Source organism: Oncorhynchus keta, chromosome 36, assembly GCF_023373465.1.
Source record: "Oncorhynchus keta strain PuntledgeMale-10-30-2019 chromosome 36, Oket_V2, whole genome shotgun sequence".
In the NCBI taxonomy this organism is placed as follows: domain Eukaryota; kingdom Metazoa; phylum Chordata; class Actinopteri; order Salmoniformes; family Salmonidae; genus Oncorhynchus; species Oncorhynchus keta.
In genome coordinates, this window is record NC_068456.1 from 301,625 (window position 1) to 572,529 (window position 270,905).

A 270,905-nucleotide genomic window follows, 5' to 3' on the forward strand; every position below is an offset into this window, starting at 1 on the left:
CAAGTTTCTTCGACCTGTAATATAACTTTTTGAACTTTTCGTCCGACTGGACCAGAACGCGCTTTTGGATTTGTTTACCAAACACCCTAACAAAAGAAGCTATTTGGACATAAATGGACATAAATGATGGACATTATCGAACAAAACAAGCATTTATTGTGGAACTGCTATTCCTGGGAGAGCATTCGGATGAAGATCATCAAAGGTAAGTGAATATTTATAATGCTATTTATGACTAATGTTGACTACCTAACATGGCGGATATTTCTCTGGCTGGTTTGTGCTCTGAGCACCGTTCTCAGATTAAGTTTTTTTGAATTCTGACACAGCAGTTGCATTAATAAGGAGAAGTGTATCTAAAGTTCCATGCATAACACTTGAATTTTCATCAACATTTATAATGAGTATTTCTGTGAATTCCTGTGGCTCTCTGCAATATCACTCACTGCATGTTTTGGAAGTACTGAACATAACACGGCAATGTAAAATAAGATTTTTGGATATAAATATGAACTTTACCGTACAAAACATACATGTATTGTGTAATATGAATTCCTATGAGTGTCATCTGATGAAGATCATCAAAGGTTAGTGATTAATTTTATCTCTATTTGTGCTTTTTGTGACTCCTCCCTTTGGCTGGAAAAATGGTTGGGTTTTTCTGTGACTTGGTGGTGACCTAACATAATCGTTTGTGGAGCTTTCACTGTAAAGCATTTTTGAAATCAAACACTGTGGCTGGATTAACGAGAATTTGATCTTTAAAATGGTGCCTAATACTTGTATGTTTGAGAAATTTGATTTATGAGATTTCTGTTGATTAGTATTTCGCGCCCTGCAATTTCATTAGCTGTTGGCGAGGGGTTTCGCTAGCGGAACGGGGTTCTAGTCCTAGACAGCTTAAATATTCATGAACATACAAGTGGGTTACATCATTTAAAAGCTAAACTTCTTGTTTATCCAACAGCATTGTCAGATTTCAAAAAAGCTTTACGGCGAAAGCATAACATCTGAGGACAGCGCCCCACATCAAAATACTTTTTCAACCAGCTCCGGCTTCACAAAAATCACAAATAGCGATAAAATAAATCACTTAAATCACTTCCTCTCTTTACAATCCCAAGGACCCCAGCTACACAATGAATGTTTGTTTTGTTCGATAAATTCCTTCTTTATATCCAAAAAGTCTGTTTAGTTGGTGCCATTGATTTCAATAATCCACTCCTTCAATGCATACAAAGAAATAAAAAAAACTACCGGTAAACTTCGTCCAAACAAGTCAAACAATGTTTGTCAGCAATCCTCAGGTACTCTAATATGTAAATAAATGATCGTATTTCAGACGGAGAGAACGGTGTTCAATAGAAAAGGAAAATAATGAAGAGTGCACCCTCGTTCACGCGCACCAAAAGACTTGTTGGGAAAGTGATCAAAGTAGCTGATTTGTGTCAAAAGTTACATAGTTTACAGTGAATAGGATGTTGGAAGTCATGATGTCACAACGGTGCATTTAGAATGTTGAGGAAATCCAATGAAAGTTGATGGAGGACAAAAAGCTTAATAGTTTAAAAAGTCTAAAATATATACAAAAGTTGTATACTAGCAATGATATGCATATCCTAGCTTCTGGGCCTGAGTAGCAGGCAGTTTACTTTGGGCATGCTTTTCATCCAGACGTGAAAATAGTTCCCCCTATCCATAAGAAGTTTTAAATGTCTTCTTCTCCAGAACTGATTGGCACCAAATGTGGTATATACTGTAGCATCTATGGAGGCACTTCTTCAAAAGCTATATTTTCCAAACAATATGGCCACTATGAGCCAATGAGCTTGTATGAATGGTTTTTCCTGTCCAACAGCGCCCCCATGCCGCCAAAATGAACAATATAGGGTTGCCAGGTGTGGTACAACGCATTCTGGGGGCCCTGTTGGAAGACCGCATAAATTCTTCTGACAACAGCTGAGTGGGTACCCCAAGTTAAATGATAACAGTGCCTAAAACTAGTCAAATTCTTTGCAGTAAAAAAAAAAACGTTTTGCCCATCAAGACCTGAGCACAGACAGCTATCAGAACAGGGTTTGGGTTCATTTCCAGTCTCCGATCATTTCATCACTGGTAAATCTGATCGTATTCGAGGTTAGTTTAGCTGTTAGCTATTATGCTAACCAGGTGTTGACGACAAGAGTATATTAGGAAACATTAGCTAGCTAAATAGCTTGTTGTCTAACTATTAGCATGGGTCTCTGTCATAGGCTGCGCATGACTTTGGAGTTTTGGGGAAACCATTTTTTCACCCATAAAAATGCACTTGTAATAAAGCATTGCACCCATCTATCATCACATTTACAGATTAATGTAAGCCTACTATTCCTAATGTGATGAATAGATAAGATAGTCATAATTTCTTAGGCTACTAATATAATTCAATCTAATCATTGTGCATGGCTGAGTGAGTAGTGGCATAGGCCTATAGTCTATAGAGACATTTATTTTATTTCCTTTGCACAGGAAAAATGTGGCCTTTGCACAAGGAGTGTACAAAATATAGTATAATGATTAAGGCGTCTGCATGCTTCCCATCTGAAACAGTTCGGAACAATTTGTGCATTCAGTGGCTTGCAAAAGTATTCAACCCTTTGGCATTTTCACTCAATCATCCTTTCACTCCCTCCTCTCTACCTTCTCTTCCTCTGTATGAGCTTCTAAAGCCATTTTATATCACTCTGCATTTCCAGCTTCTGCTTCTAAACCTAGAAAACTATTTTCCCCCTCCCCACTTTAAAAAAAGGCACTACTCATTCTCTATGCCTATGGAGTCCACTGGTCCCACTCACGCAGAACTACCCTACTCCTTGGCCTCTTTCTCCCCTCTCTCTCCAGATAACATCCTATGACTAGTGAGTTCTGACCATCCTACACACTGCCCGCTCGACCCCATCCCCTCCTCCCTTCTCCAGACCATCTCTGGAGACCTTCTCCCATTCCTCAGTTCCCTCATCAAGTCATCCCTGACCACTGGCTACTTCCTCTCTGACTTCAAAATGGCTGGAGTTGCTCCCCTCCTCGAGAAACCAACACTCGATTCATCTGACATAAAACTATAGACCTGTGTACCTTATTTATTTTATTTCTAAAACCCTTGAGCGTGCGGTCTCAGATCAACACTCTCGTTATCTCTCACAGAACAATCTGGTTGATCCTAACCAGTTAGGCTTCAAGACTGGTTACTCAACCGAGACTTCTCCTCTCTGTGCCATGGAGGCTCTCCACATTGCCAAAGCTGACTCTCTTTCCTCTGTTCTCATCCTGCGAGATCTATCCGCTGCTTTTGACACCGTGAACCCTCAGATTCTCCTCTCCACCCTCTCAGAGCTGGGCATATCAGGATCTGCACACTCTTGGATTGCATCCTACCTGGCAGGCCGCCTCTACCAGGTGACGTGGAGAGGATCTATGCCTGCACCACATACTCTCCCTAATAGTGTCAGCCAGGGCTCAGTTCTTGGCCCTCTCCTCTTCTCTATATACACCAAGTCACTTGTCTCCATATCCTCAGATGGTCTCTCCTTTCATTGCTATGCAGATTACACTTTTCTCCTTCCCCCCCTTCTGACACCCAGGTGGCGACAAGCATCTCTGCTTGCCTGACAGATATCTCAGGTTGGATGTCAGCCTACCACCTCAAGCTCAACCTTGACAAGACGGTGCTGCTCTTTCTCCCGGGGAAGGCCCGACTCCTCAAAGACCACTCCATCAAGGTTGACAACTCCACAGTTACCACCCTCCTGGAGTACAAATAACCTTGGCGTGACCCTGGACAACACCATGTCATTCTCTGCAAACATCAAAGCAGTGACTCGCTCCTGCAGGTTCATGCTCTACACCATCTGCAGAGTGCGACCCTACCTCACACAGGAAGCGATGCAGTGCCTAATCTAGGCACTTGTCATCTCCCATCTGGACTACTGCAACTCGCTGTTGGCTAGGCTCCCCGCTTGTGCCATCAAACCCCTGCAACTTATCCAGAATGCTGCAGACTGCCTGGTTTTCAACCTTCTCAAGTTCTCCCATCTCACCCCACTCCACTGGCTTCCAGTCAAAGTTCTCATCCACTACAAGACATTGGTGCTTGCCTACAGAGCAGTAAGAGGAACTGTCACTCCCTACCTTTTAGGCTATGCTCAAACCCTACATCCCAACTCGAGCACTCCATTCTGCCACCTCTGGTCTCTTGGCCCTCCCACCCGTACGGGAGGGCAGCTCCCACTCAGGCCAGTCCAAGCTCTTTTCTGTCCTGCTTCCCCTGAAGCTAGGACAACAGATTCCCTGCCCATCTTCCAAAAGCACCTGAAATCCAACCTCTTCAAAGAATATCTTAAATAATCCCCTTCCTCACCACTTCAGACAATGAGATGCACTGTCTGTTGCTGATCATCATTCTCCCAAATCCTCCTTTAATAATGTGACCACATATGCTCCAGGCCCAGTTATTCAGGCATGCTTATCCTGCGCTCTGCTGTCTCCTCTCCAGTATAGCCTAAATATGTTTCAATTAACTTTTAAAAATGTATTACCTTTAATGTGTGGCATAACAAAAACACTGTCACATCTACCCCCACTCCACCTGCCCCTGGTTTGTGGGGCCATTCAAAGTCCTCCAGAGGGTCAATGAGGTAACATACCATTTACGGCTCCCCACTGACTACCGGATCTCACCCTCTTTTCATGTTTCCCTCCTCAGGCTGGTCGTTCCTGGTCCCCTGGCTGATGCCGTCCCCCACAACACCCCTCTGCCACCCCTGGACAACGAGGAAGGCCCCGCTTAAGCCGTCAGATCCCTCCTGGACTCCCGACGTTGTGGGGGTACAGTACCAACGTCATGGACTGGGAGAACTGGGAGATGGACTGGGAGTAGTATGGTCCAGAGAAGCGATGTTGAGTTCCAGTGGATGACATTCTAGATCCCAACATCATCCGAGATTTCCACTTTCGCCGTCCGGACGGGCCCGCTCCTCACCCTCGGGGCCGTCCCCCTGGCTGGTGTTGTCCTGGAGATGCACGCCGACGTACAACTGCACTTCATCATTAGGCACACCTGGAAATCACTTCCCCGATTACTTCCCCTTTCTTTAGAAATATGTGGTCATCATTCCTTAGGTGTTATTGATTGCCTATCACGTTCAGTACGCTTCCCATGTTTATTCTTTTGTATCTGTTCCGTATTAAACTCACCTTCTGCACCTGCTTTCTGACACCCGATGAATACGTAACACACTTACAATGTTTGAAATGGATTAGGCTACTTAAAAGTCCTGTAGACATGGGCACATTCGTCCAAAATATAATTCCAGCATCCTCAAAATGGCTTGACATTAACACCCTAAAGACTCTGGAAAGTGTGCTCCTCCAGTGTCACTTAGATTTTTACTGCACATCATCGTTCACCAGCAGCCTCAAACATCTAAAGACCAGCCAAAACAAGCTTGTTAGAAATGTACTTGAATTTTCCCCATGTAATAATCTGGAGGTCGAGCATTTTAGACAGCAAGGCTTGCTATCTGTGGAATATCTTAGTCTTGTTCACATAATTATTACGGACTCTGCCCCCAGGCACCTATCCAACTACTATAATATTTAATGTATTAGATATGTCCACCAGCAGAGCCAGACTCTAATATTGACTGTTTTAAATAAGAGTATATCTGGTAAGAACACATTTTTCTTTAACGGCGCTGTGTAGTGGACCACACTACCACAGCAATTCAAAGCAATACCAACCATAATCACTTTTAAAAAGAATGTAAAAAAAAGGGCTAATGTGTGAATAGTATAACCATTTTTTGGTCTGTATCTCTGTAATATGTCTATCTATGTAATTGTATATGTATTTACAGTGCCTTCCGAAAGTAGTCATATCCCTTGACTTATTCAACATTTTGTTGTATTACAGCCTGAATTCAAAATAGAATACGGAGATTCTTTTCTCACCCCATCGACACACAATAACCCATATTGACAGAATGAAAACATTCAAATTCATTGAAAATGAAATACAGAAATATCTCATTTACATAAGTATTCACTCCCCTTTACTATGACACTCCAAATTGAACTCAGGTGTATCCAATTTCCTTTGATCCTCCATGAGATGTCATTACACCTTGACTGGAGTACCCCTGTGGCCAATTCAATTGTTGGGAAAGTAACACACCTGTCTATATAAGGTCTTGTCGACAGTGCATTCAGACAGTATTCAGACCCCTTGACTTTTTCCACATTTTATTACGTTACAGCCTTATTCTAAAATAGATTTTTTTTAAAAAGGTTTTCCTTCATCAATCTAAACACAATACCCCATAATGACAAAGTGAAAACAGGTTTTTAGAAATGTTTGCAAATTTATAAATATCTAAAAACAGAAATATCATATTTACATATTTACATATTTTCAAACTATGCGACACGAAATTGAGCTCAGGTGCATCCGGTTTCCATGTATAATCATTAAAATGTTTCTACAACTTAATTGGCTCCACATGTAGTAAATTCAATTGATTGGACATTATTTGGAATGGCCTAACCTGTGTATATACGATCCCACAATTGACAACCACATGTCAGAGCAAAACCAGAGCCATGAGGTCGAAGGAATTGTCCGTAGAGCTCCAAGACTCTAGAGAAGGCTACCAAAAAATATCTGCAGCATTGCAGGTCCCCAAGAACACAGTGGCCTCTATCATTCTTAAATGGGAGAAGTTTCAAACCTCCAAGACTTCCTAGAGCTGTCCGCCCGGCCAAACTGTGCAATCGTGAGGAAAGACCTTGGTTCGGGAGGTGACCAAGAACCTGATGGTAACTCTGAAATAGCTCCAGAGTTGCTCAACGGAGATTGGAAAACCTTCCAGGAGGACAACCATCTCTGTAGCACTCCACCAATTAGGCTTTTATGATACAGTGGCCAGACGGAAGCCACTCCTCAGTAAAAGGAAGCAGCTTGGAGTGTGACAAAAGGCACCTAAAGGACTGTCAGACAATGAGAAACAAGATTCTCTGGTCTGGTGAAACCAAGATTCAACTATTTGGCCTGAATTCCAAGTGTCACGTCTGGAGGAAATCTGGTACCATCCCTACAGTAAAGTGTGGTGGTGGCAGCATCATGCTGTGGAGATGTTTTTCAGGGACTGGGAGACTAGTCAGGATCGAGGGAAAGATGAACGGAGCAAAGTACAGAGAGATCCTTGACGAAAATCTGCTCTAGAGTGCTCAGGACCCCAGACTGGGACAACAACCCTAAGCACACAGCCAAGACAATGAAGAAGTGGCTTCGGGACAAGTCTCGGAATGTCCTTGAGTGGCCCAGCCAGAGCCCATACTTTAATCCAATCGAATTTCTATGGGGAGACCTGAAAATAACTGCGCAGCGATGCTCCTCATCCAATCTGACAAAGCTTTAGAGGATCTGCAGAACAAAATGGGAGAAACTCCACAAATACAGGTGTGCGAAGCTTGCAACGTCATACCCAAGAAGACTCGAGGCTGTAATCGCTGCCAAAGGTGCTTCAACAAAATACTGAGTAACGGGGTCTGAATACTTGGACACACACACCTAGTCATTCAAGGTTTTTGTTTATTTTGACTATTTATTTTTTTGTAGAATAATAGTGAAGACATCAAAACTAGAACATTACACCTATGTAATCATGTAGTAACTAAAAACATGTTAAACAAATCAAAATATATTTTATATTTGAGATTAGTCAAATAGCCACACTTTGCTGATTTCAGCTTTGCACACGCTTGGCTTTCTCTCAACCAGTGTCATGGGTTAGTCACCTGGAATGCATTTCATTTAACAGGTGTGCCTTGTTAAAAGTACATTTGTGGAATTTCTTTCCTTCTTAATGTGTGTGAGCCAATCAGTTGTGTTGTGACAAGGTAGGGTGGTATACAGAAGATAGCCCTATTTGGTAAAATACCAAGTCCATATTAAGCACAGCTCAAATAAGCAAAGAGAAACGACAGTCCATCATTACTTTAAGGCATGGTCAGTGAATACTGAACATTTCAAGAACTTTGAAAGTCGCAAAAACCATTAAGTGCTTTGATGAAACTGGCTCTCATGAGGACCACCACAGGAAAGGAAGATTCAGAGTTACCTCTGCTGCAGAGTATAAGTTCATTAGAGTTACCATTCTCAGAAATTGCGCCCCAAATAAATGCTTCACAAAGTTCAAGTAACAGACACATCTCAACATCAATTCTTCAGAGGAGACTGAGTGAATCAGGCCTTCATGGTCGAATTTCTGCAAAGATACCACTACTGAAGGACACCAATAATAAGAAAAGACTTACTTGGGCCAAGAAACACAAGCAATGGACATTAGACCGGTGGAAATCTGTCCTTTGGTCTGATGAGTCCAAATTTGAGATGTTTGGTTCCAACCGCTGTATCTTTATGAGACGCAGAGTAGGTGAACGGATGGTTTCTGCATGTGTTGTTTACACTGTGAAGCATGAAGTTACACTGACAGTGATTCATTTAGAATTTAAGGCACATTTAACCAGCATGGCTACCACAACATTCTGCAGTGATACGCCATCCACAAGCATTTGGCTACACTTGCATTAACATCTGCTAACCATGTGTATGTGACCAATACATTTGATTTGATTTGATCCCATCTGGTTTGTGCTTAGTGTGACTGTCATTTGTTTTTCAACAGGACAATGACCCAACACACCTCCAGGCTGTGTAAGGACTATTTGACCAAGAAGGAGAGTGATGGAGTGCTGCATCAGATGACCTGGGCTCCACAACCACCCGACCTCAACCCAATTGAGATGGTTTGAGATGAGTTGGACCACAGAGTGAAGGAAAAGCAGCCAACAAGTGCTCAGCATATGTGGGAACTCCTTGAAGATTGTTGGAAAAGTATTCCTGGTGAAGCTGGTTGAGAGAATGCCAAGAGTGTGCAAAGCTCTCATCAAGGCAAAGGGTGGCTACTTTTATTTATTATTTATATGTTTAGATGTAATATTTTTTTGTTACTATATGTGTTACGACATTTATTGGATATTTGAAACTTTTTTAACAAATCAAAAACTGAAAAATTGGGCGTGCAAAATTATTCAGCCCCTTTACTTTCAGTGCAGCAAACTCTCTCCAGAAGTTCAGTGAGGATCTCTGAATGATCCAATGTTGACCTAAATGACTAATGATGATAAATACAATACAAAGTTTGAAATATCCAATAAATGTCGTTCCACTTCATGATTGTGTCCCACTTGTTGTTGATTCTTCACAAAAAAATACAGTTTTATATCTTTATGTTTGAAGCCTGAAATGTGGCAAAAGGTCGCAAAGTTCAAGGGGGCCGAATACTTTCGCAAGGCACTGTATCTGCTGATGCTCAAGGTTAGTCGTCCTTACTGTGCCTTTCATATGGGCTCTTCCAAAATAATTGAGTTTGATTTACGGAAGGCTACTAAGATGCTTTTTTATATTCAGTACCACAACATATAGAGCGATAACTTTTAAGTAAAATGTATAACTTTTAAGTAAAATGCTTCTCATACATTTTAATGACCATCTGTCTGTGTGTATCCTCACCAAGAAGAACTGTGATGGTAACATGTCTTTGAACATGGTGAAGGAGAGAGACATGTACATCCAGGACCACGGGGCTGACGACAACGCTCAGGTCAAAGGAGCCTCATATGGGATGAAGATGAAAAAAGATTACATTAGGTCTTTGAATACGTTTCGCATGCTGTATGGATTGACATAATATTTTTTACATAGACATAGACAATGCTTACAAAACACATTGTGTGGCCTATGTAATAGCTTGAATGTCATTAGGCTTTTAGAAGGCATTGTATACATTGTTTAATTTACAAAGACTTACAGAAAACCTTACATCACATAAAATAACATCACCCACAGTGTGATGAAAGAGGCCTGGTGGAAGTCTACATATGTATTAGCGTGGATGTCATCAGTCTTCTCATTCGGATTTCAAATAATGTTCTCTGTCTGTCTCTCTCTCTCGCTCCTCTCCTCTCTGTCACTCCTCTCCTATCTCTTTTGTCCTCTGTCACTTCTCTCTGTCTCTCCTCTCCAGCTCTCCTGATAAAGTGCAATGCCATGTGAACGCCACAGACAAGTGAGCCTTCCACCATCTCCACAAGGCAGCTCAGAAGAAAAACACAGTGAATGTATGCATGTGTTATGTTGTATCTCTCTGATTGCACAAGTGTTTGACTTACAATGACGTAGTCTGGTGACAATAATTTCCATACAATATATTTTGACAAACATGGCTAGGGAAACCCCTTATCACCTAGTAACTCTCCCTCAATATTCTCCTCCTTCCTCAGGCTGATGATATCTGTGCCCCCGTTGATGGACACTATGCCCCCAGGCACAGAGAAGAAGGATCACCAGCTCAGTTGATCAAACTGTCTAATCTCTGGAGGGGACAACAGACATTGCTCAATCTGCCCTTCATTAGGCCCATGCCCCAGCCAGCCGAACGGACGTTTTAATGCATAAATCCTTTAGCTATTGCATTTTAACATTTTGTGTGTATTTCATACAAACTTGCAGGTTGTTATGATATTATTGCTTTGTAATTCTCAGCAACCTCAGTACCTTGTGGTTGAAGCTTGGGCTGTAGGGGGTTGAGCTTGACCAGGTGAGGCTGGGGCTTGACGAGACACTCATAAAGGGCCTGGAGACTCCTGATGGTTAATAGAGCTCCGATGTATGGTGCCCTCATCTGGCTGGAGGTGAGTGGTGTACCGCCATTCTCTCTCAGGAAAGATACATAGCCATACGCTTCGGACAGGGAGCCCATCATGGAGCGCTCCTTGGCGGGCGTCAACAACGATTTGTTGCTCGACATGTGCTAATTTTGGAGACATAGCAGTGTAGCATAATCTATTGTGTGGTGAGAGGTCTTCCTGTAATGCAATGCACACCAAAAATACCATAAAATGAATATAAAGTGGGCCAAAAAGTATTTAGTCAGCCACCAATTGTGCAAGTTCTCCCACTTAAAAATATGAGAGAGGCCTGTAATTTTCATCATAGGTACACTTCAACTATGACAGACAAAATGAGAAAAAAAATCTAGAAAATCACATTGTAGGATTTTTCTGAATTTATTTGCAAATTATGGTGGAAAATAAGTATTTGGTCACCTACAAACAAGCAAGATTTCTGGCTCTCACAGACCTGTAACTTCTTCTTTAAGAGGCTCCCCTGTCCTCCACTCGTTACTGTCACACCCTGGCCTTAGTACTCTGTGTTTTCGGTATTATTTTGGTTAGGCCAGGGTGTGACATGGGGATTTATGTGGTTTGTTTTGTCTGGGGATGTTTGTAGTAATGGGATTGTGGTTAGAGTAGTACTCTAGGTAAGTCTATGGTTGCCTAGAGTGGTTCTCAATCAGAGGCAGGTGTTTATCGTTGTCTCTGATTGGGAACCATATTTAGGCAGCCATATTCTTTAGGTCTTTTGTGGGTGATTGTTCCTGTCTTTGTGTTTGTTGCACCAGAGAGGACTGTTTCGGTTTCTCACGTTTATTGTTTTGTATTATGTTCATGTTTGAGTTTTTTCTTTATTAAAGAACATGAACACCAACTACGCTACATTTTGGTCCGATCCTTGCTACACCTCCTCTTCAGAGGAGGAGGAGGAAGAAGGGAACCGTTACAGTTACCTGTATTAATGGCACCTGTTTGAACTTGAAGTGTACCTATGATGAAAATTACAGGCCTCTCTCATCTAAAAAGATGAGTGGAAGAACTTGCACAATTGGTGGCTGACTAAATACTTTTTTGCCCCATTGTATATGAGTGGAATGTTTTGTGTATGGATCTTCAAAGCAGAGCACCTATCAAGGGGGTTTTCTCTGGGGTGGCGCATAAAGGAAGTAGGTGAAGTGGTTGGTGCACGTCTGCTGACCCTTATTGTAGATGGAGTGAAAAAATTCACTTCATTTGTACTTTTGTTCTTTGATGAAGTCTCTCCCTTCTCATGTAAAGTTGGGCTAAATGAAATACCCTGTAAGAGCCTTCTTGCACAAACCCTTTCAAACCCCATAAATGCTGAAGATTTGAACATGTCAAGTGTATGCAGATGGAAGAGTATCAAATGCCAGTGGAGGTTAGAAGTTGCAATTGTGATGGCGAACATGTGCCCTAATTCCTGGATTGCCCTGTTAGGGTGAAGGAGACAGAGATGGCAAGTTTCCTACCTGGAGGCAGTGCGCGAGTAGAGATTAAGAAGCAAAGGTACACCAGTGTATGATAAAGTATATTGCATGATTAAAAAGGTGGCTTTCTAGCATGTGGTCATAAACTGCACAATGGTCATAAACTGCACAGCACAGAGTATAAATCAGAGATAATTGGAATCATTGGAAATGCAGCAAAACGCTTTCTGTGACTCAGTGAGTTGACAGCTGAGGCACTGCAAGAATTTCTGTCAAATTATATTTAGCCCTCACAGGCGCCTGAACCTGTGTCGGGATGTGACTTAAATTGGAATGCGACTGAAGTAGTGGGATGTGTTTTTTAAGTACATTTGAATTTAACTTTCCTATAATGGATTTAAAAAAATATATATAGCACAATAGGTGGTGAAAAAGATCCACTTTATGTCCTGTTGAGTTTGATGCAGAGACTTTACTCGACAAATTAAATTTAGTATGTGTCAGTTATGCCTTGAGAGCTTCTGTCACGAACCCATTACGGTGTTTTAAGTGCCAAGCTTATGCAGCAGTGTGTAGCTGGGAGATTCCTAGATGTGAGGAGGGCATAAGACAAAGGAATGTGTAGTATCGGTGGAAAAAGTTGTGCGTTATCTGTAGGGGTACCCATGCTGCTGTAGATCAGAACTGTCCGGTGAAAGAAATTGCAGGTTGATGTTGCCAGGATCAAAATAGTACAAAAGGTGACGTTTGCGGAGGTAGTGAAGAGAGTATTTCGCTACACCCGCAGTAACATCTGCTAAATACGCGTATGCGACCGATATAATTTGATTTGATTTTCTGATTTGATTTGAGTAATAGAGGAAGATGGGTCCAGGGCGAGAGATCCTAAGAGGCTCCCTGTGTGCAGGCCGAGGCCAATAGAGAGTGATAGGAATAACGTGCTCCAGTAAGGTTGGCTTCATAGTGTTCATAGTCATTCTTATCAACTGTACAGCAAAAATGTAACGTAACTCACAGAAAATATAAACTACCGGTCAAAAGTTTTAGAACACCTATTCACTTTTTTTTTTTTTTTTACCTTTATTTAACCAGGCAAGTCAGTTAAGAACATATTCTTATTTTCAATGACGGCCTGGGAACAGTGGGTTAACTGCCTGTTCAGGGGCAGAATGACAGATTTGTACCTTGTCAGCTCGGGGGTTTGAACTCGCAACCTCCCGGTTACTAGTCCAACGCTCTAACCACTAGGCTACGCTGCCGCCCCCATTCATTCAAGGTTGTTCTTTATTTTTTACTATTTTCTACATTGTAGAATAATAGTGAAGACATCAAAACTATGAAATAACACATATGGAATCATTTAGTAACCAAAAAGGTTTTAAACTAATTAAAATATATTTTATATTTGAGATAATTCAAATAGCCGCACTTCGCCTTGATGACATCTTTGCTTATTTGAGCTGTTCTTGCCATAATATGGACTTGGTCTTTTACCAAATAGGGCTATCTTCTGTATCCCCCCTACCGATGGGCTCAAACGCATTAAGAAGGAAAGAAATTCCACAAATGTACTTTTAACAAGGCACACCTTTTAATTTAAATGCATTCCAGGTGACTATCCCATGAAGCTGGTTGAGAGAATGCCAAGCGTGTGCAAATCTGTCATCAAGGCAAAGTGTGGCTATTTGAAGAATCTCCAATATAAAATACTTTTTGATTTGTTCAACATTTTTTTGGTTACTACATGATTCCATTTGTGTTATTTCATAGTTTTGATGTCTTTAACTATTATTCTACAATGTAGAAAATAGTACAAATAAATGAATCTGTGTTCAATTTTTTTTGACTGGTAGTGTATGATGTGGTGGCAGCTACAGAAATGCACTTTGGTGTACTAGATTTTACTGCAGAAGTGTTACAAGGTGTGTTGAACGATAGTGTCCCGTCTTTCCAGGCTGCAGGTCTGGTGTAGGAGCAGATAGGGACAGGTGGAATAGTGGTGAGGTTTTAACAGGTGTAGGGTCAGTTGAAAGGGCATTTTTTCTTCCCTTTTTGTCTCTTTATCTCTTCCCTTTTGGTGTCACAAAGTGTAATGAATTTACACTCCAGAACAGTAGGCTTAAACAAAGGGCTAGATGAGAGAAATATATGTATAATGACAAATGTGGGGGTGTATGCACCTTTCAGTTGGTTGAGATCCGCCAATACAAATTTATAGAGGAAATAGTAGTGATGGCCTTATATAGTATTTTTTTGAATCCGGCAACTTTCGCTCTGTTTACGTAAAAGAGCCGGCCCATTTGGCTCCCAAACGGCTCTTTGTTGAAAATACTCAAAGATCGACCAATAACCACCATAAACAATTATGATCTTCAATGTAAAGCCCAAAATTAATGTAAACGTGAAATCGACATTAAAATAAATTTGTACTTAGCCAAATTATTAGATGGCCTGCAAATTGTGTTTTTTTTTAAACAAAAAAAAGTGGACCCGATTGACGCGCTCTTCCCACTATGGATTGTTCACCCTCTTTATATACTTATTTAGCAATTAATCTGCAGAAAAACAGTTTTGAGCTCAAAAAGCCGCAGTATGCAAATCAGGGAGCCTGCTCTTTCACGATTCGGTTCCCAACGCCAAAAAGATCAACTCTTAAAGAGCCGTTCGTTCGCGAATAATCCATCACCAGGAAGAAGACAATTAATATGGCAGCAGGTAGCTCCTGCACGATAGTGGAATATTTTGGGGGCGATGACGGCTACCGGTGTGGTTATTGTAAAAATGAGAAGGGTAACTTCTCTCATGGTAAGATTTTATTTGTAAATTCGCTGGGTGAACTTTATTGTGCTGTCCTTCGCTTCGTAAAGGCCTCGTCGTTGACGCTGGCTAACGTTAGCCAACCATTTTCCAACATCGGTCAGTTTGCTCGTTAGCAAGCCGTCAAATAATTGTTGCTAGCCATACATAGCTAACGTTTCCGAGTTTAAATATTTTTGCATGTTATTTGACATATTTAGTAAACACGTTGGTAACGTTAGTTAGGTAGTCAAGCACACCAAGCTAACCTTGCTAGCTAACCTTGCTAGCTAGCATTGGGTTGCTAGCTAACGGTAGCACTGTAATGACTTGGCTGCTTTGACAGCTGACCACACTTCAACATTATAGCCTATTCGTTAGTTAGCCATAACTGACGATGTGAAGTCAATGTCTGTATCCAAAAATGAGAAACAATTACAAGAGTGGGACTACCCCAGTTATAAACGTTATAAAAATTATCACTGCAGCTAACTAGGTAGCTTGAACAATTTTTCATACAGGTTGCTAACTTGTTATGCCTAGATTAGGGAGCATGTGTTTTTAGTTCATTCTCTATAATCTGAATTTGCCGAACAAGATTGAGGATTTGCTGCTCCTCCCCTTCATGTTCATGTGTACCGTATAGCATGCAGTTGCCCCATCACATGGTCTGTCCACGCTGTCAGGAAGGAGAGGCTTAGCTAGGTGCCAAATCAGTGGGTGAGCTCTGAGCTGGAAGTGGTTTTAGATCAGGGAGGGTTCAACGAAGGTTTTTTTCCCCCCCACAGACAGGAATGTTGTGTTGACACCATAAGGGGGGTCTAAAGGAAATGTGTATCTGTTTGTGTCATTAAATCAGCCGTTTTGCACTTGAGCAAGGCAGTTAACACCCAACAATAACGGCCCCTGTACGCAGATGAGTTCGATGTCAAATAAGGCAGCCCCCCCCAACACCACAAGCACACATATTTCAGTTAAGTGCATTCAGTTGTGCAATTTACTATTTATCCCCTTTCCCATTAGTGCCGTGTTTGCACACAACACCTTGGGTTACACAAAGGATTCTGAATTAGAGATTTTAGAGGTTTCTCTAAGCATAGCAGGCCAGATCACTAAACGGGGAGCACAAGGTGAGATTGTAATACCAAATGATGTGATTCAACCCCCAAAATGTGGTATCTGTTATACTGGGACGAACAGGTTAGGTACTGTTTGGTGTAGCACAGAATATTTTTGACCAACCGTGTCCAGTTGGAGGGGGTCTGTTGAATTTAGAAAATGCTCCATTTTAAGTTTGCTTCATGATATAATCCAACAATGTGTATGCTGCCATGTGCTTAAAGCTGCATAAGTAACTGTTTGGACGCCCCAACCAAATTCGCATAGAAATGTGAAGCAAGTCTAAGAAGTGGTAGATTAGTTCCATGTGTGATATTTCGATGCTTCCTGTTCTAAAGTTTTGTTTTTGCGTTTTGATTTTGTACACCAGTGGAAAATACATTTTCCATAACCAAAACTATTGTATTTCAAAGCGGTTAAATGGTGCAGTGATTCTCTACACCAGTGGTTGCCAAAACATTTTTATAGTCCCAGACTCCTTCAAACATTCAACCTCCAGCTGCGTACCCCCTCTAGCACCAGGGTCAGTGCACTCTCAAATGTTGTTTTTTGTAAGCCTGCTACACACCCACTATACGATACATTTATTAAACATAAGAATGAGTGAGTTTGTCACAACTGTGGGAAGTCAAAAAGGGCTCTTATAGGACCAGGGCATAATAATACATACTTTTGCTCTTTATTTAAACATCTTACATATACAACCTTATTTGTTCATAACTGACCACCAGGTTTAATGAGAAGGGTGTGCTTGAAAGGATGCACTTAACTCTGCAATGTTGTATTGGTGAGAGTCTGTCTTAAGTCATTTTACACACAGTCTATGCCTGTATTTAGTTTATGCTAGTGAGGGCCGAGATTCCACTCTCACATAGGCACGTGGTTGCAAAGGGCAAGGGCATCAGTGTCATAACAGCTCGATTTGCCAAGACAGGATACTCTGAACACAGCCCAATCCAGAAATCTGGCAGTAGCTTCTGATTAAATTAAATTTTCACAGAACTGCTTGTTGCAATTTCGACATGGCTCTCTTGTTCAGATATCGGTAAGTGGACTGGAGGCAGGACATGAATCCCCCCAGCAATCCCCCCAGCATTGTCCCAGCCATAGCCGTGGCAGCAGGAATAATTATGTCTGCCAAAATAGTATGGGGCTGGCCTGTCCTAGCCACTCTGTAGCTCACCATATAAGACGCTCCTAGCCCCTTCTTATTAATGGTATCTTACCACTCGAAAGTTGTCTTTATTCTCGCTCAAAAAACGTCTGGCTTATTTTTCAAATTGTCATGTTTCGATTTCTAAATGGCTGCTCAAGAATTAATGTTTCTTGTGAGAGTCACGGTTGTGATTGGATGTTAATTATTTGACTAGGCTACCTGTGTTTGATATTGTTTATTTGTGACTCACCACCTGGATTCGGTCTTATGTAGCAACACTGTAATTTATTTTTCTTTTTTTTACATTGGATGAAACTAGCGACTGCATTTGAGGAAACAATGGGAAAGTAATTCTGCTTTGAAAGTTGATCAACTTGTAAACTGACTTTTGAGAGAAATGTCTTTCAATGTTTTGCTACTACTATTGGAGAGCCCTTTGTCTATACCCATTCAGCATTGTTCACACACTCTTAACCCTTAGCCCCCACCCAACTTTTTAAGGGTTGATCGCTTTGGCCAATAAGTAGGGTTGTTCCGAAAGCTCTGACCTCATGACAGTCAAGCACCCAAGCTAACTGGCTAACATTGGCTAGCTACTCATTATGTGTCTGGAAGAACACCCTGCTCTGACCATTTTACTCACCCTTGCAGAGTTGATTAGGCAGTTTTCATGTTATCCAGAATGTTGGTGACTGTAACTGTGCTGCTGGCAACAATTGAATTGCATGTTTACTGACACTAGACACATTCAACGGGGGTGGGGCATTCAAAAATTGTTATTCTGCGATCTGGCACACGAAGATGAGAATCTTTTGTTAAGAAATGTTGCTAGATATCTAGCTAGGTAAATGATGAATCCCAACATATAAAGTTACACTAACTTGAAATAAAAATAATTTGTCAAATTTAGGAGTCTTTTGTTGAGACATCTAGCTAGCTAAACAATGGACCATAATCACAACTCTTGACAACACTACCCTGCATGAATCTGCAGGTAGCTAACCAACCAGGTTCTATGGCTATAACTAGTCAAGCAAATGTGTCTTAGATATGAAGAATAAGATCATACACATAACTTTAGCTAGGGACCCAGCCTGCTAACGTTAGCTAGCTAACAGTACACTTTAAATGAAACCACTTTGTCAAATTTAAAAACGTGTAATATCTGAATCTTTCCAGTACACATCATGGTCGGACACGTCTCCTGTCTGATGCCATGCATGGTTGCCTTAGTTTGACTATGTATTCCAGACTGGTGTTTTCTCCATCTCCTTAGGTATTATACTCAAATTCCACTGAATTCAAAACTCGGTTGAGAGCATACACATAATGTTAGCCAGCGAGCCAGCCAGCTAGCTAACAATACACTTGACATTAGGTTTATGCAGTTTTACTACGCGATACATAAAAAAGGCGAATTCAACACTTACCTAGACATACTGACCAGCTCCAATAGACAGATGAGTGCTATATGGTAGACCAATCCAAACTCCTCTCGGCATGTCCAGCCCACTCATTATCTCAGCCAATCATGGCTAGTGGGACGGTTGCTCCCTTTCCTGTGGCTAAACCAACTAGGCTCGTAATTTAACCATTTTATTCATATTTACAGCTGACATACAAGTTTGATATTAAGGCACATGTTAAGTTCACATGTTCTAAAAGCCATTTCTGCCAAAAATCGCATTTTGATAAATATATTTTTTACGTTCAAACGGCTCTCCTGTGAAGTTGTGACTTGCGACATGCACCAAGTTTGATTTTGTGTTACATCTGATTTTGTGTTACATTCCTCTGAACACTAGATGGTTTCATTTGGTTTTTGGGAGTGAAACGAGGCTATTCAGGCAAGAAAAAAAAAGTCAATTATTAGTCGTCACCTTATTCAGTCTCATCTGAACATCGTAAAATTCTTGGTTATCTTCACGAACCCTTGCTAACAAGTTGAATCAACAATACAAAATTTGGTTTAATTATTTATTTACTAAATACCTAAATAATTACATATACACAGGATGGCTCATACATTGATTACTAAGAATACGTCCCTAGCAGACGGAACCGATATGACTGCTGGTTACACAAAGAAAGGGGGTTGGGTTTGAATGAAAGTGCGGGAAGACTGAGGAACAAAAGGATTGGGTCTCTATCGGACCTTATGAAGCTATGCCATCGTAAATAAAGAATCGTATGCATTCTAAATAACCGCCCATTTGGAAAAGGAAAATGCAAGAAATATTTACGAGCTGTGCTTTGATAGATTTGCCATAGATGGAAGTCTGGGTTGCCCAGCAGAGATCTCTCTTGTCCTTTGAAGAATATATCTTGTTGTAGAACAGATACGTTGTCGTACCCTGTCTTTCTGAAGAGATTGTCCGTTCTTTCCTACCCCACGTTTACAGCTGCTACTAACTCGACGTCTAGGATTATTATTCTTCTTCTTTAGTGAATAACAGTTCAAAGTTCATACCAAGTTGCCATACTATAAGCTCATGCTATATTCTGGCTGGTATAGTCAAAATTCATCCTTCTAGCGTGTCGATCTTCACCTCCACTTTGAAATGTGCCCTTTTAAACGTATGGATAGCAGTCCTCACGTCATCGGGAAGACAAGGTTGACTTTTCGTCAACAGGCTTTTGTAGTGGTGGAGAGAAGGGCGTGTTTCATAGTTAATCTTGGAACTCCCTCTCCCGGATTTGGGAGAATTGTCATCAGCTGACACTAATTAGCATAACGCAACGGACCAAAAATATTACTAGAAAATATTCATATTCATGAAATCACAAGTGAAATATATTGAAACACAGCTTAGCCTTTTGTTAATCACCCTGTTATCTCAGCATTTGAAATTATGCTTTACAGCCAAAGCAAGACAAGCATTTGTGTATGTTTATCGATAGCCTAGCATAGCATTATGCCAAGCTAGCATCAGGCAGCTTGGTCACAAATCAGAAAAGCAATCAAATTAACAACCAAACAAGTACAAAAAATGGAATAAGGTTAGGGCAAAACATTATACAAAAATCACAATTATAACATGCAGCATTTTATGGGAGGTTTTCTACATGGGACCACAATGGAGACCAGATTTTCCAAAATGTGTCAGACTTCTGGTATAAATCAAAGGTAAGTTTCTCTAGGGGTAGAATGGCTTGAGAGCCACATTCTCTCAGAAGGTACTTCAAGTGTGTACCATAATAACAATATACATTTTTTGGCTAAGTAAACAAGGGTATTGAACAGACAGGATCAAACACAACGTTACAAACACAAATTCTGAGGATTGAAAAACCCCGCATTGAAACTTCCAATAAGACTGGATTCTGCTACAGTACCAAATAACGTTAAATGAAGGTGCCAGTATCCTGTTTACATTTAAAACCTAAATGTGATACATTATAAAACATTCTGTGATGATAGAAAATTGCTATTATTGGAAGTAAATTTAGCCCACTTTTGCTAAAATAGAAAATAAGGCTACAGTTGTAAAGTAGGTTTTATTTAGTTGTATGGTTATGGAGGTGCATTTGGGGAAGACCCTTTCGCAGATAGAAGCCCACTCTTCCTCATCTAATGCATGTCCAATGTCTCAACGCATAATAGGATATGCAGTTGAAGTCGGAAGTTTACATACACCTTAGCCAAATACATTTAAACTACATTTTTTTCACAATTCCTGACATTTTAATCCTAGAAAAAATTCCCTGTCTTAGGTCAGTTAGGATCACCAGTTCAATTTAAGAATGTGAAATGTCAGTTCAATTTAAGAATGTGAAATGTCAGAATAATAGTAGAGAATTTATTTTAGCTTCTATTTATTTAATCACATTCCCAGTAGGTCAGAAGTTTACATACACTCAATTAGTATTTGGTAGTGTTGCCTTTTAAATTGTTTAACTTGGGTCAAATGTTTTGGGTAGCCTTCCGCAAGCTTCCCACAATAAGTTGGGTGAATTTTGGCCCATTCCTGCTGACAGAGCTGGTGTAACTGAGTCAGGTTTGTAGGCCTCCTTGCTCGCACATGCCTTTTCAGTTCTGGCCACACATTTTCTATAGGATTGCGGTCAGGGCTTTGTGATGGCCAATCTAATACCTTGACTTTGTTGTCCTTAAGCCATTTTGCCACCACGTTGGAAGTATGCTTGGGGTCATTGTTCATTTGGAAGACCCATTTGTGACAATCTTTAACTTAGCTGATGTCTTGAGATGTTGCTTCAATATATCCACATACTTTTCATTCCAACCATGATGCCATCTATTTTGTGAAGTGTACCAGTCCCTCCTGCAGCAAAGCACCCCCACAACATGATGCTGCCACCCCTGTGCTTCACGGTTGGGATGGTGTTCTTCAGTTTGCAAGCCTCCCCCTTTTCCCTCCAAACATAATGATGGTCATTATTGCCAAACAGTTCTATTTTTGTTTCATCAGACCGGAGTACATTTCTCCAAAAAGTACGATCTTTGTCCCCATGTGCAGTTGCAAACTGTAGTCTGGCTTTTTTTATGGTGGTTTTTGAGCAGTGTCTTCTTCTTTGCTGAGTGGCCTTTCAGGTTATGTTGCTATAGGACTTGTTTTTACCATGGCTATAGATATTTTTGTACCCGTTTCCTCCAGCATCTTCACAAGTTCCTTTGCTTTTGTTGTGGGATTGATTTGCTCTTTCCACACCAATGTACGTTCATCTCTAGGAGAAGAATGCATCTCCTTCCTGAGTGGTATGACAGCTGCGTGGTCCCATGGTGTTTATAGTTGCGTACTATTGTTTGTACAGATTAACGTGGTAAAGGCATTTTGAAATTGCTCCCAAGGATGAACCGGATTTGTGGAGGTCTGCCATTTTTTTCCTACTGAGGTCTTTGCTGATTTCTTTTGATTTTCCCATGATGTCAAGCAAAGAGGCACTGAGTTTGAACGTTCGCCTTGAAATACATCCACAGGTACACCTCCAACTGACTCAAATGTCAATTAGCCTCAGAAGCTTCTAAAGCCATGACACATTTTTCTGGAATTTTCCAAGCTGTTTAACTTCTTGCGACGAGCAATCCCATATCCGGGATCCTATTTATAGCCTCAAGCTCATTACCATAACGCAACGTTAACTATTCATGAAAATCGCAAATGAAATGAAATAAATATATTGGCTCACAAGCTTAGCCTTTTGTTAACAACACTGTCATCTCAGATTTTCAAAATATGCTTTTCAACCATAGCTACACAAGCATTTGTGTAAGAGTATTGATAGCTAGCATAGCATTAAGCCTAGCATTCAGCAGGCAACATTTTCACAAAAACAAAAGCATTCAAATAAAATAATTTACCTTTGAAGAACTTCGGATGTTTTCAATGAGACTCTCAGTTAGATAGCAAATGTTCAGTTTTTCCAAAAAGATAATTTGTGTAGGAGAAATCCCTCCGTTTTGTTCATCACGTTTGGCTAAGAAAACCCCCCGAAAATTCAGTCATTACAACGCCAAACTTTTTTCCAAATTAACTAATTAATATCGACAGAAACATGGCAAACGTTGTTTAGAATCAATCCTCAAGTTGTTTTTCACATATCTATTCGATGATAAATCATTGGTGGCAGTTTGGTTTCTCCTCTGAACCAAATGGAAAAATGCACGCAGCTGGAGATTACGCAATAATTTCGACGGAGGACACCGAGCGGACACCTGGTAAATGTAGTCTCTTATGGTCCATCTTCCAATGATATGCCTACAAATATGTCATAATGCTGCAGACACCTTGGGGAAACGACAGAAAGTGTAGGCTCATTCCTGGCGCATTCACAGCCATATAAGGAGACATTGGAACACAGCGCATTTAAAATCTGGGGCACTTCCTGTATGAAATTTCATCTTGGTTTCGCCTGTAGCATTAGTTCTGTGGCACTCACAGACAATATCTTTGCAGTTTTGGAAACGTCAGTGTTTTCTTTCCAAAACTGTCAATTATATGCATAGTCGAGCATCTTTTTGTGACAAAATATCTTGTTTAAAACGGGAACGTTTTTTTAATCCAAAAATTAAAAGAGCGCCCCCTATTTCGAAGAAGTTAAAGGCACAGTCAACTTAGTGTATGTAAACTTCTGACCCTACAGTGAAATAATCCGTCTGTAAACAATTGTTGGAAAAATGACTTGTGTTATGCTCAAAGTATATGTTCTTACCGACTTGCTAAAACTATAGTTTAACAAGAAATTTGTGGAATGATTTTAAAAACAAGTTTTAATGACTCCAACCTAAGTGTATGTAAACTTCCGACTTCAACTGTAAGTTGGAGATTTAACCTCTCCAAACAGTACCATTCGTAAATATATATATTTACTTCAGTAATTTGAAATCTTTATCGACCCTCCATGAAGTGTCTAAATTGTAGGTACTCTGTTTTTATGTTGGAATGATTTAAGTGACTTGAGTAAATGAAGGCTTAAGGTCAGCAATTCCTGAGTGGCGCAGAGGTCTAAGGCACTGCATCTCTGTGTAAGAGGCGTCACTAAAGTCCCTGGTCCGTATCCAGGCTGTATCACATCCGGCTCTGATTGGGAGTCCCATAGTGCGGCACACAATTGGCCTGGTGTCGTCTGGGTTTGGGCATCATTGTAAATATCTGACTTGTCTAGTTACATAAACATTTTTTAAATACCCAGTCCTGAAGTCCAGTTCTGGATGAAGTGCAATCGGTGATCAGAGTGATATGCTCTGGAATCTGCAAGTACCTTCTTCATCTTTCCAAACTAAGAGTGTTTTATGTACTGTAAAATAGATGAGGCCTGGATCTTTTCAAAGCTATTCTTAAATGCTTAGGAAGCTATTGCTCTTGGATGACATGCTATTGATTTCATCCCATCCCAAGCCAAATTGAGTGATGTCTTTTAGGCACCAACTAATCATATCCTTGATCTGAGAAGACCATTAATATAGTTGCAGATTTGGCAAAGAGCCCTCCTAAACCCTTAGGTTTAATTAATTTGTAGATTTGGTTTTCTTTTTGCTCCATATATATTTAGAGATTGGCATTAATTTTCTAAAAAAGAACTGAGATGGCAGAGGATCTTTTGGAATAGCTCATTTAGCAGAGGAAGGATATTCATCCTGATGACATTAATTCTGCCAAAAAGAGTTTGTAGGGTAGACCAGTTAACCAGTCTTGTTTAATCTTTGTGAGCATATAATTTGCAGTGAGCATGTCTTTATGATTTGGCGTAACATACAGTGCATTCGGTAAAGCATTCAGACCCCTTGACTTTTTTCACCTTTTGTTATGTTACAGCCTTATTCTAAAATGGATTTCATTTTTTTCCGCCAATCTAATGACTACAATCCATAATGACAAAGCGAAAAAAAAAAAACTATTTGTCTAATTGTTTGAAATGTATTAAAAGTAAGAAACAGATCTCTGGAGAGACCTGAAAGTAGCTTTGCAGCAACGCTTCAAACCTGATAGAGCTTGAGAGGATCTGCAGAGAAGAATGGGAGAAATTCCCCAAATACAGGTGTGCTAAGCTTGTAGCATCATAACCAAGAAGACTCGAGGCTGTAATCAAGGCCAAAGATGCTTCAACAAAGTACTGCGTAAAGGGTCTGAATACTTATGTCAATGTGATATTACATTTTTATTTTATTAATTTGGAAAAACATCTAAACTGTTTTTTGCTTTGTCATTATGGAGTATGGTGTATAGATTGAGTGGGCGTGGGGAAGCAACATTTTAATTGAAGTCTGTCACTTAATAACATTAAAGTCAAGGGGTTTGAATACTTTTTTGCGCTGTGTGTGTGTTTACAGTACCAGTCAAAGGTTTGGATACCTATACCTTTTCCAGGGTTTTTCTTTATTTTTTACATCGTAGTATAGTACACTGCTCCAAAAAAATAGAGGGAACACTTAAATAACACATCCTAGATCTGAATGAATTCAATATTTTTATTAAATACTTAAATACTTGTTGAATGTGCTGACAAAATCACACACATTATCAATGGAAATCAAATTTATCAACTCATGGAGGTCTGGATTTGGAGTCACACTCAAAATTTAAAGTGGAAAACCACACTACAGGCTGATCCAACTTTGATATAATGTCCTTAAAACAAGTCAAAATGAGGCTCAGTAGTGTGTGGCCTCCATGTGCCTGTATGACCTCCCTACAACGCCTGGGCATGCTCCTGATGAGGTGGCGGATGGTCTCCTGAGGCATCTCCTCCCAGACCTGGACTAAAGCATCCGCCAACTCCTGGACAGTCTGTGGTGCAACGTGGCGTTGGTGGATGGAGCGAGACATGATGTCCCAGATGTGCTCAATTGGATTCAGGTCTGGGGAACGGGCAGGCCAGTCCATATCATCAATGTCTTCCTCTTGCAGGAACTGTTTACACACTCCAGCCACATGAGGTCTAGCATTGTCTTGCATTAGGAGGAACCCAGCACCAGCATGTGGTCTCACAAGGGGTCTGAGGATCTCATCTCGGTACCTAATGGCAGTCAGGCTACCTTTTGGCGAGCACATGGAGGCCTGTGCGGCCCCCCAAATAAATGCCACCCCACACCATGACTGACCCACTGCCAAACCGGTCATGCTGGAGGATGTTTCAGGCAGCAGAACTTTCTCCACGGCATCTCCAGACTCTGTCACGTGCTCAGTGTGAACCTGCTTTCATCTGTGGCGAATTTGCCGATCTTGGTGTTCTCTGGCAAATGCCAAACGTCCTGCACGGTGTTTGTGCTTACAGCCCAATACCGTGCAGGACGTTTTGCAGTAAGCACAAACCCCACCTGTGGACATCAGGCCCTCATTACCACCCTCATGGAGTCATTTTCTGACCGTTTGAGCAGACGCATGCACATTTGTGGCCTGCTGGAGGTAATTTTGCAGGGCTCTGGCAGTGCTACTCCTGCTCCTCCTTGCACAAAGGCGGAGGTAGCGGTCCTGCTGCTGGGTTGTTGCCCTCCTACGGCCTCCTCCACGTCTCCTGATGTACTGGCCTGTCTCCTGGTAGCGCCTCCATGCTCTGGACACTACGCTGACAGACACAGCAAACCTTCTTGCCACAGCTCACATTGATGTGCCATCCTGGATGAGCTGCACTACCTGAGCCACTTGTGTGGGTTGTAGACTCCGTCTCATGCTACCACTAGAGTGAAAGGACCGCCAGCATTCAAAAGTGACTAAAACATCAGCCAGGAAGCATAGGAACTGAGAAGTGGTCTGTGGTCACCACCTGCAGAACCACTCTTTTATTGGGGGTGTCTTGCTAATTGCCTATAATTTCCACCTGTTGTCTATCCCATTTGCACAACAGCATGTGAAATTTATTGTCAGTCAGTGTTGCTTCCTAAGTGGACAGTTTGATTTCACAGAAGTGTGATTGACTTGGAGTTACATTGTGTTCCCTTTATTTTTTTGAGCAGTGTATAATAAAGAAATAACACACGGAATCCTTTGTAGTAACCCAAAAACTGTTAAACAAATGTTTTATTTATATATATATTTTAGATTCTTCAAAGTATCCACCCATTGCCTTGATGAAAACTTTATACACTCTTGGCATTCTCTCAACACAGCATTTCTCATGAAGCTGGGTAATCTGTAGGCCAGTTATGTAATCTCAGCCTGGGCTGGGCCAGGTTGTGGGGAGGAAAGAAATCTGCGGCCCGGGGTAATTCCACAGGGAGGTCAGTGTGGAGGAGATGGGACATGCCTCAGGAACTGGGGTTACATGCCAGGCGCTAAGGCCACCATAACACTCGTTGCTTCACTCACTGAAAGGACATAACTACAGTAGTAGCCTACCTGTTCCAAATGGTAGCTGGTCCTAGACTACTATATCGTTGCTTTCTGATACAATCCTCTAACTCCAATTTTGCCAATTTTCATTTGAAAGCAGTAACTCTCATCAATATACTCTGAACATTTCAAGACTAGGCCTAAGGTATTCAAAAGCTTCTGAAGTTTCATAATTGTATATTCATTAATGTGGAAAATATTATGTTTTGCGACGGTATTCACCATTGGTCTCAAACTGTTGCTGCACCTAGAATGGTTTTAATCAGCCTTGTTCTTCTTGAATAGGCCTAATCAGCCGTGCTTGATATCTGACTGCGACACAATACACAGCCTATGTGCAAAACACTCAAGTCCTCCGCCTCTCCACATCTCTTTCATAGAAAGCCTTTTCTTACTGTCACACCTGAATAGTGTTGGTGATCGTGTGCCTGTTGTGTAGGTGATGCTTTCCATGACGACAGTAGCGCTATGACTACCCAGGATAATCTAGCCTTGTCCTTCCAGCTCTCAGTTGCAGTGCTTCCCTTACGATTTTTTTTCAGCAGCGTTTTAATAAATTATGAAAACGAATATGATGAGGTCACTTCTGGTGCCTTTTATTTATTTTTTGACACCATATAAAATATAATTTCCCCTTTAACTACAAGCATTAGGCCATAACCTGTAACCCAAATCAAATGTTAATTGTGACGTGCCGAATACAACAGGTGTAGACTTTATCATGAAATACTTATTTACAAAGCAGTTAAAATATTTACTAAATGAAGTAAAAATAATTAAAAAAATAAAAATAAAAAAAAAACATGTACTGAGTCAATGTGCAGGGGTTCAGGTTAGTCAAGGTAATTTACACATGTTGGTAGGGTTAAAGTGACTGCGTAGAGGCAGTGTAAAAACGAATGGAGGGGTGGGTCCGGGTGGTCATTTTGATTACCTGTTTAGCAGTCTTATGGCTTGGGGGTAGAAGCTGTTAAGGAGCCTTTTGGACCTAGACTTAGCTCTCTGGTACAGCTACAACCACTAGGGTGGCTGGAGTTGGACAATTTTTAGTGCCTTCGACTGACACCGCCTAGTGTATAGGTCCTGGATGGCAGGAAGCTTGGCCCCAGTGATGTACTGGGCCGTACGTACTACCTTCTATAGCGCCTTACCGTCGGATGCTGAACAGTTGGCATACCGGGCGGTGATGCAACCAATTAGGATGCTCTCGACGGTGCAACTGTAGTACTTTTTGAGGATCTGCGGACCCATGCCAAGTCTTTACAGTCTTAGGGGGAAAGGGTGGTGTTGTGCCGTCTTCACGACTGTCTTGGTGTGTTTCGACCAAGACCCTTCTCCCCAGATTTTCTCAGGTGGCCAGCTCTAGGAAGAGCCTGGGTGATTTCTAACTTCTTCCATTTAAGAATCATGGAGGCCACTGTGTTCTGGTACCCTTCCCCAGATCTGAGCTCTACGGGCAAGTCCTTTGACCTCATGGCTTGGTTTTTGCTCTGACATGCACTGTCAACTGTGGGACCTTTTATATGACTGGAGGTAGACTGATTTTAAATAATGCAGAAACCGTGTCGGAGGAGAAATTAAAAGTGCAATATGTGCCATGTAAAAAAAGATTTACGTTTTAGTTCCTTGCTCAGAAACTGGTTGTTCAATATTCCCAGTTAAGAAGTTTTTGGTTGTAGTTTATAATAGGAATTATGAAACGTTGTCTTTCTCTCCACCATTTGTATTTCATACACCTATTGGATGTTCTAATAGGCATTTTAGGCTTTCAATACTAATCTCAGGAGTTGATAGGCTTGAAGTCATAAACAGTGTGAATCAAGCATTGCTAAAAGCTGCTGGCAAACGCAGTAAAGTTTGAATGAATGCTTACGAGCCTGCTGCTGCCTACCACTGTTCAGTCAGACTGCTCTATCAAATATAAAATCATAGACTTAATTATAATATAATAAACACAAATGCAAGCCTTTGGTCATTAATATGGTCAAATCCGGAAACTATAATTGAAATACGGAACCGTTCTGTTTTTTTTATCGAACGGGTGGCAACCCTAAGTCTAAATATTGCTGTTCCATTGCACATCCTTCAATGTTATGTCATAATTATGTAAAATTCTGACAAATTAGTTTGCAACGAGCCAGGCGGCCCAAACTGTTGCATATACTCTGCTTAACAGAAGTGACACAATTTCCCTAGTTAATATTGCCCCCTATCATGAATTTCTTTTAACTAAATATATGCAGATTACAAAAAAATATATACCTGTGTATTGATTTTAAGAAAGGCATTGATGTTCATGGTTAGGTACATTTGTGCAACGATATTGCTTTTGTTAAATCATCCCCCGTTTGGCGAATTAGGCTGTGATTCAATGATTGATTAATTAACAGGCACCACATTGATTATATGCAACGCAGGACAAGCTCGATAACTACACATGGTTGATATTACTAGGTTGGCCAGTATTTATGTGAAGATTGATTGTTTTTTTACAAGATAAGTTTAATGCTAGCTAGCAATTTATCTTGGCTCCTTGCTGCGCTCGTATAACAAGTGATCAGCCTGCCACTCAATTTCCTCGTGGAATGCAATGTAATGTAATACTCACAAGACATGTCACCCATTGAGTGCGTTTGGGATGCTCTGGATCGAGGTGTACGACTGCGTGTTCGGGTTCCCGCTAATATCCAGCAACTAAGCACAGCTATTGAAGACTGGGACAACATTCCACAGGCCACAATGAACAGCCTGATCAACTCTATGTGAACGAGATGTCATGCTGCATGAGGCAAATGGCAAAAATATCTGTATTCCCAGTCATGTGAAACCCATAGATTTAGGGTGTAATGAATTTATTTCAATTGACTGATTTTCTTTATGAACTGTATGTCTGTAAAGGATTTGAAATTTCATGTTGTTTTTATTTTTGTTCAGTAGACGTAGGAAAAGAATGATTGATAAATTAATTAATTGAACTGTACCACTAATGTATAAGTGTGTGTAGTTTAATATCAATGGTTGAATAATTGTACTTATTTTCTTCATTGGTGTCTATTACAATTATTTTGTTTTTCCTACGTTTCTTGTGTTTGACTTGCTTTGGATTTGTCTGCTCTTTCCCTGTCCATATGGGAGGGTGGGGTTTTGGGTGAGAGGGTAGTTGGGAAATTGGTTGAGCGGTGACATTAAGTGGGTGGGTGGGTGGGCAAGAAATAACAATTCCTTTAGGATGAATTACTGTTCAATTGTGCAGGATTATTTGAAAGTGTAATAAACATTATTCCAAGTGATTCCGTGACCGAAAATCCACTTCACCAACTGTAGTTCAATAACTGTAGGTGAAAAAAAAAAAATGTTTTTTCAAACTCAAGGTGTCATGTCATAGCTCAGACCACATTCTTTCTGCAGAGATTTATGAATCTTAATTCGGAGCAGATCTGTTTGGAATATTTTTTTTGTATTACCCTAATTCTGTTACCAAACTTTGCATCTGCACAGTTCTTCCAGTAAATGTGTTTTTATGACATTTGTGTGACTTGTTCAAAGTGGTTAAACTTTTGAAATCAATCTTTTTTGTTTGGAATACTTTTTATCAAGTCAAAGCGTAAATCTGTTATTGTGGATTTACCCCATTTCATGTCCACTCTTCCTGCCTGTGTTTTATGCAGGGATGTGGTCCCATGCCATGACAGTACAAGACTACCAGGATCTCATAGACAGAGGATGGAGACGGTAAGTCAGACTCTGAGCTTTATAATCTCAGACACTGTTTTCCTCCAGGCCAGTAGTCTCTCTACACGTTGTGACACAGCAGCATAGCCCTCCATGTTTAACATATTTTTGGGTGTACAACATTGCCACATTGCTTATCTGTAGTTGTGTGTGTGTGTGTGTGTGTATGTACATTCCTTATCTGTAGTAGTCTAAATGCCCACTGCATATGTTCATTTGTTATTCTTCCTTGTCTGTTACTTCTACAGAAGTGGGAAGTATGTTTACAAGCCCATCATGAACAAGACCTGCTGTCCACAGTACACCATCAGGTAAAGAGAGCCTATTATCAAAAAGACTCACATCAACCTAGCTAAAACTGGGGTCGTATTCATTAGTGCTGATGGGTTCTGACGTGTAAACTTGAAATATTCATGTTACCTAGGGAGAGGGGGAAATGCAAAACATCCAGTGTCCTATCCAGGTATCCTATGGAAAGAAGTGCCACAGTCAGGTTTCAGTTGTGATTTGAAATACTTGCTACACGAGAAGTGAATGGTTATCTGTAGGAGGAATGTATTTGGTGAGCCAGGGACTTGAAATGTTACTAAGTAAGGGAAAGGCAGTCACATGGTTGCGGTTACTGATAAGGGTAGATGGCTGTGGATTAGTGAAGAATAGGTGCCGAGGTTTAAGGGAGAAGGAACAGTTTACTCGCATCACTTAACTTTCTTCCCTAGCAATAAAGATGTAATGTTTTAGAGAAAAGGAGGAGATTCCGCCTATAAAGTCTGGTGTAAATGCTTGTGCTGGGGGGAACATGTCTTTGTCTGTTCAGCTGTCTGGCCCATTGGGTGAATAAACTTAGAACCTTTCCTCGTTATCCATTTTTAGTTCACTCTATTACAGTGCTGCACACCTTAGCAAAATGCACAAATGTTTTCCAATAAAAAAACAGAAGCAAGAGTTCCTTATTTGACACGTTTGGGTAGTCTCACCCTATTTCAATCTGTTTTGTTTGATGCCTAATGAACATGACCCAGATGACCCTTTACTCAGTTATAAGCTATATACTAATGGTTCACTAACACACTAATACATGGTTTGTAGGTGTCATGCCTTGAACTTTCAGCCATCTAAAACCCACAAGAAGATCCTGAAGAAGATGAGCAAGTTTCTGTCTAAAGGGGAGATGCCAACGGAACAAGGCGATGGTGAGAGGAAATTTGCTTTCGTAAAATACTAATGCAAAGCTGTCTTTAGTAAACGACACATCGATTACATGTGGTAGGCTGCTCTGTTCTAGGGATGGGCATGAGTACTCAAACCAAGTACTCCTCAGTGCAGATCGTGGGCAGGGGCCAATGTGTGCAAAGTTAAACGTTTAGATCCTCCCATTGACGTCAGTATTCTTTCACTTGCGAGTAATACTTTTTTCCCCCAAGGTTAATTTATGCATTTTGTCCACATTTTTGTAAGAAAAGTGGAGATAATGACTTTAGAAGATATGAAAATATTTGATAAAATATGTGAAAAGTTGACTGGTCTTAATGGGTACCGAATGTACCCTTTTAAGCCCGTGAGTCCTCCAAATAAGCCCACCTCTTAAATAATACATTTTATTTAATTTCCAAATGTTCAAAACTGACATTGAACTTTATATAAAATCTCCCTTAAAGTTAAAATAAGCTGATCATTACTATTCATCATGAAAGTAGCGCTCATAATCGGGGGGTCCAACCGTATCCACAGAGATCAATGTGGACATAGGCTTTTGTTCTTGCCAACCAGTACACACCTGATTCAATTAACAAACTTATCATAGACTTCATTCAAGACCTGATTAGTTGAATCAGGTGTGCTATTGCTTGGTTAGAACGAAAACCTCGACCCACATCGGCCCTCTGTGTATAAGATGCCATGCACAAAGACCATAACACACAACTTTCAATGAAAAGCTGAATCACATTTGCCATACTGCTATTCTTGTTAATTAGTTTTAACTTGTCTTCCTAAAGCTTTTATGAAGACTGTTTCAAATCTCCCCCTCTACTGTTGTATTAAAAAAGTACAGGTGGTGGACAAAAAACGGAATCGCCTGGATTAAAGAAGGGCAAGAGGGGTTGGGTGATATATCGAATTAATTCAAATGTATGTTTTTACGCAATATTCCCAAATGTCTTTATTGCAAGAATTGCAGTTTTGTCTGTTTTATTCTCGTATTTCTGGTCTCGTCTCTTTCTCTCCTGTGCACCTCCCCACTTACACAAGAGATCTGTATATAATGAAAAGATGCATGTCTTTGCCCTAACGGTGGGAGTCGTTGTCCCAAAGGCAGGCGACAAGCTTAGGTCCAAAATAAGCCTGTATAAACGTATTGACCTTATTTTGGAAATGTTTGCTTTCGCCTCTTCCTCTATTGTTTACGCACACCAAGTCCCTCCCCCTGCCTCATCACATCTTCCTCTGTGATTTCAACTCGCTATTTGAGGTTTGGTCCAACTGATTCGGTCATATGGACACAAACACATTGAGACATTATTTTACTGTAATAGAGGAGAAGTAAACTTTTCTAAAGAGACCCTTTTTATTTCTCACCTACTCAAACTGCACTCAGAGCAGACACTACTCAAACGAGACTATCAATGAACATTGATTTTGGAAAATGAATTTTGTCTCATGCTGCATTAGGGTACCATGTACCACTAGCAGCATTTTGGCTAAAGATTGTTATGCTAGCTGTCTAATCTGTGTTTTATAAATGTGCAATAAGCATAAAACACAATTAGTTCTAATTATGAGAAATAAAGTAGGCCACTTGTTGGCTAAACTTGAAATATAGAGATTAGCTGGCCAATCACGAGCATGTGGGCTTTTTATTAATTCCCCAATTTCGTCATATCCAATTGGTAGTTAGTCTTGTCCCATCGAACTACCCCGCCAAGCCACACTGCTTCTTGACACAATGCACACTTAACCTGGATGCCAGCCGCACCAATGTCGGAGGAAACACTGTACACCTGGTGACTGTGTCAGTGTGCATTCGCCCGGCCCGCCACAGGAGTCGGTAGAGCGCGATGGGACAAGGACATCCCGGCTGGCCAAACCCTCCCCTAACCCGGACGACGTTGGGCCAATTATGCATCACCTCATGGTTCTCCCGGTCGTGGCTGGCTGTGACACAGCCCGGTATCAAACCAGGATCTATAGTAGTAACGCAGCTAGCACTACGATGCAGTGACTTAGACCGCTGCGCCACTCGAGAGACCACTAGCACTAGCAATTATTTGTGAATGTGCATGGTTCTAGTTACATAAAAAAAGGGGCATTTTCATAGACCTTGAAAGCCAGGTCAGTGGCTATTGCAAAGATAATACAATTATTAGTGGGTCTTGTGGTTGTGGAAGGCATATATTTAGCCTAGGTATAACATCAAACTCAATATTTTTTGGTCACATACACTTTTGGCAGATGTTATTGCGGGTGTAGTGAAACTCTTGTGTTTCTAGCTCCTACAGTGCAGTAATGCCTAACAAGTGGTTGTTGTCCTTGATGATATTTTTGGCCTTCCTGTGACATTGGGTGCTGTAGGTGTCCTGGAGGGCAGGTAGTTTGTCCCCGGTGATGCATTGAGCAGACCGCAGAACGCACCCACCGAGAATGAGAGCCCACCTTCCTTGTTAGCTGGTAGGTGGCACTGTGTTGTCCTCAAAGCAGGCGAAAAAGGTGTTGAGCTTATCCGGAAGCAAGACATCGGTGGCTGGTTTTCCCTTTGTAGTCCTTGATTGTCTGTAGACCCTGCCACAAGTCTTGTCTGAGCCGTAGAATTGCCACTCCACAGTGTATGTACTGACATTTTGCCTATTTGATTGCCTTGCGGAGGGAATAACTACGCTGTTTGTATTTGGCAATATATCCCATTCACCTTGTAAAATGCAGTGGTTCACGCTTTCAGTTTTGAGCAAATGCTGCCATCTATCCACGGTTTCTGCTTTTGGTAGGTTTTAACCTCTTGAACCTCTGGGGGCAGTATTTCATTTTTGGATGAAAACGTTCCCGTTTTAAACAAGATATTTTGTCACGAAAAGATGCTCGACAATGACAAAGTGCATAAGTGGTCACTCGATAGTAATTTTCTTGTCCCTCATTTGTTTGCATTTCTGTCCACCACTTGGTCTTCTATCCCTCAACCCTGATCCATTATTCTCTCTGCAGCGATGCCTACCTGTCCACTCAAAACATCTTGGAGAGAGTTCAGAGATTTCTAATCTTGGTAAAGACACCATGGCTAGATGCATAACTCTAATTAAAATAAATTAAACTTAAATCTGAACCAAAAGAAGTATGTTAATTGAATATCAGGGATATCAACACTATCCACATGTTTCAATGCAAACCACGCTTAATAGGAGCGTACTGGGAACGAGTGATTTATGAGGAAAAATACAAAATATTTTGTGTATAATATACGCAATAGACTACAATATTATGCAAAGTTAGTATTGAACAATATTTATTTATTCCAATTCTGTGTAGTTAGTGATATTTGTGCTGTTGTACCCTTTCACCTGTCTAGGACACAGGTTCCACTAACGGACCCCCCCCCCTCCAAAATATTTATTTTTCACACATTAACAAGTCCAATACAGCAAATGAAAGATAAACATCTTGTTAATCTACCCATCGTGTTCGATTTTTGAAATGTTTTACAGCGAAACACAACATATTTGTTTCGATCACCACCAAATCCCAAAAAAAAAAACCACACCCATTTTTCCCAGCCAAAGATAGAGTAACAAAAGCAGAATTAGAGATAAAATTAACCACTAACCTTTGATAATCTTCATCAGATGACACTCATATGACATGTTACACAATACATTTATGTTTTGTTCAATAATATGCATAGTTATATCCACAAATCTCGGTTTACATTGGCGCCATGTTCAGAAATGCCTCCAAAATATCTGGAGTAATTACAGAGAGCCACGTCATATAACAGAAATACTCATCATAAACTTTGATGAAAGATGCACGTTTTACATATAATTAAAGATACACTGGTTGTTAATGCAATCGCTGTGTCAGAAAAAAAAACGTTACGAAAAAAGCATACCATGCAATAATCTGAGACGGCTCTCAGAAGAAAATATATTTTTCCGCCATGTTTGAGTCAACAGAAATACGAAATTACATCATAAATATTCCTTTACCTTTGGGTCCTTCTGTAGCTCAGTTGGTAGAGCATGGCGCTTGTAACGCCAGGGTAGTGGGTTCGATTCCCGGGACCACCCATACGTAGAATGTATGCACACATGACTGTAAGTCGCTTTGGATAAAAGCGTCTGCTAAATGGCATATATTATTATATTATTATATTATCTTTCATCAGAATGCAGTGCAAGGAATCCTAGTTCCGCAATAAATTGTTTTGTTCCATAATGTCCATTACTAGTGTCCAATTAGTTTATTTTGCTAGCACGTTTCATTCCACGTTCTACTGACTGTTGACATCTAGTGGAAGGCGTAGGCAGTGCGAACAGATCCAGATCTTATTTTGATGTGAATAGGCGATGAGTTGAAAATCAACCAGCCCCAGAATTTCCACTTCCTGTTTGGAAGTTTGCCTACTTCTGTTATACTCACAGACATAATTCAAACAGTTTTAAAAACTTCAGTGTTTTCTATCCAATAATAATATGCATATATTAGCATCTGGGACAGAGTAGGAGGCAGTTCACTATGGGCACGCAATTCATCCAGAGTGAAAATTCTGCCCCCTATCCCTAAAAGGTTACGCTTACGAGATGCTATTTTTTTGTTGTAAATTTGACTTTTAAGAAAATGCATTTACAAATGTTCCACAGCTGTCTAAATTTAATAATTAAACGTCTGATGGGCTTAGAGTAACTACTTGTCTACATAACCAGATTAATTGTTTGAAACATTTAACCAAAGAAAAGGTTTATTTGTTTTATTTGAATCTAAAGATGGAAGTGGGCTTAATGGGTATGTGGGCTTAAAAGGTATGCTTATCCTATTTAATCAAGATATGGCATTTTCATTTTTTCCCCCTTCAAATGTTACATTCTTTACTTTGACATTAGAATATTTTTGTGTAGATAATTGTCAAAAAAAGATAATCCATTTTAGTCCCACTTTGGAACACAACAAAATGTGGAAAAAGTCAAGGGATGTCAAGGTTGTCTGAAGGCACTGTATTTAAAATTGCACTTGTTTTCATAATTGAAATCATAAAGAAAGGTAATGACAGCAATGGTTTAGGAATGACAGATTCTCGCATTATTCTTTACTCTTAACATTATTTAACTGGACTAGTTGAATGGTGAAATTATTTCAAATGCCCATTCATACTCTGTATTAGCCTGGTTAAACCAGACTGAACACTCAGAACAAGTGAAAATGGTGAGTGTTCTGTCTGGTTCAACCAGGCTAACTTTTTACATTCAGACTTCATTGTAGTACATTATTAATACCTACTGATTGTGTATCAGTACTAACTGACTGGCTTTGTGTTGTTCAGGGGAGCCCATGGACTCGCTGTGTGAGGAGGGAGGACTGCACGGCCCTGTTAAAGTCTGTCACTCTGAGGTGGCGAGTCCTGTGGTCACAGCCATTCTGACTGAGGAGGGCGACACCACACCAGCCGAGTTTGAAACCGCTAGAAAAGACCCAGTGTCTGTTCCAGACGGGAGAGGACCAGAAACAACCCCCAAACCGGGTAAGTCTAAAGGCAGGAAATCAAGAGGGCTAGACAGAAGCGAGTTAATTGTGTGACCCTTCAGTGGAGAATGATCTTCTTTGATTGGTTAAATAAGCTGGAATCTCATGTCAGCTGGATCATTTGCTTGCTTACAATATGCAAGAATATTGTGTATGTTAGGCTACATCTTCACCCCTCCAGGATCTAGCTCTCATCTAGGTCTAAGGATGCACAACCTCTGCTCCCTGTCCTTTTCATGAAAGATGATTCATCTAGAATAAATGAAGTTCACCATATGGGCAGCAGGTGGGAGCAGTCACCTATGAATATAGTCGTTCTCTGTCCTGATTCTTATGAATGGAAGCGACGATTCTGCTGTAAGCCAATATATCTCAAGCTCTCCCTTCAGTTCAATTGCAGGATATCCTGAGACACACCACAGTGATAAATGGTAATGAATGAACAACATTGAGTGAATTAATACATATAAATACTGATCAGGTGAGGGAAGCGCTACGTATAACTGCTCATAATTCAGCTTCTGATGGTCCTTTTTCTCTGGGTATGTCCAAAATGTCTACCCCCTACATATCAAAATATATTTCTCACCCATCTATACACAATACCCCATAATGACAGTGAAAACATGTTTTTAGACATTTGGGCTAATTTGATTTTCTAGGTAAGCCTCAAGAGCTTTCCACACCTGGATGTTGCTACATTTGCCCTATTTATTATTATTATTTTTTTCTTCCCCCAAAGTTCTTCAACCTCAAATTGGTTGTTGATCATTGCTAGACTTCCATTTTCAGGTCTATACAACTCGTGTAGATTTGGGTTTTATGTTATTGCCCCGCTGAAAGGTGACTGAATCTCCCAGTGTCTGGTGAAATGCAGACTGAACTAGGATTTTGCTTGTGCTAAGCTCGATTTGATATATATTTTTTGTCCTGAAAAACTCCTCAGTCCTTAACGATTACAAGCATACATACCTCAAACATGATGAAGCCACTACTATGCTTGAAAATATGGAGAGTGGTACTTAGTAATGTGGTGGTTTGCTTTTGCCCCGAACATAACTTTTTGTCTTGAATACAAAGTGTTAATTGCTTTGCCACATTTTTTACAGTATTACTTTACTACCTTGTTGCAAACAGGATGCATGTTTTAGAATATTTGTATTCTGTACAGGCTTTCATCCTTTTCCTCTTGTCAATTCTGTAACTATTGTGGAGTAACTACAATGTTGTTGTTCCATCCTAAGTTTTATCCTATCACAGCCATTAACCTGTTAGTCCACTAGGGGCATTATTTCATTTTTGGATAAAAAGACGTGCCCGTTTTAAGCGCAATATTTTGTCACGAAAAGATGCTCGACTATGTTTGGAATTGATAGTTTTGGAAAGAAGACACTCTGACGTTTCCAGAACTGCAAAGATTTTCACTGTGAGTGCCGTTGAACAAAAGCTTCAGGCAAAACCAAGATGTTTGAGCGCCCAGGAAATGAACAGAATTTCTGAAGCTACGTTTTCCATGATCGCCTTATATGGCTGTGAATGCGACAGGAATGAACGGACACTTTCTATCGTTTCCCCAAGGTGTCTGCAGCATTGTGACATATTTGTAGGCATATCATTGGAAGATTGACCATAAGAGACTACAATTGCCAAGTGTCCCGCACGGTGTCTGCGTGGAAATTGGTGCGCAAAAGTCAGCTACCAGTATTTGACGCCATGTTCAGAAAATGCAAAAAAATGTCCGGAGAAATTATAGATAACAGAAATACACATCATAAACTTTGACTAAATATACATGTTCTGCATATAGTTAGAAAGATACACTGCTTCTTAATGCAACCGCTGTGTTACATTTATTTTTAACATTACAGAAATCGCTCACTAGGCAATAATCTGAGGCGGCGCTCAGACGTAAGCAATATTTCTCCGCTATGTTGGAGTCAACAGAAATACAAAATTACAACATAAATATTCCCTTACCTTTGATGGTCTTCGATCAGAATGTAGTGGAAGGAGTCATACTTACCTAATATATAGTTTGGTTTCAGTTGGTGTGTCCTTACAGTAGCATATGCTACGAGTTCCAGCTGAAATGCATCCAAAATGACTTCTGGTCCCGAACAGTTGCGCATCAAAACTTAAAAATTACATATTATACGTCGACTAAACTGGTGCAGAATCAAGCTTTAGGATGTTATAAACGTACAAAACAATTCTCAATTCTACCGGACAATCATGCTTCTTCTCAGGCATTCTGGAACCAAGGAAGGTCTGTTCCAAAAGCGCGGTCTAGCCCTCGCGGGATTTGCACAATTAAACACTCTACTGAATGAGGACATCTAGTGGAAGACATAGAAAGTGTCTCCAGATTCATAGCTGGTTGGGAAGGGTGGGAGCGAGGACGTCAAAGTTGCCCCAAGTTTCAGGCTCCCAAAAATAGTTTGGGAGATTGCCTGCCCTGTGAGTTCTGCTATACTTACAGACATAATTCAAACGGTTTCAGAAGCTTTAGGGTGTTTTCTATCCAATAATTATTATTATATGCATATATTAGCACTTTTGTACAGATTTTTTTCCAATTTACTATGGGCACGCAGTTCATCCAAAGGGGGCAGTATTCTGCCTAGCTCTAATTAAGCATTACTTCTGAAGCTTATTTAAGCTTGCCATAAAGGGTTTGAATGCTTTAATTTGTAAAATGTTCTAAAAGCATAAATCCCCTTTCACATTATGGGGTATTGTGTGTGTGTGTGTGTGTGTGTAGGCCAGTGACAAAACATACATTATTTTTTAAAAATTCAATACTGTACACATACCTTTTAATGGTACTCTATTTTCTTCCACTCTGCATTGTTGGGAAGGGCCCATTAAGTAAATATGGCGTTGTTAGTTTACACCTGTTGTTTATGAAGCATGTGACAAATAACATTTGATTTGAAATGGCATCCTATTCCCTATGTAGTACACTAATTCTGACCAGGGGCCATAGCTCTGGTCAAAAGAAGTGCACTTTATAGGGAATAGGGTGCCATTTGGGACAAATTGTTCATATAAGCCCTTGGCTACACCGTGAACCAGGAAAGCCTGGTAGGGTACTATAAACCTAAACACAGATATACGCACAGACAGGGCAGATCTGCTTACCACACCTCTATGTAACAGATACAGTAGAGATGAAGACTTATGTCATGTTCCCCTCCACCTCTCAGAAAAAGCCCCACTGAAAGTCATGTTGGGGCTGCTTGTGAAATGGCTCCCTTAGTGCACTACTTTTGACCAAGGCCCATAGAGCACTACTTTCGACTTTCCCTATTGTCATGACGTTGGCCTGGAGGTAGGTTTATGACAGTCATAAATACCTCTTTCCCCCTCCCCCCTTTTTTCCCCCTCTCTCTACCCTACTGATGTTACAATGTTGCAAAAACCTTGGTTAACATAGAGATTCTGGGAACATCAGAAGGTGGGGGGGGGGGGGTGAACTATATTCTGGTAATCCGACCAATTGAACATATGCGGTGGTACTTAATGAATATGATGTCAGTTCGGTTATCTGAGACATTCTCATCAATGATAAGAATGACATAAACTCTACAGTGGAAAGTCTACACATCAGAGTTATCGGATTCACATGGAATTGTTGTTCAATTTAAATGTTTGAATATGAAAATATTTGTGATGGGATGAAATGTGATTTTAGCTTCTAAAATGTGAGATTTGGGTTTTCATAAGGTTAGGGCCCTGCTCAATCAGTGGCCCGCCCCTGTGAAGGAACATGGGCTATAAAACATTTCAAGCACGCCCTCCTCTCCCTTCCTATATAAAGCCTTGACGACAATATAACTTCCTGTTCCGAGGATGTGAGGATGACGGTCCGATGTCAGAATGGTTCAGATAATAACTACAGAACGAAGCCAACATCAGCATGAGCTTGGGTTGCGAATGGTATGAACTTTGAACTCTTATTCACTGCAGAAGTGATACCCCCTAGTGGTTGAGTTAGCAACAGCCGCTGCAAACGCAGGTTAGGAAGGAACAGACAGAGTATCCCATCTACCACACAACTAAGTTACTACAACGTATCCAATTGACCACCAGAGACATTCTTCAAAGGACTCGGTTGGGCAACACGGCCTTCCATCTACCACCAACCTTCCGAAGCGCAGCTCAAGAGTAAATATTTATTGCATTTTCCTTTTCCAAATGGGCGGTAATTTAGAATACGTAAGATACTGTACTTAAGATAGCACAGCTTCGCCCTTTGTTCCTCAGTCTTCCCGCTCTTTCACTCAAACCCAGCCCCTTTTCTTTTGTGTAACAAGCTGTCATATCTGTTCCGCCCGCTAGGGACGTTTTCCTTTATGACGTAATTTGTAATCAAGTTATGATTTAATTATGTGTAATTCTGTGTGATTTAGTTAGGTATTTAATAAATAAATAATTAAACCGTATTGCTGATTCAACTTGTTAGCCAGGGTTCGTGAAGATAACCAATAATTTACAACTTTCAGATGAGACTGAAATAAGGTGACAATTAATATTGACTGCTATTGATGTAAAATATTACTAGGTCTTTAAGAGTTTATTCGGAAGATAACAGCTCCATAAATATTATTTTGTGGTGCCCCGACTCTCTAGTTAATTACATTTACACGATTAGCTCAATCAGGTGATATTAATTACGGCGAAATGATTTTATAGAATAGCATGTCATATCACTTAATCCAGCATAGCCAAAGACACGACACTAGAAAGGGAATAGGGTGCAATTTGGGGTGCACCCCCATGTCTTCTCCACCTCGTCCCTCTGGCCCACCTCTCTGAAATGTTTCGAGTTAGGCTAGATGGGGAGAGGTGCAGAAGTGTGTGGGAGGGAAGCTGTAATTATTTCTAACATGGCTCCCTAAAGTTAGGGGTTGCCACTGTAGGCCTACCTAACGTTTTGTGTGTTAGTGAGTCAGTTCATTCCTGTCTTTATAAAATGTGAAATGGTTAAATGCTACATTTAGTTTATATATACAGTGCATTCAGAAAGTATTAAGACCCCTTGACCTTTTCCACATTTTGTTATGATACATTATTCTAAAATTGATTTTGTTCCCCTCAATCTACACACAATACCCCATAATGACAAAAAACAGTTTTTTAGAAATGTTTGCAAATTTATTTAAAGAATAGACTGAAATATTACATTTACATAAGTATTCAGTGCCTTTACTGAGTACTTTATTGAAGCACCTTTGGCAGTGATTAGTCTTCTTGGGTATGACACTACAAACTTGGTACACCTGTATTTGGGGAGTTTCTCCCATTCTAATCTGCAGATCCTCTCAAGCTCTGTCCGGTTGGATGAGGAGCGTTGCTGCACACCTATTTTCAAGTCTCTAGATATGTTCGATTGGGTTCAAGTCTGGGCACTGGCTGGGCCACTCAAGGACATTCGGAGACTTGTCCTGAATGCACTGGAGCAGGTTTTCATCAAGGTCCTCAGTACTTTGCCCTGTTCATTTCCCCCTTGATCCTAACTTGTCTCCCTGTTGCTGAAAAACATCATCCCCACAGCACGATGCTGCCACCACCATGCTTCACTGTAGGGATGGTGCCAGTTTCCTCCAGATGTGATGCTTGAAAATCAGGCCAAAGAGTTCAATCTTGGCTTCATCAGACAAGAGAATCTTGTTTCTCATATGGTCAGAGTCTTAAGGTGCCTTTTGACAAACTCCAAGTGGGCTGTCATGTGCCTTTGGCCAGACGGAACCCACTCCTCAGTAAATCTACCATAAAGGCCTGATTGGTGGAGTGCTGCAGAGATGGTTGTCCTTCTGGAAGGTTCTCCCATCTCCACAGAGGAACTCTGGAGCTCTGTCAGATTGACCACCCTTCTCCCCCGATTTGTTCAGTTTGGCCAGGCGGCCAGCTCTTGGAAGAGTCTTGGTGGTTACAAACTTCCATTTAAGAATGATGGGGGCCACTGTGTTCTTGGGGACCTTCAAGGCTGCAGAAATGTGTTTGTACCCTTCCCCAGATTTGTGCCTCGACACAATCCTGTCTGAGCTCTGCAGACAATGGCTTTGTTTTTGCTTCGGCATGCACTGTCAACTGTGGGACCTTATATGGACAGGTGTGTGCCTTTCCAAATCATGTCCAATCAATACATTTTACCACAGGTGGACTCCAACCAATCAAGTTGTTGAAACATCTCAAGCATGATCCATGGTAACAGGATGCACCTGAGCTCAATTTTGAGTCTCATAGCAAAGGGCCTGAATACTTATGTAAATGTTAATATATATATATATATGCCAACATTTCTATACCTGTTTTTGCTTTGTCGTTATGGGGTATTATGTGCAGATTGAGATTTGTATCTATTTAACCCATTTTAGAGTAAGGCTGTAACGTAACACAACGTTTAAAAAGTCAAGGCGTCTGAATGCACTGTGTGTGTGCGGGAGGTGGAGGTGACTTCAAACATTTAATTTTTTATATATATATATTTGTTTAAAATTCTGATTCCCATTTAGCTTTTGCGGAAGCAGCATCTACTCTTTCTGGGGTCCACAAAAAGGTAACAACATGCCGATAGACATGGAGAGTCACACATTTAAAAAATGCAATAATACAAGTGTTTAATTTTTTAATTAAAAAAAAAAAAATTTGTAGTGCGTTTGTGTCCCCTTACAGTCCCTGCCGGTCCATTAGTTGTTAAATCCGTTTTGTAGGTCATTTTGCTGATTGCTTGAGTAATTGGAGATGGGAGTAACATGCAATCATGACTCTGTATAGAACTGTGCGTTGCCATTAATTTGTTTTGGATTTGCAAGATGGTGCAAATCTGCAAACAGAGGGTCGCCTCACTTCTAGTCCTTGAGAAACTATGCAGTATTTTGTAATTTTATGTATTTATTTAATTGTTAGCTCAGAGATCCTTTAAGTGTTATCACATACAGCCGGGAAGAACTCTTGGATATCAGAGCGACGTCAACTTACCCACATTATGGCCAGGAATACGACATTCCTGAAGCGGATCCTTTGTTTGCACCACCACCCAGGGCATTTGATCTAATTCCAGAGGCCGACCCAAAACAATGTTGCCGCAGAAGAGGTAGATGGGGCGGCCTAATGGTCAGGCTTCGAAGGCATGCCCACTGCTTCCGAGTATATTACTTGCCAATGTCCAGTCTCTAGACAACAAGGTAGAGGAAATTGGGGCAAGGGTTTCTTTCCAGAGCGCAATCAGAGATTGTAACACAGTCTGTTTCACGGAAACATGGTTCTCTTGCGATATGTGGTCGATACAGCCACCTGGATTCTTTAAGCGTTGCGCCGACAGAAATAAACATATCTCTGGGAAGGAGGAGGGCGGGGGTGTATGCTTCATGATTAATGACTCATGGTGTAAACTTAACAACATACAGGAACTCAACTCCTTTTGTTCACCTGACCTAGAATTCCTCGATAAAATGCAGACTATTATCTCCCAAGACTATTCTTGTCGGTTATTGTCACCGCTGTGTATATCCCCCCTCCCTCTCAAGCCTGATACCACATTGTCCCTCAACGAACTACACTGGACTTTATGCAAACTGGAAACCCATATCATGAGGCTGCATTTATTGTAGTTGGGGATTTTAACATAGGAAATTTGTTAGCATATTTTACCATTTTTATTTCACTTTTATTTAACCACGCAATAGCGCCTCTTCAACCTCAGGAGGCTGAAGAAATTTGGCTTGTCCTCTTAAGGACTTTACAGGTGCAAAATTGAGTGCATTGTGTCAGGCTGTATCACTGCCTGGTAAGGCAACTGTTCTACCCACAACCGCAGGGCTCTCCAGAGAGTGGTGTGGTCTGTACAACACATCACGGGGGCAAACTACCTGCCCTCCAGGACACCTACAACACCCGATGTCACAGGAAGGCCTAAAAGATTATCAAGGACAAGAACCACCCGAGCCACTGCCTGTTCACCTCGCTACCATCCAGAAGGCGAGGTCAGTACAGGTGCATCGAAGCTGGGACCGAGAGACTGAAAAACAGCTATCAACCCCATCACACTGTTCAAAAGCCATCACTAGCCGGCTTCCACCTGGTTACGCAACCCTGCACCTTAGAGGATTCTGCCCTGTATACATCGACATGGAATCACTGGCCACTTTTAAATAATGGAACGCTAGTCACTTTAATAATGTTTACGTACTGCTTTACTCATCTCATGTGTATATACTGTATTCTAATTTACTGTGTTTTTTAGTCAATGCCACTCCGACATTGCTCGATCAAATATTTCTTAATTGCTTTCTTTTACTTTTAGATTTGTGTGTACTGTTGTGAATTGTTTTTAGATACTACTGCACTGTTGGAGCTAGGATAACAAGCATTTCGTTACACTTGCAATAACATCTGCTAAATATGTGTATATGACCAATACAATTATATTTGAGACTAACTATCTCCTTATTCAGTGAGCTCACTGGCTTTGGGTGCTGACATGGAGAGTGTACCATGCCCTGAGGGACACCGCACTGTACATATCTGATGTTATAGAAGCTTCCATTGAAGAACACTGGGTTGTATTGGATAAATAACTCCAACCATGGGATGGCAGGTGACGTAAAGACATAGCAAGTAATTTTTTTTCAATAGAAATTTATGATCAGGTTGTGACGGTAAGGACAGGTTGTTAAACCCCCAGTGCTCTCTCTGCTGCCTACGCCCCTGCCATAAATATACATGCCAACACCGCTGCAAGGCTAGAGGCTAGCACAGAGGGATGACGCAGCAACAAAACGACCTCTTCTACTGGGAAACATTAAATCGTGTGTGGGTGGTACGAGAGCAAATCGGTCTCCGTTTTCCTGTGCTTGTATTACTAGGCTACTTAATGAAAAGTGTTTGTGTGGTTGAGGGGGCAGGGAGAGTGCTATAGATTTGATGAAGTGTTAACTGCTGGAGTGGGAGACTCGGTCTTCCACATCTGTCATTTTCTTTACCAAGGCTGCATGCTCTGTCCTCGAGTACCTCTTTGTGTGTGTGACTGAGAAATGCCTATCTGTGTGTGTGTGTGTGTCTGCTAAAGAGAAGGGGTAAATTGTCTAGCGACATGTGTCATGTGACAGAGGGTTGAAGTCAGACGTTTACATACACCTTAGCCAACTACATTTAAACTCAGTTTTTCACAATTCCTGACATTAAATCCTAGTAAAAATTCCCTGTCAGTCAGGATCACCATTTTATTTTAAGACTGTAAATTGTCAGAATAATAGAGAATTATTTATTTAAGCTTTTATTTCTTTCATCACATTCCCAGTGAGTAGGATGTTTACATACTAATTAAATGTATTGGGCAGCATTGCCTTAAACAATTTAAACTTAGGTCAAGCATTTTGGGGAACCTTCCACAAGCTTCCCACAATAAGTTGGGTGAATTTTGACCCATTCCTCCTGACAGAGCTGGTGTAACTGAGTCACGTTTGTTGGCCTCCTTGCTCGCACACACCTTTTCAGTTCTGCCACAAATTTTCTACGGGAGTGAGGTCGGGGCTTTGTGGTTGCCACTCCAATACCATGACTTTGTTGTCCTTAAGCCATTTTGCCACAACTTTGGAAGTATGCTTGGGATCATTGTCCATTTGGAAGAGCCATTTGCGACCCAACTTTAACTTCTTTGGGGTAGGGGGCAGTATTGGCAATTTTGGATGAAAAGTGTGCCCAAACTAAGCTGCCTGCTACTCAGCCATAAAAGCTAGAATATGCATATAATTAATAGAAAACACTCTGAAGTCTCTAAAACGGTTTGAATGATGTCTGTGAGTATAACAGAACTCATGTGGAAGGCAAAAACCTGAAAAAATCCAACCAGGAAGTGGGAAATCTGAGGTTTGTAGTTTCTCAACTCGGCCTCAAACCAATATCCCACTGTGTATTTGATATGTTGCACTTCCCAAGGCTTCCACTAGATGTCAACAGTGTTTCGAAACTGGTTTGAGGGTTCTACTATAAAGGAGGGGTGGCAGGGTAGCCTAGTGGTCAGAACATTGGACTAGTAACCGAAAGGTTGCAAGTTCGAATCCCCGAGCTGACAAGGTACAAATCTGCCCCTGAATAGGCAGTTAACCCACTGTTCCTAGGCCGTCATTGAAAAGAAGAATCAAGTTGTTAACTGACTTGCCTAGTTAAATAAAGATAAAATAAAATAAGAGCTCTGAGTGAGTGGTCTGGCAGAGTGCCACAGCCTCAGTCGCACGCTCACGTGAAAGGTAGCTACGTTCCACTTCATTTCTGAAAAAAAAGGAATTGTCCGGTTGGAGTATTATTGAAGATTTATGTTAGGATGGTTTTTAAAGATTGATTCTAAACATCGTTTGACATGTTGCTACGAACTGTAACAAACTTTTAAAAACTTTTCCTCTGCTCCTAGTGAAAGCTTGTCATGAATGTGGATTACTGGACTGAACGCGCAAACAAAATGAGCTATTTTGACATTAATTATGGACATTATCAAACAAACATTTATTGTGGAACTGGGATTACTCGGAGTGCATTCTGATGAAGATCATCTAAGGTAAGTGAGTATTTATAATGCTATTCTGACATCTGACTCCAACATGGCGGATATCTGTTTGGCTTGATTTGGGCTCTGAGCGCTGTACTTTATTTTTGCTTGATTATTGCTTTTTCGGTAAAGTTCTTTTGAAGTCTGACACAGCGGTTGCATCTATAATTCCGTGCATATTACTTGTATTTTCATCAACATTTTATGAGCATGTCTGTAAATTGATGTGGCTCTCTGCAAAATCACTGGATGTTTTGGAACTACTGAACGTAACGCGCCAATGTAAACTCAGATTTTTGGATATAGGTGTACTTTTACCGAACAAAACATGTATTATGTAACATGAAGTCCTATGAGTGTCATCTGATGAAGATCATCAAAGGTTAGTGATTTAATTTGATCTATATTTCTGCTTTTTGTGACTCCTTTCTTTTGGTTGGAAGATGGCTGAATGCTTTCTGTGACTAGTTGCTGACCGAACATAATGATATGTTTTGCTTTTGCCGAAAAGCGTTTTTGAAATCGGACACTATGGTTGGATTAACTTCTTGACGCTTACCCATCCCTTAAGCGGGATAATTGGCATCAGCAACCGCTGAATAGCATAGCGCCACAGTCAAATAATATTACTAAAAATATTTCTATTCATGATATCACAAGTGCAATATTGTAAAACACAGTTTAGCCTTTTGTTTATCCACCTGTCTCAGATTTTGAAATTATGCTTTACAGCGAAAGCAATCCAAGCGGTTTTAAGTTTATCGATCGCATGACAAAACATTAAGTACACTTAGCATCAGGTAGCTTGGTCACAAATCAGAAAAGCAATCAAAAAAAATAATTTACCTTTTGTAAATGTTTTCGGATGTTTTCACTCACGAGACTTCCAGTTACACAACAAATGTTCCTTTTGTTCCATAAAGATTATTTTTATATCCAAAATACCTCAGTTTGTTTGGCGCGTTATGTTCAGAAATCCACAGGAAAGAGCGGTCACGACAGCGCAGACAATTCCAAATAGTTTCCATTATGTCCACAGAAACATGTCAAACGTTTTTTATAATATTATATAATCGATAATATGTCAACCACAAATGTCTTTCACAGTAGGAGAGGGAAAAGCAATACCTATCCAAACTCTGTTGTGCGAGCAAAACTCATGTGACCACTTGACGCGATGTTATCGTTCTGGCTCATTTTTCAAAATAAAAGCCTGAAAATGTCTGAAGACTGACACCTTGAGGAAGCGATAGGAAAAGGAATTTGGTTGATATCCCTTTAAATGGAGCAATGGGAGGCTATGGAACATGGAGTTTTCAAAATAGAAGCCACTTCCTGGTTTGATTTTTCTCAGGGTTTCGCCTGCAATATCAGTTCTGTTATACTCCCAGACAATATTTTGACAGTTTTTGGAAACTTTTTAGAGTTTTCTATCCTAATCTGTCGATTTTATATGCATATTCTAGCATCTGGTCCTGAGAAATAGGCCGTTTACTTTGAACGTTATTTTTCCAAACATAAAAATAGTGCCCCCAGCTTCAAGAGGTTAAAAAGAATTTGATCTTTAAAATGGTGTAAAATACCTCTGAGGAATTTTAATTATTGTATTTCTGTTTTGAATTTGGCGCCCTGCATTTTCACTGGCTGTTGAGGTGGGACGCTAGCCTACCTAGAGGTTAACTTCCTGACTAAAGTCTTGATGTTGCTTCAGTATATGGACATCATTTTCCCGCCTCATGATGCCATCTATTTTGTGAAGTGCACCAGTCCCTCCTGCAGCAAAGCACCCCCACAATATGATTCTGCCACTCCCGTGCTTCACGGTTAGGATGGTGTTCTTCGGCTTGCAAGCCTCCCCCTTTATCCTCCAAACATAACGATGGTCATTATGGCCTAACAGTTCCATTTTTGTTTCATCAGACCAGAGTACATTTCTCTAAAAACTACGATCTTTGTCCCCATGTGCAGTTGCAAACCGTAGTCTGGCTTTTTATGGCGGTTTTGGAGCAGTGGCTTCTTCCTTGCTGAGCGGCCTTTCAGGTTATGTCGAAATAGGACTCATTTTTACTGTTGATATAGCTACTTTGATACCCGTTTCCTCCAGCATCTTCACAAGGTCCTTTGCTGTTGTTCTGTGATTGATTTGCACTTTTCCCACCAAAGTAAGTTCATCTCTAGGAGAGACCTTCCTAAGCGGTATAATGGCTGCGTGGTCCCATGGTGTTTACTTGCTTACTCTTGTTTGTACAGATGAACATGGTACCTTCAGGCGTTTGGAAATTGCTCCCAAGGATAAACCAGACTTGTGGTTTACAATTTTTAATTTTTGGGGGGGTTTTGCCATGATGTCAAGCAAAGAGGCTCTGAGTTTTTGAAGGTAGGCCTTGAAATACATCCACGGGTACACCTCCAATTGACTCAAATGATGTCAATTAGCCTATCAGAAGCTTCTAAAGCCATTACATAATTTTCCAATCTGTTTAAAGGCACAGTCAACTTAGTGTTTGTACATTTCTGACCCACTGGAATTGTGATACAGTGAATTATAAGTGACATAATCTGTAAACAATTGTTGGAAAAATGACTTGTCAAATCAAATCAAATTTTATTTGTCACATGCAGATGTTAATGCGAGTGTAGCGAAATGCTTGTGCTTCTAGTTCCGACAATGCAGTGATAACCAACAAGTAATCTAACTAACAATTCCAAAACTACTGTCTTATACACAGTGTAAGGGGATAAGGAATATGTACATAAGGATATATGAATGAGTGATGGTACAGAGCAGCGTACAGTAGATGGTATCGAGTACAGTATATACATATGAGATGAGTATGTAGACAAAGTAAACAAAGTGGCATAGTTAAAGTGGCTAGTGATACATGTATTACATAAGGATGCAGTCTGATGTAGAGTACAGTATATACGTATTCATATGAGATGAATAATGTAGGGTAAGTAACATTATATAAGGTAGCATTGTTTAAAGTGGCTAGTGATATATTTACATTTCCCATCAATTCCCATTATTAAAGTGGCTGGAGTTGGGTCAGTGTCAATGACAGTGTGTTGGCAGCAGCCACTCAATGTTAGTGGTGGCTGTTTAACAGTCTGATGGCCTTGAGATAGAAGCTGTTTTTCAGTCTCTCGGTCCCAGCTTTTATGCACCTGTACTGACCTCGCCTTCTGGATGATAGCGGGGTGAACAGGCAGTGGTTCGGGTGGTTGATGTCCTTGATGATCTTTATGGCCTCCCTGTAACATCGGGTGGTGTAGGTGTCCTGGAGGGCAAGTAGTTTGCCCCCGGTGATGCGTTGTGCAGACCTCACTACCCTCTCGAGAGCCTTACGGTTGAGGGCGGAGCGGTTGCCGTACCAGGCGGTGATACAGCCCGCCAGGATGCTCTCGATTGTGCATCTGTAGAAGTTTGTGAGTGCTTTTGGTGACAAGCCGAATTTCTTCAGCCTCCTGAGGTTGAAGAGGCGCTGCTGCGCCTTCTTCACGTAGCTGTCAGTGTGAGTGGACCAATTCAGTTTGTCTGTGATGTGTATGCCGAGGAACTTAAAACTTGCTACCCTCTCCACTACTGTTCCATCGATGTGGAAAGAGGGGTGTTCCCTCTGCTGTTTCCTGAAGTCCACAATCATCTCCTTAGTTTTGTTGACGTTGAGTGTGAGGTTATTTTCCTGACACCACACTCCGAGGGCCCTCACCTCCTCCCTGTAGGCCGTCTCGTCGTTGTTGGTAATCAAGCCTACCACTGTTGTGTCGTCCGCAAACTTGATGATTGAGTTGGAGGCGTGCGTGGCCACGCAGTCGTGGGTGAACAGGGAGTACAGGAGAGGGCTCAGAACGCACCCTTGTGGGGCCCCCGTGTTGAGGATCAGCGGGGAGGAGATGTTGTTGCCTACCCTCACCACCTGGGGGCGGCCCGTCAGGAAGTCCAGTACCCAGTTGCACAGGGCGGGGTCGAGACCCAAGGTCTCGAGCTTGATGACGAGTTTGGAGGGTACTATGGTGTTGAATGACGAGCTGTAGTCGATGAACAGCATTCTCACATAGGTATTCCTCTTGTCCAGGTGGGTTAGGGCAGTGTGCAGTGTGGTTGAGATTGCATCGTCTGTGGACCTATTTGGGCGGTAAGCAAATTGGAGTGGGTCTAGGGTGTCAGGTAGGGTGGAGGTGATATGGTCCTTGACTAGTCTCTCAAAGCACTTCATGATGACGGAAGTGAGTGCTACGGGCGGTAGTCGTTTAGCTCAGTTACCTTAGCTTTCTTGGGAACAGGAACAATGGTGGCCCTCTTGAAGCATGTGGGAACAGCAGACTGGTATAGGGATTGATTGAATATGTCCGTAAACACACCGGCCAGCTGGTCTGCGCATGCTCTGAGGGCGCGGCTGGGGATGCCGTCTGGGCCTGCAGCCTTGCGAGGGTTAACACGTTTAAATGTCTTACTCACCTCGGCTGCAGTGAAGGAGAGACCGCATGTTTTCGTTGCAGGCCGTGTCAGTGGCACTGTATTGTCCTCAAAGCGGGCAAAAAAGTTATTTAGTCTGCCTGGGAGCAAGACATCCTGGTCCGTGACTGGGCGAGGTTTCTTCTTGTAGTCCGTGATTGACTGTAGACCCTGCCACATGCCTCTTGTGTCTGAGCCATTGAATTGAGATTATACTTTGTCTCTGTACTGACGCTTAGCTTGTTTAATAGCCTTGCGGAGGGAATAGCTGCATTGTTTATATTCGGACATGTTACCAGACACCTTGCCCTGATTAAAAGCAGTGGTTCGCGCTTTCAGTTTCACGCGAATGCTGCCATCAATCCACGGTTTCTGGTTCGGGAATGTTTTTATCGTTGCTATGGGAACGACATCTTCGACACACGTTCTAATGAACTCGCACACCGAATCAGCGTATTCGTCAATATTTCCATCTGACGCAATACGAAACATGTCCCAGTCCACGTGATGGAAGCAGTCTTGGAGTGTGGAGTCAGCTTGGTCTGACCAGCGTTGGACAGACCTCAGCGTGGGAGCCTTTTGTTTTAGCTTCTGCCTGTAGGCAGGGATCAGCAAAATGGAGTCGTGGTCAGCTTTTCCGAAAGGGGGGCGGGGCAGGGCCTTATATGCGTCGCGGAAGTTAGAATAACAACGATCCAAGGTTTTACCACCCCTGGTTGCGCAATCGATATGCTGATAAAATTTAGGGAGTCTTGTTTTCAGATTAGCTTTGTTAAAATCCCCAGCTATAATGAATGCAGCCTCCGGATAAATGGTTTCCAGTTTGCAAAGAGTTAAATAAAGTTCGTTCAGAGCCATCGATGTGTCTGCTTGGGTAAGGGATATATACGGCTGTGATTATAATGAAGAGAATTCTCTTGGAAGATAATGCGGTCTACATTTGATTGTGAGGAATTCTAAATCAGGTGAACAGAAGGATTTGAGTTCCTGTATGTTTCCTTCATCACACCATGTCTCGTTAGTCATGAGGCATACGCCCCCGCCACTCTTCTTACCAGAAAGATGTTTGTTCCTGTCGGCGCGATGCGTGGAGAAACCCGTTGGCTGCACCGCATCGGATAGCGTCTTCCCAGTAAGCCATGTTTCCGTGAAGCAGAGAACGTTGCAGTCTCTGATGTCCCTCTGGAATGCCACCCTTGCTCGGATTTCGTCAACCTTGTTGTCAAGAGACTGGACATTGGCAAGAAGAATGCTGGGGAGTGGTGCGCGATGTGCCCTTTTTCGGAGTCTGACCAGAACACCGCCTCGTTTCCCTCTTTTTCGGAGTCGTTTCCTTGGGTCGCTGCATGCGATCCATTCCGTTGTCCTGTTTGTAAGGCAGAACACAGGATCCGCGTCGCGGAAAACATATTCTTGGTCGTACTGATGGTGAGTTGACGCTGATCTTATATTCAGTAGCTCTTCTCGACTGTATGTAATGAAACCTAAGATGACCTGGGGTACTAATGTAAGAAATAACACGTAAAAAAAACAAAAAACTGCATAGTTTCCTAGGAACGCGAAGCGAGGCGGCCATCTCAGTCGGCGCCGGAAGTGCACAAAGTTGATGTCCTAACCGACTTGCCAAAACTATAGTTTAACAAGAAATTTGTTGAGTGGTTGAAAAACGAGTTTTAATGACGCCAACCTCAGTGCATGTAAACTTCTGACTTCAACAATAGGTCCTTGAAATGTAAGTGCTTAAGTCTTTGCGTTTAACTTGCCAATGTCTGTATGAACCCTGTATTGGCTTCTTGTTCGGCTCGCAAATGAAAGATAAAATCACTAGATATTGAAATTATGCACGCGTAATTTTCTTTCCTGTCCGATCTTGTCCCGGGCTGGTATTTTTTTTCATTTGGACCAGTACCTTTCAGTTGGCTCTGGCCTGGTGTGCCACTGGCAAATTTACCTGCATGTCATGCCCTGAGGTGCACTTAGGTCCTATATGTCTACCTCGTTTTAGTTTTCGGGTAGATAAAGGCAATTGAAAAGTAGCTTCAAAGTTGCCTTTGCCTACCTGGTAGAATCATGCGTATTTGCAGCAATCCAGTGGCCATTCGTTTTCAAAACAATCACAAGTTCGGGACAGATACACCGCTAGCCAAACACACCTGTTTGGCTGGTGAGCACCTGAATAAAGGGTAACCTGAAGGGGGCGGGGAAAAAAATGTTTTAAAAAATTGGGGGAAATCAGTCCTCCAAGTAGTTTTTTTCAGATTCTCCCCTCTTGAGGATTTTGCCGAAAAGAAAACCATGGTAATTTGAAATCTGTAACAAATAGATTTTGTACTTTTTGAATTCTCTTTTCTTTGCTGTTACAGTAAATCTATCAAAATGAATGTAAGAACACAAGGGCTTGCACATTTTAAAAGATGCCTAGTCATTATTAGCCTGACTCTGTAGGGAATGCAAGCACATTATGGGACACAGGCCAAGGCCTGGATTCACAAAACCCTTGTTAACACTAGAACTGCTGGGCCTCAATGGACTATCTAAAAAATAATAATTTAGCTGGTTTTATGAAGGCATTGGTAAACATTTAGAATATGATTTGTATTTTATTTCAAATAACACAATAGCATTTTCATTAGTTTCTTTTGGTTAACAAAATCAATGCAATAACACAATGCCAAAATTCAGGTGTTCGATTAAAAAAAATGTTATGGAGTGCCTTTATTACAACTATGAAACAAAGCATATGTGTTGAAACATGGTAACAGCTTATTTTTATAACCCTAATATTTAAAACAATACGCCAACCACTATGACACATCGTCAAAAGACGAGCGGTCAAATTATAAAAAGAAAAGTATCATAAACATAAGCACCAAGTGGCCTTGATAAATAGTGAAACTGTACAAAAGCAATAAGGGTATTATAATGAATATAAGTGTTGATATGACAGCAGTCAGTCAATTATTGTCAGCTCGTGCTTGTGTTCATCGTCATGCAATGGTATCAGTTGGATTTCCTTCAGCTGTTATCCCTTGTCCTAACAGTTGACAAAACGTTCAGAACTTTCACTTGCTTTACGCACTACATACCTTTTTGTTTGTTGTGCTTAATAGTATCAGGTTTTCTTTGTCCCTGTGTCTTGTCATTCTTCAACACCGTTGCTGTGCAGGTGCCTTACTTTGGACAGAGGGAGGGAGCTCCCGTCTCACTTTGTTCATGATGCCGGTCAGACTTGTTTTCTTTGCAAGCAACTTGTTCGACAGTGACGTGAAGAAATTGTCCATGGTGACATTGCTCCCCTTGCCAACATAAGGTTCCACAAGCCTCATCACGTAAATCTCAGACACTCGCACCTGCTGCCTGATGTGGATATTGAGAGCCTTTCAACATGTAAAAATATGCACGCTCTCGCTGTGAAGCCTACTCCAAGTAGGATGGAGTACTCCAAGTAGAACAGAGTAGACTGATAAGACTGCTTTGATTCGGGGAACTCTTATAGGGTATTAACCATTTTAAGATTAGGCCTATAATTTAGATGGATAAATACAATGGAATGTTATTTATTTTTAAATGTACCTTTTTTATTTAACTAGGCAAGTCAGTAAAGAACAAATTAGGAACAGTGGGTTAACAGTGGGGTCATGCCCTGACGTGCACTTAGGGCCTATATGTCTACCTCGTTTTAGTTTTCGGGTAGATAAAGGCAATTGAAAAGTAGCTTCAAAGTTGCCTTTGCCTACCTGGTAGAATCATGCGTATTTGCAGCGATCCAGTGGCCATTCGTTTTCAAAACAATCACAAGTTCGGGACAGATACACCGCCAGTGGGTTAACAGCCTGTTCAGAGGCAGAACGACTGATTTGTACCTTGTCAGCTCGGGGATTTGAACTTGCAACCTTCCGGTTACTAGTCCAACGCTCTAACCACTAGGCTACCCTGACTCGCCCTGTTCTTCATTCACATAATTATGCATTTTTCGCTCCCCTGCGTTCAACTCTCCCATTCTCCCATCATACTTTACTTATTTATTTAATCTGTAACGTGTGAAATTAGTTCGCTACGGTTTATGTTCAGTTTCGAGGGCAATTGTTGGAGTGATTATCAACTGGGCACTGCACTCTCAGCTGTAGGAAGAGGGAGCAGTGTAGGCCTTACTGTTGGGATGAGAGGCAAAGATGACGACATGCCCTCTTAAAACTGGTTATTTACTTCAGTTCTGTGTGTGATATTAAGATTCTAACGGCAGTTTGTTACATAGACGGCAGTGTGTTACAAAGCTTTACTGGTTCTCGTTTAAAAAAATCTATATATTTGTACCTTTTATTTAATACTAGAACCATCATAGGCCAACGGCCACTGATGCTTCATTTTTGTAATTATAATTTTTGAAATAAGCCAAAAGAAAAAAACAATGTCCTACTCCTTCCTTGACTTTTCCTAAATGGTTGTATTTTATATCAGAATTTTGGAATCACAAACAGGAATAGGTGATCAAAATACTTTTCTAACTTAACCCACCAAGACAATATGCTGTAGGACGTTGGTACCTATTGCTAACTTAACCCACCAAGACTATATACGGTAGGACGTTGGTACCCAGCCGGGCGCTAATGCCTCAGTCTCTCTCCTCACTGAATGAATGACAAATAGATGAATGGGCAATAATCATTCACCTTCACAATTTCAATTAAAGATGGGCTTTTATGGGACTTTTATTTACTCTAATTCTATTACTAATCAAATGTATTTTAAGGGAAATGAAAACATGCTAAATGTTGCAGTAGGCCTTGAATGCAAACCATATCCTTGACTCTATCCAACTTGATGAGCAGGGAGAAAAAAATGATGCCTGCACAGCCTGCCCATCGAAACTATATCTCAACTAATTTCATACATAATAAGAGTTAGCCTATAGACGAGATTTAAATTGAAAATCATCCGACGGAAAATATTGTCAGTTGTAAAATTGTATATGGACTCATCTTGTAATTTATAGATGCAGCGAAAGGATAATCACTTTATCAAACCCTCCTTCAGTCACATGCAGGTAAACATTTTGAATTTGATATACAATGCATTCGGAAAGTATTCAGACCCCGTGATTTCATTTTTTTTTTTTTTTACGCTACAGGCTTTTTCTAAAATTTGCACACAATACCCTATAATGACGAAGCAAAAAACGATTTATTTTTAATGTTAGCAAATGTATTAATAAAATATACCTTTACCTAAATATTCAGACCCTTTGCTATGAGACTTGAAATTGAGCACACAAAACACATCTGTCTATATTAGGTCCCACAGTTGACAGTGCGTGTCAGAGCATAACCCAAGCCATGAAGTCTAAGGAATTGCTGCAGCATTGAAGTGGCCTCCATCCTTCTTTAATGGAAGACACTTCCTAGAGCTGTCTGCCCAGCTAAACTGAGCAATAGGGGGAGAAGGTCCTTGGTCAGGGAGGTGACCAAGAACCCAGAGTTCCTTTGTGGAGATGTGAAAGTTGTCCTTCTGGAAGGTTAACTATCTCTTCAACACTCCACCCATCGGGCCTTTATGGTAGAGTGGCCTTACGGAAGCCACTCCTCAGACAGCCCGCTTGGAGTTTGCCAAAGGCACCTAAAGGATTCTAACCATGAACAACAAGATTCTCTGGTCTGACGAAACTAAGATTGAACTCTTTGGCCTGAATACCAATCGTCACGTCTGGAGGAAACCAGGCACCATCCCTTCCAACAGGGCAACGACCCTAAGCACACAGCCAAGACAACTCAACATTTGCTTTGGGACTAGTCTCTAAATGTCCTTGAGTGGCCCAGCTAGAGCCCGGACTTGAACCCGATCGAACATCTCTAGAGAGACCTGAACATAGCTGTGCAGCTACCCATCCAACCTGACAGTTCTTGAGAGGATCTACAGAGAAGAATGGGAGAAACTCCAAATACAGGTGTGTCAAGCTTGTGGCGTCATACCCAAGAAGACTGTAAATCACTGCCAAAGGTGCTTCAACAAAGTTGAGTAAAGGGTCTGAATACTTATGTAAATGTGTTTCATTTGAATAAAAATGTGTAGATTGAGATTTTATTTAACCCATTTTAGAATAAGGTTGTGCTGTAACAAAATGTGGAAAAAGTCAAGGGGCCTGAATACTTTCCAAATGCATTGTAGTATCAGAATGCACATATTTTGCCCCTTCTATTACCCTTGTCAAATAACACTCATAATTCAAGAGGTGCAGCTCTATTTGAACTTTTTCCAAGAATATCTGTGCTGTCCATGCATTCGGCACATGACACCTCCCGCGGCAGCATTCATCTGGCTACTAAGCAAAAACGAACATATTACAATATGCTATTTCTTTATGTAATTCATGAGCTGGTCCTTTTGTTGAAGAATGCAGCAAAATAATTTCACCTGTGCACCTGGCTGATTTCATTATTATCTTTTTCATTTCTACTTTGTCAAAAGCTGTAACTGGACTTTATTCATTACTATAACTCTATTACTAATCGATTCTACAAATAAATGTGATCAAATGAATTACAGTTTTATTGTAAGGGAAACAAAAATAGGTTATCGGCCTACGTTTTTTTCCCCCCCTAGGAATTTGTAGGATGATACAGAACATATCCTTTTACTCTATCTAAACAAATAACTCATTTAAAATATATATATAATTCCACAGTTATTCATGCAATCCTTTTAAAATTGTTTATACACTATCAAGCGATGGTGCTTATGTTTGCTGCACCTTGCTTGTTGATATGCAAATGCTTAAGACGATTCTTCAAGAAAATAGTTATTGGATGTTCTTAATTCCAACATGGCTCAACCCTTGTCTTAAACTCATGGGAGTGAGGAAAATAAGCTAATGAAAGCAATTGAACATGTTTAGTTGACTCACAAACTTTGTCTAAAAGTTTCAGTATTGATTGTTTTAAATCCAAGTATATTTGTTTTGTCAGTAAGAAATGTGCTAACCTGATTGCCCTTACTAGCTTCGCAACAATCATGATCTTAAAAATATAGTTAAGTTCATAAAATCCTACATTAAGAAGAAATGTTTTAGGAATTGCACTTACAAATTATCTTAAACTTATTTAAAAATATATATATTTTAAGCTTTTTTTGTGAATCTGGGTCCAGGTCATGATCAATTATATATTTATTTTTAATTAAATATTGCTGTGACAAATCATGTGAAAAAATTGGTAGCAGTAAAAAAAGAAAAATGTAGAACCCTGCTATGTGTTTGGATCAGTCAGTCTTCAGTCTGAACAGAGGCCAGAACCCGATATGTGACCGCTCAATCTGACTGTGTTTAGTTTATACTTATTTGGAGGGAAACCATTTGACCGCGCTGTCACTCCTGCTCTCTGTTTATCTCCTGCTCGGAAACGTTCTCTCTTTAGTCACAGGATACGGAGAGAATTTGAGGATATACAAGGGAAGGAGGTAATGCTCTCTCTCCTCACTCATCTGACTGAGACACATCATTTTCTGTTTGTCTCTGGGAGAATGTGAATTGGATCGGCTTCACAAATGGTGCTGCCTTACAGAGTTCTGTTGAAGCTACTGTAGACTTTCATTGCAAAAGTGTTTAAATCAATTATTCGGTGACGTGAATATACTTAGTGTAGTTTTATCTAAAAAGTACAACTTTAAATGTTTTACCATTATGAAATTCACAGTGGATGGTCCTTTTGTGCCTCCTCTGAGGAGCCTCCACTGCCTCGCATCCTCTCGCCACTATCCCCGCCTCCTTCTCAAAACCCATTAGAAGAGGTCAGAGGGTACGGACCTCTAGCTTTCTCATCCAATGGGATTTGAGGAGAGGCTATGATGAGTATGCTATTCAGATCTTCCCTCCCTCTTTTTCTTGCTTTCTCACGCTCTCTCCTTCATTTCACTTTGTCTCATAACTTGGTGTCTATTGTCTAGAGTCTAGACACAGACTCACTCAACCTGCCCCATAGCATTAGCACCCAGACAACTGCAAAGTTAACCGTGACTGAGGGATTTATCTATGGTCTCTCGGGGTCCTGATTGAGTTCAGATAAGCTCACAACTCTTACCTCAATGAATGATTTACTGAAAAGTGTGTAGCCCTCAAGTCAAAGTACCGCCCATATAGATACTGAAGGGAGTGTACAGTTCATAGTATGTAGAGACATTAGTTAGTATGTGTAGGTCTATGCTGAAGGCTGAGGATCGTTCCACCCAGTTTTGACACACGGTCATATTAGTTAGTAGTTAGTTAGTAGAGTGCTTTTGGTGGCGGCTTGCAGAAGGCCAGGTGGGGAGGGATGGAGCTGCATTGCGCATTATATGCGTGCGTCAAGTTGACAGAGTAGTCCGTCTGTCTCGGTCCTCTGTCATGTAGATGCAACCGACTCCTCTGTAAAGAATGGGGTTTGTGTGTGTCACTTTTCATAGTAGGTGTGGAAGAAGATCCAGTTTCCTTACAGTACTCTTCTCCTATCCTGTTTGAACTGTATCAGCCTGGTTTGTATGTTTGTCTCTAAGACACTGCTCTTGTGATTGTAGTGTGCTCCCTCTGATGTCAGCAACAGACACACACCTCTGCCTAAGGTCCAGTACTCTGTGGTGCAGCTACGGAAATGCTGGAAAGCTGAACGCTGTTTCCCATCAGAACCTGCAACCCTGTCCAAACCATCCAGCACAACACCATTGCGTATACTTCTGGCCCCTCTTTGGACACTGTATTAACTAACCTCCAGACGCGCTTCAATGCCATTACAACTCTCCTTCCGTTGCCTCCAACTGCTCTTAAACGCAGGGAAAACTAAATGCATGCTACTCAACCGATCCCTGCCCGCACCTGCTCGCCCGTCCAGCATCACTACTCTGGACGGCTCTGACTTAGAATACGTGGACAACTACAAATACCTGGGTGTCTGGTTAGACTAAACTCTGCCAATGACTGGAACGAACTGTACAAAAATCACTGAAGCTTGAGACTCATATCTCCCTCACTAGCTTTAAGCACCAGCTGTCAGAGCAAATCACTGCACCTGTACATAGCCCACCTGTAAACAGCCCATCGACCTACCCCATCCCCATACAGTATTTATTTATTTGTCTTGCCCCTTTGCACCCCAGTATCTCTACTTGCACATTCATCTTCTGCACATCTACCATTCCAGTGTTTAAATTGCTATATTGTAATTTCTTCGCCACCATGGCCTATTTATTGCCTTAACTCCCTTATCTTACCTCATTTGCGCTCACTGTACATATACTTTTTTTGTTTTCTTTTGTTGTGCTGTATTATTCACTGTTTTGTTTTTTCCATGTGTAACTCTGTTGTTTGTGTCGAATTGCTGTGCTTTATCTTGGCCAGGTCGTAATTGCAAATGAGAACTTGTTCTCAACTAGCCTACCCGGTTAAATAAAGGTGAAATAAAAATAAATAAATAAATACACACACTGTCCTGTATGGTCATGATCTTCGTCATTCGATTGGAAACTCCCCAGAGGCAGAGGACCTTCTATCTCCTAAGTTGATGCCCCTTCATTTGAAACCAAAGGTGTCCACAAAAAGCCAAGAAATCACTTGCAGTCAACAAACACAACCCATGCTGTTTTATAGGTTCTCGTGCGGTGATGTCATGTATTGAGGAAGGGGGGAAAAAATAGAAAACGACATCCATGTAGAGCTGTTTTTTTTTTTTTGTGTGTGTATTGGCGCATGCGTGTGGAGGCTACGCTAAAGCAAACAAGGCAATCAGACTTCGCCTGAGGGGAGCAAAGCCATTGGAAACATGGCCTCACACCCACAAAACATCCCCAAATGTGGGACTCATCATCAATGGCAACATCGTTTAAAAGTAACCACCTCTTTCTCACTCCCACACTACCGTGTTAATAAACCTCATGCAGAAGTCTTGCATGAAGGGGAAACTTGTTTGCCTGTTCCATAAGGCTGTAGTTTAGTTCTTCTTTTACACAATTATTTTATATTGAACAGTTTTGGAAATGCCATACCCAAGCTTGTTTTTGGAGCGAAAAAGGATTACGATGTGGTGTTAACATCCTGAAGTTCTCGCACCCTTGGAAAGGAAACTTGTGCTCCCATCTACACCATTCTAGTTTCTAACAATAGTATTTATTCTGTCCTTCCCACCCTCTCTTTCTCTTCCTATTTTTCTCCCGCTCTCCATCCCACTCTTCAGGGGTAGGAGCGGACCCCGGCAGGCCGTTGTGTAGGAAAGCCAAAGAACTGAGGAAGGCTCGCCGGCTGCAGAAGGAGCAGAAGAGACAGGTGGGGGGTGGAGTCCTGGCCTCTGCGACCTCTAACCCCGCCACGCCAGTCCAGCTCAACCAACCCAAAGCCCTGGAGGAGTTCATCAACGAATCTCTGCCCGATAGTCCTCTGCACCGTCTCGAGGTAAGCGAGAGAGGGGTTCAGGTCTACAGTTACTTCCTAGCCCCTACTCATTCAATGTCTACAGAGCTGAAGGAACCGGATGGGTGTAAGTAATACAGTGATGGTGCCACCTAGCCTTCCAGTGGCTTTAGGTGAGTTTCCTCTATATTGCTTTAAGTCTATCCACTTCCAATGGATCTACCGTCAGACCCGGCCAGAGAGAGGCCTCTATCGGCTTCCCTAACCCAGTGACTTCACCATGCGTGCCTGTGGGGAGAATGGTACGGCCAGAGCCCAAGTGGAAAATCCAGCACTTCACGACACAAACTCAACCAAATGGTAGCCTGACCACACACTCGGGGTCAGGCTACCCCAAGTAATCACATTCAAACGACTGCAGAGCTCTGCATTGTTTATAAGAGATGTAAATGTACTTTTGGCTCTGGGATGTACTGCAGGCAGGGCTACATCCCAAATGGCACCCTATTCCCCATAACCTATAGTGTATTACTTTTGACCAAAGCTCTAATGGGCCCTGGTCAAAAGTAGTGCACTATGAAGGGAATATAGTTCCATTTGGAACACAAGCCCAGATAAAAAAAAAAAAAATCCCTTTCCAGTATAAGGTGAAGTTTTGGTCCATCCTCTTGACTTTCGCTGAGGTTGGTAGTCTAGAGTGATGTCAGCTTTTGATTAAGCCAGACCTTGAGACGAGCTATTCATTCACTGACTGGCACTGAGCTCCCATCAGACTCCTCTCCCAATCAGCTCATCTTAGCTGATTTGATTACTTCTATTGGCTGTGATGTTTACTCATTCAATTTCCTTAAGTGGATGAACGTACACACAAAGTCGAGCCACCCAATTGAAGGTTAATTTGTTGTTTGGCAATTTAAGATGATTGAAAGGCTCATGTGTTTTGAAACACGAGTTTGTAGGCCTAAAGCATGCCGATGGGCTGCAATCTATGCTAGGAATTGGGATGTTTAGGATTCTGATGATTATGGAGATAATTGAATCTGGGTTTTGCCATTTACACCACTCTTTATGACTTTAAGAGTCTTAGACTTCAGCAGGAGCCAGTTCAGGATGATCTAACATACCAGAAAGTTCAGAATTAGATAGAAGTGAATTGAGTCGAGCACATCTGACTGCCTGTCATGTAGAATAGGGATCGTGCAAGTCTGCTCTATTTATTCTATTTCTATCGACAACTTTCTATCAGAGTGTTTCATATCACCAAATACACCCCAGTTCAGATTTGTTGAGTAAGCTGTGGAGCTACAGGGGGAAACTGAAGGTCTTGGACCGCAAGGATATTTTGGGTGTTTACACAAATGCAATTAACAACATTCCAGCTCCACTTCATCACCAGCACAACCGTTAAACATGTCAGACCGCCTGAGTGATGGAGTCAGACAATCATTAGGAAAGTACTGGGAGGAGGAGAGAAGCATGTACATATGGCCCCAATGAGAGACGTTAAAGAGAGAGAGGAGATGTGATCGAGGGTAAGGGGCCCCTGACTATAGGTAAGGCCCCTTCCCTTGTATTGATAGACACATTGAGACTGTGGGAATTGTAATAAAGCCTTTTCCTGTAACCACAACCCTGTTCTCATCCACAACCCTTAGTGTTTTACAGTAAAACTAGTGGCTTTTAGTGAATGACATAGATGAGATGTCTGGAGGGTCAGGTTGGGACACATACTTGTGCCCTTGCCACCACCAGGGGTCAGTGTGGACACACGATTGACAGGCCCCCCCCTTTCCCCAAAGAGAAGCGTATAACACCAACCTGTCTTTCTCGCTCAATATGCCTTCCTATTATTTATGATCTTTTAGTTACAAACCCACTCTCCTCTCACACGTTCACTTGCTCTTGTTTGGCCATTAGCCTTCTCTGTTTATCAGACACATTCTATAGTCAGCGAGTCTCTTCTGCGTGTTTTTATCAAAGAGAACAGGATATGGGCTCACACAGAGTTCCACATGTGGAACAACATATCGGCTTACAGGGGCTTTTGAAGGCCAATATCTCTCCCATTTTAATTACGTGGCATTACAGAAACATTATTGGAATGGTTTGGTGTTAGTCTGTCGGTGCCATCTCATTCGATTTGTTATGAGAGCGTTGCGTTTTCACCAAACTATCCAGTGTGGTGTTGGCTCAATAAAACTATTTTGGCGTATCAAAGGATATCTGGAGTTTTAAAAGTACATTTAAAGAGGCCTTACTTACTATTATCTTTTACGTAAAAGGCCCAACATCTTTGTTTGAATATACAGTGCGTGTACCAAGCAGTCATATGAGAGCCCTGTGCATGTCCAACTCAAACAAACCTTGGGTTAAATTCCCTCGCAGGCTACTATTCAAATGGCAGGGGCATTTTGGCCAACAAAAGCTTAAAAACAAACATGTTTAATTAAAATGAAGCTGGGGGGATTATGAAGGTTGAATTCTCACATTCTCAACACTAGTGGTTATGCTTTATCCTAAGCTCAAAGGCCTGGCTTCCTGACTTTTGGGCCTGTTTTAAAACTGGTTCTAATCCTCCCCTACTGTAGCTTGACATGACATGGTGAAGCACTGGAAATAGGGTTTATAAGAGGTGTGTGTGTGTGTGTGTGTGTGTGTGCGCACACACACACACACAGGTCATGTTTGAATGATCTCTTTGGTTTTTCAGGAGATCAACCCAAGTAAGGTCTTTAAATGATGTTTCTTTTAAACATGATGACAAACACTTGTGGTGTTTACCCTATTTGTTCTCTTTTGTCATGCTCTCACCTGTCACTCTGCTTGTCTCCATGGAGATGGACACAAACACGCCCTCCTCCTTTATCAACCTCACTGCTTTGGTGTAGCACCTGTGGTTGCGGTAATAGAAAAACTGCATTGTAAATAACTCCCACCCAATATAACTTCTGAATGCTGTTTACGGTGTTAATCATTCAGTCAAATACCTTTTTCAAGATGTATAATAAAGGCTCACCTTGGTGTATCCTGTCCCCACACACGTGAAATATAGAATGCTTACTTAATACAAAACATCTTCTTAAAAATGTTCACAAGGGCCTACCTTAAAGGAGGAAAACGGCTTAGGTGGTTTAAAGCCTGATGTGGCATGCTTGAAATTGAGAAATGTAACACTCAAACATTTGCCTTAGTGACGGACAGAGTTAATGGAGGACGAGACGTTCAGTTTACCCTCCATTCTGTTTCTTTCATACTTTTTAAATACATTTTTCCTCCCTCTGCTTTAATATGTGAATGTGGTGTACCCTCTGTGTGGATTTGTCTCCACTTATCGTTCTGTGTCCTATTTAAATGCCTGTCTTTTTATATTTGTGTTAACCCTTCTCTGCCCATCCCTCTTTTGAAGGTGAGGCTAGTGCGCTCCAACCCCCCCAGTTCACAGTTCAAAGCCTCTTTCGACGCCTCCTACCAGGTGTACAAACTCTACCAGATGGCCATTCACCACGACCCTCCAGACAAGCCCACCGAGAGCCAGGTCAGGGGTCAGCAGGTCAACCTGCTCAAGGGGCACAGGGGGAAGGGAGGGTGAGGGTTAAGTGGTGCTTTTGATATCAAAACACAGTGAACAGTGTTGAGAGTAAATTCAGTTGTCTTTATTATAAAACACAATGAGGGAAATTTGTCTTTTGGATTCATAACATGATTTATATAAAAACAAACAACATTAAAACATCATCAGGAGCATCTCGTCAACATTGGGTGAACATCTTGAACCGACAGATGTAATTGTTATCTGGAGTTTTACAAATAGTATAATCAGTCTCTCTCCAATGTGAGCGAAGTATCTCTGACCATTGTTTGTGTGCAATCTGTCAGCAGGCAACTAAGATGATACAGATGCAAGTGAATGGGGTGCTAAGTGAAAGGGAATGGAGACATTTGATAGAGTAGTGGAGGGGAAATGGCGAGAACGTGGGGTTGGGTGACATGAAAGAGCAAGTTACCATAATCACTCTCTGGCTATGGAAGTGGTTAGGATGGAGAGAAGAAGACATTGAAAGTGTGATTGTGGAGGCTGCGGAGGGGAGGATGGCTCATAATAATGGCTGGAAAGGAGCTAGTGGAATGGCATCAAACACAAGGAACCCATTTATTTGGTATCATTCCACTAATAATGCTCCAGCCATTACCACGAGTCTATCCTCTCCAATTAAGGCTTCACCAACCTCCTGTGGTATGGGTATGAATGAAACGGAGAAAGTGAATGAAGGACTCAGGATTAGGGGAGTGTGTCTGTGTGCGCGCTCTGTTACACGTTTGTGGATGTCTGAATGTGTGTGCATGTGATCTCTTGTTCGCTCGCAGGGGGAAATTTCCCATACACGGAGGAGGGTGAAGGCAGTGTTTCTACAGGTGCCTCAGTCTAATGGGGTCTTTTAGTTTCTGGTTGTGTCCTAAGTAGTACCCTATTCTGTACCTAGTGCACTACTTTTGACCAGAACCAAGTAGTGCACTATGTAGGGAATAGGGTGCCATTTGGGATGCTACGTCTAGCTATTTGAATATGGTGACAGTCAGGTATTCATTCCCACCCTCTTCCTCTTTTCTTCATCAGTCTTCCACTCCCTCTGTGCCCATCACTCCTGCTAGTTTGGGAATGGAATAAAAACAACCAGTCACAGTTGTTGAACTGAAGCATCCACTTAAAATTCAGTGTTAGCATTAGTTTGTCGTTTTTGCCCATGCTGGCACTTGACACAGTCGGAGGATTGTCTCCGCCCTGCGGTTCTCACCAGACAGTCTGCCTCGAAGGCTGGAGCTCAGCCTGATTTTTATCTGTGTAAATCTCACACCACTTGGGACATTGCTATTGTCTCATATCTGGATATATACAAGAGTAAAAGCGAGTGTGTAGATCCCTATCTGAATGCGAGTGTGTGTGTGTGCGTGTGTGGAATGTGGATGCCTGTTGTTCCTTGAATCTCATATCTTAGAACTCCATTCAACCTCTAGTCCCCTGTCTTTCTCTGAGGGTTTGTCGTCAACCGTGGCGTGGGGGTGGTACACTAGCCTCATCTTCAGGGTCCTTGGATCCCTTATCTCCAGGCAGTAACCACCATTGGACTCACTCTCCCAGAATTCTTAGTTTTGGTTTGTTGTTAATTCTATGGTTGGAATCTTGATTGGCCTGACTCGTCTCAATTCAGAATCGAGCAGCGAAAAAAATAAAATAAAGAATCAACAGAACTTTGAACTGGGAGTCTGAATTGCTTCAGTAGAACGTTTTTATAGTGCTAAACTGCTTATGCGGCATTGTGTAAAACCTCTCCACTTATTGTTTGGTTCTCCTATTGTCTGTCCATCCCCCCCTGCAAACCAATACCACACCTTCCTCCTCTTCATTTTCCCTCCAACACCCCAACTCCATACTGTATGTCCTCATTCTTCTTCGCCGTTTGTTTTTCCTCCTTCGCTGTCCCCACTCTCGACAACCAATGTTGATTTTATCCATCCCTCCACTTCTTCTTTCACCATCCTCTCCGAAGGTGAGGCTAGTGCCCGTCAATGATGATGATCCTCAGTTCATGGCGACCTATGAGCAGTCGGCAGCGCTGTACGCACGCTACCAGATGGCCGTTCACGGCGACACCCCTTCCGAGTGTAACGAGAGTGAGGTACGGTAACGTTTCTGACATCGCACCTACTGTAATGCACAGGGCACAGTGACTGCCACAATGCTACCATGCGCTGTGCTGTACACGCCACCCTGCCACATTTTGCTCCTCCATCACAAACACAGTACCATCCATAGAAGGGTTGAAGTTATTTTTTGTTGCCAATTAACTTGAAATAAATATCTGTTCATTTGTCTGCAGATAAAATATGTCTAGATATGAAGATTCATTTATTTAAATTCTGTCAGCAATCTGTCCTGTTGAGAATTTTCTGCCGGTTTACTTTTCCATTTTTGAGTACAATGTCCTTAACATCACATGATTGCGCTGACCGCGTAGCATGTTGACACAGCAAATCTCCTGCATGCTTGTTTGCAGATAACCCCATACACATACCCATTGTTGTGTGTTTAACGGTTAGATTACCCTGCATGCCATTATGTAAGTTGATTCCGTTGTGTTTGATGGTGATTTATGATGAGGTGAACTCGATGCATGTCATTGCCTGTGTGTTTCATGGGCTGTGTCTCAAGGCATCCTATTCCCTATATAGTGCACTACTTTTGAGCAGAGCCCAGAGCGATTACAGGGAATAGGGTGCCGTGTGTATTAACCAGGGTTAGCTAAGACACACACATGGAACCTAGACATTATTAATTATTCTTATTTTTTTCCCTCCACCTTTTATTTAACCAGGTAGGCCAGTTGAGAACAAGTTGTCATTTACAACTGCGACCTGGCCAAGATAAAGCAAAGCAGTGCGACCAAATCAACCGCACAGTTACACATGGATGAACAAAAGTACAGTCAATAATGCAATAGAAAAATCTTTGTACACTGTGTGCAAATGGAGTAAGGAGTTAAGGGAATAAATAGGCCATAGTAGCGAAGTAATTACAGTTTAGCTAATTAACACTGGAGTGATAATGTGAAGATGATGTGCAAGAAAAAATGGTGTGCACTGGTGTGCAAAAAAGTAAATAAAAACAATATGGGAATGAGGTATGTAGTTGGGTGGGCTATTTACAGGTGGGCTATGTACAGCTGCAGCGATCGGTAAGCTGCTCAGATAGCCGATGATTAAATTTAGAGGGTATATAGGTCTCCAACTTCAGCGATTTTTGCAATTTGTTCCAGTCATTGGCAGCAGAAAACTGGAAGGAAAGGCGGCCAAAGGAGGTGTTGGCTTTGGGGATGACCAGTGAGATATACCTGCTGGAGCACGTGCTACGGTTGGGTGCTGCTATGGTGACTAGTGAGCTGAGATAAGGCGGAGCTTTACTTAGAGCAGACTTGGTTGGTCCACACTGAGGTGATCAGGCGATCAGGGAGTTAGTTTCACTCTAATGAACAGGATGAGGCTGGCCTGAATCCTGGATACTCCTCTCAATCAACAACTATTAATCACAACACTAAACTCTAATGAGCCACTAGCCATTTTGGCTAGTGTAACTTGGTAAAATAATTTTTTTATTTGAACATTCTGTCATAGAGAGCACATGTTTGACTTCATAAAAAACATGTTTTCTCATCTTAAGGGGAAAAACAAGACCTATAGTAAGTGCCAATAAAGTAACAGCGTTTGACTGTAACAGGGTTGAGGTTTTATCTTAAATGAAACATAAATCCCCTTGTGACGGGGAATGGAAACGGAAACTTGTTTTGTGCAACAGCAAGCTGCAATTGAGTGCAACCTCACACTTTTTTATTTTTTTATTTTTTATTCATAAAAAAAAAAAACATTTTTCAAACATTTCTAGCCCATCTTCATTATGGGTAACAGGGTGTTATGCTTGACTCACTCAGTTTTCCACCACTAAACACCAGAAAATGGCCAGAGAGTAGAACCAGCTCACCTGCTTTTACATTATGATTTGACTATTATACTGTATATTCAATGTTTCTATTGAAAAAAATATTTTAAAAGGAATAGTTTTACCATATCAGTTCACATTAAGGACAGACTTAAATTAATCATTTATCACATATCAAATAATCTTCAGAAATGACTTTGTCAAAGCAAGGACATAACCAGGGCTTTAAAATTATGGTACAAACTTGAAGAAATGGCTGGGTTAAAGTGGGTTAAAACCTTCCAAACTGATTTTTGGCACTTTAGCAAGTCTATATTCATCTTAAATCTGATTTATTTAATTTTCAGTGAAGTCTCTATTAAAAAGCATTCATATCCCTGGACTTTTTCCACATTTTGTTGTTATAGCCTGGATTTAAAATGGATTAAATTGAGAAACATGTTTGTCACTAACCTACCCAATAATGTCAAAATGTAAAAGCTGAAATGTCTTCAGTCAATACGTGTCAAGCCCTTTTATTATGGCAAGCCTAAATAAGTTCCGGAATAAAAATGTGCTTATTAACAAGTTGCATGGACTCACTCTGCAATAATAGTGTTTAACATAGATTTTTGAATGACTACTTCATCTCTGTACCCCACCCCTCGGTCAAGCAGTACATTTCAAACACAGATTCAACATAAAAAAATCAGGGAGGTTTTCCAATGCCTCACAAAGAAAGGCACCTATAGGTAGATTGGTAAAATAAAATAAGCTCACATTTGAATATTTCTTTGAGCATGGTTTAGTTATTAATTACACTTTGGATGGTGTATCAATACACCCTGTAACTACAAAGATACAGGCTTCCTTCCTAACTCTGTTGCCGGAGAGGGAGGAAACCACTCAGGGATTTCACCATGAGGCCAATGATGACATGAAAGCAGTTACAGGGTTTAATGTCTGTGATGGGAGGAAAGTGAGGATGCATCAACATTGTTGTGCATAATACTAACCTAATGGACAGAGTGAAAAGGCTGTACAGAATAAAACCTATCAAGGCCCTAAAGTAAGTTGCAAAGCAGAAATAGATTTTTAGAAATGTTTGCACATTTATAATAATAAAAACCCCTCTTATTTACGTAAGTATTCAGTCCCTTTGCTATTAGACTGGAAATTGAGTTCAGGTGCATCCAGTTTCCATTGATCATCCTTGAGATGTTTCTACAACTTGATTGGAATCAACATGTGGGAAATTCAATTGATTGGACATGATTTGGAAAGGCACACACCTGTCGATATAATGTCCCACAGTTGACAGTGCATGTCAGATCAAAAACCAAGCCATGAGGTTGATGGAATTGTCTGTAGAGCAATCGGTGGAGAAAGGGCCTTGGTCGGGGAGGTGAACCAGAAACCGATGGAGCTCCATAGTTCCTCTGTGGAGATGGGAGAACCTTCCAGAAGAACAACAATCTTTGCAGCACTGCACCAATCAGGCCTTTATGGTAGAGTGGCCAGACGGAAGCCTTTCCTCAGTAAAAGGCACATGACACCCCGTTTGGAGTTTGCCAATAGGCACCTAAAGAACTCTGACCATGAGAAACAAGATTCTCTGGTCTGATTAAGTTAAGATTGAACTCTTTGGTCTGAATGCCAAACGTCACGTCTGGGGGAAACCTTGCACCATCCCTACGTTGAAGCATGGTGGTAGCCGCAAAATGCTGTGGGGGTGTTTTTCCAGTGGCAGGGACTAATAGTCAGGATTGAGGGAAAGATGAACGGAGCGAAGTACAGAGATCCTTGATGAAAACCTGTTCCAGAGCACTCAGGACCTCAGACTTGGGCAATGATTCACCTTCCAACAGGACAACAACCCAAAGCATGCCGCCAAGACAACGCAGGAGTAGCTTCAGGACAAGTCTCTGAATGTCCTTGAGTGGCCCAGGCAGAGCCCGGACTTGAACCCGATCGAACATCCTTGGAGATACCTGAAAGTAGCTGTGCATTGATGCTCCCCATCCAACCTGAAGAGCTTGAGAGGATCTGCAGAGAAGAATGGGGAAAAACTCCACAATTACAGGTTTGCCAAGCTTGTAGCGTCATACCTAAGACTCAAGGCTGGAATTCGCTGGCAAAGGTGCTTCAACAAAGTACTGAGTAAAGGGTCTAAATACTTGCAGTACTAGTTAACTTGGAACACACCTACTCATTCAAGGGTTTTTCTTTTATTTTTGTTATTTTCTACATTGTGGAATAATAGTGAACACATCAAACTTTAAAATAAGACATATGGAATCAAGTAGTAAACAAAAGGGTTAAACAAATCTAAATATATTTTAGACTCTTCAATGTAGCCACCCTCTGCCTTGATGACAGCTTTGCACACACTTGGCATTCTCTTACCCAGCTTCAGGAGGAATGCTTTTCCAACAGTCTTGAAAGAGTTCCCACATGCTGAGCACTTCTTGGCTGTTTTTCCTTCACTGTACACTGCGGTTCAACTCATCCCAAACCATGTCAATTGCGTTGAGGGCGGGTGATTGTGGAGGCCAGGTCATCTGATGCAGCACTCCATCACTCTCCTTCTTGGTCAAATAGTCCTTACACAGCCTAGAGGTGTGTTGGGTTATTGTCCTGTTGAAAAACTGATAATAGTCCCACTAAGCGCAAACCAGATGGGATGGCACATTGTTGCAGAATGCTGTGGTAGCCATGCTGGTTAAGTGTGCCTTATTCTCAATATATCACTGACAGTGTCACCAGCAAAGCACCATCACACCACCTTCTCCATGCTTCATGGCGGGAACCACAAATGTGGAGAAAATCCGTTCACCTACTTTGCGTCTCACAAGGAGACTGCGGCTGGATCCAAAAATCTCAAATTTGGACTCATCAGACGAAATGACGGATTTCCACCGGTCTAATGTCCATTGCTAATGTTTCTTGGCCCAAGCAAGTCTCTTCTTCTTGTTTGTGTCCTTAGGAGTGGTTTCTTTCAACAATTCGACCCTTATAGCCTGATTCACACAGTCTCCTCTGAACAGTTGACGTTGTCTGTTATTTGAACTCTGAAGCATTTATTTGGCCTGCAATTTCCGAGGTGCAGCAGAGGTAACTGTCTTCCTTTCCTGTGGCGGTCCTCATGAGTGCCAATTTCATCTTAACGCTTGATGGTTTTTGCAGCTGCACTTGAAGAAACTTTCAAAGTGCTTGACTGACCTTCCTGTCTTAAAGTAATGATGGTCTGTCATTTCTCTTGGCTTATTTGAGCAGTTCTTGCCGTATGGACTTGGTCTTTTACCAATATCTTCTGTATACCCCCCCTACCTTGTCACAACACAACTGATTGTCTCAATTGCATTAGATGGAAATAAATTCCACAAATTAACTTTTAACAAGGCACACCTGTTAATTGAAATGCATTCCAGGTGACTACCTCATGAAGCTGGTTGAGAGAATGCCTAGAGTGTGCAAAGCTGTCAAGGCAAAGGGTGGCTACTTTGAATAATTTTCACACTTTTTTGTTTGTTTACTACATGATTCCATATGTTATTTCTTATCTTTTATGTCTTCACTATTATTCCACAATGTAGAAAATAGTACAAATAACCTTTTGAATGAGTAGGTGTCAACTTTTGACTGGTACTGTATGTAAATTAGATTTCTGTATTTCATTTTGAATTATTTTGCCAACATTTTTAGAAACACTTTCACTTTGTCATTATGGGTTATTTTGTGGAGATGGCCCAGCGCCATCCGGGTTAAGGGAGGGTTTGGCCGGCCGGTATTTCCTTGTCCCATCATGCTCTAGCGGCTCCTTGTGACTGGCTGCGCGCCTTTTAAGCTGACTTCGATCGCCAGTTGTAGTGTTTCCTCTGACACATTGGTGTGCGGCTGGCTTCCGGGTTAATTGAGCAGTGTGGCTCTCGATCTTTGCCTCTCCCTAGTCCGTACAGGAGTAGCAGCGATGGGACAAGACTAACAATTGGATGTCACGAAATTGGGGATATAAAGGGTAAAAAGTAAAAAACTATGTACTCGATTCTTGGAACGACCCATATACAGTTGAAGTCGGAAGTTTACATACAGTTAGGTTGGAGTCATTAAAATGAGTTTTTCAACCACTCCACACATTTCTTGTTAACAAACTATAGTTTTGGCAAGTCGGTTAGGACATATACTTTGTGCATGACAAGTACTTTTTCCAACAATTGTTTACAGACATATTATTTCACTTATAATTCACTGTATCAAAATTCCAGTGGATCAGAAGTTTTCATACACTAAGTTGACTGTGCCTTTAAACAGCTTGGAAAATTCCAGAAAATGATGTCATGGCTTTAGAAGCTTCTGATAGGGTAATGACATAATTTGAGTCAATTGGAGGTGTATCTGTGGATATATTTCAAGGCCTACCTTAACTCAGTGCCTCTTTGCTTGATATCATTGGAAAATTAAAAGAAATCAGCCAAGACCTCAGAAAAAAAGTTGTCGACCTCCACAAGTCTGGTTCATCGTTGGGAGCAATTTCCAAACGCCTGATGGTACCACGTTCATGCGAAAAGTGCAAATCAATCCCAGAACAGCAGCAAAGGACCGTGTGAAGATGCTGGAGGAATTGGGTACAAAAGTATGTATATCCACAGTAAAACAAGTCTTATATCGCCATAACCTGAAAGGCCGCTCAGCAAGGAAGAAGCCACAGCTCCAAAACCTCCATTAAAAAAGCCAGACTACGGTATGCAACTGCACAAGGGGACAAAGATCGTACTTTTTGGAGAAATGTCCTCTGGTCTGATGAAATAAAAATAGAACTGTTTCTCCATAATGACCATCATTATGTTTGGAGGAGAAGGTGGTGGCTTGCAAGCTGAAGAACACCATCCCAACCGTGAAGGCCGAAGGTGGCAGCATCATGTTGTGGAAGTGGTTTGCTGCAGGAGGGACTGGTGCACTTAACAAAATTGATTGACAACCATCTATGTAGCACTCCACCAATCAGACCTTTACAGTAGAGTGGCCAGATGGAAGCGGATGGGAATGAGGATGGAAAATTGTGACTATATATTGAAGTGACATCTCAAGACATCAGTGAGGAAGTTAACGCATGGTTGCAAATGGGTCTTCCAAATGGACAATGACCCCAAGCATACTTCCAAAGATGTGGCAAAATAGCTTAAGGACAACAAAGTCAAGGTATTGGAGTGGCCATCACAAAGCCCTGACCTTAATCCTATAGAACATGTGTGGGCAGAACTGAAAAAGCGTGTGTGAGCAAGGAGACCCAAGTTAAACAATTTATAGGCAATGCTACCAAATACTAATTGAGTGTATGTAAACTTCTGACCCAATGGGAATGTGATGAAAGAAAAGCTGTACAAACATCCTCTACTATTATTCTGACATTTCACATTCTTAAAATAAAGTGGTGATACTAACTGACCTAAGACTGGGAATTGTTACTAGGATAAAATGTCAAATTGTGAAAAACTGAGTTTAAATGTATTTGCCTGTATGTGTAAACTTCCGACTTCAACTGTATATGAAAGTATGTGGGCACACTTTCAAATTAGTTGTTTCGGCAATTTCTTCCACACCCGTTGCTGACAGGTTTATAACATCAAGCACACAGCCATGCAATCTCCATTAACAAACATTGGCAGTAGAAAGGCCTTGCTGAAGAAATCTCATTGACATTCATCGTGGCACCGTCATAGGATGCCACCTTTCCAACAAGTCAGTTCTTAAAATTTGTCCTGCTAGAGCTGTCCTGGTCAACTGTAAGTGCTGTTATTGTGAGGTGGGAAAGGCTAGGAGTAGCAACGGGTCAGCTGCTAACTGGTAGGCCACACTGAGTGCTGAAGGTCTTAGAGGACAGAGACTTTTTATGTGCTAACACTCACTACCGAGTTCCAAACTGCCTCTGGACGCAATGTCAGCACAAGAACTGTGTTGTCGGGAGCTTCTTGAAATGGGTTTCTATAGCTGAGCAGCCGCACATAAGCCTAAGATCACCATGCGCAGTGCCAAGTGTCGGCTGGAGTGTTGTAAAGCTTGCCGCAATTCTCTGGAGCAGTGGAAACGTATTCTCTGGAGTGATAAATCACGCTTCACTGTCTGGCAGTCTGACTGGTGAATCTGGGTTTGGCGGATGCCAGGAGAACGCCATCTACCTCTGCATAGTGGCAACTGTGAAGATTGGTGGATGAGTAATGGGGATGTTTTTCATGGTTCCAGTGAAGGGAGATCTTAATGTTACTGCATACAATGACATTCTAGGCGCTTCTGTGTTTCCAACTTTACTGGTAACAGTTCAGTGAAGGTCTTTTCCTGTTTCAGCATGACCATGCCCCATGCACAAAGCGTGGTCCTTACAGAAATGGTCTGTCAAGATCGGTGTGGATGAACTTGACTGTCCTGCACAGAGCCCTGACTTCAACCCCATCGTACACTTTTGGGATGAATTGGAACTCCTACAGAGATGGGCCTTATCGCCCAACATCAGGGCCCTAACCTCACTAATGCTCGTGGCTGAATTGAAGCAAGTCCCTGCAGCAATGTTCCAACATCTAGTGGAAAGCCTTGAAGTTGAAGGCCGTTATCGCAGCAAAGGGGGGACCAACCCCATATTAATGTCCATTATTTTTGGAATAAGTTGTTCGTGCAGGTGTCCACATACTACATTACCAAAAGTGTCTTTCCTTCAAAACTAATAAAGCAACCACTATCTATTTTATGAGCATGTTCCATTGTGTGTGTGTGTTTGCATGTGATAATGTGGTTGTGGCTAATGTGTACAAACCTTGAGGGTTCAAGTGATTTAGGGATGTTACTTATTTACTTGTTGAATGTTTTTGAAACTCTATTCTGTGGCAACTATGGCAAATCCTACTAGATGAGGTCAATTCACACCTGAAATTGAGACGTGGCTCATGATTGAATACTGCTACACAGAAAATGAAGACGTGTGCTCTTGGAGTCTCGCGCAAGGTTCAGGGTGTGTTTTTACTATCTCGCCAAATCTTCACCCACAGTTGAAATATTTTTCTGTGAAACAGGGATGTTTTCAGTGTCTGGGAGCACATATAAATTCACAATTGACTTTTTCAGGTGATTGGGGTGGAGGAGGAGAAGAGGTTGTCTAGTTAGAATGTGGTTCCTGGACATTCTCTCTGAAGTGCACTATCTAGGGAATTGGGTGTCGTTTGGGATGCAGCGTCTCAAATCAAATTGTATTTGTCACAAGCTTCATAAACACCAGGCAGTGTTAAGTGAAATGCTTACTTACGTGCCCTTCCCAACAATGCAGAGAAATATAGAAGAATAATATAAGAAACAAATAACACAAGGAATAGTCTCACTCATACACACACCTGTGAGGACCCTTTGTCCCAGAGTGCTGGAAAAATCTCCACCTGCCTAGCTATCTGCCAATGGCGCACAGCAAATTACCTAATTCTCCAGCTTGTAAAAATGAGTGAAGTCAGTCAGTCCGTCTGTGGTGACGGATTATTTCTTGGTGCCATAACAACACTAGGACTGTTAATTGTGAAGGTGTCTGCTTGTGTGAGTGCAAGTATATTTGTGTTCTGCCCAGTTTCACTGCTGTGTTGTGAGCCTGGGACAGAAAGGAGGACCAGAGAGGTGTGGACCACAACACTGACATCTGTCTGTTTCGTGCCACATTTTAGTATACATTTTTTTGTGGAAGGGGTTGACGGTTTGGGCTATTGATGGTGGTATGCATGAGGCTACGGGTGAATGTAAGGCTGGTTAGTTATTGTACCATCAGGGTTTTGCCAGTTACCCTGTTTCACCTTCATACCAATGGGATTCGGAAAGAAAGAGGTTTGTAGGACTATGAACCCTTCATTCATGTAGACTGTGTGCTAACAGTAGTGTTTTTGAGACACAGAAATTGGACATGAGTTTTATGTTTATTTTAGGGCTTTTTATGCGTTTCATGACACGGAAAGTATCTGTTTTTACTTTGTGCTTTATAGATCCGTTGTTGGCATAGTGCCTTCGGAAAGTATTCAGTCCCCTAGACTTTTTCCACATTTTGTTATATTACAGCAATTTTTCCAAAATGGATATGTTTATATTTTTTCCTCGCTATACACACACTACCCCATAATGACAAAGCAAAAGCAGGTTTTTAGAAATCTTTGCTAACTTATGTGAACCTGAGTATTTTGTTTTATTACAAGTACGGTATTCAGACCCTTTACTCAGTACTTTGTTGAAGCACCTTAGCAACGCCTGTATTTGTGGAGTTTTTCCCCATTTCTTCTCTGCAGATCCTCTCAAGCTCTTGTCAGGTTGGATGGGGAGCGTCGCAGCACAGCTATTTTCAGGTCTCTCCAGAGATGTTCAAGTTCGTGCTCTGGCTGGGCCACTCAAGGACATTCAGAGACTTGTCCCGAAGCGTTGTCTTGGCTGTGTGCTTAGGGTCGTTGTCCTGTTGGAAGGTGAACCTTTGCCCCAGTCTGAGGTCTTGAGTGCTCTGGAGCAGGTTATCATAAAGGGTCTCTGTACTTCGCTCTGTTCATCTTTGCCTCTATCCTGATTAGTCTCCCAGTCCCAGCTGTTGAAAAACATCCCCACAGCACGATGCTGCCACCCATGCTTCACCGTAGGGATGGTGCCAGGTTTCTTCCAGATGTGATGCTTGGCATTCAGGTCAAAGAGTTCAATATTGGTTACATCAGACCAGAGAATGTTATTTATCATGGTCTGAGTTTTTAGGTGCCTTTTGACAAACTGGAAGTGGGCTGCCATGTGCCTTTTTTACTGAGGAGTGGTTTCCATCTGGCCACTCTACCGTAAAGGCCTGATTGGTGGAGTGCTACATAGATGGTTGTCCTTCTTGAAGGTTCTCCCATCTCCACAGAGGACCATCGGTTAGAGTGACCATCGGTTTCTTTGTCACCTCCCTGACCAAGGCCCTTCTCCCTCGAATGCTCAGTTTGGCCGGTCAGCCAGCTCTTGGAAGAGTCTTGGTGTTTCCAAACTTCATTTAAGAATGATGGCGGTCCCTGTGTTGTTGGGGACCTTCAATGCTGCAGAAATTGTTTGGTACCCTTTCACAGATCTGTGCCTTGACACAATCCTGTCTCGGAGCTCTACGGATAATTCCTTCAACCTCGTGGCTTTGGTTTTTGCTCTGACACATGACCTGTCAACTGTGGGACTTTTTTTTTACATAGACAGGTGTGTGCCTTTTATAAATCATGTTCAAACAATTGAATTTAACGCAGGTGGACTTTAATCAAGTTGTAGAAACATCTCAAGGATGATCAATGGAAACAGGATGCACCTCAGCTCCATTTCGAGTCTCATATAACAAAAGCGCTGAAATACTTATGTAAATGTATTTGTTGTATTTTCAATACATAATGTTTTCATTTCGTCATTACAAGGTATTGTGTGTAGATTGCCTAAAAAAAATACATATTTAATCAATTTTGGAATAAGGCTGTAATGTAACAAAATGTGGATAAAGTCAAGGGGTCTGAGTACTTTCCAAAGGCATTGTAGTTGTCCAGGGGGAAGGGCCTTGGCTATTTGGGGGAACTCCAGCCTGCTTGGGGGCATGGTCTTAAAGCCTGCTTTGACAGACACACACAAGCACCACACCTGCCCCTATGACACTGCTAATTACAACTACCCCTATTCTGCTGGACCTAACCCACCTACCTCGGATTGATAAATTCTTTCCACCCTTCATGTTTGACCTTCTGTTCACATTAGACATGCCCCCCTCTCACTCCTGCTATTCTGTGGCCCCAGTTTCCTTGCTGCTACTGGGTTACTGTCCTTTACTCTTAGTCAGTCCAAATTCGCTCCGTACAATATGGTGGACCGTGCAAGTTCCTTCACTACTTATAGGTCCTTCAGATCAGCAAACATGGAAGGTTTAGTAATAACGGAAACGGGAAGGAGCACATTGGGACCCTCTCAACCAATTTGACCCTTCTCTCTACAGCTAACTCTATCTAGCGCTATATCCTCTCCATTCTCCATCCATTCCCTATTCATTTACGGTTGAAGTCGGATGTTTGCATACACCTTAGCCAAATACATTTAAACTCAGTTTTCCACAATTCCTGACATTTAATCCTAGTACAAATGCTCTGTCTTAGGTGAGTTAGGATCACCACTTTATAAAAAAAAAGTGAAATGTCAGAATAATAGTAGAAAGAACGATTTATTTCAGTTTTTATTTCTTTCATCACATTCCCATTGAGTCAGAAGTTTACATACACTCAATTAGTATTTGGTACTTGGGTCAAACCTTTCAGGTAGCCTTCCACAAGCTTCTAAAACTTAGTGTTTTGTATTGTTATTTTGGCCCATTCCTCCTGACAGAGCTGGTGTAACTAAGCCAGGTTTGTAGGCCTCCTTGCTCGCACACGCTCTTTCAGTTCTGCCCCCAAATTCTCTATAGGATTGAGGTCAGGGCTTTGTGATGACCCCTCCAATACCTTGACTTTGTTGTCCTTAAGCCATTTTGCCACAACTTTGGAAGTCTGTTTTGGGTCATTGGCCATTTGCGACCAAGCTTTAACTTCCTGACTGATGTCTTGAGATGTTGCTTCAATATATCCACATAATTTTCCTGCCTCGTGATGCCATCTATTTTGTTGGCACCCTCCTGCAGCAAAGCACCCCCACAACATGATGCTGCCACCCCATGCTTCACGGTTGGGATGGTGTTCTTCGGCTTGCAAGCATCTCCCTTTTTCCTACAAACATATAACGATGGTCATTATAGCCAAACAGTTCTATTTTTGTTTCATCAGACCAGAGGATATTTCTCAAATGTACGATCTTTGTCCCCATGTACAGTTGCAAACCGAAGTCTGGGTTTTTTATGGCGGTTTTGGAGCAGTGGCTTCTTTCTTGCTGAGTGACCTTTCAGGTTATGTCGATATAGGACTCGTTTTAATGTGGATATAGATACGTTTGTACCTGTTTCCTCCAGCATCTTCACAAGGTCCTTTACTGTTTTTCTGGGATTGATTTGCACTTTTCTCACAAGTTCGTTCATCTCTAGGAGACAGAACACGTCTCCTTCCTGAGCGGTATGACGGCTGCGTGGTCCCATGGTGTTGCGTACTATTGTTTGTACAGATGATCGCGGTACCTTCAGGCATTTGGAAATTGCTCCAATGGATGAACCAGACTTGTGGAGGTCTACAATTTTTCTTCTGAGGTTGATTTCTTTTGATTTTCCAAATGAGCAAAGAGGCACTGACTTTGAAGGGAGGTTTTGAAATACATCCACAGGTAGAGAATTCACTCAAATGATGTCAGTTAGAAGCTTCTGATAGGCTAACGCCACAACATAATTTTCTTGAATTTTCCAAGCTGTTTAAAGGCACAGTCAACTTAGTGTATATAAACTTCTGACACACTGGAATTGTGATACAGTGAAATAATCTGTCTGTAAATAATTGTTGGACAAAATTACTTATGCACAAATTCGATGTCCTAACCGACTTGCCAAAACTATAGTTTGTTAACAAGAAATGTGTGGAGTGGTTGAAATACGAGTTTTAATGACTCCAACATAAGTGAATGTGAATTTCTGACTTCAACTGTACCTGCCCCCCTCTCTTCCAGAAGCTGTCCTCCCCCATTCCTCCTTTCCCCTCCAGGTGTATTTATTGAGCAATGGAAAGTGTTGTGCATCATTAAAGTGGTGATGGCTCGTTAGGGTTGTTGGTGACCTGCCATGCCCGGTGCTGCGTAGGGGGAAGTTGGGTCATGATGTTTTGTAAGTATTTATTAATCCATTAAGGTATTACCTAGGGACATACTCTGGTAGGCTATAAACCAGCGCTGCTTTCTGAGAGTGTGTGTGTGTGTGTGTTTGGGCAATGCGTGTTCCCGGGTGTGGATTTGTTATCCATGGGGGGCCCTTTTCCTCAGGAATGGAGTCTACACCACTGGGTGGTTTCCCAGATATGGGAGATCTTTACTAGGGCTGTCCCCGACCCCCAAAAATATCTCTTAATTTGACAAATTGATTGGTCAATATTTAGGTGTCTTTTTCCATATTTAGACACATCCTATGTGTTTTTAACCAGACCAGCTATTTGCACTGAGCTTGTCCTATGCTTTAAGCGCACTGTTTGATTAAATAATTAAGACACACTAGAGGGAGTCCAACCGCAATGGATTTGATTGTGCTGGACCGGGCTCATACTTGATCGGCTGTGTAGAAAAATGACAGCGTGTGACTAGTACCCGTTGTGTCTCTCCTCCCTGCCATAATTACAACCATTTCTGACTGAAAAGTTACATTACCGAAGTCCCTCATTTGTTTAGGAAAAACATTCCCTATTCCCTCAACCCTTCCTCTCGTTCGTGACACATTAATGCATCACATGCACATGACCAATAGGGCCTGACCTATAGCATATCATAATCGTATCAATAAATTGGTTATAACACCGTAACACGTGACAGCAAAATGGATGCAAATGTGACCAACTTGAAACAAGGTCATGTTTACTGGTTGGTCTGGAGGTAAAGGGGAAGTCAATAAATTTGATAAAGAAAAATATGGATAAGGTGCTATTATGTGAGTCGATCGTTTTTTTGAAGCCAAAGGCTAACAGTGGCATGCATTCGTGAATAAAATTGCTGAAATGGAATGGTGGATTTGTTTACGCTAATTATTCTAGGATCGCTTTATTTATATTTTAAAGCTAAAATGTTTGATTTGCATTTCAAATCATGAATGACCTGTATGCTCTGTGATGACATGAACAAATTAATGATTGATTCAGTAGCATGTAGTATAAGTATTGAAATATAGTCCTAACTAAGTTATAGTATTAAGACTGAACAGGATGAGCTCATACAATGCGGACAGCAACCGCTATCAAACTCGGGAGAAAGCGCATTATAAAATGTTATTTTTATTGTTGCACCATTTGTCTTTAACCATGTACAATTTTGTATCACTTTCTTTGAGTGGAATGGAATGTGCCATCCTCACGGCCTCAACAATGGATTAGTCCACTCGGACCCGTGTGGGCATTTAGAATTCAGGCTGTTACATACACATTGTGGAATAAATCAAGGGGTATGAATGCTTTCTGAAGGCACTGTATGTCTCGGCTCGGTACATGCACAGACTGCCCTTGCTCGAATCAGTTGGTTTGCGAGACTAGGGAATGGCAGGCACTGTTCCCCCAATAGCCTGCGGTGCAGGTTCACTTGACAATTGTTTAGCGTTCTTTAGGAGGCTTGGTATTTCTGATAGTCACTTCATCTCCCGGGTTTCTGTACCTCGGCTGGATCTGAATTGCAGGACGCGGAAATGGATTGGGTTGCTGGTCGAGTTGAATGTCTTCCGGCTCCTGTGCACTCTGCCGGTTACGGGAGGCTATTCGAAAAGATAGGGTGACAAGGTTCTGTAGGTATCCCCCTGCCGCCTGTTTCTAAACACTGATTTCCTCTCTTCCCAGAGGGGTCCTGGTCCCACCTCTGTGATCCGGTCCTACGTGAACTTTCGAGACCAGGCTAGCTAAAAAAGTTCTGCATAGCGTGCTTGCCATGTTAGCTAACTTGCAGAGGCAAGCTAGCTACTGGTAGTTATTCCAGCCAATAAATTCCACCATTATGAAGCTAACTCTCTTGTTTAGTATTACGTAGCTAGCATAAAGTTGCTTGGTTATTCTAAATGGACGTGCTGCAGACAGAGGCTAGCTAGCTTAGACTAGAAGCCTCATGGCTAAAGTCATGCATTGCTTCCGTCAAATTAAGCTTACTAGCTTTCCCCCCGCGTTATGGCAATCACATTCCCATTTCCAGTTCTTGGAGCTTGAGGGCACTTCTGAGGATGCAGCCATCGGGCACTTGGCTCAGGAGCGAAGGGCCTTAGCAGGGGCCTGAGCAACCTGAGCCCCTCCCAAAAAACATTACTGTGACTTCAGTACTCCTGCGTTTGGTTACGTCCAGCCATTGCCGGAGCCCCCTGTGTCCATGATGGGCCTTGCTTCATCCAGTCTCACAGAAGCACAACTTAATTTGGAAGCTTGTCCATGTTTAAAGGCCTCTCTGTTACCCTGTGTTCCATAGTGTTCACAGGGTTAAAGGGGTATACACAGTACTACACCGGCTTCGACTCTCGTCGGATGTGGCAGGACTTGCAACTCGACTAGCACAGCCGCGAGCTTCCCTGTGACACGAGCCTACCAGACAAGCTAAAATACTTCTATGCTCGCTTCGAGGCAAGCAACACTGAAGCATGCATGAGAGCATCAGCTGTTACGGACGACTGTAATCACGCTCTCTGTAGCCAATGTAAGACCTTTAAACAGGTCAACATTCACAAGGCCACGGGGCCAGATGGATTATCAGGATGTGTACTGTGTGCATACACTGACCAACTGGCAAGTGTCTTCACTGACATTTTCAACCTCTCCCTGTCGCAGTCTGTAATACCAACATCTTTCTAGCAGACCACCAATAGTCCCTAAAGGTAACCTGCCTAAATGACTACCGACCCGTAGCACTCACATCTGTAGCCATGTACTGCTTTGCAATGTTGGTCATGGCTCACATCAACGCCATCATCCCAGGAACCCTAGACCCACTCCAATTTGCATACCGCCCCAGCATATCCACAGATGATGCATCTTTATAGCATTCCACACGGCCCTTTCCCACCTGGACAAAAGGAACACCTATGTGAGAATGCTATTCATTGACTACAGCTCAGTGTTCAACACCATAATATAATAATAATAATATAATATATGCCATTTAGCAGACGCTTTTATCCAAAGCGACTTACAGTCATGTGTGCATACATTCTACGTATGGGTGGTCCCGGGGATCGAACCCACTACCCTGGCGTTACAAGCGCCATGCTCTACCAACTGAGCTACAGAAGGACCAAGGGCCACCATAGTGCCTTCAAAGCTCAACACTAAGCTAAGGACCTTGGGACTAAACAACTCCCTCTGCAACTTGATCCTGGACTTCCTGATGGGCCACCCCCAGGTGGTAAGGGTAGGTAACACATCTGCCACGCTGATCCTCAACACGGGGGCCCCTCAGGGGTGCATGCTCTGTCCCCTCCTGTGCTCCCTGTTCACCATCCATTAAGTTTGCAGACGACACAACAGTGGTAGGCCTGATCACTGACAACGATGAGATAGCCTATAGGGAGAAGGTCAGAGACCTGGCCGTGTGGTACCAGGATAACAACCTCTTCCTCAACACGATCATCACAAAGGAGATGATTGGGCACTACAGGAAAAGGAGGACTGAGCACGCCACCTTTCTCATTGACGGGGCTGTAGGGAAGCAGGTTGAGAGCCTCAAGTTTCTTGGTGTCCACATCACCAACAAACGATTGTGGTCCAAACACCAAGAGAATCATGAATAGGGCATGAAAAAGCATATTCCCCCTCAGGAGACTGAAACAATTTGGCATGGGTCCTCAGTTCTACAGCTGCGCCATCGACAGCATGTTGACTAGTTGCATCACTGCCTGGTATGGCAACTGCTTGGCCTCCGACTGCAAGACACTACAGAGGGTTCCTACCATCCAGGACCTCTATACCAGGCGGTGTCAGAGGAAGGCCCCAAAAAAATGTCAGACTCCAGCCACCCTAGTCATAGACTGTTCTCTCTGCTACCGCATGGTAAGCGGTTCCAGAGTGCCAAGTCTAGTTCCAAAAGGCATCTTAACAGCTTCTACTCGCAAGATGGATATAAGACTCCTGAACTGCTAATCAAGTTGCTTCCCAGACTATTTGCACCCCCTCTTTTACACTGCTGGTATCTATGACTGATTGGTATGAGGGTGTTTTTCGCATGGGTTTATTTTTAATCTGGGGGGTCCAGCGCTGAGTACCAGCATAAACCGAGTGAGGCTCATTGTGACAGAAGAACCTTCAAGGGGCACTGCCAATTGGGGTGGGTTACTGATTGCCGGAACCACCGATCCCAGAGTGAACCGGGCTTCAGGCAAACCTTGCCGAATAAACAGTTGTGTCAACCCAAAGTTCCACAGGGTTCAGTTTTGATCCTGCAACGCGGTTGGCATCAGTTGCTAGGACCGATACTATCTTTCCAGTGATCCTGCTGGTCTGTGGAGGGGTTTGTCGTTACAGCTAGCCAACTATCAAGCTAGTTGGGTTTTCTTGAGTGCTTGAACGCTGTTAGTCATTGTGACTGGGAACGTGCATTGTCCCGAGCCTGTGGCTGTCTGGATCCCTGCTGTTTGTTTTCAATCTTCCCTGTCACCTACCCTGTCTGGAACGGCGAGGAGTAACAGCGTAACCTGCGTTTCTACGATTTACAAAGACCAAAGCCAGGGGGAGTACCATTGAGGACAGTAGTTTCTCTATCACAGGTGAAAGATCTTTTAAAGACACAAAAATAGTTCCACAAGCAGTTGTTACAACAACAATAAAATAGTTAAGTGTTTTGTCCAAATACTGGAATCAACTAATAAAATAATGGACAACCTGACCAGAGAGGTCCAGGACCTGAAGAACAGTGCAGTTCTCCCAGGGTCAGCTCAATGACTTTAAACAGGATAATGGGAAGATAACAGTAATCTGTAAGTCATTGAGAGAGGACACCAGTTCTGTATGTGAATCCATGATAACAATGATGGAGAAATCAGATTTTCTCAAGGGACTATCAATGTGGAACAACATGGTTGTGGACTGAATTGCGGAATCGTCACATGAGACCTGGACGGAGTCTGAGGACAAAGTGGGAGAAATGATTGTGGCGGATCACACCCACAGGGCTGGAAAGAAAAACCACCGACCCAGGTGACCGGCCCAGGCCGATAGTGGTCAAGTTCCTGAGGTTCATAGACAAGGTAGAAGTTCTAGAAAGAGCCAAAAAATATTTTTTTTAGTTTAACCTTTATTTAATTAGGCAAGGCAGTTAAGAACAAATTCTTAATTACAATGACGGCCTACACCGGCCACACCCAGACGACGCTGGGCCAACTCCCTATGGGACTCCCAATCACGGCCGGTTGTGATACAGCCTGGATTCAAATACAGCCTGGATTCAAACCAGGGTGTCTGTAGTGACGCCTCCAGCCCTGAGATGCAGTGCCTTGGACTGTTACGCCGTTCGGGAGCTTTAATGAGGACTATCCTGAAGCTGTGTGCCAGAAGAGGAATGAACTTATCCCAGCCATTAAAGCGGCCAGAGCGCGTGGAGACATTTCTTACATTCACTATGACGGAGCCTACATTCACTATGATTGTCCACCCTCCCTGCCAAAAGCCTGGAAGGGAAGAGTGACTGAAGCCTATGCTTCAACCACGCAGCACACACACACACTTGCGCACACACACACACCAACTGATTTAATGGACTGCTGTTGGTATATAGATTTTCTCTTGCATTGTTTGCTTTTGGCAGAGGTGTTGCTGTATATATTCAGAGCCATATCCCTGTAATGCTTAGAGAATATCTAAGCATTACAGGGATATGAGCATTGGACTAGTTAACCGTAAGGTTGCAAGCTTGAATCCCTGAGCTGACAAGGTAAAAATCTGTCGTTCTGCCCCTGAACAAGGCAATTAACCCACCGTTCCTAGGCGATCATTGAAAATAAGAATGTGTTCTGTGTTCTTAACTGACTTGCCTAGTTAAAATAAAGATACAAAAATAATAAATTGGCATCCAAAATGACCGATTTCCAATTGTTATGAAAACTTGAAATCGGCCCTAATTTTATTGGCCATTCCGATTAATCGGTCGACCTCTATATGAGATCATACACTTTTTTTTGCTGTGGATGTAAAAAATATTTGTTTGACTGATGTGATTAAGGAGCATCCGATGCTGCACTTGTTGCAATTATTGATAACCATGCACCTGCTAAGAAGCTGACTGTTAGAATTGTTACGGCTCCATTGATTGATGAGGAATTGAAAAACTGTATGGTTGAAACAAATGGTCATAACATTTTGTCAGCTGTTTGCATGATGCGACTCTGATGATTTTGAAAATAGTTGCATGAAAGGCATGAGCTCTGCTTTATTTTGCGCAGGCTGTACACCCTTCATCAGTCTCTCATTCACAATTTGACAAGTACTTTATACTGCCTTGAATTTCCCAGTGGCATCCCCTTTGTTTGGCCGTAATGCCCCCTAAAAAATCCCTGCCTTTTGCGGCCAGTGGCTGCTGTGCCCTTCTATCGGCTGTGTGCTCAAAAGTGCCTCTCACTCAAATGGCTCTGTCACATGATCGTGTCTTTCTCACAGACTACAAGTAAAGACCAACACGTCGGGGACACAACTGCACATCCTTATCCAATTCCAAGGCGCATATTGAAGATAATGAAAAAATGGTCCATTTACTTTTCGTCAGCCAACAAGATTTTTTTTTTTTATTTGACCTGTTAGGCTAGTTGAGAAAAAGTTATAATTTACAACTGCGACCTGGCCAAGATAAAGCAATGCAACACAATCAACAACAGAGTTACACATGGAATAAACAAACAAACAGTCAATAATACAATAGAACATGTCTGTGTGCAAATGAGGTAGGATAAGGGAGGTAAGGCAATAAATTGGCCATAGTGGTGAAATGATTACAATATAGCAATTAAACACTGGAGTGATAATGTGCAGAAGATGAGTGTGCAAGTAGAGATACTGGGGTGCAAAGGAGCAAAATAAATAACAGTATGGGGATAAGGTAGTTGGGTGGGCTATTTACAGATGGACTATGTACAGGTGGAGTGATCTGTGAGCTGCTCTGTCAGCTGGTGCTTAAAGTTAGTGAGGGAGATATGAGTCTCCAGCTTCAGTGATTTTTGTAGTTCGTTCCAGTCATTGGCAGCAGAGAACTGGAAGGAAAGGTGGCCAAATGAGGTATTGGCTTTGGGGATGACCAGTGAAATATACCTGCTGGAAGCGAGTGCTACAGGTGGGTGCTGCTATGGTGACCAGTCAGCGGAGATAAGGCGGGGCTTTACCTAGCAAAGTCTTATAGATGACCTGGAGCCAGTGGGTTTGGCGATGAATATGAAGCATGGGCCAGCCAACGAGAGCATACAGGTTGCAGTGGTGGGTAGTATATGGGGCTTTGGTGACAAAATGGATGGCACTGTGATATACTGCATCCAATTTGTTGAGTAGAGTGCTGGAGGGTATTTTGTAAATGACATCGCTGAAGTCGAGGATCGGTAGGATGGTCAGTTTTATGAGGGTATGTTAGGCAGCATGAGTGAAGGATGCTTTGTTGCAAAATAGGAAGCCGATTCTAGATTACATTTTGGATTGGAGATGCTTAATGTGAGTCTGGAAGGAGAGTTAAGTCTAACCAGACACCTCGGTATTTGTAGTTGTCCACATATAAGTCAGAACTGTCCAGAGTAGTGATGCTGGATGGGTGGGCAGGTGTGGTCAGCGATCGGTTGAAGAGCATGCGTTTTGTTTTACTTGCATTTTAAGAGCAGTTGGAGGCCACGGAAGGAGGCAGTGAAGCTCGTCTGGAGGTTAGTTAAGTGTCCAAGAGGGTACAGAAGTATACAGAATTGTGTCGATGAGTATGCTTAACGAACAGCAAAAGCACTAGCCTATGTCAATCTACTATCCCCCTTTGTACAAAAAGTTGGCCTATTCTGTGCGAGAAAGAAGTAATCCAAACATGTCTGGGACAGTTGTGGGATGGGATAGATCCCAAATTAATACAACCACTACCATCAACTTGTTTAAGCAATGACGCTGACACAACAGATCAGAACTTTTAACTTGAATGTTTTACTATTAGGCTATTTCGTTACATTATAAGCGCATAGATGTGCACATAAATGTGCACATGGCAGTAGGCTTTAAGAGTGGGAAAACGCCATTCTCACATGTGACCGCAAATGCGATTATGCATGTAATGCTTTTATTATAATATCAAGGTGTATTTTAATTTTAACTTTAGTTGTGATATAAACCTTATAAAAAATATACAGGCCTATGGGCTCGGTATGCAACCTATGATTTGATAAAGTTCCAAAAAAAGGGTTAGGGTTAGGCAAATGTGTTTATTTCAATTCACACAGTTCATAGAAGGAAATCAAACTCAGTAAAATCTTTACAATTGTTGCATGTTGCGTTTAGAAATGTGTTTAGTGTTAAAAAGCCATGGACTTTTAAGTTGGAAAACCCTACATGGGAGATGCTAGATAAATGTACGAAGGCACATTTTTATTGAACCTTTATTTAACGAGGCAAGTCAGTTAAGAACAAATTCTTATTTACAATGACTGCCTACCAAAAGGAAAATGGCTTCCTACGGGGGCCTGGGATTAAAAAATAATAATAAATACAGTATAAATATAGGACAACACACATCACAACAAGAGAGACATTACATGGAGACCTAAGACAACACAGCAAGGCAGCAACACATGGTAGCAGCACAAAACATGGTACAAACATTATTGGGCATCGACAACAGCACAAAGGGCAAGAAGGTAGACAACAATACATCACACAAAGCAGCCACAGCTCTCAGTAAGAGCGTTCATGATTGAGTCTTTGAATGAAAAGATGTCCGAGTCAAATAGAAATCCTGACTTAATGAAGTGGTGATTAAAGAGCTCAACCATGTGCTTCTTGTCAGTAACAACCACATCAACATTAAGGAACATGAGGAAAGTTTATTCTCCAGGTCTTTAACCGTTAGACCCACAGAAAGAGAACTGCTCCTTAAAGTAACTTACTTTGGCCTTCCGGATAGCCTGAGTGCACTTATTTCTCATTTGCCTGAATGATAGTCAGTCAGCTGAGCCTTTCTACCAAATGCAATTCCTGAGGTGGAATATCTCTGCATGGTCATGGTCAAACCAGGGGCTGAACCTGTTTTTTAATTCTCATTTTCTTTATGGGGACATGTTTGTTAACAATACCAGTGAAAGTTTAAAAATCACGACGGTCCAAGCGTCTTCGACAGAGGGGATCAAGCTGATTCTATACCATTTTACAGAGGCCAGTTCATGAAGGAAGGCTTGCTCATTGAAAGTTTTTTTTTTAGCAAGTGTCCAAATCAGGACAGGTTGTTTCCCTGAGCAGCCATTACGAACACAGGCTGTAAAACAGTGATCACTAAGGTCATTACAGAAAACACCAGACTGATACCTGTCAGGATTATTTGTGAGGATAACATCGAGGAGAGTAGCCTTTTCTGGGTGTTTGTAGTCATACCTTGTGGGATTGGTAATAACCTGAGAAAGATTTAGGGAGTCTTATTGCTATTGTCAGGTGGTTTAAGCATGTCCCAGTTTGTCACCGAGCAGGACAAATTCAGACTTATTTAACCAGGTAGGCTAGTTGAGAACAAGTTCTCATTTACAACTGCGACCTGGCCAAGATAAAGCATAGCAGTGTGAACAGACAGCACAGAGTTACACATGGAGTAAACAATTAGCAAGTCAATAACACGGTAGAAAAAAAGAAAAAAATAGTCTATATACATTGTGTGCAAAAGGCATGAGGAGGTAGGCGAATAATTACAATTTTGCAGATTAACACTGGAGTGATAAATGATCAGATGGTCATGTACAGGTAGAGATACTGGTGTGCAAAAGAGCAGAAAAGTAAATAAATATAAACAGTATGGGGATGAGGTAGGTAAATTGGGTGGGCTATTTACCGATAGACTATATACAGCTGCAGCGATCGGTTAGCTGCTCAGATAGCAGATGTTTGAAGTTGGTGAGGGAGATAAGTCTCCAACTTCAGCGATTTTTGCAATTTGTTCCAGTCACAGGCAGCAGAGAACTGGAACGAAAGGCACCCAAATGAGGTGTTTGCTTTAGGGATGATCAGTGAGATACACCTGCTGGAGCGCGTGCTACGGGTGGGTGTTGCCATCGTGACCAGTAAACTGAGATAAGGCGGAGCTTTATCTAGCATGGACTTGACCTGGAGCCAGTGGGTCTGGCGACGAATATGTAGCGAGGGCCAGCCAACTAGAGCGTACAGGTCGCAGTGGTGGGTGGTATAAGGTGCTTTAGTAACAAAACAGATGGCACTGTGATAAACTGCATCCAGTTTGCTGAGTGGAGTATTGGAAGCTATTTTGTAGATGACATCGCCGAAGTCGAGGATCGGTAGGATAGTCAGTTTTACTAGGGTAAGTTTGGCAGCGTGAGTGAAGGAGGCTTTGTTGCGGAATAGAAAGCCGACTCTTGATTAGATTGGAGATGTTTGATTTGAGTCTGGAAGAGTTTACAGTCTAGCCAGACACCTAGGTACTTATAGATGTCCACATATTCTAGGTCGGAACCATCCAGGGTGGTGATGCTAGTGGGGCGTGCGGGTGCAGGCAGCAAATGGTTGAAACGCATGCATTTGGTTTTACTAGCGTTTAAGAGCAGTTGGAGGCCACGGAATGAGTGTTGTATGGCGTTGAAGCTCGTTTGGAGGTTAGATAGCACAGTGTCCAAGGAAGGGCCGGAAGTATACAGAATGGGGTCGTCTGCGTAGAGGTGGATCAGGGAATCGCCCGCAGCAAGAGCAACATCATTGATACATACAGAGAAAAGAGTCGGCCCGAGGATTGAACCCTGTGGCACCCCCAAAGAGACTTCCAGAGGAGCGGACAGCATGCCCTCCGATTTGACACACTGAACTCTGCGGAGCTGTTGGCCAAGGTTGGAGTAGCCAGGAGGAAGGTATGGCCAGCCGTTGAGAAATGCTTGTTGAAGATTGATAATCATGGATTTATCGGTGGTGACCGTGTTACCAAGCCTCAGTGCAGTGGGCAGCTGGGAGGAGGTGCTCTTGTTCTCCATGGACTTTACAGTGTCCCAGAACTTTTTGGAGTTAGAGCTACAGGATGCACATTTCTGCCTGAAGAAGCTGGCCTTTGCTTTCCTGACTGACTGCGTGTATTGGTTCCTGACTTCCCTGAACAGTTGCATATCGCGGGAACTATTCAATGCTATTGCAGTCCGCCACAGGATGTTTTTGTGCTGGTCGAGGGCAGTCAGGTCTGGAATGAACCAAGGGCTATATCTGTTCTTAGTTCTGCATTTTTTGAACGGAGCATGCTTATCTAAAATGGTGAGGAAGTTACTTTTAAAGAATGACCAGGCATCCTCAACTGACGGGATGAGGTCAATATCCTTCCATGATACCCGGGCCAGGTCGATTAGAATTGGCCTGCTCGCAGAAGTGTTTTAGGGAGCGTTTGACAATGATGAGGGGTGGTCGTTTGACTGCGGATCCGTAGTGGATACAGGCAATGAGGCAGTGATCACTGAGATCCTGGTGGAAGACAGCGGAGTTGTATTTGGAAGGCCAGTTGGTCAGGATGACGTCTATGAGGGTGCCCTTGTTTACAGATTTAGGGTTGTACCCGGTGGGTTCCTTGACGATTTGTTTGAGATTGAGGGCATCTAGCTTAGATTGTAGGACTGCCGGGGTGTTAAGCATATCCCAGTTTAGGTCACCTAACAGCACAAACTCTGAAGCTAGATGGGGTGCGGTCAATTCACAAATGGTGTCCAGGGCACAGCTGGGAGCTGAGGGGGGTCGGTAGCAGGCGGCAACAGTGAGACTTATTTCTGGAGAGAGTAATTTTAAAATTAGTAGTTCGAACTGTTTGGGTATGGACCTGGAAAGTATGACATTACTTTGCAGGCTATCTCTGCAGTAGACTGCAACTCTTCCTTTGGCAGTTCTATCTTGACGGAAAGTGTTATAGTTTGGTATGGAAATCTCAGAATTTTTGGTGGCCTTCCTAAGCCAGGATTCAGACACGGCAAGGACATCAGGGTTAGCAGAGTGTGCGCTAAAGCAGTGAGTAAAACAAACTTAGGGAGGAGGCTTCTGATGTTGACATGCATGAAACCAAGGCTTTTCGATCACAGAAGTCAACGAATGAGGGTGCCTGGGGACATGCAGGGCCTTGGTTCATGCAGGGCCTGGGTTTACCTCCACATCACCCGCGGAACAGAGGATGAGTAGTATGAGGGTGAGGCTAAAGGCTATCAGAACTGGTCGCCTAGAGCGTTGGGGACAAAGAATAAAAGGAGCAGATTTCTGGGCATGGTAGAATATATTCAGGGCATAATGCGCAGACGGGTATGGTGAGGTACGGGTACAGCGGAGGTAAGCCCAGGCACTGGGTGATGATGAGAGAGGTTGTATCTCTGGACATGCTGGTTGTAATGGGTGAGGTCACTGCATGTGTGGGAGGTGGGACAAAGGAGGTATGAGAGGTATGAAGAGTGGAACTAGGGGCTCCATTGTAAACTAAAACCATGATAACTAACCTGAACAACAGTATACAAGGCATATTGACATTTGAGAGAGACATACAGCGAGGCATACAGTAATCGCAGGTGTTGATTGGGAGAGCTAGCTAAAACAGCAGGTGAGACCACAACAGCTAATCAGCTAACACAACAACAGCAGATAAAATGGCGTTGACTAGGCAGAGCGGGTCGGATTAACTACACACAGAGCCTGAGTGCGGCTGGGGCCGACAGATAAAAACATAAACAGAATGGAGTACCGTGATTAATGGACAGTCCAGCAGGCATCAGCTATGTAGCCAAGTTTACAGCAAGGATCCGGTGGAGTATTGGGCTCTAGCCATGTATGAGTGTGGTTCGGGTGAACAGCTGAGCAGGCCGGCACGTGGGCCTCAGGGATAGCTTCGGTACTGCGTGCAAGCTAGCTGTGAAGATCAGAAGGTACAGGCCGGTGCCAGGTCGATTAGAAAGGCCTGCTCGCTGAAGTGTTTTAGGGAGCGTCTGACAGTGATGAGGGGTGGTCGTTTGACTGCGGACCCATTACGGACGCAGGCAATGAGGCAGTGATCACTGAGATCCTGGTTTAAGACGGCAGAGGTGTATTTAGAGAGCAAGTTGGTGCCCGTGTTAATGGATTTAGGGTTGTACTTGGTAGGTTCCTTGGTAGTTTGTGTGAGATTGAGGGCATCAAGCTTAGATTGTAGGATGGCCGGGGTGTTAAGCATATCCCAGTTTAGGTCACCTAACAGTACAAAGAAGATAAATGGGGGGCAATTAATTCATATATGGTGTCCAGGGCACAGCTGGGGGATCTATAACAAGCGGCAAAAGTAAGAGACTTATTTCTGGAAAGGTGGATTTTTAAAAGTAGATGCTCGAACTGTTTGGATACAGACTTGGATAGCATGACAGAACTCTGCAGGTCATCTGCAGTTTATTGCAACTTCACCCCCTTTGGCAGTTCTATCTTGGTGGAAAATGTTGTAGTTGGCGATTTTAAAATTTCAGCATTTTTGGAGGCCTTCCTTAGCCCGGTTTCAGGCACGACTAGGACATCAGGGTTGGCGGAGTGTGCTAAAGCAGTGAATACAACATACTTATGGAGGAGGCTTCTGATGTTAACATGCATGAAACCAAGGCTTTTTCGATCACAGAAGTCAACAAATGATACCGCCTTGGGAATAGGAGTGGAACTGGGGGCTCTACAGTGAAATAAAACAATACGAACTAGCCAAGACCGCAGTAGACAAGGCATATTGACATTAGTGTGAGGCATTAAGCAATCACAGGTGTTGATCAGGAGAGTTAAGACGACAGGTAAATGGTGATTAATGGGCAGAGCGGGTCAGTTAGGTACATACAGGACCTGAGTTCGAGGCTGGGTCCAACAGGTAATCAAATTTAGGTACCTTGTTATTGATGCATTCCATGGGGCATCAGCTGTGTAGCCGAGTGATCATAGGGTCAAAAGAGCAGCAATCGGTGAGTCAGGGTGCCGCTCGGTAGTCACAACTACGCTAGGCGAGCAGGGGATACAGCGTTCAGAAAAGCTAGTGGGCCGGGGCTAGTAGATGGTTCTGCGACGATAACAGAATTGCCTGTTAAGACCACATCGGGTGATCACATCGGCAGTCCAGTCGTGATAGATTGGGGCTCCGTTGGGGCTCCGTGTCGACAATAAAGGGTTCAGGCCAATTGGCAAAGGAGGTATTGTAGCCCTAGAGTTAGCTGGTATATGGGCCTAGCTCGAGGCTAGCTGGTGCTTGCTTCGGGACAGATGTGTTAGCTAACAGTAGCCACACGTTTGCAGCTAGCTAGCTGCGATGATCCAGTGTAATCCTCCAGAGCGGTAGGAATCCGGTGATGTGGTAGAGAGAAGCAGTCCGATATGCTCTGGGTTGATATCGCGCTGTGCAGACTGGCAGGTGTTGTCCGAACTAAGGCTGGCTGGTGACCGAGAAAAATGTGATGACCGCTAGCCGTGGCTAACAAAGACTAGTAGCTAGTTAGCTGGCTTGCTCCTGATGGAAGTTGCAGTTATAAGGAATAATAAAAAAAAAAGCCATGTTAGACATTATTTCTTTACACATACTGACCAGTGTGCCAAATGGCAGACCAATCCAAACTCATCTCTAGGCATGTCCAGCCCATTCATTATCTCAGCCAATCATTGCTAGCGGGAAGGTTGCTTTTTCTGTGGCTTACCAACAACGCTCGTAATTTAACAAATGTATTAGTATTTACAGATGGCATAACTGCGAGAGGTTGAACTAAAGGCCAAATGGGAATAGCAGAAAGTATAGCTTGAGCACAAGGAAAGAGAACATGCATCAAGACAACAAGAGCAGGAACGTGAGCATGCAAATTGATTAAGAGCGACAGATCTGGAAGCACTCAGAATCCAGTCCGTCCATCCAGCAGCCTCAACAGAGTTTGATCTGGGTTGGAAGAGCTGACTTGTACCACCTTTCAACGAAAAGGACATGGATGTATATTTTACTCTATTTAAGCGGATTTCCACATCCCTAAAATGTCTGCAAGATATTTGGTCGCTACTCAAGTGTTCTTGTGGGAAAAGCTAAAAGTTCAGAGTTCAGATGGCACTTTTTTTAAAGCTGCTATCCTTCAGGGTTACAAGTTGCCTCTAGGACCATACAGACAAGTTCCGTAAATTATGAAAGACAGAATCACAAAGCCAGGTTGAGCTAGTAAAGGAACAAGCATCTATATTTGATTGCATGGGTGACCAAGCTGTGTGCTAGTAGTTTAAACAGACAGCTCGGTGCATTCAGCATGTCAACACATCTTACAAAAACAAGTAGTCATGAAGTCAATCTCTCCTTTACTTTGAGCTATGAGAGATTGACATGCAATTATTGTTAGCTCTCTGTGTACATTTTAAGGGCAGTGCAGGTGTCATACAGTCCCTCTGTATGACACCTGACCAAATTAATGGAAAGTAGTCCAGGTGCGACAAAACTAGGGACTTGCCTTGTTGATAGTGTTAAGGAGTAGAGTAGCGCTTAGCTACCTTTGCATCAACATGTTTTGACTGACAGTTTACAATCCAGGGTTACTCCAAGCAGTTTAGTCACCTCAACTTGCTCTAATTTCCATATTATTAATTAAAATATGTATTTGAGGTTTAGGGTTTAGTGAGTGATTTGTCCCAAATACAATTGTTTTTGAAATATTCAGGAATAACTTAGACTGGAACAATCGGAATGGATGGGAAGAAATATCTCATTGTCATCCCAGTTACACTTCGAGAAGAGATACGGAGTTTGGTTCATAATGGTAGTATGGCGGGCCATCTTTGCTTACTGTAAATCCTGTTGCATTTGCCACAGGACAGGTAAACCAAATCAAGCTTTACCAGTTGCACCTTTGCAGCCTATTCCTGCTTTTGATTAACCTTTCAGCAGGGTTCTGGTGGATTGTGTTGGTCCTTTGCCCAAAAGCAAAGAGTGGTAACCAGTTTCTCTTAACCATCATGTGCGCCGCCACTTGTTTCCCTGAGGCCATTTCATTGAGGAAAATCATGTCTCCTAGTATTTAAGGCACTGGTGAAATAATTTTCAACATTTGGATGTTACCCATTGCCCCTCTAGTGCCTACCACCCAGGGTCTCAAGGTGCTGTGGAGAGATTTTATCAGACTTTGAAGTCGAACTTACTGCTTTGAGTTTGAGAAAGACTGGGAGGAAGGGGTCTTGTGCTGTTTGCAGCGTGGGAGGCTGTTCAGGAGTCTCTCAGGTTTTAGTCCGAATGAGCTTGTTTGGACGTGTCAGAAATCCTTTTGAGCTTGTTGAGCGAGAGGTTGTTGCAGGGTGGCACATTAAACACACAAACAAATCGATACAGATTTTGCCAATGAGAATCTGCGGAAGGCGTAAATATAAATGAAAAGTTTGGTACGCTCGAAAGGCCCAAAGCCGCACTTTCGACGTGGGTGACCAAGTCCTGGTTTTGTTGCCCGTTCTGGGGTCACCTTTGCAAGCTTGCTTTTTAGGCCCTTTCCCCATAGTGGAACATTTTTCATATGGAATACGTCATTGCCACACCGAAGCAGAGGGGGAAAAAAACACGGCTATGTCATGGCAACATGTTAAAACCAGTGGAGGCTGATGACCAGGGGAGGACAGCTCATACTAATGGAAGAAATGGAATGGTATTAAGCACATCAAAGATGTGGTGTCCATGTGCTTCATACCACTCAATTGACTCCATTTTGTTATCTCCTCAGAAGCCGTCACTTGTTCAAACCATACTTCACCTACTACGATTGGGCGGAGAAACCGGTAGGGATGTTCTGCCTGTGTCCACTGCTGTCACCGTTAACTGTAGTCTTCCTCAAGCGGCGGCATTGTTGCACTGCTTTTAGAATTGATTTATGTTGTGGTATGGAAGTTGTTTTCTGTTTTTGAGCAAACTTGTTCAACCCTAACACTATATTTGGTTACAGGCTTTGGTTATTCTATGTATATTTCAAGGTTGGACCTTAGCACGTTGGGCACACTGATTTGGTGCCACCTCGTTAGCCAGTAATTGTTACACCTGTGCTGGCTTGTCATCTTGTTAGTCAGAAGGTGTTTCAACTATGCCGGCACATGTGATATTTAAGAGCGTCTGGCCCAGTGCTCCAGTTGCCCTGAGCGATATGGAGGGTTAACGTCTTTTAGTTGTCTCTCCCTATTTTTATTTCTAATCAGCAATCCTTTGTCTGATCTTCCCTGTCGTTTTGGGCGCTCAGGTTGGGTGTCTTTTAGGGCCCAATGAGTGTCTTTCAGAACTTCTCCGAGAACCCCACCGGTTTCATTTCAGTTAGACTTTGTTGATATTTTTGATTTCTTGTTTGAGAATGTAATTATGGGCAAGGGGTTGCCTAGCAGTGTACATGCCCAATCCACCAGGGGTCTGGCAAGGTCTTGGGCGTTGTTTAAATGGTTGACTGTAATAGATATTTGTGCTGCAGGGAGTTGGGCATCACCATACACGAGTTTGGTGTCGCCACACTCTTTTTGGGGCATGATTATATTTCCTCATGTTGTATTCTACTGTATTTGGCTGACGGTTAGGGAATGGAACGTAATGACTATAACTACTGTTCTCTGAAGGGGGGAAACGAGGTACAACACCTGTTATTAATTTGAAGGAAAGGATCCGAGCCTCACGCTTATCACCTGTGGAAGGAGGGACTTCCAGCTAGTCACGGATTTCATTGGACTTGTCAGGTGTGATTGTAAATCCTTCAACTGAAGTTGTGAGATTGCAACTCCACATAGTGTGTTGTACCTTGTTTCCCTCCTTCAGGGAACAGTAGTCATAGTCATACATTTATGATTTGCAACTCAACAAATCCTGTTTAAATCATATTTACTCTACCTGCCGGCAGACCATGGCACGTGACTGGGGTTCACAGTGCTAGAAAAAAAGGACATACAGTGCCTTCAGAAAGTATTCACACTCCTTTACTTTTTCCACATTGTGTTACTGCATGAATTCAAAAGTGTCACTGTCCTGCACCCAATACCGCATATCAAAGTGGAATTATCTTTTTAGAACTGTTGCATGGACTCACTCTGTGAAATAATAGTGTTTTAACATGAGTTTTGAAATACTATCTCTGTACCCCACACAATACAATTATCTGTAAGGTCCCTCACTCAAGCAGTGAATTTCAAACAGATTCAACCACAACGATCAGGGAGGTTTTCCAATGCCCTGCAAAGAAGGGTGGCCTAGTTAAAGTTTTGACTTAAATCGTTTTGAAAATCTATGGAATGTGAAAATATTTTACAATCCAAATGTGCCAAGACTCACCCAGAAAGACACACAGCTGTAATCGCTGCCAAAGGTGACTCAGGGGTGTGAATACTTACATAAATGACTATTTCTGTATTTCATTTTCAATACATTTGCTCAAATTTCTAAAAACATGTTTTCACTTTGTCGTTATGGGGAATTGTGTGTAGAAAAATAATAAATTATACATTTAGGCTGTAACACAACATGTGGAATAAGTTGAGGGGTGTGAATATTTTCCGAAGGGACTTTCTTTATACAAAAGAAAGGGCAAGACTTGCTGAAAAAAATAGCTTACGGTCTCGGTTTTACACATTTTCTTAAATGTTTTTCAAAGAGTAACTTGTTGCATCATAGATGCACTCAATTCCATAAGGTTCATTAAATGCTGCGTCACGTTTCAAAGCTTTCTATTAGCCGAACTCCATTGAAGTTCTAGGTCCCTACAGAACCCCTATAACTTCCTTTTAGGCCAGAGGTCAACTCGCACTTTGTTTGTATCTCCCAGGCAACCATTTTCACCAGCCTCAACAAAAATTGTAGTTTTCCCCAGTCCTTAAAGTAAAATGAAGTGGTCATTGATTTTGAATCACCAAATGATAGGAGGATGAGGCTCCATGAAAAATAGTGTGGTGAGGGAGGAAAGGAAAGTCTGGGATTCTTTACACCAGAGATCGCATGCCATGTCTCGCAATACAACAGTGCTGACAAATGAGCAGGCCAACACAATGTGATTGAGTGAGCTCGCTAATGTGAAGAGAGCTTACTGGCCATTAGACTTTATCGAGCCGTGTGTGTGTGTGTGTGTGTGTGTGAGAACTATTGTGTTTGTTTGAGAAATATTGTGTATGTCTGAGACGGCTGCTTGCCTTCCTAATGGTACACAGATGAGTTTTTTGTTATAGGAGAGAGAGAGCTGTAGAGGAACTGATGGGTGCCATGTGTGAGAGTGAGGAGGACTAGGAAGTTACTAAATGGAGCAGTACACCTTCTGTATCTGTATGACACACATGCACTATCTAGACGTGTGTGTGTGTCTGTCTCTCTGCCTATGTCATTGGTTTGTGTCTGCAAGCATTACATACAAAAATATGGTGTGTGTTTGTGCGTGTGTATTGAGATATGTGTGTGTTTTTGTGTGTATGCCTGATGTACAGTGTGTTTGTGGCCAGACTGGGGTCAGGGCTGCCAGACTTCATGAGAGCAGGCTGGTGAGTGACTGAGTGGAGACATGAGTGGAGAAACGCTCTGCTGCTCAGCCCTCTGGGGAAGATTACCCAGCAGCACCCTGCTTATGAGTGCCTGGCATGGTAACAGGAGAGAGGGAGGGATCATAGTGCCAGCTCTGCCAAACCAGACCTCATAGCCACAGTTTGCCTGCCACTGTTCTTACTACATCTCACTCACTCTCACCCCCCCCCCCCTCCCCATTTCAATGTCAAATTATGTAATTTGATATCCTTCATGTTCAAGTGTAAGATGTCTTATATTCATAAACCATGCTTGAGTTAGCTCTGCCACAAAGCAAATAAATTAAGTAATCTAATAGTGGGTGACGTTGTTCTGTTCATTAACTCGTTAATTCATTTTTTGGACAGATTAGAAAAGTGTTTCATTTGCTGTCCCTTCTGCAATAATGCACTTTGCAAGATTGGGGTCAATTCAGTGCTCTGGTTGAATGGCACGTGGAGTGACCACACTCCACCTGTGTCTATACTGTGTGTGTGTGTGTGTGTGTGTGTGTGTGTGTGTGTGTGTGTGTGTGTGTGTGTGTGTGTGTTTGCCAATATCTCTGTGTTTGCCCATAAACGTGTGTGTGCCAGTATGTGTGAGCAAGTTTGTAACGTGTTAGTAGTGCTGGAGTACATATTGGTCAGGTGGACGAGTAGTAGTAGTAGTGCTGGAGTACATATTGGTCAGGTGGACGAGTAGTAGTAGTACAGTGAGCCACAGTATCCACAGCAGGAGTAGTGGACAGGGAGAGATTAGGAGCAGCATGATAAGATGTGTGGCATTTTGCTCCTGCTGTTTAAGTAATTCTTTCCAGCCTCTCCTCCCCTGTCCTGATGCAGGTTTTAGTGCCACAGGGAGCACTGTTTGATACTTTTATAGATCACAATCAGACCACACAGTGATAACGGTAATAACACATATGGGGTATGTGTTCATTGATTGGTTGTTATTCTGGAATAGAGGAGTGTACAAAATTGCTTTTGTACACTCTCTTTATGGATTTCGTGTTTGTGTGTAACCACCTCTGTTTTATGCACATACTAATGGAGTGTGACTTAAGTTTGCAGAGTTACTCTCACTCTCTCTGCATATACATACAGTACACTGAGTGTACAAAACATTGATGCACCCCATTTGCCCTCAGAACAGACTCAATTCTTCAGGGCATGGACTCTACAGGTGTCAAAAGCGTTCCATAGAGATTCTGGCCCATGTTGACTCCAATGCTTCCCACAGTTTTGTCGAGTTAGCTGTCCTTTGGGTAGTGCACCATTCTTGATGCATGGGTAACTGTTGAGCATGACAAACCCAGCAGCGTTGCAGTTCTTGACATTCAACCTGGTGCACCTGACACCTACTACCATACCCCGTTCAAAAGGCACTTCAATCTTTTGTCTTGCCCCGTCACACGATGAATGGCACACATACAGTGCATTCCAAAAGTATTCAGACCCCTTGACAAATCTACATCTTATTTTAAAATTGATTAAATACATTTTAAAAATCCTCTATAGATACACTACCACATAATTACAAAGTGAAGACGGGTATTTAGAAATGTTTTGCAATTGTATTCAGACAATTTGCTATGAGACTCAAAATTGAGCTTAAAGTGCATCCTGTTTCCGTTGATCATCCTTGATCCGTTTCTACAAGTTGATTTGGAGTGCACTTGTGGTAAATTCAATTGATGGAACATTTTTTATTTTATTGAACCTTCATTTAACTAGGCAAGTCAGTTAAGAACAAATTCTTATTACAATGATGGCCTAGGAACAGTAGGTTAACTACCTTGTTCAGGGGCAGAACGACAGATTTTTACATTGTCAGCTTGTTGATTCGATCTAGCAACCTTTTGGTTACAGGCCCAATGCTCTAACCACTAGGCTACCTGCCACCCGACATGATTTGGAAAGGCACACATCTGTCTATATAAGGTCCCACAGTTGACCGTGCAAAAACCAAGCCATGAGGTCGAAGGAATTGTCCCGTATAGCTACGAGACAGGATTATGTCGAGGCATAGTTCTGGGGATGGGTACCGAAACATTACTGCAGCGTAGAAGGTCCCCAAGTACACACTGGCCTCCGTTCTTAAAAGGAACAAGTTTGGAACCACCAAGACTCTTCCTGGAGCTGGCAGCCTGGGAAAACTAAGCATTCTCGTGGGAGAATGGCCTTGATCAGGGAGGTGAACAAGGACCCGATGGTCACTCTGACAGAGCTCTAGAGTTTCCCAAGAACCATCTCTGCAGTACTCCACCAATCAGGCCAGATGGAAGCAACTCCTCAGTAAAAGGCACATGACAGCCCGCTTGGCATTTGCCAAAAGGCATCTAAAGGACTCTGACCTGATGAAACCAAGATTGAACTATTTGGCCTGAATGCCAAGCGTCACGTCTGACGGAAACCTGGCACCATCCCTACGGTGAAGCACGGTGGTGGCAGCATCATAACGTAGGATGTTTTTCAGCTGCAGGGACTGGGAGACCAGTCAGGATCGAGGGGAAAGATAAACGGAGCAAAGTACAGAGATCCTTGATGTTAACCTGCTCCAGAGCGCTCTGGGTTGAAGGTTCACCTTCCAGCAGGACAACAACCCTAAGCACACAGCCAAGACAACGCAGGAGTGGCTTTGGGATACGTCTCTGAATGTCCTTGAGCAGCCCCCAGCCAGAGCCCGGACTTTGAACCCGATCAAATATCTTTGGAGTGGGGTTGCACATTTTGGGGGGATATTCAGAGGTGGAAACATTCCGTGGAAATATATGGGAATGAATGGTAATATGTGCAAAGTACACTGCTCAAAAAAATAAAGGGAACACTAAAATAACACATCCTAGATCTGAATTAATGAAATATTCTTATTAAATACTTTTTTCTTTACATAGTTGAATGTGCTCACAACAAAATCACACAAATCGCTCAGTAGTGTGTGTGGCCTCCACATGCCTGTATGACCTCCCTACAACGCCTGGGCATGCTCCTGATGAGGTGGCGGATGGTCTCCTGAGGGATCTCCTCCCAGACCCGGACTAAAGCATCCGCCAACGCCTGGACAGTCTGTGGCGTTGGTGGATGGAGCGAGACATGATGTCCCAGATGTGCTGAATTGGATTCAGGTCTGGGGAATGGGTGGGCCAGTCCATAGCATCAATGTCTTCCTCTTGTAGGAACTGCTGACACATTCCAGCCACATGAGGACTAGCATTATCTTGCATTAGGAGGAACCCAGGGCCAACCGCACCAGCATATGGTCTCACAAGGGATCTCATCTCGGTACCTAATGGCAGTCAGGCTACCTCTGGCGAGCACATGGAGGGCTGTGCGGCCCCCCAAAGAAATGCCACCCCACACCATGACTGACCCACCGCCAAACCGGTCATGCTGGAGGATGTTGCAGTTAGCAGAACGTTCTCCATGGCGTCTCCAGACTGTCACGTCTGTCACATGTGCTCAGTGTGAACCTGCTTTCACCTGTGAAGAGCACAGGGCGCCAGTGGCGAATTTGCCAATCTTGGTATTCTCTGGCAAATACCAAACATCCTGCATGGTGTTGGGCTGTAAGCACAACCCCCACCTGTGGACGTCGGGCCCTCATACCACCCTCATGGAGTCTGTTTCTGACCGTTTGAGCAGACACATGCACATTTGTGGCCTGCTGGAGGTCATTTTGCAGTGCTCCTCCTGCTCCTCTGTTACTCTAATTTAATTATGCCAATGTGTTTTCATTCATTGAAAACCCTTTATCTATTTTATGAGAATTTGTAAGATTCTTGTTTGCATAAAATAGACGGAGACCAGCCATTTCAATAATGGGTAACAGAATTTATTCTCGGAGCGCGTTATCACGAGCAATAGTTTATATACAATAACATGACGTCATTTCATTGCTTAACAGAATCCCCTCTCGACCGGGACAAAGTGAGGTTAATAGTTCATTCTAACTTACTAACATACTCACAGGTCACACAACATAACTAAATTAACTTTTGACCCCCCAACATTATCGATCACCACTTAGCTGACAGGTCTAATTAACAGAAAACCTAGGAATGCACTCACTTCCTTATCTAAAACACCCCAGAGCTCAGTTTTGTCGGTTCAACCATAGGTTAACTACATTATCTGTTTACTTAATCCACAACCCATTCGTTTCTTCGTAGTTGGAATGGTGTTCATTAACTTTAATTACTCCTTGTCCGTGTCACACAATCCCTTCTTATGAACTCATATTGTTAATCAGATATGATAAAACAGAGTAAGTTTACTTAGTTACAGTTCTATTTCAAATGGGGATATTATTTTATTCATTTATTCATAATAATTCTAACGTCCTCCTCGCACAAAGGCGGAGGTATCGGTCCTGCTGCTGCGTTGTTGCCCTCCTACGGCCTCCTCCACGTCTCCTGATGTACTGGCCTGTCTCCTGGTAGCGCCTCCATGCTCTGGACACTACGCTGACAGACACAGCAAACCTTCTTGCCACAGCTCGCATTGATGTTCCATCCTGGATGAGCTGCACTACCTGAGCCACTTGTGTGGGTTGTAGACTCAGTCTCATGCTACCACTAGAGTGAAAGCACCGCCAACATTCAAAATTGACCAAAACATCAGCCAGGAAGCATAGGAACTGAGAAGTGGTCTTTGGTCACCACCTGCAGAACCACTCCTTTATTGGGGGTGTCTTGCTAATTGCCTATAATTTCCACCTGTTGTCTATTCCATTTGCACAACAGCATGTGAAATTTATTGTCAATCAGTGTTGCTTCCTAAGTGGACAGTTTGATTGCACAGAAGTGTGATTGACTTGGAGTTACATAGGGTTGTTTAAGTGTTCCCTTTTATTTTTTTTGAGTAGTGTATGTATATATATTTATACCATAATTTGCAAATAAATTCTTAAAATCCTCTACAATGTGATTTTCTGGATTTTTTTCTCATTTTGTCTGTCATAGTTGAAATGTACCTATGATGAAAATTACAGGCCTCATCTTTTTAGTGGGAGAACTTGCACAATTGGTGGCTGACTAAATTATTTTTTGCCTCACTGTGTGTGTGTGTGTGTGTGTGTGTGTGTGTGTGTGTGTGTGTGTGTGTGTGTGTGTGTGTGTGTGTGTGTGTGTGTGTGTGTGTGTGTGTGTGTGTGTGTGTGTGTGTGTGTGTGTGTGTGTGTGTGTGTGTGTGTATATATATATAGACAAACATTAACGTTTTACCTTTATCGTAAGTAGACATAATTGCAAATGATTAAATCCCTCCAATGGAAAAAAACTAACAAACAATTTAGTTACAAATTTAATTTTAATTAAATTAGTTGACTTCATGAGATGATTTCACTGAACAACAAAAGGGAATATTGAATAATCCATTGCATCTCCCAAAATGGTTTAAACATCTGTGAAATGATTGTCTCGAAACTAAAGCTTTGTTTGTGTTCCTCTCAGGCTTCCATGACATCTCCCTGGTCCTCCTCAATGTCCACCTCTTGAACATCAGACTCTGAGGCCTCATTTTCACTGTCACTTCCCAACCTTGTTGAGGACGGCTCGTTGTCAGGCTCAAAAAGCGTCACATTTTTCAGAATGGCAACCAATTTTCAACCCTTGTATTGGTCATCCTGTTGTGTGCTTTGGTATGTGTGTTCCCAAACAAGGACCAATTGTGCTCTGAGGCGGCTGATGTTGGTGGGATTTGGAGGATGATGGAGGCAACAGGGTCTCAGATCCTCAAAGTCCCTTCCACCTGGTGGCTGACGACTGCCTTATTGAATCTCTATCCCAAAGCCCTTGCTTGGAAGTGTACGTCGACAGACTGCCAAGAACCTTGCCCTTATCCAGGCCAAGGTGGCGAGACACGGTAGTGATGATACCATAGGCCTTGTTGATCTCTGCACCAGACAGGATGCTCTTTCCAGCATACCTGGGGTCCAACAAGTACGCGGCGGGAATGTATGGGCTTCAGGCACAAGTCTTCAGGTTTTTTGATGCATTTCAGAATTGCAGTTTCCTCTGCTTGGAGCAACAGTGAAGTGGGCAGGGCAGTACAGACTTTTTCTCTTACATCTGCTCGCAGAGTTTGAACATCAGACAGGATGCCATTGCCTCCCACAATCTGTGCAATGGCTACTGCTATAGATTTAAGGCTGCTTACCACTCTGTGTCCCAAAATTCATCATCTCGGAGGATCCTCTTGATTGGGCTGTCCATATCGGCAGACTGTGATATGGCCATTTCTTGGAGAGACTCCTTCCCCTCCACGAGACAGTCAAACATGACAGCACCACCCCCAACAGGTGTTGCTGGGCAGCTTCAATGTGGTGCTCTTATTCTTCTCACTTTGCTTGGTGAGGTATATTGCTGCTATAACTTGATAAACCTTCACATACCTAACCATATATTTTGCACTCTTGTTGAGTGTATCCATTGTTTTCAATGCTATGATGTCCTTGAGTAGCAGATTCAATGCATGAGCAGCACAGCCAATGGGTGTGATGTGAGGGTAGGACTCCTGCACTTTAGACCAAGTGGCCTTCATGTTCGTAGCATTGTCTGTCACCAGTGCAAATACCTTCTGTGGTCCAAGGTCATTGATGACTGCCTTCAGCTCATCTGCAAGGTAGAGACCAGTGTATGTGCTCTTGTAGAATTCTGGTTGAGGGGTAGAGATTATTTAGTTTATTATACTTTGGCCACGAACATTCAACCACCATCCTAGATGTTTGCAATACAGTCTGTGATTTGCTTGACCTTCACTTGAACTCTGTTGAACTCTGCATCCAGAAAATGAGTAGATGAAGCATGTCTGGTTGGAAGCGTGTATGCTGGGCGAAGAACATTCAGAAATCTCTTACACATTGCCTGTGAACATCAGAGGTGAACCAGATCCATACACAGCTCCAGCAAGACATTCATCAGCATTTCTCTGACTATGTTCCTCCATTGAGTCAAAAAAACTTCTGATTCCAGGAGGACCATGAGATTTTGCTATCGATAAGGTGTCTGATTCATCATTTCCACCTCGAATAGAAGTAGAGGGACTTTTGTCAGAGGTTGCTTGTTGTGAGTGCTGAGGGAACTTTATGCACTTGGCCAGATGATTCTGCATCTTTGTTGCATTCTTCACATATGATTTGGCCCAGTATTTGCAAATGTACACAGCTTTTCTTTCTACATTAGCTGCAGTGAAATGTCTCCGCACATCAGATAGTGCCTGTGGTATGTTCCTATAAGATAAAAAAATATATATATATATAATATATATATATATATATAATATATCTACATACATACATACTGTTTTGCCGGTGGTCGTGGTAATACTATGAAAGTGTAGATGCCGATCACCATATAAGTTCAAAGATGAAACAGCCTGGAAGGAGGAGAGATGACTAGAAATGATTAGGTTGGCTGTTTTATGTGTGACTTAATTGTCGGAGTAGAGCACCTTGTGCATATCAGGTAAAATAACTCCATGTTTATATCCCAGGACAAATTAGCTAGCAACAGCAAGCTAGCTAAATAGGACAAATTAGCTAGCAAGTGCAAGCTAACTAGCTAAATTGCCATACATTTTTAATGCTTTTCGACCTGTCCCCAAATTAATGACATTGATTCAGTTTTTGTTTTGATAATTTAACCTGCGTTTCGTGAACGCGTTTGGTGTAGGGGGACAAAATACATTTATGCACGATAGCGCACGCGCGCAACCGGTTTGGGTTCCGTGTAATATTTGTTTTTTTATTTTATACAATTTGCTAACATTTCTAAACTTGTTTGCTTTGTCATTATGGGGTATTGTGTGTAGATTGGGGGGGGATATTTAATCCATTTTAGGATAAGACTAACGTAACAATGTGGGAAAAGTCAAGGTGTCTGACTTTATGAATGCACTGTAGAAGATCAGGATCTTTATTTTTTTAAATATTTTTTTTACATGTATTTATACCCCATATTTTAATACTGTATACTTAATTTTTTAAACTGCTACCGGGGCCCTTCAGACGACTCTTGTGATGCTTGTGTGTACCCTAGGCCAAAAGGGAGAACACCTTTGTGTTCGTGAGTCTTTCCACAGAGTGGTCATAGTTTGTAGGCCAAACCATTCGGACGCTACAGACATTTCCACGAGAAGACCGATTTTTGGGAAGTCTCATGGTCTGAGAAACACCGCTGTAGATCTGCCACCTTTCGCCATAGGTATGGAAGGGCAATATCGGCGGATGTGGTAGCGCTCTGTGTAGCGGTTATGGTATGAAGGTTTGGCTTGGAGAGGTTTTTTCACCTGGTCTGACAACTGTTGTTGTGCACAACAGTTGTGAAGTCCAGAAGAGAAAAGATGAGTGTGCGTAGATGCGAGAAGGAGTTAAACAACTAGCAAAGCGATGATGCTTTTTGTTTGCGTCTGCTTTGAAAGTGAACTGTGTGGGTGGGTGATCAGGGTTTCCTTTAATCCTGCCAATTCAAAATGTTTCTTAATCTGAAGCAAGTGGAACTGAAAGGGGATGGACCTACCTGAATTTGTCCATTAGAAACTCTTGTTTTGGACTAATGATTACACCCTAGATCAGCTAGATGCAGGAAACAGTGTACACGGTGGTATTGAATGTGTCAACTTGGTTACTGGGTGAATGGAATATGAATGACAGTCATCCAATATGCTGTAATACGAAGGCCATGCTCATTTAATAAAAATCTAAAATCTTAAACTGCACCGACCGCCGCTGGTATGATCCTCAAGACAAATGTTTCCTCTTGTGAAAACACGGTCTTCCTCTCTGGCATACTGAATTTACTCTCCATTTGATATATTACATCTAAATAAGCACAGGAATGGGAGTGTTACACCACAAGAGACAGTTACTGGGAAAATGTATGGTTTTCATTTGAAACTCGTGGCCTATAGAGATTAAGTGACCCTCATAACTAACTGTTTATTTTTCTCCCTTTTCTTTCTCTTGGCGCTGGCTGCTTGTCCCTCCTCTACAGTTCAGGAGATTTCTCTGTGACTCACCACTTGAGGTACGTACCCCTGCCCTCCTGTTGACTCTATATACTTCTACATTTCCAAAGTGTATAAATTACTCCCAATGCCTGATTCACACTACTGAGATGTACTGGCCTGTTTACGCATCCACTATAGTTGCTGGAACTGTGCTAGAATGGACAATGTGAAAAGAAAATATCTGAGCAAAGTACAGTTTTGAAAAAGAATGTGCAAATATTGGTCACATACACATGGTTAGCAGATATTATTGCAAGTGTAGCGAAATGCTTATGCTTCTAGATCCAACAGTGCTTTAGTATCTAACAGGTAATATCAAACAATTCCACAACAAAATCTAATACATACAATCTAGTAAAAGAATGGGATAAGAATATAGAAATATAAAATATATGGATGAGCAGTGAGAGAGAGCGGCTAAGATGCAATAGATAGTGTAGTATCTAAGATTTGTCTTGTCTCGTCCCCATGTATATATCTTTTTGTATATATCTTTTTATACATTTATTTTTCTTTGCATTCTTTTTAATACTATTCCTGAACCTCACCTTCAAAATACTCTCCTGCAACTCGCCTCACCCAATGTGGTGTGGATCTGTTTTTTTTTCTAAAGTATTTCTATTTTCCTCCGAACTGGAATACCTCAACTGAAGCTAGATAGCTAACTAGCTACCAGCTATCAGTCAGCTAACCTTTAGCTCGGAAAGCTCTCGCCTATTTTTCTCTCCGTATCCCCGGATTCCTACCGCAAACTCTGAACCCTTTCATCTGGATCATGGCAGCTAGCTAACCGCAACCCGGGTTGACTACTCCTGGCTAACGTTTTCGTCCCGGAGCAAGCACCAACTAGCCTGGGGCTATCCCAAGCTAGACCCATCTCCCGACTAGGGCTCCTGGGCTACTCCTGAAGCCCACTCCTCGGCTACAATATCCGGACCCCTTCTACTGCCGGTACTGGGCACAGAACCCTGCCGATCCTTCATGACTGGAATACCGACATAATCTGCCCGAGGATCCCAAAAGGGCCGGTCAGGTGCGACGTCCCCTGAAGGCCCATTCTGCTAACTGCGGCCTGCTAGCTATCTATAGCATATTGGACTGTTAGCTGATCCACCGGCCAGTTTCTTGGACCACTATACCAATTTTGCCAATTGGACTTGGACCCATCTGCTACTTGGAACCCTACTAATTCCACGACTGGTCTATCGATGTCACAGACTTTTCCAGATCGCGACGTCCCTCTAAGGCCCGTATGCTAACTTGCTAGCCCCGGCCTGCTAACTGCTACCACCGGCCTGCTAAATGTCTGAATCGCCGTGTCCCCAGCCAGCCAGCCCAACCACTCACTTCCCATTTTCCCCATATCAGAAGCATGCGAGCGAGTTCCATAACATCCATTTTAAATTTCCACTTGCTTAGCGCTCCAGACCTTAGAACTGAGCATGAGTAAAACACTTTTCTTGATACGGTTATCCGTTAGAAGTCGACATTTGAATGCCATTTACTTTAAACCACCTGTGAGCAAACTTATCTAAAGAGCTGTAGTGCGCCAACAGTCCTTTTCCAATGCCTTATCGCAGTTATCAGTTCTTGGCGTTAATGTTTTACGGAAAAGGGGTGTCTTCATAATGACCAATATAAATAGCCTACCTACAAATGGTAAAAGGTTGTCACCATGTGCGCGTGTGCTGCAAGTAACAACCTGCTCACTGCCTGGTAGTCAGCAGCAACAGGTTATAGTTAAATATATATTATTATTATTTTTAAAGAGAAATACCGGGGCGGCGCTGTGCGATTTAGAAGTAGGCCCAAAACCCGCCACCAATACATTTTCACCCACATCGTTTTCAAAGTTGCCCAATTTTGCGAGAGAACCGCAAACATGGCAACCCTGATCATGCTGTGGATGTTTGGCCAGGACGTGTCTTTTTAATTTGTTCGTTTTGAGTGACTCATTACTAAACTCTCCCCCACACAAAACACATTGTGGGTGCTCCTCATTATTTCTCAAAGCTTGGATGAAACAAAGAGAAACTCATCGCTGTATTTGTGTTTCAGGGCGATTGACCTCAGTCAGAATTTAGACAGCAGCGAGTGGGAATGACAAGTCATTGGCTGACAGCGCATCATCTGCTGCTGAAAGACAGCACTGCAGCATTTAGGTTGCGGAGTGATCTTCAAGATAACTGCAGAAAAAGATCTGGTAAACCGCGAAGCACATGCATCTCCCTCCGACACGCTCAGCTGCCAAACTGAAACGGCTGCTTAATCAGAGAGCGCTGTTGCACTTGGCGGCGCACAATACCTTGGAGTGGCCATCATCATTTGTTGTCCTTAAGCCATTTTGCCACAACTTTGGAAGTATGCTTGGGGTCATTGTCCATTTGGAAGACCCATTTGCCACCAAGCGTTAGCTTCCTGACTGATGTCTTGAGATGTTGCTTCAATATATCCACATTTTCCTGCCTCATGTTGCCATCTATTTTGTGAAGTCCACCAGTCCCTCCTGCAGCAAAGCACCCTGACAACATGATGCCTCCACCCCCGTGCTCCACCTCACGGTTTAGATGGTGTTCTTCGGCTTGCAAGCCTCCCCCTTTCTCCTCCAAACATATTGATGGTCATCATGGCCAAACAGTTATATTTTTGTTTCATCAGACTAGAGGACATTTCTCCAAAAAGTACGATCTTTGTCCCCATGTGCAGTTGCAAACCGTAGTCTGGCTTTTTATTAATGGCGGTTTTAACCACATTAGGTGTCAAAGCCTTGTATTAGAGGACCTGTTCTTCGTACATCCTACTTGATATGATATGGTATGATATCCTACTTGTTTGATATTAGGTAGGCCTTCTCTAAGCGTATTGCAAAGGTCTTGGTAAGAATCTTATACAGTCCACATTGAGGAGGCTGATGGCCCTAACATTCCCAGGTTCTGTCATATCTCTATCCTTTTCAGGGATCAACGACATCAAACCCTCATTAAAGGTGTACGGAAGGGAGGAATTTTTAAATGGTACAATAATGGCTCTAACCTCTTCTGTTACAGAACAGTCTAGGTCCTCTACCTAGCTATCTGATCATCTAGGTAATTCTATAACAAGCAAAAAAGTATGGGGCCCGCTGAACATTAGGCTGCATAGAAATCTTCATAAAAATGCTGAAACACAGTTTCTCTTTGAATAAGGTCACCATCTTATCACCCTTCTTAATTGCTGGGATTACATTAGAAGGGTTCTGCATTTTTTGTGTTGCTCGTAGCTTGCCTGTATTCTCACCCTTCCTCAGATATTCAGAGTTTATATCAACATGTAACTACTGTAGCATGATCTGTGTGGGCCATGGGCCAAATCTTGCACCAATCACATTATTAACCATGAAATTCGATATCAAGAAGAAATCTGTTCTCTAGTGTGTCTTATTACAGTGGGAGAAAAATATATATTCTCTGTCATTAGGATGGATTAGTCTCAACCAGATTCACCTGTATCTCCATGACATATGCTAGCAGATGATATAGGCCTTGCAGACAGAGGTGAAACTGGTTGAGAGAATGCCAAGTGTGCAAAGCTGTCAAGGCAAATGGTGGTTACTTTGAAGAATCTCAAATATAAACTTTTGATTTTTCTTTTTTACACTTTTTTTGGTTATTATGTGATTCCATATGTGTTATTTCATAGTTTTCATGACGGTGTTCATCCATAATCGTCGGTTACACAATTTTACAATTACCGTGCCAGGCCTGATAGCTAAACAGCTCTGAGGACTGGTACTGTGTGTCTGCCCAGACACAGGCTCTTCTCTTCCCCAAACCAGACCATGAGCAGCACCCTAATGAATATCAATGCCCCTCACTAACCTGCTCCACTTTGGCCACGGAGCCTTCTGAAAACTCATGGAGCACTCAGGCAGGAATTCAATCAAACCTGCCATAGCAATGTTTATGCAGTGTCGTTGTTTATAGAAACCGCACACAGACTTCTTATTCTGAAAAGTGAAAGCATACCTGTGAGGGGAGTCTACCTGGTAGTAGTTGTAGCTAAGTTTTTCATCTCAGATTTTATTTGACCATAGGGAACAGTTGCTCCTACTCCAATACTGCAATGTGCATTTGTTTGAGTTAAGAAATTACACTTTTACTCCCCTGCACTAGACCAGAGGGGAAGAACGTGGAGAAGGGGGAAGTAAAGGGGGAGTTTGGGGGCCCATCAGAGGGATTTGGGCCCCTTTTGAGGCCTCAGAGGCAGTTTACTGTTTAGCGGTGGAGAATGTTTACGTTGTTGTCATTGTGGCAAGGACACAGCCATTAGGCTGACCTGGGAGGTGACGCGCAGGTTAGAGTGAGACAAGATCTACCTCTTACACGTGTCTGCTGCATAAACACACACAAGTGCACACATACATACCCGTGCGTAAACGCACCGCATATGAGTGCACACACACACCGAAAGTAAATAGACACTCAACCATTCACTGACAGACACTCACGGCCATGCTCAGAGGGGGTAAGAAAAATCACTCTCGCACACATATGGAGACCCACTCTCTCACTTCTGACTAAATTCTAAGTGAACCTAGGCTCTGACAAAGACTCCAGTGTTTGCTGCCAGAGCCTGTACCAAGAAATTTACAGGCTGCATGCCTTCCACTGACGGGCATTTTCCCCAGCCCCAGACAGACTGTCACAGCTCAGGGGCCCCACCCAGCCTCCAGATGTGGTGCCCACTAGGAGCCCCAGAGGTATACTACCAGTTTTGTGTGTTTAAAAGTTTTAGAACACCTACTCATTCAAGGTTTTTCATCATTTGTACTATTTTCTACATTGTAGAATAATAGTGAAGACATCAAAACTATTTACATTTAAGTCATTTAGCAGACGCTCTTATCCAGAGCGACTTACAAATTGGTGCATTCACCTTATGACATCCAGTGGAACAGCCACTTTACAATAGTGCATCTAAATATTTTAAGGGGGGAGAAGGATTACTTTATCCTATCCTAGGTATTCCTTAAAGAGGTGGGGTTTCAGGTGTCTCCGGAAGGTGGTGATTGACTCCGCTGTCCTGGCGTCGTGAGGGAGTTTGTTCCACCATTGGGGGCCAGAGCAGCGAACAGTTTTGACTGGGCTGAGCGGGAACTGTACTTCCTCAGTGGTAGGGAGGCGAGCAGGCCAGAGGTGGATGAACGCAGTGCCCTTGTTTGGGTGTAGGGCCTGATCAGAGCCTGGAGGTACTGAGGTGCCGTTCCCCTCACAGCTCCGTAGGCAAGCACCATGGTCTTGTAGCGGATGCGAGCTTCAACTGGAAGCCAGTGGAGAGAGCGGAGGAGCGGGGTGACGTGAGAGAACTTGGGAAGGTTGAACACCAGACGGGCTGCGGCGTTCTGGATGAGTTGTAGGGGTTTAATGGCACAGGCAGGGAGCCCAGCCAACAGCGAGTTGCAGTAATCCAGACGGGAGATGACAAGTGCCTGGATTAAGACCTGCGCCGCTTCCTGTGTGAGGCAGGGTCGTACTCTGCGGATGTTGTAGAGCATGAACCTACAGGAACGGGCCACCGCCTTGATGTTAGTTGAGAACGACAGGGTGTTGTCCAGGATCACGCCAAGGTTCTTAGCGCTCTGGGAGGAGGACACAATGGAGTTGTCAACCGTGATGGCGAGATCATGGAACGGGCAGTCCTTCCCTGGGAGGAAGAGCAGCTCCGTCTTGCCGAGATTCAGCTTGAGGTGGTGATCCGTCATCCACACTGATATGTCTGCCAGACATGCAGAGATGAGATTCGCCACCTGGTCATCAGAACGGGGAAAGGAGAAGATTAATTGTGTGTCGTCTGCATAGCAATGATAGGAGAGACCATGTGAGGTTATGACAGAGCCAAGTGACTTGGTGTATAGCGTGAATAGGAGAGGGCCTAGAACAGAGCCCTGGGGGACACCAGTGGTGAGAGCGCGTGGTGAGGAGACAGATTCTCGCCACGCCACCTGGTAGGAGCGACCTGTCAGGTAGGACGCAATCCAAGCGTGGGCCGCGCCGGAGATGCCCAACTCGGAGAGGGTGGAGAGGAGGATCTGATGGTTCACAGTATCGAAGGCAGCCGATAGGTCTAAAAGGATGAGAGCAGAGGAGAGAGAGTTAGCTTTAGCAGTGCGGAGCGCCTCCGTGATACAGAGAAGAGCAGTCTCAGTTGAATGACTAGTCTTGAAACCTGACTGATTTGGATCAAGAAGGTCATTCTGAGAGAGATAGCGGGAGAGCTGGCCAAGGACGGCACGTTCAAGAGTTTTGGAGAGAAAAGAAAGAAGGGATACTGGTCTGTAGTTGTTGACATCGGAGGGATCGAGTGTAGGTTTTTTCAGAAGGGGTGCAACTCTCGCTCTCTTGAAGACGGAAGGGACGTAGCCAGCGGTCAGGGATGAGTTGATGAGCGAGGTGAGGTAAGGGAGAAGGTCTCCGGAAATGGTCTGGAGAAGAGAGGAGGGGATAGGGTCAAGCGGGCAGGTTGTTGGGCGGCCGGCCGTCACAAGACGCGAGATTTCATCTGGAGAGAGAGGGAGAAAGAGGTCAGAGCACAGGGTAGGGCAGTGTGAGCAGAACCAGCGGTGTCGTTTGACTTAGCAAACGAGGATCGGATGTCGTCGACCTTCTTTTCAAAATGGTTGACGAAGTCATCTGCAGAGAGGGAGGAGGGGGGGGGAGGGGGAGGAGGATTCAGGAGGGAGGAGAAGGTGGCAAAGAGCTTCCTAGGGTTAGAGGCAGATGCTTGGAATTTAGAGTGGTAGAAAGTGGCTTTAGCAGCAGAGACAGAGGAGGAAAATGTAGAGAGGAGGGAGTGAAAGGATGCCAGGTCCGCAGGGAGGCGAGTCTTCCTCCATTTCCGCTCGGCTGCCCGGAGCCCTGTTCTGTGAGCTCGCAATGAGTCGTCGAGCCACGGAGCGGGAGGGGAGGACCGAGCCGGCCTGGAGGATAGGGGACATAGAGAGTCAAAGGATGCAGAAAGGGAGGAGAGGAGGGTTGAGGAGGCAGAATCAGGAGATAGGTTGGAGAAGGTTTGAGCAGAGGGAAGAGATGATAGGATGGAAGAGGAGAGAGTAGCGGGGGAGAGAGAGCGAAGGTTGGGACGGCGCGATACCATCCGAGTAGGGGCAGTGTGGGAAGTGTTGGATGAGAGCGAGAGGGAAAAGGATACAAGGTAGTGGTCGGAGACTTGGAGGGGAGTTGCAATGAGGTTAGTGGAAGAACAGCATCTAGTAAAGATGAGTTCGAGCGTATTGCCTGCTTTGTGAGTAGGGGGGGAAGGTGAGAGGGTGAGGTCAAAAGAGGAGAGGAGTGGAAAGAAGGAGGCAGAGAGGAATGAGTCAAAGGTAGACGTGGGGAGGTTAAAGTCGCCCAGAACTGTGAGAGGTGAGCCGTCCTCAGGAAAGGAGCTTATCAAGGCATCAAGCTCATTGATGAACTCTCCGAGGGGACCTGGAGGGCGATAAATGATAAGGATGTTAAGCTTGAAAGGGCTGGTAACTGTGACAGCATGGAATTCAAAGGAGGCGATAGACAGATGGGAGGGGAGGGGAGAAAGAGAGAATGACCACTTGGGAGAGATGAGGATCCCGGTGCCACCACCCCGCTGACCAGAAGCTCTCGGGGTGTGCGAGAACACGTGGGCGGACGAAGAGAGAGCAGTAGGAGTAGCAGTGTTATCTGTGGTGATCCATGTTTCCGTCAGTGCCAAGAAGTCGAGGGACTGGAGGGAGGCATAGGCTGAGATGAACTCTGCCTTGTTGGCCGCAGATCGGCAGTTCCAGAGGCTACCGGAGACCTGGAACTCCACGTGGGTCGTGCGCGCTGGGACCACCAGATTAGGGTGGCGCGGCCACGCGGTGTGGAGCGTTTGTATGGTCTGTGCAGAGAGGAGAGAACAGGGATAGACAGACACATAGTTGACAGGCTACAGAAGAGGCTACGCTAATGCAAGGAGATTGGAATGACAAGTGGACTACACGTCTCGAATGTTCAGAAAGTTAAGCTTACGTAGCAAGAATCTTATTGACTAAAATGATTAAAATGATACAGTACTGCTGAAGTAGGCTAGCTGGCAGTGGCTGCCTTGTTGACTTTGTAGGCTAGCTGGCAGTGGCTGCGTTGTTGACACTACACTAATCAAGTCGTTCCGTTGAATGTAATAGTTTCTACAGTGCTGCTATTCGGGGGCTAGCTGGCTAGCTAACAGTGTTGATTACGTTACGTTGCGTTAAAAGAACGACAATAGCTGGCTAGCTAACCTAGAAAATCGCTCTAGACTACACAATTATCTTTGATACACAGACGGCTATGTAGCTAGCTATGTAGCTAGCTACGATCAAACAAATCAAACCGTTGTGCTGTAATGAAATGAAATGAAAATGTGATACTACCTGTGGAGCGAAGCGGAATGCGACCGGGTTGTTGAGTGCGGAAGTTCTATTCAGTAGACGTTGGCTAGCTGTTGGCTAGCTAGCAGTGTCTCCTACGTTAAGGACGACAAATAGCTGGCTAACCTCGGTAAATTAAGATAATCACTCTAAGACTACACGCTATAAACTACACAATTATCTTGGATACGAAGACAGCAAAGACAACTATGTAGCTAGCTAACACTACACTAATCAAGTCGTTCAGTTGAGTGTAATAGTTTCTACAGTGCTGCTATTCGGTAGACGTTGGACGTTTGCTAGCTGGCTAGCTGCTGGGCAGATAGCAGTGTAGACTACGTTAGGACGACAAAATACGAAGTTGCAATAGAAGTGCTGACTGTTTCACTTTGTTGTCCTCTTTCTTTTCCTTTTTTTTCTGTCCTTCTTTTGTCCTTATTTTGTCTTCCGTTCTTCTGTTAACTATATATTTTTTGTTGTATGAAATACTATGAAATAACACATATGTAATCATGTAGTAACCAAACGTTTTAAACAAATGAAAATATATTTGAGATTCTTCAAATAGCCACTCCTTGCCTTGACAGCTTTGCACACTCTTGACATTCTCTCAACCAGCTTCACCTGGAATGCTTTTCCAACAGTCTTGAAGGAGTTCCCCACATATGCTGAGCACTTGTTAGCTGCTTTACCTTAACTCTGCAGTCCGCCTCATCCCAAACCATCTCAATTTGGGTTGAGGTCGGGATTGTGGAGGCAAGTAATTTTGGTAAAATAGCCCTTACACAGCCTCGAGGTGTGTTGGATCAGTGTCCTGTTGAAAGACATATGATAGTCCCACTAAGCCAATACCCAGAAGAGATGGTGTATCGCTGCAGAATGCTGTGGTTGCAATGCTGGTGATGTGTGCCTTGAATTCTAAATAAATCACAGATGGTGTCGCCAGCAAAGCACCCCCACACCATAACACCTTCTTCTCCATGCTTCACGGTGGGCAATACACATGCAGAGATCATCTGTTCACCAATGGTATTTGCGACCGCACTTGAAGAAACTTTCAAAGTTCTTGAAATGTTCTGTGACTGACTTTCATATCTTAAAGTAATGATGGACTGTCATTTCTCTTTGCTTATTTGAGCTGTTCTTGCCATAATATGGTATTTTACCAAACAGGGCTATCTTCTGTATACCACCCCTACCTTGTCACAACACAACTGAATGGCTCAAACGCATTAAGGAAGTAAATTCCACAAATTCCAGGTGACTACCTCATGAAGCTGTTTGAGAAAATGCCAAGAGTGTGCAAAGCTGTTATCCAGGCATATTCTGCAATGTAGAAAATAGAAAACATAAAGAAAAACCCTTGAATGAGGAGTCGTTCTAAACCTTTTGACTGGTAGCGTAGCTAATCCAGCCACCAACCAGACCCCCCCAGCTTAACACTCTCCATTTTACCCCGGCCTCCCTCTCACTCACTCCCAACTGCTGAAAGTCTGCCCCATGCTAGTCCTCCTCTAGTCTTCTCTCCTCTAGTCTGCTCACCACACACAAACACGTCACCCCCTAGCCCACATAGTGAACAGATACCCCTGTCCCCATCTCCAATGCTCTGTTGTGTCGCCCTGGTAATCAGCTAGTGTTTGGTAACACAGCAGCCCGGCGCTGGTGCAAATGTGCCTTTCTTTTTACGGTAAGCTTCACTTACCACAGCTCTTTCAAGGGGGTACAAGAGGAATGTGGAGCCCAGGACTGGTGGAGGTCTTCTGGGAAAGATCGCTGTGAGTTTGCAGGGGTCCTGGAGGTCCAATTATAGGTATTGGGAGGAGGGGGGGTTCATATTTAGACAGGTTTAATTGTGTCAAGGTGGTTTTTGCTGGTCAGTGGCCAAGCAGCATTCTGGGGGTTTTCACACTGTTGGATTAACAACGGCAGCTCTCTCTGTGTTGTGATAACAAGCGGCGTCTGCCCCGGGCCCAGATGGGCCGTGGGGAAGGATCCTGTTTCAACCGTTCTTTCACACATGCACATACACCAGTCCACCTCAGGCTTAATATGCCCCCTAGCCCCACTAGCTGTCTAAAGTATGTGTGATGTAAAGCAGTTAAGCCAGTTGATTTGAAAAACCCAGCATGCAATCTGTTGGGTACTAAACAGGAGTTGTATTGCACACACACATCCAAGAGTAAGCTTGGCCACATTCCACACCCTGCCCGGCAAGATGGATTTCATACAGGGTCTTTTATTAAAAGGCGTCTCCCATGTGTTTCGGTGGCTAGCACACACAGCTCTACCTACGCCCCCCAGCCTGATCCCCCTCCACATTTGGGAGCTATTAGCAGGCCGAGTGCGTGCTACTGTACACCCCTGTGCATTTATTTATTTAATTTAACCTTTCTTTTGACATGGAGTCAAAGCTGAGCCCTGTATGAAACAATACACAGCAAAATATGATATACACATCAAACTTAACATTCATATAGACAGTATACACAAATCAAAACACAATCAATCATAAAAAACTAACATTCTCCTTGAGTGAAAAGGTCCCCTAACAGCTGTCTGAAATGCCCTGGACGTTTGCACAAGAAGGCCTTATAAACAAAAAGAGAGCAGTGTATTGATCTACGAGACTTGAGAGGACCTGCCTACTTTCTGATACAGAATGCATTGATGTGTAATGAACCTATCGTCCAATGGTTTAAATAGAGTAGCATCTGCATTCATATAGACTATATCGCCATAGTCTCGAGCCGGAATGAATGTCGACTAAATTATTTGTTCTCTGCTATTTAACGAAAGGCATTCCTGTTTTTAGGAAGCCCATTTTTATTCTTACCCTCTTAACTAACTCATCAGTATGCTTTTTGAAAGAGCTTTTTCCATCAATCCAGATACCAAAATATTTATAAGCAGGGACACGATAAATGTGGGCACCATCCAATGTACATATGCGTAAATCATCAGGTATATTTTTAAGCGTTTTGGAAAGTAACATGTACTTCGTTTTACCTGCATTAAGTACCAATTTCAGTTTCAAAGCAACAAATGCTTTCTGTAAACTACACGTGTGGGGCCTGGGCTCTAATGAAAAGATAAATGTGTGTGTGTGAAACATGCTAATGCCAAAGCACTAACAAACAGGGGATTCACATGATTCAGTCACTAGGTCAATTCCATTTTTCCAGTTTGTATTTATGTGTTTGTACTATTGTCATCTATAACCTCTCTCTCTCTCTCTCTCAGATGGAGACTCCTCCGGATGGACCAGCGGCAGGCTACGGTTCCTTCCACCAACAGTACTGGCTGGATGGCCGCATCGTGGCAGTGGGAGTAGTGGACATCCTGCCAACCTGCGTGTCCTCTGTCTACCTGTACTACCACCCTGACTTCGCCTCTCTGTCGCTGGGCTCCTACTCTGCACTCAGGTCAGTAGGACTGGAGGGGCTTAGGATCAAGCTTCGCATTTGGCAGTGTTTCCATTGCTCCTTTCTTTTTTATTTTCTTTTTGCCTGATTTGTGTCTCCTCTCGTCTTTGTTTCTCTGTTATAGACTTGCACTCTCTCTCTCGCTCTGCTCTCTTTCGCTCACTCTTTCCAGAGTTCAATAAAATGTATGAACTGGAAAAAGAACTAGGCTTCTTTACATTTAAAAGTTTCAATTCGCTAGTGAGACGTCTGTATATCCTTGTCCCGCTAGAATGAACGATATGCATCTTCTATTGATAGAACAGGTGCCTGTCAGTCACAAAGCGAGCGGCGAGAGGGTAACACTGCTCTCTGTCCTGCCTCTCGGTACCTGTGTTGTTTTTGTGCGCTGTGGTTGGCTGCAGTAAAATGTATTTTCTGAGTAGGGAGAACATGATGCTTCTTCATCGAGTGAATTAACATGTCACATTGTTTATTAGCTATACATATACAAGAACTACATATGCCCCCAAATCATAGCGCACGTTAGACATTTTAATGGTTTGGACATTTTGGGGGGAGGAAATGTTAGTCACTGGACCTCTTTTGAATTCTATTTGTTGTAGCGGATGTTCATGGGCTGGAACATAATTACAAATAATTTGTAGACTGCAAAAATCCCTTCCAAATATGTTTGACTAAAACATAATAATTTCAAATCTTCCTCACATTTATGTACAATCATGTGTGTCTCTCTTATGCGTGTGAATAGTTGTAAACAGATTTCTTATACTAAAATCACCTGGAGCAGATTTCCTGTTGATTTTAGTCTTCTGTCAAAGAATGAAAATTCCAAACGTTAATTTTTTTTGCTCAGAATTTTTTTTTAACCACCAAGCCCACGGGTCGCCAGTTGGGGTACCCTGGCCTAGACCATATCCAAAACAGCTAACACACTCAATTCATACATTCATACAAGCCATTTTAATTGTGTCATGTCTTTCTACTCGATACCACAAGTAATTTTACCAATCTGGTGAAGTATTCAATAATTTAGCTGTGCATTTCAGATGGAAGCAAGGTCTTTAGAATGTTCCAAACGCCACAAAATAGAGCTTGTTCTGAAGAATAAAGAAGAAGAAAAATCCTCCACAGCCTGGAAACTCCCTGGCTGGTTACTTTTTCTATTTGGCTGGCCACTTTACTTGCAGAAAACACAATCTTTTCACTTTTTGTTCTCTCTTTCGCTCCTATGTTTTTTCTTTACCTCCCTCATCCCCATCTCTCTCTTCTTTCAGGTTCTTCTTCCCTAATTAACCTTTACACTCTCTCTGTTTCTCTCAATCTCTCTTGATTTTCCCACCACATGCTCGCTCTCCCCACCTCTGGGCAGTAGAGTATATACCTAAGGACTGGGTAGGTAAATACTGCTCATCTGTCAGTATTGGATGAGGCAGTGGGGTGTTTGTGGTGCGGCTGACGACAGCACTGTCTGCTGGTATGAAATAAGAGCTCACACACACGTAGCGCGCACATACACACACATCTGACGCTTCCTGTAAAGTGTAACCCAATAATGAGAGAAATCGTTTAAGTATTTCTGCACAGATGTTGAAGGACTGGGTGATTTACAGAGTTGGCCATGTGTATGCATGCATGTGAGAGACTACAGATTGTGTGTGTGTGACTAGTAGAGAATGTGCAGTTTGTACATTTGCGCTCACACACACAAGCCTGAACAGACCGTGGTCTGCATTTCTTATATTATTATTGCAAGAGTCTGTCACCAAGAGTAACAGTACAGTAACAGTAACTACTCCCTGTGTAGATAAAGCCCAGACGAGGTTATTTGATTAGGTTTGATTTTATTTTATAAGACTTCCTCTGTCAGATATACACATTTTCTGCCATACACCTTCTGAAGCGTGTGTGTGAGGGGGAGGGGGTGTTGAGTAAGAGTGAGTGAGCGAGCTAGAGAGAGACTTGGTGTTCCATGGGGAGTGTGTGATTCTGTGCTAAGAACAGGAGAGGGAGATGTTGAGATGTTCTGAAGAGGGGCCCCAGGGAGAGGGGGATAAAGAGGGATTGGAGGACTGGACATTGCGCCTGAGGCACTGTTATCCAAAAGGCAGCTGGTGTCCGGCATTGGAGTAGTTTTGTGTGTGCGTTAGGGGTGGGCGATATTACGATAGCATCGTCTATCAACGATGATTGACAGCCATCGTCGATGGTGACGACATCGTGATGTGACAGTCTCTCGCAGGGCAGCACAAGTGACATTCCAAGTAATTTGCCTATTCCTATTTGCTAAAGCCTATTTCAATACATACTGTGTGTGATGCGGAACTCGAGAGGAATATAGGCCAGATAGTGGAGAATTCCACCAAAGCAGCGCAAAATGTCCAGTCAGAAAATATTGTTTCTTTCTCTGTTTCTGTTGGCTGCATGGGCTTTAGGCCATTCATTTTTATGTAGTCTATATTTTCTGCTCTCTCCATTCGATAGGCAGTTATGATTATGACTGAAGGCATGACTGCGTCATTTTATGCATGGTTTTCTCCCGATCAAACAATGAATGTAACAGAGTTCAATTTCAAAAGGTTATTATGAATAGCCTTAAACTTAAAGTAGCCAGGTGACTAATAATGAGAGAGAACAAACAATACCAATAGTCTATAGAAAAATTGAATGTAAAGTTGAATCAAATTTAAGCTTATTAAGAGAAATTATCCATGCGGCCCAAGAAAGTACCTCATTTTCAACATTTGTATTTAATTTTTTAAACCCCATTGATACCAAGTTCTCATTCACAATTGTTAACATTCCAAATAAAACAAGGAACCATTTCAATACTACAACTGCATACTCAATTATTTAATACCAGAGTCCTACTGACCTACCGGCACCAGTGAATCAAGGAATTTTGCAAGTTATTCCAACTATAGGGTGTTCACTAAAACAAAAAAGGGATTTACCCTGCAACTGGGTTTGGTAGCTCATTCTTTTATACTTGAGCAACAAATCAAATCAAAGTTTATTTGTCACGTGCACTGAATACAACAGGTGTAGTAGACCTTAGTGAAATGCTTACTTACAGGCTCTAACCAATAGTGCAAAAAAGGTATTAGGTGAACAATAGGTAGGTAAAGAAATAAAGTAAGAGTAAAAAGACTATAGGCTATATACAGTAGCGAGGCTATATACAGTAGCGAGGCTTCATACAGACACCGGTTAGTCAGGCAGATTGAGGTAGTATGTACATGTAGATATGATGAACCGAGAGTAGCAGTAGCGGAAAAGAGGGGTTGGTGGGTGGGACACAATGCAGATAGGCCGGTTAGCCAATGTGCGGGAGCACTGGTTGGTCGGCCCAATTGAGGTAGTATGTACATGAATGTATAGTTAGTGACTATGCGTATATGATAAACAGAGTAGCAGCAGCGTAAAAAGAGGGGTTGGGCACACAATGCAAATAGTCCGGGTAGCCATTTGATTACCTGTTCAGGAGTCTTATGGCTTGGGGGTAAAAACTGTTGAGAAGCCTTTTTGTCCTAGACTTGGCACTCCGGTACCACTGGCCATTCGGTAGTACAGAGAACAGTCTATGACTGGGGTCTTTGACAATTTTTAGGGCTTTCCTCTGATACCGCCTGGTGTAGTGGTCCTGGATGGCAGGCACCTTAGCCCCGGTGATGTACTGGGCCATACACACTACCCACTGTAGTGCCTTGCGGTCAGAGGCTGAGCTATTGCCATACCAGGCAGTGATGCAACCGGTCAGGATGCTCTCAATGTTGCAGCTGTAGAACCTTTTGAGGATCTCAGGACCCATGCCAAATCTTTTTAGTTTCCTGATTGGGAATAGGCTTTGTTGTGCCCTCTTCACTACTGTCTTGGTGTGTTTGGACCATTCTAGTTTGTTGAACTTGAAGCTCTCAACCTGCCCAACTACAGCCCCGTCGATGAGAATGGGGGCGTGCTCGGTCCTCCTTTTTCTATAGTCTACAATCATCTCCTTAGTCTTGGTTACATTGAGGGATAGGTTGTTATTCTGGCACCACCCGGCCAGGTCTCTGATCTCTCTATAGGCTGTCTCGATGGTGTCGGTGATCAGGCCTACCACTTGTGTTGTCTGCAAACTTAATGATGGTGTTTGAGTCATGCCTGGCCATGCAGTCGTGGGTGAACAGGGAGTACAGGAGGGGACTGACCACGCACCCCTGGAGAGCTCCAGTGTTGAGGATCAGCGTGGCAGATGTGTTTCTACCTACCCTCACCACCCGAGGGTGGCCCGTCAGGAAGTCCAGGAACCATTTGCAGAGGGAGGTGTTTAGTCCCAGGATCCTTAGCTTAATGATGTGCTTCGAGGGTACTGTAGCTGTAGTCAATGAATAGCATTCTCACATGAGTGTTCCTTTTGGCCAGGTGGGAAACGGCAGTGTGGAGTGCAATAGGGACGTTGGAAGCTTGTGTAGTAGTGCTTTGTAAACAAAGATGGCGCTGTGTTAGACTGCATCCAAAAGTTTAAGAGTAGTGGCTGCTGCAATTTGGTAAATGGTGTCCCCATAGTCCAAAACTGTCAGGAAAATGTGTGCTGTACAATATGCTTCCTGCTATATTTAGGGAGAGGCAGGATCTTAAAAAATATATAATATGCCCATGTTAAAGCTTAGCGTTTTAACCAGCTCATTCGTATGTTTTTTTTTAAACATTCAAACTTTGTCAGTCTACATGCCCAGATGTTTACAGGCAGGAAACCTATCGATGGGAGAACCATCCAATTAATAAATATGTAGTCCATCAGATTTGAGTTTTTTGAGAATTAGAGAGCAGCATGTATTTAATCTTGCCCGTATTCATTTTTAAACTAACCAGGGCTTTCTGTAAGGCAACATAGTCAGATTGCAGCTCTATGGGGCAATGGCATACATGCCAGAATGATTACCACCCTGTAGCACTCACTTATGTAATCATGAAGTGCTTTGAGAGACTGGTTATGGCACACATTAACTCCGCCACCCTTGACCCACTCCAATTTGCATACCGCCCCAATAGATCCACAATCTCAATTGCTGTCCGCACTGCACCAATCTAGATAAAATACCTATGTAAGAATGCTGTTCATTGACTACAGCGCAACGTTCAACACCATTGTCCCCTTCATGCTTGTCACCAAGCTTAGGACTCAGGGTTCTGAACATCTTCCTCTGCAGCTGGATCCTGGACTTCCTGACAGGCCGGCCTGGATGGTTCTCCATAGCCACAGAGGAACTCTGAAGCTCTGTCAGTGACCATCGGGTTCCTGGTCACCTCCCTGACCAAGGCCAATCTCTCACGATTGCTCAGTTTGGCCGGGCGTTCAGCCCTAGGAAGAGTCTTGGTGGTTCCAAACTTCCATTTAAGAAGGATTGGAGACTTTCAATGCTGCAAACATTTTTTGGTACCCTTCCTCAGATCTGTGCCTCAACACAATGCTGTCTTGGAGCTCTACGGACAATTCTTTGACCTCATGGCTTGTTTTTTGTCAACTGTGGGACCTTATATAGACCGGCGTGTTCCTTTCCAAATAATGTCCAATCAATTGAATTTAGCACAGTCTGACTCCCAAGTTGAAGAAACATCTCAAGGATGATCAATGGAAACAGGATGCACTTGAGCTAAATTTTGAGTCTCATAGCAAAGGGTCGGAATACTTAGTTGACGCTTTTTCAGTTCTGCCCACAAATGTTCTATGGGATTGAGGTCAGGGCTTTGTGATGGCCACTCCAATACCTTGGAGTGGCCATCATCATTTGTTGTCCTTAAGCCATTTTGCCACAACTTTGGAAGTATGCTTGGGGTCCTTGTCCATTTGGAAGACCCATTTGCAATCATGCGTTAACTTCCTGACTGATGTCTTGAGATGTTGCTTCAATATGTCCAGATAATTTTCCTGCCTCGTGATGCCATCTATTTTGTGAAGTGTACCAGTCCCTCCTGCATCAAAGCACCCTGACAACATGATGCTGCCACCCCCGTGCTTCACGTTTGGGATGGTGTTCTTCGGCTTGCAAGCCTCCCCCTTTTTCCTCCAAACATATAACGATGGTCATTATTTCCAAACAGTTCTATTTTTGTTTCATCAGACCAGAGGACATTTCTCTCAAAAGTACAATCTGTGTCCCCTTACGCAGTTGCAAACCGTAGTCTGGCTTTTTTATGGCGGTTTTGGAGCAGTGGCTTCTTTCTTGCTGAGTGACCTTTCAGGTTATGTCGATATAGGACTCGATTTACTGTGGATATAGATAATGTTTGTACCTGTTTCCTCCAGCATCTTGACAAGGTCCTTTGCTGTTGTTCTGGGATTGATTTGCACTTTTCGCACCAACGTACGTTCATCTCTCGGAGACAGAATGCGTCTCCTTTCTGTGCGGTATGATGGCTGCATGGTCCCATGGTGTTTATACTTGCGTACTCTTGTTTGTACAGATTAATGTGGTACCTTAAGTCAACTTAGTGTATGTAAAATTCTTACCCACTGGAATTGTGATACATTAAATTATAAGTGAAATTGTCTGTATGTAAACAATTGTTGGAAAAATGACTTGTCATTCACAAAGTATATGTCCTAACCGACTTGCCAAAACTATAGTTTGTTAACAAGAAATTTGTGGAGCGGTTGAAATATGAATTTTAATGACTCCAACCTAAGTGTATATAAAGTTCTGACTTCAACTGGAAGTAAATAAGGTTTTTCTCTTTTATATTTTGAATATTTAGCAACAATGTCTAATCCTGTTTTTGTGGAATAAATCAAGGGGTCTGAATACTTTCCGAATGCACCGTAGCTGCATGTGCACACACGCATGTGACAACAACAAGATCATATTAAGGATAGCATCACAAATTAATACATAAATACCACTTGAATCTTGACAATGAGTTGATCATTTGAATCAGCTGTGTAGTTCTAAGGCAAAAACAAAAATGTGCACCCCTTTGAGTCCCCAGAACTGAGAACCACTGCTCTTCATTGTGACCTCTTCATTTGCAGAAAGGCTTTCACAGCTCTCTGTATCTGAGGACAGAAAAACAATCACAAGAAAAAGGCTCAATTATACTCAAATACTGAAATATTATGTTACTATTTTCTCTGTGCTCACTTCTAGGGACTTGAACTACACTAAAATACCTACCTTATACAGAATAGCCTACTCTCTCACTTTGACAGCTGGGGTTGCCATCCTTTCACCCTCTTTTTTGGGTCCTCGCTAGCTAACTACAAATGCATTTGGAGTTGTTTTTTAGATTGAAGAATACATCAATATAGCTAGCTGATATGAACTTAGATAGCTGGGGATATATGTAAAGTTGGCTAGCTAGCTAGCTACGTCAGCAGATCATTTGATTTAGCCTGTACGTTATCTAGTTTGCTAATATTATTGCTTTTTTAAAAACATTTTCAAAATATATTTACTTACTTGAATAAGTTCTCCCAGCCATGTGGACGATTGGAAACAGGGCAGCAAAGTTCGTCACCAGAGAGGTTGAGAGCACATTACTATTTACCTGTGAATACATTTGTGAAATGGAGAATGGTTTAAACTATTAACCCATTTAATAACCAGAGCTGTGCTGTGCAAAACCTGCTGTGCTGAATTCCTTATACACAATCTAACTTGTGACTGACCGGCTCAAATCGGTCTTATGTAGCAATGTGTTTTTTTTTACGTTGGATAAAAGTAGAGACTCAGAGCTACAAAAGGGTATATCATACACTGCATTTGAGGAACATTCGGAAAATAATTTTGCTTTGAAAGTAAACTTGTAAACTCACTTTTGAGAAAATGGCTTTGAATGTTTTGGTACTACTATTGCAGAGCCCTTCTTTGTCAGCACCCATTCAGCATTGTTCACACCCTCTTAAGCTTTAGCCCCACCCATCTCTTAAAGGGTTAATCCGAATGTACTAACCGCAGTCAAGCGCCAAAGCTAACTTGCTAGCTACTTCCAGACACATCTGAGCGAGAGCAGCTCACTGAACATTACTCGCCCTAGCAGAGCTGGTTAGGCTGTTATGTTATCCAGAGCGTTGTTGACTGCATTTGTTGAGCATTTCACATTCAATTTAACAATTATTTACAGATGGCATACAAGTTTTGTTATTTAAGGCACATGAAAGTTCACATGTAAAAAAAAAAAACGCATTTTGATTTAAAAAAATATTTTATTCAAATGGCTCTCCTGTGAAGTAGTGACCCCGCGACATACGCCTAGTTTCCTGAAATGGGTTACATATGCTGCCAGCATACCCACAAGCGAGCCACTCTGGTAGTGGCACGTGGCAATTTACTGCTTACACAAGCTGTAAGGGTGGGTATTGGGATTAAGCCTTTATTTTATGCACTCCTTAGCCTTATTGTCTACCTCCCCTCTCTGCTCAATATTTCAATGTTTTTATCCAATGTAATGTGAACACTGGGGAAACGAACTGCGTACTGTACTATAAGTTAGTTGTTGGTTGCTTCCTAAATGGCACTCTATTCCCTACAGTACATAGTGTACTATATATAGCGAATACTGTGCCATTTGGCATCTAGATGTTTACTTCCTTGTTTTATAAATGCCAGCTGGTTTACTACTCTGAAATAGTCAGATATGATTATAGGGCCTATGTGATTATAGTATGTTATGATTATACTATGATAAGTGATTGGCTAAAATGACTCTTCTTTGCAGCAGATTTCTAAAACATTTATACAATATTACAGATGAGACTCGTGTTCTGTGTAGTACAGCTGTTTATTAAAACCTTTTTAGGTCAAAAAATACATATTTAATTAATATAGTGCTCTATATCATTATTATATGGGTAAAGGACTTTGCTGAAGAGTTCATACTATAAGATGGGTCTTGAACCAGCAACCTGCTCAGGGATCTGTCATGCCACTCCACTGTCCCCAGACCCTCAAGGGCCCTGTGCATTCTGACTACCTGTACTAAACTCACAGAATTAAATCCACTTGATACTACTTCATTGTAAATCTTTGTGAAACAGACAGGCAGAAAACTACTATCTGCATTACTGCCTGGACTAAACTCACAGAATTAAATAGGACAAAATAGATACTTTTGGTCATGTAGTGTGTGGACACCTGCTTGTCGAACGTCTTATTCAAAAATTATGAGCGTTCATTTGGAGTTGGTCCCCTCTTTGCTGCTATAACAGTAATTAGGCCTGGCTCACAGTCAGTGTTCAAATTCATCCCAAAGATGTTTGATGGGGTTGAGGTCAGGGCTTTGTGCAGGCCAGTCAAGTTTTTCCACGCTGATCTCGACAAACCATTTCTGTATGGACCTCGCTTTGTACACTGGGGCATTGTCATGCTGAAACAGGAAAAAGGTCCTTCCACCAAACTGTTGGCACAGAATTGGAAGCAAAGAATTGTCTAGAATGTAATTTGTATGCTGTAGCGTTAAGATTTCCCTTCACTGAAACAAAGGGGCCTAGCCTGACCCATGAAAACAGCCCAGACCATTATTCCACCCCCACTAAACTTTACAGTTGGCACTATGCATTCAAGCAGGTAGCGTTCTCCTGGCCAAACCCAGATTTGCCCTTTGGAATACCAGATGGTGAAGCGTGATTCATCACTCCAAATAAAGCATTTCCACTGCTCCAGAGTCCAATGGCGGCGAGCTTTACACCACTCCAGCTGACACTTGGCATTGCGCATGGTGATCTTAGCCATGCGCTGCTCGGACATGGAAACCCATTTCATTAAGCTCCCGACTAGCAGTTCTTGTGCTGACGTTGCTTCGTGGCAGTTTGGAACTCAGTAGTGAGTGTTGCAACCTAGGACAGACCACTTTTACGTGCTTCAGCACTCGCCGGTGCCGTTCTGTAAGCTTGTGTGGCCTACCGCTTCATGTCTAAGCCGTTGTTTCTCCTAGACGTTCCCACTTCACATTATAACAGCCCTTACAGTTGTTGGAAAGGTGGCATCCTATGACGGTGCCAGGTTGAAAGTCACTGAGCTCTTTAGTAAGGCTGCTCAACTGCCAATGTTCGTCTGTGGAGATTACATGGCGGTGTCCTCAAAGGGTGTGGCTGAAATAACCAAAATGCACTAAATTGAAGGGGTGTTACATGCTTTTGTATAAATAGTGTACTTTATTATATTGTCTGTCTGTGACTAAATCCTCTATCTCTTTTCTCCAGGGAGGTTGCCTTCACCAGGCAGCTGCAGAAACAGTCCCCCAAGCTGTGCTTCTACTACCTGGGCTTCTACATCCACTCCTGCAACAAGATGCGATACAAGGTACGATAATGACACTTTTACTTTGTTCTGTTATACTCTGCTCTACTTGACTTCTCTACTGTACTCGGCTCAATTGCATACTGTTGTACTCTACCCAACTGTATTCACCCTAGTAGGATGCCAATAACTTCTCCAAAATAGTAGAGAATATTTCACGACAGTATTTATATTATTCTGTATGATATCAAACAGAGAACGGGAGTTTTGCCCCGCTCCTTAATATGTCAGTGTGATTAATGGCTGAGGCTTTGATGTGAGCGCAGTGTTTTCCCTATTCTATGTGTTTGTTATTTTAATCTCTGTGCCTCACCTCCATAAAGACATTTGTGTGCAGTGCACTTGGTGGAGGGACAGAGGATTGGGATGGATGTCTCCTCATCTACGTTCCAAATTGCACCCTGTTCCATATAGTGCACTACTTTTGACCAGGGCTCTGGGCTTCGGTCAAAAGTAGTGTACTATGTGCAAAACAGGGTGTCATTTTCTCTTACGGAGAATAGGGTGAGAAATTGTTAGAGAAAAAAAAAATATATATATATATATATATCTCATCATTTGGAACGGTGTTGATGCCCCCTTAGACTCCACTTCACCCCCCGCCTAACCTCTCCGACTGGTGACTACGGCGATGTCTCTCATTGAAACCCCAGTACATTCAGAGCATCACATTCCTAAAACCCTATCTGGCCCTCATGGAGAGTTCTCCCTCCTCTCCTTTTTCCCCCTCTCCCTCTTTTCCTGTCTTTCCCTCTGTGTTATTCTAGGCGCAAGGGTCTCAACAGGGGGACCAGTCTGAACTAGTGCTCTGGCTCTCTCTCCTTCTCATTTTCACTCATTAGCCCCTACTCCTGTCTCTGTGGGCCCCTGTACTAAGGAGTAAGGCTCTGGTCCAGAGCCATAGCTTTGCTCTAGTCTATACATTATGTAACAACAGCCCACTGAGAGCTGTGTTCTCTTACTGAATGTGCTGTTACTGTTCTCACTCAGTGTGCAGTTTTTCTACTGCACTGTAGCTTCAGACAGCCAGTGTAGAACCCCTATGCCCCAACAACTCCCAGTTGAGGTAGAATCATTGACGTCCAGGCCTAGGTTAGCATTCAACTCAAACCTATAATCAGTCTATTTTGAGCTGGGCAACGGAGAGACCAAATGGTTGTGGGTTTGAGACCAGGGCCCAGGGCATCTTCGGGACATAAACAGACATCATGTCAGCCATTCCATTGGTAAAGTGTGTGCGCGTTAACTTCTTCGAGATAGGGGGCGCTCTCTTTTAATTTTTGGATAAAAAACGTTCCCGTTTTAAACAAAATATTTTGTCACGAAAAGATGCTCGACTATGCATGTAATTGACAGCTTTGGAAAGAAAAAACTCTGACGTTTCCAAAACTGCAAATATATTATCTGTGAGTGCCCCAGAACTAATGCTACAGGCGAAACCAAGATGAAATTTCATACAGGAAATGGTCCAGATTTTGAATGCCCTGTGTTCCAATGTCTCCTTATATGGCTGTGAATGCGCCAGGAATGAGCCTGCACTTTCTGTCGTTTCCCCAAGGTGTCTGCAGCATTGTGACGTATTTGTAGGCATATCATTGGAAGATTGACCATAAGAGACATTTACCAGGTGTCCGCCCGGTGTCCTCCGTCACAATTATTGCGTAATCTCCAGCTCCATGCGCGTTCCATTTTCTTCAGAGGAGAAAGTCAACTGCCACGAATGATTTATCATCGATAGATATGTGAAAAACACCTTGAGGTTTGATTCTAAACAACTTTTGCCATGTGTCTGTCGATATTATGGAGTTAATTTGGAAAAAAGTTTGCGTTGTAATGACTTAATTTTCGATTTTTTTTCTTACCCAAACGTGATGAACAAAACGGAGCGATTTGTCCTACACAAATAATATTTTTGGAAAAACTGAACATTTGCTATCTAACTGAGAGTCTCCTCATTGAAAACATCTGAAGTTCTTCAAAGGTAAATTATTTTATTTGAATGCTTTTCTTGTTTTTGTGAAAATGTTGCATGCTGAATGCTAGGCTTAATGCTATGCTAGCTATCAATACTCTTACACAAATGCTTGTTTAGCTATGGTTCAAAAGCATATTTTGAAAATCTGAGATGACAGTGTTGTTAACAAAAGGCTAAGCTTGAGAGCAAATATATTTATTTAATTTCATTTGCGATTTTCATGAATATAGTTAACGTTGCGTTATGGTAATGAGCTTGAGGCTATAAATAGGATCCCGGATATGGGATTGCTCGTCGCGACAGGTTAAGAGATGTTTAATTAAAATGAAGCCAGGGGGATTCGGAATGGTTAATTCTCACATTCTCAACACTAATGGTTATGCTTTATCCAACACTCTTAAGGCCTGGCTGCCTGACATTTGGGCCTGTTTAAAGTTGGTTCTAATCCTTCCCTATGGTAGCCTGCTATGACATGGTGAAGCACTGGAAAGGAGGTTTATAAGAGATGGAGCACATATACACATACACAAACACACACACACACACACTGTCCTGCTCTTAGAGCAGAACAGCTGATTCATATACAGTAAAACTAGGGAGAATGTCAATAAAAGTGATGGACTCCCCCACAGCAGATAGGAGGAATGGATAGACTGATGGAGTGAAAGAGTAAGGGAGAGTAGACTGGGCTGCTAGAACCATAAGCGGTTGAGGATAGGTCACAGTGGAGATGGCCACTGTAAATTAGCAACACTAGGAGTGTGTGTGACACACACCCACTAAACATACACACAATCATCTCGCACACACAGAACCATCTCTGTCTTTCGCATAGACACACATACAGGGGACATCCACATAACATTGACTAAGAAGGGATGGTTTTGAGGAGGTTGGGTGAAAGTAAGCAGCCTTTCCAAGTCTATTAGATTGGGCCAGAAATGTCTCGTTAATCCCCCCTTTCTCTCATTCATTTCTTCATTGCCTCCGTATTTCATTATCTAATTCCTCTATTCCCTCATTGGTTCATTCATCCGTGTCTTATTTCATTCAGGTATTCCTCCCAACTTTTCCCTTTCTGTCGAAGACATTGTGATGTCTTGTTGAGGATTATGGCAACATGCCATTTTCACACTCCTTCCTCTCCCCCAGCATTTATTATAGGTCCGCTTGATGGATCTTCCATTTTCTGTGTGTGTGTGTGTTTGGTTGCCTCTGCGATGTTGTATATACGTAGAATCCTAAACACACTGGTGTCAGTCGTGTCTGTTGCCACAGTTTCCTGCCCCTTCACCATTGGTATTTATCCCCCCCCTATATCTGATGGGGGGATACCCATTCACTACCTTATTTACCTCGCCCCATTTTATCCCCGGGAGAGACTGAGCTGGGGTGAGAAGGTTGCCCAGTTCCCACCTTCTTACTCACTCACTCACTCACTCACTCACTCACTCACTCACTCACTCACTCACTCACTCACTCACTCATTCACTCACACACACACACACACACACACACACACACACACACACACACACACACACACACACACACACACACACACACACACACACACACACACACACACACACACACACACACACACATACATGCCCACAGTGTCCCATTACGAGCTTATTTGCATATGTGACCAAACTAGCTAATTAATGCGTAGACGCGCTGTGCGCTTGTTCTGGTCACAAAATGTCCCCGTTTGGAGTCCCAGCAGGATAATGATGTGTTGGTGGCCCCCTGTGTTCTGGGACTTAGAGAGGGCCTCTCAGTCCTAACCCTCTCTCACAACATGACCACTTGAACTCTGTTGGACACCTCTCAGCAGTGAGCTGTCTCAAACCTCTCTCTCTCTATCGCTCTCTCTCCTTTTTTATTGAGTCTCCGGTGAATATCTGGAACAATTTGTACTGTCTACGAGTGTCAGTGAAAAGAAACCTAGAACACTTTATAACACTGTTGAAGTTCCTTGTGGAATTTAACTTTTTTAGCACAGTTAATGTAATTCCAGCAGTAGTCCCTGTGAACTTTTTTGAAGCATTTTGTTTTGCTAATTGTTTGTTTGGACTTCTGGAAATGGATTGTATCTCGGTGGAGTCTAGAACATAGCCTCATCAAATGTTATTTGTCACATGCCAAATACAAAGGTCTAGACTTTACCTTGAAATACTTGCTTACAAAGGCTTTCCAAAAATGCAGAGTGAAAAAGTAAGAACATTTGCAAAAAAAAAAAAAAATCACAATAAATAACAAATACAAGACTATATATATATCCTTTAAAAGTTGCGAGCTTGCGCCGCGGGATTTAGAGGTACCCAGCGTCATGGCTTTATAGCTCCAGACCACCTCCAGAGTTAGAGCACTCATTATGCATTTGGGTCCCAATGTTTTTATATGACCAATCATGTCAAGTGGTTACAATGAAGAATTTGACATTATGCCACTCGTCGCTGGTGACTTTCTTCAGCAAAAATGTAAGTAATTATAACGTCATAACGAGTCAAAAAAATTACAATTCCACCATAATTTGCAAATAAATTCATTAAATATCCTACAATGTGATTTTCTGGATTTATTTTCTCATTTTGTCTGTCATATTTGAAGTGTACCCATGATGAAAATTACAGGCCTCTCTCATCTTTTTAAGTGGGAGAACTTGCACAATTGGTGGCTGACTAAATACTTTTTTGCCCCACTGTATCTCTTGATTTCTTCCTCAAAGAAATCTCGAGCCTTGATACCTGAAAAAGTAGGCAAGAGTGAATTATTGTGGAACACAAAACAGTCCTAGAGTTGTAGGCTTCAATATTTTATGTACCTTTTTTGCTTTGTAAATAGCCAAACTTACCATAAATAATCAAATATGGGCCTGGTCCATGGTGAGAAATTGCCCCCCCACACATGGAGTTTGAGAGGATGCTTTGGACCCGGCTTGCTTGATCTTCTTCCTTTTTTTTCTGTAGCGGTTTTGAGCAAATTCCTCAAGGGCCACGGATGAATCGTCTTTGAAGTTGATCTGGGCCTGCAGGACGCAAAGTTCTTTGTTTGTCAGACAAATCATTCGGTCGAAACTACAGAACAGTACAAAATAAGCGAACACACATGGTTGTGAAGTTAATGTTCTAAGAATTCAAAAAATAATATATAATAATAATATAATAAGAAACATTTCTTACCGAGCCTTTCCATAAGTCCACTCAAGTTTCTTCGACTGTCTTCTGACTGTGATTTAGAGTGACTGTTGCAACCCAAAAAAGCTTTAAAGACCGAGTTAATGAGGTCACCGAGAAAGTCTGGACATGGCCTGCTCTCCCTTGTACGGAATTAGGCACTTTCCCGTGTTTACTACAGTATGTACTGTAGGCTGTTTACTTGTCAGACTGCACAGTAGCGTAATAAACAAATGCAGGTGCCTTATATCTTCTAAATGCTTTATTATCCAAATGTAAAAGCATATACTGTACAGTACTGTATTTCTTCATCAGCATCTTTATGCTTTCATTAATAAAATAATGATTAAAATACTCTTTCAAAATGCTTGTTTATTTAGTCATAACGAATTACTATGGGAATAAATATCACTGAATTACAGAAATATTGGAACAAAGTTTTCTAAGGAAGGTAAAACTAATTGTTTACCTTCATACTGGAAAATACTCTTTCACACACAGTCACGTTGTACAGTGCCATTATGGCCATTAGCAAGGCTATATTTTGGCCTTTTTATAAATATTATTTTGACCTTTATTTAGATTACAATCGCTCGCTGAAAACAAAATCTCCAAAATATCGCTATTTAGCCTTCTCGCTTTGGACGTCTATTTCAGCACTGTTTCAGCGCTGTTCTGAGACTAGCATGGAGAAACGAAAAATTTCAATTATATCCCATGATATTCTTAAGATATGGGTTGACTGAATATTAGCAAGTGATGTCTGCTAAATAATCAAGTTAGGTTTCTCCAGAAATAAATAATTCTAAATAATAACAAATAACAAACGGGCTTTATTTACAAATTATTGAGAATTCTCACCCCATGTTCAAGAATAGCTTTTTTCTCACTCACTCTAGGTTAAATTAGATGTGCTGGGCCGTACACACTGCCCTCTGTAGTGCCTTGCGGTCAGAGTCTGAGCAGTTGCCATACCAGGCGGTGATACAACCAGTCTGGATGCTCTCTGATGAATCCCAATCCTCTTCACGACTGTCTTGGTGTGTTTGGACCATGATAATTTGTTGATGTGGAACACTAAGGAACTTGAAGCTCTCAACCTGCTCCACTACAGCCCTGTCCATGGGAATGGGGGGGTGCTCGGTCCGCCTTTTTCTATAGTCCACAATCATCTCCTTTGTCTTGATCACATTAAGGGAAAGGTTGTTATTCTGGCACCACACTGCCAGGTCTCTGACCTCCTCCCTACAGGCTGTCTCATTGTTGTTGGTGATCGGGCCTATCACTGTTGTCATCGGCAAACTTAATGAAGGTGTTGGAGTCGCGCTTAGCCATGCAGTCATGAGTGAACAGGGAGTACAGGAGGGGACTGGGCACGCACCCCTGAGGGCCCCCGTTTTGAGGATCAGTGTGGCAGATGTGTTGTTACCTACCCTTGCCACCTGGGGGCGGTCCATCAGGAAGTTCAGGATCCAGTTGCAGAGGGAGGTGTTTAGTCCCAGGGTCCTTAGCTTAGTGATGAGCTTTGAGGGCACTATTGTGTTGAACGCTGAGCTGTAGTCAATGAATAGCATTCTCACGTAGGTGTGCCTTTTGTCCAGGTGGGAAAGGGCAGTGTGGAGTGCAAAAGAGACTGCATCATCTGTGGATCTATTAGCCCTCGCTAAGTATGCAAATTGGAGTGGGTCTCTGGTTTCTGGGATGGTTGTGTTGTGAGCCATGGCCAGCCTTTCAAAGCACTTCATGGCTACAGATGTGAGTGCTTCGGGTCAGTAGTCATTTAGGCTGGTTAAACTTGCCAGTTGGTCAGTGCATGCTCAGAGTACACTTCCTGGGAGTCCTTCTGTGAATGTTGTCCTGTTTAAAGGTCTTACTCACATCGGCTACAGAGGGCATGATCACACAGTCTTCCGGAACAGTTGATGCTCTCATGCATGCTTCAGTGTTGCTCCCCAAATACAGGTGTGCCAGGCTTGTAGCGTCATACCAAAGACGACTCGAGTCTATAATCTCTTCCAAAGGTAAAGGGTCAGGATACTTATGTAAATGTGATTTCAGGTTTTTCTATTTAGTACATTTGCAAAAATGTCTAAACCCGTTTTTGCTTTGTCATTATGGGTAATTGTGTGTAGATTGGGGGGGGTAATTTAATCCATTTTAGAGTGAGGCGGTAATGTAACGAAATGTGGAAAAAGACGAGTTCTTAAATCTTTCCGAATGCACTGTATCATCTCAGCATCCTGCCTATACAGCCCATGAGGAGACAGACAGGAGCAAGACCTTCTGCATTTTCTCTAGTCTCCACTGATGAGGAGCAAAAGGACAGATTAGGCAATAAAAAGGTTAGGGAACAAGGGAGTGAGGAAAAGGTGTGTGGTCAAGTGGTGAGATCAGAGCTGAGATGACTGAACACTTCTCTGGCACAGAACGAGAGAGAGCGAGGGCACGTCGTTAGCCTCCCCTGGATTACCCAAGACTCCCTCCCCCCAACTTATCTTGCTACTTCCACTCCATTAGAGCGGTTCCCAAGGCTGTGGGCCACATGGCCAGTCAGTGGGGCTGGCAGAGGATGAACCCTAACCGACCATGGCCAGGCTCGGGCAGGATGTCACATCCAGACCAGCCAAGCAAACAGCCTCTGTGGGACGCTCAGTCCCAGTTCCAAGCCCAGCTCTGCACAATTGAGTTGGCTGACACTCAACAGCCAGCTCCCTGGACCAGCTCCAGTCTATAGCTTCTTAGCAGGGCTATTGCAAAGGTCCTTTAGAGGGACTCCGGTCTGGTGTGAGGGTGTGGAAGCTACGGCACATAGAGAGGCCTTTTGGACAGGCTGAGGTGTGACTTGGCATGGACTGTCTCAGACTGGGGACAGGACCTTCTGGCTGCCACCTCACGACTCACGCTGTATCCTTTCACCTTCCACCACCTGCAGAATGAGGTGAGAACACACTCCAGACAGAGATGAGTATTGTAGATATTGGTGTTTGATGGTGGTGGATGAGGTGAATTTCCCTTTTTACTATGTAAAGCACTTTGAGTTCTGCAAAAGCACTATATGAATTCAGTCGATTTTTATTATAAGCCTACATGTTGAAGAGCCTTCTTTCCTCTCACCATCTCTCTTACCAAGAGAAGCACTTTAAGCAATAACCAGATGGTAAAGAACTCCATAGACACACTTCATTCCAGATAGCCGTGTCCCAGATCTGTCCATTGGTGCTATTTAGCCAAACACCTACTCTAATACTGAGAAGTCTGTGGAAAGGTAACTCTAGTGGTAATGGAGAGGAATTGCACCCTGTCTGTTTTCTAAAGTATTTGGGTTCAACAAGTTGCCTCAGTACTCTCAGAAAGGTGTAGCCTGAACCACACTGACTGACTGATCATAGAAGTCTGGCATCGCTAATACTCTTACCACAGATCTCAATGTGGTAATAATAAAGATTCCCAACTTCAAGAATTGAGTTGATTTGTGCAAACATGTTTTTATCTCTTTAGTTGTAAAACAAACAAGTCTTTCTCCCGGTTTCTCCGCTCTCTTTCTCCCTCTCTCTTCTCTCTCTCGCACAACCAACCTACATAGAATTCCATTTACTACTGTTGTTTTTAGAATTTTGTACAGACAGGAGAGCTAAAAAACACTGGTCTGTGTTTCTGTAACTTTCCATTTCTTTTGAAGAGGTGTGGAGGTTATTTTTAAAGATTGACTAAGCAAGCAGACATTTGAAGGTGGTGATGATAATAAAGTTAAAGTACATAAATGAGGCAGTTGGTTACTTGGCTCGAGTTAATTTCCACAAGACCTGGGCTCGTAGGACCTGACAGAGAGCGCTTGTTTTCAAGGCCCCTTAATTCGGCAAACTAACACACAAATGTATGCACGCGCGCATAGACGGGAAAGACAAACATACACACACACCGGTTCCCAGTGGGGGAGGGAGGTAGTGAGAGTTGCTTAAAGTGGCACTTACTTTTGTTGTTATTGTTCCCTCTGAAATAATGTCTCGAACTGAGCCCAGGAAACCATTAAAGTTCCACAGAAAGGAAGAAAGAGCGAGTGAGCGAAATGAGTGAAATAGGAAGGGACAGATGGAGAGCAAAGCAGAGGGTGACAAAACGGTTGCCAATGACAAAAGGGAAGACGATAAAAAGAAGTAAGGAATATTTGTTGCTTGGGCTGGTAGTTGACGACGGCCTTTTTAAGGACTTTTTAGTAGCAGCTGTAGTTACCTACCTCCCCTCAGTCTCATTCAGCTCAGTTCTTAGTCTTGAAATACAAAAGCACACAGTCCGAGAGCAAGCCATCATCCATCACTAGTCAATAACAATCAATCTTCCACGTTGCCTTGGTGTGTGTGCATGTTAAGTAGGCATTTAAGTAGAAAGCTGAACTCTGTAGAATTAAGTATAGAAAGTTGTTATATCGCTGACTTGCAGAAATTGAGAACATAAAAATTCAGACATTTAACCAAAACTGGTTATAATACAGGACAAATGGAGAAAGTACATGATACAGTATGTCTTTGTGAGTAAGTAGAGTAGAATCTAAACTCAGCAAAAATAAGGAAAAACAATTTAGGACCTTTTCTTTAAAAGATCATTTGTAAAAATCCAAATCACTTCACAGATCTTCATTGTAAAGGGTTGAAACACTGTTTCCCATGCTTGTTCAATGAACCATAAACAATTATTGAACATGCACCTGTGGAACGGTCGTTAAGACACTAACAGCTTACAGACTGCAGGCAATTAACCTCTCTGGGATATGTGGGATGCTAGCGTCCCACCTGGCCAAAAGCCAGGGAAAATGCAGAGCGCCAAATTCAAATAAATTACTATAAAAATCAAACTTTCATGAATTCACACATGCAAGATAGCAAATTAAAGCTACACTTGTTGTGAATCCAGCCAACATGTCAGATTTCAAAAAGGCTTTTCGGCGAAAGCAGACGATGCTATTATCTGAGGATAGCACCTCCGTAAACAAAGAGAGAAACCATACCAAACCATACCCTGCAGGCGCGACACAAAACGCAGAAATAAAAATATAATTCATGCCTTTGACAAGCTTCTTTTGTTGGCACACCAATATGTCCCATAAATATCACAAATGGTCCTTTTTGTTCGATTAATTCCGTCTATATCTACAAAATGTCCATTTATTTGGCGCGTTTGATCCAGAAAAACACTGGTTCCAACTTTCTCAAAGTGACTACAAAATATTTCAAAAGTTACCTGTAAACTTTGCCAAAACATTTCAAACTACTTTTGTAATACAACTAAGTATTGTTTTACGTAAATAATCGATAAAATTGAAGACTGGATGATCTGTGTTCAATACAGGAAGAAAACAAACTGAAGCATGCTTTCTGGTCACGCGCCTCTATTCTAACAGTAAACTTCAAGTGACCCTCGTTCAAGATGGCCGTACTTCATTACACAAAGGAATAACCTCAACCAATTTCTAAAGACTGTTGACATCCAGTGGAAGCGATAGCAACTGCAAGAAGGTCCCTTAGAAATCTGGATTCCCAATGAAAACTCATTGAAAAGAGCGTGACCTTAACAAACAAAAACATCTGAATGGTTTGTTCTCAGGGTTTCGCCTGCTGAATAAGTTCTGTATACTCAGACATGATTCAAACAGTTTTAGAAAACACTCTGAAGTTTCTATCCAAATCTACTAATAATATGCATATTGGTGGAAGAGTGGGTTAACATCTCACAGCAAGAACAGGCAAATCTGGTGCAGTCATGAGCAGGAGATGCACTGCAGTACTTCATGCAGCTGGTGGCCACAGCAGATACTGACTTTCTTTTGATTTTGACCCCTCCTTTGTTCAGGGACACATTATTCCATTTCTGTTAGTCACATGTCTGTGGAACTTGTTCAGTTCGTCTCAGTTGCTGAATCTTATGTTCATGCAAATATTTACACATTAAGTTTGTTGAAAATAAGCGCAGTTGACAGTGAGAGGACGTTTCTTTTTTGTTTATAAAACCGATTCATTCCTGTGTGATGGAGATCCCTGCTCTAATCCCTCTATGACTACTTCTAAGGTTTCGGTAATATAGGTCATTCTGTTCACTCTGAGATTCTTAAGAGGTCAACAGGACAGAGGAGCAATACCCTCTCTCCGAGGAGACTAGCGAGCACACATACAATGCAGCCATAGTATATAAATCATCGCTCTTTTACTCCACTACCCCTCCCCACCATCCGTGTTCTAGACCCATCCACCTCATCAGTACAGGCTTGGGGGGCGGGAGGTGGGTGACAGTTGTTTTCATAGGGCTGACAGGGTCCATAATGCATTGATTAAGGTACAGGAGGCGCCTGGACATGGCAAAGCCTCTCATTGTGCTTTCGCTCACCGATAGAGCGGTTGAGAGAGAGAGAGGGAGGTTGGGACAAGCCCAGCACCATTAGATAGTTGAGAGTGTTCCATTATGAATTGAAACTATCCCAGATTTTTTTTCTCCATGCAATTTATTAATTTGCTGTACATGAAAATGTTTTGTTACATACAATTGAAGTATTTCATTGTCTTCGTTTGCGGGACTTTCACTTTTACTGTCCCTTAAACATCTGCTTCTCCCATCTCTAGAAGGAGCAGTCCAGTCTTGTCTTTTTTCAATCCTTCCCTATCCTCTACTGTGTGTGTGTTCCTCCCCTTCCATCTCTCTGTGTATAACTCAAGGAATGCAGTGGCAGGTAGAAACATGCTTAGCAGTGCAACTCTCACGACTCTGCTTGTCCTACTCTTTCATTGTTTTTCACATGTGACTTCACACTCTGTGTCACTTAGATGTGCATCTCTCTGCCCAGATTAAGTGACAGTGTGTGAGTTTGAGGTATTCGTAGGCAGTCATAGGCTTTTTTTCGGGGGGGTTGTGCTGGTGTAGTGTTTGAGCATTGAACATGGTCCAAATGGCTTGTAGCCTGTATTGCTTATCAGGACTAAGTTTATTGCTGGTGATGTAATTCAAAGAATTAACTAGCCCTACTACATGGCCCATCTACATTACCATCCATGTTGTATTCTAGCGCTCAGGAACTCGTTTGATCTCAGACCTGCTCTATAGCATCTATTTACCATTAACAGAAGTATACCTGATCCCAGACCTGCTGTTTAAAGTGGATGTGTCCCCACGTATCCAAAGTGACCTACAGTCATGCGTGCATACAGTTTGCATGTATAGGTGGCCCCGGGGATCAAACCCACTATCCTGGTGTTGCAAGAGACTTGCTCTATCAACTGAGCTCTATGCTAGCTCTATGCTATTTACCATAAACAACTGTAGATATTATGTAGCAGCACTATGTGCTTATGTCTCATCAGCTCAACAGGTCTGGGCACAGCAACGTGTCCTTTCTTTTTCTCCCTCCTTTCTTTCTTTGTACTATGACCAACTGTGCAAAGAAAGCAGCCACCATGCAGGTTTGGATTAAAGGATGAATGGAGGGGGTGGGGAAAGAAGCTATTCAATGAATTTGATTATTTTAAGGAGAGATAAACTAGGGCCCTATAACATCTGTGATATGGACGCAATCACGGAATCCATACATTAAAATGGATTTCAATTCAACAATATAAGACATTTTATTGAGCTTAGTAGGAAATTGCTGGGCTATATTATTCTGTTGTGTGTAGATGACAGGGTTTCTTATTGAGAGGGCTATCTGTTCTTTCTCAAACTTTTATTCTCTCCCCAATGCTCTGCCTTAGTTGGCTCATTTCTGTACTGGCTAGACTGATTGTTCTGTTATGTGGGTGGAATACTGTGCTGCTGGCCCAGTGGCATACCCCCTAAACCCCTCCTCTCTTTCAGACGCCCCTGTCAGAGAACCTTTGGCCATCAAAACGAGATCAAACCAGCCCAGACCCATTTTCACCCTCTCTGTGAAGTTTATAATCTAAACGCTCCCCCTTCACCCCTTTCCCTTCCCTCTCTCCCCTAAATTGCAGCCTTTCTTTCTGGCAGTTAATTGTTGTTTGATTTAAGCTCAGCGAGAGACCACCAACAGTGTGCCTCACAGTAGAAACATTTGTATAACATTTTCAGTCATTTCCTTCTCGCTTTTGTCTCACAATCATCCTCTGTTTTCATTTTTTTATTGGTTTGCCCTGCTTACGTTTTCAACAAATCATTAACAGCCATGGTGTGGTGCCGCAGTCTGGGGCTAATTCATTCTCCCAGCCACTGACAGATTTGACGGGTCAGGTATTAGGGTTCACGTGTTTGGGTCAGATGATTGGCTCGTTGAGTCTTGCTGGGCGTGGATGAGGGGGGGTGGAGGAAATAGATAGATTGAGACAGAAGGGGTGTGTGGGTTGTGGGGGTGAAAGGAAGGGAGTGTACAAGTTGTATTAGTAACTCATCAAAAAAAGAAACATCCTCTCACTGTCATCTGTTTATTTTCAGCAAACTTAACGTGTAAATATACATAACAAGATTCAACACCTGAGACATGAACTGAAAAAGTTCCGCAGGCATGCGATTAACAGAAATGGAATAATGTGTCCCTGAACAAAGGAGGGGATTGTTGGCATTGTTATGCTGGAGGGTCATGTCAGGATGAGCCTGCATGAAGTGTACCACGAGGGAGGTGGATGTCTTCCCTGTAACGCACAGCGTTGAGATTGCCTGCAATGACAACACGTCCGATGATGCTGTGACACACCGCCCCAGACCATGACGGACCCTCCACCTCCAAATCGATCCCGCTCCAGAGTACAGGCTTTGGTGTAACGCTCATTCCTTCGTCGATAAACGCAAATCCGACCATCACTCCTGGTGAGACAACCGTGACTCGTCAGTGAAGAGCACTTTTTGCCAGTCTTGTCTGATCCAGCGACGGTGGGTTTGTGCCCATAGGCAATGTTGTTGCCCGTGATATCTCTTGAGGACCTACCTTACAACAGGCCTAGAAGCCCTCAGTCCAGCCTATTGCGGACAGTCTGAGCACTGATGGAGGGATTGTGCGTTCCTGGTGCAACTCGGGCAGTTGTTGTTGCCATCATATACCTGTCCCGCAGGTGTGATGTTCGGATGTACCGATTCTGTGCAGGTGTTGTTACACGAGGTCTGCCACTGCGAGGACGATCAGCTGTCCATTCTGTCTCCCTGTAGCGCTGTCTTCTGCTTCTCATCGTACGAACATTGCAATGTATTTCCCTGGCCACATCTGCAGTCCTCATGCCTCCTTGCAGCATGCCTAAGGTACGTTCGCGCAGATGTGCAGGGACCCTGGGCATCTTTCTTTTGGTGTTTTTCAAAGTCAGTAGAAAGGCCTCTTTTGTGTCCTAAGTTTTCATAACTGTGACCTTAATTTCCTACCGTCTGTAAGCTGTTAATGTCTTAGCGACCGTTCCACAGGTGCGTGTTCATTAATTATGGTTCATTGAACAAGCATGGGAAACAGTGTTTAAACCCTTTAAAATGAAGATCTGTGAAGTTATTTTGATTTTACGAATTTACGAATTATCTTTGAAAGACAGGTTCCTGAAAAACAGCCGTTTTTTCCTGGGTTTATGTATGGGATACGCATTGTATACAGTGCTTTCGGGGTTTTTCAAAATTGTTACTTTACATCCTTATTCTAAAATGGTTTTGATAAATAAAATCCTCAGCTATCTACACACAACACCCCATTTGAGAGACTAGTCAAGGATCATTTCACCTCCACCTTACCTGCCACCCTAGACCCACTTCAATTTGCATACCGCCCCAATAGGTCCACAGACGATGCAATCTCCTGCACACTGCCTTATCCCATCTGGACAAGAGGAATACCTATGTAAGAATTGACTACAGCTCAGCATTCAAAACTGTAGGGCCCTCCAAGCTCATCATTAAGCTTAAGGCCCTGGTTCTCAACCCTGCACAGTGCAATTGGGTCTTGGACTTCCTGACGGCCCGCACCCAGGTGGTGAATGTAGGAAACAACAATTCCACTCTCTGATCCTCAACACTGGGGCCCCACTGGTGCCCTCTTGACGAGTGGTGGTGTTGACGCAGAGGAACTTAAAACTTGTGACTCTACTGCAGTCATTCTGATGTGGATCGGGGCATGTTTCCTTTTTTTCTCTGCTTTCTGAAGTCAAAAATCAACTATTTTGTTTTGCTGACATTTGAAGGAGAATTTATTTTCATTACACCATAATGCCAGTTCATTTACCTCCTCCCTATAGGCTGATGCATCGTTGTTGGTGCTAGGAATATTATGAATAAATGACTAAACAATATCCTAATTTTAAATAGAACTGTAACTAAGTAAACTTATACTCTGTTTTATTGTATCTGATTAACAATATGAGTTCATAAGAAGGGATTATGTGGCATGAACAAGGAGTAATTAAATATAACGAACACCATTCCAAACTAGTCTGGAGAGGAATGGGTTGTGGGCTAAGTAAGCAGATAGGTTAATGACCCTATGGTTGAACTGACAAAACTTAGCTCTGGGGTGTTTTAGATAAGACAGTGAGTGCATTCCTAGGTTTTCTGTTAATTAGAACTGTCAGCTAAGTGGTGATCGATAATGGTGAGGGTTCAAGAGTTAATTCAGTTATATTGTGTGTCCTGTGTGTGTGTTAGTGAGTTGGAATTAACTTTTAAACTCACTTAATTCTCGGTCGAAAGGAGGATATTCATTCTAGAAGCAATGACATTTTTTTTATTGTACCTTTATTTAACTAGGCAAGTCGGTTAAGAACAAATTCTTGTTTACAATGACGGCCTAGGAACAGTGGGTTACCTGCCTGTTCAGGGGCACAACGACAGATTTGTACCTTGTCAGCTCAGGGGTTTGAACTTGCAACTAGTCCAACGCTCTAACCACTAGGCTACCCTGCTGTAGCCTATGACGTCATGTTATTGTATATAAACTGTTGCTTGTGGTAACGTGGCAGCTTGCTCCGAGAATAAATTCTGTTACCTATTATTGACTAGTCTCTGTCTATTTTATACAAACAAGAATCTTACAAATTCTCATAAAATGTGTAATTAATGAAAACATATTGGAATAATTAACAGTTGGTTATCAGGCCTACAACCGCGGTGTCATCAGAACTTTAAGTTGGTGTTTGCGAAAATCCATGCATTCGTGGGTGAACAGGGAATACAGCAGAGGACTGATGACACACTTGGGGGGGCCTCTGTGTTATGAGTCAGTGTGGGGGAGGGGTTGTTGCCTATCCTCTCAGCCTGTGGTTTTCCTATCAAGACGTCCAGGATCGTTGCAGAGGGTGGTGTCCAGACACAGGGCTCTGAGCTTTGTGTTGAGCTTGAAGGGAAAATAGTATTGAATGTTGAACTGTTGTCAATGAACAGCATTCTCAGATAGGTGTACCTATTGTCCAGATGTTTTACGGTCGTGTGAATAGCGATAGAAATGGCGTCTTTCGTTGATCTGTTGGAGCATTAGACAAATTGTTGTGGGTCCAGTGTGCCTGACATGAGTTTGGACGTGTTTGCCTTGCCATTTAACTCAGACTGGTTTATTTTTCAAAACAGTGGCTGCACCACTTGGTCTGAATTTTCTGAGACATGCAAGGCTTTTTTTTCGGGAGAGAAGGGGGATTCCAGAAAACCGATCAGCACTACTGGCAGAAAGAGTTGGGACCATAACATAAAGGCTAAGTCATACTCACTCATGCAGAGCAGGCTGGGGGCTCAGGTGGCTGGGATTGGGGCAGTATGTGTTTGTGTCTGTACTGTTTTCCTGCCCATAAAAGATCATGGGCAATATAGAGAAGGCTGGGACTGTATGTCAGTGGCTGGGGTTGGTGCTGTATGTCTGTCTTTAACGGATAACATACAGCCATACTCCCACAGATGTGCTGGGGCTGGTCCTGTATGTCTGTAGTTGTCTGTGCTGCCTCTCTGCCCATAAAGACCTGGAGAGTTGAGGAGATAAAAGGGCCCTGTGAGTCTTGATACCTGTAAAGCTGCTCGCTGCCTTCGGTCTGTCGGGCTCTATCGAAATAAGATCCTGTAAAAATATTTTCTCGTCATTAACCTGTCGTCCATGGAGCACTGATGCAGAGCCGTGCGAGGGCGGAAGGGGTGGGGCAAACCCTGTGAGTGGGAGTGGGGGTGAGGGTGTTTCAATTTGTGTGTGTGTTTGTCCATGTTTGTGTGTCCGTACCATGTGAGAGACAAAACAACTTGGAGTTTAGTTTGTTTGCATCTTTCATTGGTGCCATACCCTCTTTCCGCCTCCAACAGCCTTCACCATTCTCACCCTGAACACTGATGTGTAGGTGGGTCTGTGTGTTAGTGTGACCCAGTCTGTTTACGTGTCATTCAGCAATGCATGGCAGGGACCCCCTCAGTCCTGTATGTCTGTGGATAATGTGAATGTGTGTGTTAAGAATCTGCGAGACAGAATGAGAGTGGAGGTCATTGTGAACTGTGTGTGTTATAATTGGGAGGGACAGATAGGGTCTTTATTTGTCTTTGGCTGTGAGTGACACACACATCCAATTTGCTAGGTGATTGTGACCCTGTGTCAGAGCTGGCCTGGGTCTGAGTCATACTAAGCCCTCTGTGTCCAGTGTCAGTTCAGACACACCTGGGTTGTGTTAATTTGGGCATAATGTAGCAAAACACTTTAATGGAGAACTGGTGTTTCTTATTGGATAAGTTCGAGTAGTCCCTCCTTGCCAAATTAAATTGTATTTTAGTTGCAAAATGTATTCCTAGCTCCGACAGTGCAGTAATATCTTAACAATACACACAAATCTAAAGAGTAAAAAAATGTAATTAAGAAATATGGAAATATTAGGACAAGCAGTGTTGGAATCTGGAGTGTGTGTGTATATACTGTGTATTCAGACCCCTTGACTCAAAGATGATCAATGGAAACAGAATGGAAGGACAACCATCTGCGGCACTCCACCAATCAGGCCTTTATGGTAAAGTGGCCACTCCTCAGTAAAAGGCACATGACGGCCCTCTTGGAGTTTGCCAAAAGACACCTAAAGACTCTGACCATGAGAAACAAGATTCTCTGGTCTGATGAAACCAAGATTGAACTCTTTGGCCTGAATGCGAAGTGTCACGTCTGGAGGCAACCTGGCACCATCCCTATGGTGAAGTGTGGTGGCGGCAGCATCATGCTGTGGGGATGTTTTTCAGTGGCTTGGACAGGGAGACTAGTCAGGATCGAGAGAAAGATGATCAGAGCAAAGTACAGCGAGAGCCTTGATTGATAACCTGCTCAGGACCTCAGACTGAGGTGAAGGTTCACCTTCCAGCAGGACAACGACCCTAAGCACACAGTCCGGACAAGTCTCAATGTCCTTGAGTGGCCCAGCCAGACCCTGGACTTGAACCCGATCGGACATCTCTGGAGAGACATGAAAATATTTGTGCGGTAATTAGAGGTCGACCGATTATGATTTTTCAACGCTGATACCGATTATTGGAGGACCAAAAAAAAAAAAATGATACCGATTAATCGTCCGTTTTTAAAATTTGTAATAATGACAATTACAACAATACTGAATGAACACTTTTATTTTAACTTAATATAATACATCAATAAAATCAATTTAGCCTCAAATAAATAATGTAAATATGTTCAATTTGGTTTAAATAATGCAAAAACAAAGTGTTGGAGAAGAAAGAAAGTAAATGTGCCATGTAAAAAAGCTAACATGAAAACATATGAAAGCTAGTGGTTTCTTTTAACATGAGTCTCCAATATTCTCAGGTAAGAAGTTTTAGGTTGTAGTTATTATAGGACTATTTCTCTCTATACCATTTGTATTTCATATACCTTTGACTATTGGATGTTCTTATAGGCACTTTAGTATTGCCAGTGTAACAGTATAGCTTCCGTCCTGCTCCTCGCCTGGGCTCGAACCAGGAACACATCGACAACTGCCACCCTCGAAGCATCATTACCCATCGCTCCACAAAAGCCGCGGCCCTTGCAGAGCAAGGGGAACCACTACTTCAAGGTCTCAAAGCGAGTTACGTCACCGATTGAAACGCTATTAGTGCGCGCCCAGCTAACTAGCTAGCCATTTCACATCTGTTACACCAGAATAATCACGGGAGTTGATAGGCTTGAAGTCATAAACAGCTCAATGCTTGAAGCACAAAAGTGCTGTTTGAATGAATGCTTACGAGCCTGCTGCTGCCTACCACCGCTCAGACTGTTATATCAAATCACAGACTTAATTATAACATAATAACACACAAATACGAGCCTTAGGTCATTAATATGGTCAAATCCGGAAACTCATTTAGAAAAGAAAACGTTTATTCTTTCAGTGAAATACGGAACGGGTGGCATCCAAGTCTAAATATTCCTGTTACATTGTACAACCTTCAATGTTATGTCATAATTGCGTACAATTCTGGCAAATTAGTTCGCAACGTGTCAGGCGGCCCAAAATGTTGCGTATACCCTGACGCTGCGTGCAATTAACGTAAGAGAAGTGACAATTTCCCTAGTTTAATATTGCCTGCTAACCTGGATTTATTTTAACTTCTTATGGCTGGGGGCAGTATTGAGTAGCTTGGATAAGGTGCCTAGAGTGAACTGCCTCCTCCTCAGTCTCAGTTGCTAATATATGAATATTATTTGTAGTATATCTGGATAGGAAAACAGAACTCATATGGCAGGCTAAATCCTGAGAAAAAAAATCCAACCAGAAAGTGGGAAATCTGAGGTTGGTCGATTTTCAACTCGGCCCCTGTTGAAGATATAGTGGGATATTGGTCATGTTGCACTTCCTAAGGCTTCCATTAGAAACTTGTTTGAGGCTTCTACTGTGAAGGGGGGCTGAATGATAGAGGGGAATGAGTCAGAGGTCTGCCAGCAGCCACGAGCTGGTCACGTGCATTCACGAGAGGTAGCTCCCGTTCCATTTGCTTTTCTGAAGACAAAGGAATTCTCCGGTTGGAACATTATTGAAGATTTATGTTAAAAACATCCTAAAGATTGATTCTATACATCGTTTGACATGTTTCTACGGACTGTAACGGAACTTCTTGACATTTCGTCTGCAACTAGTGAACGCGCTTTTATCGAACAAATCAAACATTTATTGTGGGATTCCTGGAAGATCATCAAAGGTAAGTGTATATTTCTCATGTAATTTCTGACTTCTGTTGACTACAATATGGCAGATATCTTTTTGGCTTGTTGGGTCTCTGAGCGCCGTACTCGGATTATTGCATGGTTTGCTTTTTCTGTAAAGCTTTTTGAAATCTGACACAGCGGTTGCATTAACCTGTAGTGACACCCCTACCCAGAGAACGGGAGTGTTGTCACCATCTGACCCTAATTAGCATAACGCAACGGACATAAATCTTCCTAGAAAATATTCCTATTCATGAAATTCACAAGTGAAATATATTGGAACACAGCTTAACCTTTTGTTAATCACCCTATAATCTCAGATTTTCAAAATATGCTTTACAGCCAACGCTAGACAAGCATTTGTGTAAGTTTGTCATAGCCTAGCATAGCATTATGCCTTGCTAGCAGCAGGCAACCTTGTCATGGAAATCAGAAAAGCAATCAAAATCAAATTAAATCGTTTACCTTTGATGAACTTCGGATGTTTTCACTCACGAGACTCCCAGGTAGACAGCCAAAGTATTTTTGTAGGCGAAATAGCTCCGTTTGTTCTTCACGTTTGGCTGAGAAATCGCCTGGAAATTGCCGTCACCACAACGCCGAAAAATATTCCAAATTAGCTCCATAATATCGACAGAAACATGGAAAACGTTGTTTAGAATCCATTCTCAAGGTGTTTTTTAATATCTATTCGATAATATATCCGTCGGGACAATTCGTTTTTCACTAGGACCAATTGTAATAATGGCTACCTCTGTATTTTACGCGAGAATCTTTCTCGGAGCCACCATGTGACCACTTACGCAATGTGGCTGCCTATGGCTATTCTTCAACAGAAATGAGTAAAACTATGTCACAATGCTGTAGACACCTTGGGGAATACGTAGAAAGCGTAAGCTCGTTGATGGTACATTCACAGCTGAATAGGGAGTCATTGGAACGCAACGCTTTCAAAACCTGGGGCACTTCCGGATTGGATTTTTCTCAGACTTTTGCCTGCAACATCAGTTCTGTTATACTCAGACTATCTTTGCAGTTTTGGAAACGTTAGTGTTTTCTATCCAAAGCTGTCCATTATATGCATATTCTAGCATCTTTTCCTGGCAAAAATATAAATGTGAACTTTATCGAACATAACATACATGTATTGTGTAACATGAAGTCCTACGAGTGTCATCTGATGAAAATCATCAAAGTTTAGTGATTAATTCTATCTCTATTTCTGATTTTTGAGACTCCTCTTTGGCTGGAAAAATTGCTTTTTTTTCCTGTGACTTGGCTCTGACCTAACATAATCGTTTGTGATGCTTTCGCTGTAAAGCCTATTTGAATTCGGACACTGTGGTGGGATTAAAGAGATTACCTTTAAAATGGTGTAAGATACTTGTATGTTTGAGGAATTTTAATTGAGATTTGTTGTTTTGAATTTGGCGCCCTGCACTTTCACTGGCTGTTGTCATATCGATCCCGTTAATGGGATTTCAGCCCTAAGAAGTTTAACTAAATATGCAGGTTTAAAAAATATACCTATGTGTATTGATTTTAAGAAAGGCATTGATGTTTATGGTTAGGTACATTCATGCAACGATTGTGCTTGTTTCACAAATGCGCTTTTGCTCTTAGGGATATGGAGACGCTAGCATCTCGTGTGGCCAATAGCCTGGGGAAATGCATAGCGCCAAATTCAAATAATACGCGATAAAAATAAAACTCAAACTTTCATTAAATCACACATGCAGGGTACTCAATTAAAGCTACACTCGTTGTGAATCCAGCCAACATGTCAGATTTTAAAAATGCTTTTCGGCGAAAGCATGAGAAGCTATTATCTGATAGCATGCACCCCCCCTGAACCACCTGAACGAGATGTAAACAAAATAATTAGCGTAGCCGGCGCTACACAAAACGCTGAAATAAAATATAAAACATGCATTACCTTTGACGAGCTTCTTTGTTGGCACTCCAATATGTCCCATAAACATCACAATTGGTACTTTTCTTCGATTAATTCCGTCCATGTATACTCAAAATGTCCATTTATAAAGCCTGTTTGATCCAGAAAAAAACAGCTTTCCAAAACGCAACGTCATTACAAAACATTTCAAAAGTTGCCTATAAACTTTGCCAAAATATTTCAAACTACTTTTGTAATCCAACTTTAGGTATTTTTAAATGTTAATAATCAATCGGGACGATCTGTATTCAATAACTGCAAGTCAACAATACATGCACGATTTTCTCTCTTACATAACTATCCACAGTGTAACCTCTGCCAGGAAGTGCCTCTTCTTAGTTTCACCAATGATTAACTTCAACCCAATTCCAAAGACTGGTGACATCCTGTGGAAGTTGTAGGAACTGTAAACTGGGTGCAAGTCAACAATACATGCACGATTTTCTCTCTTACATAACTATCCACAGTGTAACCTCTGCCAGGAAGTGCCTCTTCTTAGTTTCACCAATGATTAACTTCAACCCAATTCCAAAGACTGGTGACATCCTGTGGAAGTTGTAGGAACTGTAAACTGGGCGCTATCTAATTTCCCTTGACAAAGACAATTCAGGGAACTGTCAGAGGGATTTATTTTTTTTCTGAACAGTTTTTCCTTGGGGTTTTGCCTGCTACATAAGTTATGTTATAGTTATAGTTCTGTTATATTTTAGAAACTTCTGAGTGTTTTCTATCCACACCTACTAATCATATGCATATAATATATTCCTGGCATGAGTAGCAGGAAGTTGAAATTTTGCACACTTTTTATCAAAAAGTAGAAATGCTGACCCCTATCTCTAAATCATCCCCCGTTTGGCGAAGTTTGTCTTCACACAGTTTGCAACGAGCCAGGCGGCCCAAACTGCTGCATATAGCCTGACTCTGTTGCACAGAACGCAAGAGAAGTGACACAATTTCCCTAGTTAAAAGAAATTAATGTTAGCAGGCAATATTAACGAAATATGCAGGTTTAAAAATATATACTTGTGTATTTGATTTTAAGAAAGGCGTTGATGTTTATGGTTAGGTACACATTGGTGCAAAGACTGTGCTTTTTTCGCGAATGCGCTTGTTAAATAACCGTTTGGTGAAGGCGGCTATGTTTCAACGATAAATTAACATGCACCTCATCGATTATATGCAACGCAGGACAAGCTAGATAAACTAGTAATATCATCAACCATGTGTAGTTAACTAGTGATTATGTTAAGATTGATTGTTTTTATAAGATACGTTTAATGCTAGCTAGCACCTTACCTTGGCTCCTTGCTGCTCTCGCAAAACAGGTAGTCAGCCTGCCACGTAGTCTCCTTGTGGAGTACAACGTAATCGGCCATGATCGGTGTCCAAAAATACCGATTACCGATTGTTATGAAAACTTGAAATTGGCCTTTCCGATTAATCAGTCGACCTCTGTGTACAGCAATACTTAAGTAGGACTGCCCTTGACTAGAATATACATATGAAGTGAGTTAAACCGTATGTAAACTGTATATTATTTAAATTGACCAGTGTTCCATGACTAGGTGTACATGGGGCAGCAGCCTCTGAGGTGCATGGTAGAGTAACTGGGTGGTGGCAATGACTAAAGTTCAGGGCCGGGTACCTGACGGGGGCTGGTTATTTAACAAGTCCGATGGCCTTGAGATAGAAGCTGTTTCTCAGTCTCTCGTTACCAGCTTTGATGCACCTGTACTGACCTCGCCTTCTGGATGGTAGCAGGGTAAACAGGCCATAGCTTGTGGTGATTGAATTGTTGTTGCCTACCTTTACCACCTGGGGGCGGCCAGTCAGGAAGTCCAGGATCCAGTTGCCCAGGGCGGGGTTCAAACCCAGGGCCCGAGCTTAATGATGAGCTTGGAGGGTACTCTATTGTTGAAGGCTGAGCTGTATTCATTGAGCAGCATTTTGAGATAGGTATTTTGTCCAGATGGGATCGGGCAGTGTGCATTGCGATGTAGATTGCCTCATTCGTGGGTCTATTGGGGCTAAATGCCAATTGCAGTGGGTCTAGTGTGTCGGGTAAGGTGGAGGTGATATGATCCTTAACTAGCCTCTCAAAGCACTTCATGATGACAGAAGGGAGTAGTAGTAGTCATTTAGTTCAGTTACCTTCGCTTTTTTGGGTACATGAAGCAACTGGGGACAACAGACTGGAATAGGGAGAGATTGAAAATGTCCGTCAACACTCCAGGCAGCTGGTCAGCTGGTCTGCGCATGCTCTCAGGACGTGGCTTCGGATGGCATCCGGGCCGGGGGGTTAACACTCTTGAATATCTTACTCACGACCGCCACGGGGAACGCCACGGGGAACGAGAGCTCGTAGTCCATGTAGCATGTGGTGGCCAGTGTTGGCGGCACTGTGTTTCCCTCAAGGCAGTGAAGGTGTTTAGCTTGTCCAGGAGCAAGACATTGGTGTCCCCAGCTGGTTTTCCCTTTATAATCCGAATGTCTGGAATCCCTGCTACATGCGTCTTGTGTCTGAGCAGTTGATTTGTGACACCACTTTGTCTCTCTACTGAGGTTTTGCCTTTTTGAGGGCATAAGAGGGCCTTATGGAGGGCATAAGTGCACTGTTTTGTTCTGAACCATATTCCCAGTAACCTTGCTGTGGTTAAATGCAGTTGTTCGCATTTTCAGTTTTGCGTGAATGCTGCCATCTATCCACAGTTTTTGGTTTAGATAGGTTTTAAATGTCAGTGAGAACATCCCCTATACATTTCCTGATTAACTCAGTCACTATGCCAGTGTATACGTCAATGTTATTCTCAATCTGGAACATATCCCAGTTCACGTGGTCAAAACCATCTTGAAGATACCGATTGATCAGGCCAGCGTTGACCTGACCTTAACACGGGTACTTTCTGTTTGCATTTCTGCCTATAGGAAGGGGTGTGATTTGATTTGCCAAAGTGAGGGCTTTGTAGCTGTCCCAGAAGGTAGAGTAGCAATGGTCTAGAGTTTTTTTTTGAAGCACGAGTGGCGCAGGCGATGTTGATATAACATCGCCAGCTACAATAAATGCGGTCTCAGGATATGTGGTTTGTACAACGTCCAGTGTAGTCGTGGTATCGGCTACATTGACTGAATTCTCTTGGAGGTAATGCGGTCAGCATTTGATTGTGAGTTATTCTAGGTCAGATGAACAAAATTACTTGACTTCCTGTACATTACCACAATCACACCATGAGTAGTTTATCATGAAACACACTCCTCCGCCTTTCTTTTTTTACAGAGAGTGATTTTTTCCTGTCTGCAACATACTGAGAACCCAGCTGGCTGTATGGACTCTGACAATATACAGTGAGAGCTATGATTCCTTTTACTGTCCCTGATGTCTATCTGGAAGGAGATCCTCGCCCTGAGCTTGTCTACTTTATTGTCCAGCGATTGTTCATTAGCGAGTAATATTCTCTGAAACAGTGGGTGGTATGCACGCCTCATGAGTCAGACTAAGATTCCACTCCGAATATCTCTTCTCAGCTGGCAGCGTCTTGCAGCAGTCTCTGGGATAAGTAGACTTGCCTTGGGGCAAGGATCCAATTTAGGAAAGTCATATTTCTGCTTGAAATGGTGGAGAGTTACCGCCGATCTAACATACAAAATTATTTCCTGCTGTATGTAATAATGCAAAGGGCGTTATGAGCTAATAAGGTGAGAAATAGAACAATACTGCAAAGTTGCTTAGACCATGTCTATCAGCGGCATATTGCTTCAGTCTTTTGTCTTCCATTTGTTGCTCTTTGAACACCACCCTGTACTAGGGTCAGCCTCACTTTGTGTGCTCAAGAGCCGACATAGCTGGAGGCTGCCATTTTTGTCTGTTTATACGAATGTAGCCTAAGTCCGTGTGATAGTGTGTAATTGTATTTTTCAATTGTTTACTTGCCCAAACTAATTTTCCTTAAGTTCCCTTGACTGTCTATTTTAATATTTTTGCAATACACTTCAATATACTCATTAGCAAAGACCTATTCATAGCGCCAGAATGACATTAGTGATCCAGACAGTTTTGTAGTCATTGGTGGAGCCAGTCAGTCCAGCATTGTAAGGGAATAGATTACTAACAAACGTCTTTGCTCTTCTGAGCAATACTTAGCCCTAGCTGTGCAGCTAAAACATGCAGTGCTATGACGGTAATGGAATAACGGTGTAACTGACGGTTTTGGGTGAAGACTGTTGTGAAAATAAAGTAACCGTCAATACTGTTTAAATAGGCCTGCATTCATTTTGGATTTTTTTGGCGTCGTAACCGACTTCAGTGGGAACATGCTCACCTTCGATGGCCACTGGCACGGATGAATCCCGGTTTCAACTGTACCAGGTAGATGGCGTTGTGTGGACGAGAGGTTTGCTGATGTCAAAATTGTGAACAGAGTGCCCCATAGTGGGGTTATGGTGTGGGCAGGCATAAGCTACGGAAAAAAAAAAAATCATCATTTTTATCGATGGCAATTTGAATGCATAGAGATACTGTGACGAAATCTTGAGGCCCATTTCGTGACATTAATCCGCCGCCATCACCTTATGTTTCAGCATGATAATGCCGCATGTCGCAAGGATCTGTACGCAATTCCTAGAAGCTGAAAATGTCCCAGTTCTTCCATGGTCTGCACACACCAGACATGTCAGCCATTGAGCATGTTTGGGATGCTCTGAGTGTGTACGACAGCGTGTTCCAGGTCCCGCCAATATCCAACAACTTCACCCAGCCATTGAAGAGTGGGACAACATTCCACAGGCCACAATCATCAGCCTGACCAACTTTTTGTGAATGAGATGTCACACTGCATGAGGCAAATGGTGGTCATACCAATGCATCCCTAGCATATATGCTGGCCAGGCAAACTCTGTAAAAGTAATTTGTAACTGAGGTAAGGGAGAGCCTTAAAGCCAACCTAGGAAAGCTGTAGAGGAGAGAGAAGACACTGAGGATGGGGGGGAAAGAGTGACAGTGAAAAAGAATGAGGGTTAGATGAGAGGGAGTGAGGAAGGAGAAGAGAAACACCTTGTGGTGGTGAGCTCAGGCCAACACTCCAGTCCAATAATGAAAGGGAACAGACTCACAGATAGTGGCCAGACCTCTGTCTCTGACTCAGATAGTGGCCAGACCTCTCTCTCGCGCTCTCTCTCGCTCTCTCGCTCTCACACACACCTGTGTTCTATTCCTCCTTTTTCCTTTTTGGATAAGTGCTGAGTTCTCTGACTGGGCTATGAGCCTCCTGTCTCCTGTTATTTTTGGTTATATAGGCCCTCTCGCTACATCTTTTACTTTTTTTCATCACACAAATCTTTAAAGGCACAGGCATGTTATTCTGGGCTACGGTTTGGACTGGGGCATAGAAATAGGCCTAAAATACTCTACTATGGTCTGCTTTCCAAATGGCACCCTATTCCCTATATAGTCCACTATATAGGAAAGATATTGTGCCAATTGGGACATAGACATAGACTTTTTTATATTGCCCTGCATAAATTCCATGTCATCCTGTGCCTGTTTCTTGTCATGGTATAGGAGAGTACAGAGAGAGGCCTGTCCTTACATGTTGGTTCACTCTCTCTCTGATTAGGAAGTATTCTGGTGCTACAGAGTGTAACTGTGTGACAGAATGTGTGTGTGTGTGTGTGCGTGTGCGTGTGTGTGTGTGTATGTGTGTGAGAGAGCGAGCGAGCGAGAGAGAGAACGTGTGTGACAGAGAACGTGTGTGTGTGACAGAGAACGTGTGTGTGTGAGAGAGAATGTGTGTGTGTGTGTGTGTGTGAGAGAACGGGTGCGTGCGTGTGCGTCCGTGTTTTGAGATGTGGCAGAAGGCCTCATGGAGGCGCCTGCTTTTTTATTGCATAATCTCTTGTTTGTGTGTTTATCAATATATGTGTGTGTTTGGTTTGAGCATGTGTGTGTACAATGTGACTGTGTGTAAGACAGCATGCCTGTTGGAGGCGCCTTCTTGTTTACAGTGTAATCTGTGTGTTTGTTTGGAGCCATGTGATCAATTCAAGGCCTTTGATAACAGGCCAAAGGGCCAAGGTTCTGCTGCACTCTCCTCTTTCCCCCTGTTCCCGATTTCTTTCTCTTCAGCCTTTTCCTCTACATCCGTCTTTCCCGATGATCACTGTCTAGTTCAGTTTATAACTATGTCTAACACTCAAAATATTGTCACAACTTCATCAAGATGTTCAGATCTCTTGTAGTAACTTATTAAGTAAGGTGTTGGGTAGATATTTGCTGCACCCTGGTTCCAGTCCCCAAATTTGCCGCAATATTATGTTTGTTTGTGTCTTTTGGCGTAACGGCTAAGGCTAACATTTTCTGGACCAGGGTTTGAGTCCCGGTTGGGACCACCCCCAAAATGTGCTGCAATGTTATGTATTGTAAAATAACAACCCCTTTCTCTGTCGCTCTCTCTAGGGGCAGTACCAGCCTTCAGACCTCCTGTGCCCAGAGACATATGTCTTTGTGCCCATAGAATGCTGCATCCCCAGCCTGGAGCAGACCCACTACGCACGCTTCAACCAGGACCCCGACGCAGGTACTGAAAACCACACCGCTACCTACAGTACACTATGAACGCTATCCTCCGGCACACTGACCTATATCAGTCATTCTTGTGGTCGGCAGTAGCCTCAAGGTTACAGAATTGGGCCAGTAGAAGGGTTGCTGCTTCCAATCCTCTGGGGGGAAATGTGACTGCAGTGAGACGGCAACCGGAGGGTTTCTGTCATCAAAATCTCAACTACCATTTACTGCCGTTGTGCCTGTGTGCGAGGCACTTAACCGCTACAACTGGTTCGGTTTGGGAATAACATGAAGCAACAACAAAAAAATTCCAATTGACATTGGACAATAACGTTTCGATTGTATTCACAAGCTGTTATGGATGAGTGTGTGCTCAGATGAACCTGTGTGTGTGTGTGTGTGTGTGTGTGTGTGTGTGTGTGTGTGTGTGTGTGTGTGTGTGTGTGTGTGTGTGTGTGTGTGTGTGTGTGTGTGTGTGTGTGTGTGTGTGTGTGTGTGTGTGTGTGTGTGTGTGCCGAACCAAACTAATCTGAGTCTGATCGTGCAGTATGTTGAGACCTCTGGCTTAGCTCCAGACATCGAGCTTTCCCTGAACCCAGGTCAGTTTGTGTGCTGGCTCCACTGTGGTCAGACACTGTCATTATGGAAGACTCGGGTCTGTATCCCAAATGGCACCCTGTTCCCTACATAATGCACTACTGGGCCCTGGTCAGAAGTAGTGCATTATGGAGGGAAAAGGGTGTCATTTGCGATGCAGATGCTGTTATTATTACCAGAATAATGATATCAGTGATAATAGCTGGGCCGACCAGCAGACGCCACAGCTGGGAGGGAGAGAGTGGAGAGGAGGACAAGGAGGAGAGGGAGAGAAAGAGGTTTCATTGCAGATAACTGCTGAGTGGGGTACTTGAAAGTACTCTCTAGCTCTTACTCACACATAATGATACACACACACACTCCACTCCCTCTCCCTGTTCTATCTATGTCCCGCTCTGCTGACTGTTCAGTTCTCTGTTAGTTCTATATCAGCACACACACTCCTTTAAACTGTTTCTACCTCACCCCACACTTCTACCCCCACTGCCGTATCTATAGTAATCCTCTCCAAAGCTATTTAGCTCTTCCAAGATGAGCCTGGCTCCGTTTAGGCGAGCCTCACCTCTACTCACTGATCTGGCTAACAGGCTAATATGTACAACTACCAGATCTTGAGATGGAGAGAAAATCCTCTAGAAACCATTCAGAAGAGTTTAAGTATTTGTCTCCAGTGTGTATGGCAGCCTGCAAGCTGAGAGAAAGAGAATCGCTGCATTTACACACACACACACACACACACACACACACACACACACACACACACACACACACACACACACACACACACACACACACACACACACACAGACAGTTGCTTTAGTTGTTTCCAGTGTCTAACACACTAATAATGTGGCGCAAACGGTCACATTGGTCTTGGCAGGCAGAGGTGTGCGTAGTTTCAGGTGTTTGGTGTGTGTGCGCGGTGCGCGGTGCGCACGCAACGGTCTCATTCATTCATTTTTATTTAACTACTCTGTTACATTTGCCACTGTTTTCCAGGGAGTTGTGTCTGTGTGTGACTGTGTGCCAGGGTTTCCTTTAACTGATCATTGCCAGCTTTTGGCAAGAAAAAAATAAAGAAATAAAGATATTTTATAAAAGATTGCCGCCGGTCAAATTCTTTGGGAGAAATTATGGAAATACCAGTCGATGTAAATACATTTGATCGGTCGATTAGGTTCATTTGCATAATTTTGTGGCATTAAATTGGTTTGTGTCTATTTTTGTTAGTCGTCATTTATCTTATCACATGCGCGCACAGCATATGCTACAGAGTCTAGTAGGCTATGAGCGGTATGAAATGAACTTCCTTCAAACTGCACGCAGACATAAATGGTACCCAAGAGTTCGTCTGATTCTGGGGAAGTAGATGAAGGGCGTCATTGACACAATCCCAGGGCATCCCTTTGAAGGACAATTTGTAAATAAGTCATTTTGACTGAACATATGGACTTATTACACAGTAAGTCTGACCCCTCAAATGTCAATCATTGGCAAAGGTCTAAAGAAAGGTTATTTAAAAAATGTATATATACAGTTGAAGTCAGAGGTTTACATACACTTAGGTTGGAGCCCTTAACTTGTTTTTCAACCACGCCACCAATTTCTTGTTAACTGTGGTTTTGGGAAGTCGGTTAAGACATCGACAGTCATGGCTAGAAGTTTTGAGAATGGCACAAATATACATTTTCACAAAGTCTGCTGCCTCAGTTTGTATGATGGCAATTTGCATACAGTGGGGAGAACAAGTATTTGATACACTCCCGATTTAGCAGATTTCCCTACTTACAAAGCATTAGGAGGTCTGTAATTTTTATCATAGGTACACTTCAACTGTGAGAGACGGAATTTAAAACAAAAATACAGAAAATCACACTGTATGATTTTTAAGTAATTCATTTGCATTTTATTGCATGACATAAGTATTTGATCACCTACCAATCAGTATGAATTCCGGCTCTCACAGACCTGTTAGTTTTTCTTTAAGAAGCGCTCCGGTTCTCCACTCATTACCTGTATTAACTGCACCTGTTTGAACTTGTTACCTGTATAAAATACACCTCACTCAATCAAACAGACTCCAACCTCTCCACAATGGCCAAGAGCAAAGAGCTGTGTAAGGACATCAGGGAAAAATTGTAGGCTGGGATATGCTACAGGACAATAGGCAAGCAGCTTGGTGAGAAGGCAACAACTGTTGGCGAAATTATTAGAAAATGGCAGAAGTTCAAGATGACGGTCAATCACCCTCGGGCTAGGGCTCCATGCAAGATCTCAACTCGTGGGGCATCAATGATCATGAGGAAGGTGAGGGATCAGCCCAGAACTACACGGCAGGACCTGGTCAATGACCTGAAGAGACCTGGGACCACAGTCTCAAAGAAAGCCATTGGTAACACATTATGCCATGATGGATTAAAATCCTGCAGCGCACGCAAGGTCCCCCTGCTCAAGCCAGCGCATGTCCAGGTCCGTCTGAAGTCTGCCAATGACCATCTGGATGATCCAGAGGAGGGATGGGAGAAGGCCATGTGGTCTGATGAGACAAAAATGGGGCTTTTTGGTCTAAACTCCACCGTGTTTGGAGGAAGAAGATAGATGAGTACAACCCCAAGAACCTCATCCCAACCGTCAAGCATGGAGGTGGAAACATCATTCTTTGGGGATGCTTTTCTGCAAAGGGGACAGGACGACTGCACCGCACCGTATTGAGGGGAGGATGGATGGGACCATGTATCACAAGATCTTGGCCAACAACCTCCTTCCCTCAGTAAGAGCATTGAAGATGGGTCGTGGCTGGGTCTTCCAGCATGACAACGACCCGAAACACACAGCCAGGGCAACTAAGGAGTGGCTCCGTAAGAAGCATCTCAAGGTCCTGAAGCGGCCTAGCCAGTCTCCAGACCTGAACCCAAAATCTTTGGAGGGAGCTGAATGTCCAGCGACAGCCACAAAACCTGAAGGATCTGGAGATGGTCTGTATGGAGGAGTGGGCCAAAATCCCTGCTGCAGTGTGTGCAAACCTGGTCAAGAACTACAGCAAACTAATGATCTCTTTAATTGCAAACAAAGGTTTCTGTACCAAATATTAAGTTCTGCTTTTCTGATGTATCAAATACTTATGTCATGCAATAAAATGCTAATTAATTACTTAAAAATCATACAATGTGATTTTATGGATTTTTGTTTCAGAGATTCCGTCTCTCACAGTTGAAGTGTACCTCTGATAAAAAAAATTACAGACTTCTACATGCTTTGTAAGTAGGAAACACGGGTGATTTTGCAGGTTATCAAATACTTGTTCTCCCCACTGTATGCAAATTTGATCTGGGGCATCTGGAAAAAAAACTACTCCCAACTATCCAGGAACAGTTTGGTGACGAACAATGCCTTTTCCAGCATGATGGCAAAAGTGATAACTAAGTGGCTCTTGGAACAAAACATCGATATTTTGGGTCCTTGGCCAGGAAATTCCCCAGACCTTAATCCCATTGAGAACTTGTGGTCAATCCTCAAGAGGCGTGTGGACTAACAAAAACCCACAAATTCTGAACAACTCCAAGCATGGATTATGCAAGAATGGGCTGCCATCAGTCAGAATGTGGCCCAGAAGTTAATTGACAGCATGCCAGGGCGGATTGCAGAGGTCTTGAAAAAGAAGGGTCAACACTGCAAATATTGACTTTTTGCATCAACTTCATTGTCATTAAAAGCCTTTGACACTTATGAAAGGCATATAATTATACTTCAGTATTCCATAGTAACATCTGACAAAAATATCTAGACACTGAAGCAGCAAAACTTTGGAAATGAATGTGTCATTCTCAAAAAATGTCCATTCACCTACTCTGTGTCTCAGACACGGCGGTTGTAACAAAAAATGTCACATTTTAACAAAGGACAGATTTTCACCGGTCTAATGTCCATTGCTCATGTTTCTTGGCCCAAGCAAGTCTCTTATTGGTGTCCTCTAGTCGTGGTTTCTTTTCAGCAATTCAGCAGTTTCGTCATAGCGCTTGATGGTTTGTGCGACTTCACTTGAAGAAACTTTAAAAGTTCTTGATATTCTGGATTGACTGACCTTCATGTCTTAAAGCAATGATGGACTGTCGTTTCTCTTTGCTTATTTGAGCTGTTCTTGCCATAATATGGACTTGGTCTTTTACCAAATAGGGCTATCTTCTGTATACCACCCCTACCTTGCCACAACGCAACTGATTGGCTCAAACGCATAATGGAAAGAAATTCCACAAATTAACTTTTAACAAGGCACACCTGTTAATTTAAATGCATTGCAGGTGACTAACTCATGAAACTGGTTGAGAGAATGCAAAGAGTTTGCAAAGCTGTCATCAAGGCAAAGGGTGGCTACTTTAAAGAATCTCAAATATAAAATATATATTTTTTAAACAAGTCAATTTTTCCCCAAAAAATGTTTTTATGAATATCGCTGGCAACAGAATAAACAAAACAGTAGAAAAGCTGAATTTCTTATTTCTTTATTCCTCAGCTAGTAATATGGGCTCCCGAGTGGCGCAGCGGTTTAAGGTACTGCATCTCATTGCTAGAGGTGTCACTGCAGACCCTGGCTCGATTCCAGGCTTTATCACAACTTACCGTGATTGGGAGTCCCATAGGGCGGCACACAATTGGTCCAGCGTCATCCGGGTTACGGTTTTGCCGGTGTAGGCCGTCATTGTAAATTTGAATTTGTTTTTAACTGACTTGCCTAGTTAAATAAAGGTTAAATAAAACAATATTGAGAATATTACACTAATTGGAGCCAATTACACTCACTGGAGTGTCTGACATAGGATTTGAAAAATCACTCATGAATACGTTACCAGTGCAGCAAGTGCAACTTGCTTACTGCTGCTGGTAAGCTTTCTTGACTTTGTTTTTATTTTGGTCACACTTTGTTTGGGTAGTCGATCTGTAGATGGACTACAGATGGTCATACTATCTGTTGATAAGCAAGGTTTAGGGTTAGTAGATAGTTACTGATATGCTGTAGAGCATCTAACAAAGGTCCAATGTAGCCACTTTTATCTCAATATCAAATAATTTCTTGGTAAATTGGGTCGCCAATTTGCATGGGAGGGGGTCCCTGGGCAAGAAAAGTTTTGAAGACCCTTGCACCGAATTACACTGAACAAACGTGACCGTCTGCCTCGATTTGGTATTATGTAGCAACATTTGAAATGGGTTTTTTTTACGAGTAGTCTCAGGGCTAGAAAATGGTATATAATATACTACAGTTGAGGAACATTAGGAAAGTAAGCAGCTTGGTTTACTTTTAAAATTGATAAACGTGTAACCCCACTTGAAAAAATGGCCCTTGAATGTTTTGGTACACCTACTGTAGAGCTCTTATTTGTCGACACCCATTCAGCATGCTTCACAGCATCTTAAACCTTAGTCCCACCCACCTCTTTAAGGAATCACATGTAAGGCCATGTGGCAAACACACACTTTATCAAATCTATGTTTATTTGTCAATTGCACAGTATACAGGTGTAAACGGTACAGTGATAGTACTTGCATAGGAGCAGTATCAAAAACAGAAAGTGTCCAGATAAAAACATGTTATAAATATTTTGTTATTAGATGACACCCAACACACCTGTCTAAATTGATGGGCCATGTGAAGGAAATGCTATAACCATCCCTCACTGTCTGGGTCCCTATTGTCTAGACATGTACACATGTTCATGAAATACAATCGATGGCCGTAATCACCCCCAGACACACCAGCTAATTTGATGGGTTGCGTAATAATCCGGCCGAAGTGGAGTCTTTTTAAATATGTAGCTAGCTAAACAATGAACCGGCATAACCCCAACTCATACTACTACCAATACAAAACATTGTCATAGCTGTATGACCGTATGTAACACCAGTATGTAACTACATCTTGACATTTTTAGTAGCCTACAGCATAACTCTTATAGACAGATATGACTTGTTTCACCCGTGCACATTACCATTAACCCCTTCATTATAGTGGCGATGAAATGTTCACCGAACGTCACTCCAATCCGTTAAGCAGTTCTTCCATATAAATAGGATAAATCATTTACAAATTTGTCAACCGTGACACTCGAATCACAGAGTCAGATTCATTATGACCTTGAACTCCCATTTGAATACTCAAGAAAGGTGTTGATATAATTAAAACCAGTAGCAGGTAATAAGCTGAGTTTGCTCTAAAACTTAGTGCATATATCAAAAATATTTGTCTATTGCCAACACAAAACATGTCACTTAAAATGTTTTTGTATTTAATACACAGTAGCTATATGTACTCCCTTGTAGAGCAGTCCAGTTGACTATGTAGGGCCCTGGCCTCACCTTGGGGGTTAGAGGATAGCTGCTGGGAGCGGTCTCTGGTTGTCAGGATGAGGAGGCTAGAGGCCCTTTCTTAATGAGGTGTGTGTGTGTGGTGTGCTAATCTATACATTTATGCTGACGTGTCGAAAAACAAGGGCGCACACGGGTTACATGCCTCCCGCGGAAAGCCTAGGTTCTCTCTCTGACCTCAGGCACGTTTTAAACACTGGCTCATTCACGTGCATGCACACACACATACATTTGTCACAATCTCTGTTTGATTGACATAGACATAGGAGAATTGCCCTCTCCACAGGGTAAACGCTTATGCTGCAGCCAGGCGCCAACACACTCCTCTCTACCTACACACAAATACACGCACACACTTCTCTCTCTCCCCACCCAGCCAAGTGTATGTGGTCTTGCTGTGCTTTAACTGGTGCTGTTTATTGAAAGTGTGTGTTTGGGTAGTAAAGCCAGGCGATATGGTGCCAAGTCGCTAGGAGAGACTGAGGCCTTCTATTCTCTTCCATCTTTACAAGTCCCAGTCTGACAGCACCCATAATAACAGATTCCCTCTGGAATAACACATACACACATTTGCACGCACACGCACAGAACTACACTCATGTAAGGGATAGTTGAGTGGTGCTGTGATTAATGGAAAAGTTTATTTAACGAGTTACCGTTTCCCAAATTAACTCAAAATATCAGAATATCTTGATATACTATCTGTCATCCATCAATCATTTGCTCCTATTTCATTCTAATTCTGAATAATAATATCCTATAAATCTGCACGAACCCTAGTCTCCATGATGAATCAGCAATACACAAATTTGCTTATTTATTTACGAACTACACTGCTCAAAAAAATAAACGGAACACTTAAACAAAACAATGTAACTCCAAGTCAATCACACTTCTGTGAAATCAAACTGTCCACTTAGGAAGCAACACTGATTGACAATATATTTCACATGCTGTTGTGCAAATGGAATAGACAACAGGTAGAAATTATAGGCAATTAGCAAGACACCCCCAATAAAGGAGTGGTTCTGCAGGTGGTGACCACAGACCACTTCTCAGTTCCTATGCTTCCTGACTGATGTTTTGGTCACTTTTGAATGCTGGCGGTGCTTTCACTCTAGTGGTAGCATGAGACGGAGTCTTCAACCCACACAAGTGGCTCAGGTAGTGCAGCTCATCCAGGATGGCACATCAATGCGAGCTGTGGCAAGAAGGTTTGCTGTGTCTGTCAGCGTAGTGTCCAGAGCATGGAGGCGCTACCAGGAGACAGGCCAGTACATCAGGAGACGTGGAGGAGGCCGTAGGAGGGCAACAACCCAGCAGCAGGACCGCTACCTCCGCCTTTGTGCAAGGAGGAGCACTGCCAGAGCCCTGCAAAATGACCTCCAGCAGGCCACAAATGTGCATGTGTCTGCTCAAACGGTCAGAAACAGACTCCATGAGGGTGGTATGAGGGCCCGATGTCCACAGGTGGGGGTTGTGCTTACAGAACACCAGATTGGCAAATTCGCCACTGGCGCCCTGTGCTCTTCACAGATTAAAGCAGGTTCACACTCAGCACATGTGACAGAGTCTGGAGACGCCGTGGAGAACGTTCTGCTGCCTGCAACATCCTCCAGCATGACCGGTTTGGCGGTGGGTCAGTCATGGTGTGGGGTGGCATTTCTTTGGGGGGGCCGCACAGCCCTCCATGTGCTTGCCAGTGGTAGCCTGACTGCCATTAGGTACCGAGGTGAGATCCTCAGACCCCTTGTGAGACCATATGCTGTTGCGGTTGGCCCTGGGTTCCTCCTAATGCAAGACAATGCTAGACCTCATGTGGCTGGAGTGTGTCAGCAGTTCCTGCAAGAGGAAGGCATTGATGCTATGGACTGGCCCACCTGTTCCCCAGACCTGAATCCAATTGAGCACATCTGGGACATCATGTCTCGCTCCATCCACCAACGCCACGTTGCACCACAGACTGTCCAGGAGTTGCCGGATGCTTTAGTCCAGGTCTGGGAGGAGATCCCTCAGGAGACCATCCACCACCTCATCAGGAGCATGCCCAGGCGTTGTAGGGAGGTCATACAGGCACATGGAGGCCACACACACTATTGAGCCTCATTTTGACTTGTTTTAAAGGACATTACATCAAAGTTGGATCAGCCTGTAGTGTGGTTTTCCACACATTTTGTGTGACTCCAAATCCAGACCTCCGTGGGTTGATAAATTTGATTTCCATTGATAATTTTTGTTTGATTTTGTTGTCAGCACATTCAACTATGTAAATAAGAATATTTCATTCATTCAGATCTTGGATGTGTTATTTTAGTGTTCCCTTTTATTTTTTTGAGCATTGTAAATAATCACACAGAATTACATAAACACACACACAGGATAGATTATACATTGGTTACTAATATATGATGCAATGAAAAGCCCCTAGTGGACTAACCCGATATGACTGCTTGTTACACAATGAAAAGGGAGGTGGGTGGGCGGGAGAAGGGACACAGGAATTCAACTATCGTACATACAGTTAAATAATACGCTCAATGTAAATATGGATATATAGCACCCTATCAACCGCTCACTTGGATTTAGAAATACAATGTACATATTTATGCATGTATGTCTTTGTTGTCTCTCTCTGGTTGAAATCACTCGATCCATCTTCTCGATCCATCCAAGTCTGGTTGTGTAAGTCTCTGCTTTGTCCACCAGAGGTCACCATGTCCTTTGTTGTCATAGCTTCTTGATCTCGGAGTGTCTGTTAGAGTGAATCTTCATCCTGGAAGTGTTCGTTAGAATGGGTCCTTCAAAGTACTACCCCCCGGTGGTTCTCGGTCGGGTTTACTAGACTAAAGTACTTAAACAGCTGCAGACTGATGTTCCTGTGTTGTCTTCTTTGAGAGAGAGTTTCAGAGTTTCTAACCATTTCGTATCTTTCAGCTCATGCTGTCGGTCTCACTGGTCTTTAGTTTTAAACCATTGCTCAGCTGTGAAGCCACCGCTTCACACTGTCTGGTCTCTATAGAGATTTAAATTCCTACCATTTCAACGTGCAGGCACCGCTCCACGTTTTTCTGGTCTTTATTGTCTAACCATTCGTGACGTCCTGCTTACCGTCCGCCTACTTTGTCTAATGTAAATTCTTCAGCGAGTCCTTTTAAACACTTGGGGGAGAAGGGCATTCCCTCCTTTTGTCAAAATGTCTGTGCTCACATGGGCATGGTTACTGACTTACAGTGGCTTGTGAAAGTATTCATCTCCCTTGGCATTTTTCCTATTTTGTTGCCTTACAATCTGGAATTAAAATTGATTTTTGGGGGGTTGTAGTGTCATTTTGATTTACACAACATGCCTACCACTTTGAAGATGCAAAATATTTTTTATTGTGAAACAAACAATGAATAAGACAAAAAAACAGAACTTGAGTCAATACTTTGTAGAGACCTTTTTCAGCAATTACAGCTGCAAGTCTATTGGGGTATGTCTCTATAAGCTTGGCACATCCAGCCACTGGGATTTTTGCCCATTCTTCAAGGCAAAACTGCTCCAGCTCCTTCAAGTTTGCTGTACACCAGCTGAACCCATCCATCTTTAAATCATACCACATTCTCAATTGGATTGAGTTCTGGGCTTTGACTAGGCCATTCCAAAATATTAAAATGTTTCCCTTTAAACCACTCGAGTGTTGCTTTAGCAGTATGCTTAGGGTCATTGTCCTGCTTGAAGGTGAACCTCTGTCCCAGTCTCAAATCTCTGGAAGACTGGAGCAGGTTTTTCTCAAGAATTTCCCTGTATTTAGCGCCATCCAACATTCCTTCAATTCTGATCAGTTTCCCAGTCCCTGCCGATGAAAAACATCCCAAAAACATGATGCTGCCACCACCATGCTTCACTGTGGGGATGGTGTTCTCAGGGTGATGAGAGGTTTTGGGTTTACTCCAGACATAGCATTTTCCTTGATGGCCAAAAAGCTCAATTTTAGTCTCATCTGACCAGAGTACCTTCTTCCACAAGTTTGGGAAGTCTTCACCTTTTGGCGAACACCAAACATGTTTGCTTATTTTCTTTCTGGACACTCTTCAGTAAAGCCCAGCTCTGTGGAGTGTACGGCTTAAAGTGGTCCTATGGACAGATACTCCAATCTCCGCTGTGGATCTTTGCAGTTCCTTCAGGGTTATCTGTGGTCTCTTTGTTGCCTCTCTGATTAATGCCCTCTTTGCATTGTCCACGAGTTTCTGTGGGTGGCACTTTCGTGGCAGGTTTGTTGTGGTGCCATATTTTTTCAATTTTTAATGGAATAATAATAATGGATTTATTGGTGCTCCGTGGGCTGTTCAAAGTTTCTGATATTTTTTTATAACCCAACCCTGATCTGTACTTCTCCACAACTTTGTCCCTGACCTGTTTGGAGAGCTCCTTGGTCTTCATTGTGCCGCTTTCTTGGTGGTGCCCCTTGCTTAGTGGTGTTGCAGACTCTGTGGCCTTTCAGTACAGGTGTGTATATATACTGAGATCATGTGACACTTAGATTGCACACAGGTGGACTTTTATTTAATTAATTATGTGACTTCTGACGGGAATTGGTTGCATCAGATCTTATTTAGGGCCTTCATAGCAAAGGGGTGAATACATATGCACGCACAACTTTTCGTTTGTTTATTTGTTAGAATTTGAAACGAGTTAAAAAATGTATTTTAAAATCATTTCACTTCACCATTTTGGACTATTTTGTGTATGTCCATTACATGAAATCCAAATAAAAAGCCATTTAAATTACAGGTTGTAATGCAACAAAATAGGAAAACTGCCAAGGGCGATGAATACCTTTGCAAGGCACTGTATCAAAAGACTATATGAAAACCCATGATCTCATTTAGAAGGCTAAAAATCACATTTCATCTTCTCACAAATTGTTTCATTTTTAATCATATAAGAGCCACAACATTTAGATGTAAATCTGATAACTGAGAAATATACACATTCAGAGATGCAGTTTATGTTCTACCGTCCTCAGTTCAATCACAAATTAGAAACTTATTTGACATGATTGTTTAGAGCCACACGAACCATTCACCACATTTATGTTAGAAATGTCCAAACTTTTGATGTTACAGTACTGCAAAGTCTCTCTGTGGTAACAAAGGAATTTTTTACTTTCATTTCTGAAGAGTGGGAGAGGAGTTCCTGCAAGGTATTTACAACCTGGTTGTTAAGTCATAAAACTCATGAGAGAGGGGGGGGTGATCTGCCACCTATGATTCTCACCCAAGAGGGCAAGTCATGACATTGGTCAAGATCACTGTCTCTCCTCTGACCCAGTCAATCAGTAAACAGAACAAAGATGTTCTAAGATTCAATAAACCACCTTGTTATTCAGAAGAGGTAGGACTAACAACCACATTCTACACGATGCGGATGAAAAGGACAGAAATAAATTGCCTGTTGAATATAGAGCCTCTCCTAAGCAATTAGTACAGGAAGGTGTGCTCGCCACCTCTGCTAGGCAATTAGTGTTAGCTCTTCAGGCTCCCCTGGTTTCTCAGCGGCAGTTGTGTCAGTGACGGTTTGTCGCAAAACTAAGACTCACCGAAACAGACTGTTCTGCCGAGTTGTTCGAGGAAGGAAAGAGAGGAGGGCTTCACACCACTCTCACTTGAGTATCTTACCTAGTTATTTACAGTTGAACTAATTTTGCTATTTTGTTGCTTTGTCAACTGTGTGTGTTTTTCTTTACCTGTTTGCACCTCTCCCTGTAGGCTTTACAGACACTCCCCAACCCTTTGTTGCAACCCTTCTAATTTAGTGTAGCCTGCATGCACAACCCATATAGAATCCCAGGTCTCTAGCAGCGTTTGGAACTGCCGATCTGCAGTCAAGAACGCTGAGTTAATTTCAGCCGATGCTACCCTTCAGTCCCTTGACTTTTTCGCCCTGACGAGCACTGCTTCTCCAGCTGCTCTTCATCTGACTGTTTTCTCTTATAGTCTGAGAGCATCTGGTCGTCGTGGTGGTGGCACAGGTCTACTCATTTCTCCTAAATGGAGATGTTCTCCCTCTCATCTGTCCATCTACTCATTTAAATGCCATACTGTCACTTGTCCACTCAAGCTTAACATTGTCATCTATCGCCCACCAGGTACCCCTGGACAATTCCTTAATGAGCTTGACACCGTGATAAGCTCATTTCCTGATGATGGCTCCTCTTCATACATGGCGACTTCAACTTCCCGACGTCTGCCTTCGATTCATTTCTTTCCAATTCTCTTTCTCCTCCTTCCCTCTTTTGACCTCACCCTTTCCTAATCCCTTCCAACTCACAAGGCAGGCATAATGCTTGACCTCATCTTTACCAAGAGGCTGCTCGCCTATTAATCTCACTGCAACACCCCTCCAGGTCTCTGATCACTACTTAGTTTCCTTTTCGGTCTGCCTTTCTTCCAACCCTAACCACTCAGCCCCTATCCAGATGGTCATCCACCGTCACAATCTTCACCCTTCAACTCTTCAATCCTATAATCTCTCCCTTCTGCTAAATCAAATCAAATTTATTTATATAGCCATTTGTACATCAGCTGATATCTCAAAGTGCTGTACAGAAACCCAGCCTAAAACCCCAAACAGCAAGCAATGCAGGTGTAGAAGCACGGTGGCGAGGAAAAACTCCCTAGAAAGGCCAAAACCTAGGAACAAACCTAGAGAGGAACCAGGCTATGTGGAGTGGCCAGTCCTCTTCTGGCTGTGCCGGGTGGAGATTATAACAGAACATGGCCAAGATGTTCACAAATGACCAGCATGGTCAAATAATAATAATCACAGGCAGAACAGTTGAAACTTGAGCAGCAGCACGGAGTCATCATGTCAGGTGGTCCTAGGGCTCAGGTCCCCCGAGAGAGAGAAAGAAAGAGAGAATTAGAGAGGGCATACTTCAATTCACACAGGACACCGGATAGGACAGGAGAAGAACTCCAGATATAACAAACTGACCCTAGCCCCCCGACACATAAACTACTGCAGCATAAATACTGGAGGATTCTCCCTTCAGTCTTATGATTCTGCCTCTTAGACCCTACTCTCCTCCCTTTCCGCATCCTATGACTCTCACTGTCTCCTTTCTTCCAGGCCGGATCGGCCTTCCACTCCTGCTCCGTGGCTGAGTGACTCATTGCTAGCCTACAGATCAGGGCTGTGGGCAGCTGAGTGAAATGGAGGGAAACTAAACTTTTAAAGAACCTTCTCTTCCTCTATCAGCTGCTAAAGCCACTTTCTACCATGCTAAATTTCAAACTTCTGCCTAACCCTAGGAAACACTTTCCCACCTTCTCCCTCCTTAATCATCCACCCCTTCCCTCCTCCCTCTGCGGATGACTTTGTCAACCACTTTGAAAGAAAAGTTGACGACATCCGCTACTCATTCACTCAGCCGATTGAGTCCACTGGTCTCACTCACACAGAACTACCCTACGCCTTGACCTCTTTCTCCCCTCTCCAGATGACATGCTGCGACTGGTGGGTCTGGCACCCCGACAATTTGCCTGCTCAATCCCATCCCCTCCTCCTTCTCCAGATTATCTCTGGAGACCTTCTCCCATTCCTCACTTCCCTCATCAACTCCTCCCTGACCACTGGCTGCGTCCCCTCTGACTTTAATTTATTTTCTTTCCAAAACACTTGAGCGTGCTGTCTGATCAACTTTCTCGTTATCTTTCTCAGAACGATCTTCTTGACCCTAACCAGTCAGGCTTCAAGACGGGTCACTCAACTGAGACTGCTCTTCTCTGTGTCACGGAGGCTCCTCTGTTCTCATCCTCCTAGATCTATCCGCTGCCTTTGACACCGTGAACCATCAGATCCTCCTCTCAGGGCTGGGCGTCTCAGGCTATGCACATTCTTGGATTGCATCCTACCAGGCAGGCCGCGCCTATCAGGTGACGTGGAGAGGATCTGTGTCTGCACCACGTACTCTCTCTACTGGTGTCCCCCAGGGCTGGTTCTTAGGCCTCTTCTCGCTATACATCAAGTCACTCGGCTCCGTCATATCCTCACATGGCGTCTCCTATCATTGCTATGCGGATGACACTCAACAACCTTTCTCATCCCCCCCTTCTGAGACCCATGTGGCGACACGCATCTCTGCGTGCCTGGCAGATATCTTAACTTGGATGTCGGCCTACCACCTCAAGCTACACCTCGACAAGATGGAATTGCTCTTCCTCCCGGGGAAAGCCTATCCACTCAAAGACCTCCATCACGGTTGACAACTCCAGTGTCACCCTCCCAGAGTTCAAAGAACCTTGGCGTGACCCTGGACAACACAAGTGTTGTTCTCTACAAACATCAAAGCAGTGACTCACTCCTGCAGGTTCAACCTCTACAACAGCTGTAGAGTATGACACTACCTCACACAGGAAGTGACACAGGTTCTAATCCAGGCACTTGTCCTCTCCCGTCTGGCCTACTGCAACTCGCTGTTGGCTGGGCTCGCCGCTTGTGCCATCAAACCCCTTGAACTTATCCAGAACGCAGCAGCACGCCTGGTTTTCAACTTTCCCAAGTTCTCTCATGTCACCCTGCTCCTCCGCACACTCGTCTAGCTGAAGCCCGCATCCACAACAAGACCACAGTGCTTACCTATGGAACAGCAGGAGGAACTGGCCCTCCCTACCTTCAGTTATGCTCAAACCCTGCACCCCAATCCGAGTACTCCAATCTGCCACCTCAGGTCTCTTGGCCCTCCCACCCCTAAGGGAGGGCAGCTCCCACTCAGCCAAGTCCAAGCTCTTCTCTGTCCTGGCACCCCAATTGGGGAACCATCTTCCCCCTGAAGCTAGGACAGCAGAGTCCCTGCCCATCTTCCAAAAACATCTGAAACCCTACCTCTTCAAACAGTATCTTAAATAATCCTCCTCCTCACTTCGACCCACCCCTTCTAGGTCTGACTCTACTGACAGCTACATTATTGAGGAACAGTTAACTTTTTAAATTTATTTTACCTTTATTTAACTAGGCAAGTCAGTTAAGAACAAATTCTTATTTTCAATTACGGCCTAGGAACAGTGGGTTGTTCAGGGGCAGAACGACAGATTTGTACCTTGTCAGCTCGGGGGTTCCGGTTACTAGTCCAACGCTCTAACCACTAGGCTACGCTATATAATAATATAATAATAATAATATATGCCATTTAGCAGACGCTTTTATCCAAAGCGACTTACAGTCATGTGTGCATACATTCTACGTAGTCTACGTATGGGTGGTCCCGGGAATCGAACCCACTACCCTGGCGTTACAAGCGCCATGCTCTACCAACTGTGCTACAGAAGGACCACGCTGCCGCCCCTATGCCTGTGATATCTGGTTGTCCCACCTAGCTATCTATTTTAAGATGAACGCACTAACTGTAAGTCGCTCTGGATAGGTGTTTCTCAGTGACTCTTAAAGAAAGAACATTATTCTCTCTCTCATGGGATGAAGAGAGTGGAAAGACATTGTCATTGAAGACAGTTTTGTGCTCGAGTCACTTGTTTATTTAGATAAATGCGACTGAATTGAAACAACTTTTCTTTTGACTATTTGACTTTTGAATATTATCCGTGACCTAGTTGCAGGTTATCTGATCATCAAAGGTTGATTATCCACAAGGTCATGGTTTGATGACTATTTAATTATTTCACCAACTTGTTTTGAATTATTCTGGCATTAGTTATTGAAGGTCTGTGTGAGAAATACTTTGTTACACCTTGCTGAGCACTGTATGTGGTTTTGAGAAGGAAGGCTGCTGTTGTATTTGAGTGTTATAATGCTGATTGTTTGGGAAACCAATCCACTGCTCTTTATTGTTTTCATTGAGTGTTATCAGTCTGAAGCTATATCACAGTGAGTGATTGTATATATTGACTATTGAGACACCATACTGTTGCTTTTTTGTTTTGCTGTGTTGACTGGTCAAGACTCAACCATACCACTGCTCCTAGTAGATACAGACTGTTCATGTGAAACATTCTATAATTATAAAATAATAATTAAAGAAACTGGTACACTTCATGTGAATTGATGGAATTACATCAAACAATCCTAAATGTTTATCTGGAATCACTGTGTGGATTGATTTAATAGAGAACATACCATTGTACTCTTACACACACACACACACACACACACACACACACACACACACACACACACACACACACACATGATAATCCCCCTCTCTCGCTCTCCATGTGTCTGACTTCCTATGTGTCTGGCTCACGTCCTCTTATCAGTCTCTCTGTCTCTGACTGGTTGTCAGAGGTACTTTTGTTGTGTTCATCACAAGTGCCACTAACTAGGTCTGGCTCTAACACTAATGCTCTCCTCCTGAATGGATAATTATATCCTTCTGTTCTGAGAGAGATCACTCCACATCTTCTTTCCTCTTCTCTCCAAATCCCCTGTTAGAGCTGAGGTGAGAGGGATGGAGAGGAAAGATGGAAGTAGTTAGTGAATTAGGCTTAGAGGTGTTTTAATGAGTGAGACATTTGGTTTTAGTCTGAATCTGTGGCACCTCTGCCTTATTGACATCCCTATAGACACATCATGTTGTATTGATCAATGTTGATGAAACCACATGAAACAGACCACACTGGATCCACAAATCAATTCTGTATGCTGCTTTCTTGGTCAGGGCTCACTCGAAAGAGATGCCAATCTCAGTGACTTCCCTGGTTAAATAAAGAATACATGAATAAACACGGTTGTCAAAGCCCTGGAGCCCCTCGTCTCGGTCCTGACCCTCTCACTCCAGAGACACTACCCAATTTACCTCTGATCTGGAAGAAGTTTGCCCTCTCCGCAGACCCATGTCAGTGGACGTCTGGTGGTCCTGACGGAGCATGGGGGTCTGCAGCCGCTCACCAGGCAGGAGCCCTGGAGGAGAGAGGGATGGATGTAGGTAATGAGTGAGCGAACGTGGGAAGGAGGACTGGGGATGGATTTGTTTATAAGGGGAGCGGATGTTTGGATTGGCTGACGGAGGAAGGGAGAGAAGGAGAGACCTGGTCTCCTCTCTTGTGACAGCTCTGCTCAGTGTTATTGGCAAGGTTAATTGGGCAGCTAAAAGCCTCAGCCTCTCTGTCCTCCAGCTCTGTTGGACTGTCTTGAGTCCCAAATGGCACCATATTCCCTACAGTGCACTATATAGGTAATAGGGTACCATTTGAGATGCAAACGCTGTTTAATAGTCCCTCTGTTTTTGCTCTCCACTGGGGGGAAATAGCGTGTAGGCTCCATTCTGCTGTCAACTCTGTGATGGACATGCTCAGGAATGTCTGTGTCCCTCCTAACAGAGCTTCTTCTGCTTTTCACTGCCAGATAGCATGATGCTAACAGAGCTCCATTCCGCTTTTCACTGCCAGATAGCATGATGCTAAAAGAGCTCCATTCCGCTTTACACTGCCAGATAGCATGATGCTAACAGAGCTCCATTCTGCTTTTCACTGCCAGACAGCATGATGCTAACAGAGCTCCATTCTGCTTTTCACTGCCAGACAGCATGATGCTAACAGAGCTCCATTCTGCTTTTCACTGCCAGATAGCATGATGCTAAAAGAGCTCCATTCCGCTTTACACTGCCAGATAGCATGATGCTAACAGAGCTCCATTCTGCTTTTCACTGCCAGATAGCATGATGCTAACAGAGCTCCATTCCGCTTTTCACTGCCAGATAGCATGATGCTAAAAGAGCTCCATTCCGCTTTACACTGCCAGATAGCATGATGCTAACAGAGCTCCATTCTGCTTTTCACTGCCAGACAGCATGATGCTAACAGAGCTCCATTCTGCTTTTCACTGCCAGATAGCATGATGCTAACAGAGCTCCATTCTGCTTTTCACTGCCAGATAGCATGATGCTAACAGAGCTCCATTCTGCTTTACACTGCCAGATGACATGATGCTAACAGAGCTCCATTCTGCTTTTCACTGCCAGATAGCATGATGCTAACAGAGCTCCATTCTGCTTTTCACTGCCAGATGACATGATGCTAACAGAGCTCCATTCTGCTTTTCACTGCCAGACAGCATGATGCTAACAGAGCTCCATTCTGCTTTTCACTGCCAGATAGCATGATGCTAACAGAGCTCCATTCTGCTTTTCACTGCCAGATAGCATGATGCTAACAGAGCTTCATTCTGCTTTACACTGCCAGATGACATGATGCTAACAGAGCTCCATTCTGCTTTTCACTGCCAGATAGCATGATGCTAACAGAGCTCCATTCTGCTTTTCACTGCCAGATAGCGTGATGCTAACAGAGCTCCATTCCGCTTTACACTGCCAGGTAGCATGATGCTAACAGAGCTCTAACCTGTCCCCAAGACCAAAAAAAGAGTGCTCATTTAGGATCACCCCCCCACACACAGACACACACACAAATTCAGGACTTTATGTCTTGAATAGAAAGCGTTATGTTTGGGGCAAATCCAACATAACGCATCACTGAATAGCAGTCTTCATATGTTTGATGTATGGTGGTGGCTGTATGCCAAGAGTGTGCAAAGCTGTCTTCAAGGCAATGGGTGGCTACTTTGAAGAATCTAAATTTGTTAAACACTTATTTTTGGTTACTACATGATGCCATATGTGTAATTTCATAGTTTTGATGTCTTCACTATTATTCTACAATGTAAAAAAAAAAATTAAGAAAATCCCTTAAATGAGTAGGTGTGTCCAAACGTTTGACTGGTACTGTATGTCAGCTTAAATCTGTGTATGGCTGTGTAGCAATGATCAATAACCAACTTGACAGCGCTTGAAAAAATGTGCAAATATTGTACAATCTTGGTGTGCAATGCTCTTAGACTTACGCAGTAATCACTGCCAAAGGTGATTCTATCATGTATTGACTCAGGGGTGTGAATACTTATGTAAATGAGTTATTTCTCTATTTCTAACCATTTCTAAAAACATGTTTTCACTTTTTTGTTATGGGGAATTGTGTGTAGATGGGTGAAGAAAATACATCTATTTAATCCATTTTGAATTTGGGCTGTAACAGAAAATATGGAAGTCAAGTGTTATGAATACTTGTTTATTCTTGTGAAGCCACAGGCGTAAATATTCAAGTTGTGAGATATTGTTGATTTTGTTTTTCGTTTCAAAAGATGAAACTGATATGTAATAGATTTCACAAATCAGCATTTTTAGAAGAGATGAAAACTGAGTGTTTAAATAAAACATGATGCAAAACTGTGGATTCAATAATATCTCACTCAAAATATACATATCCCCCTGTAGTAGAGGAAGAGAGGGAAAGAAAGAAGTTGGGAGCCCAAGGGCATTTTCCAATTCCTCCCTTTTTCTCATTAAACCCACGTGGAAATATTATTTAATAAAATGTTGTGCTGAGCTGTGGAAGAAACGAATCTTGACTAAAGTCAAAAACCATCCAGAGTGGGTCATTATTGGCCACACTGTATTCGTGCATTCGGTTCCCTCTCCTCATCTTTCTCGTCTCTGCGCCTTTAATAATGAACATGAAGACTGGATTTGAAGCATTAACTATATCATATTGGTTGACTAAGGTGGTCCCCTCTCTCTTACGTCTCCTCGTCCTCCTTAGCTCCGCTTCTTTATCATTTTCATCATGGGGTGTGAATGGATCTGAAGCATTGTTAGGGTTCTCTGTCTGGATCACGTTGGTACACTAATGCCCTACAAGTGGAGAAGTGGGCAGTTTATCAAAAGCTAACTCCAGTCGTCGTTGTGGGAACAGAGCAACGGAATGTAGAAAGTAAAAGTCGAGAGGCAGAAGTGCCGTGATGCATGGTCAAGTCAACACTATATAATAATAGTACTGTCCGTCTGTTTGTCTCTCTCCCTCTGTCTCATCTCGTCTCATAACTCTTCAGCTGGAGAGCAGAGGCGGGCTTAGTTGAGTGAATATTTGTATGAGTTCATTTAAAATTGTAACAATAAGAGAAAACACACAGTCCATACAGCTGGGTACCACATGTGCCTAGCTCTAGTTTGGAGAGTAACGTAATGAAGAGTGGGCGGGAGCCTTTTTTGTCTATTAATAACAATCATAACTCTCCTCCTGTTTCACTCATTTGTCGCCACGTGGCTGCACTGCCTGTGTGGAATCACCATGTTTATTTTCTCCCTCCTGGCTGACCCTACAATGAGTGGCTGGACGGTCAGTCTACCTCACGTCCTGATGTTTGTGTTCTACTGATTTGATAGACAGATTTGGGCCCTCAAAGTGTACGGGTGGTACTGTATTGACCTGATTCCTACTGGAGATACAGTAAGCGTGCACAATTCAGACTTTCACGTTCATTGATGTCAAAGGGAGACATGCCACAGGTGGAAAAACAAGTTGGGCTTTTAAGTCAGAGTATGGCCCTTAATGTGTATGTAGAAAGGTAAACCCAGGTGACATGATATAGTCCCCAATGCCCTGTGCCGCCTCTCTGACTGTTGGCACTATTGTGTACTAGCTGGCACGGCTCTTCACCGCTGGAGAATGGATTGTGCCTCGAGGTGTGTGGACCAGGGGTTACCTACCTCTTCACCCTTTTTTCCACCCAAATCTGCAAGGGCCATTTTTAGTGCTTCACTGCTCTTCGGGAACTCACTGTCATGCTTTATGACTGAGCAACTAGTTTCGCAAAGCCGGGCCAGGAGTGAGGCCTTATAAACAACCCAAAGTCAGACAAACACACCTCCATTGCTCTAGGTTAGGGGAATTGGGGCGGGAGATGATGATGATGATGATGATGATACATGGGATTTTAAAAAAGCATACTGTACAGCAAGAGTAAAAAAACAAGATTAACAACAACAAAAAAATCCCAATTTTATTACGTTACAGCCTTGTTCTAAAATGTATTAATTATTTTTTTCCCCTAATCAATCTACACACACTACTCCATAATGACAAAGCAAAAACAGGTTTGTTGAAGCACCTTTGGCAGTGATTACAGCCTCAAGCCTTTTTTGGAATGAAGCTACATGCTTGGCATACCTGTATTTGGGGAGTTTCTCCAATTTTTTCTCTGCAGATCCTCTCAAGCTCTGTCGGGTTGGAAAAGGAGCGTTGCTGCACATCTATTTTCAGGTCTCGCCAATGATGTTTGGGCTCTGGCTGAGACACTCAAGGACATTCAGAGACATGTCCCGAAGCCACTACTGCGTTTTCTTGGCTGTGTGCTTAGGGTTGTTGTGGAAGGTGAGTCTTTGCCCCAGTCTGAGGTCCTGAGCACTCTGGAGCAGGTTTTTATCAATGATCTCTCTGTACTTTGCTCTTTTCATCTTTGCCTCAATCCTGACTAGTCTCCTAGTCCCTGCACCTGAAAACAATCCCCACAGCATGATGCTGCCACCACCATGCTTCACTGTAGGGATGGTGCCAGGTTTCCTCCAGACGTGACACTTAACATTCAGGCGAAAGAGTTCAATATTGGTTACATCAGACCAGATAATGTTTTTTATCATGGCCTGAGTTTTTAGGTGCCTTTTGACGAACTGGAAGTGGGCTGCCATGTGCCTTTTTGCTGAATATTGGCTTCCATCTGGCCACTCTAAAGGCCTGATTGGTGGACTGCTACATAAATGGTTGTCCTTCTTGAAGGTTCTCCCATCTCCACAGGGACTCTAGAGCTCTGTCAGAGTGAACCATCGGGTTCTTTGTCACCTCCCTGACCAAGGCTCTTCTCTGGGCAGCCAATTCTAGGATGAGTATTGGTGGTTCCAAACTTCTTCCATTTAAGAATGATGGCCAATATGTTCTTGGGGACCTTCAAAGCTGCAGAAATTGTTTGGTACCCTTCCCCAGATCTGTGCGTCGACACAATACTGTCTCGTAGCTCTACGGACAATTCCTTTGACCTCATGGCTTGGTTCTTGCTCTGACATGCACTGTGGGACTTCATATATACAGATGTGCCTTTCCAAATCATGTCCAATCAATTGAATTTACCACAGCTTTTTATTTATTTTTAAATTAACAAGAGCTGAGTAAGGCTGAGCTAAGCTGAGGGGAAAGCCAGACGGTACCTGTGGTATTTGAGTGTAGCTATAGAGTCAGAGTTGTGGGTGACTGGGGGGGGGGAGAGTTTGGAGGCAGGGTTGCTGAATGTAGAGTCCTTGTTTTTGGGATGGTTAGTAATTCAGAGTAGAGACAGCGGGTGTGTGTGTGTGTGTGTGTGTGTGTGTGTGTGTGTGTGTGTGTGTGTGTGTGTGTGTGTGTGTGTGTGTGTGTGTGTGTGTGTGTGTGTGTGTGTGTGTGTGTGTGTGTGTGTGTGTGTGTGTGTGTCTGAGGAGTTACGGGAGTTGCAGCAATGAGACAAGACAGTAACTACTACCAATTGGATACCACGAAAAAGGGATAAAATATATTTTTTAAATAATTAAAAAAATAAATGTATTTGGTAGATCAGATAGGATTGTCTGTCAGGTATAGCGTTTAATAGCGGGAACCGGGTTACCGAGATTTGCTGCGAAAACCAACTCCTGTTTCCCGTGAGAAATAACTGCGAGAAACCAGTCAATGATCAGCATTACGCAAAATTGAACTGTTAAATTATATCCAATGCCTTCTCTGCTCTATCTGCATGATCAATCAACACTCGGGGTGGGCGGCATCTCAGTATGGTGCACAGTTCACAATGCATGCATCATCTCATCAGCTGGTAACTCTTTTCCTTCTGACGGGTATAGCCTATGCTACAGTAATATTAGGCCTAATACATCTGAATGATAGACTAATATAAATGTGTGTCTAATTTACACATTTCCATCTGGCTTTCGGGGCTTACCTTGTTTTTTCATTGTGAAGGTCATAAACAGTATCACTTGAATATTGTTACTTTAAATCAGTGTGCACACAAGCACTCTGTCTTTCTCTCTCTCCATCAATTGCATTCAAATTGCATTTAAAAATATAAATGCAACATGCAACAATTTCAATAAATTTACTGAGTTACAGTTCATATCAGGAAATGTCAATTGAAATAGATTCATTAAGCCCTAATCTATGGATTTCAAATGACTGGGAATACAAATATGCATCTGTTGGTCACAGGTACTCTACCTTAAAATAAAAGGTAGGGGCGTGGATAAGAAAACCAGTTAGTATCTGGTGTTACCACCATTTGCCTCATGCAGTGTGATACATCTTCTTCACATGGAGTTGATCAGGCTGTTGATTGTGGCCTGTGGAATGTTGTCCCACTCTTTTAATGGCTCGAACTAGAACAAACTGTCGCACACATCAATCCAGAGCATCCCAAACATGCTCAATTTGTGACATGTCTGGTGAGTATGCAGGCCATGGAAGAACTGCCTCCAGGAATTGTGTACAGATCTTTGTGACATGGGGTTGAGCATTATCATGCTAAAACATGGGGTAGTGGCTGTAGATGAATGGCACGACGATGGTCATCAGTATCTTGTCACGGTATCTCTGCATTCAAATTGCCATTGATAAAATAGATAATGTGTTCGTTGGCCGTAGCTTATTCCTGCCCATATTCATAACCCCACCGCCACCATGGGGCAATCTGTTCGCACCATTGACATCAGCCAACCGCTGGCCAACACAACGCCATACACGTTGATTAATCCGCAAAGAGCACGGTTCTCCAGCGTGCCAGTGGTCATCGAATGTGAAACATTTGCCCACTGAAGTAGGTTACGATCCCGAACTAAAGTCCGGTCAAGACCCTGGTGAGGACAAAGATCATGCAGATGAACCTCCTTGAGATGGTTTCTGACAGTTTGTGCAGAAAGTCTTTGGTTGTGCAAATCCACAGTTTCATCAGCTTTCTGGGTGGTTGGTCTCAGGCAGGTGAAGAATCCGCATATAGCGGTCCTGGGCTGGCGTGGTTGCAAGTGGTGTGAGGTTGTGTTGCTGGTTGAACGTACTGCCAAATTCTCTAAAATGAAGTTGGAGGCGTTTTTTTTAAGAGAAGTTAACATTCAGTTGTCTGCCAACCGCTCTGGTGGACATTCTTGCAGTCAGCATGCCAGTTGCATGCGCCCTCAACTTCAGACATCTTTGGCATTGTGGTGTGTGATAAAATGGCACACTTGGAGTGGCCTTTCATTGTCCCCAGCACAAGGAACACCTTTTTATGCTTATGGACAATTTCTGGGATATTTTATTTCAGCTGAAACATGGGACCGACACTTTAAATGTTGAGTTTATATATTTTTGTTCAGTTTCGATAATCCTGTTCAAGATTGTTGGACAGTTCACTGTTTTCTTGCGCATTTACGCACCTGCTCTGTGCTGGCCCCTCTCCTCCTTAGCTCCTGCTAGGCTAGAATAGCTTGTTGGAAATTTGAGCGTTTCTTATACTAATAGACTATTCGAGGAGGGATGCAAGTTTGCTCTTGTTTGTTGAACGTTTAAATGAAGCAGCCAAAAGAGTTTGAAAGAAGAGAGCGAACGTGCGATGGCGAAAGGCTAAAGCAAGTAAGCTATTTATTCGGTTTCAGCCCAAGATGGCGTAGCAGTCGAACGTCTTGTCGTGTCCCTTGTATATATCGTTTTTTATATTTTTAAACATATTTTCTTCGCATATCTTTTATAACATTTTGTTAAACCTCAACTTCTAAATACTCTCCTGCAACCCGCCTCACCCAATGTAGCTATTTTCTTCGAAAGTACTTATATCTACTTTGGATCTGAAACCCCTCAACTGAAGCTAGCCAGCTAACTACCAGCTAGCTACCAGCTATCAGTCAGCAAACCATTGCTAGCGGTCTTCAGCTAACCGGTCATCAGCTAACCTTTAGCTCGGAAAGCTCTCGCCAGTTCGAACAACGCGACTCTAACCAGAGCATAACGGACCTATTATTTTTTTATCCCCGGATTCCCATCGGATTCCCACCGCAAACGGAACATTTTCAGCTGGATTCTTCACAACTAGCTATCTAGCTAACCGCAACCCCGGATGATTACTCCTGGCTAGCGTTTCCACCCACTTAGCTTGAAGCTAGCCCGGCTAGAGCTCCTGTGCTACCACCGAAGCATACTCCTGGGGTACGATATCCGTATGCTCGACCGGTCTATCGATGTCACCGCATGAAGAGGAATAAACAGACTCACCCCATCGCGACGTCCTTGCTTGCTTGCTAATTCGGCCTGCTAACTGCTAGCTTGTTTAGCCCCGGTCCGCTAACTGCTACCTTGTTTGGCCCTGGCCTATTAACTGTTAGCTTGTTAGCACAGGCCTGCTAACCGTCTGAATCGTTTTAACCTGGATAACACTCGCCAGTCCAGCTTCCCTGCCCCATCCACCGCCGCCCCCCTGGACACTGATCACTTGGCTACATAGCTAATGCGTGCTAGACTGTCCATTAATCACGGTATTCCATTCTGCTTGTTTATGTTTTATCTGTCGGCCCCAGCCGCACTCAGGCTCTGTGTGTAGTTAATCCGACCCCCTGCCTAGCCTACACCATTTTACCTGCTGTTGTTGTGCTAGCTGATTAGCTGTTGTCTCACCTACTGTTTTAGCTACTGTTTTAGCTCGCTCTCCCAATTCAGCACCTGTGATTACTGTATGTCTCTCTCAAATGTCAATATGCCTTGTATACTGTTGTTCAGGTTAGTTATCATTGTTTTAGTTTACAATGGAGCCCCTAGATCCACTCTTCATACCCCTGATACCTCCTTTGTCCCACCTCCCACACATGCGGTGACCTCACCCATTACAACCAGCATGTCCAGAGATACAACCTCTCTCATCATCACCCAGTGCCTGGGCTTACCTCCGCTGTACCCGCACCCCACCATACCCCTGTCTGCGCATTATGCCCTGAATATATTCTACCATGCCCAGAAATCTGCTCCTTTCATTCTCTGTCCCCAACGCTCTAGGCGACCAGTTTTGATAGCCTTTAGCCGCACCCTCATACTACTCCTCCTCTGTTCCGCGGGTGATGTGGTGGTAAACCCAGGCCCTGCATGTCCCCAGGCACCCTCATTTGTTGACTTCTGTGATCGAAAAAGCCTTGGTTTCATGCATGTCAACATCAGAAGCCTCCTCCCTAAGTTTGTTTTACTCACTGCTTTAGCACACTCTGCTAACCCTGAAGTCCTTACCGTGTCTGAATCCTGGCTCAGGAAGGCCACCAAAAATTCTGAGATTTCCATACCCAACTATAACATCTTCCGTCAAGATAGAACTGCCAAAGGGGGGGGAGTTGCAGTCTACTGCAGAGACAGCCTGCAAAGTAATGTCATACTTTCCAGGTCCATACCCAAACAGTTCGAACTACTAATCTTGAAAATTACTCTATCCAGAAATAAGTCTCTCACTGTTGCCGCCTGCTACCGACCCCCCTCAGCACCCAGCTGTGCCCTGGACACCATTTGTGAATTGATTGCCCCCCATCTAGCTTCAGAGTTTGTTCTGTTAGGTGACCTAAACTGGGATATGCTTAACACCCCGGCAGTCCTACAATCTAAGCTAGATGCCCTTAATCTCACACAAATCATCAAGGAACCCACCAGGTACAACCCTAAATCTGTAAACAAGGGCACCCTCATAGACGTCATCCTGACCAACTGGCCCTCCAAATACACCTCCGCTGTCTTCAACCAGGATCTCAGCGATCACTGCCTCATTAACCGGATTCCGCTACGGAGCCGCAGTCAAACGACCACTCCTCATCACTGTCAAACGCTCCCTAAAACACTTCTGTGAGCAGGCCTTTCTAATCGACCTGGCCCGGGTATCCTGGAAGGACATTGACCTCATCCCGTCAGTTGAGGATGCCTGGTCATTCTTTAAAAGTAACTTCCTCACCATTTTAGATAAGCATGCTCCGTTCAAAAAATGCAGAACTAAGAACAGATATAGCCCTTGGTTCACTCCAGACCTGACTGCCCTCGACCAGCACAAACACATCCTGTGGCGGACTGCAATAGCATCGAACAGTCCCCGCGATATGCAACTGTTCAGGGAAGTCAGGAACCAATACACACAGTCAGTCAGGAAAGCTAAGGCCAGCTTCTTCAGGCAGAAGTTTGCATCCTGTAGCTCCAACTCCAAAAAGTTCTGGGACACTGTGAAGTCCATGGAGAACAAGAGAACCTCCTCCCAGCTTCCCACTGCACTGAGGCTAGGTAACACGGTCACCACCGATAAATCCATGATTATCGAAAACTTCAACAAGCATTTCTCAACGGCTGGCCATGCCTTCCGCCTGGCTACTCCAACCTCGGCCAACAGCTCCGGCCCCCCCGCAGCTACTCGCCCAAGCCTCTCCAGGTTCTCCTTTACCCAAATCCAGATAGCAGATGTTCTGAAAGAGCTGCAAAACCTGGACCCGTACAAATCAGCTGGGCTTGACAATCTGGACCCTCTATTTCTGAAACTATCCGCCGCCATTGTCGCAACCCCTATTACCAGCCTGTTCAACCTCTCTTTCATATCGTCTGAGATCCCCAAGGACTGGAAAGCTGCCGCAGTCATCCCCCTCTTCAAAGGGGGAGACACCCTGGACCCAAACTGTTACAGACCTATATCCATCCTGCCCTGCCTATCTAAGGTCTTCGAAAGCCAAGTCAACAAACAGGTCACTGACCATCTCGAATCCCACCGTACCTTCTCCGCTGTGCAATCTGGTTTCCCAGCCGGTCACGGGTGCACCTCAGCCACGCTCAAGGTACTAAACGATATCATAACCGCCATCGATAAAAGACCGTACTGTGCAGCCGTCTTCATCGACCTTGCCAAGGCTTTCGACTCGGTCAATCACCATATTCTTATCGGCAGACTCAGTAGCCTCGGTTTTTCGGATGACTGCCTTTCCTGGTTCACCAATTACTTTGCAGACAGAGTTCAGTGTGTCAAATCGGAGGGCATGCTGTCCGGTCCTCTGGCAGTCTCTATGGGGGTGCCACAGGGTTCAATCCTCGGGCCGACTCTTTTTTCTGTATATATCAATGATGTTACTCTTGCTGCGGGCGATTCCCTGATCCACCTCTACGCAGACGACACCATTCTATATACCTCCGGCCCGTCCTTGGACATTGTGCTATCTAACCTCCAAACGAGCTTCAATGCCATACAACACTCCTTCCGTGGCCTCCAACTGCTCTTAAACGCTAGTAAAACCAAATGCATGCTTTTCAACCATTCGCTGCCTGCACCCGCACGCCTGACCAGCATCACCACCCTGGATGGTTCCAACCTTGAATATGTGGACATCTATAAGTACCTAGGTGTCTGGCTAGACTGTAAACTCTCCTTCCAAACTCACATCAAACATCTCCAATCGAAAATCAAATCAAGAGTCTGCTTTCTATTCCGCAACAAAGCCTCCTTCACTCACGCCGCCAAACTTACCCTAGTAAAACTGACTATCCTACCGATCCTCGACTTCGGCGATGTCATCTACAAAATTGCCTCCAACACTCTACTCAGCAAACTGGATGCAGTTTATCACTGTGCCATCCGTTTTGTCACTAAAGCACCTTATACCACCCACCACTGCGACTTGTACGCTCTAGTCGGCTGGCCCTCGCTACATATTCGTCGCCAGACCCACTGGCTCCAGGTCATCTACAAGGCCATGCTAGGTAAAGCTCCGCCTTATCTCAGTTCACTGGTCACGATGGCAACACTCATCCGTAGCACGCGCTCCAGCAGGTGTATCTCACTGATCATCCCTAAAGCCAACACCTCATTTGGCCGCCTTTCGTTCCAGTTCTCTGCTGCCTGTGACTGGAACGAATTGCAAAAATCGCTGAAGTTGGAGACTTTTATCTCCCTCACCAACTTCAAACATCTGCTATCTGAGCCGCTAACCGATCGCTCCAGCTGTACATAGTCTATCGGCAAATAGCCCACCCATTTTTACCTACCACATCCCCATACTGTTTTTATTTATTTACTTTTCTGCTCTTTTGCACACCAATATCTCTACCTGTACATGACCATCTGATCATTTATCACTCCAGTGTTAATCTGCAAAATTGTAATTATTCGCCTACCTCATGCCTCATGCCTCATGCGTTTCAATGGGTTGGTTCTGGTGGTGTGGAACCAAATCTGATGGTTGTCTGACTCTGCTGTATATAATTTGATCTTTAGAATGGCACACGATTCTGTCCGATGGTTTTATATGCTTTAGAATGACACGTCCGGTTTTTGCTGGAAATACCAGGGAGGAAAGTGATATATTTATTCTCTGGATGAAACCATTTTAAAACACCGGGAAAATATTCAACCTGTAGTCAGATTGTATATGGAATCAATCATCTCGGCTCAATTCAATCTATTTCTATCTGCAATGTTCAGAACGTTTCACATCACTGAATTTACCACTTGTCTGTCTTTCTGTCCAGGTGACACACACGTACTGAAGGACCTGGGTCGTGCTCTGGTGCTGTACAGACGGACGGTCATGCCCTACGCCGCCTACGCCCGCAAACGCAAGGGCTCCAACGACGAGATGGAGGTGGCGCAGTACGCTGGCCTGGTGGGCCAGCTCTGTGCTGAGAGGATCCTGCTATACCGGGCGTAACCCACTGGGGGCACCACCGCCACCCTGCACCTTGATCCGCTCATGTGTCTCTGTCTGTCCCGCTGTCTTTGTAAGTGCTTTCCACTGCTTCACTCTACAATAGCCTCACCAAGTTTAGCTCTACTACACATAGGCCGAACCAACACATTCAAGTATGTACCTGCTTTCAGAAAGAATTCACGTCCCTTCACTTTTTTCACATTCTGTTGTGTTACAGCCTGTATTTTAAATGGATTAAATTGAGATTGTGTCACTGGCCTAAACATAATACCCCAGAATGGAATTATGTTTTTAGAAATGTTTACAAATGAATTAAAAATGAAAGCTGAAATGTCTTGAGTATTCAACCCCTTTGTTATAGCAAGTCTAAATAAGTTTAGAAGTAGAAATGGGCATAACAAGTCACATACTAATTTGCATAGACTCTGTGTGCAATAATAGTGTTTAACACTAGAACCACTGGGCCTGGAGGGACCAATTTTCAAGCTAATGAGCAATCAGTCTGACTGCAACATTCTAACAGTATAATTAATACATTTCATATACAGTACGCTATCGCAAAAATAATAATTTTGGTTGCCTTTAAGAAGGCTTTGGGTTTAAAAAAAAACACAATAGCATTTTGATTAGTTTGTTACTGTAGGACAGTCAAGATCACTTTCGCAGCCAAAAAGCAAGCGGTGATCTACTGCTCAGAATTTTCTTAAAACATAACTTAAGAAATGAACCTAATAAAAACAGTTGTGTAGGAATGAAGCCTGTGCAGTAGGTCTAGTACATTATCACAGCATATTGGCTATATGCCTGGCCTGCCAATATTGTTCTTCTCAGACCATATTATATTTCAAAACTCAAGCATTGATAACAAAATTAATCAGTTGATGTAGCAAGGCACATCTGAGCATGAATTTAAATATATTTTTCAAATAATTCGCTTTTTTATTGTACCAAAAGTATGTGGACACCTGCTCATCGACCATCTCATTCCAAAATAATGGGGATTAATATGAAGTTGGTCCCCACTTTGCGGCTATAATAGCCTCCACTATTCAGGGAAGGCCTTCCACTAGATGTTGGAACATTGCTGTGAGGACTTTCTTACATTCAGCCACAAGATAATTAGTGAGGTCAGGCACTGATGTTGGGTGGTTAGGACTGGCTCTCAGTCGGCGTTCCAATTCATCCCAAAGGTGTTCGATGGGGTTGAGGTCAGGGCTCTGTGCAGGCCAGTCAAGTTCTTCCACACCGATCTCGACAAACCATTTCTGTATGGACCTTGCTTTGTGCATGGGGGCATTGTCATTCTGAAACAGGAACGGGCCTACCCCAAACTGTTGCCACAAAGTTGCCAGCACAGAATCGTTGAGAATGTCATTGTATGCTGTAGCGTTAGGATTATTCTTCACTGGACCTAGGCGGACCATGAAAAACATTATTCCTCCACCAAACTTTAGTTGGCACTATGGATTTAGGCAGCTAATGTTCTCCTGGCATCCACAAAAATCCAGATTAATTTGTCAAACTGCCAGATGGTGAAGCGTGATTCATCACTCCAGAGAACGCTTTTCCACTGCTCCAGAGTCCAATAGCAGCGAGTTTTACCACTTCAGCCGACGCCTGTTATTGCGCATGGTGATCTTAGGCTTGTGTGGAAACCGTTCTTGTGCTGACGTTGCTTCCAGAGGCAGTTTGGAACTCAGTAGTGAGTGTTGCAACCAAGTACAGGCGATTTTTACGTGCTTCAGCACTCGGCCGTCCCGTTCTGTGAGCTTGTGTGGCCTACCATTTCACGGCTGAGCTTTTGTTGCTCCTAGATGTTTCCACTTCACAATAACAGCATTTACAGTTGACCAGGGACAGAAATTTGATGAACTGACTTGTTGGAAAGGTGACATCCTATGACGGTGCCAGGTTGAAAGTCACTGAGCTCTTTAGTAAGGCCATTTTACTGTCAATGTTTGTGTGCTCGATTTTATACACTTGTCACCAACGGGTGTGGCTGAAATAGCCAAATCCACTAATTTGAAGGGGTGTCCACATACTTCTGTATATATAGTGTGCCTGCATCTAATTGTAATGGTGCTTTCAAGACTCTTGGAACTCTGAAAAAACAGGGCAAATCATGACGTCATTTAACTTCAAGTCGGAAAGTCGGCTCTAGAAAGTTGCCAGGTGTAAGACCAGTCGGATCTCTTTTTTATTTTTTATTATATATATATATTTATTTATTTATATATATATATATTCAGTTGAAGTCAGAAGTTTACAGACAGAGCTGGTGTAACTGGGTATGGTTTGTAAAGCCTCCTTGTTCGCTCACTCTTTTTCAGTTCTGCCCACACATTTTCTATAGGATTGTGGTCAGGGGCTTTGTGATGGCCACTCCAATACCTTGACTTTGTTGTCCTTAAGCCATTTTGCCACAACTTTGGAAGTATGCTTGGGGTCATTATTCATTTGGAAGAACCATTTGCGACCAAGCTTTAACTTCCTGAGTGTTGTCTTGAGATGTTGCTTCAATATAGCCACATAATTTTCATTCCTCATGATGCCATCTATTTTGTGAAGACCACCAGTCCCTCCTGCAGCAAAGCACCCCCACAACATGATGCTGCCACTCCGTGCTTCATGGTTGGGATGGTGTTCTTCGGCTTGCAAGCATCCTCCAAACGATGGTAATTATGGCCGAACAGTTCTATTTTTGTTTCATCAGACTAGAGGACATTTCCCCAAAAAGTACGATGTGCAGTTGCAAACTGTAGTCTGGCTTTTTTTTATGGCAGTTTTGGAGCAGTGGCTTCTTCCTTGCTGAGTGGCCTTTCAGGTTATGTTGATATAGGGCTCGTTTTACTGTGGATATAGATACTTTTGTACCTGTTTCCTCCAGCATCTTCACAAGGTCCTTTGCTGTTCTTGGATTGATTTGCACTTTTCGTACCAAAGTACGTTAATCTCTAGGAGACAGAATGCTGTCTCCTTCCTGAGCGGTATGGCGGCTGCGTACTATTGTTTGTACAGATGAACGTGGTACCTTCAAGCGTTTAGAAATTGCTCCCAAGGATGAACCAGACTTGTGGAGTTCTACTATTTTTTTCTCTGAGGTCTTGGTTGATTTATTTTTATTTTCCCATGATGTCAAGTAAAGAGGCACTGAGTTTGAAGGTAGGCCTTGAAATACATCCACAGGTACAATTGACTCAAATTATGTCAATTGGCCTATCAGAATCTTCTAAAGCCATTACATAATTTTCTGGAATTTTCCAAGCTGTTTAAAGGCACAGTCAACTTAGTATATGTAAACTTCTGACCCACTGGAATTGTGATACAGTGAATTATAGGTGAAATAATCTGTCTGTAAACAATTGTTGGAAAAATTACTTGTAGATTACAAAGTACATGGCCTAACCGACTTGCCAAAACTATAGTTTGTTAACAAGAAATGTGTGGAGTGGTTGAAAAACGAGTTTTAATGACTCCAACTGTGTTTGTTTTTTTAGGAGTTCCCAGTTGTCTTGAACATGGAATCAGTCTCAGTGGAGGGAAGGAGATAGCGTTCCTCCGATGAAACTGACCATTTAGAGGGGTCACAGTCTTCCACTTGATTGTGCCTCGGGCACAAATTCAAATTCCAGAAAAAGTTAAATACTCTGCGATAGTAAAATGGACAACGAGCTGCTAATAATTATAAAACGCAGGGCTATCGATACACTTGACTACTCATTCAATGCAGCTGCAGTGCGAGTGGAAGTAGAGAGAAGTGTGCTTTGTTTTGAAATAGTGTTGAATTAAAACAGTGTTGACAGTGCTGAATAAAACTTCGACATGAACTCACTCATAAAAACAGCAGCTATTTGCTGTATTCTTTGACAGTATCTCTAATGGTAACGGTTTTAAAAGTTATAAAATCTTACCTAAGCTAGTATCAGTCTTTGCTGTGGCTGGGGTCGTGGAAGCTGTAGGTAGGCACAGTGATTTGAGCTATCTGATTGGCCAGCGCAGTAGGCGCACTCGATTTAGCCACAGGTCTCCAGGTCTGCCGGGTAGGCAAAGTTTGTCTTTTCAGACAAATTCAATGATTCCAAATGGATACATTTTGCCTACCTGGTGCGCAAGGGCTTCTGAAAAAAAGAGGCATCTACCGCCAACAGCACACAAAAAAAACACATGCCTCTGACTATCGTTGGCTCCTACAGAAATGTTTGGTGATCGATTAACACGCTGACCAGACCGGACACGTCGGGTGCGCGAGCATCGCAAAATACATTTTGAAATCCGGGTTATTCAATTATTGCACCCACACTGCTTGCGTGCGCCAAAGAGCGTCTGCGATGCCAAGGGCTAAAATAGAACTCCTTTCTATTTCTGACGCAGATCGCGCTGAAAGTCCTGCCTCTCCCATTTCCTCATTGGTTATTCCGACGTGGGTGATTGAAAGATGAACTTTGTTGCCGGTTGTCGTGGTAATACTATGAAAGTGATCACCATATAAGTTCAAAGATGAAAAACCCTGGAAGGAGGAGAGATGACTAGAAACAATTCGGTTGGTCGTTTTATGTGTGGATTAATTGTCGAAGTAGAGGTCCTTGTGCATTACAGGTAAAATAACGACTCAATGTTTATATCCCATGACAAATTAGCTAGCAACAGCAAGCTAGCTAAATAGGACAAATTAACACATACAATGAATTATCTGTAAGGTCCCTCAGTCGAGCAGTGAATTTCAAACACAGTTTCAACCGCAAAGACCAGGGAGGTTTTCCAATGCCTCGCAAAGAGCATCCCTTTAAACATGGTGAAGTTATTAATTACACTTTGGATGGTGTATCAATACACACAAAAATACAGGCCTCCTTCCTAACTTTAGTTGTCGGAAAGGAAAGAAACCACTCAGGGATTTCACCATAAGGCGAATGGTGACTTAAACTACTTGTTTTAAAGACCTGTGATAGAAGACTGAAGATGGATCAGCAACGTAGTTTCTGCACAATACTAACCTAAATGAAGGAAGCCTGTACAGAATAAAAATAATCCAAAACATGCATTCTGTTTGCAATAAGGCACTAAAGTAAAACTGCAAAGAATGTGGCACAAAAATGCACTTTGTCCTGAGTACAAAGTGTCATGTTTGGAACAAATCCAACACAACACATCACTAATTACCACTTCATATTTCCAAGCATGGTGGTGGCTGCATCATGTTATGGGTATGCTTGTCATCGGCAAGGACTAGGGATTTTTTGAGGGGGGGTAAAAAAAATTAATGGAATAGAGCTAAGCACAGGCACAATCCTAGAGGAAAACCTGGTTTAGTGTGCTTTTCAACAGACACTGGGAGACACTCACCTTTCATCAGGACAATATCAAATCAAAATGCATTAGTCACATGCGCCGAATATTAAACATTAAACACAAGGTCAAACACACTGGAGGTGCTTACCAAGACTACATTGAATATTTCTGAGTGGCTTAGTTACAGTTTTGACTTAAATTGTCTTGAAAACGGCTGTCTAGCAATGATCAACAACCAACTTGACAGAGCTTGAAGAATTAGAAAAATAATATGCAAATATTGTACAATCCAGTGTGCAAAACTCTTAGACTTACCCAGAAATACTCACAACCTTAATAGCTGCCAAGGGTGATTCTAAACATGTATTGACTCGGGTGTGAATACTTATGTAAATTAGACATTTCTGTGTTTCATTTTCACTACATTTGCAAAAATGTCTAAAAAGATGTTTATACTTACTATACGTTATGGGTTGAGAGATGGATGGATGAGAGAGAGAGAAACATATTTAATCCATTTTGAATTCCAGCTGTAATGCAATAAAATGTGAAATAAATCTAAAAGTATGAATGCTTTCTGAAGGCATATTGCACTCACCTGGCGGCCTCGTCTATGATATTATATCTGAATCACGTTTAATAGATGCCAGTTTTATCCATAATATGCAAGGTTTCAGTTTAACAAAGTATGTTGTCTATTTAGTTGTGAACTATCAATCCAGTTGATTAAGACTCAGAAATCTTGGTTACAGGGAACATTAATGTCAGTGTAATTTTGATTTCATAATGTTTGACTTTCACCCCACGGAAAGCAGCAGTAGCCATCACCTTCACCCTAACCCAGCACAAGGCATGGTTCTCCTCTGTACTGATATGGGATCAGACTATTTACTGATCTAGAATCAGTGAAGTTGAGGAGAATCTGAAAGTTGCTGCTTCACTCTGAGGATTGGGCTCATACACGCCACACCCACAAACCACACTGAAATAAACATGATCTGGTTGTATTCCTGTGATGCAAACATTTGTGTGTGTGTGTGTGCTGTATGCTTGTTTGTCTGTCACTGATATTTATAGCTTTATTTGCTCTTTTATTATTGATACTATTATTTTGTTTCAAAACAAATAAAGGGATGAAATATCCAAATACTTATTTATGTTTGTGGTTTTCTCTCTATGCAAATCATGTACAGGCCAGCCTGCAAGGAATCGTGAGAATGGGGTTTTAGAGGTATTTCCTTGAATGGACGGACAGGCACATGCAGGAGGACAGGCGCATGCACACACACGATCCATTCCAAAGCGCACACAAGCCCAAATAAAAGTGTACATTTGCACAGACAGACACTGTATAAAACTAACACACAATGATGTGGTCGAGGCTTGTTTGAGTTGGGCAAGACGACAGGTGTCATATGTGAGCTGGCAGAACATGAATGCAATTGGCCCTCTGTGCTTCCAAAAGAGTGTCAACGGCAGGCAGCTCCAGAGCAGAGCCAGGCCAGACCCACGTCAACAGGCTAGCCTCCAGCTCTGAGCTAGGCGCTAGGCTACACTGGGTCAGGCTTGTTTTCGTTGAGGCACATTAAAATAAATTGCAATGGAAAATTACAAATAAGGTACCTCTTATTGGAAGAATCCAGATAGTCGCTCCCAGCATCGGCCCGTTTTCTTTGCTGTTAATTTTGTGCCTAATGAACACTACCTAAGTCTGCGCTATCCCACGATACACATGCAGGACCAACGCACTCCGCCTGAAGGTCTAATCGACGTGAACATTCAATTATAAGGCAGATGTGTTAAAGCCATTCCTAATGCTGGGACAGTTTGGTCATTTCTGTTGTGCCTTTAACCGAGAGCAACGACTCTGTGGCCCTCCTATTAACCAAGGAGCTTCAGCTAGCCTTGGGTTAAATTAATACACACTCACAAACACACACTCTTAGTACAGTTGTGTTTTAACCACAGACAGAGCTACAGCCAGCCTCTGGTTAGAGCAACACACAAAGAACAGTTGTGTTTTAACCACAGACTCTGGGAGTGAGTCAGTGAGTTTGACCCTGGACAGTATCTATCTGTCTAGCAGGCCTGCTCTGCTGTTTTCCAGAGGCTGTTTCTGCAGCCAAGTTTGAAAAGCAACCAGCTCACTGAAAGTAAAAGGAACAAACCTATCCTGGTTCCAGGTCTGTTTGTGTTGTCTTGCCAACTTCTATGGCCATTGCAATGAAATGACTGAGTTGTCATCACTCTTGGGGGGGGGACGACACACTTTCTTTAAGACCTGTCTATTTGTGTCCCAAATGGCACCCTATCCCTATGGTGCACTAATCTTGACCAGAGCTGTATGGTCAAAAGTAGTGCACTATAAAGGGATAAGGGTTCCATTTGGGAGACAGCCACAGAAATGGTTTAGAGTGACAGGCAAATTATCCAGGAAGAAAACACTGGCGCTGACTGGAGCTATATTGGATCAAGTGTTCCTCTCCCATATTAGCCACGCTTTTCCCCCGGACCTCAGTCGCACAATCGTCCATCCCCTGTGTGTGTGTGATTTTTGGATTAAAGGCAGTTTTTGTTATATTTGGACCACTTACATTTGATCCTGTCTTACCATAGGCTACACTATAGATATCCTCCTATAGATATAGGATCTATAAAATATATCTATAACTACCTGGGTCAATAACCTCAATTTGGATCTCATTTACATGCTACATTTTTATCACGTAACGAAATCGGTCCATTCGACAGACCTGGGACCTATTCCAAGTTTTTATTTATTTGATACTGTATGTCAGTGTTACACGGCTGCCTACTATTGTTTATTTCGCCGTAGAATCAAAAAGACGATACCGAGCCAGTGTACCTTGTGTCGTAGTTTACAATACGGGTTCACATCTTTTCAAAATAAAAGTACATTTGAGTGGTCACGAGTGTCTGAGGTCAGAACTGAGATTGTAGGATACTGCGTCATCAACCAGTATGGTCCTATGACACGTGCATCTACCCACAAACTGTGTACTCAGTATGAAAGTCAACCTGGAAATTCCATGGAACATCTGAATAATCTGCTAAATAAAGGCTTTCTTTTCACTGTTTATGTTGCAAATGACACCCTTTTCTCTACATAGTGCATTACTTTTGACCAGAACGCAATACTTTTACATAGAGCCCTATGGGACCGAGTCAGAAGTAGTGCACTATATTGGGAATAGGGTGCCATTTGGGACGCATACACTGTCTTCCTGTTTGTTAATGGTATGTATCTGTCACAATACTGTTTGATCTCTTTCTTTTTCTGTCCTCTGCGTTTATTTTTACTCTATTCAGACTTTTTACTCTATTCAGACTTGTCACTGACTGCGGGGACAGTGAGTGTGTGTGTTGTTTACTCTCTCTGGCCCTTGTGTAAATGGTAAAAGCTTGTAGCTTGTTTTGATTGGCCACATTAGGACACTATGAATGCACAAGTGTTTGTGTGTCTGTCTCAATGTTTGTGTGTGTGCCTGTGTATGCCTGCCTGTGCATTTGCACGTACACACATGTGCACGACTATGTGTATGTATTACAGTGTTTGTTCAATCTCGGCCTCTGTGGACGTGTTGTTCATGGTTGTAGCATGTTTGTACTGGCAACCCATGCCAGCCCCCAGCCACCCAGCGGAAGTTCCCAGGCCAGAGGAAGTGCTGGGCTCCTTTGTGAACAAGGCCCCCGGATTAAGCGTATCGCAGCCTAAATGCAGGCCCTTTCTGCTGAGGATTACCAGAGGGACAGAGGGGCGCCCACTCCCACTGGGTACTGTCACACAGATTCAACACACCACTACCAGCAGCCCCGGAGCCCGTGGACTACGGAGCTTGCTGCCTCTATCTCTCACTCCAGGGCACAGGACATGATGATTGGCCGTATTGTACAGAAAGAGACCGTATTTAGTCAAAGTGATTACGGAAGCATGGCAAATGTGCTTTGACATGGTGGAGACTATATATATGCAAAAGTATGTGGACACCCCTTCAAATTAGTGGATTCGTCTATTTCAGCCACACTCGTTGCTGACAGTTGTATAAAATCAAGCACAATCTCCATAACAAGTCAGTTCTTCAGATATCTGTCCCTGGTCAACTGTAAGTGCTGTTACTGTGAAGTGAAAGGTCTAGGAGCAATAACAGCTCAGCCACCTGAGTGGTAGGCCACACAAGCTCACAGAACAAGACCGCTGAAAATGCCTCTGTGAGCAACGTCAGCACAAGGACTGTTCGTCGGAAGCTTCATGAAATGGGTTTCCATGGCTGAGCAGCCACACACAAGCCGAAGATCAACATGCGCAATGCCAAGCATCGGCTGGAATGGTGTAAAGCTCGCCGCCAATGGACTCTGGAGCAGCGGAAACGCGTTCTCTGGAGTGATGAATCATGCTTTACCAGTCCGAGGGACAAATCTGGGTTTGGTGGTTGCCATGAGAATTCTACCTGCTCCAATGCATAGTGCTAACTGTAGGAGGAATAATGATCTGGGGCTGTTTTTCATGGGTCGGGCTAAGCCCCTTAGTTTCAGTGACGGGAAATCTTGACGCTACACCGTACAGTGACATTCTAGACAATACTGAGATCCCCAAAGATTGGAAAGCTGCCGCGGTCATCCCCCTCTTCAAAGGGGGAGACGCTCTAGACCAAACTGCTACAGACTTATATCTATCCAAACCTGCCTTTCTAAGGTCTTCGAAAGCCAAGTTAACAAACAGATTTATGACACTTTCGAATCACCCCATACCTTCTCCACTACGATCGAGTTTCAGAGCTGGTCATGGGTGTACCTCAGCCACGCTCGAGGTCCTAAATGATATCATAACCGCCATTGATAAGAGACATTACTGTGCAGCCGTATTCATCGACCTGGCCAAGGCTTTCGACTCTGTCAATCACCACAGACTCTACAGCCTTGGTTTCTCAAATGATTGCCTCGCCTGGTTCACCAACTACTTCTCTGATAGAGTTCAGTGCGTCAAATCGGAAGGCCTGTTGTCCGGAACTCTGGTAGTCTCTATGGGGGTGCCACAGGGTTCAATTCCCGGGCCGACTCTTCTCTGTATACATCAATGATGTCGCTGTTGCTGCTGGTGATTCTCTGATCCACCTCTACGCAGACGACACCATTCTATATACTTCTGGCCCTTCTTTGGACACTGTGTTAACAACCCTCCAGACGAACTTCAATGCCATACAACTCTCCTCCTGTGGCCTCAACTGCTCTTAAATGCAAGTTAAACTAAATGCATGCTCTTCAACCGATCGCTGCCCGCACCCACCCACCCGTCCAGCATCACTACTCTGGACGGTTCTGACGTGGAATTTGTGGACAACTACAAATACGCGCACCAGCGACTCCTGTGGCGGGCCGGGCGCAGGGCGCGCTAACCAAGCTTGCCAGGTGCAAAGTGTTTCCTCCGACACATTGGTGCGGCTGGCTTCCTGGTTGGATGAGCGCTGTGTTAAGAAGCAGTGCAGCTTGGTTGGGTTGTGTATCGGAGGACGCATGACTTTCAACCTTTGTCTCTGCCGAGCCCGTATGGGAGTGTAGCGATGAGACAAGATAGTAGTTACTAACAATTGGATACCACGAAATTGGGGAGAAAAAAGGGGTAAAAATACATTTAAAAAAACAAATTGGATGTAGTCTATCACAGTGCCATCCGTTTTGTCACCACAGCCCCATATACTACCCACCACTGTGACCTTTACAGTCGTGGCCAAAAGTTGAGAATGACATATATTAATTTTCACAAAGTTTGCTACTTCAGTGTGTTTAGATATTTTGGTCAGAGTTTACTATGGAATACTGAAATATAATTACAAGCATTTCATAAACATCAAAGGCTTTTATTGACAATTATATGAAGTTGATGCAAAGAGTCAATATTTTCAGTGTTGACCCTTCTTTTTTAAGACCTCTGCAATGCGCCTTGGAATGCTGTCAATTAACTTCTGGGCCACATCCTGACTGATGGCAGCCCATTCTTGCATAATCAATGCTTGGAGTTTGTCAGAATTTGTGGGTTTTTGGTTGTCCTCCCGCCTCTCAAGTTCTCAATGGGATTAAGGTCTGGGGAGTTTCCTAGCCATGGACCCAAAATATCGATGTTTGTTTTGCCTTATGGCAAGGTGCTCCATCATGCTGGAAAAGGCATTGTTCGTCACCAAACTGTTCCTGGATGGTTTGGAGAAGTTGCTCTCGGAGGATGTGTTGGTACCATTCTTTATTCCATTCTGTGTTCTTAGGCAAAATTGTGAGTGAGCCCACTCCCTTGGCTGAGAAGCAACCCCACATGAATGGTCTCAGGATGCTTAACTGTTGGTATGACACATGACTGATGGTAGCGCTCACCTGGTCTTCTCCGGACAAGCTTTTTTCCAGATGCCCCAAACAATCAGAAAGGGGATTCATCAGAGAAAATGACTTTACCCCAGTCCTCAGCAGTCCAATCCCTGTACCTTTTGCAGAATATCAGTCTGTCCCTGATGTTTTTCATTGAGAGAAGTGGCCTCTTTGCTGCCCTTCTTGACACCAGGCCATCCTCCAAAAGTCTTCACTTCACTGTGGATGCAGATGCACTTTAGGAGACGGTCCTGGCCCTTGCTGGACTTTCGTGGGCGCCTGAGGCCTTCTTCACAACAATTGAACCGCTCTCCTTGAAGTTCTTGATGATCCGATAAATTGTTGATTTAGGTGCAATCTTACTGGCAGAAATATCCTTGCCTGTGAAGCCCTTTTTGTGCAAAGCAATGGTGACGGCACGTGTTCCCTTGCAGGTAACCATGGATGACAGAGGAAGAACAATGATTCCAAGCACCACTCTCCTTTTGAAGCTTCCAGTCTGTTATTCGAACTCAATCAGCATGACAGAGTGATCTCCAGCCTTGTACTCATCAACACTCACACCTGTGTTAACGAGAGAATCACGGACTTGATGTCAGCTGGTCCTTTTGTGGCAGGGCTAAAATGCAGTGGAAATGTTTTGGGGGGGATTCAGTTCATTTGCATGGCAAAGAGGAACTTTGCAATTAATTTCAATTAATCTGATCACTTTTCATAACATTCTGGAATATATGCAAATTGCCATCATACTGAGTCAGCAGACTTTGTGAAAATTCATATTTGTGTCATTCTCAAAACTTTTGGCCACGACGGTACGCTCTCGTTGGCTGGCCCTCGCTTCAGACTCGTCGCCAAGCACACTGGCTCCAGGTCATCTACAAGTCTCTGCTAGGTAAAGCCCCTCCTTAGCTCACTGGTCACCATAGCAGCACCCACCCGTAGCACGCGCTCCAGCAGGTATATCTCACTGGTCACCCCCAAAGCCAATTCTTCCTTTGGCTGCCTTTCCTTCCAGTTCTCTGCTGCCAATGACTGGAACGAACTGCAAAAAACACTGAGGCAGGAGACTCATATCTCCCTCACTAGCTTTAAGCACCAGCTGTCAGAGCAGCTCACAGGTCACAGCACCTGTACATAGCCCATCTGTAAATAGCCCATCCACTACCTCATCCCCATACTGTATTTATTTATTTATCTTGCTCCTTTGCACCCCAGTATCTCTACATGCAGAAGATGAATGTGTAAATCTACCATTCCAGTGTTTAATTGCTATATTGTAATTACTTTGCCACCATGGCCTATTTGTCTTACCCCCCTTATCCTACCTCATTTGCACATACTGTATATATACTTCTTCTATTGTATTATTGACTGTATGTTTGTTTATTCCATGTGTAACTGTGTTGTATGTGTCGAACTGCTTTTCTTTATCATTGGCCAGGTCGCAGTTGCAAATGACAACTTGTTCTCAACTAGCCTACCTGGTTAAATAAAGGTGGGGGAACAAATCTCAACTGTGTTGAGCAGCTTGACCGTATGATACGTAAGAAGTGCCCTTCAAGCAATCCAACTTGTGGGGAGGTGCTTCAGGAAGCGTGGGGTGAAATCTCTTCAGATTAACTCAACAAAGGCAACTCGAATGCCAAAGGTCTGCAAGACTGTAATTGCTGCAAATGGAGGTTTCTTTGATGAAAGCAAAGTTCGAAGTACACAATTATTATTTGTAACCTTGTCAACATCTTAACTATATTTCCTATTCATTTTGCAACTCATTTCATGTATGTTTTCATGGAAAACAAGGACATTTCTAAGTGACCCCAACCTTTTGAACGGTAGTGTATGTGCCCTGGATTGCCTTTTTAAGAACCTCAGGTAGAGGTGAAGCTATCCTCCCAGCCTCTCCCTCTCCTTCTCACCGCCTCATCCCCCCTGAACCCATGAAATGGAGCTCCTAAATCTTGGCCTAGTGAATGATGCTGTTGTTGTAGAGGGAGTGCTTGGCATTTCAACGGTAACCTGCTGGGTCTGAGGGGGAGCTGGGCCAGGGAAGAGAACACTAAAATGTCTGTATACTAAAATGTCTGTATATATAAAAATAGAAAAATCTGCCGATATTTACAGCTTGCCCAGGCTTACACAGGCTCGGCAGGGTGGGTTAACTTTTAGCAACACGCTGAGTGATTCAGATGACTGTTTTTCCATGAGTGCTTTCTTTTCTCCCCGAACCGGTACCGCATCCATCGAGTTTTATCAGAAAATAGAACGTGACATAATTTGAAAGCTACAGTCCTTGTCTTTTTGGAAATCTAACTAAAAACTTAGTGCTGGCAATGTCATAACAAAATATATATCTTTAGGAACAGCAATATTTACATTTTATTTGAAACCTGGACTTTCAAATCTTGTATTCCCTAATATGAAACATGGTCATACACAGGTAGGCAAACAGGCAGGTGAATCAAAACTAGGACTGAAGGCTTTACCTGGTTCTCACAAACGAGCTAGGAAAAGGCCTAGTAGAGTCAAAACGAACAATACTGCCCATATACGAACAATACTGCCCATATATTTTATATATATACAAAGGCACAAACAGAATGAACTGAACTAAATAAGGAGCTCATGTGACCAGGTGACTAACTAACACAGGTGAAATCAATGAACAAAAATGATAGACTGCTACTTTCAAGAACACAAGGTTGACTAAGAAAAGAAATACAGAACCTTTACGTATGACCTTGTACTTTATGAGGGTAGTATACAACATTTTGCGTTGTTTGGTTCCACGTTGCCAACAAAGGGTGTCAGGTAGAGGTGACTGATTTTTTTTTCTTTGTCTCAGAAAAAACGCCCGACCCAATTTTACTGTATAGTCTCCTTTTTAAGTCAGCAAACATTTAATTCTCAATGACTGTAATGTATTTTTGTGTTGTTTTGCAATGTCCTGTGGATGTTTACATTTATATAATTGCCTTCGTTGTAAAAAGCAACAAGCGTACAACTGTTCACTTCTATAAATGTCCTTTGTCTACTAAAGACTTACCTCAGCCCTCACTCTCTCAATTTTCTCCCATATTCACACTTCATTTAATGTTGTAAATTCAGCTGGCTCTCATATCTATCCAATAAAGTGTAAATTTTCCCCACTAATAGCCTATAATAACTTAATAAACAGTTTTTCCTAAAGGCAGCTATTGTTCTACGGATTATGTTTCACTTAAGTCGTTTTACAGTATGTACCTTTGTATAGGTAATCCCCCCAAAAAAGAATCTGGAAAGGCAACTCTGGAAATAACCAGAAAATTAATAGTTATATACAATATTCTATATCATTATCATTGTATCATATCTGCCTTCATCATAGAGGAACTATAACCATTTGTACAGTATGCAGGCCAAGAAAGGGAATGAGAATATAATGCATCTAGAGTGGCCAAAGGACACGTCATTGGTGCTTATGGTTTTTGGAATATTTTCAACAAATTTCATGATCATGAATGTTCTGAAAGTGTTGAGTTTACTAACCACTAATATACCCATCAAAAGACATGTTAGCCTATTTAATGATATAAACATATTTATTCTGTAGTAAACCAATAAGATACCCCCCTCTATCTATCTCAATCACTCTTTCCATCTCTCGCTCCCTCTTTCTTTCCCACTTAGAGAATCCCACAGATGTAAATTGTCATTCCTGATTAACCACATATTTGAGATGTTTCATGCACTGTCTCGGCTCTAGGCCTCTAGTCCGACATTTTATATGAGTCTGTATCGACTAGAACACCTGCACCCCAGTTGATTAACACCCAGCGATGGTCCTATGCGCAATTTGCAGAAACGCTTAGCAAGATAAATATTTTCATTTCTGGCTAACGCCCGCTAGGCACCCCAATGCCCCGGCTCTCAGCAACAGAAGAGGGTGTGGTTATGGCCAGTCTGCCTGGCATGTGCGAGTGGGGGGCAGCTGGGATGGAACCACGCCCTCATCCAAGGGCCTCATCCAAGACCACCACAAAATGGACGCCAATGGAAGCCAGTTCACTTTGGGCAGTGAATAGTACCATCATCACTCCTTGTTTGTATACCATGAAATCAGTTCATTACTGACTGAGCAGGGAGGGAAACATGGTCCAAAGGGGCCTGGCCACCTCAAGTGTTTAGGAATTAGTGGGCTATGTTACGATTGCTGGTATAGTAACGCCCAATAAGCACACTGATTACACCTCAAATGGGTTCCTAGGTGTGGTTCACTTGAGGAGGGAAAGAGTTCACATCTGTTTTATGAGTTCTGTGGTTACCACTCTGCTCCCATAAATCCAACCAAATAAGGAGCACCAAACCACATTTCAGATATAAGGGGAGATTCAGTGAACCCAGAAATCCTAGTCGGCATGCAGCTTAGCCTGCCCTGCTTTCCCCTCTGTCTCTCCTTCAGCCTCCAGCTAGTGTGGCTCTTGGATCAAGGCCCATCAGTGGCTATGAGACCCGATTAGGTGGAGACGAGACTACTTTCTCTCCCCCGTCCGTTCTGGGTTCGCAGTGTGTGCATGAGCTGACAGGTTTAATGCCACTTCCAGAAGCGTATTACTATGTATTCCAAAGCAAATCCCTTGGCTCACATACCAACCACTCACTGCCCTACCTGCTTTGATTCCACCTCCTTTGTTGTCTTTTTCTACTCCCTTGCCCATATAAGATTTCCAATGACATTGCAAAAACAAATGTAGGATTGACAGCTACTTTAGTCCAATAGTGTGTGTGGTAGCCATTTGCGAAATAATCAATATGTGCTTTGACTGAGTTGTGAAGGCCTTCTGAGTACAGAGTGGCTGCATTCCTAAATGCTTTTATTGTTACGAGGGGTCGCTGCAAGACAAAGACGGCAGCAAGTGAGTGAGTAGGTTTAGCAACCGATTGCTTAGGTCAGTATAGGAGGCCGCAGCAACACAGAAAGCTGTTGGCAAGAGCGGTTTCCCCGAAAATATTCCCATCCGCTGGTGCGCAAGCAACACCAGCCAAAAATCCCTGCCTTGGACAGAGAACGTTCTGAATGTGCAAAAATAAAAAAGGGGGGAGCAGACCAAAAAAATGTAGAAAAAATATAGTTGGCTGCCATGCAAATTAAATGCAGATTCTGTGTATATTACTTTTTTCATGTCACAAGTCAAAAAAAGGGAAAGATTAAAAATGTAGAGCAATAAAGTGGGGCTGGCAGGGGCCCTTGTTTCGTTTGGCGGAAATGATCCCAGTACGGTTACAGCCGATCATTATCCAGGAATCCAGGGAAACACAGAAACAACCCCAGCGCCTTTCTCTCCTTCTCCTCCTTCACTATTATTTATTTATCTTCCTCATTATTTTTCTCTTCTCCTTCTCACTCTGTCATTCTCTCTTCCTCTCTTTCTTTATCCCTCTTTCTCTCCCCCCCCTCACTCTCTCCCTCTCTCATTCTCGCTCTCCCCTCTCTAACTCAAATCAAATCACATTGTATTTGTCACATGCGCAGAATACAACAGGTGTAGACTTTACTGTGAAATGATGCTTGCTTAAGAGCCCTTCCCAACAATGCAGAGTAAAAAAAATACAAAATATTGTAACACAAGGAATAAAAGACTCAAGAATGAAGCTATATACAAGGAGTACCAGTGCCTGATCTATCCCTTTGAGTATGGTGAAGTTATTAATTACACTTTGGATGTTTTACTGTATCAATAAAAACAGACTACAAAGATACAGGCGTCCTTCCTTACTCAGTTGCCAGAGAGGAAGGAAATCGCTCAGGGATTTCACCATGAGGGCAATGGTGACTTTAAAACAGTTAGAGTTTAATACCTGTGGTTGAAGAAAACTCAGGACGGATCAACATTGTAGTTACTCCACAATACTAACCTAATTGAAATGAAGGAAGCCTGTACAGAATACAAATATTCCAAATAATGCATCCTGTTTGCAATAAGTCACTAAAGTAATACTGCAAAAAATGTGTCGAAGCAATTAACTTTTTGTCCTGAATACAAAGTGTTATGTTTGGGGCAAATCCAATACAACACATTACTGATTACCACTCTCCATATATTCAAGCACAGTGGTGGCTGCATCATGTTATGGGTATGCTTGTAAGCGTTCAGGACTTGAGCGATAAAAAAGAAACGGAATAGAGCTAAGGACAGGCACAATCCTAGAGGAAAACCCGGTTCAGCCTGCTTTTCACCAGACACTGGGAGATAAATTCATATTTCAGCAGGACAATAACCTAACACACAAGGTCAAATCTACATTGGAGTTGCTTACCAAGAGACAGTGAATGTTCCTGAGTGTCCAAGTTACAGTTTTGACTTTAATCTACTTGAAAATCTATGGCAAGACCTAAAAATGGTTATCTAGCAATGATCAACAACCAATTTGACAGAAATTGAAGAATTTTTTAAAGAAGAATAATGGACAACTGTTGCGCAATCCAGGTGTGAAAAGCTCTTAGAGACTTACCCAGAAATACTCACAGCTCTAATCGCTGCCAAAATGACTCAGGGGTGTGAATACTTGTATAATTAGACATTTCTGTATTTCATTTTCAATAATTTCTGTTTTCACTGTCATTTTGGGGTATTGTATGTAGATGGGTGAGAAAAAAAGTAATTTAAATCATTTTGAATTCAAGCTGTAACACAACAAAATGTGGAATAAATCAAGGGGTATGAATAGTTTCTGAAGGCACTGTATGTACAGTACCAGTCAAAAGTTTGGAGACACCTACTCATTCAAGGGTTTTTCTTAATTTTTACTATTTTCTACATTGCACAATAGTAGTGAAGACATCAAACTATGAAATAACACATATGGAATCACGTAGTAACCAAAAAAGTGTTAAACAAATTAAAATATATTTTCTATTTGAGATTCTTCAAAGTCGACACCGTTTGCCTTGATGGCAGCTTTGCACACTCTTGGCATTGTCTCAAGGCACACACCTGTCTATATAAGGTCCCCCAGTTGACAGTGCATGTCAGAGCAAAAACCAAGGCATGAGGTTGGAATGTGTCGAGGCATAGATCTAGTGAAGAATTTTTTTAAAACATTTCAGCAGCATTGAAGGTCCCCAGGAACACAGTGGCCTCCATCATTCTTAAATGTAAGAAGTTTGGAACCACCAAGACTCTCCCTAGAGCTGGCTGCCCGGCCAAACTGAGCAATCGTGGGGAGAAGGGCCTTGGTCAGGGAGGTGACCAAGACCCCGATAGCCACTCTGACAGAGCTCCAGAGTTCCTCTGAGGAGATAGGAGAACCTTCCAGTAGGACGACCATCTCTGCAGCACTCCACAAATCAGGCCTTTATGGTAGAGTGGTCAAACGGAAGCCACTCCTGACTTGGAGTTTGCCAAAAGGCACCTAAAAGACTCAGACCATGAGAAACAAGAATCTCTGGTCTGATGAAACCAAGATTGAACTCTTTGGCCTGAATGCAAAGCATCACGTCTGGAGGAAACCAGGCACCGCTCACCACCTGGCCAATACCATTGCTACGGTGAAGCATGGTGGTGGCAGCATCATAATGTGGGGATGTTTTTCAGCGGCAGGGACTGGTAGACTACCAACCCTCAACCAACAAAGCAGTTCAAGAAATAGAGTTAAGAAAATATTTACAAAATAAAAAGTAACACAATAAAATAACAATGCAAGCCTATATACAGGGGTACCGGTACCGAGTCAATGTGCGGGGGTACAGGTTAGTCAAGGTAATGTGTACATGTAGGTAGGGGTAAAGTGACTATGCATACATAATAAACAGCGAGTAGCATCAGTGTAAAAACACTGGGCCGTACGCATACCAGGCGGTGATGCAACCGGTTAGGATGCTCTCAGTGGTACAGCTGTAGAACACTTTGAGGATATGGGGACCCATGCCAAATCTTTTCAGTCTCCTGAGTGGGAAAATGTTTTGTCAAGTCCTCTTCACGACTATGTGTTTGGACCATGATAGTTTGTTGGTGATATGGACACCAAGAACTCAACTCGACCCACTCAACTACAGCCCCGTCGATGTGAATGGGGGCGTGTTCTTCCCTCCTTTTCCTGTAGCCCACGATTAGCTCCTTTGTCTTGCTTACATTGAAGGAGAGGTTATTGTCCTGGCAGCACACTGCCAGGTCTCTGACCTTCCTATAGGCTGTCTCATCGTTGTCTGTGATCAGGCCGACCACTGTTGTGTCAACAGCAAACTGGTGTTGGAGTCGTGTTTGGCCACGCAGTCGTGGGTGAACAGGGAGTAAAGGACGGGACTAAGCACGTAACCCTGAGGGGCCCCGGTGTTGAGGATCAGCCTGGCAGATGTGTTGTTACCACCTGGGGCTGGCCCGTCAGGAAGTCCAGGATCCTGTTGCAGAGGTAGGGTTTAGTCCCAGGGTCGTTAGCTTAGTGATGAGCTTTGTGGGCACTATGGTGTTGAACGCTGAGCTGTAGTCAATGAACAGCATTCTCACATAGGTGTTCCTTTTGTCCAGGTAGGAAAGGGCAGTGTGGAGTGTGATTGAGATTGCATCATCTGTGAATTTGTTGGGGCGTTTTGCAAATTGGAGTGGGTCTAGGATTTCCGGGATTATGGTGTTGCCATGACCAGCCTTTCAGGATTGAGGGAAAGATGAACGGCTCAAAGTACAGAGAGATCCTTGACGAAAACCTGCTCCAGAGTGCTCAGACTATGTTGAAGGTTCATTTTCCAACAGGACAACGACCCTAAGCACACAGCCAAGACAACGCAGGAGTGGCTTTGGGACAAGTCTCTGAACGTCATTGAGTGGCCCAACCAGAGCCGGACAAGAACCCAATCAAACATCTCTGGAGAGAGCTGAAAATAGGTGTGCAGCAACGCTCCCCATCCAACCTGACAGAGCTTGAGAGGATCTTCATAGAAGAATGGGAGAATCTCCCCATATACAGGTTTGCCAAGCTTGTAGCGTCACACCCAAGAAGACTCAAGGCTGTAATCGCTGCCAAGGTACTTCAACAAAGTACTGAGTAAAGGAGCTGAATAATTGTTTAAATTATTTACACTACCGATCAAAAGTTTTAGAACACATACTCATCCAAGGGTTTTTCTTTATTTTGTACTATTTTCTACATTGTAGAATAATAGTGAAGACTTCAAAACTATGAAATAACACACATGGAATCACGTAGTAACCCAGAAAGTGTTTAACAAATCTAAATATATTTGAGATTTTAGATTCTTCAAATAGCCACCCTTTGCCTTGATGCAAACGCTTGGCATTCTCTCAACCAGCTTCACCTGGAATGCTTTTGCAGATGGAGTTCCCATATATGCTCAGCACTTGTTGGCTGCTTTTCCTTCACTCTGAGGTCCGACTCATCACAAACCATAGACATTTGGTTTAGGTTGGGGGATTGTGGAGCCCAGGTCATCTGATGCAGCAATTCATTACTCTCCTTCTTGGTAAAATAGCCCTTACACAGCCCGGAGGTGTGTTTTGGGTCATTGTCCTGTTGAAAAACCAATGATAGTCCCACTAAGCCCAAACCAGATGGGATGGCGTATCGCTGCAGAATGCTGTGGTAGCCATGCTGGTGAAGTGTGCCTTGAATTATAAATAAAGCAGACAGTCACCAGCAAAGCACCCCCGCACCACAACACCTCCTCCTCCATGTTTTACAGTGGGAAATACACATGCAGAGATCATCCGTTCACCCACACCACATCTCACAAAGACAAGGCAGTTGGAACCAAAAATCTCAAATTTGGACTCCAGACCGAAGGACTAATTCCCACTGGTCTAATGTTCATTGCTCGTGTTTCTTGGCCCAAGCAAGTCTCTACTTCTTATTGGTGTCCTTTAGGAGATGTTACTTTGCAGCAATTTGACCATGAAGGCCTGATTCACACAGTCTCCTCTGAACAGTTAATGTTGAGATGTGTCTGTTACTTGAACTCTGTGAAGCATTTACAGTGGGGCAAAAAATTATTTAGTCAGCCACCAATTGTACAAGTTCTCCCACTTAAAAAGATGAGAGAGGCCTGTAATTTTCATCATAGGTACACTTCAACTATGACAGACAAAATGAGAGAAAAAAAATCCAGAAAATCACATTGTAGGATTTTTTTATGAATTTATTTGCAAATAAGTATTTGGTCAACTACAAAAGTATTTGGGCTGCAATTTCTGAGGCTGGTGACTAATGAACCTATCCTCTGCCGCAGAGGTAACTCTGGGTTTTCCATTCATGTGGCGATCCTCATGAGAGCCAGTTTCATCATAGCGCTTGATGGTTTTTGCGACTGCACTTGAAGAAACTTTCAAAGTTCTTGAAATGTTCCATATTGACTGACCTTCATGTCTTATAGACATGAAACACCTGAAACCCCACCTCTTTAAGGAATACCTAGGATAGGATAAAGTAATCCTCCCCCCCCCCCTTAAAAGATTTAGATGCACTATTGTAAAGTGGCTGTTCCACTGGATGTCATAAGGTGAATGCACCAATTTGTAAGTCGCTCTGGATAAGAGCGTCTGCTAAATGACTTAAATGTAATGTAATGTAAATGTTAAAGTAATGATGTACTGTTGTTTCTCTTTGCTTATTTGAGCTGTTCTTGCCATAATATGGACTTTGGTCTTTTACCAAATAGGGCTATCTTCTGTATACCACCCCTACCTTGTCACAACACAACTGATTGGATCAAACACATTAAGAAGGAACGAAATTCTACAAATGGACTTTTAAGGCTGCACACCTGTTCATTGAAATGCATTCCAATAACGAGCATATGTTGGGTTAACATCTCATGAAGCTGGTTGAGAGAATGCCAAGTGTGTGCAAAGCTGTCATCAAGGCAAAGGGTGGCTATTTGAAGAATCTCAAATAGAAAATAGATTTTGATAGGTTTAACACATTTTTGGTTACTACGTGATTCCATGTGTGTTATTTCATAGTTTTAAATGTCATCACTATTATTTTACAATGTAGAAAATAGTAAAAATAAAGAAAAACCCTTGAATGAGTAGGTTTTACCTGTTATTGCTTTGTCATTATTTTGTGTAGTTTGATCTGATTGTAGATTGTTGAGGGAAAAAACGATTCATCAATTTTAGAATAAGGCTGCGCATAGAGTCAGTGTAAGATTTGGTCAATGCAGATAGTCCGGGTAACCATTTAATCATCTATTTTGCAATCTTAAGGATATTTTGCAGTCTTACGTCTTGGGGGAAGAAGCCTATTGGTCCAAAGAGTTCTTGCTCCGGTACTGTTCTCAGGACGGCAGCAGAGCGAACACTCTTATGGCTTGGATGGCTGAAGTCTTTGCCAATTTCTGGGGCGTCCTCTGATACTTGCTCTCCCACTCTCTTTTTCTGGGGTAGTTTAAAGGCAATTGGAATTCACTTACAAGTCTCTAAAAGAACCACGGCGTGGTGCAGCGGGGGACTTTTTGGCGGTTTGAGTAAAGCTGCTGGTGTAAGGTCGGACGCTAAGAGTTTTTAAATGCGCCCCCCGCTCATAATAATAAGCGACCAGAACTGAAAGAGCTTACTTTCCCGCAATAATGCAGATCAGCTTTAAGACTGATCTGCATTATTGCGGGAAAGGTAGCTCTTTCAGTTCTGGTCGCTTATTATTATGATTTCTAGATGAACAGGGGGAATTCTGAGGGAATGTGGTGCTTTAGTAAGGCCCCATGGTGGTCTGGGGCTTTACAGTAAACAGGAAAGGGGAGATGGGCTCTTACAGCACAAACCACATATGAATTTAACCAAAACCCATGTGGTTGAATTAAAACAGGAAAAGTCCCCAAGTACAGTACTCGCTTTACCACTTTATTTAATCTAGACCGTAGTAGCCGTGTAGACTGTAGAGTAGTCAAAACTGTGGGGTAATCAGAATATAAAATCAATGGGGTGTCTAGAGAAAGACTGGTTGTTCTGTGCCACCAAGTCCACACAGCGAGCATTTGGGTGTATCTGTAAAAATAACAAGTGGGTCTGGTCCCTTTTTTTCCCCTGTGGCATAACATGGACACACACACACACACCAGAGGAAGGCGTATCTCCACCCCCAGTAGTGTGTGAGGTAATGTCTCCACTGCCTGCCTGGCCCAGTGCTGCCTGAAGGACACTGGCTGAATCCCAAATGGAACCCTATTCCCTATATCCTGCACTACTTTAAACTGGGCCCATTATAAGGTTCTGGTCAAAAGTAGTGCACTATGTAGGGAATATGGTGCCATTTGGGTGGCATCCACTGAGACATTTGGTTCCTTTTTCCAACACGTGCTTCCTGCATTATAACTGCATCTATTATCTTTAATTCGTAACACTGGAATTCATCTATCATTACTGATGAGGGCAAACTAGTTCTAACTGCTGATTATTATATATATTAGCCTGTCATGGCAAAGAAAACATATCAACAAATCATAAGATAATAAAAACCCTAAGTGGCTTATATCCAAAATAACCAAAACATTGCATGATGATTTTTATTTTTGTATTTTTTACCCAGTGAACCTGAGTTTGTTTTTAAAGCTGTCCCCCTCCTTTATATTATCCAATATCCTGTCAAAGAGCCTTCTTTCTTCTCCTAAGTCTCCTCCTCAGTCTACTCTTAATTTTTCTCAGCTCTTTAATGCATCTGGACTTAGAAAGAGAGCTGAGGTTCTGGCCTCTGCTGTAGCGTCAGACCATCACCCTGATGGCTGTCTGGAGCCGGGCCCTGCCTCAGCTTGCTGGGAGGCCCAGAACTAGGCCTGGTCTTTGTGGTGGGAGATTGGCCTGAAATGCTATTGGCCTGGAGGTGGGGATTGGTGTCTGGAGCCAGACCCTGCCTCTTCTAGCTGTGAGGCCCAGGACCAGACCTCATCTTAGGGATGAGAGCCGCGGTTGTGGTGCCATGGGCCTGGAAGTGAGGATAGGAAGTAGGGAGGAGTTGGAAATGGCCTTGATGAGTAGTGCTACTCTTATGGAAAAAGCACATGATTTCACGTTCAAAATCACGTTTTGCACATGTAAAATTGCATTTCACATGAAATTTCACACGACAAAGTATTTATAACCATGTGCTTTTTTTTTTTTACTCGCTGTTGGCTGGGCTCCCTGCCTGTGCCATTAAACCCCTACAACTCATCCAGAACGCCGCAGCCCGTCTGGTGTTCAACCTTCCCAAGTTCACTCACGTCACCCCGCTCCTCCGCTCTCTCCACTGGCTTCCAGTTGAAGCTCGCATCCGCTACAAGACCATGGTGCTTGCCTACGGAGCTGTGAGGGGAACGGCACCTCAGTACCTCCAGGCTCTGATCAGGCCCTACACCCAAACAAGGGCACTGCGTTCATCCACCTCTGGCCTGCTCGCCTCCCTACCACTGAGGAAGTACAGTTCCCGCTCAGCCCAGTCAAAACTGTTCGCTGCTCTGGCTCCCCAATGGTGGAACACACTCCCTCACGACGCCAGGAAAGCGGAGTCAATCACCACCTTCCGGAGACACCTGAAACCCCACCTCTTTAAGGAATACCTAGGATAGGATAAAGTAATCCTTCTCACCCCCCCCCCCTTAAAAGATTTAGATGCACTATTGTAAAGTGGCTGTTCCACTGGATGTCATAAGGTGAATGCACCAATTTGTAAGTCGCTCTGGATAAGAGCGTCTGCTAAATGACTTAAATGTAATGTAATGTAATGTATGCTTTTGAAACACTTCAATCTGATGATATTTCACATGTGGATTTTCATGTGATCGCATAACCTTTCACATGTGAAACCATGTGGTTTTGGAAGTCTTCACGTGATGATATTTCACATTTTCACATGTGAATATCTTTCACATGAGATTTCACAGGTGATGCCCTGCAAACAAAAATGGGTCGTTTAGGATGTCCCCTTACATGTTGTCAAGTTACATTAACTTAAGATCACATGTGAATCACTTGAAAAGCATGATCAAATGTGATGTGGTTTTTCCATAAGGGTATAATAACCTTCAACCTCGAAGAGGAAGGAGATGTGAAGCTTGAACAATGGCTGTTTCTCAACTAATCATACTCAATTCCTGGAGGCTCCTCAGAGGAGGAAGGGGAGACCCATCCTCCACAGTGAATTTCATAAAAATGTAAATTATAAAACAGTAAACAATCCTTTTTAGACAAAAATATACAAAAAATATTCACAATACCAAATAATTGATTTAATTGATTTAAAACACACTGTTTTGCAATGGAAGTCTACAGTAGCTTCAACAGAACTCTATAGCGTAGGACCATGGTGTAGCCAGAGGACAGCTAGCTTCCGTCCTCCTCTGGGTACATTGACTTCAATACAAAACCAATCATACACCCGCAATAACAAATGCTAAACACATGTATGTGACCAATAAACATTTATTTAGGAGGCTTATGGTTCTCACCCCCTTCCATAGACTTACACAATAATTATGAGAACAAAAATGGAGAAGTGAGAGAGAGATTTTGTTTTAAAAAATTAAGCTAGCTAGTTTAGCCTACTCAAACACCGTGCTCAAACAGAGGGATGCTACAGTATGTTAGCTACAGTAGCTGGCTATGACTATCCAACACAACACTGGAACTTCCAATATATATATTTTTATTTAACCTTTATTTAACAAGTCAGTTAAGAACAAATTCTTATTTTACAATGACGGCCTACCCAAGCCAAACCCCCCCCTAACCTGGACGAATCTGGGCCAATTGTACGCCGCCCTATCGGACTCCAAATCACGGCCGATTGTGATACAGCCTGGTATCGAACGAGGGTCTGTTGTGACGCCTCTAGCACTGAGATGCAGTGCCTTAGACCGCTGCGCCACTCGGGAGCCACTTACAAGGTAAGCTTTTGGTTGAACTAATTTATTGCCACTGGGGCCAGCCGGTGTAACTGCTAAACTGCTTACTGACTATACACTGTAACGTTACTGCATGATTGTCCACAAACTAAGGGAAAAGGGGAGAGAACATAGATGCGAGAAGGAATAGGACGTGGCTGCTATGAGAGTAAACTGTGTTTACGTGTGATAAGGTGTGTATTCATTCTGCCGATTCTGTTGAAAAAGGTTTCTTAACACGGAAGCGGAACGAAACAGGGATAAACATATCTGCATTTTTCCAATAGCAACTCTTGTTTGCAACTGTTGGACTAATGATTACACCTTAGGTCAGCTAGATGCAGGCAAGAGTGTTTGTCCATGTATCACTCTCTGTCACCTCACAATTTTCTCTTGACCCGTGTGCACCTATGTTGTAAACTTTCATTCATAGGCAAGGTTGTGGCAACCTCATGATGGGTATCGGGGAAATTACAGTATCATGTAGTAGCCTAAACCTATCGGTATTACATTGAACTGGGTGAATGGAATATGAATGACAGTCATCCAATATGCTATAATAGAAATAAGGCCATGCTCATGAAAAGAAAAATGTGTCCTCCCTCATCTTAAACGGCACGACTGCCACTGAATTCCTTGTATCCTCTGTCCTCGCCTCCTTGAACCTTCTGATAAGGAGGCAAGGAGATAGGATGTGAAGAATTGCAGAAAGATAAATTGAGAAACAGCCCCTGACCTTGTGTGACTAAATACGTTTCCCTTCTGCTGTGAAGTGAGTGACACACAGAGGGTTGACAGATAGTTTGAGAGAGATACATGAATTGTTTTTCTATACCCAGGATGTCACCCAAACAGAGTTTTCAATGGTCCATAAGACTGGGTGGACCTTGCCAGGCTTGCCAGGAGCATCTGTGTTATTGTGCCAGGGGGAGGGTGACATCCGGGTGGCATTAGTGTTGCCCCTTTCAGACTGTCTGCCAGCCTCTATGGGCAGATTTTGCATGGTGCATTCTTCTGTTTCAAAGAGTGTCTGCACAGAGATAGAGAGAGAGAGAGAGAGAGGGGGAGAGACCCTGGTTCTGATGGGACAGACAGGGTGGGATCACTGGGCTCCACGCCCATCCCCTCTCCCTCCATTGACAGCCTGTCAACTGTGCAGGGTGGGGGGGCAGGGTGGGGGAACTACAGGGTTTAGGGTTGGAGGTTTTGTCAGTCAAGAAGAGAATGACAGGTCAGTGTGAGGGTGGGCTGATTAGTGTGTGCGTGCGTGCACACTTTCTTGCTTGCGGATGCTTTTGCCTGCCTGCGTGCATGCATGAGAGGGGTGTTTAGAGGGGTCAGGGAAAGGGTGACTGTTGTCAGTTAGTAAGAGTGACAGACAGGCGGGCTGTGGGAACCAGTGACAGGGGCCATCAGGGGCCTTCATGGTGTAACGTGGCTGCTTTATGTGTTTATCAAACTGCTGACCTCATCCGCCCCATAGACAGGAAGCACACTAGCAGAGGGAGGTGGGGTGTAGAAGGGTGGGTGGAAAGGATGGGGGTACAGCATGGCTTTGGGGTGAAGGCGGAAAGGGGAATGAAGAGTTGGGAGTCTGGAGTCTAGCCAGTGGAGAGGGAGGCCAGGGGCCCGTCTGGGTTAGGTGCCCTCCCCTATCTGGGACCAGGCTTATTTACGACCTGAACAGGCCCATTCCAAGAAGAGGGAGAGATGGAGGAGAGATGGAGAGTACATACCCGTCTAGTGTATTACCTACACACTCACACACATGCTGCTGATAAGGCAGAGATGGAAAGATCTCTCGTGATCTCATATCACAAGCCCATGCTTGAGCGTAGGCTGCGTCATTTTCCCCCTGACTGCTACTCGCTCCTCATCTTGCTCTCTCCCTCTCTCTCCCTCATTCTCTCTCTCTCTCTCTCTCTCCAGCGCTGTAACCCTAGCCTTCTGTAACAGGCTTATTACAGCTCTCTGTTATATAAGACCCTTATTTTATGACTGGAAATCCCTCTTTTATTTCCATAATAACTCTGCCCCTAAACCTCTATGACCGACCCCTGCGTTGAACTGAGGAATCATACGCTGTCAATCATACAGGAAGTTAAAGAGTTATAGAGAATATCATATGATGTGAGCGATCCTTATCTGAAATAGGGGACGCTGGCGCTTGCTTCCATGACATGGTGTGGGTTCAAAGGGGATGCTGTTTGTTGAGTGTAGTCATGTGTGATTGTGGAGTGTGTGTGTGCGTGTCTTTTCATCTTTCTTCACATATGGAGATGGAAAGTCCTTTCTATCTTCTCTTACATCACTGTTCAGTTATCTCTGTTTTGCTAGGGAATAGGTTACAGTGGGTAGTTTAGACAGCACACTACCAATTCCACACTCCATTCCCCCAGGGGGCAGCAGCAACCTTGTCCAGGTGCTGAGCCTGATGGATAAGCACATCAGGTGCTTGGACTATCCAACCAAGAGGTCAAGATAGACATACATGTAGCTAGCCCTGTACCAAGGTAAGGTTGCTGTCTCCCTGGGCACATGTACATTCAACACCTAGGCGAATAAGCCGATTTCTCACATACAGTAGATGCATGTCTTAAATCAGGTTACATACACCAGTTAACTAGGCCTACAACCCCCTAGACTTAGCAAGTGCAACAATATTAGTAGGCCAGTTAATCAGTTATGCATGTGAATTCTCAAATACCATTGTGGCTCTATGGTAGTGACAAAAAAGCCCATATGCCCGCCTCAGTGCCTCCACTGTGTCAGCCAGGCCAAAGCATCACAACAACAGTTGGAGTGCGAGAAAGTGAGTGCAATCTTTTTACCTTTTAAAACATTGGCCTTTTCGGACATGTTAAAGAGAAGGGGATGAGTAAATAGGGACGGGAGGCCACTGTTGCACCTCGCTTTTCATTCAGTCATTTGACCCCCTTTTTGTTGTGGTTAAATTCCGTGGAAAATTGGATGGGCTAGGAATAATCGAGGTGGATGTTTTCCCCGGGAATGGAGCGGAGTGCAGATGAAGCACATTCCTTGGGAAAGCTGTGTAAATCCCTCCATTGATTTGGGGGGAGAACCTCCTGACCTCTGGAATACATTATCAGATTAGCAGGGGAGCCCATGAGCAAACACACACATGGGCCTGCGAACATAGACGTATATAGAAGCACGAATGCACACATTCACAAACACACACACGCACCAATGACCTTTAGCTCAGCCACTTGCTATTCACACACCACACCAGGAGCACTCACATCACAGACCACACATCCAGCGCCCAACTATCAGGGGCATATGGACTGGTACTCACAAAGTCGCCTTACAGACTCAATTATCAGTGTGTGCGTGTGTGTGTGTGTATTTCATTAATAGTTATACGTTTTCCTATTTCTGTATGCTGTTGTACATTTCAGACATGAAATCTGACACTCTTGCACTTCGGGGCCCAGATTCACAAAACCGTCTTAAAAATAAATGTAATCCTTAAATGCCATTTTTTCCTTGACTATATACTTATGAAGAAAGTTAATTAAGCAAAGTTGCTATTCCTCAAAAAGGTTATTGGACATTTTCCTGCACTATTTCTTATGTTTCTCCTTAAGCAAAAAGTGAAGAAGAAATTAGATTCTTGAAAATAAAGTTTTGGGATTTGTTTTTCATTTCAAGGTAGCTAAAATCCTGCGTGTTATTACATACAGCCGGGAAGAACTATTGGATATAAAAGCTATGTCAACTTACCAACATTACGACCAGGAATACGTCTTTCCCGAAGCGGATCCTTTGTTTGGATCTCCACCCGGACATGGGATCTTATCCTAGAGGCTGACCCAAAACAACGCGGTCGCCGCAGGAGAGGCAGACGGAGCAGCCTACTGGTCTGGGCCATGTGCTCTCTAACCACTGGCCAAATCATCGTCATCATCCTCTCCCTCATCTCCTCCACATGTTCTACTATGCTGTGAAGGGGGGTCTGTTCTCAGATCTCCTTGGCAAGGTCCAGCAGCCCGCTTGGGATACCTCACGCACTGAAAACATCAGGTGGGGCAGCAGCTGGTCCCAGTTCCTCCCATCTCTCTTGATGACCTTTTCCTAGAGTCTCCACTGAGTTAGGTAAATCTGCTTTGACTTTAAATGCACCGTAATGCTGTAACAAAATTCAAAACACATCTTGATGTTACGGTGCGGTTTGGGCAATTTAAAGTATTGATTGGGGACTTACAGTATTTTTGGAGCAATGTAACTATTTTTCTGGGTGATTTGTGATTTTTTTATTTGTGCTTTCCACGACTTGTTTTATAATGTGCATATACATATATACCTGTATATAGTTTGGGTATAATGTGTATATATATTTATGTTGCCTATACAGGGCGCATTTGTAAATGAGACCGAGGTCTCAATATGTCTTCCCTGTTCAAATAAAGGTTAAATTAAATATAAAATAAATTAAGAGTTGGCTGGATGTCCTTTGGGTGGTGGACCATTCTTGATACACACAGGAAACTGCTGAGCGTCAAAAACCCAGCAGAGTTGCAGTTCATTGGTCTTGCCCATTCACCCTCAGAATTGCACACATACACAACCCACATCTCAATTGTCTCAGCGCTTAAAAATCCTTCTTTAACCTGTCTCCTCCACTTCATCTACACTGATTGAAGGGGATTTAACAATCAGGGGATCACACACACAGGGATCATAGCTTTCACATGGATTCACCTGATCAGTTTAGGTCATGGAAAGAGCAGGTGTTCCTAATGTTTTGGACACTTAATGTATTAGTTAACATCATGGGTGTGTTGTTATGTGTTAATAACATTTAGACTACGTTACCCAGCAGGCTATGCGGGGGGAAGTACTGTATATGTTCATTAAAAGTAGTTAAACCTACTCCCCGGTTTGCCATTATATAAGGAACAAACATAGCAATGGGTAATTGAGTAAGTATGTAATTCAATAAAGCCTCATAGTTATAAATGATTTTCTGCACCGTAGATCATAACGTGAGTATCAATTAATAACCCATGAGGTGTGTGCCGTGTGTGTGTGATCAAGTGTCTGGAATGGGAGGTTGAGGGTAACAGTCCTCATGGCCACGGACTGCAGAGCCCACCAAGACCCCCTTGGTGGAGACACATGGCCCCACACCTCCCGACAGATCTCCACACCACAGGGTTACCTTACTCATCAGCCAGCCTGCCTGACACCCAGATGGAGGCTGCTCACACACGCGCATGCACACACACACACACACGCACGCACACACACACACACACACACACACACACACACACACACACACACACACACACACACACACACACACACACACACACTCCAATAAGCCAAAAACATATCCATCCTATTACTAAATCACTTTACCAACATAAAACAACATTTCCCATGGGGATAATAAAGTCAGCACTACTTATCTGTAATCAATGGGGTCAGCCACATTGAACACATTGCAAAACACTAGTCAAAAAATATCGTGACGCCTAGTTGATTCTATTGACGTTCATTCTATTCACCACGGTCACTGAGGAATTAGCTGACATGCAGAATGCAGTATCATTAATCAGTCCCAGAAAAACCTTGTTTTCTTTAACTCCAGAGGAGCTGTATAGGATTTCTGTTGACAGTGAAAACACACAGTGCACATTATACACATTCTATTTCACTAAAACAATGACAATAAGTGCAATCAGAGGACGACTATGTGTCCTGTGATCACCACCTCCTCTTTTGGTCAGTGTTTGGTCCAGTGGCGGTCCGTGCCGTTTAAGATGAGGGAGGATTCATTTTTTTTTAATGAGCGTGGCCTTATTTCTATTATAGCATATTGGATGACGGTCATTCATATTCCATTCACCCAGATCAATGTAACATTGATAGCTTTAGACATGATACTCAAATTTTCCCTATACCCATCATCAGGTTGCTACAACCTAGCCCGTATACACCATAGGTTTCTCTTCTTTTTGAGTCAACTACTCACCACATGTTATGCACTGCAGTTCTAGCTAGCTGTTGCTTATGCTTTCATGGTAAATTAAAAAAACATTCCCTGCCTGGCCGCCCATGCCAAGTGTGAGTGAATCCACACTTCAACCTTGTTAATGTTTACAGGTTTATTGATTTGGGCTCTTCGGGGTAATGTTAGACTAACAACAGATCAATATCATTAGCACATCAAACATTGAAAGTCCCCCTGCCTCGTGAGAGAATCATTTGTCCACTTTGATTTTAAAACACAATAGTGAACCCGAAGGTGCCGTGTTTCAGGCCATCTTTGATTTACAGTATGTCGCCTCTCTCCGGTTAAACCTGATGTCACGTTCCTCGAGCTTTCTCTCTTTCCCTTCCTTTCTCATTAAAATGATTCTCCTTTTAGTAACTTGTGGCACAGCGGTCTAAGGCACTGCATCTCAGTGCTTGAGGCATCACTACAGACACCCAGGTTCGAATCCAGGCTGTATCACATCTGGCCTGTAATTGGGAGTCCCATAGGGCGGCGCACAATTGGCCCAGCGTCATCCGGGTTTGGCCAAAGTAGGCCATCATTGTAAATAAGAATTTGTTCTTAACTGACTTGCCTAGTTAAATACAGGTTAAATAATAAAAAATAAAAAAATGTTTTAACTTTCTTGGCTTCTCTTGAAGTGTGGATTCACCCTTTTCCCCCCTGAACTTTTTGGGTGTCTACTTTCAGTAATTTCTCTCCGAGGGATGGACATTGCTCCTCACACTTTTACAAAAACAAGTAGGGAGAATTCTACTTGAGAAGGGATGTGAAACCTAAACTGCAACCCTCCTACAACTCTCTATTCTCTACTTCACCCGGAGGTCAAAGAGTTACGGCTCCTCAACCTATTATCTCTCTGACCAAGATGATTCTCAGCCCCTCTAAGTCTTTTAAAATAATTAGAACCATAAAAATATTAACCGGTAAAAGGTTACGACAACTTCACCCAATAATTTACAAGACAGAGCAATATCAAGCAGAGCAGTGCAACTGGGAACAATAAACGTAAAGAAAAAATGAAAGTGAGCTTTTTAAAGGCCCATCTTAGAGGAAGTTACCACACCTATTTTGAGTAATTCCCAGTGGTGTAGTACTTTAGTAAAACTACTTAAGTTGTTTTTTAGGGTATCTGTACTTTACTTTACTATTTACTATTTTGACTACTTTTACTTTCACTCCACCACATTCCTTCAGAAAATATGTACTATTTACTCCCATACGTTTTCCCTCAAACCCAAAAGTACTCAGTACATTTGGAATGCTCAGGCAGGACAGCAAAATGGTCCAATTCACACGCACCTATCAATTTAACACGTTGTCATACCTACTGCCTCTTGTCTGGTGGACTCACTTAACACAAATACTGTGTTTGTAAATTATGTCTGAGTGTTGGAGTGTTCCCGTCTGTCCGTGAATAAAAATAAAAAGATTGTGCCGTCTGGTTTGCTAAATATAAGGAATTTGATGTTACATTTACATTTACATTTAAGTCATTTAGCAGACGCTCTTATCCAGAGCGACTTACAAATTGGTGCATTCACCTTATGACATCCAGTGGAACAGCCACGTTACAATAGTGCATCTAAATCTTTTAAGGGGGGTGAGAAGGATTACTTTATCCTATCCTAGGTATTCCTTAAAGAGGTGGGGTTTCAGGTGTCTCCGGAAGGTTGTGATTGACTCCGCTGTCCTGGCGTCGTGAGGGAGTTTGTTCCACCATTGGGGGCCAGAGCAGCGAACAGTTTTGACTGGGCTGAGCGGGAACTGTACTTCCTCAGTGGTAGGGAGGCGAGCAGGCCAGAGGTGGATGAACGCAGTGCCCTTGTTTGGGTGTAGGGCCTGATCAGAGCCTGGAGGTACTGAGGTGCCGTTCCCCTCACAGCTCCGTAGGCAAGCACCATGGTCTTGTAGCGGATGCGAGCTTCAACTGGAAGCCAGTGGAGAGAGCGGAGGAGCGGGGTGACGTGAGAGAACTTGGGAAGGTTGAACACCAGACGGGCTGCGGCGTTCTGGATGAGTTGTAGGGGTTTAATGGCACAGGCAGGGAGCCCAGCCAACAGCGAGTTGCAGTAATCCAGACGGGAGATGAAAAGTGCCTGGATTAGGACCTGCGCCGCTTCCTGTGTGAGGCAGGGTCGTACTCTGCGGATGTTGTAGAGCATGAACCTACAGGAACGGGCCAGAACGACAGGGTGTTGTCCAGGATCACGCCAAGGTTCTTAGCGCTCTGGGAGGAGGACACAATGGAGTTGTCAACCATGATGGCGAGATCATGGAACGGGCAGTCCTTCCCCGGGAGGAAGAGCAGCTCCGTCTTGCCGAGGTTCAGCTTGAGGTGGTGATCCGTCATCCACACTGATATGTCTGATGTATAGCATCTCCTCTTACTTTTTAGTTTTACTCAAGTAGTTACTTTTATACTTTTACTCAAGTACTATTTTACTGGGTGACTCTCACTTTTACTTGAGAAATTTTCGGTTAAGGTATCTTTACTTTTACTCAACTATGACAATTGAGTACTTTTTCTACCACTGGTAATTTCTGTTCTAGAGTGGAAATTCACGTTTAGGTTCCACCTTGAAGACTGACGCAGGCTACTAATACATATTCAAAAATTGGGGGTGGCAACGTTGTGCTGATTTCCATGTTTAGTAGAGACGTAAATACAAATAAGTCACTGACTGACAGCTGTCAGTGTAATTCGCTAGAATGCTAACCTTAGCTAGCTAAGTAAAGTTAGGTGAGCACTATTTCAGTTAATACAGGTCTACTGTAAATCAGGTGGGAAAATTATTATTTTAGAAAAAGACTACCATCCTACCTGTCAAAAGATGAGTCTCGGCTAAACCGTGCCAATACGAGCTGTTGACATGACTTTTGATAATTACAGTGAAACTGTATTGGATTTCAGATGTCATTAATATTTGGGCATGCACACGAACATGATAGCTATATTCTTTGTGCTCTCGATAATTTCAGCAAGCTAGCTATACACTGAGTGAGAACACCTTCCTAATATTGTGTTGCACCCCCTTTTTCCTTCAGAACAGCCTCAATTTGTTGGAGCATGGACTCTACAAGGTGTCAAAAGCGTTCCACAGGGATGCTGGCCCATGTTGACGCCAATGCTTCCCACAGTTGTGTCAAGTTGGCTGGATATCCTTGGGTAGTGGGACCGTTCTTGATACACACAGGAAACTGTTGAGTGTGAAAAACCCAGCAGCGTTGCACTTCTTGACACACTCAAACCAGTGCACCTGGCACCTACTGCCGTACCCCTTTCAAAGGCACTTAAATCTTTTGTCCTGCCCATTCACCCTCTGAATGGCACCCATGTCTTAATTGTCTCAATGCTTTAAAATCCTTCTTTAACCTGTCTCCTCCCCTTCATCTACACTGATTTGAAGTGGATTTAACATGTGACATCAATAAGGGGTCGTAGCTTTCACCTGGATTTACCTGGTCAGTCTATGTCATGGTCGTGGCCAGGGGAAGATGGGTGTTGGGATGAGCGAGGGCGAGTGGTGCTTTTGAGACATTAACTGCAGGGAGGTAAAAACAATTTTTTTTAAAGTACTAAATCTTATTGAGAGATTACCTTCATTTTGAAATTGTCTCTGAATAGTTGTTTGCATTTTACATTGTTACAAACATTTTCAGAAGGGTTGAGATTATTTGCTGGTAAAAAAAAAAGGGAGTTCCAAAAACACAAGTTTGAAACCCCTATTTTTAATTGCTCAGCTAAGTGTAGGCTACTGTGAAAAACTGTAGCCAGAGATGGAAGAGGAGGCAAGACACCCCGTTCACTGTTATTTTCTGTTTCAATGAACTAAGTAGAACAGACCCTGCTGCTTTTGCATTGGTGTCTATGGGAGACCAACCGTGTTAAATAGACCAGAACTTAAATGTTTTTTCAATGGTAAACAGCCTTAGTGAACTATCTTCATTTATCCACCATATTTGCCGCCAAAGATGATCTATACTGAACAAAAATATAAATACAACATGTAAAGTGTGAAATAAAAGATAAAAGATCCCAGAAATGTTCCATGTGCACATAAAACGTATTTCTCTCCATTTTTTTGCACAAATTTGTTTACATCCGTTAGTGAGCGTTTCTCCTTTGCCAAGATAATCCGTCCACATGACAGGTGTGGCATATCAAGAAACTGATTAAGCAGCATGATCATTATACAGGTGTACCTTGTGCTGCGGACAATAAGAGGCCACTCTGAAAATGTGCCGACTTGTCATGATACAACATGCCAAAGATGTCTCAAGTTTTGAGGGAGCGCGCAATTGGCAAGCTAACTGCAGGAATGTCCACCAGAGCTGTTGCCAGTGACTTGAGCAGTACGTCTAACCGGCCTCACAACTGCAGACCATGTGTAACCACACCAGCCAAGGACCTCCACATCCGGCTTCTTCACCTGCAAGATTGTCTGAGACAAGCCACCCAGATAGCAGATGAAACTGAGGAGTATAAAGTTCTTATGTGGGGAAAAACTCATTCTGGCTGGCTGGGCCTGGCTCCCCAGTGGGTGGGCCTATGCCCTCCCAGGCCCACCCATGTCTGCGCCCTTGCCCAGTCATGTGAAATGCATAGATTAGGGCCACATTTATTTCAATTGACTGATCTTTTTTTCAGTATATTATATTGTTTGACTCAGTCATGACTCGCAAACTTTGCAGATCTTTCTTATTAATAAATAATGCCATACTGGTGGATGGTACCTTTCAAATAAAACCCAGCCATGAAACAAAACGTAAGTGAAAAATCATTTACACATCATTTCATAGGAAAGACACGTCTTTGGCATGAATTTGCACGAATCGATCAGTTTGTGTCACTTCAAGCCAAATATATCATACTCTGACTAAAACGATGACTTCAACGTGCAACATCATGCTCTGGCGATCGTCTTTCAGCTCAAAAAAAGTGGCTTCTACTGCTGTGGGCGTGTAACACACAAATACACACACTGGCGTGGGCAGTTGTTTGTTGTCACAGTAAATTACGGTGACACACTGGAGGAGTGACAGCTCTCGCTGGGTGGGTCTTGGCCAGGGGAAGATGGGTGTTGGGATGAGCGAGGGGGAGTGGTGCTTTCGAGACATTAACTGCAGGGAGGCCAGCGGGGAGGGGGAAGGGAGAGAGAGTCTGTCAATGTGAACATCACTGTTCTCAGGGACTCATTTACAAGGTGTGTCTCCTTGACTTTCACTGCCTACTGTAATTACTAGTATACACCCTGTACTTTTCCCACATTGGTAGAATGACTCCTATAGGATTTATGTGTATTCATTACAGTAAGGATTAGGTGACATCATATGAATGAAAGTTATAGATATACCATAATCACACTGTATGTCAGCTGTAAGATGTATGTTATCCATAGAAATAGACATTCCGAAATGTATGACAAAATGTAACGCTTTATATGGCCGTCTTTTATTCTGTTTTCAGTAACAATAATAATATGATGTACATATATGCAGGTGCTTTTATCCAAAGTGACAATGAGCGCTTACAATTTAATAAGTGATCCCTTCAGGAATTGAACACACAATCTTGGTGTTGCTAGTGGCACACTCTTAGTTGAGCATTGGTTAGCCAAAGCAGGAGAGTTTGAGTGAGTGAATGTGGGTCCAAATCCTTGTCTTTCCTCAAGTGAGTAGATTTAATATCACTTTATTGTCCAACCAGTTATTGGGTGAGTCTCATGCAATCTCCTGACCCATTTTGAGGAGAGAACAGTTGAAATCCACAACAGCCAACTCATCCATCTACCATACACCTCTGACTCAAGAGCTTCAGCGTTTACCTACCACTGTTTATAAAATAGTCAAGGACTAAAATACTGTGAAGTCTGGAAACAATGTTTATGCAGCCGTAAAGATCAAGTTCAGTGTATTGGCCAGGTTCTGTGTTTCCAACGTGATTCCTCCATGATTGATGGAATATTCCCTAAATTGGCAGCTTGTAGTTCTTAACTTGCTTAATTTATTTATCTAAGCACAGTTTTTCAAAAAGGGATGACTAGAGTGTACCTTCACACGTTCAGCCTTCACATGAAGAAAATCGTGCCAGAGGAGTGATTTCCCTGGGGAGACTACAGGCCTCTACCAGTGGAGGGATACTCCATTGTATATCCAATCAGTCAATACTTCTTTAGTCTACAAGTGTGTTTGGTATTGCAGCACCCAATGTTTCCCCAACCCATGTGATAAATGCCTTACTAAGTACTTGACTCCAGTTTCTCCATAACACAGTGACTTAATAGTCTGAGTTTTAATTCAACGATTCTCAGCTTGTGTACCATGGCCATGGGCATGACTGGAGACAGAGAGGATGGTACACACACACAAACTGCTGCGAGATTGTCTTTTCAAGAGCTGCCATTGCTCAACAGCAGGGTAATTAAGACAAGCAAGTGCAGAACTCTGGGGCAGACAACAATGTAAATCTGTCAGTCTGTGCTCTGGAGGTATGCATGCTGCAACGTGAAGCCCCGCAGCAACCTGACCTACCTTACACACAGACACCCTTTTGTTACTGAGCGGTGTTGAGAGCTGGAGACCGTATAAACAGAGGTACAAACACACACACACACACACACACACACACACACACACACACACACACACACACACACACACACACACACACACACACACACACACACACACACACACACACACACACACACACACACACACACACACACACACACACACACACAAACTCTGTCTCTTAATGCTGGATTTAACAAACAACAAGCCTAATACATACAGTATACACTTTAATTTAGACCCATGACATTAGAGAGAAACACAGAAACACAGACATACTACTACTTGTTTAACTGACCTTGTGGACACACACAATTGATTCCATTCAAAATCCTAAACCCTAACCCAAACCCCCCAATGAACAACAGCACTATAGACAACACCCACAATCAAAATCCACATGCACATACCTCCAGTCCTATCCCACAACGTATGGCCATTGAGAGAACCAACATGGTCTATGCCATAACATGAATACTATGTGACAACATTTATATAGGAGAAACCAGCCACACCGTATTGACACTCCGCAAACAACACCTCTGCACAATAAAAAAAATAAAAACACACTACAAATACACGCCACAACCTCTCTCCGCATCACCGTTCTGGAGATGAAAGCCTCCTGGACCATATCCCAGAGAAGAGCGGCTGAATCCAGGTGGATAGCCAAACTTAAGACCTTGGCTCCACTTGTCTTGAATGGTAAAGAATAGTATATAGACCCAATTGTGAGAGCCAGAGGAGCCACCAACACGAGGAAGTTCAGAATTTTAAAAATGTATTTCCTCTTGTTTTGTTAAATGTTTTCTTTTATTAAGCACTTTAACATAGCACTTCTTTTTGCAGCTCTTAATCCCTTTATCTGTTGTTGTGATTTTTCATTATTTACTATATTATATACTTATTTAATTATTTATCTATTAATTTATTGATCCAGCTTGCATGCTTTTTTGATTATTATTATATTTTCTAATTGCTTACCTTCATAATTTAATCAATCTCTTGTCTTCCTAACCCCACTGAGCTCTTGGCCTCCATTGATCTCTTGGGCAAATAACCGTCCAATGTTCTCCCACCCTCTCCAGACCAGACTGACTTGTAAACATGCAGACAGAGTAGGAAGTTGCAATAGTCCCATGAAACACAAGGTTTGATACCTGCACAAACAGAAACCCTCTTAAACCTAACCTTATCCTAACCCAAAACCTTAAATTCTAAGATTTACACTAATTCTAACCTTAACCAAAAACACCCTAGAGCCAGAGAGGCCACCAACACGAGGAGGAAGTTCAGGTTTGTTTTTTATTTGTGCCGTCTTGTTTTGTCCTTTATATAGATTATTTTTTATATAAAGCACTTTAACAGAGCACTAATTTTTGCTACTCTTAATCCCCAAATCCCTTTATCTCTCTGTGTGAGTTTTCAATCATTAATTTATTATTTACTTATTCAAATATTTATCTATCAATTTATTGATCCAGTGTGCATGATTTTTTATTTTTTACCCTCAGAACTTAATCAATTCATTGCCCCCTCCTCTCATTGTTGTCTTGATCTCATTGAACCATTGCAGGGGACCCCTCTGAGCTCTCGGCCTCCATTGATCTCTCAGGAAAATAACCTGCCAATGTTCTCCTACCCCCTCTAGACCAGACTTGCGCCAGAGAGGATGGCTGCTGCTTTATGGGCTCCTCACCAACTGTGCTATTCTGTTTGTTTTTTTGCATTGTTTGTAACTTTAAAAAATATATATTTTGTACATAATGTTGCTGCTACCGTCTCTTGTGACCGAAATAATTCTGGACATCAGAACAGCGATTACTCACCTCGAACTGGACAAAGATTTTTTTCTTTAACGAGTCCGACACAGAGGATATACTGCTTTCTCGTGAAGGGGCGTAGAAAAATGGGTCTTGTTGCCTTCTGAGAATTCATAGGCTAGTGAGTAAACCTCCACTACCATCCTTTCTATTGGCCAACGCGCAATCACTGGAAAACAAAATGGATGATATACGATCAAGACTATCCTACCAACAGGACACTAAAAACTGTAGTATCTTATGTTTCACCGAATCGTGGCTGAACAACGACACGGGTAATATAGAGTTGGCGGCATTTTCCATGCATTGGCAGGACAGAGAAGCTACATCTGGTAAGACTAGGGGTGGTAGTGTGTGTCTATTTCTCAATAACAGCTGGTGCACGATGTCTAATATAAAAGAAGTCTCGAGGTATTGCTCACCTGAGATAGTGTGGTCTACAGTTTATCATAAGGTACTCTATCTACCAAGAGAGTTCTCATTTATATTATTCGTAGCCGTCTATTTCCCACCACTAACCGATGCCGGCACTGAGACCGCACTCAACGAGCTGTATAAGGACATAAGCAAACAAGAAAATGCTATTTTTTTATGTTTATTATTTAACCTTTATTTAACCAGGTAGGCCAGTTGAGAACAAGTTCTCATTTAGAACTGCGACCTGGCCAAGATAAAGAAAAGCAGTGTGACACAAACAACACATGGGATAAACAAACATACAGTCAATAACACAATAGAAAAATATATGTACAGTGTGTGCAAATGTAGTAAGATTAGAGAGGTAAGGAAATAAAAAGGCCATAGTGGGGAAATAATTACAATTTGAAATAACAATATGGGGATGAGGTAGTTGGGTGGGCAATTTACAGATGGGCTGTGTACAGTACAGGTGCAATGATCGGTAAGCTGCTCTGACAGCTGATGCTTAAAGTTAGTGAGGGAGATGTAAGACTCCAGCTTCAGTGATTTTTGCAATTCGTTCCAGTCATTGGCAGCAAAGAACTGGAAGGAAAGGCGGCCAAAGGAGGAGTTGGCTTTGGGAATGACCAGTGAAATATACCTGCTGGAGCGCGTGCTACGTGTAGGTGCTGCTATGGTGACCATTGAGCTGAGATAAGGTGGGTTTTACCTAGCAAAGACTTATAGGTGACCTGGAGTCAGTGGGTTTGGTGACGAATATGAAGCGAGGGCCAGCCAATGAGAGCATACAGGTCGCAGTGGTGGGTGGTATATGGGGTTTTGGTGCCAAAACTGATGGCACTGTGATAGACTACATCCAATTTGTTGCGTAGAGTGTTGGAGGCTATTTTGTAAATTACATCGCTGAAGTCAATGATCGGTAGGATAGTCAGTTTTAAGAGGGTATATTTGGCAGCATGAGTGAAGGAGGTCTTGTTGCGAAATAGGAAGCCAATTCTAGATGTAATAATAGATTGGAGATACTTAATGTGAGTCTGGAATGAGAGTTTACAGTCTAACCAGACACCTAGGTATTTGTAGTTGTCCACATATTCTAAGTCAGAACCGTCCAGAGTAGTGATGCTAGATGGATGAGCGGGTGCGAGCAACGATCGGGTGTGTGCTTAGTCCACTCATTTACTCCCTTTCACACACTACTGTGTGGCCAAACACGACTCCAACACCAGTTTGCTAACGACACAACAGTGGTAGGCCTGGTTACAGACAACAATCAGACAGACTATAGGGAGGAGGTCAGAGACCTGAAGGTGGGGTGCCAGGACAACAACCTCTCCCTCAGCGTGAGCAAGAAAAAGGAGCAGATCGGGGACTACAGGAAAAGGCGAGCCGAACAGGTCCCTGTTAACATTTAACATTGACGGATATGTAGTGGAGCGGGTCGAGATTTTCAAGTTCCTTGGTGTCCACATCACCAACAAACTAACATGGTCCAAACTCACCAAGCGAGTCATGAGGAGGTCAAGGCAACACCTTTTCCCCCTCAGGAGACTCAAAGAGTTGTACAGCTGCACCATTGAGAGCAGTTGCGTCCCCGCCTGGTATGGAAACTGCTCGGCATCTGACCGTAAGGCGCTACAGAGGGTAGTGTGTACAGCCCAGTACATTACTCGGGCCAAGTTTCCTGCCATCCAGGACGTATATACTAGGTGGAGTCAGAAGAAAGCCCATAAAATTGTCAAAGACTCAAGTCGCCCAAGTCATAGACTGTTCTCTCTCCTACCGCGGTACCGGAGCGGAGCGAGGACCAAAAGGCTCCTTAACAGATTCTACCCCCAAGCTATAGGACTGCTGAACAATTAATCAAATGGCCACCCGGACTATTTACATTGACCCCACCCCATTTGTTTGTACACTGCTGCTACTTGCTGTTTATTGTCTATGCATAGTCACTTTACCCCCACCTGTATGTACAAATTACCTCAACTAACCTGTACCCCCTCACATTGGCTCGGTACCAGTACGCCCTGTATACTGTATAGCCTCGTTATTTTATTGTGTTACTTTTTATTATTTTTACTTTAGATTATTTTCTCGGGGCGGCAGGGTAGCCTATTGGTTAGAGCGTTGGACTAGTAACCGAAAGGTTGCAAGTTCATATCCCGAGCTGACAAGGTACAAATCTGTCGTTCTGCCCCTGAACAGGCAGTTAACCCACTGTTCCTAGGCCGTCATTGAAAATAAGAATTTGTTCTTAACTGACTTGCCTAGTTAAATAAAGGTTAAAAAAATAAAATTATTTGGTAAATATTTTCTTAACTCTCTTAATAAACTGCATTGTTGGTTAAGGGCTTCTAAGTAAGCATTTCCTGGTATGGTCTACACATGTTGTATCCGGCGCATGTGACAAATAAAGTTTGATTTGATGTGCAATATGCAGACAGAGCAGGAAGTTGCAATAGACCTATGCAACCCAAAGTTTGATACCAGCACAAAAGAAACCCTATTAGACCTAAACCTCTAAGCCTAAAATAGCTGTTTTCCTTGTGGGGAACAGCAAAATGTCCCCACTTGTCAGAATTGTCCTTGTTGTACTATTCTTGTGAGGTCTTCTGGTCCCCACAATGATAGTAAAACTAAACATACACACACACACACACACACACACACACACACACACACACACACACACACACACACACACACACACACACACACACACACACACACACACACACACACAGTGTTTAACTTTCACCCACCTGCCATCTCTAGATGTAGTGCAGAGGCGGGTGGAGAGGTTAAGGGTCAGGTCTATGGTGAAGAGGTTACACTTCAGCAGACAGCTCAGCTCAAATTAGGCTTTAAATTTGCAGTCCATGGTCAAAATATTTAACTCCCGCTCACCTCATGGTCTCCTAACAAAACATATGCTTTGTCTCAACTCAGTCAAAATTGTGGACAAACCTCATTCAAGGGGTTTTCTTTGTTTGTCCTATTTTCTGCATTGTAGAATACAAGTGAAGACATCAACTATGAAATAACACACATGAAATCATGTAGTAACCCAAAAACGTGTTAAACAAATCAAAATATATTTTATATTTGAGATTCTTGAAAGTGGCCACCCTTTGCCTTGATGACAGCTTTGCACGCTCTTGGCATTCTCTCAACCAGCTTCATGAGGTAGTCACCTGGAATGCATTTCATTTAACAGGTGTGCCTTGTTAAAATAACATTTGTTTCCTTAATGCGTTTGAGCCAATCAGTGATGTTGTGACAATGTAGGGGTGGTATACAGGAGATAGCCCTACCTTTTAAAAGACCAAGTCCATATTATGGCAAGAACAGCTCAAATAAGCAAAGAGAAACGACAGTCCATCATTACTTTAAGACATGAAGGTCAGTCAATCTGGAACATCAGCAACTTTGAAAGTTTCTTCAACTGCAGTCGGAAAAAAAACATCAAGCGCTATGACGAAACTGGCTCTCATGAGGACCACCACCGGCAGCTCAGCTCAAATTACCTTGACTAACCTGCACCCCCGAACATTGGCAGGGATACCCCCTGTATATAGCCTCGTACCGGTACCCCTGTATATAGCCTCGTACCGGTACCCCCTGCATAAAGCCTCGTACCGGTACCCCCTGTATATAGCCTCGTACTGGTACCCCCTGTATATAGCCTCATACCGGTACCCCCTGTATATAGCCTCGTACCGGTGCCCCCTGTATATAGCCTCGTACCGGTACCCCCTGTATACAGCCTCATTATTGTTATTTTATTGTGCGTTACCTCTGCAGAGGATAAATTAGAGTTTTCCAGCCTCAGTAATTGCAGCCCAAATAAATGCTTTGCAGAGTTCAAGTAACAGACGCATCTCAACATCAGCTATTCAGAGGAGACTGTGTGAATCAGGCCTTCATGGTCGAATTGCTGAAAAGAAACCACTACTAAAGGACACCAATAAAAAGAAGATACTTACTTTGGCCAAGAAACACGAGTAATGGACATTAGACCGGTGGAAATATGTTCTTTGGTCTAATGAGTCCAAATTTGAGATTTTTGGTTCCAATCGCCATGTCTTTGTCAGACATAGAGTAGGTGAATGGATGATCTCTGCATGTGTGGTTCCCACTGTGAAGCATGGAGGAGGAGATGTGATGGTGTGAAGGTGCTTTGCTGGTGATACTCTCAGTGATTTATTTAGAATTGAAGGCACACTTAACCAGCATGGCTACCACAACATTCTGCAGCAATACGCCATCCCATCTGGTTTGCTCTTAGTAGGACTATAATTTGTTTTTCAACAGAACAATGACCCAAAACACACCTCCAGGCTGTGTAAGTGCTATTTGACCAAGAAGGAGAGTGATGAAGTTCTGCATCAGATGACCTGGCCTCCACAGTCACCCGACCTCAACCCAATTGAGATGGTTTGGGTTGGACCGCAGAGTAAAGGAAAATCAGCCAACAAGTACTCATTATATGTGGGAACTCCTTCAAGACTGTTGGAAAAACATTCCAGGCGATGCTGGTTGAGAGAATGCCAAGAGTGTGCAAAGCTATCATTAATGCAAAGGGAAAATATATTTAAATTTGTTTAACAATTTTTGGGTTACTACATGATTTCATGTGTGTTATTTCATAGTTGGGGATGGACGGTTGAGGGAGGAGGTTGGGGGTAGATGTGCTGAGGGCTTGGGTGTTAATGAGTTGCTGTTGCAGGACACAAAGCAGAGTCTTTCCTTGCCCTGGGGGGGGGGGTCAAAGGTCAGGCAGCCCATTTACTGACCCTCTGATTTATATCACTGGGCCTCAATCTCACTGTAAACAGGATGAAACAGTGTATGTTGGGAATGTAGTATGCCTCTATCAGGAGTATCCTTGGAAGTAATGTAACCCTTAAGGCGTCCTTCCAAACCGTTTCGGCATGCTTCCCAGCCGAAACAGTTTGGAAGAGTTTGTCCATATATTCAAGGCAAGCCGAAGTCTGGTGATTGGTCATCAGTAGGAGTTCTTCATTAAAGTCTTTGTTGTCAACAGGAGATGACTTGTTTTCATGCACTATTTTTCACTGACCCAAACATCTTTAGTTAGATGTAAAAATTGAGCGACTAATATCTCCTCAGCAAAAACAGCAGATTTCTTGAGTTAGCCTAGATTAATTCTAACTTTTTTGAGGAAGCTACGGCTTCTCAAAATGGCCAAACAGAATGGACAAAATGTATATTTAATTATTTAATTATTTTACTATATATAATTAATGTATGTTATGTTATGTTACTTTCCATGATGTAGACAGTATGTGTTACTACATTACACAAGCTGACATTTTGACCACATCGAATTGGGGGGAATTATGCATCCTTTTTACCTAAGATTGGTACCAAGAGAGTTCACATCTATATTATTCGTAGCCATCGATTTACCACCACAAACTGATTCCAACACTAAGGCCAGACTCAACAAGCTGTATAAGGCCATAAGCAAACAAGAAAATGCTCATCCAGAAGTGGCGCTCCTAGTGGTCGGGGACTTTAATGCAGGACTTTAATTACCTAATTTCTACCTGCATGTCATATGTGCAACCAGAGGAAAATACCTCTAGACCACCTTTACTCCACATACAGTGACCGTACGTACATATCCCAACCAGAAGCTATGGACTACAGGCAACATCCGCACTGAGCTAAAGGTTAGAGCTGTCGCTTTCAAGGAGCAGGACACTAATCCTGACGCTTAAAAGAAATCACACTATGCCCTCAGATGAACCATCAAACACGCAAAGCATCAATACAGGACTAAGATTGAATCCTACTACACTGGCTCTGATGCTCGACAGATGTGTCAGGGCTTGCAAACTATTATAGACTACAAAGGGAAACTTAGCCTCGAGCTGCCCAGTGACGCAAGCCTATCAGACGAGCTAAATGCCCTTTATGCTCGCTTCGAGGCAAGCAACACTGAAGCATGCATGAGAGCACCAGCTGTTCAATTTAAAATGCACAATGTGGACCCAGAGGATACCACTAAATCAAATCAAATCCAATGTATTTATATAACCCTTCGTACATCAGCTGATATATCAAAGTGCTGTACAGAAACCCAGCCTAAAACCCCAAACAGCAAGCAATGCAGGTGTAGAAGCACGGTGGCTAGGAAAAACTCCCTAGAAAGGCCAAAACCTAGGAAGAAACCTAGAGAGGAACCAGGCTATGTGGGGTGGCCAGTCCTCTTCTGGCTGTGCCGGGTGGAGATTATAACAGAACATGGCCAAGATGTTCAAATGTTCATAAATGACCAGCATGGTCGAATAATAATAAGGCAGAACAGTTCCAACACTAGAAAGTATTAATTAAAACGCTTGTTTCCAAAGTGGTCCTCGATTGTAAAAACCAATAACACATATAATGATTAAAAGACAAGACAAAATTACAAAACAACCATACATTTATTCATTTATATTGACATCCTAAAATTGGCACTATTCACTGCACAATCTATTAATTTCACATCATACCAATCCTTCAAATAAATACACCTGACCAGCGGCACAAGGGGCAGTGGGGTGGTTTTCCTTACGTAGACAACCTTGTCCAAATGAAAAACGTTGTTTTTACTGCTCTTCTTGTGGAGAGTGGGACCACCCGGGCTGTTTTGAGATCCTTGGGAAATGTACCACTACTAATAGAAAGGTTTACAATATGTGTTATCATTTTCGCAGTGACACAAGCACTATCCTTTATGAATATTGCAGGAAGGTTATCCAGCCCAGTTGCTTTGTTTATGCTCAGTAAGCATAGTAGATTGCAAACGTTGTCCTCTGTTATCATGCACAGCTCAAACAAATCATTAGTGATCCTTTGCTGTGGTAAAAGTTGTTAATGAAAGACTGGTCCTAGTGTCCAGAGCAAGGTGGTTAACTTCTTAACCAGAGATGAGGCTATAGTGTTAAAATCATTTGCAACCTTTGCCTGGTCATAACATGAAACATCATCAATATCCAGGCCCATATTACAGGATTTTACCTTATGGGGAGTTTTTGAGCCAATGTCCTTTAAAATGATCCACAGTTTTCGAGACTGATGGAAGTTGTCATTAACGGTGTCGATATAATGTTGGGATCTGGCCTTATCCATTTTGTATCTTGCCTGGTTTCTACAGTTTATATAACCGTCATAATCTTGTTGTAGATGTGTCCTTATGAATCTGGCTTATGAGGTCTAAGATCTCGGGAAGTGATCCATTTCCCTGACCGCTGTTTAATTCAAATTTGTTTCATCTGAGCCAGAGAGTCGAGTGCAGACAGAAACAGATCTTTAAAAAGATACCAAGCATGATCAACATCACAGTTTAGACCATTCCAAAATTACAAGTACTTCTGCAAAACGTTCTTTTGAGTATTGTTTCATAGACCGTACCTTAATGTATTTATTACCTGGATCTCGTAGCATTTTCGATTTCTTAAAGGTACAGTAGGTTACCATATGATCACTTAAACCAATATTTAAGACGCCTGATTAACAGACGTTCTCTTGATCTGATACAATAATCAAATCCAGAGTTGATTTACTGTCAATACACACCCGGGTTGGCTGAACAATCAGTTGATTTACTGTCAATACACACCCGGGTTGGCTGAACAATCAGTTGATTTACTGTCAATACACACCCGGGTTGGCTGAACAATCAGTTGATTTACTGTCAATACACACCCGGGTTGGCTGAACAATCAGTTGATTTACTGTCAATACACACCCGGGTTGGCTGAACAATCAGTTGATTTACTGTCAATACACACCCGGGTTGGCTGAACAATCAGTTGATTTACTGTCAATACACACCCGGGTTGGCTGAACAATCAGTTGATTTAGTCCAAATAACTGATTAAAGTTATACAGGACATTACTAGTGTACTTTTCTTGGGTGATAACTGCACATATGTATTGAAATCGCCAAGCAGAATACATTCTCTGTCAGCAAATATTTTGTGATCTCAGCAATTCGATTCAAGTAAATCATAGAAATCATTCTGCTTAGGAGGCCAATAGCACACACCAACAAGTACAGGACGACATTTAGGAAGAAGTATATCTACCCCTGCAACCTCAAGACCAAACATTTTCAGATCTGGACGAGGGTTAAAATGCAAATTATTCCTAGTAAAAACACACACGCCGCCACCGTTTCAGTTTTGATCAATTCTATGAATGCCAGAACCTGGTAGCTCAACCTCATTGTCCACAATAGACCCATCGAGCCACGTCTCAGTCACAGCAACTACTGCAGCCCGTGTGTTAGAAGCAAGGCTTTTTAATTCCTCTAATTTCGGGCAGCAAGCTCTGTGCGTTCACATGGATAAAATTAAGTCCTCTTCGATTGAAACAGTCAAACATGTTATTTTCTGTGCTCACTGCTGATACATATACTATCTCATCTAGATTGCACTCATCCCTGTTTTTGCTCCACATTTAAACAGCATACATTGCAAACAAGAGAAATGTTACTTTGAGATTTTACAGCTTCATCATATGGCAAGGGGTTGATAGCTCCACAATTTATGTGAACAAACCACCGCTTTTGAGGCAGAGTTTGGGCAGAGTTGTGTTGATTGCTTTGTGGTGTTTTAGGCCAGGACAGGGTTGTACATTGCCACAGAGTAGCAGGCTGAAGGTAACAAGCAGCTTGTTGGAATTAACACCGGTCTCAACGGCGCTGCAGCGTTTCCTGTGTACCTTCCCCAAGCGGCTCAGCTGTTCCCGTAGGAAAGGTGATATCAGGTGCCGGTAAAATTGTTCATGGCAGAAGTTCACAATATGAAAGTGAAGATCTCCATCCAAGTCTTTTGGTGTAGCTGGAACAGGATTGTGGGAAAATCTCTTGTAGAATAAATCAGAAACGCAGAGGCAAATATTCTGTCTAGAGACATAATAGTATTTCACGTTGCGATATACAAACAAGCAATACTGATATACAAACAAACAGTGTTCCAGATGACCATGTGTGATCACGCTCTCCGTGTTCGACGTGAGTAAGACCTTTAAACAGGTCAACATTCACAAGGCCACGGGGCCAGACGGATTACATGGGGTGTACGCACGGATCAACTGGCAAGTGTCTTCACTGACATTTTCAACCTCTACCTGACCGTGCCTGTAATACCAACATGTTTTAAGCAGACCACCATAGTCCCTGTGCCCAAAAATTAGAAGGTAACCTGCCTAAATGACTACCGCCCCGTAGCACTCACGTCGGTAGCCATGAAGTGCTTTGAAAGGCTGGTCATGACTCACAACAACAGCATCATCCCGGACACCCTAGACCAGCTCCAATTTCATACCACCCCAAAAGATCCACAGATGACGCAATCTCAATCGCACTCCACACAGCCCTTCCCCACCTGGACAAAAGGAACACCTATGTGAGAATGCTGTTCATTGATTACAGCTCAGCGTTCAACACCATAGTCCCACAAAGCTTAGTCCCCTGTTCACCTAGACTGCGTGGCCAAGCACGACTCCAACACCATCATTATGTTTGCTGACAACACAACAGTGGTAGGCCTAATCACCGACAGTGATGAGAGATATTTTCTTAACTCTATTTCTTAAACTGGGCTTTTAAGTAAGCATTTCACTGTAAGGCTTACACCGGTTGTATTCGGCGCATGTGACAAATAAAATTTGATTTGAGTTTGGTGATATACGGGTGAACCCCCGTATCAAAATGCAACATTCCAAAATGTATCTGACTGTGTTCTGCAGGTTGTCCTCTAACCAGTGATGTAAAAATATAACTAGTTTCCATGTATTTTTGAGTTGTGGTAGTTTCAACAGCGCATATCCCCCCTATATTTAGGAATATAAGTTGAACTTTCATCATTCATTTCCAATGGTATTTTACTTAATCAGGTAAAAACTGCTGAATGATTTAAAAAACGTGCTGTGATTTATTTATTTTGACAATATACCAGAAATCAACTAAACTGATTTTCCCTGTATAATATTAGTGGCAAATCAGACAACAATGTCAGTTTTTGACACATGGAATCTATTCCAAGAACTAACTTATAATCGCGCTAAGAGTTAATTACTCCCCCTGACCTTTACCTATTCAGTTAAGTGAGCGCAAACGCTGCAGGCCAGGAAGTCTTACCTATCGGAGGAGAGCAGCACCTCTCTATCTCTTCACAGACAGAGAGGAGATGTGTCCTGCTAGTGAAGAGGTGAAGAGAACATTCTAAGACTCATCATTCAAAGAGAGCCGTGCTGGGTTTCAGGAGCTGTTAGGAGCCTATACGTACTGAATATCGGTCGCAAATGGCACACTAATCTCTATATAGTGCACTACTTTTGACCAGAGCCCTATGGACCCTGGTCAAAAGTAGAACACTATAAAGGGCATTGAGTGCCTTCTGGGACACATCCAGACAGTAATGTTTAACCCTTCTTCCTGTTGATCCAGACATAGCAAGTGCATGGATCACCAGCATCAGCACTAATGCCTAACTCCCTCCACCATGGCGCAAACAAGAATGAGCTCTTACAGTCACTATTAGTATGGAGGCCTGTGTCAATGTCTGGTAATGAGCAGTAGGCATAGAGTGTGTGTGTGTGTGTGTGTGTGTGTGTGTGTGTGTGTGTGTGTGTGTGTGTGTGTGTGTGTGTGTGTGTGTGTGTGTGTGTGTGTGTGTGTGTGTGTGTGTGTGTGTGTGTGTGTGTGTGTGTGTGTGTGTGTGTGTGTGTGTGTGTGTGTGTGTGTGTGTGTGTGTGTGTCCGTCCTACAGAAGGTATGAATGTCAGGTGTGCGTGTGTGTGTTTGCAGGCTATCCAAGCATGTTTGATATAAATCCTATAACTCAAATTGGGTGAGTCATATCCTGTATAGAAACTGAAATAGGTATTTCTGTACGTTTGAGTTAATTTGCAACAAGACAAATGAATGTCCATCTCCTTTACCTTAAAACAGAAAAACATTGATATATTCGGGCGGCAGGTAGCCTAGTGGTTAGAGCGTTGGACCCGTAACCGAAAGGTTGCAAGAATGAATCCCCGAACTGACAAGGTTAAAATCTGTCATTCTGCCCCTGTACACGGCAGTTAACCCCACTTTTCTTAGGCCGTCATTGAAAATAAGAATTTGTTCTTAACTGTTAAACAAAGGTAAAAATCAAATTGGTTCTTCTCAAAAGGCATGGACTCCAAGTCTCATATTGTAAAACCAACTTTGGAGACTCTCTCCCTTTTGTTCACGCCCCAATGTAAGCCAAGCATCCAGGCATCCCAGCTATTCCAAACACTACCAAGAACTGTGGCGGAAACATGAGGAATATGGATGACTGACCCTCTACCCCCTCACTGAATCCTTGCTCTGTCTCTTACCTGACTGATGGTTAGGGGAGTGAGGAGGGTTTGGGCAGTAGAGGGTCTTAAGTGTCCTAATTGGGTTGTTAAGAGATATTGGGGATGCTGAGAGGGGGTAGCTACCTGTACTTCTTTATCCTTTCCAGGGTCGTGTTCAGTAGGCATGAAACGGATTACATTTTTTTTATAAATGGAGTGAAACAAAGATGTACTATCTGAATTTGTCCAATAAGAAACACTAGTTATCAAAAAAACAAGGACCAAGGCAAATCTTCATATGATTAAAATGTGTTTCGGCAGCATGGCCTTCGTCAGGGAGTAACTTCCATGTTCAATTGAGCATGCCGTAAAAATAAAGGCATTTTAATTATATGAAGAGTGCCTTATTCCTATTTGTTTTTTATGGTTACTCCCTGACGAAGGCCATACTGCCGAAACACGTCCGACTTTTTAAGACTTTTATCCATTGAACATGCCGTAAGAATAAAGGCATTTTAATTCAATCAAATCAAATCAAATTTTATTTGTCACATACACATGGTTAGCAGATGTTAATGCGAGTGTAGCGAAATGCTTGTGCTTCTAGTTCCGACAGTTTAGTAATAACCAACAAGTAATCTAACTAACAATTCCAAAACTACTGTCTTATACACAGTGTAAGGGGATAAATAATATGTACATAAGGATATATGAATGAGTGATGGTACAGAGCAGCATAGGCAAGATACAGTAGATGGTATTGAGTACAGTATATACAGTATATACATATGAGATGAGTATGTAAACAAAGAGGCATAGTTAAAGTGGCTAGTGATACATGTATTACATGAGGATGCAGTCGATGATATAGAGTACAGTATATAAGTATGCATATGAGATGAATAATGTAGGGTAAGTAACATTATATAAGGTAGCATTGTTTAAAGTGGCTAGTGATATATTTACATCATTTCATCAATTCCCATTATTAAAGTGGCTGGAGTTGAGTCAGTGTCAGTGTCAGTGTGTTGGCAGCAGCCACTCAATGTTAGTGGTGGCTGTTTAACAGTCTGATGGCCTTGAGATAGAAGCTGTTTTTCAGTCTCTCGGTCCCAACTTTGATTAACCTGTACTGACCTCGCCTTCTGGATGATAGCGGGGTGAACAGGCAGTGGCTCGGGTGGTTGATGTCCTTGATGATCTTTATGGCCTTCCTGTGACATCGGGTGGTGTAGGTGTCCTGGAGGGCAGGTAGTTTGCCCCCGGTGATGCGTTGTGCAGACCTCACTACCCTCTGGAGAGCCTTACGGTTGTGGGCGGAGCAGTTGCCGTACCAGGCGGTGATACAGCCCGCCAGGATGCTCTCGATTGTGCATCTGTAGAAGTTTGTGAGTGCTTTTGGTGACAAGCCGAATTTCTTCAGCCTCCTGAGGTTGAAGAGGCGCTGCTGCGCCTTCTTCACGATGCTGTCTGTGTGAGTGGACCAATTCAGTTTGTCTGTGATGTGTATGCCGAGGAACTTAAAACTTGCTACCCTCTCCACTACTGTTCCATCGATGTGGACAGGGGGCGTTCCCTCTGCTGTTTCCTGAAGTCCACAATCATCTCCTTAGTTTTGTTGACGTTGAGTGTGAGGTTATTTTCCTGACACCACACTCCGAGGGCCCTCACCTCCTCCCTGTAGGCCGTCTCGTCGTTGTTGGTAATCAAGCCTACCACTGTTGTGTCGTCCGCAAACTTGATGATTGAGTTGGAGGCGTGCGTGGCTACGCAGTCGTGGGTGAACAGGGAGTACAGGAGAGGGCTCAGAACGCACCCTTGTGGGGCCCCAGTGTTGAGGATCAGCGGGGTGGAGATGTTGTTGCCTACCCTCACCACCTGGGGGCGGCCCGTCAGGAAGTCCAGTACCCAGTTGCACAGGGCGGGGTCGAGACCCAGGGTCTCGAGCTTGATGACGAGCTTGGAGGGTACTATGGTGTTGAATGCCGAGCTGTAGTCGATGAATAACATTCTCACATAGGTATTCCTCTTGTCCAGATGGGTTAGGGCAGTGTGCAGTGTGGTTGAGATTGCATCGTCTGTGGACCTATTTGGGCGGTAAGCAAATTGGAGTGGGTCTAGGGTGTCAGGTAGGGTGGAGGTGATATGGTCCTTGACTAGTCTCTCAAAGCAGTTCATGATGACGGAAGTGAGTGCTATATAGTCGTTTAGCTCAGTTACCTTAGCTTTCTTGGGAACAGGAACAATGGTGGCCCGCATGTGGGAACAGCAGACTGGTATAGGGATTGATTGAATATGTCCGTAAACACACCAGCCAGCTGGTCTGCGCATGCTCTGAGGGCGCGGCTGGGGATGCCGTCTGGGCCTGCAGCCTTGCGAGGGTTAACACGTTTAAATGTCTTACTCACCTCGGCTGCAGTGAAGGAGAGTCCGCATGTTTTCGTTGCAGGCCGTGTCAGTGGCACTGTATTGTCCTCAAAGCGGGCAAAAAGTTATTTGGTCTGCCTGGGAGCAAGACATCCTGGTCCGTGACTGGGCTGGATTTCTTCTTGTAGTCCGTGATTGACTGTAGACCCTGCCACATGCCTCTTGTGTCTGAGCCGTTGAATTGAGATTCTACTTTGTCTCTGTACTGACGCTTAGCTTGTTTGATAGCCTTGCGGAGGGAATAGCTGCACTGTTTGTATTCGGTCATGTTACCAGTCACCTTGCCCTGATTAAAAGCAGTGGTTCGCGCTTTCAGTTTCACGCGAATGCTGCCATCAATCCACGGTTTCTGGTTAGGGAATGTTTTAATCGTTACTATGGGAACAACATCTTCAACGCATGTTCTAATGAACTCGCACACCGAATCAGCATATTCGTCAATATTGTTATCTGACGCAATACGAAACATATCCCAGTCCACGTGATGGAAGCAGTCTTGGAGTGTGGAGTCAGCTTGGTCGGACCAGCGTTGGACAGACCTCAGCGTGGGAGCCTCTTGTTTTAGTTTCTGTCTGTAGGCAGGGATCAACAAAATGGAGTCGTGGTCAGCTTTTCCGAAAGGAGGGCGGGGCAGGGCCTTATATTCGTCGCGGAAGTTAGAGTAACAATAATCCAAGGTTTTTCCACCCCTGGTTGCGCAATCGATATGCTGATAAAATTTAGGGAGTCTTGTTTTCATATTAGCCTTGTTAAAATCCCCAGCTACAATGAATGCAGCCTCCGGATAAATGGATTCCAGTTTGCAAAGAGTCAAATAAAGTTTGTTCAAAGCCATCGATGTGTCTGCTTGGGGGGGGGATATATACGGCTGTGATTATAATCGAAGAGAATTCTCTTGGTAGATAATGCGGTCTACATTTGATTGTGAGGAATTCTAAATCAGGTGAACAGAAGGATTTGAGTTCCTGTATGTTTCTTTCATCACACCATGTCTCGTTAGCCATGAGGCATACGCCCCCGCCCCTCTTCTTACCAGAAGAGACACTATATGCCTTGGTCCTCATTTGTTTTATGACTACTTAACCCCTTTGCCAAAGAGCAACCTCTATCTACAAGATTGTGTACCCTAGCAGCGATTCCCTTCTTTTTCCCCATACAATAAACAGTAGTTATCGTTTTAAATTGCACATTTTAAAATGTTTTGTTACGGTGTGCCCTAATGAACACATGCCAGGATATGTAGTAGAGGCTGGGTTCTGGAGTCTACAGTACTGAATGCAGAGAACCACTGCTAATCCACATTCCTTGGGATATCAGGGAAGGGAAGAGATCTGACCTCTTGGCTGAGCCTATCTGGAGGGCTGTGATATTGGTCATGGGTGCAGTATTGTATCAATACTATTCCTCTCTTCCCCTCTGTCTCTCCCTCCCTCCACCCCAATACGATAACATTTATCTCTCACACCTTCTACGGAATGTCCAATAGACTGGTCTCCTTCAATTTAGCATGCAATTATATCAGCTCTTGATTTGTGTAGTCTACTAACTGCTTCCCTTACACCAACACTATCCCTCCTGCAGTGACTCCTCCCCCTTCCACCCCCACGTGGCTGCAAAGTCAAAGTTATATGGTTCAAATTAAACCCGGAGGCATACTTTTCCTTCTCTCTTTGTCCCCCCCTCCTCCACACACACACACATTTGTTTCAGGTTCTATACAGGATATGACTCACCCACTTTTGATCTTTTAATTATAACGTGACAAAAATATCAAGAGAAAAATCTGGGAGAATAAGAAGAGAGGAGGGGCCCTGGGGCTTTTGGAAGTAGTAAAGTTATACATACCTTTCATATCACTAGGGAAGGGAAACAAAATGTATATTTTGGTGAGACATGGAATCCAAACCGAAATCACAGTCCAACTAATGTGTCACCCTATGGGTTTACCTCCAAAAATTATATCAATTCTTTACATTGCAAAGAGGATACGTTCATTAGAGTTACCAGACTCAGAAATTGCGTCCCAAATAAATGCTTTGCAGAGTTCACGTAACAGACATATCTCAACAACTGTTCAAAGGAGATTGCGTAAATCAGGCCTTCATGGTCAAATGGCTGCAAAGAAACCACTACTGAAGGACACAAATAATAAGAAGAGACTTGCTTGGGCCAAGAAACATGAGCAATGGGCATTAGACTGGTGGAAACATGTCCTTTGGTCTGATGAGTCCAAATTTGAGATTTTTGGTTCCAACCACTGTGTTTTTGTGAATGAATGATCTCTGCATGTGTAGTTCCCACCGTGAAGCATGGAGGAGGAGGTGTGATGGTGTGGGGGTGCTTTGCTGGTAACACTGTCAGTGATTTATTTAGAATTCAAGGCACACTTAACCAGCATGGCTACCACAGCATTCTGCAGCGATACGCCACCCCATGTGGTTTGTGCTTAGCGGGACTATCATTTGCTTTTCAACAGGACAATGACCCTACACACCTCCAGGCTGTTTAAGGGCTATTTTACCAAGAAGGAGAGGGATGGAGTGTTGCATCAGATGACCTGGCCTCCACAAACACCCGACCTCAACCCAATTGAGATGGTTTGGGATTAGTTGGACCGCAGAGTAAAGGAAAAGCAGCCAACAAGTGCTCAGCATATGTGGGAACTCCTTCAAGACTTTTGGGAAACCATGCCAGGTGAAGCTGGTTGAGAGAATCCCAAGACTGTGCAAAGCTGTCAACAAGGCAAAGGGTAGCTACTTTGAAGAATCTAAAATCTAAAGTCTATTTTGATTTGTTTAACCCTTTTTTGGTTACTACATGATTCCATATGTGTCATATCATAGTTTTGATGTCTTCACAATTATTCTACAATGTAGAAAATAGTAAAAAATAAAGCAAAACCCTTGAATGAGTAGGCGTGTCCAAACTTTGACTGGTACTGTACATGTCGGTTGTTTTGCTCAAGGATGCCCACTAGACTCATCTGAAGGTAGCCCGGGGAATTCAGTTTATTCAAAGTAAAATAAGTAGCATATCTGGATGTGATTTACAGTAGATATATCTGTCAACCCAGTCATACACATGATGTATAATCCTGTAATATGATTCTGGCCCGCGATGACAAAAATATATTCTCATGTGGCCCTCCGTAGAAAAGAATTGCCCAGGCCTGAGCCAAAAGATCCTTGGCATGACCATCTTAAAACAATTACTTATGTTAGCTTATTATACCTTATTTTCCATGGAGGGCCACATTAGAATATATTTCTGCCATCGCGGGCCAAAGTCATATTACAGGATTATACATCATGTGTATGACTGTGTTGACCAATATATTTACTGTAAATCACATCCAGATATGCTACTTATTTTACTTTTTTAACATGCACAGAAATAAACCACGTCCATGTTTTCCTTTTGGTAGGTATTTTCACTATTAAACATGCAATGAACTACACGGAGGGAAAAGTACACTGTGCATTCAGCACCACAGACAGAACTCTTGTTAACGGGTATGCACAAAAACAAAAGAAAGAGAGAGAGCTCAACATTACATTTAAACTACTCAATCAGTGTGAGGAGTGAAGTCACTGATGGGCATGGACTAGAGCAGTGAAGTCAGGTGTAGTTTCTGAAGTTGCTATGTGCAGGATTGCTGAGAGGTGAGATTCATTAAGATATGATCTGTGCCTTGACTTGTTATATTTCATCACTGAAAATGTCTGTTCACATATATAGGTTGACCCAAACAGTACACACATCTTCTGAACATGACTCCTAATCTTTGGAAAGTTTTGTTCATCGAGAGATGCATAGAACCTCGTCAGTGACATTGTTTTGAATAGTTCTCCAATTACTGCATCAGACTGAAGATCGATAAACTCAAGTTGCATGTCAGTGGGAGCGTTATCCACATTGAAGGTGACAGGAGAGGAAACCAATAGCATGTCATTTTCCAACACTTTGAAATCCTCAAAACGACGAGAAAACTCACTGTTCAAAGCAGCGTTGTATACTTCTCCGGCTGGTTATCTGATAGGGAACAGACTAGTGGTGTCAGAAGGTGGGTGAGATTGATGTTATCTGATAGGGAACAGACTAGTGGTGTCAGAAGGTGGGTGAGATTGATGTTATCTGATAGGGAACAGACTAGTGGTGTCAGAAGGTGGGTGAGATTGATGTTATCTGATAGGGAACAGACTAGTGGTGTCAGAAGGTGGGTGAGATTGATGTTATCTGATAGGGAACAGACTAGTGGTGTCAGAAGGTGGGTGAGATTGATGTTATCTGATAGGGAACAGACTAGTGGTGTCAGAAGGTTGGTGAGATTGATGTTATCTGATAGGGAACAGACTAGTGGTGTCAGAAGGTGGGTGAGATTGATGTTATCTGATAGGGAACAGACTAGTGGTGTCAGAAGGTGGGTGAGATTGATGTTATCTGATAGGGAACAGACTAGTGGTGTCTGAAGGTGGGTGAGATTGATGTTATCTGATAGGGAACAGACTAGTAGTGTCAGGAAGGTGGGAACAGACTGAGATTGATGTTATCTGATAGGGAACAGACTAGTGGTGTCAGAAGGTGGGTGAGATTGATGTTATCTGATAGGGAACAGACTAGTGGTGTCAGAAGGTGGGTGAGATTGATGTTATCTGATAGGGAACAGACTAGTGGTGTCAGAAGGTGGGTGAGATTGATGTTATCTGATAGGGAACAGACTAGTGGTGTCAGAAGGTGGGTGAGATTGATGTTATCTGATAGGGAACAGACTAGTGGTGTCAGAAGGTGGGTGAGATTGATGTTATCTGATAGGGAACAGACTAGTAGTGTCGGAAGGTGGGTGAGAGACTGATGTTTGATGTCATCTGATAGGGAACAGACTAGTAGTGTCAGAGGTGGGTGAGATTGATGTCATCTGATAGGAACAGACTAGTAGTGTCAGAAGGTGGGTGAGATTGATGTTATCTGATAGGGAACAGACTAGTGGTGTCAGAAGGTGGGTGAGATTGATGTCATCTGATAGGGAACAGACTAGTGGTGTCAGAAGGTGGGTGAGATTGATGTTATCTGATAGGGAACAGACTAGTGGTGTCAGAAGGTGGGTGAGATTGATGTCATCTGATAGGGAACAGACTAGTAGTGTCTGAAGGTCTGAGATTGATGTCATCTGATAGGGAACAGACTAGTAGTGTCTCTCTGAAGGTGGGTGAGATTGATGTCATCTGATAGGGAACAGACTAGTAGTGTCAGAAGGTGGGTGAATAGAGTCATCTGATAGGAACAGACTAGAAGTGTCATCTGATATCTGATAGGGAACAGACTAGTAGTGTCATCTGAAGGTGGGTGAGATTGATGTCATCTGATAGGGAACAGACTAGTAGTGTCAGAAGGTGGGTGAGATTGATGTTATCTGATAGGGAACAGACTAGTAGTGTCAGAAGGTCATCTGATAGGGAACAGACTAGAAGTTGGTGGGTCAGATAGGGAACAGACTAGTAGTGTCAGAAGGTGGGTGAGATTGATGTCATCTGATAGGAACAGACTAGTAGTGTCATCTGAAGGTGGGTGAGATTGATGTCATCTGATAGGGAACAGACTAGTAGTGTCATCTGAAGGTGGGTGAGATTGATGTCATCTGATAGGGAACAGACTAGTGTGTCAGAAGGTGGGTGAGATTGATGTTATCTGATAGGGAACAGACTAGTGTGTCTGAAGGTGGGTGAGATTGATGTTATCTGATAGGGAACAGACTAGTAGTGTCTGAAGGTGGGTGAGATTGATGTTATCTGATAGGGAACAGACTAGTAGTGTCAGAAGGTGGGTGAGATTGATGTTATCTGATAGGGAACAGACTAGTGGTGTCAGAAGGTGGGTGAGATTGATGTTATCTGATAGGGAACAGACTAGTAGTGTCAGGAAGGGAACAGGTGAGATTGATGTTATCTGATAGGGAACAGACTAGTGGTGTCGGAAGGTGGGTGAGATTGATGTTATCTGATAGGGAACAGACTAGTGGTGTCAGAAGGTGGGTGAGATTGATGTTATCTGATAGGGAACAGACTAGTAGTGTCAGAAGGTGGGTGAGATTGATGTTATCTGATAGGGAACAGACTAGTAGTGTCGGAAGGTGGGTGAGATTGATGTTATCTGATAGGAACAGACTAGTGGTGTCGGAAGGTGGGTGAGATTGATGTTATCTGATAGGGAACAGACTAGTGGTGTCGGAAGGTGGGTGAGATTGATGTTATCTGATAGGGAACAGACTAGTGGTGTCAGAAGGTGGTGAGATTGATGTTATCTGATAGGAACAGACTAGTAGTGTCGGAAGGTGGGTGTGATTGATGTCATCTGATAGGGAACAGACTAGTGGTGTCAGAAGGTGGGTGAGATTGATGTCATCTGATAGGGAACAGACTAGTAGTGTCGGAAGGTGGGTGTGATTGATGTCATCTGATAGGGAACAGACTAGAAGTGTCGGAAGGTGGGTGAGATTGATGTTATCTGATAGGGAACAGACTAGAAGTGTCGGAAGGTGGGTGAGATTGATGTTATCTGATAGGGAACAGACTAGAAGTGTCGGAAGGTGGGTGAGATTGATGTTATCTGATAGGGAACAGACTAGTAGTGTCATCTGAAGGTGGGTGAGATTGATGTTATCTGATAGGGAACAGACTAGTGGTGTCAGAAGGTGGGTGAGATTGATGTTATCTGATAGGGAACAGACTAGTAGTGTCGGAAGGTGGGTGAGATTGATGTTATCTGATAGGGAACAGACTAGTAGTGTCAGAAGGTGGGTGAGATTGATGTTATCTGATAGGGAACAGACTAGTGGTGTCAGAAGGTGGGTGAGATTGATGTTATCTGATAGGGAACAGACTAGTGGTGTCAGAAGGTGGGTGAGATTGATGTTATCTGATAGGGAACAGACTAGTAGTGTCAGAAGGTGGGTGAGATTGATGTTATCTGATAGGAACAGACTAGTAGTGTCAGAAGGTCATCTGATAGGGAACAGACTAGTAGTGTCATCTGATTGATGTCATCTGATAGGGAACAGACTAGTAGTGTCATCTGAAGGTGGGTGAGATTGATGTCATCTGATAGGGAACAGACTAGTAGTGTCGGAAGGTGGGTGTGATTGATGTCATCTGATAGGGAACAGACTAGTAGTGTCAAGGTGGGTGAGATTGATGTTATCTGATAGGGAACAGACTAGTAAGTGTCGGAAGGTGGGTGAGATTGATGTTATCTGATAGGGAACAGACTAGTAGTGTCGGAAAGGTGGGTGAGATTGATGTTATCTGATAGGAACAGACTAGTGGTGTCAGAAGGTGGGTGAGATTGATGTCATCTGATAGGGAACAGACTAGTAGTGTCAAGGTGGGTGAGATTGATGTCATCTGATAGGGAACAGACTAGTAGTGTCATCTGGTGGGTGAGATTGATGTTATCTGATAGGGAACAGACTAGAAGTGTCGGAAGGTGGGTAGATTGATGTCATCTGATAGGGAACAGACTAGTAGTGTCGGAAGGGAACAGATTGTGTCATCTGTTATCTGATAGGGAACAGACTAGTAGTGTCATCTGAAGGTGGGTGAGATTGATGTCATCTGATAGGGAACAGACTAGTAGTGTCAGAAGGTGGTGAGATTGATGTTATCTGATAGGGAACAGACTAGTAGTGTCAGAAGGTGGGTGAGATTGATGTTATCTGATAGGGAACAGACTAGTAGTGTCAAGGTGGGTGAGATTGATGTTATCTGATAGGGAACAGACTAGTAGTGTCATCTGAAGGTGGGTGAGATTGATGTTATCTGATAGGGAACAGACTAGTAGTGTCGGAAGGTGGGTGAGATTGATGTTATCTGATAGGGAACAGACTAGTAGTGTCGGAAGGTGGGTGAGATTGATGTCATCTGATAGGGAACAGACTAGTGTGTGTCTGAAGGTGGGTGAGATTGATGTTATCTGATAGGGAACAGACTAGTAGTGTCGGAAGGTGGGTGAGATTGATGTCATCTGATAGGGAACAGACTAGTAGTGTCAGAAGGTGGGTGAGATTGATGTTATCTGATAGGGAACAGACTAGTGTGTCATCTGAAGGTGGTGAGATTGATGTTGTCATCTGATAGGGAACAGACTAGTGCCTGAAGGTGGGTGAGATTGATGTCATCTGATAGGGAACAGACTAGTAGTGTCAGAAGGTGGGTGAGATTGATGTCATCTGATAGGAACAGACTAGTAGTGTCGGAAGGTGGGTGAGATTGATGTTATCTGATAGGGAACAGACTAGTAGTGTCATCTGAAGGTGGGTGAGATTGATGTTATCTGATAGGGAACAGACTAGTAGTGTCTGAAGGTGGGTGAGATTGTTGTCATCTGATAGGAACAGACTAGTTGTCATCTGATAGGAACAGACTAGTAGTGTCATCTGATAGGGAACAGACTAGTAGTGTCATCTGATAGGGAACAGACTAGTAGTGTCATCTGATAGGGTGAGACTGTAGTGTCATCTGATAGGGAACAGACTAGTAGTGTCATCTGATAGGGAACAGACTAGTAGTGTCATCTGATAAGGAACAGACTAGTAGTGTCGATAGGGAACAGACTAGTAGTGTCATCTGATAAGGAACAGACTAGTAGTGTCATCTGATAGGGAACAGACTAGTAGTGTCATCTGATAAGGAACAGACTAGTTGTCATCTGATAGGTAACAGACTAGTAGTGTCATCTGATAGGGAACAGACTAGTAGTGTCATCTGATAGGGAACAGACTGTTGTCATCTGATAGGGAACAGACTAGTAGTGTCATCTGATAGGAACAGACTGTTGTCATCTGATAGGGAACAGACTAGTAGTGTCAGATAGGGAACAGACTGTAGTGTCAGAAGTCATCTGATAGGGAACAGACTAGTAGTGTCATCTCTGATAAGGAACAGACTAGTAGTGTCATCTGAAGGGAACAGACTAGTTGTCATCTGATAGGGAACAGACTAGTAGTGTCTGAAGGTCATCTGATAGGGAACAGACTAGTAGTGTCAGAAGGTCATCTGATAGGGAACAGACTGTTGTCATCTGATAAGAACAGACTAGTAGGTCATCTGATAGGGAACAGACTGTTGTCATCTGATAAGGAACAGACTAGTAGTGTCAGAAGGTCATCTGATAGGGAACAGATTGTAGTGTCATCTGATAAGGGAACAGACTAGTAGTGTCAGAAGGGAACACCATCTGATAAGGGAACAGAACATCTGATGGAACAACTAGTAGTGTCATCTGAGATTGTTGTCATCTGATAAGGAACAGACTAGTAGGGTGTCATGTCAGACTAGAGTGGGATAGGGAACAGACTTGTTGTCATCTGATAAGGAACAGACTAGTAGTGTCAAGGTGGGAACAGACTAGTTGTCATCTGATAAGGAACAGACTAGTAGTGTCATCTGATAGGTGGGTGAGAGTGTTGTCATCTGATAGGGAACAGACTAGTAGTGTCATCTGATAGGGAACAGACTAGTTAGTGTCATCTGATAGGAACAGACTAGTAGTGTCATCTGAAGGTGGGTGAGATTGTTGTCATCTGATAGGGAACAGACTAGTAGTGTCGGAAGGTGGGTGAGATTGTTGTCATCTGATAGGGAACAGACTAGTGTCAGAAGGTGGGTGAGATTGTTGTCATCTGATAGGAACAGACTAGTAGTGTCAGAAGGTCTGACAGAGATTGTCATCTGATAGGAACAGACTAGTAGTGTCAGAAGGTGGGGAGATTGTTGTCATCTGATAAGGAACAGACTAGTAGTGTCATCTGATAGGGGAACAGACTGTTGTCATCATCTGATAGGGAACAGACTAGTAGTGTCAAATTGTTGTCATCTGATAAGGAACAGACTAGTAGTGTCAAGGTGGGTGAGATTGTTGTCATCTGATAGGAACAGACTAGTAGTGTCATCTGAAGGTGGGTGAGACTAGTTGTCATCTGATAGGAACAGACTAGTAGTGGTCATCTGATAGGGAACAGACTAGTAGTGTCATCTGATAAGGAACAGACTAGTAGTGTCATCTGAAGGTGGGTGAGATTGTTGTCATCTGATAGGAACAGACTAGTAGTGTCTGATAGGGAACAGACTGAGATTGTTGTCATCTGATAAGGAACATCTGATAGTGGGAAGACTAGGTGAGATTGTTGTCATCTGATAAGGAACAGACTAGTAGTGTCATCTGATAGGGAACAGACTGTTGTCATCTGATAAGGAACAGACTAGTAGTGTCAGAAGGGGGTGAGATTGTTGTCATCTGATAGGGAACAGACTAGTAGTGTCATCTGATAGGTGACAGACTAGTAGTGTCATCTGATAAGGAACAGACTAGTAGTGTCATCTGGTTTAGTTGTCATCTGATAGGGAACAGACTAGTAGTGTCATCTGATAGGTGGGTGAGATTGTGTCATCTGATAGGAAACAGACTAGTAGTGTCATCTGAAGGGAACAGACTATTGTTGTTGTCATCTGATAGGGAACAGACTAGTAGTGTCAAGGTGATAGGAACAGACTAGTAGTGTCATCTGATAAGGAAAAACAGACTAGTAGTGTCAGAAGGTCATCTGATAGGAACAGACTAGTACTGTCATCTGAAGGTGGGTGAGACTAGTTGTCATCTGATAGGGAACAGACTAGTAGTGTCATCATCTGATAGGGAACAGACTGGGAGGGAACAGACTATTTGTCATCTGATAAGGAACAGACTAGGTAGTGTCTCATCTGATAGGGAACAGACTAGTAGTGTCAGAAGGTCATCTGATAGAGAACAGACTAGTAGTGTCATCATGATAGGAACAGACTAGTAGTGTCATCTGATAGGGTGAGATTGTTGTCATCTGATAAGGAACAGACTAGTAGTGTCATCTGATAGGGAACAGACTAGTAGTGTCATCTGATAAGGAAGACTAGGGAACAGACTAGTAGTGTCATCATGATAAGGAACAGACTAGTAGTGTCATCTGATAGGAACAGATTGTACTGTCATCTGATAGGGAACAGACTAGTAGTGTCATCTGATAGGGAACAGACTTGTAGTGTCATCTGATAAGGAACAGACTAGTGTGTCATCTGATAGGTGAACAGACTATAGTGTCATCTGATAAGGAACAGACTAGTAGTGTCATCTGATAGGGAACAGGTAGAGTGTCATCTGATAGGGAACAGACTAGTAGTGTCAGAAGGTGGGTGAGATTGTGTCATCTGATAGGGAACAGACTAGTAGTGTCATCTGAAGGTGGGTGAGATTGTAGTGTCATCTGATAGGACTAGACATCTGATGGACTAGTAGTGTCATCTGATAAGAACAGACTAGTGGGATAGGGAACAGATTGTTGTCATCTGATAAGGAACAGACTAGTAGTGTCATCTGATAAGGAACAGACTAGTGTGTCATCTGATAAAGGAACAGACTAGTGGTCATCTGTAGGGTGAGATTGTTGTCATCTGATAAGGAACAGACTAGTAGTGTCATCTGAAGGGAACAGATTGTTGTCATCTGATAGGGAACAGACTAGTAGTGTCATCTGAAGGTGAACAGATTGTTGTCATCTGATAAGGAACAGACTACTAGTGTCATCTGATAGAGAACAGACTGTTGTCATCTGATAGGAACAGACTAGTAGTGTCATCTGATGAACAGATTGTTGTCATCTGATAGGGAACAGACTAGTAGTGTCATCTGAAGGTGAACAGATTGTTGTCATCTGATAGGGAACAGACTAGTAGTAGTGTCATCTGATAGGGAACAGACTAGTAAGGTGTTGTTGTCATCTGATAGGGAACAGACTAGTAGTGTCAGAAGGTGGGTGATTGTTGTCATCTGATAAGGAACAGACTAGTAGTGTCAGAAGGTGGGTGAGTCATTGTTGTCATCTGATAGGAACAGACTAGTAGTGTCAGAAGGGAACAGTGAGTGTCATCTGATAAGGAACAGACTAGTAGTGTCAGAAGGTGACAGGTGAGATTGTTGTCATCTGATAGGGAACAGACTAGTAGTGTCAAGGTGGGTGAGATTGTCATCTGATAGGGAACAGACTAGTAGTGTCAGAAGATGGGTGAGATTGTTGTCATCTGATAAGGAACAGACTAGTAGTGTCAAAGGTGGTGAGTTGTTGTCATCTGATAGGAACAGACTAGTAGTGTCGGAAGGTGGGTGAGATTGTTGTCATCTGATAAGGAACAGACTAGTAGTGTCGGAAGGGGTGAGATTGTTGTCATCTGATAAGGAACAGACTAGTAGTGTCAAGGTGGGTGAGATTGTTGTCATCTGATAAGAACAGACTAGTAGTGTCATCTGAAGGTGGGTGACTTGTTGTCATCTGATAGGGAACAGACTAGTTAGTGTCATCGAAGGTGGGTGATTGTTGTCATCTGATTAGGAACAGACTAGTAGTGTCAGAAGGTCATCTGATAAGGAACAGACTAGTAGTGTCAGAATTGTTGTCATCTGATAAGGAACAGACTAGTTAGTGTGTCAAGGTGGTGAGATTGTTGTCATCTGATAAGGAACAGACTAGTAGTGTCGGAAGGTGGGTGAGTTGTTGTCATCTGATAAGGAACAGACTAGTAGTGTCATCTGAAGGTGGTGAGATTGTTGTCATCTGATAAGGAACAGACTAGTAGTGTCAGAAGGTGGTGAATTGTTGTCATCTGATAGGGAACAGACTAGTAGTGTCAGAAGGTGGGTGGGTAGATTGTTGTCATCTGATAAGGAACAGACTGGTAGTGTCATCTGAAGGGAACAGATTAGTTGTCATCTGTCAGACTAGTAGTGTCAGATGCAGAACAGATTGTTGTCATCTGATAAGGAACAGACTAGTAGTGTCAGAAGGTGGGGTGAAGTTGTCATCTGATAAGGAACAGACTAGTAGTGTCAGAAGGTGGGTGAGATTGTTGTCATCTGATAGGGAACAGACTAGGTGTCAGAAGGTGAACAGATTGTTGTCATCTGATAGGGAACAGACTAGTAGTGTCAGAAGGTGAACAGATTGTTGTCATCTGATAGGAACAGACTAGTAGTGTCAGAAGGTGGGTGAGATTGTTGTCATCTGATTAACAGACTAGTAGTGTCGGAAGGTGGGTGAGATTGTTGTCATCTGATAGTGTCATCTGATTGTTGTCATCTGATAAGGAACAGACTAGTAGTGTCAGAAGGTGGGTGAGATTGTTGTCATCTGATAAGGAACAGACTAGTTAGTGTCAGAAGGTGGGTGAGATTGTTGTCATCTGATAAGGAACAGACTAGTTTAGTAGTGTCGGAAGGTGGGTGAGATTGTTGTCATCTGATAAGGAACAGACTAGTAGTGTCGGAAGGTGGGTGCAGATTGTTGTCATCTGATAAGGAACAGACTAGTAGTGTTATCTGAAGGTGGGTGAGATTGTTGTCATCTGATAAGGAACAGACTAGTAGTGTCATCTGAAGGTGGGTGAGATTGTTGTCATCTGATAAGGAACAGACTAGTAGTGTCAGAAGGTGGGTGAGATTGTTGTCATCTGATAGGGAACAGACTAGTAGTGTCATGAGATTGTTGTCATCTGATAGGGAACAGACAGTAGTGTCAGAAGGTGGGTGAGATTGTTGTCATCTGATAAGGAACAGACTAGTAGTGTCATCTGATAAGGAACAGACTAGTAGTGTCATCTGATAAGGAACAGACTAGTAGTGTCATCTGGGAACAGACTAGTAGTGTCATCTGATAGGGAACAGATTGGTCATCTGATAAGGAACAGACTAGTTAGTGTCAGAGATTGTTGTCATCTGATAAGGAACAGACTAGTTAGTAGTGTCGGAAGGTGGGTGAGATTGTTGTCATCTGATAAGGAACAGACTAGTAGTGTCAGAAGGTGGGTGAACAGACTGTTGTCATCTGATAAGGAACAGACTAGTAGTGTCGGAAGGTGGGTGAGATTGTTGTCATCTGATAAGGAACAGACTAGTAGTGTCATTGGGTGAGATTGTTGTCATCTGATAAGGAACAGACTAGTAGTGTCAGAAGGTGGGTGAGATTGTTGTCATCTGATAAGGAACAGACTAGTAGTGTCGGAAGGTGGGTGAGATTGTGTCATCTGATAAGGAACAGACTAGTTAGATGTCAGAAGGTGGTGAGATTGTTGTCATCTGATAAGGAACAGACTAGTAGTGTCAGAAGGTGGGTGAGATTGTTGTCATCTGATAGGAACAGACTAGTAGTGTCAGAAGGTGGGTGAGATTGTTGTCATCTGATAAGGAACAGACTAGTCGGAAGGTGGGTGAGATTGTTGTCATCTGATAGGGAACAGACTAGTAGTGTCAGAAGGTCTGTTGTCATCTGATAAGGAACAGACTAGTAGTGTCGGAAGGTGGGTGAGATTGTTGTCATCTGATTAGGGAACAGACTAGTAGTGTCATCTGTTGTCATCTGATAGGAACAGACTAGTAGTGTCTGTTGTCATCTGATAAGGAACAGACTAGTAGTGTCATCTGTTGTCATCTGAAGGGAACAGACTAGTAGTGTCAGATCATCTGATAGGGAACAGACTAGTAGTGTCATCTGAAGGTGAACAGATTGTTGTCATCTGATAAGGAACAGACTAGTAGTGTCTATCTGATCTGATAAGGAACAGACTAGTACTGTCAGAAGGTGGATAAGGAACAGACTAGTAGTGTCAGAAGGTCATCTGATAAGGAACAGACTAGTAGTGTCATCTGATAGGGAACAGATTGTTGTCATCTGATAAGGAACAGACTAGAGTGTCATCTGGTAGGTAGTGTCATCTGATAAGGAACAGACTAGTAGTGTCAGAAGGTGACTAGGTGAGATGTTGTCATCTGATAAGGAACAGACTAGTAGTGTCATCTGATGGGAACAGACTAGTAGTGTCATCTGATAAGGAACAGACTAGTAGTGTCATCTGAAGGTGGGTGAGATTGTTGTCATCTGATAGGAACAGACTAGTAGTGTCAGAAGGTGTTGTCATCTGATAGGGAACAGACTAGTAGTGTCAGAAGGTGGGTGAGATTGTAGTGTCATCTGATAGGGAACAGACTAGTAGTGTCAGAAGGTGAGATTGTTGTCATCTGGAGTGTCAGAAGGTGGGTGAGATTGTTGTCATCTGATAAGGAACAGACTAGTAGTGTCAGAAGGTGGGTGAGATTGTTGTCATCTGATAAGGAACAGACTAGTAGTGTCATCTGAAGGTGAGATTATTGTCATCTGATAGGAACAGACTAGTAGTGTCGGAAGGTGGGTGAGATTGTTGTCATCTGATAAGGAACAGACTAGTAGTGTCATCTGATAGGGAACAGACTGTAGTGTCATCTGATAAGGAACAGACTAGTAGTGTCGGAAGGTGGGTGAGATTGTTGTCATCTGATAAGGAACAGACTAGTAGTAGTGTCGGAAGGTGGGTGAGATTGTTGTCATCTGATAAGGAACAGACTAGTTGTCGGAAGTAGTGTCATCTGGGAACAGACTAGTAGTGGGTGAGATTGTTGTCATCTGATAAGGAACAGACTAGTAGTGTCAGAAGGTGGGTGAGATTGTTGTCATCTGATAAGGAACAGACTAGTAGTGTCAGAAGGTGGGTGAGATTGTTGTCATCTGATAAGGAACAGACTAGTGTTGTAGCGGGTGAGATTGTCATCTGATAAGGAACAGACTAGTAGTGTCAGACTGGGTGAGATGTCATCTGATAGGAAACAGACTAGTAGTGTCGGAAGGTGGGTGAGATTGTTGTCATCTGATAAGGAACAGACTAGTAGTGTGGAAGGTGGGTGAGATTGTTGTCATCTGATAAGGAACAGACTAGTTAGTAGTGCAGAAGGTTGATTGTTGTCATCTGATAGGAACAGACTAGTAGTGTCAAGGTGGGTGAGATTGTTGTCATCTGAGGAACAGACTAGTAGTGTCGAAGAGATTGTTGTCATCTGATAGGAACAGACTAGTAGTGTCAGAAGGTGGGTGAGATTGTTGTCATCTGATAGGGAACAGACTAGTAGTATGTGAAGGTGGGTGAGATTGTTGTCATCTGGGAACAGACTAGTAGTGTCAGAAGGTGGGTGAGATTGTTGTCATCTGATAGGGAACAGACTAGTAGTGTCAGAAGGTGGGTGAGATTGTTGTCATCAGACTAGTAGTAAGTCGGAAGGTGGGTGAGATTGTTGTCATCTGATTAGTAGTGTCGGAAGGTGGGTGAGATTGTTGTCATCTGATAAGGAACAGACTAGTAGTGTCGGAAGGTGGGTGAGATTGTTGTCATCTGATAAGGAACAGACTAGTAGTGTCAGAAGGTGGTGAGATTGTTGTCATCTGATAAGGAACAGACTAGTCTGGGTGAGATTGTTGTCATCTGATTAGGAACAGACTAGTAGTGTCGGAAGGTGGGTGAGATTGATGTTATCTGATAGGAACAGACTAGTAGTGTCGGAAGGTGGGTGAGATTGTTGTCATCTGATAAGGAACAGACTAGTAGTGTCGGAAGGTGGGTGAGATTGTTGTCATCTGATAGGGAACAGACTAGTGTGTCAGAAGGTGGGTGAGATTGTTGTCATCGATAGAAGACTAGTAGTGTCGGGTGGGTGAGATTGATCTGTTAGTCTGGGTGAGATTGTATCTGATTAGGAACAGACTAGTAGTGTCGGAAGGTGGGTGAGATTGTTGTCATCTGATAAGGAACAGACTAGTAGTGTGAAGGTGGGTGAGATTGTTGTCATCTGATAAGGAACAGACTAGTAGTGTCAGAAGGTGGGGTGAGATTGTTGTCATCTGATAAGGAACAGACTAGTAGTGTCGACTAGAAGATTGTTGTCATCTGATAAGGAACAGACTAGTAGATGGGTGAGATTGTTGTCATCTGATAGGGAACAGACTAGTAGTGTCAGAAGGTGGGTGAGATTGTTGTCATCTGATAAGGAACAGACTAGTAGTGTCGGAAGGTGGGTGAGATTTGTTGTCATCTGATAGGAACAGACTAGTAGTGTCAGAGATTGTTGTCATCTGGATAGAACAGACTAGTAGTGTCGGAAGGTGTGTGAGATTGTTGTCATCTGATAAGGAACAGACTAGTAGTGTCAAGGTGGGTGAGATTGTTGTCATCTGATAAAGGAACAGACTAGTAGTGTCGGAAGGTGGTGGGATTGATGTCATCTGATTAGGAACAGACTAGTAGTGTCGGAAGGTGGGTGAGATTGTTGTCATCTGATAGGAACAGACTAGTGGTGTCAGAAGGTTGATTGATGTTATCTGATAAGGAACAGACTAGTGGTCAGAAGGTGGGTGAGATTGATGTTATCTGATAGGGAACAGACTAGTAGTGTCATCTGAAGGTGGGTCATCTGATAGAGATTGATGTTATCTGATAGGGAACAGACTAGTGGTGTCAGAAGGAACAGTTGAGATTGATGTTATCTGATAGGGAACAGACTAGTGGTGTCAGAAGGTGGGTGAGATTGATGTTATCTGATAGGGAAACAGACTAGTGGTGTCAGAAGGTGGGGTGAGATTGATTGATGTAGTATCTGATAGGGAACAGACTAGTGGTGTCAGAAGGTGGTGAGATGTGATTGATGTTATCTGATAGGGAACAGACTAGTAGTGTCAGAAGGTGGGTGAGATTGATGTTATCTGATAGGGAACAGACTAGTGGTGTCAGAAGGTGGGTGAGATTGATGTTATCTGATAGGGAACAGACTAGTGGTGTCAGAAGGTGGGTGAGATTGATGTTATCTGATAGGGAACAGACTAGAAAGGTGGTGAGATTGATGTTATCTGATAGTAGTAGAAGGTTGGTGAGATTGATGTTATCTGAAGGTGAGATTGATGTTTATCTGATAGGGAACAGACTAGTGGTGTCAGAAGGTGGGTGAGATTGATGTTATCTGATAGGGAACAGACTAGTGGTGTCTGAAGGTGGTGAGATTGATGTTATCTGATAGGGAACAGACTAGTAGTGTCAGAAGGTGGGTGAGATTGATGTTATCTGATAGGGAACAGACTAGTGGTGTCAGAAGGTGGGTGAGATTGATGTTATCTGATAGGGAACAGACTAGTAGTGTCAGAAGGTAGGGTGTTGATGTTATCTGATAGGGAACAGACTAGTAGTGTCGGAAGGTGGGTGTGATTGATGTCATCTGATAGGGAACAGACTAGTGTGTCAGAAGGTGGGTGAGATTGATGTTATCTGATAGGAACAGACTAGTGGTGTCAGAAGGTGGGTGAGATTGATGTTATCTGATAGGGAACAGACTAGTAGTGTCTGGGTGAGATTGATGTTATCTGATAGGGAACAGACTAGTGGTGTCAGAAGGTGGGTGAGATTGATGTCATCTGATAGGGAACAGACTAGTGGTGTCAGGAAGGTGGGTGAGATTGATGTTATCTGATAGGGAACAGACTAGTGGTGTCAGAAGGTGGGTGAGATTGATGTTATCTGATAGGGAACAGACTAGTGGTGTCAGAAGGTGGGTGAGATTGATGTTATCTGATAGGGAACAGACTAGTGGTGTCAGAAGGTGGTGAGATTGATGTTATCTGATAGGAACAGACTAGTAGTGTCGAAGGTGGGTGAGATTGATGTCATCTGATAGGGAACAGACTAGTAGTGTCAGAAGGTGGGTGAGATTGATGTTATCTGATAGGGAACAGACTAGTAGTGTCAGAAGGTGGGTGAGATTGATGTCATCTGATAGGGAACAGACTAGTAGTGTCGGAAGGTGGGTGTGATTGATGTCATCTGATAGGGAACAGACTAGAAGTGTCGGAAGGTGGGTGAGATTGATGTTATCTGATAGGGAACAGACTAGTAGTGTCGGAAGGTGGGTGAGATTGATGTTATCTGATAGGGAACAGACTAGTGGTGTCAGAAGGTGGGTGAGATTGATGTTATCTGATAGGGAACAGACTAGTAGTGTCAGAAGGTGGGTGAGATTGATGTCATCTGATAGGGAACAGACTAGTAGTGTCAGAAGGTGGGTGAGATTGATGTTATCTGATAGGGAACAGACTAGTGGTGTCAGAAGGTGGGTGAGATTGATGTCATCTGATAGGGAACAGACTAGTGGTGTCAGAAGGTGGGTGAGATTGATGTTATCTGATAGGGAACAGACTAGTGGTGTCAGAAGGTGGGTGAGATTGATGTTATCTGATAGGGAACAGACTAGTAGTGTCAGAAGGTGGGTGAGATTGATGTTATCTGATAGGGAACAGACTAGTAGTGTCGAAGGTGGGTTGATGTTATCTGATAGGGAACAGACTAGTGGTGTCAGAAGGTGGGTGAGATTGATGTTATCTGATAGGAACAGACTAGACTGTCAGAAGGTTGGTGAGATGTTATCTGATAGGTGGGTGTCTGGAACAGACTAGTGGGTGATTGATGTTATCTGATAGGGAACAGACTAGTGGTGTCAGAAGGTGGGTGAGATTGATGTTATCTGATAGGAACAGACTAGTAGTGTCAGAAGGTGGGTGAGATTGATGTTATCTGATAGGGAACAGACTAGTAGTGTCAGAAGGTGGGTGAGATTGATGTTATCTGATAGGGAACAGACTAGTGGTGTCAGAAGGTGGGTGAGATTGATGTTATCTGATAGGGAACAGACTAGTGGTGTCAGAAGGTGGGTGAGATTGATGTTATCTGATAGGGAACAGACTAGTGGTGTCAGAAGGTGGGTGAGATTGATGTTATCTGATAGGGAACAGACTAGTAGTGTCAGAAGGTGGGTGAGATTGATGTTATCTGATAGGGAACAGACTAGTGGTGTCGGAAGGTGGGTGAGATTGATGTCATCTGATAGGGAACAGACTAGTAGTGTCGGAAGGTGGGTGAGATTGATGTCATCTGATAGGGAACAGACTAGAAGTGTCGGAAGGTGGGTGAGATTGATGTTATCTGATAGGGAACAGACTAGAAGTGTCAGAAGGTGGGTGAGATTGATGTTATCTGATAGGGAACAGACTAGAAGTGTCGGAAGGTGGGTGAGATTGATGTTATCTGATAGGGAACAGACTAGTAGTGTCAGAAGGTGGGTGAGATTGATGTTATCTGATAGGGAACAGACTAGTAGTGTCAGAAGGTGGGTGAGATTGATGTTATCTGATAGGGAACAGACTAGTGTCAGAGATTGATGTTATCTGATAGGAACAGACTAGTGGTGTCAGAAGGTGGGTGAGATTGATGTTATCTGATAGGGAACAGACTAGTAGTGTCAGAAGGTGGGTGAGATTGATGTTATCTGATAGGAACAGACTAGTGGTGTCAGAAGGTGGGTGAGATTGATGTTATCTGATAGGGAACAGACTAGTGGTGTCAGAAGGTGGGTGAGATTGATGTTATCTGATAGGGAACAGACTAGTGGTGTCTAGTTGATGTGTCAGAAGGTGGGTGAGATTGATGTCATCTGATAGGGAACAGACTAGTAGTGTCAGAAGGTGGGTGAGATTGATGTTATCTGATAGGGAACAGACTAGTAGTGTCAGAAGGTGGGTGAGATTGATGTTATCTGATAGGGAACAGACTAGTAGTGTCAGAAGGTGGGTGAGATTGATGTCATCTGATAGGAACAGACTAGTAGTGTCAGAAGGTGGGTGTGATTGATGTTATCTGATAGGGAACAGACTAGTGGTGTCAGAAGGTGGGTGAGATTGATGTTATCTGATAGGAACAGACTAGTAGTGTCGGAAGGTGGGTGAGATTGATGTTATCTGATAGGGAACAGACTAGTGGTGTCGGAAGGTGGGTGAGATTGATGTTATCTGATAGGGAACAGACTAGTGGTGTCAGAAGGTGGAAGGTCATCTGATAGGGAACAGACTAGTAGTGTCGGAAGGTTGATTGATGTCATCTGATAGGGAACAGACTAGTAGTGTCGGAAGGTGGGTGTGATTGATGTCATCTGATAGGGAACAGACTAGAAGTGTCGGAAGGTGGGTGAGATTGATGTTATCTGATAGGGAACAGACTAGTAGTGTCGGAAGGTGGGTGAGATTGATGTTATCTGATAGGGAACAGACTAGTAGTGTCTGAAGGTGGGTGAGATTGATGTTATCTGATAGGGAACAGACTAGTAGTGTCGGAAGGTGGGTGAGATTGATGTTATCTGATAGGGAACAGACTAGTAGTGTCTGAAGGTGGGTGAGATTGATGTTATCTGATAGGGAACAGACTAGTGGTGTCGGAAGGTGGGTGAGATTGATGTTATCTGATAGGGAACAGACTAGTGGTGTCGGAAGGTGGGTGAGATTGATGTTATCTGATAGGGAACAGACTAGTAGTGTCGGAAGGTGGGTGAGATTGATGTTATCTGATAGGGAACAGACTCGTAGTGTCGGAAGGTGGGTGAGATTGATGTTATCTGATAGGGAACAGACTAGTGGTGTCGGAAGGTGGGTGAGATTGATGTTATCTGATAGGGAACAGACTCGTAGTGTCAGAAGGTGGGTGAGATTGATGTTATCTGATAGGGAACAGACTAGTGGTGTCGGAAGGTGGGTGAGATTGATGTTATCTGATAGGGAACAGACTAGTGGTGTCGGAAGGTGGGTGAGATTGATGTTATCTGATAGGGAACAGACTCGTAGTGTCGGAAGGTGGGTGAGATTGATGTTATCTGATAGGGAACAGACTAGTAGTGTCGGAAGGTGGGTGAGATTGATGTTATCTGATAGGGAACAGACTAGTAGTGTCGGAAGGTGGGTGAGATTGATGTTATCTGATAGGGAACAGACTAGTAGTGTCGGAAGGTGGGTGAGATTGATGTTATCTGATAGGGAACAGACTAGTAGTGTCTGAAGGTGGGTGAGATTGATGTTATCTGATAGGGAACAGACTAGTAGTGTCTGAAGGTGGGTGAGATTGATGTTATCTGATAGGGAACAGACTAGTGGTGTCGGAAGGTGGGTGAGATTGATGTTATCTGATAGGGAACAGACTAGTGGTGTCGGAAGGTGGGTGAGATTGATGTTATCTGATAGGGAACAGACTAGTGGTGTCGGAAGGTGGGTGAGATTGATGTTATCTGATAGGGAACAGACTCGTAGTGTCGGAAGGGGGGTGAGATTGTTGGCTTCTACTTGGTGGGTCAGGAGGAGTCATTTTCCCTTGAAGGCTTTGACAAGGCTGTACATCTGATGTGCAACAAGGCCCTTCCCTTATAGTTTGAAATTCAGTTCATTCATGAGGGCCATGATGTCCACGGTGAAGGCAAAATAAACCAACCATTCGTTATCTTGCAGTTGAGGGAAATCCACATATTTTCCTTCCATTTGCAAAAACTCAGCAATCTCCGACTTCAGGTCACACACCCTTTTTAAGCACCTTGCCCAAACTCAGCCATCTCACGTTTGTGTGGTAGGGGAGATCTGCATGACACAACTCGGTCTCTTCTAATAGTGAGACAAACTGCCTGTGGTTTAAAGATTTTGCTCTTATGAAGTTTACCACTTTAGTGACTGTATCCACAACATGGCTCATTTTCAGAGCACATTTACAGAACAGCTCCTGATGAATAATGCAATGCAGGAAAATCATTTTATGATCTGGATTTAGCTCAGCTACTAGATCTTGTATCCTTTTCAAAAGGCAATGTTTTTTCCTGTCAAGTTTGGGGCACCCATCAGTGGTCACACTGGATAACTTTTCAAAATTCAGTCCCAGCTTTGCCACACACTTATTAACCTCCTCCAATAAATATTTCCCTGTGGTTGTGCTCTTCACTGACTGCACTGAAGCAAGGTCCTCTGTCATTTCAAAGTCTGGGATTATGCCTCGTAAGAATATCTACAATTGTGCCGTGTCACGTTCATCACTACTCTCATCCAGGGCCAAGGAGAAATCATTTACCTTGTCTTTCAACTGTTGTTCCATATTCTCTGCAATGTCCTCGACACGCCGTGTCACTGTTCGTCTTGACAGGGAAACATTTTCAAACAGCTCTTTTTTTTCGGGGCAGTATTGGTGCAGTCAATTAAACATTATTTAATGAATCACCCTCAGTGAATGGCTTGCTATATTTAGTTATTTTGTGGTACAGAACATAGCTAGCTCTCGCAATTCTGTTGTTTGCTGAACGCAGTTTTGTGAAAAGTCCTTGCTGTTTTCCACCCGAGAAGGCAACTCTTTCAATGCACTTGCCGTCTGCTCATGAGACATATTTCTATATTTCTCTGCACGCTTCGTCTGGAATTGTCGGGACAAGTTGTAGTCTTTCAAGACAGCGATGCTCTCTGATACCTCAAAAAAGAAATATTTCGATGTCCACTCTTGCTGGAACACCCTACATTCATTGTCTACTTTCCTTTTTTTTGAAAAACTAATAATAACAAACACGTTTTTCAAACCTCTACTATCGCAAATTATTTGATCTGAGCATGATTCCGCGGACCGTATCAGGTCGACCTTTGCCCAGGCCTGAACTAGCTCATGTTCTGGTTGGTCAGGGGTTAAACAAGGGCTTTTTCAAGTTATAGTATTTCCGAAGTTGTAAAGATTGCATTGCTGTTTCAAAGTACTAGGTTCCTGATGAACATCACTTAAGAGCTATGCTTCTCAACTGGTTTTGCCTCAGGACTCAAATTTAGCCTGGTTGTCTCTGACGCAACCCAATACTCACATCTCTTTTTTGTTGTTGTCGAAATCCAATCTGGAAAACTATTTTTAATGCTATATTGACAGTAACATTCCCACCTTTCTCATTGTCAGTAATTCCATTTTGATGTAGAATGTTGGCAGGCTCACTTGTTTGAGAACACAAAA

The 270,905-nt window shown here is 43.0% G+C and overlaps 1 protein-coding gene across 4 annotated transcripts; it reads left to right on the plus strand.

Annotated features, from left to right (window-relative positions):
* Positions 1-14,766: 14,766 nt before the first annotated feature.
* Positions 14,767-198,474, plus strand: LOC118369435 (arginyl-tRNA--protein transferase 1-like). Of its 4 annotated transcripts, XM_035753811.2 has the most exons (13): positions 14,767-15,026; positions 30,749-30,812; positions 31,061-31,123; positions 31,902-32,005; positions 37,336-37,533; positions 62,734-62,948; positions 66,313-66,441; positions 68,453-68,581; positions 110,669-110,701; positions 122,332-122,513; positions 132,694-132,793; positions 161,453-161,573; positions 191,854-198,474. In XM_035753811.2, the coding sequence occupies exons 1-13, from the start codon at positions 14,927-14,929 to the stop codon at positions 192,030-192,032; spliced, it is 1,617 nt and encodes a 538-aa protein (XP_035609704.1). In that variant the 5' UTR covers positions 14,767-14,926; the 3' UTR covers positions 192,033-198,474. The 4 variants fall into 4 exon arrangements, with proteins under 4 accessions (XP_035609704.1, XP_035609706.1, XP_035609707.1 ...); XM_035753813.2 differs by lacking the exon at positions 66,313-66,441 and having other exon boundaries at positions 14,770-15,026; XM_035753812.2 differs by lacking the exon at positions 68,453-68,581 and having other exon boundaries at positions 14,776-15,026.
* Positions 198,475-270,905: the final 72,431 nt, after the last annotated feature.

What these genes read in the sequence shown, in the direction of transcription:
- LOC118369435 (XM_035753811.2), top strand. Translation starts at nt 14,927, where the DNA reads ATGGCAGCAGGTAGCTCCTGCACGATAGTGGAATATTTTGGGGGCGAT. An exon ending in GAAGGGTAACTTCTCTCATG is followed by an intron (nt 15,027 to 30,748) that starts GTAAGATTTTAT and finishes TGTTTTATGCAG; the next exon opens with GGATGTGGTCCCATGCCATG. An exon ending in GCAACAAGATGCGATACAAG is followed by an intron (nt 132,794 to 161,452) that starts GTACGATAATGA and finishes CGCTCTCTCTAG; the next exon opens with GGGCAGTACCAGCCTTCAGA.